The 258,219-nt window shown below is 46.3% G+C and overlaps 1 protein-coding gene across 1 annotated transcript; it reads right to left on the bottom strand.

Moving 5' to 3' along the window:
• Positions 1-38,805: 38,805 nt before the first annotated feature.
• LOC137504560 (vomeronasal type-2 receptor 26-like) lies at positions 38,806-163,709 on the bottom strand. The gene is made up of 8 exons (XM_068233142.1): positions 163,630-163,709; positions 120,975-121,266; positions 100,869-101,096; positions 100,326-100,417; positions 80,618-80,702; positions 76,679-76,906; positions 65,881-66,004; positions 38,806-39,719 (listed from the first exon to the last, which is right to left on the bottom strand). Exons 1-8 carry the CDS (start codon positions 163,707-163,709, stop codon positions 38,806-38,808), a joined length of 2,043 nt encoding a protein of 680 aa, XP_068089243.1.
• Between the last annotated feature and the right edge of the window lie 94,510 nt (positions 163,710-258,219).

The raw sequence follows: 258,219 nt of genomic DNA, 5'->3' as shown, positions 1-258,219 counted from the left end.
TCGGCAATTGTGAAAAAGTTAATCTTTCGTTTAAATAGTGAAACGTATAATAACGTTTAAAAAAAAAATACTAAGTAACCCTCCCTGTACCTACCCCTAACCCCTAGACCCCCCTGTTGATGCCTAAACCTAAGACCCCCCCTGTTGGTGCCTAAGTAACCCTCCCTGTACCTACCCCTAACCCCTAGACCCCCCTGTTAGTGCCTAAACCTAAGACCCCCCTGTTGGTGCCTAAACCTAAGACCCCCCTGTTGGTGCCTAAACCTAAGACCCCCTGTTGGTGCCTAAACCTAAGACCCCCCTGGTGGTGCCTAAACCTAAGACCCCCCTGTTGGTGCCTAAACCTAAGACCCCCCTGTTGGTGCCTAAACCTAAGACCCCCCTGTTGGTGCCTAAACCTAAGACCCCCTTGTTGGTGCCTAAACCTAAGACCCCCCTGTTGGTGCCTAAACCTAAGACCCCCCTGTTGGTGCCTAAACCTAAGACCCCCCTGTTGGTGCCTAAACCTAAGACCCCCCTGTTGGTGCCTAAACCTAAGACCCCCCTGTGATAAGCATTAATAACGTTTCAAAAACATATTGTGCGGTTTTTTCGTTTAAAAATAATGTAAAAAAAAAAAAAATTTGTACTATTTTTCGTTTAAAAATAATGTTTGAAAAAAATATTGTACTGTTTTTCGTTTAAAAATAATATTAAAAAATGTATAAATCATTAAATAATGTATAATCATGAGAAGCAGTAATAAAACATTAAGTCTCTGGGCGCCGCTTTTAAAACGTTATTTTTCTCCGGCGCCCTTTTTTCCTATCGGGCGCCCATTAAACGATATTTATTATGGGAGTGAATGGCGGCGCCCGATTTGTCCACTAGCCTCCTGCGCCCTTTTTTACTGTTACCATCAGATGCATGTTTTATGAATTTATGCACCCACTTTATGTGATGCTTTTTGGCTGAACTATCGCTGTATACCCCCCGGAGTTGATGCTGCTTAAGGAAAGTTCCTGGCGGACTGTATGCTGAGTTAGGCCTAGTGCACACCGAGCGGTTTTTGGAGCGATCCGCCGGCCGCATCCGCCTGGAAAAATGCTTGGCTAATGTATTGCAATGGGATGGTGCACACCGGCGGTTTGAGGTTTTTGCCAAGCCGCAAACGCGCCTCCTGCTGCGCGTTTGCGGTTTTCGGAAGCGTTTCGTCCTCAATGTAAAGTATAGGAAAAACGCAAACCGCTCTGAAAAACGCTACTTCAGAGCGGTTTGCCAGGCATTTTTGTTACAGAAGCTGTTCAGTAACAGCTTTTACTGAAACAATATGTGTAATCTGCTACACAAAAACGCACCCAAAACCGGTAGGTATGTTTAGAAAACCTCTCTAAACATACCTAGAATCGCTCTGAAATCAGCTCCCAAAACCGCTAGCGTATTGCGGATCTGCTAGCGGTTTTGGTGTGCACTGGGCCTTATATCAACTTTGAGTACAACAATATGCTCTTTGGCCTGGTGCACACCAGAGGAGTTTTTCTGAGCGTTTTGAGTTTTTAAATCTGCTGCTAATGTTATCCTATGTGTCTGTGCACACTGGAGCAATGAGGTTTTGTGAAAAAAACCATAGCATTTCATTGGGAAGAGCTTTTGAAACCTTTCAAAAGCTCTTCCCAATATAATGCTATGGGGTTTTTTACAAAACCTCATTGCTCCAGTGTGCACAGACACATAGGATAACATAAGCAGCAGATTTAAAAACTCAAAACGCTCAGAAAAACTCCTCTGGTGTGCACCAGGCCTTTCTGTGCATCTGTATGTCCTCTTAAAGGGACTCCGAGCAGTGCAGAAACTATGGAAAGATGCATATCATTTTAAAGCTCTCTTTCTCCTCTTTCCAATGATATATAAATAGTCGCCCTACACCTTTTAGTTTTCGCTATTTTCGCGATCGAAATTGCCGCAGCCGCGATTTCGATTGCAAAAATAGAGAAAACTAAAAGGCATAGGGCGACGATTTAGGGGCCGTCAGAAAGAGGAGAAAGAGAGCTTTAAAATGATATCCATCTTTTCATAGTTTCTGCACTGCTCGGAGTCCCTTTAAAGTTCCCACCACGTGATTTGTGTTCTTGAAAGGGTTGGTACTTCTTATCAGCCTACAAATATCCAATAACCAAGTAGAACCCACACAAGGACTGAGTGTTGGCAGACCTGCTTTTTTTCTAAATTTGTGATGTCCAATTAGGAATATATTTGACTACCTAGCTAGCCTATACTGGGGGACACCTGTACCTAGCTAGCTTATACTGGGGGACACCTGTACCTAGCTAGCCTACAGTGGGGGACACCTGTACCTAGCTAGCTTATACTGGGCAACACCTGTACCTAGCTAGCCTATACTGTGGGAAACATGTACCTAGCTAGCCTACAGTGGGGGACACCTGTACCTAGCTAGCCTATACTGGGGGACTCCTGTACCTAGCTAGCCTACACTGGGGACTCCTGTACCTACCTAGCTTACACTGGGTGACACCTGTACCTCGCTAGCCTATACTGGGTGACACCTGTACCTAGCTAGCCTATACTGGGGAACACCTGTACCTAGCTAGCTTATAGTGGGCGACACCTGTACCTAGCTAGCCTATACTGGGTGACACCTGTACCTAGCTAGCCTATACTGGGTGACACCTGTACCTAGTTAGCCTATACTGGGGGACACCTGTACCTAGCTAGCCTATACTGGGGGACATCTGTACCTAGCTATCTTATACTGGCCGACACCTGTACCTAGCTAGCTTATACTGGAGGACACCTGTACCTAGCTAGCTTATACTGGGGGATACCTGTACCTAGCTAGCCTACAGTGGGGGACACCTGTACCTAGCTAGCTTATACTGGGGGACACCTGTACCTAGCTAACTTATACTGGGGGACACCTGTACCTAGGTATCTTATACTGGGCGACACCTGTACCTAGCTAGTGTATACTAGACGACACCTGTACCTAACTAGCCTATACTGGGGACACCTGTACCTAACTAGCCTATACTGGGGACACCTGTACCTAACTAGCTTATACTGGGCGACACCTGTACCTAGCTAGCCTATACTGGGGGACACCTGTACCTAGCTAGCCTTTACTGGGGGACTCCTGTACCTAGCTAGCCTATACTGGGTGACACCTATACCTAGCTAGCTTATAGTGGGGGACTCCTGTACCCAGGGCCGGGCCGAGGCATAGGCTGGAGAGGCTCCAGCCTCAGGGCGCAGTGTAGGCTATAGCCTATACTGGGGGACACCTGTACCTAGCTAGCTTATAGTGGGGGACACCTGTGCCTAGCTAGCGTATACTAGACGACACCTGTACCTAGCTAGCCTACAGTGGGGGACACCTGTACCTAGCTAGTCTATACTGGGCAACACCTGTACCTAGCTAGCCTATTCTGGGGGACACATGTACCTAGCTAGCCTATACTGGGGGACACCTGTACCTAGCTAGCCTATACCGGGGGACTCCTGTACCTAGCTAGCCTATACTGGGGGACACCTGTACCTAGCTAGCCTACACTGGGGGACACCTGCACCTAGCTAGCCTACACTGGGGGACACCTGTACCTAGCTAGCCTATACTGGGGGACACCTGTACCTATCTAGCCTATACTGGGGGACTCCTGTACCTAGCTAGCCTATACTGGGGGACTCCTGTACCTAGCTAGCTTACACTGGGTGACACCTGTACCTAGCTAGCCTATACTGGGGGACACCTGTACCTAGCTAGCCTATACTGGGGGACACCTGTACCTAGCTAGCCTATACTGGGGGACACCTGTACCTAGCTAGCCTATACTGGGTGACACCTATACCTAGCTAGCCTATACTGGGGGACTCCTTTACCTAGCTAGCTTACACTGGGCGACACCTGTACCTCGCTAGCCTATGCTGGGGGACACCTATACCTAGCTAGCCTATACTGGGGGACACCTTTACCTAGCTAACCTATACTGGGAGACACCTGTACCTAACTAGCCTATACTGGCCCTGGGGGACACCTATATCTAGCTAGCCTATACTGGGTGACACGGTACCTACCTAACTTATACTGGGCGACACCTGTTCCTACCTAGCCTATACTGGGGAACACCTGTACCTAGATAGCCTATCCTGGGGGACACCTTCACCTACCTAGCCTAAACTGGGCGACACCTGTACCTAGCTAGCTTATAGTGGGGGACACCTGTACCTAGCTAGCGTATACTAGGCGACACCTGTACCTAGTAGCCTATACTGGGGGACTCCTGTAACTAGCTAGCCTATACTGGGCGACACCTGTTCCTAGCTAGCTTATACTGGGGAACACCTGTACCTAGCTAGCCTATACTGGGGGACACCTGCACCTAGCTAGCCTACACTGGGGGACACCTGTACCTATCTAGCCTATACTGGGGGACTCCTGTACCTAGCTAGCCTATACTGGGGGACACCTGTACCTAGCTAGCCTTTACTGGGGGACTCCTGTACCTAGCTAGCTTACACTGGGTGACACCTGTACCTAGCTAGCCTATACTGGGGGACACCTGTACCTAGCTAGCCTATACTGGGGGACACCTGTACCTAGCTAGCCTATACTGGGGGACACCTGTACCTAGCTAGCCTATACTGGGGGACACCTGTACCTAGCTAGCCTATACTGGGTGACACCTATACCTAGCTAGCCTATACTGAAGGACTCCTTTACCTAGCTAGCTTACACTGGGCGACACCTGTACCTCGCTAGCCTATGCTGGGGGACACCTATACCTAGCTAGCCTATACTGGGGGACACCTGTACCTAGCTAGCTTATAGTGGGGGACACCTGTGCCTAGCTAGCGTATACTAGACGACACCTGTACCTAGCTAGCCTACAGTGGGGGACACCTGTACCTAGCTAGTCTATACTGGACAACACCTGTACCTAGCTAGCCTATTCTGGGGGACACATGTACCTAGCTAGCCTATACTGGGGGACACCTGTACCTAGCTAGCCTATACCGGGGGACTCCTGTACCTAGCTAGCCTATACTGGGGGACACCTGTACCTAGCTAGCCTACACTGGGGGACACCTGCACCTAGCTAGCCTACACTGGGGGACACCTGTACCTATCTAGCCTATACTGGGGGACTCCTGTACCTAGCTAGCCTATACTGGGGGACACCTGTACCTAGCTAGCCTATACTGGGGGACTCCTGTACCTAGCTAGCTTACACTGGGTGACACCTGTACCTAGCTAGCCTATACTGGGGGACACCTGTACCTAGCTAGCTTATACTGGGGGACACCTGTACCTAGCTAGCCTATACTGGGGGACACCTGTACCTAGCTAGCCTATACTGGGTGACACCTATACCTAGCTAGCCTATACTGGGGGACTCCTTTACCTAGCTAGCTTACACTGGGCGACACCTGTACCTCGCTAGCCTATGCTTGGGGACACCTATACCTAGCTAGCCTATACTGGGGGACACCTTTACCTAGCTAACCTATACTGGGAGACACCTGTACCTAACTAGCCTATACTGGCCCTGGGGGACACCTATATCTAGCTAGCCTATACTGGGTGACACGGTACCTACCTAGCTTATACTAGGCGACACCTGTTCCTACCTAGCCTATACTGGGGAACACCTGTACCTAGATAGCCTATCCTGGGGGACACCTTCACCTATCTAGCCTAAACTGGGCGACACCTGTACCTAGCTAGCTTATAGTGGGGGACACCTGTACCTAGCTAGTGTATACTAGGCGACACCTGTACCTAGCTAGCCTATACTGGGCAACACCTGTACCTAGCTAGCCTGTACTGGGGGACACCTGTACCTAGCTAGCCTATACTGGGGGACACCTGTACCTATCTAGCCTATACTGGGGGACTCCTGTACCTATCTAGCCTACACTGGGGGACTCCTGTACCTACCTAGCTTACACTGGGGGACATCTGTACCTAGATAGCCTATACTGGGGGACTCCTGTACCTAGCTAGCCTATACTGGGGGACTCCTGTATCTAGCTAGCTTACACTGGGCGACACCTGTACCTCACTAGCCTCTACTGGGTGAAGCCTATACCTAGCTAGCCTATACTGGGCGACACCTGTACCTAGCTAGCCTATACTGGGGACACCTGTACCTTCTTAGCCTATATTAGGCAACACCTGTACCTATCTAGCCTATACAGGGGGACTCCTGTACCTAGCTAACTTATACTGGGCGACACCTGTACCTAGCTACCTTATACTGGAGGACACCTGTACCTAGCTAGCCTATACTGGGGGACTCCTGTACCTAGCTATCCTGTAGTGGTGGACTCCTATACCTAGCTAGATTATACTGGGTGACACCTGTACCTAGCTAGCCTATACTGGGTGAAACCTCTATCTTCTTAGCCTATACTGGAGGACACCTGTACCTAGCTAGCCTATACTTGGGGACTCCTGTACCTAGCTAGCTTATACTGGTAGACTCCTGTACCTAGCTAGCCTATACTGGGTGACACCTCTACCTTCTTAGCCTATACTGGAGGACACCTGTACCTAGCTAGCCTATACTGGGGGACTCCTGTACCTAGCTAGCTTATACTGGGCGACACCTGTAACTAGCTAGCTTATACTGGGTGACAACCTGTTCCTAGCTAGCTTATACTGGGGGACACTGGTACCTAGCTAGCTTATACTGGGCGACACCTGTACCTAGTTAGCCTATACTGGGGGACACCTGTACCTAGCTAGCCTATACTGGGGGACACCTGTACCTAGCTAGCCTATACTGGTGGACACCTGTACCATGTTAGCCTATACTGGGGGACACCTGTACCTTCTTAGCCTATACTGGGCAACACCTGTACCTAGCTAACTTATACTGGGCGACACTTGTACCTAGCTAGCCTATACTGGGGGACACCTGTACCTAGCTAGCCTATACTGGGGGACACCTGTACCTAGTAGCCTATACTGGGGGACTCCTGTACCTAGCTAGCCTATACTGGGCGACACCTGTTCCTAGCTAGCTTATACTGGGGAACACCTGTACCTAGCTAGCCTATACTGGGGGACACCTGTTCCTAGCTAGCTTATACTGGGGAACACCTGTGCCTAGCTAGCCTATACTGGGGGACACCTGTTCCTAGCTAGCTTTTACTGGGGGACACCTGTACCTAGTAGCCTATACTGGGGGACTCCTGTACCTAGCTAGCCTATACTGGGTGACACCTGTTCCTAGCTAGCTTATACTGGGGAACACCTGTACCTAGCTAGCCTATACTGGGGGACACCTGTTCCTAGCTAGCTTATACTGGGGAACACCTGTACCTAGCTAGCCTATACTGGGGGACACCTGCTCCTAGCTAGCTTATACTGGGGAACACCTGTACCTAGCTAGCCTATACTGGGGGACACCTGTACCTAGTAGCCTATACTGGGGGACTCCTGTACCTAGCGAGCCTATACTGGGTGACACCTGTACCTAGCTAGCCTTTACTGGGTGACACCTCTACCTTCTTAGCCTATACTGGGAAACACCTGTGTGTAGCTAGCTTATACTGGGGGGCACCTGTACCTAGTAGACTATACTGGCCTGGGGGACTCCTGTACCTAGCTAGCCTATACTGGGCGACACCTGTACCTTGCTAACCTATACTGGGGGACACCTGTACCTTGCTAACCTATACTGGGGGACACCTGTACCTAGCTAGCCTATACTGGGGGACTCCTGTACCTAGCTAGCCTACACTGGGGGACTCCTGTACCTAGCTAGCCTATACTGGGGGACTCCTGTACCTAGCTAGCCTATACTGGGGGACCTAGCTAGCCTATACTGGGGGACTCCTGTACCTAGCTAGCTTACACTGGGGGACACCTGTACCTAGCTAGCCTATACTGGGGGACACCTGTACCTAGTAGCCTATACTGGGGGACTCCTGTACCTAGCTAGCCTATACTGGGCGACACCTGTACCTAGCTAGCCTATACTGGGGGACACCTGTACCTTGCTAACCTATACTGGGGGACACCTGTACCTTGCTAACCTATACTGGGGCCACCTGTACCTGGCTAAGCTATGCTGGGGGCACCTAGACCTGGCATTTTTCAAGTGCCACACTGGTTACATCCCAAAAAAACCACAAACCATGATAATATTTTGTGAGATGATGTTGATGTGAGATGAGATGTGACAGAAGTGACAAGTCTGCAGCTGTGAGCAGCCCCCTCTCCCTTCTCTTCACACTTAGGAATAATCATCATCATTTTACTCACACGTTCAGCGGAGTGTCCGGGGAATTCTGACACTGGAAGGCAGAGCCGGGACAAGGTCCTCCAGGACCCAATGCTGAGACACCAAAGTGCGCCCCTCCATCCCTCCCACCCCAGCCGTCACACACTGATTGCTATTAGACTAAGAGGCGCCCCAGGGCCCACAACCTCCCCAACACCTTAATAGTTATCTTATTTCTTTCTGCTTCAAACACAATTAGGAATGACAGCTGAATGAATTCTGTGCCCCCTCCTACACTGCGCCCTGAGTCTGGAGCCTCTGGAGCCTCTCCAGCCTATGCCTCTGCCCGGCCCTGCTGGAAGGTGGCTGGTAGAATCTCTGCACTTTATAAGGATAAATCTTGTGTACGGGGAGTGGAGGGGCGACAGGGGAATACCCGGAGAAGAGAAGAAAAGGATTGAATAAGATACAGAAAATACTGCTTTTTATTTAATCAAGCTAAGGAAATATTGCAAACTTTTCTGGTTATGATAATAAAAAAAAAATAGGCTTTAGGCCAGGTTCACAGTGGTCAGTTGCATAGCGCACATGTTATAATGGTTTATAATGAAGTGCAATGGAGACTTGCAAGGGATGCAGCTGCAGGGAGGGGGGGGGGGGGGGGGGGCAGAAGCCTCAGGGGGAGAAGTTTCTTTTCCCTGTCCTGAGAGATTGACAACTAAGTGCACAGAGAAAAAGTTTTGTAGACAAAGATTTGTAGACAGTCCCTATTCAGTGTGCAGCAGGCTTTTGTGTACTACCATGCCCAGCCCCCAACCTCTCTACTATTCCCCAAGAGTTGTGTACTGTAGGGATGCTGGAGGAGTCTGCAGAGCCAGTTCTGCTCCATCAGAGATGGACAGAGTGAGTGTAATAAGCTGAGGCTGGGAGCACACTCATCTACCATACCACGTGTGTCTGTATGTGTGAAAACAAGCATGTTTTATCACAGAAGCTAATGTAATTGATAGAGAAAATGCTCCCAGTGCTGCACTGCTGTCTGTTTTTATCTGCATGGGGAAAACACATTCAAGTGTGCACTAGCCAACTGAATAACATTGGTTCTCAGTTTTCCTGTGCAGAAAGCGGGTAAACTTGAAAGTTAGTGTGAAAAAAAACCCACAAAAAAACAAAAACAGACACATACCTAAGGAGAGGGAAAGCTATGGGTCCTTCGAGCCTACCCATTCCTCTCATGGGCCCGCTCATTTCGGCGCTGGTTCCTCTGTTTCAGTCTCCCACTGCGGGAGGCTTCAGGAGCTTGAGTGCTCCCAAAGATGAGCAGCTCTGTACTACGCTTGAGAGTGCACTAACGCAGGTGCAGTACGGCGTCGCCCATCTACAGGAGCTCTGGGCCTTAGGAAGACCTCCGAAGCCTCCTGCGGTGGCAGAGAGTAGTGTTGGGCGAACAGTGTTCGCCACTGTTCGGGTTCTGCAGAACATCACCCTGTTCGGGTGATGTTCGAGTTCGGCCGAACACCTGATGGTGTGCGGCCAAACCGTTCGGCCACATGGCCGAACTAAGAGCGCATGGCCGAACGTTCCCCGAACGTTCGGCTAGCGCTGTGATTGGCCGAACGGGTCACGTGGTTCGGACCCGAACGCGCTCTGATTGGCCGAACTGTCACGTGGTTCGGGTAAATAAATACCCGAACCACGTCATATTTCCGCCATTTGTCTGTGGGTTTAGCTTTGGGTAGGCAGGCAGGGTAGTTCGCGCTCCAGCCACGCTAGCCAGGGTCCCCCCAGTCATTGTGTCGCTGCTGGGAATAGTAGTACACCGCTCGCTGAGCATTCTGTTTACTGCCACTCTGTGTACCTCGCTCAGCCACACTATATAGCATTCTGTTTACTGTTCTGTGTCTCCTGGGAATAGTAGTACACCGCTCGCTCAGCCACACTATATAGCATTCTGTTTACTGCCACTCTGTGACCTCGCTCAGCCACACTATATAGCATTCTGTTTACTGTTCTGTGTCTGCTGGGAATAGTAGTACACCGCCCGCTCAGCCACACTATATAGCATTCTGTTTACTGCCACTCTGTGTCTGCTGGGAATAGTAGTACACCGCTCACCCGCCACTGTATAGCATTGTGCTCTGTGTCGCTGCTGGGAATAGTGGTACACCGCTCACCCGCCACTGTATAGCATTGTGCTCTGTGTCGCTGCTGGGAATAGTGGTACACCGCTCACCCGCCACTGTATAGCATTGTGCTCTGTGTCGCTGCTGGGAATAGTAGTACACCGCTCACCCGCCACTGTATAGCATTGTGCTCTGTGTCGCTGCTGGGAATAGTGGTACACCGCTCGCTCAGCATTCTGTTTACTGCCACTCTGTGTACCTCGCTTAGCCACACTATATAGCATTCTGTTTACTGTTCTGTGTCTGCTGGGAATAGTAGTACACCGCTCGCTCAGCCACACTATATAGCATTCTGTTTACTGCCACTCTGTGTACCTCGCTCAGCCACACTATATAGCATTCTGTTTACTGTTCTGTGTCTGCTGGGAATAGTAGTACACCGCTCGCTCAGCCACACTATATAGCATTCTGTTTACTGTTCTGTGTCAGCTGGGAATAGTAGTACACCGCTCGCTTAGCCACACTATATAGCATTCTGTTTACTGCCACTCTGTGTACCTCGCTCAGCCACACTATATAGCATTCTGTTTACTGTTCTGTGTCTGCTGGGAATAGTAGTACACCGCTCGCTCAGCCACACTATATAGCATTCTGTTTACTGCCACTCTGTGTACCTCGCTCAGCCACACTATATAGCATTCTGTTTACTGTTCTGTGTCTGCTGGGAATAGTAGTACACCGCTCGCTCAGCCACACTATATAGCATTCTGTTTACTGCCACTCTGTGTCTGCTGGGAATAGTAGTACACCGCTCACCCGCCACTGTATAGCATTGTGCTCTGTGTCGCTGCTGGGAATAGTGGTACACCGCTCACCCGCCACTGTATAGCATTGTGCTCTGTGTCGCTGCTGGGAATAGTGGTACACCGCTCACCCGCCATTGTATAGCATTGTGCTCTGTGTCGCTGGGAATAGTGGTACACCGCTCACCTGCCACTGTATAGCATTGTGCTGTGTGTCGCTGCTGGGAATAGTGGTACACCGCTCAGCCACACTATATAGCATTCTGTTTACTGTTCTGTGTCTGCTGGGAATAGTAGTACACCGCTCGCTCAGCCACACTATATAGCATTCTGTTTACTGCCACTCTGTGTACCTCGCTCAGTCACACTATATAGCATTCTGTTTACTGCCACTCTGTGTCTTCTGGGAATAGTAGTACACCGCTCACCCGCCACTGTATAGCATTGTGCTCTGTGTCGCTGCTGGGAATAGTGGTACACCGCTCACCCGCCACTGTATAGCATTGTGCTCTGTGTCGCTGCTGGGAATAGTGGTACACCGCTCACCCGCCATTGTATAGCATTGTGCTCTGTGTCGCTGCTGGGAATAGTGGTACACCGCTCACCCGCCACTGTATAGCATTGTGCTGTGTGTCGCTGCTGGGAATAGTGGTACACCGCTCAGCCACACTATATAGCATTCTGTTTACTGTTCTGTGTCTGCTGGGAATAGTAGTACACCGCTCGCTCAGCCACACTATATAGCATTCTGTTTACTGCCACTCTGTGTACCTCGCTCAGCCACACTATATAGCATTCTGTTTACTGCCACTCTGTGTCTTCTGGGAATAGTAGTACACCGCTCACCCGCCACTGTATAGCATTGTGCTCTGTGTCACTGCTGGGAATAGTGGTACACCGCTCACCCGCTACTGTATAGCATTGTGCTCTGTGTCGCTGCTGGGAATAGTGGTACACCGATCACCCGCTACTGTATAGCATTGTGCTCTGTGTCGCTGCTGGGAATAGTGGTACACCGCTCACCCGCCACTGTATAGCATTGTGCTCTGTGTCGCTGCTGGGAATAGTGGTACTGTATAGCATTTCTGTACTGCCACTGTACTGCTGCCAGTCAGCGTGTACTGTAAGGATAAGTGAAATGAGGAAGAAATCCGGTGAAAGAGGGAGGGGCAAGGGAAGAGGTGTTTCCCCTGACGGTTCACGTACAGGCCACAGGGGAGCACCCAAGAAAACCCACTCAATACCGCCCATGTTGTCCAGGACAACAACCCTCACAAATCCAAAAGAACAGGACCAGATAATTACTTGGATGACCTCTCAAGCGTCCAGCAGTGGGTTAAGCAGCACCAGCACATCACGCACGAGGTCCGAGTCCTCAGCCAGTTACAAGGAGCCAGTGGGCACAAAGCTGACACAACCGGCAGCGACACCACGCACACAACTGCCAGATAACCAGTCCGATGAATTACCTCAGGACACAATGGGGTATTCGCAGGAGCTATTCCCAGCCCAACAAACTTCCACCTTTCAAAGGTCAATGGAGGAACAGCCAGAAATGTTGTGCCCAGATTCACAACCATTAACTGTGGGAAATGCACCGCGCACTGAAATAGAAGGCGAGTCCGAGGAGGACTCGGAAACCCAAATCCCAGAGCAAGTTGGGCAGGAGGGGTTGCAATTGCAGGAGGTCGGCCGACAAGATCTGGAAGACGACGTTGGAGTGAGCTGCGCAGAGGTTGTTCTGGGGAGCTCTACTCCACGGCGGCGGCCCCCCACAATGACATATGACGAGTTTGAGGAGATGGAAGAGGAGGGTATGGACAATGTGGACAGAGACCCAGATTTTGTTTGTGAACGAGAACATCGCCGTCGTAGCAGCAGCACAGATGAGTCTGTTGAAGAACCCACTGCTGCACGAGTTCGCCTTGTGCCACAAGGTAGGCGGCGCGCAATTTCAGGCACCACAAGCGTGGAAGTTCAAGTGAGAGGCAAAAGAGGAGCAAACAGAAATCGCCAGCAAGGCAGGTGCTCCAAAGTCTGGGCTTTCTTTGAAGACTGCACTGAGGATGTTACCATGGCGATTTGCAAGGTGTGCAAGACCCGCCTGAGCAGGGGGAAAAGTATTACCAACCTCTCCACCACCAGCATGAGCCGCCACATGCTATCCAAACATCCCACTCTGTGGGCAAACTCGGCAGGACAGGGTACCAGCAACACTGCCTCCCTTGGGTTCACCAGACTCACCACCAGACCCGCCTTAGCAGCAGCGGTAGCCCAGCCATTGCGTGGTTCACAACATTCACAAACATCAGACGACGCTGACACTGTCACTTTCCGGAGTAGTGCTCTTGAGGTCTCCCAGTCTTCATCAAACACAACAACCAACAGCCCTTCCGTGTGCAGCGCTACGGTAGTGTTGGGCGAACAGTGTTCGCCACTGTTCGGGTTCTGCAGAACATCACCCTGTTCGGGTGATGTTCGAGTTCGGCCGAACACCTGACGGTGCTCGGCCAAACCGTTCGGCCATATGGCCGAACTAAGAGCGCATGGCCGAACGTTCCCCGAACGTTCGGCTAGCGCTGTGATTGGCCGAACGGGTCACGTGGTTCGGACCCGAACGCGCTCTGATTGGCCGAACTGTCACGTGTTTCGGGTAAATAAATACCCGAACCACGTCATATCTCCGCCATTTGTCTGTGGGTTTAGCTTTGGGTAGGCAGGCAGGGTAGTTCGCGCTCCAGCCACGCTAGCCAGGGTCCCCCCTGTCATTGTGTCACTGCTGGGAACAGTAGTACACCGCTTGCTCAGCCACACTATATAGCATTCTGTTTACTGCCACTCTGTGTACCTCGCTCAGCCACACTATATAGCATTCTGTTTACTGCCACTCTGTGTCTGCTGGGAATAGTAGTACACCGCTTGCTCAGCCACACTATATAGCATTCTGTTTACTGCCACTCTGTGTACCTCGCTCAGCCACACTATATAGCATTCTGTTTACTGCCACTCTGTGTCTGCTGGGAATAGTGGTACACCGCTCGCTCAGCCACACTATATAGCATTCTGTTCACTGTTCTGTGTCTGCTTGGAATAGTGGTACACCGCTCGCTCAGCCACACTATATAGCATTCTGTTTACTGTTCTGTGTCTGCTGGGAATAGTGGTACACCGCTCGCTCAGCCACACTATATAGCATTCTGTTTACTGTTCTGTGTCTGCTGGGAATAGTGGTACACCGCTCGCTCAGCCACACTATATAGCATTCTGTTCACTGTTCTGTGTCTGCTGGGAATAGTGGTACACCGCTCGCTCAGCCACACTATATAGCATTCTGTTCACTGTTCTGTGTCTGCTGGGAATAGTGGTACACCGCTCGCTCAGCCACACTATATAGCATTCTGTTTACTGTTCTGTGTCTGCTGGGAATAGTGGTACACCGCTCGCTCATCCACACTATATAGCATTCTGTTCACTGTTCTGTGTCTGCTGGGAATAGTGGTACACCGCTCGCTCAGCCACACTATATAGCATTCTGTTCACTGTTCTGTGTCTGCTGGGAATAGTGGTACACCGCTCGCTCAGCCACACTATATAGCATTCTGTTCACTGTTCTGTGTCTGCTGGGAATAGTGGTACACCGCTCGCTCAGCCACACTATATAGCATTCTGTTTACTGTTCTGTGTCTGCTGGGAATAGTGGTACACCGCTCGCTCAGCCACACTATATAGCATTCTGTTTACTGTTCTGTGTCTGCTGGGAATAGTGGTACACCGCTCGCTCAGCCACACTATATAGCATTCTGTTTACTGTTCTGTGTCTGCTGGGAACAGTAGTACACCGCTCGCTCAGCCAGAGTATATAGCATTGTGTTTACTGCCACTCTGTGTACACCGCTCAGCCAGACTATATACCATTGTTTACTGACACTCTGTGTACACCGCTCAGCCAGACTATATACCATTGTTTACTGACACTCTGTGTACACCGCTCAGCCAGACTATATACCATTGTTTACTGCCACTCTGATTCTGCTGGGAACAGTAGTACACCGCTCGCTCAGCCAGACTATATACCATTGTTTACTGACACTCTGTGTACACCGCTCAGCCAGACTATATACCATTGTTTACTGCCACTCTGATTCTGCTGGGAACAGTAGTACACCGCTCGCTCAGCCAGACTATATACCATTGTTTACTGACACTCTGTGTACACCGCTCAGCCAGACTATATACCATTGTTTACTGCCACTCTGATTCTGCTGGGAACAGTAGTACACCGCTCGCTCAGCCAGACTATATAGCATTGTGTTTACTGCCACTCTGTGTACACCGCTCAGCCACACTATATAGCATTGCGTACTCTGCCAGTCAGTGTGTATATTGCTGGGATCAGTAATACTCCACTCACCGTCAACCACTATATGAGCTCAACATGAGTTCCCCAGAGACCTCCGCTGTGAGCAGCACTCCCAACAACAGCAACAGCCAACGCCCCACGCAAGCTATAACATCCACCCCAGCAGCCAGTGGTCAGCAGCAGCCCTCCCCGGAGGAGAACGTTGTGTCCATCAGTCCGTCGCCAGAGCGATTAATGAGGGCTGCCATTGAGGAGATGATGGGGCCTGATGTGGAGGAGGAGGTCTGGCTCAGGCCAGCATCCCAAGTTAATGTTGAGGACGATGAGGGGTCTGTGTCTGGGGATGTTGGGGTGGCAGAGGTGGTGGGTGGGTCAGACTCAGGAGAAGAGTTGTATGATGAGGATGATGATCGGGACCATCTGTATGTGCCTCAGAGTCCGACCCCGGAAAACATGTTGTATCGTGTGTTTAGGTACTAAAATCTGCGTTCCCTCCCAGTAGTGTTGGGCGAACAGTGTTTGCCACTGTTCGGGTTCTGCAGAACATCACCCTGTTCGGGGTGACTATATAGCAGACTATATAGCACTGTGTTTAATGCCACTCTGTGTACACGGCTCAGCCACACTATATAGCATTGTGTTTACTTCCACTCTGTGTCTGCTGGGAACAGTAGTACACCGCTCACCCGCCACTGTATAGCATTGTGCTCTGTGTCACTGCTGACAATAGTGGTACACCGCTCACCCACCACTGTATAGCATTTCTGTACTGCCACTGTACTGCTGCCAGTCAGCGTGTACTTTAAGGATAAGTGAAATGAGGAAGAAATCCGGTGAAAGAGGGAGGGGCAAGGGAAGAGGTGTTTCCCCTGACGGTTCACGTACAGGCCACAGGGGAGCACCCAAGAAAACCCACTCAATACTGCCCATGTTGTCCAGGACAACAACCCTCACAGATCCAAAAGAAGAGGACCAGATAATTACTTGGATGACCTCTCAAGCGTCCAGCAGTGGGTTAAGCAGCACCAGCACATCACGCACGAGGTCCGAGTCCTCAGCCAGTTAAAGTCTGGGCTTTCTTTGAAGACTGCACTGAGGATGTTACCATGGCGATTTGCAAGGTGTGCAAGACCCGCCTGAGCAGGGGGAAAAGTATTAACAACCTCTCCACCACCAGCATGAGCCGCCACATTCTATCCAAACATCCCACTCTGTGGGCAAACGCGGCAGGACAGGGTACCACCAGCAACACTGCCTCCCTTGGGTTCACCAGACTCACCACCAGACCCGCCTCAGCAGCAGCAGTAGCCCAGCCATTGCGTGGTTCACAACATTCACAAACATCAGACGATGCTGACACTGTCACTTTCCGGACTAGTGCTCTTGAGGTCTCCCAGTGTTCATCAAACACAACAACCAACAGCCCTTCGGTGTGCAGCGCTACGGTTGAGTTGTCTGTCTCTGAGATGTTTGAGCACAAGAGGAAATTGCCAGCAAATGACCCCCGGGCCGTGGCAGTAACAGCCAGCCAGCATAGCCAAGCTTCTGGCCTGCGAAATGCTGCCATATCGAGTGGTGGAGACAAACAGCTTCAAGGGCATGATGTCAGTGGCCATCCCACGTTACGTGGTTCCCAGCCGCTACCACTTTGCGCGCTCTGCAGTGCCTGAGTTGCATGAGCACGTGGTCAGCTAAATAACCCGAAGCTTGAAGAATGCCGTTGCCTGCAAGGTTCACCTCACCACTGACACCTGGACGAGTGCGTTCGGCCAGGGTCGATACATCTCCCTTACCGCGCACTGGGTGAACCTTGTGGAGCCTGGCAGCGATTCCTCACCTGCTACGGCGCGGGTGTTGCCCACGCCGCAAACAGCTGGATAACAACAGCAGCACCTACCTCTCTGACTCCTTCTCCTCCAACGCATCTCAAAGCTGTACCTCATCCGGAAATGCTAACCCAGCACCAGCAGCAGTAGGATCGTGGAAGCAGTGCAGCACAGCTGTTGGCATGCATCAGCAAGCGTTGCTGAAGCTGATCTGCCTTGGGGATAAGCAGCACACAGGGGAGGAAATTTGGAGGGGAATAAAGGAACAGACGGATTTGTGGCTGGCACCGCTGGACCTGAAACCGGGCATGAAGCTAGACACCTGGCACGAACTGGCAATGTACGCAATAGAGGTGCTGGCTTGCCCGGCAGCCAGCGTTATGTCGGAACGCTGTTTCAGTGCTGCCGGAGGCATCATCACAGATCGGCGTATCCGCCTCTCCACAGAAAATGCAGACCGTCTGACTCAAATTAAAATGAATCAATCCTGGATTGGAAACGACTACGCAACACTCCTGGACCCCAACCAAGTAACATGACCGATGAACATCTGGGATGGTTTAGCGTTTCCGGTCCCTGTTTATTGAACCTCTCATCTGTATTACATTTATGACTGCATGGCGGCAAAAAGCATTGCTGCTATATCCGCACGCTTTTTGTCCTCATGCAAGGCCTGGGTTGTTGTGTCTCACAAAGCGTGGCCTTCTCCTCCTGCGCCTCCTCCTGTTCCATCACGTGTGCTGCTGCTGCTGCTGCTGCTGCTGCTGGGTTACCGTTGCCGGTCCCTGTTTATGGAACCTCTTATCTTTATTACATTTATGACTACATGGCGGTACAAAGCATGCTATCCGCACGCTTTTTGTCCTCATGCAAGGCCTGGGTTGTTGTGTCTCACAAAGCGTGGCCTTCTCCTCCTGCGCCTCCTCCTGTTCCATCACGTGTGCTGCTGCTGCTGCTGCTGCTGCTGGGTTACCGTTGCCGGTCCCTGTTTATGGAACCTCTTATCTTTATTACATTTATGACTACATGGCGGTACAAAGCATGCTATCCGCACGCTTTTTGTCCTCATGCAAGGCCTGGGTTGTTGTGTCTCACAAAGCGTGGCCTTCTCCTCCTGCGCCTCCTCCTGTTCCATCACGTGTGCTGCTGCTGGGTTAGCGTTGCCGCGTGGTCCCTGTTTATTGAACCACTTATCTTTATTACATTTATGACTGCATGGTGGTACAAAGCATGCTATCCGCACGCTTCTTGTCCTCATGCAAGGCCTGGGTTGTTGTGTCTCAAAGCGTGGCCTTCTCCTCCTGCGCCACCCTCCTCCTGTTCCATCACGTGTGCTGCTGCTGGGTTAGCATTACCGGTCCCTTTTCCTGGAACCTCTTATATGTATTACATTTATGACTGCATGCCGACAAAAAGCATGTTACCTGTGCAAAGAAAACAGACATTTCCCGCATTTAAAAGACAGTTTTCCCTTTGAAACTTTAAAATCGATTTTCTCAAAAACTATAAGCTCTTTTTGCTAAATTTTTTTTCCTCTTGTACCCACTCCCAAGGTGCACATACCCTGTAAATTTGGGGTATGTAGCATGTAAGGAGGCTTTACAAACCACAAAAGTTCGGGTCCCCATTGACTTCCATTATGTTCGGAGTTCGGGTCGAACACCCGAACATCGCGGCCATGTTCGGCCTGTTCGGCCCGAACCCGAACATCTAGATGTTCGCCCAACACTACGCTATGGTTCAATTGTCTGTGTCGGAGATGTTTGAGCGCAAGAGGAAATTGCCAGCAAATGACCCCCGAGCCGTGGCAGTAACAGCCAGCATAGCCAAGCTTCTGGCCTGCGAAATGCTGCCATATCGATTGGTGGAGACAAACAGCTTCAAGGGCATGATGTCAGTGGCCATCCCACGTTACGTGGTTCCCAGCCGCTACCACTTTGCGCGCTCTGCAGTGCCTGAGTTGCATGAGCACGTGGTCAGCAAAATAACCCGAAGCTTGAAGAATGCCGTTGCCTGCAAGGTTCACCTCACCACTGACACCTGGACGAGTGCGTTCAGCCAGGGTCGATACATCTCCCTTACCGCGCACTGGGTGAACCTTGTGGAGCCTGGCAGCGATTCCTCACCTGCTACGGCGCGGGTGTTGCCCACGCCGCAAACAGCTGCACCGCCGTCCCTCCCACTGGATAACAACAGCAGCACCTACCTCTCTGACTCCTTCTCCTCCAACGCATCTCAAAGCTGTACCTCATCCGGAAACGCTAACCCAGCAGCAGTAGGATTGTGGAAGCAGTGCAGCACAGCTGTTGGCATGCGTCAGCAAGCGTTGCTGAAGCTGATCTGCCTTGGGGATAAGCAGCACACAGGGGAGGAAATTTGGAAGGGAGTAAAGGAACAGACGGATTTGTGGCTGGCACCGCTGGACCTGAAACCGGGCATGGTTGTGTGTGATAATGGGAGTAATCTCATTCGCGCTTTAAGGTTGGCTAAGCTGACACACATCCCTTGCCTGGCGCACGTGATGAACCTAGTAGTTCAGCGGTTCCTGAGGACATACCCAGGCGTGGCTGATCTTCTGTTGAAGTTGCGTCGAGTGGCCAAACATTGTAGAAATTCCAGTACTGCTTCGGGGGCACTCGCCAAGATGCATGAGCGCTTCAATCTCCCCCACCATCGCTTGCTGTGTGATGTCCCTACGCGCTGGAATTCTACGCTGCACATGCTAGCCTGCTTTTGTAAGCAGGAGAGTTCAGGGGTCCAGTACATGACGGCGCAGTACCGAGGCGCATACGGACAGCTGCCAAGCTTCTGTGGATCCGATTGGGCCAACATGTTGGACCTCTGCCAAGTCCTCCAAAATTTTGAGCAATCCACGTTGCTTGTGAGCAGTGACAACTCTTCAGTCAGCATTACCATACCACTGCTGTGTTTACTGAAGAGGTCAATGTTGAAAATCAAGGAAACAGCTGTCATGATGCAACTGGGGGAATCTGAAGGAGAAAACGATCAGCGTGATGGTACCAACATCAGGCCATCCGCCTCAGGGAACGCTGGCCCCAGCAGCTATGACGAAGAAGAGGAGGAGGAACAGCTGGAGTTGGAGCAGGAATTTCATGCCACCACTGACGAGGGCCAGAGCGGTGCACGTTGGACTTCCACAATTCAGCGCGAATGGTCAGCAGAAGCAGACCAGGAGGAAGGTGACGACTATGATGCATCACAACAACTATCACAACGCTCACAAGAGGATGATGAGGATTCTGGTAGGACTCTGGCACACATGGCTCAATTCATGCTAGACTGCATTGAACGTGACCCACGCATTGTGCGCATTTTGGACAACACCAATTACTGGGTTTATACCCTTCTGGATCCACGGTACAAACACAATGTTCCAAAACTGCTTGAAGAAAGAGTCAGACAGGTCAAAATGGAAGAATACCAGCAGGCCCTTGTGGAGACTTTAGAGAGGAGATTGACATCCTCCCCCTCCTCTAGCCAGTTGTACGCCGACAGACTGACTTCCGCAAACCCAGGACGACCAGGAGGGCAGCAAACAACGCAAGCCGCAACTAGTGCCCAAAAGGGAATGGTATCGGCAGTGTCCTTGGAGTGGGAAAATTTTCTGACACCCATGCAGCAGCAGCCCACTGAACAGCAAGCGTGCAGATCCACCTCCAACACCGATCGCCTGGAGAAGATGGTCAAGGACTACATGTCAGATGACGTAGCTGTGTCGAACAATCCATCTGCACCCTTCAACTATTGGGTATCGAAGCTAGACACCTGGCACGAACTGGCAATGTACGCAATAGAGGTGCTGGCTTGCCCGGCAGCCAGCGTTATGTCGGAACGCTGTTTCAGTGCTGCCGGAGGCATCGTCACAGATCGGCGTATCCGCCTCTCCACAGAAAATGCAGACCGTCTGACTCAAATTAAAATGAATCAATCCTGGATTGGAAATGACTACGCAACACTCCAGGACCCCAACCAAGTAACATGACCAATGAACATCTGGGATGGCGTAGCGTTTCCGGTCCCTGTTTATTGAACCTCTCATCTGTATTACATTTATGACTACATGGCGGCAAAAAGCATTGCTGCTATATCCGCACGCTTCTTGTCCTCATGCAAGGCCTGGGTGATTGTGTCTCACAAAGTGTGGCCTTCTCCTCCTGCGCCTCCTCCTGTTCCATCACGTCTGCTGCTGCTGGGTTAGCGTTGCCGCGTGGTCCCTGTTTATTGAACCACTTATCTTTATTACATTTATGACTGCATGGCGGTACAAAGCATGCTATCCGCACGCTTCTTGTCCTCATGCAAGGCCTGGGTTGTTGTGTCTCACAAAGCGTGGCCTTCTCCTCCTGCGCCTCCTCCTGTTCCATCACGTCTGCTGCTGCTGGGTTAGCGTTGCCGCGTGGTCCCTGTTTATTGAACCACTTATCTTTATTACATTTATGACTGCATGGCGGTACAAAGCATGCTATCCGCACGCTTCTTGTCCTCATGCAAGGCCTGGGTTGTTGTGTCTCACAAAGCGTGGCCTTCTCCTCCTGCGCCTCCTCCTGTTCCATCACGTCTGCTGCTGCTGGGTTAGCGTTGCCGCGTGGTCCCTGTTTATTGAACCACTTATCTTTATTACATTTATGACTGCATGGCGGTACAAAGCATGCTATCCGCACGCTTCTTGTCCTCATGCAAGGCCTGGGTTGTTGTGTCTCACAAAGCGTGGCCTTCTCCTCCTGCGCCCCCTCCTGTTCCATCACGTCTGCTGCTGCTGGGTTAGCGTTGCCGCGTGGTCCCTGTTTATTGAACCACTTATCTTTATTACATTTATGACTGCATGGCGGTACAAAGCATGCTATCCGCACGCTTCTTGTCCTCATGCAAGGCCTGGGTTGTTGTGTCTCACAAAGCGTGGCCTTCTCCTCCTGCGCCTCCTCCTGTTCCATCACGTCTGCTGCTGCTGGGTTAGCGTTGCCGCGTGGTCCCTGTTTATTGAACCACTTATCTTTATTACATTTATGACTGCATGGCGGTACAAAGCATGCTATCCGCACGCTTCTTGTCCTCCTGCAAGGCCTGGGTTGTTGTGTCTCACAAAGTGTGGCCTTCTCCTCCTGCGCCTCCTCCTGTTCCATCACGTCTGCTGCTGCTGGGTTAGCGTTGCCGCGTGGTCCCTGTTTATTGAACCACTTATCTTTATTACATTTATGACTGCATGGCGGTACAAAGCATGCTATCCGCACGCTTCTTGTCCTCATGCAAGGCCTGGGTTGTTGTGTCTCACAAAGCGTGGCCTTCTCCTCCTGCGCCTCCTCCTGTTCCATCACGTCTGCTGCTGCTGGTGCTGGGTTAGCGTTACCGGTCCCTTTTCGTGGAACCTCTTCTCTGTATTACATTTATGACTGCATGGCGAAAAAAAGCATGTTACCTGTGCAAAGAAACATGACATTTTCCACATATAAAAGACAGTTTTTCCTTTGAAATTTTGCAATCAATTTTCTCAAAAACTATAAGCTCTTTTTCAAATATTTTTTTTCCTCTTGTACCCACTCCCAAGGTGCACATACCCTGCTAATTTGGGGTATGTAGCATGTAAGGAAGCTTTACAAAGCATGAAAGTTCGGGTCCCCATTGACTTCCATTATGTTCGGAGTTCGGCGGGAACACCCGAACATCGCGGCGATGTTCGGCGAACGTTCGCGAACCCGAACATCTAGGTGTTTGCCCAACACTGGCAGAGAGCAGTATTCAGCCGATCAGTCGGATACTGCTACAGAGAAAGCCAGCCCTGGAAGGCGGGGACCGTAAGAGGAGCAGGAATGCTTTATAGGATCCACAACCTTTCCTCTCCTGAGGTAAGTATCAGTTTGATTTGGGGGGGGGGCTTCCTGTGTACTACAAAGCCTGCATTCAACGAGTTAGAATAACGTGATCAGTTACAACGCTGGGAACAGACCCATAGAATTGTACGGGCAGTGAGGAGACATGTAGAATTATTCTGCAATGCAGCTGAGCACTGTAATCAGGGCCTAAAGCAGAATATATTACACAAGTCTTTCTTGGTCATTCACAAACAAGACCAGTTCTTTAGAAATTTTGATCCAGAAAGACACTCAGGAAAAAAAAAGGCCAGGGAGACAGAGCCAAAATGAAAAAAAAAAGTGAAGCTTGGTAACATTACATTTTGTTGTGGGACACTTTAATTTACAGTATATTCTATTTACACATTTCATACATTTTAACCACTTGAGGACCACAGTCTTTCTAAACCTTAAGGACCAGGCACTTTTTTTCCATTAAGACCACTGCAGCTTTCACGGTTTATTGCTCGCTCATACAACCTACCACCTAAATGAATTTTGGCTCCTTTTCTTGTCACTAATAAAGCTTTCTTTTGGTGCTATTTGATTGCTCCTGCGATTTTTACTTTTTATTATATTCATCAAAAAAGACATGAATTTTGGCAAAAAAATGATTTTTTTAACTTTCTGTGCTGACAGTTTTCAAATAAAGTAAAATTTCTGTATACATGCAGCGCGAAAAATGTGCACAAACATGTTTTTGATAAAAAAAAAACCATTCAGTGTATATTTATTGGTTTGGGTAAAAGTTATAGCGTTTACAAACTATGGTGCAAAAAGTGAATTTTCCCATTTTCAAGCATCTATGACTTTTCTGACCCCCTGTCATGTTTCATGAGGGGCTAGAATTCCAGGATAGTATAAATACCCCCCAAATGACCCCATTTTGGAAAGAAGACATCCCAAAGTATTCACTGAGAGGCATAGTGAGTTCATAGAAGATATTATTTTTTGTCACAAGTAAGCGGAAAATGACATTTAATGACAAAAAAAAAAAAAAAAAAAAAGGTTCCATTTCTGCTAACTTGCGACAAAAAAAAAATGAAATCTGCCACGGACTCACCATACCCCTCTCTGAATACCTTGAAGTGTCTACTTTCCAAAATGGGGTCATTTGTGGGGTGTGTTTACTGTCCTGACATTTTGGGGGGTGCTAAATTGTAAGCACCCCTGTAAAGCCTAAAGGTGCTCATTGGACTTTGGACCCCTTAGCGCAGTTAGGGTGCAAAAAAGTGCCACACATGTGGTATTGCCATACTCAGTAGAAGTACTATAATGTGTTTTGGGGTGTATTTTTACACATACCCATGCTGGGTGGGAGAAATACCTCTGTAAATGACAATCTTTTGATTTTTTTACACACAATTGTCCATTTACAGAGTTATTTCTCCCACCCAGCATGGGTATGTGTAAAAATACACCCCAAAACACATTGTACTACTTCTCCCGAGTACGGCGATACCACATGTGTGGCACTTTTTTGCACCCTAACTGCGCTAAAGGGCCCAAAGTCCAATGAGTACCTTTAGGATTTCACAGGTCATTTTGCGGAATTTGATTTCCAGACTACTCCTCACGGTTTAGGGCTCCTAAAATGCCAGGGCAGTATAGGAACCCCACAAATGACCCCATTTTAGAAAGAAGACACCCCAAGGTATTCCGTTAGGAGTATGGTAAGTTCATAGAAGATTTTATTTTTTGTCAAAAATTAGCAGAAAATTGATTTTTATTGTTTTTTTCACAAAGTGTCATTTTCCACAAACTTGTGACAAAAAATAAAATCTTCTATGAACTCGCCATACACCTAACGGAATACCTTGGGGTGTCTTCTTTCTAAAATGGGGTCATTTGTGGGGTTCCTATACTGCCCTGGCATTTTAGGGGCCCTAAACCGTGAGGAGTAGTCTGGAAATCAAATTCCGCAAAATGACCTGTGAAATCCTAAAGGTACTCATTGGACTTTGGGCCCTTTAGCGCAGTTAGGGTGCAAAAAAGTGCCACACATGTGGTATTGCCGTACTCGGGAGAAGTAGTAAAATGTGTTTTGGGGTGTATTTTTACACATACCCATGCTGGGTGGGAGAAATAACTCTGTAAATGGACAATTGTGTGTAAAAAAATCAAAAGAGTGTCATTTACAGAGGTATTTCTCCCACCCAGCATGGGTATGTGTAAAAATACACCACAAAACACATTGTACTACTTCTCCCGAGTACGGCGATACCACATGTGTGGCACTTTTTTGCACCCTAACTGCGCTAAAGGGCCCAAAGTCCAATGAGTACCTTTAGGATTTCACAGGTCATTTTGCGGAATTTGATTTCCAGACTACTCCTCACGGTTTAGGGCCCCTAAAATGCCAGGGCAGTATAGGAACCCCACAAATGACCCCATTTTAGAAAGAAGACACCCCAAGGTATTCCGTTAGGTGTATGGCGAGTTCATAGAAGATTTTATTTTTTGTCACAAGTTAGTGGAAAATGACACTTTGTGAAAAAAAACAATAAAAATCAATTTTCCGCTAACTTTTGACAAAAAATAAAATCTTCTATGAACTTACCATACTCCTAACGGAATACCTTGGGGTGTCTTCTTTCTAAAATGGGGTCATTTGTGGGGTTCCTATACTGCCCTGGCATTTTAGGGGCCCTAAACCGTGAGGAGTAGTCTGGAAATCAAATTCCGCAAAATGACCTGTGAAATCCTAAAGGTACTCATTGGACTTTGGGCCCTTTAGCGCAGTTAGGGTGCAAAAAAGTGCCACACATGTGGTATCGCCGTACTCGGGAGAAGTAGTACAATGTGTTTTGGGGTGTATTTTTACACATACCCATGCTGGGTGGGAGAAATAACTCTGTAAATGGACAATTGTGTGTAAAAAAATCAAAAGATTGTCATTTACAAGGTATTTCTCCCACCCAGCATGGGTATGTGTAAAAATACACCACAAAACACATTGTACTACTTCTCCCGAGTACGGCGATACCACATGTGTGGCACTTTTTTGCACCCTAACTGCGCTAAAGGGCCCAAAGTCCAATGAGTACCTTTAGGATTTCACAGGTCATTTTGCGGAATTTGATTTCCAGACTACTCCTCACGGTTTAGGGCCCCTAAAATGCCAGGGCAGTATAGGAACCCCACAAATGACCCCATTTTAGAAAGAAGACACCCCAAGGTATTCCGTTAGGAGTATGGTGAGTTCATAGAAGATTTTATTTTTTGTCACAAGTTAGTGGAAAATGACACTTTGTGAAAAAAACAATAAAAATCAATTTTCCGCTAACTTTTGACAAAAAATAAAATCTTCTATGAACTTACCATACTCCTAACGGAATACCTTGGGGTGTCTTCTTTCTAAAATGGGGTCATTTGTGGGGTTCCTATACTGCCCTGGCATTTTAGGGGCCCTAAACCGTGAGGAGTAGTCTGGAAATCAAATTCCGCAAAATGACCTGTGAAATCCTAAAGGTACTCATTGGGCTTTGGGCCCTTTAGCGCAGTTAGGGTGCAAAAAAGTGCCACACATGTGGTATCGCCGTACTCAGGAGAAGTAGTACAATGTGTTTTGGGGTGTATTTTTACACATACCCATGCTGGGTGGGAGAAATACCTCTGTAAATGACAATCTTTTGATTTTTTTACACACAATTGTCCATTTACAGAGTTATTTCTCCCACCCAGCATGGGTATGTGTAAAAATACACCCCAAAACACATTTTACTACTTCTCCCGAGTACGGCAATACCACATGTGTGGCACTTTTTTGCACCCTAACTGCGCTAAAGGGCCCAAAGTCCAATGAGTACCTTTAGGATTTCACAGGTCATTTTGCGGAATTTGATTTCCAGACTACTCCTCACGGTTTAGGGCCCCTAAAATGCCAGGGCAGTATAGGAACCCCACAAATGACCCCATTTTAGAAAGAAGACACCCCAAGGTATTACGTTAGGAGTATGGTGAGTTCATAGAAGATTTTATTTTTTGTCACAAGTTAGTGGAAAATGACACTTTGTGAAAAAAACAATAAAAATCAATTTTCCGCTAACTTTTGACAAAAAATAAAATCTTCTATGAACTTACCATACTCCTAACGGAATACCTTGGGGTGTCTTCTTTCTAAAATGGGGTCATTTGTGGGGTTCCTATACTGCCCTGGCATTTTAGGGGCCCTAAACCGTGAGGAGTAGTCTGGAAATCAAATTCCGCAAAATGACCTGTGAAATCCTAAAGGTACTCATTGGACTTTGGGCCCTTTAGCGCAGTTAGGGTGCAAAAAAGTGCCACACATGTGGTATCACCGTACTCGGGAGAAGTAGTACAATGTGTTTTGGGGTGTATTTTTACACATACCCATGCTGGGTGGGAGAAATAACTCTGTAAATGGACAATTGTGTGTAAAAAAATCAAAAGATTGTCATTTACAGAGGTATTTCTCCCACCCAGCATGGGTATGTGTAAAAATACACCACAAAACACATTGTACTACTTCTCCCGAGTACGGCGATACCACATGTGTGGCACTTTTTTGCACCCTAACTGCGCTAAGGGGCCCAGAGTCCAATGAGTACCTTTAGGCTTTACAGGGGTGCTCAAAATTTAGCACCCCGCCCACTTGCCAGGACAGTTAACAAACCCCACAAATGACCCCATTTTGGAAAGAATACACGCTAAGGTATTCCATGAGGGCCATGGTGAGTTCATAGAAAATGTTATTTTTTGTCACAAGTTAGCGGAAAATGACATTTTGTGAAAAAACAAAAAAAAACCACAAAACCACAATTTCTGCTAACTTGTGACAAAAAATAAAACATTCTATGAACTCACCATGCACCTCACGGAATACTTTTGGGTGTCCTCTTTCCAAAATGGCATCATTCGTGGGGTCTGTCCTGGCATTTTAGGGTCTCTGCAATCATTACATGTATGGCCAGTATTAGGAGTTTCTGCTATACTCCTTATATTGGGCATAAGGGTAATGCACTGTGGGCTGAAAGGAAAAATTAACGTCAAACAATCAATCAATGTGGATGAAAAAATATCTGCCAAAAAATTTTGGAGAAAAAAAAAAAAAAAAAAAGAGGAAGGCGTCTGCCAGGACATAGGAGCTGCCGCCCCAAAAATCCAAACCCACCAGCTCGTATGCCCTGGCAAACCTGATTTATCCATTCACACCGATCGATGTGGATGAACAAATCATTGCCAGAGTTCTTTTTTGATACAAAGTGTTTGCCAAAGCATATGAACCCCCAACACCACTCCTCGGCCCATATGCCTCGGCAAACGTATCTTTTTGACTGCGGAGGAGAAATCTCGTCCTGCAGCGCTGCATGCACCGACTTATGTGTAAGCTGACAGACGCGCATTGTTCTGTCAGGATGCACCATCAGTGCTGCAGCTGATTGGTCGGTCTGGATAGAAAAAAGAGAGAAGAAAAAAGACAAAACAATACAAAAAGGAGGAGAAGGCGTCTGCCAGGACATAGGAGCTGCCGCCCCAAAAATCCAAACCCACCAGCTCGTATGCCCTGGCAAACCTGATTTATCCATTCACACCGATCGATGTGGATGAACAAATCATTGCCAGAGTTCTTTTTTGATACAAAGTGTTTGCCAAAGCATATGAATCCCCAACACCACTCCTCGGCCCATATGCCTCGGCAAACGTATCTTTTTGACTGCGGAGGAGAAATCTCGTCCTGCAGCGCTGCATGCACCGACTTATGTGTAAGCTGACAGACGCGCATTGTTCTGTCAGGATGCACCATCAGTGCTGCAGCTGATTGGTCGGTCTGGATAGAAAAAAGAGAGAAGACAAAAGACAAAACAATACAAAAAGGAGGAGAAGGCGTCTGCCAGGACATAGGAGCTGCCGCCCCAAAAATCCAAACCCACCAGCTCGTATGCCCTGGCAAACCTGATTTATCCATTCACACCGATCGATGTGGATGAACAAATCATTGCCAGAGTTCTTTTTTGATACAAAGTGTTTGCCAAAGCATATGAATCCCCAACACCACTCCTCGGCCCATATGCCTCGGCAAACGTATCTTTTTGACTGCGGAGGAGAAATCTCGTCCTGCAGCGCTGCATGCACCGACTTATGTGTAAGCTGACAGACGCGCAATGTTCTGTCAGGTTGCACCATCAGTGCTGCAGCTGGTTAGTCGTTCGCTCGGTCCACCTGGAAGGTTATTGGATGGAAAAAGGAAAAAAAATACAAAAAAAAAACAAAAAACAGGCAAGCAGCAAAGCAATTACTTCATTAACATTAATAAACTGAACTTTTTTAATAAAAACCTTAACATTGCAAACTAAACATTAGCTTCTTTGCTTACCTGTTTTTTGTTTTTTTTTGTTTTTTTTAACTTACCTCCCGAGGACAAACCTCTCCTCCCCCATGGGACAATGTGCAAAGTGCAAATCGCACAGAGTTGTGGCGAAGTACATTACGCATTTTGTCCCAAGTGAAAGGAGAGGTTTCTGGCAGCCCTGTGTATTACGCTCTCTCAAAACCAGATGTTTGGTTTCACACTGCATATTGACATATCCGGTGGGTCGAGCCCGCCGCACCGTATCGTCCAAAACAGACCTTCAGGGAATACCACAAGAGTAGCATTCGGCCTAGTAATGAACTGCGTCGCCATAGACTAACATGACTTCCGGGCCGATCGAAATTGCCACAGAAGCCACGCAGTAACGTAGGCATGCACTAGTGTTAAGTCAAGCACTTCCGGCGTAGGGGGGGACCGCAAAGTGTGACTTTCGCTAGGCATTTTGCCCTAACGCATCGCAGCAGTGTGAAATAGCACTGAGAGACCCTTGTGTGCCTACCGCTGTGTCTGTAGTTCCCTACTCTCTAATAGTGTACCTGCTCATGGTACCTCTCAAAACACTCCCCTAGGCATAGTCCAGGCTGGTCAGGGCAGCGGGGACAATAAACAGTGGTGTCACGCCTTGTTCCAGCCCTGCTGCAGACACGACAGCGTTTTCTTCGGATTCGGTGACCTGGGGTACTTGGAATCGGATAGGCGTAATGCCTTCCATGCAGCCTGCTAGTTGCATCTTGGGGTTGGGCCCGGGCACCTCCTGGATACAGGAGTTCCATAGTGATCTGTCTCTGAAATTGTAGAAACGATCCAGTTCTCCCAGCCTTACTGTAGAGAACAAAGCTGTTGTAAACTGCCAATTGAATTAAATAAAAGGACACTTTTTTATACCAGCGCCTTGTTTTGCGGGAAAGTAAATAGGGCGCTAACCTCTGGTCATTGAAGTCCACCCCTCCCATGTTGGTATTATACTCGTGGACGACAAGGGGTTTTTCAATGACCTCAGTTCGCCGTTGAATTTGGACTGTCGTGTCTGCGTGAATGGTGGACAGAAAGTAAACGTCCCTCTTGTCCTTCCATTTCACCGCGAGCAGGTTGTCAGCACTCAATGCGGCCCTCTGCCCCCGTTGAAGTTTGGTGGTAATGAGCCGTTGGGGGAAGCCCCGGCGACTATGCCGCACGGTGCCACAGCATCGGATTCCTTCTAACTTTAAGTGCTGATAGAGGGCCACACTTGAGTAGTAATTGTCCACATAAAGATGGTACCCCTTCTGGAACAAGGGTGACGCCAAGTCCCACACAACCTTTCCACTGCTCCCCAGGTAGTCAGGGCATCCGACCGGCTCCAATTTGGAGTCTTTTCCCTCATAGACTCTAAAATAAGATGTATAGCCTGTGGCCCTTTCACAGAGCTTATACAGTTTCACCCCATACCGGGCGCGCTTGCTTGGGATGTACTGTTTGATGCCAAGGCGCCCGGTAAAACGTATGAGGGACTCATCTACGCAGATTTGCTGTTCAGGGGTATAAGCATCTGCAAATTTTGATGACAGGTGGTCTATGAGGGGCCGCATTTTGTGGAGCCGGTCAAAAGCAGGGTGGTCACTTTCATGACAGGTTTCATCATCATTGAAGTGCAGGAAGCGCAGGATGTTCTCAAATCGTGTCCTGGACATGGCAGCAGAGTACAAGGGAACATGTTGTGATGGGTCTGTAGACCAATAAGACCGCAACACATTTTGTTTGATTTGACCCATGTTTAAGAGAAGGCCCAAAAAAATTTTAAGTTCGGAAACTTGGACTGGTTTCCACCGAAATGGCTGGGCAAGGAAGACATTCGGATTGGCGGTTAGAAATTGTGTGGCTTTACGGTTGGTCTCTGCCACGACTAGGTCTAAGAGATCCTGGGTGATGAACAGATAAAAAAAGTCTAGGGGCGATCCTAGATTATCTGTCATCACCTGGACTCCAGACTGGGCGGTGAAAGGGGGCAGTACGGGTGCGGCGGTATCAGGGGATTGCCAATTTGGATTTGCCAGCACCTCTGGTAAACTAGGGGTAGTACGGGCCCGTCTACTTGATGGCTGCGACTGGGGTGTTACTACACGTGCCACCGAACCAGTTTCAACTTCCACGCTGGTGCTCGCCACTTCACCAGGGTGTACGGAAGTACTGGTTCTAGGTCCAGGAGATGCTGTGCTGCCTGCCCCACCATGAAATCTCAGACCAGCACGAGCACCACTCTGCTGCCCTTGAGGCTGATCCTGCGCCACCTGCGGTCCAACGACATGGGGTGTGGTACGGCTGGCTCTAGCCGGGACCTCAACCTCGTCATCACTATCGGTCAGTGAGCCACTGCTCAATTCAGGTACAAACTCTGACCCAGATGATTCGTCGAATGGTTCGTCCCAATCGTCCTCATCCGACTGGGCCATGTACCTGAGAACCTCATCATCGGAATACCCCTTTTTTGCCATGGTGGACTGCTAAATTTAGGGGGTATTCCTCTGAGACTACCCAGAAAAAAGAGCACCTACTTAGCGAAAGGGAGTATTTGAGCGGTAGAAAGCTGTGATCACTGAGTTTTGATTAAAAAAAAAATCAAAACTGATGTTTACAGTGCACAGCTAGTGTACAGTGGTTTTTGCAGTGATCAGAAAAAAAAATTCTGTCACTGCGGTGGGGTGGGCTGAACGCAAGTGCAGGCGAGCGATCAGACCTGATCGGGCAAACACTGCGTTTTTTAGTGGATCCTAGTGACCCTAATAGATCTGACTGCGATCAGTAATGATCACTTACAGATACTATATAGTAACAATGTTGATTAGCGACAGTGATGACGCTAATTAGTGACTGTGGTGCAGTGGGCTGAGCACTAACTGACACTAACAAAGGGGCCTAGCTAACTGGCCTAACTGCTAACACTAGTGATACTAAAAAAGTGACAGTTCCCACTGATCACTGTTTTTAGATCACTAGGATAGTGACAGGGGGGTGGTGGCGAGTGGGGAATCAGAAGCAATCAGAAACAATCACAGGCCAATCACGGGACAATCAAAGCCAATCACAGGCCAATCACGGGACAATCACAGGCCAATCACGGGACAATCACAGGCCAATCACGGGACAATCACAGGCCAATCACGGGGCAATCACAGGCCAATCACGGGACAATCACGGGACAATCACAGGCCAATCACGGGACAATCACAGGCCAATCACGGGACAATCACAGGCCAATCACGGGACAATCACAGGCCAATCACGGGACAATCACAGGCCAATCACGGGACAATCACGGGACAATCACGGGACAATCACAGGCCAATCACGGGACAATCACAGGCCAATCACGGGACAATCACAGGCCAATCACGGGACAATCAAATACAATTACGGGACAATCAAATACAATGACAGCACAATATGACAGCACAATCAAATACAATGCACTGGGAAGGTGATTGGGGGGGGGGGGGGGGGGTCTGAGGGCGATCTGAGGGTGAGGGGGGTTGATTAGGTGCCCGCACGGGGCAGATTGGGTCCTGATCTGATGGGTGGCAGACACAGGGGGTGACCGATGGGAGGTCAGTGAGTGATTACAGGGGAGAATAGATGTAAACAATGCACTGGGGAGGTTATCAGGGGGGGGTCTGAGGACAATCTGGGGGTCTGGGTGGGTGATCAGGTGCCCCCAAGGGACAGTTTAGGGTCTGCTCTGATGGGTGGTGGTGACAAGGGGTGATAGACAAGTGACAGACAGGTGATAGACAGGTGGTCAGTGGGTGAGGCAGATGCAGTACAGTATACAGTATACAGGGGTGGGGGGCTGGGGGGGGGGGGGGGTCTGGGGGGATCTGAGGGTAGGGGGGGGTGATCAAGGGACCCTAGGGGGCAGTTAGGGACCTAATCTAAATAATAGCGTCGGCAGATAGTGGCAGGGGGTGATTGATAGGTTTATTAGGGGGTGCTTGGGTGCAAACTTGGGTCTGCTGGGGTGGTCAGGGGGGGTTCTGAAGGCTGGGGTGGGCGATCGGGGGGTCTGTGGGTGTAAAAAACCTGTTCTGTGCTTGCTCTAACAGGGCTGCCTCCTCCTCTGAGATCCGTGCGAAGATGCGTGCAGAGGAGGAGGAGGCAGCCTGTATAATACACTTTGTTACGTAAACAAAGTGTATTATACAATACTATTGGCCAGATCGTATTTTTAAACCCCGCCGGCGCTGCTAATTGGCCGGCGGGGTATCGGGCAAGGTGGGCGGGACCTTTCGCCGCGGGGAGCGCGCGTCATAGATGACGCGATCGCTCCCCGGACACGCCTTAAGGACCCGCCGCCGTCAGGCGTATTGCGGTCCTTAAGGCGCCCACTTTGCCGCCGCCCATGGGCTGTGGGCGGTCGGCAAGTGGTTAAGGAAAGGGGAATGTGGGGGTCTCCTCCCAGGCCCCTAACACCTTGTAACTCATGCAGGCTGGTATTGCCAGAATTTGGAGTGCAGACCACATGGGTCGTGTTGCTCACAATTATTAGTCATTTTCGCATCAAAAATGGCATTTTGGAGTGAAAGAAAAAAATTGCAAAAATACATTGTATTTTTGCAGTATGTTAAAAATTTGTGAAAACACAAAACCATTATTTTTACAGCAAAAAGGCAAAAAAAAAAAAAAAATTAGAGAGAAAAACAAAAAAAAAAATTAAAAATGCAAAAAAATAAAATGTATTACTGAATGGGTTTGGATGACATTTTCACTCAAAAGTCGAGTTTAACATTTTTGCAAAAACGAATGCGAAAATATTGGCGTTTTTGCTCATCACTGCGCATGGGGCTCCATACCATTAACTATATCAGCCCGGGTGTCCCTAATATGGGGAGCTTTGGAAGAGATTAAAGCTTCCCCCTTTCTCCCAATTTCCTTGTCTATACCATGGACAAGAGGTCCAGCCCTACCTCTGGTGCCCAGGAGAAGGTATGGGTAACTACCTTCATGTCTGTGGGAGTAGGCTCTAGGGGATTCATTGTGGTATTTGGGGATCTGGGGGTCTCCTTTATCAAGGTGACCCCAGATGTCTGCCCCCCGGGTGAAATGGATATAAGAATACTAATGAAACCCTTACCCATTTTACAAAGAGTTGGTATCCTTTTATAACTTCACCACTAAGGGCTATTTTACCCTAATGGATCAGAGCGATTTTCAGCTGTCAGTGCTCCTCCCTTTCATTTGCTAATATCTTAATCATTATTTATCTCACCAAAACGATCTAAACCTTGTTTTTTTTCACCATAAATTAGACTTTTGTGAGGTGATATTTGTTGCTAGAAGAGGACCATAAGGTATACATCCATACCTCCCAACTTATTGAGATTAGAAAAAGGGACACTTAAGCCACGCCCTTGCCACACCCCTGGCCACGCCCCACCACGCCTCTAGTCATGCATACCATACAGATTTCATAAGAAAAATATGTTGTTTTATAATTCATACTACACTGGTCCTTTCTATCCTGGTTCATTTTCCTTCATAGTAACATTTTAAAATTAGTAATATATCAATTTAAAGGATGGGAATAAAGTTTAGAGTCAATTAAACACATTTTTAGTAGAGAAATATATATATTTATATAGAAAGAGGGACAAAGTCCTGAAATAGGGACAAATGAGGGTGAAAGAGGGACAGAGGGACAGGGCTCCCAAAAAGGGACTGTCCCTCCGAAAAAGGGACAGTTGGGAGCTATGTACATCTTTCCTCTCCCATAGTCCTAACTGGAGGCAGTAGAACCATCCATCGAAAGCAAAACAACTGAAGCAGAGGACCACATTATGGGCATTGCACAGGAAGTGATTGTGAGATGGCAAGTCTGGGACATGATCACAGGTTGGTATAGAACAGGGTGCGAGCCCCACATGGTCCTGATTCCAAATGATGGCCATATCAGCCTGCATGGGTGCCATGGTGTTAAAGGGGGTTGGGAGGAGCGACTCCACAATGTATATTTTCTTGAAGTGTAAAATATGTATACAGAACTCTAAACTCAGTATATCATAATTTCAGCAAGGCTTGGTGTACAGACCCGCCAGAGTAGAATAAAAACGTTTAAAAACCGTCTAAAAGAGGGGGATGTTCAGGTGAACTTACCTCCCTCGAAAATATAAAACTCAATTGAGTCACAATATATCTCTGCGTTTAGACCCATTGAGTTATACTCCTGTTTGCCTGATGAAGCTGGACCACACCTGTGAAACGCGTTGCACTAAGTGAAGTTTAATACAATTTTTGTATTGATATATTGTGACTCAATTGAGTTCTATATTTTCGAGGGAGGTAAGTCCACCTGAACATCCCCCTCTTTTAGACGGTTTTTAAACGTTCTTATTCTACTCTGGCGCCTCTGTACACCAAGCCTTGCTGAAATCTTGAGTCCACCCTCGGTGGAGGGGTGCTACCCCGTTTCCTATCTACAGAGAGCGACATCTTAATAACCTGAGTGGGGTCAGGTTCTAATACTCCCCACCTGCACTTGAAGTGGTTGCCTATGGGTAACCCATGTTTGTGAGTATATCTAAATATTTTGCTTTTAACCACAACCAACTTAACAATACTACACCATATTGGGCTCTCGATTTCTCTTTGTTCTTCCAAGCATCTCAGTATAGCATACCAAAGCAAAATTACATTTTACCGAATTGAAAAACCATAAAAAAAAAATAGAAAACAAAATTGAAGTGAGCATATGATGTCTCCCACAATGCACCACTGCTGAATATGCAAATCATCCCTTGCTGTTTCTTTGAGCTAGCCACACCTCCAGAACCGCTAGAATGCAATGATGTGTCATCTTGTTAATTAACAATAATCCAACATGCATAAAGACTGTTTCAGACTGGTTGGTCATCATCAGTGCATGGCATGGATTAATGCGGCTCTATGGGGTAGGACTTGAAACCCCCCCCACCCCGAGTTACAGATTACCCAGCAAGCTCATGGTGAACCAGAACTCCCAGGAGTTTGTAAGGGGCTACAATGGACCAAAAGGCCCTCTTACTAAAATACGATGGAAAACAAGAGTTTACCTTCTTGAAACAGAAAGTGTTTGTCATTATTTAGGTTGGTGTGAGTTCTGAGATGTCTCCCAATTCATCACTGCTGAATATGGAAACCATCCATTGTTGTCCCGGTGAGTTAGCCACACCTCCAGATCTGCTGGAATGCAATGATGTGTCAGCTTGTTAAATATACTGGAAGCAAAAGTAGGATGCAACATTTTGCATCTGCATAAGATTGCATCCTTGCATTTGCTATTATTGTCACTTTTTATGATTGCTTAATTTATGCAGATGCAAAATTTGGCATCCTACTTTTTTTTAAATCCCCATTTGGACCTGAGAGTTAATGGGGAGAAGTTGTATGTATTTATTTCCCTTGTGATTGTGTAGCTCCACCCCCTAATGAAGGCATTGGCCGAAACTCGAGTCAGGAAGTGGAGGCTACATTTTTGATGTGCAATAAACCAAGAAGCTCCCTTGTAAGTGCAAACCCTCGTGTGTGACCCATTTTTTCCAGTAGTCTGTGCTATCGTACTATTTCTGATTAGGAGGCTGCAGCCACTCGTTCCTAGCATTGAGCATGCAGCCACGGTGGAACGCATAGCAGGTGAGACCGGAAGTCGGGAAGTCATGTGATCGGAGCGCTCGGGGAGCTGAGCTGGGCTGTCTCACCGCTAAGCAGAGATCTGCCGCTCTTTTTACCCTGGGATGTCCGGATTACAGGAAGTTTAAAGAAAGGCGTGTACTTGAAGTGAACACACTCCGTATTTGCTGACAAATAGGTAGGGATGTCATTAGATCAATGTAAGTTTTTTCCTCTGGGATTGATGGGGGTTGAGCAAGCAGATGAGGGGTCCGCTATGCACTTTTTTTCTAGGCGGAGGGATCGCTTTGGTGCTGTTTTTCTCTTAGCACACTGGATCCATACTCTGAGTTTCTATTGGTCTAACTGCTTTGTATGCAGTCTTCCATCAGGTCCTCCGCGGTGCTGACTCCTGATTGGTAAATGGGGAATATATAAGATGGTGTATGTGGATATCTGATTAGTGTGGGACTGTCCAGCCTGATGAAAGGCAGAAGTCTGAAACAGCGGGCTGTCGCTGGTTAGCAGCCCCATACTATTTTTCACTATTTTTATGGATTTGAATATATCCTAATAAAGAGCTATGTTTTAGTAAAAATGTACTATTACAATGTAATCGTATGGTGTTTGCCACGTAATATGGTTATTTGATACAAGGCGTTGCAATGTGTCAGTGTGAAAGTACCCTGAGATGGGTGGCAGAGGGTGCCAGGCTCTTCTTCTCATCCCTGGCTGGACTGGGACATAGGAGATGGTTCTCTAACCCTGAGATGGGTGGCAGAGGGTGCCAGGCTCTTCTACTCATCCCTGGCTGGACTGGGACATAGGAGATGGTTCTCTAACCCTGAGATGGGTGGCAGAGGGTGCCAGGCTCTTCTACTCATCCCTGGCTGGACTGGGACATAGGAGATGGTTCTCTAACCCTGAGATGGGTGGCAGAGGGTGCCAGGCTCTTCTACTCATCCCTGGCTGGACTGGGACATAGGAGATGGTTCTCTAACCCTGAGATGGGTGGCAGAGGGTGCCAGGCTCTTCTACTCATCCCTGGCTGGACTGGGACATAGGAGATGGTTCTCTAACCCTGAGATGGGTGGCAGAGGGTGCCAGGCTCTTCTACTCATCCCTGGCTGGACTGGGACATAGGAGATGGTTCTCTAAATTTCCTGAAGCGAGCACTGTAATAACAGCGCAGGAGATTTGGGCGCAGCTGGCGCCACCTTAGACCGTAATAGGAATTACGGCTTTAGCAGCACACAGTGAGTAACTTTGGCGCTGTCAGAAGATGGAGCTGAAGTTACTTTTAAATCACTATAATTCATCCGCCAGCAATAACTGGAAGCTGAATTACATCATTCACCACTATCCATGTGGACCTGGAGGGGGAATAGTAATTACCGCCGCCAGGACTTGTGCAGCAGCAGGATCAGATATATATCGGCTGTATCCTGTGCCCAAGTCTCCCAGTGACGATTTCATATGTATGCTCCTGAATTCCGAAGAAATATTGATGCTATTTGGTTCTCATACTGACACAGCCAAGAACAAAAATAAGTTCCCTTTGAAATGCGCATTTCAAGCAAACAATTTATTTATTTAAAGCTTTATGTAAAATACCTAATCTTACTGAAAGTATTCTATGCAATATAAACCAATTTATTCCTTAGATAATGTTTTTCTGCCCATTATACCAGTCTTAGTGTTCAGCTCTGGCCTCATCAGGATGATGTAACATTTGGGGATGAAGATGCAGCCCAGGACTCCAGCACTGGAGGCCAAGATGGAGAAGACCTCCACAGCCACCATGTATTTCCCTTTGGTGCTGAGATAGGCCGGTATGAACGCAATCCAAACACTGCAGAAGACCAGCATGCTGAAGGTGATGTACTGAGCTTCATTGAAGGCATCTGGAAGATTCCTGGCTAAAAATGCTACAATGAAGCTTATCGTGGCCAGACATCCCATGTAGCCAATCACAATATAGAAAATAGTGACAGAACCTTCATTACATTGTAATATCACCTTGCCAACCTCCACCTGGGTATTATATTCTGGGAATGGTGGAAAGAAGATCAACCAGAAGAGGGAGATCACAAACTGTCCAAAAGAGCCAAGCATCATTAAATAAGAGGAGAAATATTTACTAAACAGGCTACTCATTCGTCTGTTTGGTTTGATAGTGTGAAAGGCCAAGAGAACGGTGACTGTTTTGGCTAAGATGGAAGAGACCGCCAGTGTAAAAATATTTCCAAAGGCAACTTGTCGGAGGAGACAGGAAATCCATGTAGGACATCCGGTGAACAGCAGAGGACACAGAAAGGAGAATTTCAGTGAGAGGAGAAGGATGAAGCTGAGGTTCCGGTTATTGACTTTTATAATAGCAGTGTCTCTGTATACGATGCATATCACTAATACAACATCTGTTAACAGACAGAAGAAGAGACTAAACACAAGGAAAGACATGGCTAGTCCTTCTCCATATGAAAGAAACTCAACTGGTCTTGGAATGCAGGTATCTCTTATTTCATTGGACCAGTGATCTTCTGGGCATTTAATACATTCTTCCATGTCTGTGTAGAAGAAAAATCCATTGTTTGGTAAATCATATACTTGTTACATGTGTTTTTGTTTTTTTCTAATTAGTGGATAGGTAGAGAGCAGGGCTAGTCTTTGATGTATGCGACTTGTGCATGTTTACAGAGTCATAGGATGTGAGGAAGAAGGAGCAGGAGGAGGACAGCAAAGCCCCTTCAAACTTTTAACTTTACAATTGGCTTTATAGCTCCATGAGAAACAGAGGAATGTTTGAGTTGAAACCATTATCTGCACAATTGAGCCTCTCAAAGACCATACTCATTGCGCTCTTTGATTATATGGCTGTAAGATCAAGACAAGGTAGGAACAAGAGATCACTTTCAAGAAGATACTGAGGTCTGCACAGGCTGAATTTGAAAGTGAAAATGTGTTTATTTTACAAAAGTGCAATTTACATACAGTATATACACGTACATAACCGATAGGTTTATATAATATTATTGGTCATTTAACCGCATTTGAAAAAAACATTTTTTTTCCCTATCTTAACTTTAATATCGATTTTCTCAAAAACACCAAGAACTTTTTTCTTTCCACTGTTCTCCTCAACATACCCTGCAAATTGTTGATTCAAGAATGAATGCAGGCTTAGATATTAACTGCTAAAGTCAAGGGTATTGATATCTTTTAAAAACGATTAAAAAAAATCCTCTGCATTAAAGGGACTCCGAGCTCTGCCTCAAATAAAAATGTTCACTTACCCGGGGCTTTCTGCAGCCCAGTGCTGGTCGGGACGTCCCACGCCGGCCTCCTGGCTCTTCTCCCCACGGCTGTCCATATAGGGCTGTCCGGCGGCTCCCCGGGCGACACTGGCCGAGTGTCGGGGCTCCTTCTTCTGCAAATCTCATCAATGACGTCGCACGTCATCACGGCGGCCGGCGTGACAGCACTAAATCGCGCATGCGCTGTACTGCCGCGCCGGCCGCCGTGATGACGCGAGGCGGCCGCCGTGCGGCGTCATTGGTGAGGTTTGCGGAAGAAGGAGCCCCGACACTCGGCCAGTGTCACCCGGGGAGCCGCCGGACAGCCCTATATGGACAGCCGTGGGGAGAAGAGCCAGGAGGCCGGCGTGGGACGTCCCGACCAGCACTGGGCTGCAGAAAGCCCCGGGTAAGTGAATTTTTTTATTTTAGGCAGAGCTCGGAGTCCCTTTAAATACAGTATGTTTTTTTTTTTTTTGGTGTGTGTGGAGAGGGGGGGGGGGGGGTGTATTGATCCTCCACTGCCATGCAACTGCTCGGATATTTTGGATGGTTTTGACACCTTTTAAAAACAAATTGTGGCTTCAAATATGCCCTGAGGGTTTTTAAAGCTCCCCTGCCATTAAAGTCAAAGGGATTACCGTATATACTCACATATATGCCAAATTTTTGACCCCCAAAAAGTGGCCCAAAAGTGGGGGTCTCGGCATATATGCGAGTCATGATGCTAAAGTGTCCCCCCTCGCTCTGGTATGTGCCCCCTGTGCTGGAGCGGTACATGTAAAAACTTTGTTTTCCCCTCTGCGGTATCTGCCTCCTCTCCGACTGGAGCGGATTCCTCCCTGAATCTCCCCCTGGTGATTTGCAGAGCTTTCTGCACCTACTTGTCCAGTCCTGAGCCCCGTAATGGTGTAGAGGGGTGCCGAGTGCCAGCGTCACATGTCCGGGCCCCGTAATGCTGTCTGCGGGTAGAGGAGAGCTGAGTATCAGCATCACGTGTCCGGGGATTCCCTTCTTCTCTGACACTCTCACTGTGTCTCATATCTATGACGCCATCTAGTGGCGTCTTGAGACACAGTGAAGAAGGGAATCCCCGGACATGTGATGCTGATACTCAGCTCTCCTCTACCCGCAGACAGCATTACGGGGCCCCGGACATGTGACGCTGGCACTCGGCACTCCTCTAACCACAGACACCATTACAGGGCTCACCTCATCCAGGACTGGACCAGTAAGTGAATGCTCCACTGCAGAAAGCTCTGCAAATCATGGGGGTAGGGGGCAGAGACTCGGGGAGGAAACAATTATATGCATGTACCGTTCCAGCAGGGAGGGGCACGGACATAGCGGGGGTACATGATTTTTAAATAGCCACAGAGGTACTAGGGTAGGAGGGGGTGCATGGGCACAGTTGGGGGGGAAATCACATTGAAGAGAATCATTCTGATCCCTATTGTTTTAAATAGCAGGGGAGGCACCATTGCTGTTCTCAGTCTGCTGTAACAAATGTATTCTTGTAACAAGTTTGTTGGACCTACTTGTCTTTGCGTAACAGGTCACTATTAAATACTCTGATCACAATGTGGGAAGGGGGTCTGCCTAACATTGTTGGGCACACATGGCTGTGGGGAATGGGGCTGCCTAGTATTGGGGTCACATCTGGCTATTTATACTTGGGGTGGGCTTATTTGCGAGTCAATGACTTTTTCCTGCTTTCTGGGGTAAAACTTGGGTAGCTCGGCTTATATGCGGGTGTATACGGTACTGCAAACACACATTTTTGTGGTAAAATTTGCATTTGCTTTGTCCATCCATCATTACAATGGATCAGAGTGGTTAAAACATTTTAATGACAGTAGCTACCAACTTAGTTGATTTTATGTTCATGGACCACTAAAGTCAATGACTTATTTATCACCTAAGGGATTAAAATAACCTTTCAGCACATTTCCAAGCAAAAAAGTCACTCAAAGTAAGTTGTACCTGTTTAACTTCACTTCAATATTATATTTCTTACTTCAATTACCATATGTTTTGGACTATAAGACGCTCCGGACCATAAGACGCACCCATGTTTAGAGGCCAAAAACCAGGAAAAAATAGTATGCCTAAACCTGTGTGTGTCCATGGCGCAGGGGCATCTTGTAGACCTTTTCCCCCCAAGCTGTCCTCACCAGCTACAATAACTAAGCTTCAGGGCCCAGCAACACTAACTTCTGCTGCCCCCACCAGTAGACTAAGTGCCCTACACTAAACTCTGATGCCCCACCAGTAACCTTACAACACACTACACTAATCCCTGATTCCCGCACCAGTTACTACACTACACTATTATTTAGTATTTATATAGCGCCGACATCTTCCGCAGCGCTGTACAGAGTATATAGTCTTGTCACTAACTGTCCCTCAGAGGAGCTCACAATCTAGTCCCTATCAAAGTCATATGTCTATTGTGTAGTGTATGTATTGTGGTCTAGGGTAAATTTAGGGGGGGGGGAGCAAATTAACTTATCTGTATGTTTTTGGGATGTGGGAGGAAACCAGAGTGCCCGGAGGAAACCCACGCAGACACAGGGAGAACATACAAACTCCTTGCAGACCTGGCTAGGATTCGAACCTGGGACCCAGCGATGCAAGGCGGGAGCGCTAACCACTACGTCACCGTGCTGCCATTGCTGCACTAACCCCTGCTGCCCCACCTGTAACACTACACTACATTAAACTAACTCCTTCCTCCCCACCAGTTACAGTAACTAAACACTTCTCACCTATCCAGCTGTCCATCCATGCACTCCTGTCCTTTGATGTCAGCTGTGATGATATTGACATGGTGGGGGTGCAGTGGCGAACTCAGCGGGGCTGCAGCAGCTGTTCCTCCATGCATTGTGATGGAGGGAGGGGGCAGAAAATGCAAGACCCAGGGCTAATTGCAGATAAAGTCTGACTCCGTGGTTGCTCTCCAAGTCGCCACAATAACCCGCCTCTGGCCACTCAGACCGCCTCCAAGCCGCCAATCATCTGCCCACGCGCCTGCCCTCAATGCCACCGCCAATCATTCACCTCCATGCCGCCATTAATCATCCGCCACTCTATGCCGCTGCTACATCCGCCTCCATGCCCACTCTCTGTGCCTCTTGGAATAATTTGCCTCTGGCCAGCTGTTCGTGCGGCATTCATGCCTACTCGCCAAGTTCCTGCATGGCATCAGCGTGGCAGAAGATGGGAGGTCATAGCGGTAGTTATAACTACTGATGCCTCAGTACTTCCTTGTTTACTAGCTCCCACCTCGTGCCGTGTGACGCGGCGGAGGGAAGTACAAGGAAGTACTGAGGCATCGGTAGTCATAACTACCACTACGATCTCCCGTCTTCTGCCACGCCGATGCCATGCAGGAACTTAGCAAGTAGGCATGGATGCCACACAGAGATCTGGCCAGAGGCGAATTATTGCAAGTGGCACAGAGAGCGGGCATGGAGGCGGATGTAGCGGCATAGAGTGGCGGATGATTGACGGCGGCATGGAGTTGAATAATTGGCGGTGGCATTGAGGGCAGGCATGTGGGCAGATGATTGGCAGCATGGAGCTGGTCTGAGTGGCCGATGAATTTAAATCCCGGGCACAGATGTGTGGCTACAGTGGGGGCACCGCATGAGGCTGGCGGAAGAGCGAGGAGAAAAAGGTGCTTGACGTGCAGCAAACCACACGAACAGAGACCCAAGCAGGCAAATAGTAAGGAACGGTTTTGTGGGTTTTTTTTCAATCTGTGCACTACTTTTTGCTACCTTCGGACTATTTACTCTTTGGGAGGTTTAAAATTACACATAGATAAGGTGAAAACAGAGGAAACGGGTGAAAAAGCTTTGTGAATCACGCCCTTTATGTTGACCACTTGCTGATGGAGAAACATTTAACAAGGATATAAATGTACTTTATGGCCAAAGCAAATAACCCTATTTATTGTATGTGTATCCAAATTATTAATGAGAGAAGGTGAGTTCTGAAATCTATGCCCCATCTACTAATTTATATTTAATAATGGGGACTTTACTGGCGACGTTGGCATTTGAGTGAGGTATCTCTGTCTACATGATTCGGAAACAGTCTTTTTGGATCGGAATTAGCATGCGGGAAGACAGAGGGAATTGCGGAAAGTGGAACCTGGTCTTTAGGTTACAATTAAAAAGACAATTTTATGGATCTATTATTAATCGCTAGCAATAACTCCTCTGCTCCAGCTTGTAGTGTGGTTCATATACAGTTGAAACTCGAAAAATTAGAATATCGTGCAAAAGTCCAATTATTTCAGTAATTCAACTTAAAAGGTGAAACTAATTTATGAAATAGACTCATTACATGCAAAGCGGGATATTTCAAGCCTTTATTTGTTATAATGTTGATGATTATGGCTTACGGCTTATGAGAACCCCAAATCAAAATCTCAGAGCATTAGAATATTGTGACAATGTTCAATAATCTCGGCTCAAAGTGTTAGACTCTAATCAGCTAATTCATCCAACACATCCTGCAAAGGGTTCCGATTTCATATATTAGTTTCACCTTTTAAGTTGAATTACTGAAATAAATGGACTTTTGCTTATTTTTCGAGTTTCACCTGTAAACTAGTGATGTCGCGAACCTCTGCGAAAAGTTCGGTTCGCGAAAAAGTTCGCGAACCGCAATACACTTCAATGGGGAGGCGAACTTAAAGATTTGGAAAAATTTCTACTGGCTGGAAAATTGATATAAAACATATTTCAAGAGATCTCATACCTGGAGCTCCCTCCTACCCTCCACCCTCCTACCAGGAGGGAGGGGGGTATCATCTGCCAGGGAATTACAGTATTTCAAAAGCCAGCTTACATAGTGTGGCTGGGAATTGAACCCAGGTCTCAGTGTATGGTAGGTAACTAACATATCCATTATACCACCAACACTACTAGCTGAAGCTAGCCTAGCATGTACCATTTATGCTCAATCCATTTATGCTCAAAAATACAATTTCCGCGGAAAGCGGTGACCATCCCTACTAGAGAGAGAGAGAGAGAGAGAGAGAGAGATGAATCTACCTGGCTATCTGGGGTTCTCTTTGGACAACTGTTGAACACAAAAGGCAAGGGCATGCCTGGCTACAAATCCTTAGGCAGTGGCTGGATGTAATGGTTAAGGGCTCTGCCCCTGACACATGAGACCAAGGTTCAAATCTCGGCTCTGTCTGTTCAGTAAGCCAGCACCTATTCAGTAGGAGACCTTAGGCAAGTCTTCCTAACACTGCTACTGCCTGTAGGGTGTGCCCTAGTGGCTGCAGCTCTGGTGCTTTGAGTCTGCCAGGAGAAAAGCGTGATATAAATGTTATTTGTCTTGTCTAATTTTTCTCTTGGATTGAGCATAAATGGTACATGCTAGGCTAGTTTCAGCTAGTAGTGGTGGTGGTATAATGGATATGTTAGTTACCTACCATACACTGAGACCTGGGTTCAATCCCCAGCCACGGTATGTGAGCTGGCTTTTGAAATACTGTAATTCCCTGGGAGATGAGACCCTTCCCCTCCCTCCAGTAGGAGGGAATAGGTAGGAGGGTAGAAGGATAAGCCTACAAGAGGCTAATTAAACTCTCCCTAGCAGAGTGTGTGTAGCAGCTGTCCCTTAACTAATTAGTGTAGGCAGACGAGTGAGTCAAATGGCACAAGGACCTTGCCTTGTATAAGGGGGGGGGGCTCCAGGAGTGAGTGCAGTCTGATTGGCAACAATGTGACTGCTGACTGTGATGTAGAGGGTCAAAGTTTTGCTCAATAGAGCATTATAGGGATGAATCGAACTTCCGGGAAAGTTTGCCTTTGGCAGGCGAACGTGAACCACTGAAGTTCGCCGGCGAACCATTCGGGACATCTCTACACATGTAATAAGCCAGTAAACTCCAAGTCAATGGCAATGGGCTCTACTTACACCAGTGTGTTTCAGATCCAAAGAGACTCTTTTTTGCAAACACACATATGTTTAATTATATGTTAAAATGCCAGAAGTGGAAAACTGAAAAGTAATCCAAACATATATATATTTCAAATGGCTTATTTCCTATTGTTTATGTACTATAAAATATAGCTGAGTTTTTGTTATAGATTTGTAATGGATCAATACATTTGACATTTGTGCTATGCTGTAAACATTTAGAGTGTAGCTGTAGTGCATATGTGATCAAAGTGAGCAATTAGAGATGAGAAGACAAAATTCCCAAACTTGATTAAAAGGAAATATCTAGGCACAGGCCCCGAATCGCTGCTGCAAATCTCTACAAAAACAGCTAAGCATTCCATCTGATCAGGCCTTTACAGCCAAGCAATCATACATCTACTTACATTCAGAAATTAATTTTAACTGTTGTGTTATGTAAAATAGAATCAAAAATAATCTCAGTTGTATTCTTCTGGGGAAGAAAAAGCATAAGAAATAACGTCTAACAGAACTTCTTGCTAGCATCTTAACAAAACTTAATGGTAAAAAATTAATAAAGTACATCGCCAGAATAGTAAGCATATTACCCGTGGGCAGCACAGTGGCGTAGTGCTTAGCGCTCTCGCCTTGCAGTGCCGGGTCCCTGGTTTGAATCCCAGCCAGGTGAACATCTGCAAGGAGTTTGTATGTTCTCCCCGTGTCTGCGTGGGTTCCCTCCAGGCACTCTGGTTTCCTCCCACATCCCAAAAACATACTGATAAGTTAATTGGCTTCCCCCTAAAATTGGCCCTAAACTACGATACATACACTACATGACACAGACATAGGACTGTGTTAGGGATTAGATTGTGAGCTCCTCTGAGATGTCGGCGCTTTATAAATACTAAATAATAATAATTCAAATAATAATAGTTACCCCTTCTCTGTCATCTCTTCAGCATCTAGAACCACATGTGGGAAGGTAGCTTCTGGCTGCATAGGTGTCTTTCAGGAGAGATTCAGTCGGGATGTGAGAGCTATGAGTTTCAGCTCTTATTTTTATAGTAACTCATTTGGAATTTCCCTCTCTCACTGGTTCTGAGTGGCTGAAATCTTCTTGTGTCAATCCTTATCTTGTTTTGAATACCTACTATAGTATTTTTTTGTTTGCAAATTCCTTATTTACCTTATTTGTGGGAATTTACGTAGTTTGGGATATTTACACATACTGACATTTGATTATCGTATCTATTTGATGCAGTTGATTAAAAATGGCCATCTTGACTTGCTGATTAATTTAATTGCCCCAGTCCTCAAACATTAGGACTTTTAAATATTAACCATTTCTGCCGCCCGGACGTGAAGCTCAAACCCGGGTGGCTGCTCTGCTGCAGTGCCGCACTTCGGCGCGCTCCCACACACGATTGCGGGCGCGCCCCCGTGCTGTCCCCCGGTAGCCCTGGGATCAGTGAACGGGAACATGGATCACAATTACCGATCTGTGTCCCCAGCAGAAAAACCGAAGCGCTCCTATTAGAGGCTTCAGTCTTTCTGTACGTACAATTTTCCACGTCCCCCTTGTGCTTCTGCTTAGGCCCCGTTCACACTTGCGTTTCTTGACAAACGGACCGGATGGCCGGACCGGATGCGGACCGGATCCGGTCCGCATCCGCTCCGTTTGCACACGTATTCCGTCCGGTATGAATACGGCTGCGATGCGGATTCCGTCTTTTTAAAGAGATAACACACTATATAAATTCCAGAGGTCTTGGAGGTCAGCAGAAGCGCTGGGGTCATTGTTGGAGAGAGCTTGACGTGTGCAGATCATCCTTGTATACAGAGACTGCAGTTTGGACCATGGATCCAGTGGTTTTGTACACCTTTTACCTGGGAATACTCTCCTTTTTGGTGTTCACCTATTATTATGTGGGGAGAAGGCGTGCGCCTTGCAGGAGATGGTGGGTGCATCCTCTACTAGCCAGGAGGCAGAGGAAGGGAGAGTTCCAGACCCTCTACCGGGACCTGAGACGACACCCAGAGAAGTTCTACAGCTATACCCGGATGTCCATACCCCTGTAAGTATCCAGACCTAAACACACCATCCCTACCCCACAACACCTCACCCCTGTATACCTTGCTAGCAACCCACCCTCACCCCCACACCCCTGTATACCTAGCTAAACACAGCAGCCCCACCCTCCACAAAACACACAAACCCCTAAACACACCTCCCCCATCCTCCACCCAACACCTTGTCCGATAGCAAACTTTACAGCTTCTTTCTTTCCATCTCCTGTCAGCTTTGATACCCTCTTGGAGATGGTGAAGGATGACCTATGGAAGAAGGATACCACATTCAGGAGAGCAGTCACACCACAAGAACAACTACTGATCACGCTGAGGTATGTAAAAACCAAATTTTTTTTATTCAAAAAAAAAACTTTCCAACATGGAAACATTCTTCCAACATGGAAGACCAAATATAAATAACATTTGTATGACATTTTTACTCTTGTGACCCAGGTATAGTGTCTTTGGGGTACACCAGGCCCTAATGTAAGTAATTTAACCACTTGCACGCGGTCCTCTGAACCTTGGATGAAGGAGACAGGGCAGGAAAAGGCTTGGCCCTTCCAAGTCCAGGTCTCCTTCGTCCAAGGTTCCAAGGGTCACGTGCAAGGATGTGGAACAACTAGAGAGTGAGGAACAAGAACAACAAACGGCAGAGGTGCAGGGCATAGCTTGTGCAGAGGTGCAGGGCATAGCTGCCCGAAAGGCACTCTTGTGACCCAGGTATAGTGTCTTTGGGGGACACCAGGCCCTAAATTTAAGTACTTTAAAAACCTAACCACTTGCATGCGGTCCTCTGAACCTTGGATGAAGGAGACAGGGCCGGAAAAGGCTTGCCTCTTCCATGTCCAGGTCTCCTTCGTCCAAGGTTCCAAGGATCACTTGCAAGGGTGAGGAACAACTAGAGAGTGCGGAACAACAACAAACGGCAGAGGTGCAGGGCATAGCTTGTGCAGAGGTGCAGGGCATAGCTGCCCAAGGTGTCTTTCGGGGACACCAGGCCCTAAGTTTAAAGCACTTTAAAAACCTAAGTACTTGGACATGGTCATCGGAACCCCTCTGAACCTTGGTTGATTGAGACAGGGGAAGGGAAAAGTTTTGACAAAAGCCCTGTGCTGGTCTCCTTCCTCCAAAGTTCAGAGGGATTCAGAGGACCATGTCCAGGAACAAGAGGAAATTTGGTCAAATGTTAGGGTCTACAGCACTTGTTGGGAACATGGGAGGTGCTGCTTGGAACTCGGGACTGTCTTGGGTGTCGGTCGTGGAGGTGCTGGAACCTGACAGCAGCGGTGTGTATTGACTGCCTCTGAAGCCAGTGTACGACTAGTGTTGGGCGAACAGTGTTCGCCACTGTTCGGGTTCTGCAGAACATCACCCTGTTCGGGTGATGTTCGGGTTCGGCCGAACACCTTATGGTGTTCGGCCAAACTGTTCCGCCATATGGCCGAACTAAGAGCGCATGGCCGAACGTTACCCGAACGTTCGGCTAGCGCTGTGATTGGCCGAACGGGTCACGTGTAGTGTTGGGCGAACATCTAGATGTTCGGGTTCGGGCCGAACATGGCCGAACTCCGAACATAATGGAAGTCAATGGGGACCCGAACTTTCGTGCTTTGTAAAGCCTCCTTATATGCTACATACCCCAAATGTACAGGGTATGTGCACCTTGGGAGTGGGTACAAGAGGAAAAAAAATTAGCAAAAAGAGCTTATAGTTTTTGAGAAAATCGATTTTAAAGTTTCAAAGGGAAAACTGTCTTTTAAATGCGGGAAATGTCTGTTTTCTTTGCACAGGTAACAAACATGCTTTTTGTCGGCATGCAGTCATAAATGTAATACATATAAGAGGTTCCAGGAAAAGGGACCGGTAACGCTAACCCAGCAGCAGCACACGTGATGGAACAGGAGGAGGGTGGCGCAGGAGGAGAAGGCCACGCTTTGAGACACAACAACCCAGGCCTTGCATGAGGACAAGAAGCGTGCGGATAGCAATTTGCATTTTGTCGCCATGCAGTCATAAATGTAATACAGATGAGAGGTTCAATAAACAGGGACCGGAAACGCTAACCCATCACAGATGTTCATTGTTCATGTTACTTGGTTGGGGTCCGGGAGTGTTGCGTAGTCGTTTCCAATCCAGGATTGATTCATTTTAATTTGAGTCAGACGGTCTGCATTTTCTGTGGAGAGGCGGATACGCCGCCGATCTGTGACGATGCCTCCGGCAGCACTGAAACAGCGTTCCGACATAACGCTGGCTGCCGGGCAAGCCAGCACCTCTATTGCGTACATTGCCAGTTTGTGCCAGGTGTCTAGCTTCGATACCCAATAGTTGAAGGGTGCAGATGGATTGTTCAACACAGCTACGCCATCTGACATGTAGTCCTTGACCATCTTCTCCAGGCGATCGGTGTTGGAGGTGGATCTGCACGCTTGCTGTTCTGTGTGCTGCTGCATGGGTGTCAGAAAATTTTCCCACTCCAAGGACACTGCCGATACCATTCCCTTTTGGGCACTAGCTGCGGCTTGTGTTGTTTGCTGCCCTCCTGGTCGTCCTGGGTTTGCGGAAGTCAGTCTGTCGGCGTACAACTGGCTAGAGGAGGGGGAGGATGTCAATCTCCTCTCTAAAGTCTCCACAAGGGCCTGCTGGTATTCTTCCATTTTGACCTGTCTGGCTCTTTCTTCAAGCAGTTTTGGAACATTGTGTTTGTACCGTGGATCCAGAAGGGTATAAACCCAGTAATTGGTGTTGTCCAGAATGCGCACAATGCGTGGGTCACGTTCAATGCAGTCCTAGGCCGAAGAGGTCATAGCCTAGGGTCACAAAACCTGTTTATTGGGCAATTTCAATGGTGGCGAGTCTGACGTACATAAATCGCAGCAATGGCCGTTAGCAACGTCTGAATCTCACGAAATGTCTCATGCAGGTAGAAGACATATTGTTAGACTTGGGATCCAAAGATGGGTTCCCTACATCTCTGCAAACCAGAGTTACAGGGCTCCAAATTTGGTAAAATCCCCCATAGGCTTTCATTGGGCCTTCTATTTACAGTTCCAAAATCTCACATCTTTTCAAAGGGCAATTACTCAGCAGTGGCAAATTTTCTAGCATTGTAGGGACCCTTAGGGGGAACATGACTGGTGAGTTTCTGGCCCCTAGGCCGAAGAGGTCATAGCCTAGGGTCACAAAAACCTGTTTATTTGGGCTATTTCAATGGTAGTGATGGTGACGTACATAAATCGCAGCAATGGCCGTTAGCAAAGTCTGAATCTCACGAAATGTCTCATGCAGGTAGAAGACATATTGTTAGACTTGGATTCCAAAGATGGGGTCCCTACATCTCTGCAAACCAGAGTTACAGGGGTCCAAAATTGGTAAAATCCCCCATAGGATTTCATTGCCTCCCTATTTCACTTTCCAAAATCTCACATCTTTTCAAAGGGCAATGGCTCAGCAGTACCAAATTTTCTAGCATTGTAGGGACCCTTAGGGGGAACATGACTGGTGAGTTTCGGGCCCCTAGGCCGAAGAGGTCATAGCCTAGGGTCACAAAACCTGTTTATTGGGCAATTTCAATGGTGGCGAGTCTGACGTACATAAATCGCAGCAATGGCTGTTAGCAACGTCTGAATCTCACGAAATGTCTCATGCAGGTAGAAGACATATTGTTAGACTTGGGCTCCAAAGATGGGTTCCCTACATCTCTGCAAACCAGAGTTACAGGACTCCAAATTTGGTAAAATCCCCCATAGGCTTTCATTGGGCCTCCTATTTACAGTTCCAAAATCTCACATCTTTTCAAAGGGCAATTACTCAGCAGTGGCAAATTTTCTAGCATTGTAGGGACCCTTAGGGGGAACATGACTGGTGAGTTTCGGGCCCCTAGGCCGAAGAGGTCATAGCCTAGGGTCACAAAAACCTGTTTATTTGGGCTATTTCAATGGTAGTGATGGTGACGTACATAAATCGCAGCAATGGCCGTTAGCAAAGTCTGAATCTCACAAAATGTCTCATGCAGGTAGAAGACATATTGTTAGACTTGGATTCCAAAGATGGGGTCCCTACATCTCTGCAAACCAGAGTTACAGGGGTCCAAAATTGGTAAAATCCCCCATAGGATTTCATTGCCTCCCTATTTCACTTTCCAAAATCTCACATCTTTTCAAAGGGCAATGGCTCAGCAGTACCAAATTTTCTAGCATTGTAGGGACCCTTAGGGGGAACATGACTGGTGAGTTTCGGGCCCCTAGGCCGAAGAGGTCATAGCCTAGGGTCACAAAAACCTGTTTATTTGGGCTATTTCAATGGTAGTGATGGTGACGTACATAAATCGCAGCAATGGCCGTTAGCAAAGTCTGAATCTCACAAAATGTCTCATGCAGGTAGAAGACATATTGTTAGACTTGGATTCCAAAGATGGGGTCCCTACATCTCTGCAAACCAGAGTTACAGGGGTCCAAAATTGGTAAAATCCCCCATAGGATTTCATTGCCTCCCTATTTCACTTTCCAAAATCTCACATCTTTTCAAAGGGCAATGGCTCAGCAGTACCAAATTTTCTAGCATTGTAGGGGACCCTTAGGGGGAACATGACTGGTGAGTTTCGGGCCCCTAGGCCGAAGAGGTCATAGCCTAGGGTCACAAAAACCTGTTTATTTGGGCTATTTCAATGGTAGTGATGGTGACGTACATAAATCGCAGCAATGGCCGTTAGCAAAGTCTGAATCTCACGAAATGTCTCATGCAGGTAGAAGACATATTGTTAGACTTGGATTCCAAAGATGGGGTCCCTACATCTCTGCAAACCAGAGTTACAGGGGTCCAAAATTGGTAAAATCCCCCATAGGATTTCATTGCCTCCCTATTTCACTTTCCAAAATCTCACATCTTTTCAAAGGGCAATGGCTCAGCAGTACCAAATTTTCTAGCATTGTAGGGACCCTTAGGGGGAACATGACTGGTGAGTTTCGGGCCCCTAGGCTGAAGAGGTCATAGCCTAGGGTCACAAAAACCTGTTTATTTGGGCTATTTCAATGGTAGTGATGGTGGCGTACATAAATCTCAGCCATGGCCGTTAGCAAAGTCTGAATCTCACGAAATGTCTCATGCAGGTAGAAGACATATTGTTAGACTTGGATTCCAAAGATGGGGTCCCTACATCTCTGCAAACCAGAGTTACAGGGGTCCAAAATTGGTAAAATCCCCCATAGGATTTCATTGCCTCCCTATTTCACTTTCCAAAATCTCACATCTTTTCAAAGGGCAATGGCTCAGCAGTACCAAATTTTCTAGCATTGTAGGGACCCTTAGGGGGATCATGACTGGTGAGTTTTGCCACTGCTGAGCCATTGCCCTTTGAAATGGTGTGAGATTTTGGAACGGTAAATAGGAGGCCCAATGAAAGCCTATGGGGGATTTTACCAATTTTGGACCCCTGTAACTCTGGTTTGCAGAGATGTAGGGACCCCATCTTTGGAATCCAAGTCTAACAATATGTCTTCTACCTGCATGAGACATTTCGTGAGATTCAGACTTTGCTAACGGCCATGGCTGAGATTTATGTACGCCACCATCACTACCATTGAAATAGCCCAAATAAACAGGTTTTTGTGACCCTAGGCTATGACCTCTTCGGCCTAGGGGCCTGAAACTCACCAGTCATGTTCCCCCTAAGGGTCCCTACAATGCTAGAAAATTTGGTACTGCTGAGCCATTGCCCTTTGAAAAGATGTGAGATTTTGGAAAGTGAAATAGGGAGGCAATGAAATCCTATGGGGGATTTTACCAATTTTGGACCCCTGTAACTCTGGTTTGCAGAGATGTAGGGACCCCATCTTTGGAATCCAAGTCTAACAATATGTCTTCTACCTGCATGAGACATTTTGTGAGATTCAGACTTTGCTAACGGCCATTGCTGCGATTTATGTACGTCACCATCACTACCATTGAAATAGCCCAAATAAACAGGTTTTTGTGACCCTAGGCTATGACCTCTTCGGCCTAGGGGCCCGAAACTCACCAGTCATGTTCCCCCTAAGGGTCCCTACAATGCTAGAAAATTTGGTACTGCTGAGCCATTGCCCTTTGAAAAGATGTGAGATTTTGGAAAGTGAAATAGGGAGGCAATGAAATCCTATGGGGGATTTTACCAATTTTGGACCCCTGTAACTCTGGTTTGCAGAGATGTAGGGACCCCATCTTTGGAATCCAAGTCTAACAATATGTCTTCTACCTGCATGAGACATTTCGTGAGATTCAGACTTTGCTAACGGCCATTGCTGCGATTTATGTACGTCACCATCACTACCATTGAAATAGCCCAAATAAACAGGTTTTTGTGACCCTAGGCTATGACCTCTTTGGCCTAGGGGCCCGAAACTCACCAGTCATGTTCCCCCTAAGGGTCCCTACAATGCTTGAAAATTTGCCACTGCTGAGTAATTGCCCTTTGAAAAGATGTGAGATTTTGGAACTGTAAATAGGAGGCCTAATGAAAGCCTATGGGGGATTTTACCAAATTTGGAGTCCTGTAACTCTGGTTTGCAGAGATGTAGGGAACCCATCTTTGGAGCCCAAGTCTAACAATATGTCTTCTACCTGCATGAGACATTTCGTGAGATTCAGACGTTGCTAACGGCCATTGCTGCGATTTATGTACGTCAGACTCGCCACCATTGAAATTGCCCAATAATCAGGTTTTGTGACCCTAGGCTATGACCTCTTCGGCCTAGGACTGCATTGAACGCGACAAACGCATTGTGCGCATTCTGGACAACACCAATTACTGGGTTTATACCCTTCTGGATCCACGGTACAAACACAATGTTCCAAAACTGCTTGAAGAAAGAGCCAGACAGGTCAAAATGGAAGAATACCAGCAGGCCCTTGTGGAGACTTTAGAGAGGAGATTGACATCCTCCCCCTCCTCTAGCCAGTTGTACGCCGACAGACTGACTTCCGCAAACCCAGGACGACCAGGAGGGCAGCAAACAACACAAGCCGCAGCTAGTGCCCAAAAGGGAATGGTATCGGCAGTGTCCTTGGAGTGGGAAAATTTTCTGACACCCATGCAGCAGCACACAGAACAGCAAGCGTGCAGATCCACCTCCAACACCGATCGCCTGGAGAAGATGGTCAAGGACTACATGTCAGATGGCGTAGCTGTGTTGAACAATCCATCTGCACCCTTCAACTATTGGGTATCGAAGCTAGACACCTGGCACAAACTGGCAATGTACGCAATAGAGGTGCTGGCTTGCCCGGCAGCCAGCGTTATGTCGGAACGCTGTTTCAGTGCTGCCGGAGGCATCGTCACAGATCGGCGGCGTATCCGCCTCTCCACAGAAAATGCAGACCGTCTGACTCAAATTAAAATGAATCAATCCTGGATTGGAAACGACTACGCAACACTCCCGGACCCCAACCAAGTAACATGAACAATGAACATCTGTGATGGGTTAGCGTTTCCGGTCCCTGTTTATTGAACCTCTCATCTGTATTACATTTATGACTGCATGGCGACAAAATGCAAATTGCTATCCGCACGCTTCTTGTCCTCATGCAAGGCCTGGGTTGTTGTGTCTCAAAGCGTGGCCTTCTCCTCCTGCGCCACCCTCCTCCTGTTCCATCACGTGTGCTGCTGCTGGGTTAGCGTTACCGGTCCCTTTTTCTGGAACCTCTTATATGTATTACATTTATGACTGCATGCCGACAAAAAGCATGTTACCTGTGCAAAGAAAACAGACATTTCCCGCATTTAAAAGACAGTTTTCCCTTTGAAACTTTAAAATCGATTTTCTCAAAAACTATAAGCTCTTTTTGCTAATTTTTTTTCCCTCTTGTACCCACTCCCAAGGTGCACATACCCTGTAAATTTGGGGTATGTAGCATGTAAGGAGGCTTTACAAAGCACAAAAGTTCGGGTCCCCATTGACTTCCATTATGTTCGGAGTTCGGGTCGAACACCCGAACATCGCGGCCATGTTCGGCCTGTTCGGCCCGAACCCGAACATCTAGATGTTCGCCCAACACTATGTACGACTGAGATGAAGATTGCCAGGGGGGTACTAATGCAGGTTGAGAATGTCTAAATGTTGGCGGTAGGATCAATGGCGTCTCCATGTGTTATTTTATAGCATCGAGCATACTTGAATGGCATGCCATCATGTTGTTGCTTGGCACCTTTTCTAAGAACGGCAAGAGAGACATGACTGTGTGGAATGACGGGTGTGCCTGCAGTTCACTACTTTGCTGATGCATCTGCTGCATCATCTGCTGCAGCTGTGCCACCGCTTGGTGATGTTCCACACGCAGCTGGTCAAACTGTGCCCGGTGCACCTCGTGCATCAATTTTATTTCTTCCCGGTAGTGTCCATGCACTGATTGTTGCTCACTTTGAAGTGAGTCGATGTGTCTCTTATACTGTTCAATTAAATGTCCCCTGTCCCCATCCTGCAGCTGCCTGGTGATTAGTGCCTCGTGGCCTGTAGAATGCCGAGAAGTCCTGAGACAGCACCGGACATCTCAGCTTCGGTCTCCCTTCTGGTTGGAGGGTGGACAGGGGCTAATTGACGCCTCAATGGGGGGTAGCTTTATTACCCCGGCCTCTGCCTTGCGTAGGGGTTGCCCTGCGTGGCGGTTGTGCCCGAATGTCCTCTGCCGTTTGTTCTTCTTCTTGGGTCATAGGAGCTTGAGGAGCTTCATCACTAGGAGCTGGGGCACTAGCTCCTGCCACCTCATCTTCCATGTCTTCTCCCAACTCCAGGTCAGTCGGGTCCACGTCTTCCACATAACTTAATGACTGCCGCCTCCTCCTCCTTCTCTCTAGGACAAATGTGGCATCCCTCGTCTCATCATCATAGTCCTCGCTGGTGTACTGTGCCTCTGCCTCCTCTTGTTCAAAATTGTCTTGAGTCCTGTCGATGATAAAAGCGATATATTGGTTTGCCAAACAACATCACATCACATACAATGTGGCCTAAATTCACAGAGCTTTGTCATACATTTATCAAACACTTTATCAAACGACATTAGGTAAATTAGCAAACGTTTGAGAAAGTGTTTGATAAATGTTTGATAAAGCCCTGTGAATTGAGGCCTGTTTTGTCAATACATAATCAAGGTCATGGTAGTTGTCTGTCAACGTCATATACAATGCCTTCTCAGTTCTTGGTCACAATAGTGGTACTTACTCTCTCGGTTCCACGCTTGCATTTAGGAACGTCAATTGTTGGGCGAATTGGTAATCTTTTTTTTTTGGAGGACCCACTGCCACTTCTTTCTTCCTCTGCTTTGCGCCGCAGAAATTTGACATAGGCGTCCCGAATACTGCGCCAGCGTGTCTTGTACTTTTCACCTGCAAAGACATAAAAAATTGATTTTGATTATTTCTCTTGTAGGTACATCTCAACTGGACAAACGTATGCATCGCTACATGTCACTTTTCGGATTGGGAAGAGCACGTTGTGAGGCATCGTTGTGAGGACCTCAAGGATCATTTGGCGAAGACTGAAGACCACATATATGCCATTGCCAGACACCCAGAAATGGCAGGAGATCGCCCAGTGTTTCTGGACCCAGTGCAAGTTTCCAAATTGTGTTGGCGCGCTGGACGGCAAACACATTCGGATTCAGAAACCCATGGGGAGTGGCAGCCATTATTTTACTTATAAAAAATACTTTAGCATTGTGCTAATGGCAGTGGCCGATGCGGACTACAACTTTGTCTATGTGGATGTGGGGTCGTACGGAAGTTCCAATGACTCTGGAATCTTCCAGCGTACGGCCCTTTGCCAGCGGATGGAGCAAGGCAGACTGCATCTCCCTGGTGACAGACCCTGGCCTGGGACAAGGGCACCGGCCTACCCCTATGTGTTTGTGGTGGACGAGGCCTTCGCCTTGTCCAACCATGTGATGCGGCCGTACCCAGACAGGGGCCTTGATGCCAGGCAGCTCCACTTCAACGCTCGTTTGAGCCGAGCTCGGAGAATGGTGCAATGCACATTTGGGATTCTGGTGTCAAAGTGGAGGGTGTTCCACACGCCGATGCTGTTGAAGCCGTCCAACGCAGTCGACGTGGTGAAGGCAGCATGCATCCTCCACAACTTTGTTCGCCAGGAGGAAAATGACACTCCGGAACCCCCAAATGTGCTTCCACTACTGCCGTTGAGGAGGTATGCCACCAGGCCAAGGGCAGTGTCCCTCCGCAACAGGGACCTACTGAAAAACTATTTATACCCCGCCAGGACGACCCTGAATACTGTTTTGTTTTTACTGTAGTTTGTTAGTTTTTACCATTTGTTAACATTTGTTACTTTTTAACAGTTTTTACTTTAATATTTTTAAATTTTGTAAAATGTGCAATAAAAATGTGGTTTACATTTTTCATTGGTCCATCTGGATGTTGTTTGCGCTCAGAGCATGCGTGTTTAGGCCACAGGATTGCACTTGTGGCACAGACATGCATGCTACAAGGGTGTGGCAGGGCCACAGTTGGCAGGGCAACAGGTGGGTAGGCCATGGCACAGGTGGGTGGGACACAGGTGGGTAGGCCACGGCACAGGTGGGTGGGACACAGGTGGGTAGGCCATGGCACAGGTGGGTGGGACACAGGTGGGTAAGCCACGGCACAGGTGGGTAGGCCACGGCACAGGTGGGTGGGACACAGGTGGGTAGGCCACGGCACAGGTGGGTAGGCCACGGCACAGGTGGGTAGGCCACGGCACAGGTGGGTGGGACACAGGTGGGTAGGCCACGACACAGGTGGGTGGGACACAGGTGGGTAGGCCACGACACAGGTGGGTGGGACACAGGTGGGTAGGCCACGGCCCAGGTGGTGGGACACAGGTGGGTGGGACACAGGTGGGTAGGCCATGGCACAGGTGGGTAGGCCACGGCACAGGTGGGTAGGCCACAGGTGGGTAGGCCACGGCACAGGTGGGTAGGCCACGGCACAGGTGGGTGGGACACAGGTGGGTAGGCCACGGCACAGGTGGGTGGGACACAGGTGGGTAGGCCATGGCACAGGTGGGTGGGACACAGGTGGGTAGGCCACGGCCCAGGTGGGTGGGACACAGGTGGGTAGGCCACGGCACAGGTGGGTAGGCCACGGCACAGGTGGGTGGGACACGGCACATGTGGGTGGGACACGGCACAGGTGGGATACAGGTGGCAGGGCAACAGGTGGGTGGGTGACACACATCAATAGCAAAAGTGGAATACATCACAATCAAACAAAACACATATGAAAAGCCACAAACCCCCCAAAACAACACTTGTAGTCAACATATCCTCTGCCGTTTGCGGTTCAGGTTTTCGAAACCCTCCACGTACAGTTTGGCTATATTCTGCCACAGCCTTCTGCAAAGCCTCACATTGCTGTGGTCTTCGTCCCCCTTGTCCCACAGGGCAGGTATCTGCTGCACCTGTAGAATCAGGTCCTCCGCTGTGTAGGGCCTCACCTGCACCTCCGACATACTGCCAAACAGCTCCAGCACAAAATCACTGCTGCTTCACTCCAGAAATGCTGGGCCCATGTGTCCACATCCAAAATGGCCGCCAGTACCATAGAGAACGCATAGGAAGTGGGGTAGAACATCCTGTTTTTATAGCCAGTGTGTTCTGTGCTTTCTGTTTCCCATTGGTTTCTATGAGCGCATGGTGCAGTCAGGCTCCGGTCCGGCTCCGGTCCAGGTGCGTGGGCCGGATGATCCGGACCCAAAAAATAGCGCATGTTGGAAAAGTGTCTGGAGTCCGAATCCGATCCGGCTCCGTTCCGTACGTACATTCCGTTTGTACAGTATACGGTCCGGATCCGATCAGGCGAATCCGGACAGCGAACGCTAATGTAAACCGGGCCTTAGCGAGAAGCACAAGGAGAAAAAAAAACTGAAGGTGACCATCTTGTGGCCAAATAGTAAAACTACATCTACATATATTTTACATTACAATTTACACAATATAATAACATTAAAAATTAACTGTTTATTTCCCACACCAAAATATTACCCAAATAAAATTTTTAATGGAAAAAAATAATGCAATAAAAAAAAGACATAAATAGTTACCTAAGGGTCAGAACTTTTTAAATATGCATTTGAAGTGGGTATACTACGAATTTTTTTTAATTATAAGCTTGTAAATAGGGATGGATGCAAAATGGAAAAAATCACCTTTATTCCCAAATAAAATATTGGCGCCATACATTGTGATAGGAACAAAATTTAAATGGTGTCATAACCGAGACAAATGGGCAAATAAAGTACATAGGTTTTAATTATGGTAACATGGATTATTTTAAAGCTATAATGGCCAAAACCTGAGAAATAATGTTTTTTTTCCCATTTTTTTGTTATTAATCCTGTTAAAATGCATTTATAAAAAAAGAATTCTTAGCAAAATGTACCACCCAAAGAAAGCCTAATTAGTGGCGGAAAAAACAAGATACAGATCAATAAATTGTGATTAGTAGTAATAAAGTTATTAGCGAATGAATGGGAGGTGAAAATTGCTCTGAGGAGGATGCATAAGGTGAAAAATCCCTGCGGGCTGAAATGGTTAACCTTCCTGGCGGTAACCCTGAACGTAGTTCGGGGTAAGCCGAGCAGGAGATTCTCTCAGGCCCTGCTCGGCCGATTTGCCTACTTTTTTTTTTGCTGGACGCAGCTAGCACTTTGCTAGCTGCGCCAGCACACTGATCGCCGCCGCCCCGCGCCCGATCGCCGCTATCCGTCGCGGCGCGCGGGCCCCCCCCCCCAGACCCCGTGCGCTGCCTGGCCAATCAGTGCCAGGCAGCGCCGAGGGGTGGATCGGGACTCCCAATGACGTCGCTGACGTAGGTGACGTCATCCCGCCCCGTCGCCATGGCGACGGGGGAAGCCCTCCAGGAAATCCCGTTCTTTGAACGGGATTTCCTGATCGGAGATCGCCGAAGGCGATCGAAGCGGGTGGGGGGATGCCGCTGAGCAGCGGCTATCATGTAGCGAGCCCTGGGCTCGCTACATGATTTAAAAAAAAAAAAAAACTGCTGCGCTGCCTCCTGGCGGAATTTTTCATACCGCCAGGAGGGTTAAACAAACTTCTTCTATCTTTTACAATGCACTTCTTTTATATGTCTCTCTACTAATTAGTTTGGAATGTGTCTGACCTTTTCCTTAAATGGAGTTTGCCATTTTGATCCAACAAAGCACATAGACCTGTAACTTACAGTCTACAGCAGTGGTTCCCAACCTATTCCGGCCTGGGGAGCACTTTCTGACCAAATTTTTCTCTGAGGAACGGCGGGGGGGCTGGGTGTCTGCGCGACCTAGTGGAAAGTGCCGTGCACAGCAGGCTATGGGGGGGGGGGGGGGGCTGGGGTGCGGCTGCATAGCTGGCATAGTTGCCCCAGTATAGGGAGTTTAGTTGCCTCAGTATAGCTAGTATAGTGCCACAGTATAGCCAGTATAGTGCCCCAGTATAGCCAGTATAGTGCCCCAGTATAGCCAGTATAGTGCCCCAGTATAGCTAGAATAGTGCCCCAGTATAGCCAGAATAGTGCCCCAGTATAGCCAGTATAGTGCCCCAGTATAGCCAGTATAGTGCCCCAGTATAGCCAGTATAGTGCCCAAGTATAGCCAGAATAGTGCCCCAGTATAGCCAGTATAGTGCCTCAGTATAGCCAGTATAGTGCCCCAGTATAGCTAGTGCCCCAGTATAGCTAGTATAGTGCCCCAGTATAGCCAGTATAGTGCCCAAGTATAGCCAGAATAGTGCCCCAGTATAGCTAGTATAGTGCCCCAGTATAGCTAGTATCGTGCCCCAGGATAGCCAGTATAGTGCCCCAGGATAGCCAGTATAGTGCCCCAGTATATCCAGTATAGTGCCCCAGTATAGCCAGAATAGTGCCCCAGTATAGCCAGAATAGTGCCCCAGTATAGCCAGTATAGTGCCCCAGGATAGCGCCCAAGTATAGTGCCCCAGGATAACTAGTATAGTGCCCCAGGATAGCCAGTATAGTGCCCCGGTATAGCCAGTATGGGTAGGTGGTGCCCCCCGTCCGTCCCCGCCGCTGTTATTACCTTAACAGCGGCCGCTCTCCCCTCTCTGGCGCGTGTATTTTTTCAAGCAGGGTATCTCCCGGCTGCTCTGTGTGATGCGGCAGGAAGCAGGGCAGCGGCTTCCTGTAGCGGTGATATGTATCGCCGTTACTATGGTAACCGAGCCCTGCTTCCTGCGCATCACACACAAAGCAGCCGGGAGATACGCTGCTTGAATAAATACATGCGCTGGAGAGGGAAGAGCGGCCGCTGCTAAGGTAATAACAGCAGCGGCCGCGGGGACGGGCGGGATGGGGGGGAAGAGGACAGTCCTGCGTCCCGCGGACCACAGGTTGGGGATCCCCGCACGGCACACCAGGCAAAATCCCGCGGCACACAGCGATTGAAAAACGCTGGTCTAAAGTAATATAATACTTATTTAGACAACATAACTATTATGATAGGATAACCAAATAAAGTGTCATAATAAATAAATCAGCTATGTAAATGATTTAATTCTATAAATGTTTTATAAAGAAGTACTACAAATATTAATTTTATAAAGATTGTAAAAACCGCCAGGTGGCATCATTGTCCTAAATATAAAACAATAGGAAAAAGCCCTTGTTATGATTATTGCTTACATTCCAGAATGTCGGAAGAACACCTATAACCAAAACTTCTTACCGGTACCTCTCATAATATAAGTTTTTGTATGGTTTTGTCAGCTGAATCAAGGACATACTGTACAATAATGTCTTTCCCTAAAATGCCTTTCAAACCTTGTTAAAGAATACAGATATAGATGAAAAAATTATATATATATATATATATATATATATATACATACATACATATATATACTAGAATTGTTTTTTACATATTTTTAATTGAGAATCATCTTCTCTTTCTTTATAAGGAGCTAAGGAGCTATTGATTATTTTATCTCTCTACAATATAAAATGTCGTCATTGCTTCTTAAGATAATGGTATTAACCATCAATTTGTTTATACTTTCTCTGCCTTGCTATCTGTAACGATTGATGTCAGCACACAGAGAGTATCTGATTATTGATGATCTGCAGAATCACCAACAATACAGATGTATACCTGATTATGGGTGATCTGCAGAATCACCAATAATACAAGTATGACTAACCTCTGGACACCTAAAGAGTGTAAGTGCTTGGTGCAACTGTAAGGCTATCTCCAGTGGAGCGGGAGACACAGATACCACTGCAGCCTGTGACCACCTGAGGGGCAGGTGGCCCCTGACTGTGCAGGGACTAGCTCTTAAAGCGGATAGAGATAATATAGCAACCAGTGATTCCTTGATGAATTGGGAATCAGACTGTACTGCAGCCAGTAGACTCCTAGGGGTAGAGGCTACTGGCCGGACTGCAGGAAGGACTCTCTGAGGAGCAGGAGGTCCTTGCAGCTAACTGACACCTGGTGGACTAGAGTCACGGGTAATACAGACAGACTGATCACTCGAGGGATGAGTGACAGTCAGAAGGGTCAGAAAGGCCAGGTCAGCAACACACGAGCAGATAAGGTACAGTAACAGAAGCTGATTCGGTAACCCGGTACTGACAAGGTTGGCAACTGGTAGACAGATAGGCAGAGGTACCGAATCAGAAAGCAAGAGAGAGGTCAACAGAGCCAAAGGTCATAACAGATATCCGTATAGCACAATACTAGTATGGGGTGTGAGGTCCTTGGTCTCAACACCCGGGAACTAGTCTAGATGATACCAGAGGTAACACAGTTCCTAATCTTGGTGTGAGGTCCTTGGTCTCAACACCCTGGAACTAGTCTAGATAATAACAGAGGTGACACAGTTCCTAATCTTAGGTGTAAGGTCCTTGGTCTCAACACCCTAGAACTAGTCTAAATAATAACAGAGGTAACACGGTTCCTAATCTGAGGTGTGAGGTCCTTGGTCTCAACACCCTGGAACTAGTCTAGATAATAACAATACAATAATACGGATCCAGCAGATATTGGCTAAGTGTGAATTCCCAGCTCCGGCGGGTTCTAACACACTGTAAGATCTGACTGGTCTGAGTGCTCACACGTATGTATTCGCAACGGCAGACAACCAGCAACTGACAAGCAAGATCTATATATACTACAGAGCTCCGCAGCGCCGCCCCCAGCCACTCAACCAATCAGGAGTTCCACTGGGATCAGCTGATCATCCTGATCAGCTGATACCTCTCCTGCTGGCATAAAGGTCCTGTGTTCTGGCGCGCGCGTGCATAGCTCTCCATCTGTGTGCACTAGAAGGCCCAGACAAACCAGACGCATGCTGCTGTGCGGAAACCGCCGGTCTGAACGCGGAGACAGCCGCCGCCAGACCGCGCGGCGGCTTCTCCACTATTCATTACACTATCCTGTGTTTTTTTTTTTCTCTTTTTTTTTGGGGGGGGGGGGGTGGGGTGGGGTGCTGTGAGTCAAAGTCATTTTTTGCATCGAAAATGGCATTTTAAAATTACAAGAACATTTTTTGGGGGGAAATACATTGCATTTTCACAATATGGCGAAAACACAAAAAAAAATCATTATTTTTACCGCTAAATATTTTTATATTTTTAGTGCAAAAAATAATTTATTTCCGTGCGAAAAATTAGCAAAAAATCACAAACTTACTACAAAATGATGCCATTTTTTCTCTCTAAAGTCGAATTTAACATTATTTTCACAGAAATGTTAATGCAAAAAGAATCAAAAAGTACATAAATCCACAGCGCTTGGTGCTCAGAGCGGCCTCTGCTGTCTCACCACAGTGCTCAAGAAACAATAGTTCACAGTGACCATCACCAAAACAAATCAACAGGTCACTTTTCCATCCAGTCAAATAAGCATATTTATTTGCATTTAAAACATCGCGTATACAAGGACTTACTTCCAGGGTCCTTTTCACACGGACCCTAAGTAGATAAAAGCCTGTAGTGTATCACAATACACATATATCCAAAACGATCTCACGTAGATGTCAGATAGATTGCCCAGTCTCCAGTTCCGGCTAGTTTCGGCCTTGCGCCGTCATCATATATGTGATGTTTTAAATGCAAATAAATATGCTTATTTTACTGGATGGAAAAGTGACCTGTTGATTTTTTTGGGTGATGGTCACTGTGAAATATTGTTTTTGAGCACTGTGGTGAGAGTACAGAGGCTGCTCTGAGCACCAAGCGCTGTGGATTTATGTACTTTTTGCTTCTGAGACCGATTGTGGATGTGGTTGATCCTGAGCTGCTGGTGGATCATATATACATAAGATTGAGATTGGATCAGCGCTTGTATTTGCTACAAGAATGCAAAAAGAATATCAGCATTTTTGCTCATCACTGGTCCTGTAGCCTCCTCCCCTTTGCTTTTCACTGACTGCCAATTAGATTCATGCAGATGTTCCTCACCTGTCTGGTTGGAGATCTCGCCCTCTGCACAGGGCACACAGTAGTAGCAGCACCTCTGTTGTCCTTCCTGAGGGACCTTCCTGTATCCGGGGAGGCAGCTGGGAGTGCACACTGAAAAGGGGGCCTGTGGAAAAGTAGATCAAAATATTTGTAAAGTGATGGAGAAAATAGCCACCTATACTTATCTATTTTATTAGTATTGATTAGTATTTATATAGCACTGACATCTTCTGCAGCACTGTACAGAGAGTATATTGTCTTGTCATGTAATTCTTCCTCAGAGGGGCTCACGATCTGATCCCTACCACAGTCTATGTATGTATCATGTAGTGTATTTATTCATTTTTATTTTTTATTTATTTAAGTATTTATATAGCGCCAACATATTATGCAACTCTGTACAGAGTGTATTGCCTTGTCACTAGCTGTCCCTCAGAGGAGCTCACTATCTAATCCCTCCCATAGTCATATGTCTATGTATATATCGTGTAGTGTATTTATTTATATTTTTTATTTATTTAAGTATTTATATAGTGCCGACATATTATGCAGCTCTGTACAGAGTATATTGCCTTGTCACTAACTGTCCCTCAGAGGAGCTCACAATCTAATCCCTCCCATAGTCATATGTCTATGTATATATCGTGTAGTATATTTATTTATATTTTTTATTTATTTAAGTATTTATATAGTGCCGACATATTATGCAACTCTGTACAGAGTGTATTGCCTTGTCACTAGCTGTCCCTCAGAGGAGCTCACAATCTAATCCCTCCCATAGTCATATGTCTATGTATATATCGTGTAGTGTATTTATTTATATTTTTTATTTATTTAAGTATTTATATAGTGCCGACATATTATGCAGCTCTGTACAGAGTATATTGCCTTGTCACTAACTGTCCCTCAGAGGAGCTCACAATCTAATCCCTCCCATAGTCATATGTCTATGTATATATCGTGTAGTATATTTATTTATATTTTTTATTTATTTAAGTATTTATATAGCGCCAACATATTATGCAACTCTGTACAGAGTGTATTGCCTTGTCACTAGCTGTCCCTCAGAGGAGCTCACAATCTAATCCCTCCCATAGTCATATGTCTATGTATGTATCGTGTAGTATATTTATTTATATTTTTTATTTATTTAGTATTTATATAGTGCCGACATATTATGCAGCTCTGTACAGAGTATATTGCCTTGCCACTAGCTGTCCCTCAGAGGAGCTCACAATCTAATCCCTCCCATAGTCATATGTCTATGTATATATCGTGTAGTGTATTTATTTATATTTTTTATTTATTTAAGTATTTATATAGCGCCAACATATTATGCAACTCTGTACAGAGTGTATTGCCTTGTCACTAGCTGTCCCTCAGAGGAGCTCACAATCTAATCCCTCCCATAGTCATATGTCTATGTATGTATCGTGTAGTATATTTATTTATATTTTTTATTTATTTAGTATTTATATAGTGCCGACATATTATGCAGCTCTGTACAGAGTATATTGCCTTGCCACTAGCTGTCCCTCAGAGGAGCTCACAATCTAATCCCTCCCATAGTCATATGTCTATGTATGTATCGTGTAGTATATTTATTTATATTTTTTATTTATTTAGTATTTATATAGTGCCGACATATTATGCAGCTCTGTACAGAGTATATTGCCTTGTCACTAACTGCCCCTCAGAGGGGCTCACAATCTAGTACCTGCCATAGTCACATGTCTTACTTTGTACGTATCGTGTAGTGCATGTGTAATAGTCTCATTATATGGTAGAGAAAGAAAGCTCTTAAAGAATAGCACCTTCCGCAGCAAATTTAGGAAAAATATAACAAAAGTCTTTATTCAACATTAGGTGTAATAATAGTCACAATACTGTATTGATAATTCAGGGAAAAATAAAACCATTTAAAAAACAAATAAATATTCCAACATGATCCCTGCTGCATAGGAAACAATCACTCTAAATGCAATATATTGTATAATGACACAATGCTGCTGTCAGATATAACACCCCACAGTAGGCTCAATATTGATCCCAACAGGGGGAGAACCCGGGTTCAGTATACAACCTAGTGTGATGCAAGGCCAAAAAACAACTGTGCAATACAATCTTAAAGAAAAAACACATGAGTAAATACAGAGCTGGGACAAGGTCCTCCAGCACCCAAGGCTGAGACAGCAAAGTGCGCCCCTCCATCCCTCCCACCCCAGCCGTCACACACTGATTGCTATTAGACTAAGAGGCCCCTCCTCCATCCCTTCCATCCCAGCCGTCACACACTGATTGCTATTACACTAAGAGGCCCCTCCTCCATCCCTCCCACCCCAGCCATCACACACTGATTGCTATTACACTAAGAGGCCCCTCCTCCATCCCTCCCACCCCAGCCATCACACACTGATTGCTATTACACTAAGAGGCCCCTCCTCCATCCCTCCCACCCCAGCCGTCACACACTGATTGCTATTACACTAAGAGGCCCCTCCTCCATCCCTCCCACCCCAGCTGTCACACACTGATTGCTATTACACTAAGAGGCCCCTCCTCCATCCTTCCCACCCCAGCCATCACACACTGATTGCTATTACACTAAGAGGCCCCTCCTCCATCCCTCCCACCCCAGCCGTCACACACTGATTGCTATTACACTAAGAGGCCCCTCCTCCATCCCTCCCACCCCAGCCATCACACACTGATTGCTATTACACTAAGAGGCCCCTCCTCCATCCCTCCCACCCCAGCCGTCACACACTGATTGCTATTACACTAAGAGGCCCCTCCTCCATCCCTCCCACCCCAGCCGTCACACACTGATTGCTATTACACTAAGAGGCCCCTCCTCCATCCCTCCCACCCCAGCCGTCACACACTGATTGCTATTACACTAAGAGGCCCCTCCTCCATCCCTCCCACCCCAGCCGTCACACACTGATTGCTATTACACTAAGAGGCCCCTCCTTCATCCCTCCCACCCCAGCCATCACACACTGATTGCTATTACACTAAGAGGCCCCTCCTCCATCCCTCCCACCCCAGCCGTCACACACTGATTGCTATTACACTAAGAGGCCCCTCCTCCATCCCTCCCACCCCAGCCATCACACACTGATTGCTATTACACTAAGAGGCCCCTCCTCCATCCCTCCCACCCCAGCCGTCACACACTGATTGCTATTACACTAAGAGGCCCCTCCTCCATCCCTCCCACCCCAGCCATCACACACTGATTGCTATTACACTAAGAGGCCCCTCCTCCATCCCTCCCACACCAGCCGTCACACACTAATTGCTATTACACTAAGAGGCCCCTCCTCCATCCCTCCCACCCCAGCCGTCACACACTGATTGCTATTACACTAAGAGGACCCTCCTCCATCCCTCCCACCCCAGCCGTCACACACTGATTGCTATTGCACTAAGAGGCCCCTCCTCCATCCCTCCCACCCCAGCCATCACACACTGATTGCTATTACACTAAGAGGCCCCTCCATCCCTCCCACCCCAGCTGTCACACACTGATTGCTATTAGACTAAGAGGGCCACAGGGCCCACAACCTCCCCAACTCCTTAATATCTAGTTATCTGGCTTGCAGCCACTGCCATGTATCCCCTTTTCTTATTTCTTTCTGCTTCAAACACAATTAGGAATGACAGCTGAATGAATTGTGCGCCCCTCCTACACTGCGCCCTGAGGCTGGAGCCTCTCCAGCCTATGCCTCAGCCCGGCCCTGAGTAAATATCACATATATAAAAATAAAGTGCACAATTGCTTTTCACATATACAGTATTACTGGTGATAAGAGGATGCCTGGTAGAAAATTGAGGCAAAGGAGCAGCCCATAGGAAAAAAAGCATAAAGTGGAGTAGTGCAAAAAATAGGAGATACTCGGCCCAGCTATGATAAAGGTCAATCTCAGCAGCACTGCAGGGAACAAGGAATCCCCTCAAAGGACATGATCCCACTAGTTCTGCGGGCATCACCCCCGCTTTATCAAGGAGAGAGGATGGCGAGGGCATCCTTGTTCGTTGGGAACCCGGTGCTAAATCATTCGTAGATGACCTGATTCTGGGTCAGGGTTTCGGGAGCAGCTACCTCGCTGCGATCTATTGAAAGTCACCCCTTGAGCCAAGCTAAGCAGTGCCAAGGAGCCCAGGTCGCCCCCCTCCCCGGTGGGATCCGGCACGTAGAGCCGCTCGCCTCAGGACCGGAGCGCGGACGGAAGCGGGCTGCCTCTCTCCCGGAGCGCATCGCATGTTCATTGGGAATCTTTTTCGTAGACGACCTGATTCTGGTTCAGGGTTTCGTGTGTAGCAGAGCAGCTACCTCGCTGCGATCCATTGAAAGTCACCCCTTGAGCCAAGCTATGTGCTTGGCTGAGGAGCCAATGGGGAAAACCTACCATCTGTGGGATTATGACTGAACTCCTCTAAGTCATAATCCCCCCTAAACGTGACGATACTGCAGTGCCGAGGAGCCCAGGGACCCGGCGGGTAGAGCTGCTCGCCTCGGGACCGGAGTGCGGATAGAAGCGGGCCGCCTCTCTCCCGGAGCGCATCTCCAGCCCTATGTGAGGCATCCATTCGAAAGAGAATGTAGGGAAATATTGTCCCCACTCAGCCTTGTGGATGAGTTGTAGGGGTTGTAGCTACAAAAAGAACTCTTTACTCTAGAAATTCACATAGAGCGAGTCCCCCTTGTCAGGGGTGGATAGGGGTAACTGAAATGTGGCTGCAGGGGCCCAAAAAATGATATTTATATATGAAAACCAGAATATGAGCACCCAAGGTGTTGTGTTGTCAGGAAGGCATGTGTAAGGATTCCTCCTGTGGCGTGTTGAGTCCATTGCAGGTGGAGCCGCAAATGGACAGTTCTGGCTTGTCAGCCTGCATCCGGTTGTGCATTCGCAATGAGTCACATTGTCATTTGCAATTGCTCTGCAGTTCTGGGCAGCTCAGAATTCTGTTATCATTCCACCAATGGCTTACCACAGCTGAGCTGCAGCCAGATAGTCCTGGATTTCCTGCATGCATTTGTTATCATAGTCTTTCAGCTAGCAAATGGTAATCAAGCCAGCTCACGATTGAATGATTACCATTCAGCTGTGTGGAGATTTGCATGATTGCATCCATTGGCTGATGCCAGCATAAAAGTCTGCCTTTCCTTTTAGACCTCGCCCGTCATAGTTTCAGCTCTGTCTAAGCTGTTACTGGGTCTTTTGATACTGTGAAATATATTCCTTGTCTTGTTACCTTCTAGTTCAGTTATCTTGTGGAGCTACGATTATATATTTCCCACGGGGACATATATACGTACTCCTTCTAGTGCAGAGTATTTGTATTGTTTGTATTGCCTAGTTAGTTCGCTGTATTGCTCCAGATCTAGCTAGTCTCCTTGCTTATGTTATATATTGGTTCGTCGCCAATATATACATATTCTAGTCAGCGTTTGTTATTTTCCTTGTATTCGTGCTACGGTGATATATCAGTGCCGCTGATATATACATACTCCAACTGTTGATATCCTGTGTTCAGCTAGTCAGGCTGAACCTTTGCCTCCCTCTGATGTCACCCCCTGCCTGAAGTCCCTTTAGGGATGACGGATGATTGCCAAGTGCGACTGGCGGCGCCATAGTATGGCAGTCTCAGCTCTTGGCTTTCAGGCATTATCCCCCCCCCCTCCAGAACCTGTATGCGCCAAAACCAATTCTGGGTACAAACCCCCAATGTACTTGGCAAATAAAACTATTCGGATTCTGATCTTATTAACCGTTCCATACATGGAGATGTTCTCTCCTTAGAGAGTTTAATGGAATGACTAATCTAGTGGAATGGGGAAGGGAAGGATTATAAATTATTATTATTTCTTTGTATGATATATGATATCCTCCTGTATGTTACTCAAAGTAGAACTACAGTAAAGCCTTGGATTGAGAGTAACTTGGTGTAAGAGTGCTCTGCAATACTAGCAACAATCTTTGTGAATTTTGTACTTGATGTACAAGCAATGTCTTAGTATACAAGCAAAAAAAAACCTTACATGCGTCGCGTCACCCACAACTGAGCCGATCGTTCTTCTCTGGCGCTTTATAAATTCAATTAATAATAACAATACTTTATGGCACCTCTAGCTACCTAATACCGAGTATAGTTCTGGCTTCCTAATAATTACAGGCACCTGTAGCTACCTACGAAGGGCAAGAGAACTAAGAGAGAAGTGAGAGCGGAACCGGCCAGCACACTTGTGGTGTGGTTCATGGTTTGTTGGTTCATAGAGTCAGAGTGCGACGTCTAGGTTGCTAAGACATCTGTGCCTATAGGCTCCTGTGATGTAGATGTTAAAGCCACACACAAAGAAAAGGTTGGTGTGAGCCAACAGATGGCAATGATTCTGTTAGTTATAGTGAAAGTATTGTCTACATTTTTATTTTATACTATCTTACTATAACTGTTTTTAGATTGTGGAATGAATCAACTGGGTTTCCATTCATTCTTATGGGGAAATTCGCTTTGATGTGAGTGCTTTGGATTATCCGTAAACCAAGGTTCCACTGTAACTGTAACCACACCGTCAGCATAATGCATCACCCTTGAGTTAGTTACACTGTCTAGAGTACAGCCACTCACATATTAACAGCACCACGGATATGTTGGCACTTTATAGATCAATACTAATAATATTTATAACAAGTATTTGAGTGGCTATAGTCATATATGTACTCAAATGCATGATAACAAACCTGAAACCATGTGTAATGAATAGTGGAGATGCCGCCGTATGGGCAAGCGGCATGGCGGCTATCTCCGCGTTTCAGCCAGAGGCTGCTGCCGCGCAGCAGCGTGATGTTGCGTTGCCTGGTCCGTCTAGTTCACACAGATGGAGAGCTACGCGCGCGCGCGCCAGGACCTTTATTCTGCTAGAAGGGGAGTCAGCTGATCAGGCCGATCAGCTGACTCCAGCTATGCTCTGGATTGGCTGAGTGACTGAGGCGGCGCTGTGGAGCACTGTTAGTATATATAGAGCTTGCCTGTCACTTGCAAGCTGTCTGCTGTTGCGAACAGTTACGTGTTAGCGCTCAGACCAGAGTCAGATCCCACAGTGTGTTAGAACCAGCCAGAGCTGGGAATTCACACTGAGTCAGATTCCATTGATAGCTTAAAGTACTATTGCTCTGTTACTATTTATGTGTTAGACTAGTTCCAGGGTGTTGTGACCAAGGACCACACACCCAAGACTAGGAGATCATTGCTCTGTTACTGTTTGTGTGTTAGACTAGTTCCGGGGTGTTGTGACCAAGGACCTCACACCCAAGACTAGGAGATCACTGCTCTGCTACTGTTTATGTGTTAGACTAGTTCCCGGGTGTTGAGACCAAGGACCTCACACCTAAGTCTAGAACTGTGACACATTATTGTTACCTGTTATGACCTTTGGCTTTCATGACTATTCTCCTGTCCTCTGATTCGGTACTTCTGCCCATCTGATCATCTGTTGCCAACACTGCCTGTATCTGGATACCGAATCAGTCTTCCGCTTCTGTACTTTGTCTGTCCGTGTGTTGCCAACCTGGCTTGTCTGACCTTCCTGGCTGTCACCTAACCCTTGGGTGAGCAGCCTTACTGTACACCTGTGACACCTGCTCCTCAGGTGATTACTTGCTGCTATCTTAGTCCTTTGGTCACCAGCTCCTCTGGAGACCATCCGGCAGCATAGTCAGTGGATCCCTACCTCTCTAGGTCCACTGGCTGCAGTAAAGTCTGATTCCCTGCCTCACAGGGAATCCTTGGCTGCAGTACAGTCTGATTCCTTGCTCATCAAGGAATCACCAACTGCAGCCCAATCTTCAACATATCTTTCCAAACAGTGGTCCCTGCCCCTCAGGTGTCCACTGGCTGCAATAAAGTCTGATTCCCTGCCTCTCAGGGAATCCTTGGCTGCAGTAGTGTCTGTATCTCCCGCTTCTCGGGAGATAACTCCTCCAAGTACTGTTACACCAAACACTATACTACATTGGGTGTCCTGTGTCGAGCTATACTAGTATTATTGGTGATTCTGCAGATCACCACATAATCGAGTATTTCATCTGTATTATTGGTGATACTGCAGATCACCAATAATCAGAAAAGTCTGTGTTGCTGACACCAATTGTTGCACCATGTTTGTGAGAATCATTGTGGTTTATAAAGCTGACTTATAGAAGATTGTTTGTTTGTTTGTTTTTTGTTTTTTTCCAGAAACAATTGCTGGACTTTAATTCACTTTACTTCATTTAAAGTCATTGGGAATCCCTGTAAAAAAAAAACAAAAGCCAGATACTTACCTAAGGAGAGGGAAAGCTCTGCGTCTTAATAACCCTTCCCTCTCCTCTCCCGACGCCCTCCATGCAGCTCAGGATCCTCTGTTCAAATCCCTCACCGTGGGGGACTTCAGAAGTCTTCAGGAGCCGAGTCCTCCTAAAGACAGGCGGCTCCATAGTGCGCATGCGCGATTACGCGATAGAGGCTGCTCGTGAGTGCGCAGTATGGAGCGGCCCGTCTTCTGGAGGACTTCTGAAGCCTCCCTTGGCTGGATGGTGTAATGGTTAAGGGCTCTGCCTCTGACACAGGAGACCAGGGTTCGAATCTCGGCTCTGCCTGTTCAGTAAGCCAGCACCTATTCAGTAGGAGACCTTAGGCGAGTCTCCCTAACACTGCTACTGCCTATAGAGCGCACCCTAGTGGCTGCTGCTCTGGCGCTTTGAGTCTGCCAGGAGAAAAGCGCGATATAAATGTTATTTGTCTTGTCTCCCTTCAGCAACGGAGATAGCAGCATTCAACCAAATAAGTCGAATACTGCTACGGGGGATCCTGAGCGGGAACGGGCCTCGGGAGAGGAGCGGGAAGGCTCATTAGGACCCAGAACCTTCCCTCTCCTTAGGTAAGTATCTGACTTTTGTTTTTTTACAGTGGTTCCCAATGACTTTAAAATGGCTAAGTCTTCTCTGTGGTCTCTGTTATATCGCTGCAGGAAAATATTACCTGGCTAAGTCTCCTCTCTGGTCTCAGTTATATCGCTGCAGGGAAATATTACCTGGCTAAGTCTCCTCTCTGGTCTCTGTTATATCGCTGCAGGGAAATATCACCTGGCTAAGTCTTCTCTGTGGTCTCTGTTATATCGCTGCAGGGAAATATTACCTGGCTAAGTCTCCTCTCTGGTCTCTGTTATATCGCTGCAGGGAAATATTACCTGGCTAACTCTCCTCTCTGGTCTCTGTTATATCGCTGCAGGGAAATATTACCTGGCTAAGTCTCCTCTCTGGTCTCTGTTATATCGCTGCAGGGAAATATTACCTGGCTAAGTCTTCTCTGTGGTCTCTGTTATATCGCTGCAGGGAAATATTACCTGGCTAAGTCTCCTCTCTAGTCTCTGTTATATCGCTGCAGGGAAATATCACCTGGCTAAGTCTCCTCTCTGGTCTCTGTTATATCGCTGCAGGGAAATATTGCCTGGCTAAGTCTCCTCTGTGGTCTCTGTTATATCGCTGCAGGGAAATATCACCTGGCTAAGTCTTCTCTGTGGTCTCTGTTATATCGCTGCAGGGAAATATCACCTGGCTAAGTCTCCTCTGTGGTCTCTGTTATATCGCTGCAGGGAAATATCACCTGGCTAAGTCTCCTCTCTGGTCTCTGTTATATCGCTGCAGGGAAATATTACCTGGCTAAGTCTCCTCTCTGGTCTCTGTTATATCGCTGCAGGGAAATATTACCTGGCTAAGTCTCCTCTCTGGTCTCTGTTATATCGCTGCAGGGAAATATTACCTGGCTAAGTCTCCTCTCTGGTCTCTGTTATATCGCTGCAGGGAAATATTACCTGGCTAAGTCTCCTCTCTGGTCTCTGTTATATCGCTGCAGGGAAATATTACCTGGCTAAGTCTCCTCTGTGGTCTCTGTTATATCGCTGCAGGGAAATATCACCTGGCTAAGTCTCCTCTCTGGTCTCTGTTATATCGATGCAGGGAAATATTACCTGGCTAAGTCTCCTCTCTAGTCTCTGTTATATCGCTGCAGGGAAATATCACCTGGCTAAGTCTCCTCTGTGGTCTCTGTTATATCGCTGCAGGGAAATATTACCTGGCTAAGTCTCCTCTCTGGTCTCTGTTATATCGCTGCAGGGAAATATTACCTGGCTAAGTCTCCTCTCTGGTCTCTGTTATATCGCTGCAGGGAAATATTACCTGGCTAAGTCTCCTCTCTGGTCTCTGTTATATCGCTGCAGGGAAATATTACCTGGCTAAGTCTCCTCTCTGGTCTCTATTATATCGCTGCAGGGAAATATTACCTGGCTTACTCTCCTCTCTGGTCTCTGTTATATCGCTGCAGGGAAATATCACCTGGCTAAGTCTCCTCTCTGGTCTCTGTTATATCGCTGCAGGGAAATATTACCTGGCTAAGTCTCCTCTCAGGTCTCTGTTATATCGCTGCAGGGAAATATTACCTGGCTAAGTTTCCTCTGTGGTCTCTGTTATATCGCTGCAGGGAAATATCACTTGGCTAACTCTCCTCTCTGGTCTCTGTTATATCGCTGCAGGGAAATATTACCTGGCTAAGTCTCCTCTCTGGTCTCTGTTATATCGCTGCAGGGAAATATTACCTGGCTAAGTCTCCTCTGTGGTCTCTGTTATATCGCTGCAGGGAAATATTACCTGGCTAAGTCTCCTCTGTGGTCTCTGTTATATCGCTGCAGGGAAATATTGCCTGGCTAAGTCTCCTCTCTGGTCTCTGTTATATCGCTGCAGGGAAATATTACCTGGCTAAGTCTCGGATCCCAGTGGATTTCTGTGGTGATACGTAGAAGCTGGTCATCATCATTGGGAAGCTCCCGAAAATATCCAACTTGTCGTTTTTTTACTGTTTTATTTGGAAAAATGATAAAATTCAGCAAATCTAACTGTTCTCGTACATTTCCCTTCTCATCAAAGTGCATGAGGTCTCCACCGCTGGTGTTAAAATGGAGGTTTTTTAAATACAGATGAAGCTAGGGAGAAAAGTAAACATCTGAATATAAAGATGGCGTGAATAAAATGGCATAGAAGGTAATTGTTCCACACACTCTCTTGACACTCTACTCTTCCTGCTTGTGTAGTTACTGTGCACTATGCACTTAACTGCTTTTTTTGGCTGCACATTTCTTTACACGTAAAGAGGAACTCCAGTGAACATAATGTAATAAAAAAAGTGCTTCATTTTTACAATAATTATGTATACATTATTTAGTCAGTGTTTGCTCATTGTAAAATCTTTTAAATCCCTGATTTATATTCTGGCATTTATTGCATGGTGACATTTTTACTGTTGGCAGGTAAAGTAAGTGCTGCATGCTTTTTTGGCAGTTGGAAACAGCTGTAAACAGCTATTTCCCACAATGCAGCAAGGTTCCCAGACAGGAAACTGCCAGAAGTACCTCGGTACTCAGAGCTTCTTGTGGGAGGGGTTTCACCACAATATCAGTCATACAGCGCCCCCCTGATGGTCTGTTTGTGAAAAGGAATACATTTCTCATGTAAAAGGGGATATCAGCTACTGATTGGGAATAAGTTCAATTCTTGGTCAGAGTTTCTCTTTAAAGGACTTATGAGGTGAAAAAGAGAACTAAAGATTAATACCTGTGTGCAATGTTGTTCTATGGAGGATGCCTTCCACGCCCTCCCTTCCATTCCGCACAGTTTCTGTACATGTATGCAGCCCCAAGGCGCATCCCGACCCCACACCACAGGTCGGGCTAGCTTTCCCCGCATAAGATGGCTGCCAGGATTGCCGCGGCTGCGCAGTCCCCATAGACGTGAGTGCGGATGCACAGCTTTAGTGCCTCCTCCAGCCGCGTGACATCTCACAGGTCTATGGGGACTGCGTAGCCACGGCAATCCTGGCAGCCATCTTATGCGGGGAAAGCTAGCCCGACCTGAGGTGTGGGGTCGGGATGCGACTTGGGGCTGCATACATGTACAGAAACTGCATGGAAGGGAGGGTGTGGAAGGCGTCCTCCATAGAACAACATTGCACACAGGTATATATCTTTATTTCTCTTTTTCACCTCGTAAGTGCTTTAAAAGGATGCTTAAGTCATACAAAAAAAATGAGTTTTACTCGCCTGGGGCGTCTACCAGCCCCCTGCAGCCATCCTGTGTCCTCCTAGTCTCGATCAGATGCTCCTGTCCCTCGCCAGCAGCCACTTCTGTTTTCTGTGGCAGGCCCGGCAGGCCTGGGAATGGGAGTGATTCTTCGCCTTCCTGTCCACAACTGCGCCCTCTATACTGCTATTGCGGCCAGGAACACGAAGAATCACTCCTGTTCCCAAGCCTGTCGGGCCTGCCACAGAAAACGGAAGTGGCTGCTGGCAGGGGACAGGAGCATCTGATCTAGAGGAGGGCACAGGATGGCTGCAGGGGGCTGGTAGACACCCCAGGTGAGTAAAACTCATTTTTTTTTGATGACTTATGTGTCACTTTAACTCCATTCTGCCTGCACACCTGTCTTATGTATCCCCTACTGTACCTGTACACTCTCTCTGACATGCCCCCTTCTCTCCCTGCACATGATGTCATTATACCCCTCTCTGCCTCCCTTACAGGTCCCCTTCTCTGCCTGCACATTCTATCATTCTTGATCCCTTTTCTGCCTGTATACCTGTCACACTGTTTATTTAAAGGACACCCAGGGTGACATGTGACATGATGAGATAAACATGGGTATGTACAGTGCCAAGCACACAAAAAGCTGTGCTGTGTTCCTTTTTTCTTTCTTTGCCTGAAACAGTTAAATATCAGTCCTGACTCAGACAGGAAGTGACTACACTGTGACCCTCACTGATAAGAAATTCCAACTATAAAACACTTTCCTAGCAAAAAATGGCTTCTGAGAGCAGGAAAGATATAAAAGGGGTCAATAGTTCATAGATTTTAGGTCTGGCATACTTCAATGAATGTGTCATTGAGCAAATACAATAAAACAGTTAAAACTTAAAAAATAGATTTAAACATAAAATAAAACTGTGGAATATCTTAAAAAGTCCAACTGAAGCCTCCCACCTGAATGCTAATGGCTGCTAGATGTGGTATGGCAGGTAAAGGGTGTATGACAGTGCATCCTGATTGGCTGACGAGCACCTGCTGACCAATTTCAAATGTAGCTGGATGCATGTACTGCTGTGTTCTATTGCTTGTGTGTGTTGAATTTAGCATTCAGTATGGAGGCAGTGTTGGTGAGTTTTCTGGATGTGAGAGGTCCAGAGCCTGGGTGTGAGAGGTCCAGGCCCACCTGCACTTCCCTCCAGGTATCACGTGTTGGCCTTGGGGCCCCGGCCAGTGAGAGAGGTCTGGGGCCCCTGGCCATCGTGTGAACCAATCGTGTGTTTTTAAACGTTTTCTTTCAGCTCTAGGACATGGCGGACAGGTGAGCGGTTAGGGAGGGACCCCTGTGGGAGGGATGCCTGCACGGGGCGGTCCTGCTAGCGACGCAATCTTGCGATGGCGTCCAACTGAAGCCTCCCACCTGAATGCTAATGGCTGCTAGATGTGGTATGGCAGGTAAAGGGTGTATGACAGTGCATCCTGATTGGCTGACGAGCACCTGCTGACCAATTTCAAATGTAGCTGGATGCATGTACTGCTGTGTTCTATTGCTTGTGTGTGTTGCATTTAGCATTCAGTATGGAGGCAGTGTTGGTGGGTTTTCTGGATGTGAGAGGTCCAGAGCCTGGGTGTGAGAGGTCCAGGCCCACCTGCACTTCCCTCCAGGTATCACGTGTTGGCCTTGGGGCCCCGGCCAGTGAGAGAGGTCTGGGGCCCCTGGCCATCGTGTGAACCAATCGTGTGTTTTTGAATATCTTAAAAAGTCATTTTTAGGAGACGGAAGATAGATACAATCATTTATTTCATTTGTTTATTTTCGCCTCGGGTGTCCTTTAAGTATTTATGTATCACCGACATATTACGCAGCGCTATACAGAGTATATTGTCTTGTCAGTAACTGCCCCTCAGAGGGGCTCACCCCACCATAGTCATATGTCTATGTACTTAGGTACAATATGAAAAACTTGCACTCGGCACTCGGCTAAGCGGGGACGGAGGGTTGTGTCTGCATCCAGTGTATATATAAACTTCACCCCACCAGCTCTGCGGCAAGTGGCATCAGCAGAAAGACGTGCATCTGGTTATGCAGTGACACACAATTGATCCTAGTACAAAAAAAGATAGTCCAGGCACAGTCTCTTGACTGCTTCATTGCTCCATTAAGCCACGCTTATGTTACAAACAAATACATATACCACATATGCATCGATTTCAAACCTGAGGTTGGAGATGGTGGTGTAGTGGGTGGGATTCGGGTGACCAGGAGGTGAATGGACGGCACTATGTCTATGTATGTATACTGTAATGTATCTATCATGGTCTAGGGCCAATTTAAGGGGGAAGGAAATTAACTCATCTGTATATTGGGATGTGGGAGGAAACCCACATAGAAATCAAGAGAACATAGAAACTCTTTGCAGATGTTGACCTGGCTGGGGTTCAAGGCGGGGACCAGGCGCTACAGTGCAGGGCCAGAGTGCTAAACACTACGCCACCGTGCTGCCCACACTAGATCCCTTCTCTACCTGTACGCCCTCTCTCACATGACCCATTCTCTACCAGCACATTCTGTCACACTAGATCCCTTCTCTGCCTGTATGCCTGTCACACTAGATCACTTCTCTGTGTTCTATAGAGAAGAGGTGATCCTTAAGTCCATGGAGGCGGATGCCACTCATGGAATCGTCGTTGAGCACCTCTTCTCTATAGAACAGAGGGGGACATTTATCAAGAGTGCCTGAGACAAAATATTAGTCGGTTTTTAAAAATCCGTGCAGAACTGTCTCAGGCATCTTAAGAAATCACTAAATAGCGCAGATTTCTTCTAAAACTGTTGTAAAATAGGAGGAGCTATGTAGGTCTCTCAGACAGTGCAGTGTGTTAGGGGAATTGCTGTTGCTGAGGTAATCAACACACCTGCTGTATTGATAGCAGCAGGCTCTGAGGAGGAATTCAGCAGGGGGAGGAGCACATCACAAATCATATCTGGCTTGCACTCTGCACTATCTGTAGAACTGCTATCAAGCACTTCTTAATCTGTGGCAGTTTAGGAATGGATTTGCACTTTTCTTAACTGTAGTGCAGCTCTAGAAATGTATGCTAAACTGCCACTATTACCTAGAATTTAAGAAGGTTCTTATTATCATGCAGAACTGTTCTCCCTGCTGGTTAGAACAGATTAGGAAGAAAAAACTGTCAGTAACGCATTGATAAATCAGTGATTGCTGATCAGCAGCTGGCAGGCTGGTCGCTGGGCCCGCTGTGTTCACTGATAGGAGTGTGCACTCCAGCAAGTGTGAGCTTCCTCGTGTGTTGATGCACATATGTATTGCAGAGGAATGAGAGAGCTGCTTTGCCGCCACATTCTTGTGTTAGGCGGTCAGGAAACGGTTAAGACACACCCCTGGCACACCCCTAACCATACCCCCAACACACCCCTCATCATGTATATTACAAAGAATTTAGAATTAAAAGACTTATTTTCATCATTCAAACCACACTTGGGTTCGCTATTATTAGTTTACATCATTTTAACATTTGAAAATGAGAAATAAATCAATTTATTGATCTGTAAATTGGTCCTGAAAGAGTGACAGGGCGGAGGGATTTTGATTCCCAAAGAGGTCCCTCCTAAGCAGGAACAGTTGGGAGCTTTGTACAGAGGGGTGTGCCTCATTGATACAGGGCCATTCCTACCATAGGGCACAGGGGGGATTATCGCACCGGGTGACTGACAGCAAAAGGGGTGTCACCACAACCCCCCACAGAGGCAGAACAGGAGGGGAAGCAGCAGTGCTAGAAGGAGGGCCAGAACCCCCCTACCTTACCTGGGTCCCCTCCTTCTGCCTCTCTTCCCCTCCATATATTAAGCAAGCAGGCGCGGCGGGCGGATAATTACTTACACTCCAAGCGCTGGAACGCAGCGTTAAGTCATCACAACTCTCCGCCTTCAATGCCGCCCACTGTGCTTCCGCTGATCAGGAAGCACAGTGGACGGGTCTCATGGGCTGCGCCCCCCCCCTCCCCCCCCCCCCTCCTTGCCTCTTCTCGTAGACGGGGTGTTTTTACCCTCTCTCGGCTGTTGGCGCGGTGTGCGGGGGGCGTGGGCGGGGTGGGCGCCGCCTCTGATGATGTCAGTGCATGTGCACGTTTGGTCTGGAGACTTTGCCTCCCCGTTGTGGTGTTGCCGTGCCTGCCCTTCCCACCTCCCTCGGTGGATGACGCTTCGGCTTCTCCCCCGCCCTCCATGGTGAGGGCACATGAGGTGGGTGTGGCTGGGCGCGGCGCGCCCTGATTGGCCGGGCATCTTCTCATAGGCCATGCAGCCTATGCTGTGATGTTTGTTTGCACCACGCCCACCTGAGGAAACCGGAAGTCTCCGGTGAAACATGTCGTGGATACATGTGGCTTGCATGGCGTGTGGATGGATGCTGCCCTGATGCTCCCGCCCGCTCTCTCTGCACTAGCTGACTCGTTCAGCTCCTCATCCCCCCTGGTGTAACTTGGGTGTCATCTGACAGCACTCTGCTGCTACAAGCCCGCTTTTACATGGAGTAAACCTGGGAACGCATATCTCATAGTCGCAGTGGCTTCAAACCTGGAGGCTGGACACCGTGGACTCGGTACTGTATAGCATAAACTCCTTGTTTGCACGAATCTTTTTGCTTTGCCAGCTCATACGCATACAGTGTCGGCTTCCTGTCACCTATCCACTCCACATCTATCTGGTGGCATATGTGTCTTAATGACTGTGCTTGTACTGACAATGTCAGCATTTCATCTGCTATGCTAGCACTAAGCGCATGAACTGATGGTCACACTTAGCTGTGCTGTATAAACTGCTTTCATCTGCTGTTTGTGTGCTAAGGCTTAACTTTGCCAAAGAGGCCACTTGGTTGTTGCTCTATGGACATCTGCTATGTAGTGATGCTCGGATACCCCTTTTTATAATTCGAGTTTGGTCGAATTCGAATAGTAAATTATTCGAATTCGGTCGAATATTCGAGTCGAATATTTTTTACTATTCGATTCGACCTCGGACTTCGACCTCACTATTCGAGTCGGTATTCGAGCTCATTATTCGAGCTGACTATTCGAATTGGCCTTAAATAGTTTCCAACACTTGTTTTGAGGGTGAATGATGCAAGAAACATCTTTTTTTCCAAGTAACAACAGCAAGTGATTATGTGGGGATGTTCCTTTAAAAAAAAAAAGGTGGAAAGAGAAGTTGTGTCCAAAATGTTGTTCAGTACTGTATATACTTCTTCTTCTTCTTTATCTTCTATATCTTCTTCTTCTTCTTCTATATCTTCTTCTTCTATATCTTCTTCTATATCTTCTTCTTCTTCTTCTTCTTCTTCATCATCATCATCTTCTTCTTCTTCATCTTCTTCTTCTTCCTCATCATCTTCTTCTACTTCATCTTCTTCATCTTCTTCTTCTTCATCTTCTTCTTCTTTATCTTCTTCTTCTTCTTCTTCATCATCTTCATCGTCTTCATCTTCTTCTTCTTCATCTTCTTCATCTTCTTCTTCATCTTCTTCATCTTCTTCTTCATCTTCTTCTTCATCTTCTTCATCTTCTTCTTCATCTTCTTCATCTTCTTCTTCATCTTCTTCATCGTCTTCTTCTTCTTCTTCTTCTTCTTCATCATCTTCTTCATTTTCTTCATTTTCTTCATCTTCTTCTTCTTCATCTTCTTCATCTTCTTCTTCTTCATCTTCTTCTCCTTCTTCTTCTTCTCCTTCTTCTTCTTCTTCTTCTTCGTCTCCTTCTTTTTCTATATCGTCTTCTTCTTCTTCTCCTTCTTTTTCTATATCGTCTTCTTCTTCTTCACTTATTTCTCTTTTATATTTTTTTTTAAAGAAATGCAGCTATTTTTGAGCGTAATAAATAGCTGGTTGCACACGCATGTTGGAAGCGCCATTGTATGTGCTCCCTGGCAGTGGAAACACACAGACAGCAGGAGGTAAATTCAGCAGCAGGAGGAGGAGGATGATTGTGTGGCAGCAGGCAGTCAATGAGACAGGCAGCGTGACATAATAGCCCTGGTACCTAGCGGTGATACCAGGGCTGTAAATAAACACAGCAGGAGGTCCCAGACAGCGGTCGTGCAGCCCACATCGTGTCCAATACACAACTGGGACAACACAGTTTTCAACCCGGGCACCTGAGAAAAATTAAACCTTTTTTTTTTTTGGTTTATTTGTTTTGTTTTTACAACAAATTACACAGACAGATATAGCTATTGTTTGACGTAATAGCTGGTGGCAGAGTGGCAGCAGAAGGTAAATCTGTGTACCCTGGCAGTGGGAAACACAGACAGACAGCAGCAGCAGCAGGAGGAATGGAGGAGTAATGTGAGCAACTATTGTTTGACGTAATAGCTGGTGGCAGAGTGGCAGCAGAAGGAAATTCTGTGTACCCTGGCAGTGGGAAACACAGACAGACAGCAGCAGCAGCAGGAGGAATGGAGGAGTAGTGTTAGTGTGGCAGCAGGCCAGGCAGGCAGCGTGACATAATAGCCCTGGTACCTAGCGGTGATACCAGGGCTGTAAATAAACACAGCAGGAGGTCCCAGACAGCGGTCGTGCAGCTCACATCGTGTCCAATACACAACTGGGACAACACAGTTTTCAACCCGGGCACCTCAGAAAAATTAAACCTTTTTTTTTTTTTTTGGTTTATTTGTTTTGTTTTTTATAGAAAATTACACAGACAGATATAGCTATTGTTTGACGTAATAGCTGGTGGCAGAGTGGCAGCAGAAGGTAAATCTGTGTACCCTGGCAGTGGGAAACACAGACAGACAGCAGAAGGGCAGTACACAGCAGCCCACTGTAGGTGTAAAATGTGTGGCTGCAGGCGACGTAATAGTCAAAGTGAACCAGGCTGGCTTAGTGAGCAGGAGCCAGGAGGTGGTAAAGGGTGGTAAGGCACATTAACGATGGTTCTTCAGTTCATGTCCCCCTCTCGCCGACAACAGGGGCCAGGAACTCGCCTTCCACCCACGCCTGGTTCATCTTGAGAAACGTCAGTCTGTCCACAGACTTGTGAGACAGACGTGAGCGTTTCTCGGTGACCACGCCACCAGCTGCACTGAAGCAGCGCTCGGACAGCACGCTGGAAGGGGGACAGGACAGCACTTCCAGGGCGTACTGCGCCAGCTCGCTCCAGATCTCCAGGCGCTTGACCCAATACTCCATGGGATCAACAGGGGCATTGCTGTCAAGCCCGCTGTAGGACCCCATGTAGTCAGCCACCATTCGGGTCAGGCGCTGGCTGTGACCGGAGGAGGATGCTGCTGCATGCACTTCCTCTCTAGTCACTGCTGCCGGAGCCTCTACAGTCCTGCAGAGCTCGTTGCTGAGAGACAGCAGGTCTGTGGGGCGCTTGCTGCTGGATGCAGGCACCTGCTGCTGCCTCTGTGCTGGCTGGACAGTGGGGGTGGAAGGCTGGGGGAAGGCTTCCTCCAAGTGCTCAACAAGGGCCTGCTGCAAGCTCCTTATTTGTTGCGCTGGGTCTCCTCCTGCAGGCGGCAGGAACTGGCTCAACTTCCCCTTGAGGCGTGGGTCCAACATCATGCTGATCCAGATGTCCTCCCTCTGCTTCATCTGGATCACCCTGGGGTCCTTGCGCAGGCACGTCAGCATGTGCGCTGCCATTGGGAAGAGGCGGGCCACGTGTGCTGGCACATCGGCGGCAGTGCTGTCCTCATCCTCCTCCTCTCCCTCCTCAGCCTCATCCTCTCTCCACCCCCGCACCAACTCAGCTGCACTGTGCTGATCCCCCTCATCAGCAGCAAGGTCAGGGACCTCCACCAAGTCCTCCTCCTCCTCCCCCTCAGAGGTGGACTGTGCAGCTACATGACGCTCCTGCTGGTCCAAGGCTGCCGCTCCCTGTTCCAGCAAAGCATCGAGGGCCCTGTTCAGCAGACAAACCAGGGGCACCCACTCGCAGACCATAGCATGGTCCCTGCTCACCATGTTAGTGGCCTGCAGAAAGGGAGCCAGCACTAAGCACACCTGCTGCATGTGCCTCCAGTCATCATCGGGGACGATGGACGGGATGTTGCTGGTCCTGTCCCTTCTCTGAGCGGCGGACACAGTGGCCAGGGCAAGGTACTGGTTGACAGCGTGCTTCTGTTCAACCAGATGCTCCAACATCGCCAGGGTGGAGTTCCAGCGAGTCGGAACGTCAAGGATCAGCCGATGGCGTGGCAGCTCCAGCTCCTTTTGCACGTCTTCCAGGCTCGCACAGGCTGCAGCCGAGCGCCGGAAGTGACGCACAACGTTCCTTGCCATTTCCAGCAGTTCGCCCATCCCCTGGTAGGTGCGCAAGAACTTCTGCACCACCAGGTTCAGCACGTGGGCAAGACAAGGGATGTGGGTCAGGTTTCCCCTGTCTATTGCGGCAACCAGATTGGCCCCATTGTCGGCCACCACCTCTCCGACTCTGAGGCCTCTGGAGGTCAGCCAAATCCTCTCCTGCTCCTGGAGTTTGGCCAACACATGGGTTGCCGTCAGTTTGGTCTTCCCAAGGCTGACCAAGTGCATCAGCGCTTGGCAGTGGCGGGCCTTCACGCTGCTGCTGAGGCGGGGGGTTTGGCCAGGTGTGCCGGAGGATGGCAGAGGATCGGAGGAACCTGCTGCAGTTCCCCTGACCCTGCGGGGTGGCACCACCCACTGTGTTGCTGCTGCTGCTGTGCCCGCTGCTGTTCTCCCATCCTCACCCCCTTCCACCAAGCTGACCCAGAGGACAGTGAAGGACAGGTAGCGGCCTGTCCCGAAGCGGCTGCTCCAGGAGTCCATGGTGATGTGGACCCTTTCACCAACCGCGTGCTCCAGCCCTCGCTCCACATTGGCCATCACAAAGCGGTGCAGTGCAGGAATGGCCTTGCGGGCGAAGAAGTGTCTGCTGGGGAGCTGCCAGTCTGGGGCTGCACAAGCAAGCAGCGCACGCATGTCGCTCCCCTCCTGCACGAGCGTGTACGGCAGGAGTTGGGAGCACATGGCCCGTGCCAGCAAGCCGTTCAGCTGCCGCACGCGACGGCTGCTGGGAGGCAGAGCCCTAACCACCCCCTGGAAGGACTCGCTCAAAGGGCTCTGGCGTGGCCTTTTGCTGGCACGGGAATCAGCAGACACAGCAGAGGAGGCCACTGAGGACTGGCTGCCAGAACAGGCCTCAGTGTCGGCGGCAGGAGTTGCAGAGGGGGGAGGAGCAGTGCGTTTCCGCACTCCTGCTGGTGCTGCTGGAGGAGCAGGAGGGTGGGTGGCTGCTGTTGCTGCTGCTGCTGCTGCTGAAGGCTGTGCAGTGATGGGTGTGGTGCCACTGCCAGCACCAGATGCCTTCAGCCTCTGGAACTCCTCATGCTGGTGGAAATGTTTCGCAGCAAGGTGGTTGATGAGCGAGCTGGTGCTGAACTTTAAGGGGTCTGCACCTCTGCTCAACTTCCGCTGACAGTGGTTGCAAGTGGCATACTTGCTGTACACTGTGGGCATGGTGAAAAACCGCCAGATTGGTGACAAAAACAACCCCCTACGGCCTGGAGCCGCTGCTGCCTGTCTCCCTGTGGTGGTTGGGGCGGGGGCTTGGGTGCAGCTGGTGGTGGTACTGGCAGATGCTGCTGCTGCTGCTGCTGAGCCTGAGACACCAGCAGGCTGTGGGACCTGCCTACTGCTGCCAATGCTTGCAATGATGCGCCTCCTTGCAAGGCCCACAAGCGCATCCTCCTCCTCCTCAGAGCTTCTGATGACGACATCCCCTGGAGCTGGTGGCACCCAGTCTTTGTCTGTCACCGTGTCATCATCATCCTCCCCCTCCTGAAACATGTCCTGCTGGGATGATGACCCCCCAAACTCCTCTCCTGATGCATGGATGGGCTGCTTGACTGTCGCCACAGTCTTGCTGTCCAATCCCTCCTCCCCCAAAGTGCCCATCAGCATCTCCTCCTCAAGATCGCCAACAACAGCAGACAATTTACTCATGATGCCTGGGGTCAAAAGACTGCTGAATGACAGGTCGGCGAGTGACAGTGAACTGGCCTCCTCCCCAGGCCCTGCTGGGCGGCTGCTGCGAACAGGGGTGGTGGTGGTGGTGGTGGTGAGGGTGGAGGCCTCGGATGCAGAGCTGATGGCGGGCTGCTTATCCTCCGTCATCAGTTGCACCACAGTGTCTGCATCCTTTTCCTCAATGGGACGTTTCCGACCCGGCTGGAGGAAAATCGGAGCAGGTGCTACACGCTGCTGCTGCTGTGTCTCTGCAGCGTGAGTTGCAGATGCTCCTGCTGGGCGGCGCCCAAGGCGTCCACGGCCAGTGGCTATAGGAGGAATGTTAGCCACTGACGCTGCTGCTGCGGAACTGTGCATGGTGGCGCGGCCGCGGCTTGCCACAATGCTGCTCCCTCTCCTCCTGATTCCCTTGCTGCCCTTCCCCTTGCCCAAACCGCGCTGGCTGCCACTTCCAGACATCTTAGATGTTTTGGGCGTAAACACAAAAGTTTTTTAAAAGGGTAGGTGAAAAGTGGGGTACTTTAATGGAGTGGGTTGGTGGGTGAGGTGACACTAATCACTAAGTGATTAGATCGCTAACTGATTAGTACAGTACAAATACAAAATACAATAATCGGTAATCAGTAAGTGTGAACAGTGAACAGTAAGTGTGTCCCCTAGTACACTAACTAGAAATTACAATAATCAGTAGTAATCACAAGGAAATAGAGTGTGTGTACACTACAGACAGTGAGTGCACGCACGCGCACACACGCGCAGGAGCTAGCCTATGAACAGTGACAGAGTGAGTGTCCCTAGTACAGTAAGTAAGTAGTAACAGTCAGGAAGTACAACTAGAAATTACAATAATCAGTAGTAATCACAAGGAAATAGAGTGTGTGTACACTACAGACAGTGAGTGCACGCACGCGCAGGAGCTAGCCTATGAACAGTGACTGAGTGAGTGTCCCTAGTACAGTAAGTAAGTAGTAACAGTCAGGAAGTACAACTAGAAATTACAACTTAATCAGATTCAGTAATCAGTAGTAATCACAAGGAAATAGAGTGTGTGTACACTACAGACAGTGCAGGCGCACACACACGCAGGCGCTAGCCTATGAACAATGACTGAGTGAGTGTCCCTAGTACAGTAAGTAAGTAGTAACAGTCAGGAAGTACAACTAGAAATTACAATAATTAGTAGTAATCACAAGGAAATAGAGTGTGTGTACAGTACAGACAGTGAGTGCACGCACGCGCACACACGCGCAGGAGCTAGCCTATGAACAGTGACTGAGTGAGTGTCCCTAGTACAGTAAGTAAGTAGTAACAGTCAGGAAGTACAACTAGAAATTACAACTTAATCAGATTCAGTAATCAGTAGTAATCACAAGGAAATAGAGTGTGTGTACACTACAGACATTGCACGCGCACACACACGCAGGAGCTAGCCTATGAACAGTGATTGAGTGAGTGTCCCTAGTACAGTAAGTAAGTAGTAACAGTCAGGAAGTACAACTAGAAATTACAATAATCAAAAGTAAACACAAGGAAATAGAGTGTGTGTACACTACAGACAGTGCACGCACACACACACGGTCACACGCAGGAGCTATGAACAAACAGTGACAGTGAGTGTCCTAGTTAGTCCTAGTACAGTTATATAACTACAATACAAAATACAATCACTCAGTAGTACTAGTAAAGGACAGCAGAAATACTGGTATAGATGAGAAGAAATAAACTAACAGAGGACAGGAGAGAACAGCTGAGCTGCCCACTCAGGCAGGCCCTGAGGCCTAAAGTTGTGTAAGCTTGCCTGCAGCAGCTGGCTCTCTAGTAACACACAAGCTACTAACTAAAATACAATGTCTATCTAACTAACAACAATATAGGTGTATATAGGAGGTGTATGTGAGCAAAAACGCTAGGTGAATGACCACAATAAAGCTCTTGCTAAGCCAAAGCACAAAGGAGCAGTTCTCTCTCTGTACAAAGTCAGGCAAGGACGGAAAAACCGAACATGGCGGCCGCTATTTATAGGGTAGGGGCTGGCCAGGGTCCCCCTCAGTGATTGGCTGCCGTCAGAGGGCCTGGGAGCCCTCTGATTGGCTCTGAGGACATCAATCTGGGCTATGACGCTATTCGAGCTTGGTATTCGAGCTCGAATAGCGCTGTTAGCTCGAATAGCGCGAATAGTGAATGTGCTATTCGAGTTCACTCGAATAGCCCATTCGAATATCTCCAGCTATTCGGAGCTCGAATACCGAGCTCGAATAGCTGAAAAAGAGCTCGAATATTCGAGCTACTCGAATATTCGAGCTCTGTTGAGCACCACTGCTGCTATGCTAGCACCAAGCGCATGAACTGATGGTCACATCTAGCTGTGCTGTATAAGCTGCTTTCATCTGCTGTTTGTATGCTAAGGCTGAACTTTGCTAAAGAGGCCACTTGTTTGTTGCTCTATGGACATTTTCAAGGTTTTCTGCGGAGCAGGAGAGTGCTGCCCTGCCTTAGTGACACTTCCAAAAGAACTGCTACACTGCATTTAAGTTTGAACCATCTGGATCATGGTGGTCAACATATTATCTAACAGACCTAGGGCTGTTATGTCCTTTTTGGGGGGGGGAGCTGGGGTCCGCTGTGTGGATGGAGTATGATGTGTGAGTGCGGGGTGGTCTGATCAACCACCGCCAGTCTTTTAGAAGAATATTTCTTTTATTTCATTTTTGATACATTTAATAAAGATGATGATATTTTATTGAACCAGTTTGTATCTATATTTCTGGGGTATACGTGCTCCGTATCTTTCCTCCAAGTTTTTCTTGCATTAGTTTACATCATTTTAACATTTGAAAATGAGAAATAAATCAATTTATTGATCTGTAAATTGGTCCTGAAAGAGTGACAGGGCGGAGGGATTTTGATTCCCAAAGAGGTCCCTCCTAAGCAGGAACAGTTGGGAGCTTTGTACAGAGGGGTGTGCCTCATTGATACAGGGCCATTCCTACCATAGGGCACAGGGGGGATTATCGCACCGGGTGACTGACAGCAAAAGGGGTGTCACCACAACCCCCCACAGAGGCAGAACAGGAGGGGAAGCAGCAGTGCTAGAAGGAGGGCCAGAACCCCCCTACCTTACCCTGGTCCCCTCCTTCTGCCTCTCTTCCCCTCCTTATATTAAGCAAGCAGGCGCGGCGGGCGGATAATTACTTACACTCCAAGCGCTGGAACGCAGCGTTAAGTCATCACAACTCTCCGCCTTCAATGCCGCCCACTGTGCTTCCGCTGATCAGGAAGCACAGTGGGCGGCATTGAAGGCGGAGAGTTGTGACAACGTAACGCTGCATTCCAATGCTTGGAGTGTAAGTAATTATCTGGGGCAACTATACTAGCTTCACTGGGGGCAACTATACTAGCTACTCTGGGGGCACCTATACTACCTATACCGGGGGCAACTATACTAGCTTCACTGGGGGCAACTATACTAGCTATGCTGGGGGCAACTATACTACTTATACTGGGGGCAACTATACTAGCTTCACTGGGGGCAACTATACTAGCCATACTGGGGGCAACTATACTAGCTATACTGGGGACAACTATACTAGCTTCACTGGGGGCAACTATACTAGCTATGCTGGGGGCAACTATACTACTTATACTGGGGGCAACTATACTAGCTTCACTGGGGGCAACTATACTAGCCATACTGGGGGCAACTATACTAGCTATACTGGGGACAACTATACTAGCTTCACTGGGGGCAACTATACTAGCCATACTGGGGGCAACTATACTAGCTTTACTGGGGGCAACTATACTAGCTATACTGGGGACAACTATACTAGCTTCACTGGGGGCAACTATACCAGCTACACTGGGGGCACCTATACTACCTATACCGGGGGCAACTATACTAGCTTCACTGGGGGCAACTATACTAGCTATGCTGGGGGCAACTATACTACTTATACTGGGGGCAACTATACTATGGGCAACTATACTACCTATACTAGGGGCAACTATGCTACCTGTACTGGGGCAACTATATTACCTATGCTGGTGGCACCTATATCTGGCATTACCTGACGTGGCATGCTTAGTATGCTGTATTTACTCCTTTCCATGTTTTGGGGGGTTTGGTGTCTTATAATACCCAGCACCGGGTGTCAAATGCCCTAGGTACGCCACTGCATTGATAAACAGAGATATGCGTTTATTTTAGGCACTTAAACCGTTTTCAGGTACACTTAAACCATTTGAGGACCGAGATGTTAAACCCCCATAGTGACCAGGCCATTTTTTACTAAATAGGCTACTGCAGCTTTAAGGCCTCGCTGCAGGGCCAAACAACTCAGCACACAAGTGATCCCCCCCCTCCTTTTTCTCCCCACCAACAGAGCTTTTTGTTGGTGGGGTCTGATCCCTGCCCGCTTGTTTATTTATTTATTTATTTTCAATTAACTTTACTATTTTTTTTTAATCCCCTCCCTCCCCCCGCCAGCCAATCCCTGTGATCGGCTGTCATAGGCATAAGCCTATGACAGCAGCCAATCACTCCTGTGTCTCTAGAGGGGCCCCCTGTACAGCACTGCCATAGATCGCAGCACTGTACTGTGTAAATAGATGGTGGTTCCGCCATCTAACAGTCTCTGAGCATCGATCGCCGCTGGGAGACTGATGGCGGAATGGAGCTCTCATTCCAGCGGGGATGCGCCCACATAGACGCCTACGATCTCCTGCAAATCTCGCCCCTAGCCATTCACGCTGATCGGCGTGGTCCTGGGTCTGCCGCCGCGTTCACGCCAATCGGCGTGGAGTGGTCAGCTAGGGGTTAAGTGGGATATTTCTACCTCTAATCTCCTCTGCCACAAAGCAGCCCTAGCTGTGCAAACTAAAAATAGTGTGTGGAATTTTCTTTGTGACAGAGCTTCTGTTCAAAACTGTTTCTGGGTTTTCGTATACATTATGGGGCACATGCCAAGCTAGGCTTGAATGGAATGACCTGTTAAGACTCACTGAATATTTGCTTAAAGAGACTCTGTAACAACATTTTCATCCTTATTTCTTCTATTCTATAAGTTCCTATGCCTGTTCTAATGTGGTCTGTGTTACTGCAGCCTTTTCTAGTTGCACAGTGGCTGTGTTATCTCTATTATATGATCTAATCTTCTCTCTTCTGTCGGTTCTGTTGGCTGAGGCTGGAATGTGTGGAATGTGCTGCACTGCTTGTCATTGGCAGATGCTATACACACCCCCTCCACACTCTGTGTGAGTCACAGGCTGAGCCTATCACAAGCTGGTTAGTTTGTTTGTAAACACTGCCTAAAACTCTCAATTACAAGCCAGGATTGCAGCAGGGAGTGGCAGAAACAGCTCAGAGGGTCCCAGGAGAACATAATGAAGAGAATGGTATGCTTTCTATAGTAAGAATTTTAGAGTACAGATTCTCTTTAACCACTTGAGGACCGTGGGCTTTACCCCCCGTAAGGACCGGCCACTTTTTTCCATTCAGACCACTGCAGCTTTCACGGTTTATTGCTCGCTCATACAACCTACCACCTAAATGAATTTTGGCTCCTTTTCTTGTCACTAATACAGCTTTCTTTTGGTGCTATTTGATTGCTCCTGCGATTTTTACTTTTTATTATATTCATCAAAAAAGACATGAATTTTGGCAAAAAAATGATTTTTTTTAACTTTCTGTGCTTACACTTTTCAAATAAAGTAAAATTTCTGTATACATGCAGCGCGAAAAATGTGGACAAACATGTTTTTGATTAAAAAAAACCCATTCAGTGTATATTTATTGGTTTATAGCGTTTACAAACTATGGTGCAAAAAGTGAATTTTTCCATTTTCAAGCATCTATGAATTTTCTGACCACCTGACATGTTTCATGAGGGGCTAGAATTCCAGGATAGTATAAATACCCCTCAAATGACCCCATTTTGGAAAGAAGACATCCCAAAGTATTCACTGAGAGGCATAGTGAGTTCATAGAAGATATTAATTTCTGTCACAAGTAAGCGGAAAATGACACTTTGTGACAAAAAAAAAAAAAAAGTTTCCATTTCTTCTAACTTGCGACAAAAAAAAATGAAATCTGCCACGGACTCACCATGCCCCTCTCTGAATACCTTGAGGTGTCTACTTTCCAAAATGGGGTCATTTGTGGGGTGTGTTTACTGTCCTCGCATTTTGGGGGGTGCTAATTTGTAAGCACCCCTGTAAAGCCTAAAGGTGCTCATTGGACTTTGGGCCCCTTAGCGCAGTTAGGCTGCAAAAAAGTGCCACACATGTGGTATTTCCATACTCAGGAGAAGTAGTATAATGTGTTTTGGGGTGTATTTTTACACATACCGATGCTAGGTGGGAGAAATATCTCTGTAAATGACAATTTTTTAATTTTTTTTACACACAATTGTCCATTTACAGAGATCTTTCTCCCACTCAGCATGGGTATGTGTACAAATACACCCCAAAACACATTATACTACTTCTCCTGAGTACGGCAATACCACATGTGTGGCACTTTTTTGCACCCTAACTGCGCTAAGGGGCCCAAAGTCCAATGAGTACCTTTAGGATTTCACAGGTCATTTTGAGAAATTTCGTTTCAAGACTACTCCTCACGGTTTAGGGCCCCTAAAATGCCAGGACCGTATAGGAACCCCACAAATGACCCCATTTTAGAAAGAAGACATCCCAAGGTATTCCGTTAGTAGTACGGTGAGTTCATAGAAGATTTTATTTTTTGTCACAAGTTAGCGGAAAATGACACTTTGTGAAAAAAACCAATAAAAATCAATTTCCGCTAACTTGTGACAAAAAATAAAATCTTCTATGAACTCACCGTACTACTAACAGAATACCTTGGGGTGTCTTCTTTCTAAAATTGAGTCATTTGTGGGGTTCCTATACTGTCCTGGCATTTTAGGGGCCCTAAACCATGAGGAGTAGTCTTGAAACAAAATTTCTCAAAATGACCTGTGAAATCCAAAAGGTACTCATTGGACTTTGGGCCCCTTAGCGAAGTTAGGGTGCAAAAAAGTGCCACACATGTGGTATCGCCGTACTCGGGAGAAGTAGTACAATGTGTTTTGGGGTGTATTTGTACACATACCCATGCTGGGTGGGAGAAATAACTCTGTAAATGGACAATTGTGTGTAAAAAATCATAAGATTGTCATTTACAGAGGTATTTCTCCCACCCAGCATGGGTATGTGTAAAAATACACCCCAAAACACATTATACTACTTCTCCCGAGTACGGCGATACCACATGTGTGGCACTTTTTTGCACCCTAACTGTGCTAAGGGGCCCAAAGTCCAATGAGTACCTTTAGGATTTCACAGGTCATTTTTGTTTCAAGACTACTCCTCACGGTTTAGGGCCCCTAAAATGCCAGGGCAGTATAGGAACCCCACTAATGACCCCATTTTAGAAAGAAGACACCCCAAGGTATTCCGTTAGGAGTATGGTGAGTTCATAGAAGTTTTTATTTTTTTGTCACAAGTTAGCGGAAATTGATTTTAATTGTTTTTTTTCACAAAGTGTCATTTTCCGCTAACTTGTGACAAAAAATAAAATCTTCTATGAACTCACCATACTCCTAACGGAATACCTTTGGGTGTCTTCTTTCTAGAATGGGGTCATTTGTGGGGCCCTAAACCGTGAGGAGTAGTCTTGAAACCAAATGTCGCAAAATGACCTGTGAAATCCTAAAGGTACTCATTGGACTTTGGGCCCCTTAGCGTACTTAGGGTGTAAAAAAGTGCCACACATGTGGTACCGCCGTACTCAGGAGAAGTAGTATAATGTGTTTTGGGGTGTATTTTTACACATACCCATGCTAAGGGGGAGAAATATCTCTGTAAATGACAATTGTTTTTTTTTTTACACACAATTGTCCATTTACATAGAAATTTCTTCCACCCAGCATGGGTATGTGTAAAAATACACCCCAAAACACATTATACTACTCTTCCTGAGTACGGCGGTACCACATGTGTGACACTTTTTTGCAGCCTAGGTGCGCTAAATGACACTTTGTGAAAAAAAAACCAATAAAAATCAATTTCCGCTAACTTTTGACAAAAAATAAAATCTTCTATGAACTCGTCATACACCTAACAGAATACCTTGGGGTGTCTTTTTTTCTAAAATGGGGTCACTTGTGGGGTTCCTATACCGCCCTGGCATTTTACGGGCCCAAAACCGTGAGTAGTCTGGAAACCAAATGTCTCAAAATGACTGTTCAGGGGTATAAGCATCTGCAAATTTTGATGACAGGTGGTCTATGAGGGGGCGAATTTTGTGGAACCGGTCATAAGCAGGGTGGCCTTTTAGATGACAGGTTGTATTGGGCCTGATCTTATGGATAGGAGTGCTAGGGGGGTGACAGGAGGTGATTGATGGGTGTCTCAGGGGGTGGTTAGAGGGGAAAATAGATGCAATCAATGCACTGGGGAGGTGATCGGAAGGGGGTCTGAGGGGGATCTGAGGGTTTGGCCGAGTGATCAGGAGCTCACACGGGGCAAATTAGGGCCTGATCTGATGGGTAGGTGTGCTAGGGGGTGACAGGAGGTGATTGATGGGTGTCTCAAGGTGTGATTAGAGGGGGGAATAGATGCAAGCAATGCACTGGCGAGGTGATCAGGGCTGGGGTCTGAGGGCATTCTGAGGGTGTGGGCGGGTGATTGAGTGCCCTAGGGGCATATAGGGGTCTAATCTGATAGGTAGCAGTGACAGGGGGTGATTGATGGGTAATAAGTGGGTGTTTAGGGTAGAGAACAGATGTAAACATTGCACTTGGGAGGTGATCGGACGTCGGATCTGCGGGCGATCTATTGGTGTGGGTGGGTGATCAGATTGCCCGCAAGGGGCAGGTTAGGGGCTGATTGATGGGTGGCAGTGACAGCGGGTGATTGATGGGTGGCAGTGACAGGGGGTGATTGATGGGTGGCAGTGACAGGGGTGATTGATGGGTGATTGATAGGTGATTGACAGGTGATTGACAGGTAATCAGTGGGTTATTACAGGGGAGAATAGATGTAAACATTGCACTGGCGAATTGATAAGGGGGGGTCTGAGGGCAATCTGAGCATGTAGGCGGGTGATTGGGTGCCCGCAAGGGGCAGATTAGAGTCTGATCTGATGGGTAACAGTGACAGGTGGTGATAGGGGGTGATTGATGGGTGATTGATGGGTAATTAGTGGGTGTTTAGAGGAGAGAATAGATGTAAACACTGTGCTTGGGTGGTGATCTGATGTCGGATCTGCGGGTGATCTATTGGTGTGGGTGGGTGATCAGATTGCCCGCAAGGGGCAGGTTAGGGGCTGATTGATGGGTGGCAGTGACAGGGGGTGATTGATGGGTGGCAGTGGGTTATTACAGGGAAGGACAGATGTAAATAATGCCCTGGCGAATTGATAAGGGGGGGTCTGAGGGCAATCTGAGCGTGTAGGCGGGTGATTGGGTGCCCGCAAGGGGCAGATTAGGGTCTGATCTGATGGGTAACAGTGACAGGTGGTGATAGGGGGTGATTGATGGGTGATTGATGGGTAATTAGTGGGTGTTTAGAGGAGAGAATAGATGTAAACACTGCGCTTGGGTGGTGATCTGATGTCGGATCTGCGGGCGATCTATTGGTGTGGGTGGGTGATCAGATTGCCCGCAAGGGGCAGGTTAGGGGCTGATTGATGGGTGGCAGTGACAGGGGGTGATTGATGGGTGATTGATGGGTGATTGACAGGTGATTGACAGGTGATTGACAGGTGATCAGGGGGGATAGATGCCTACAGTACATGGGGGGGGGGGTGATCAGGAGGGAGCAGGGGGCAGGGGGGGATAAAAAAAATAGCGTTGACAGATAGTGACAGGGAGTGATTGATGGGTGATTAGGGGGGTGATTGGGTGCAAACAGGGGTCTGGGGGGTGGGCAGGGGGGGGGTCTGATGGGTGCTGTGGGCGATCTGGGGCAGGGGGGGGGAGAAATCAGTGTGCTTGGTGCAGACTAGGGTGGCTGCAGCCTGCCCTGGTGGTCCCTCGGACACTGGGACCACCAGGGCAGGAGGCAGCCTGTATAATACACTTTGTAAACATTACAAAGTGTATTATACACTTTGTATGCGGCGATAGTCGGGTTAACATCCTTCCGTATGGCCGGCGGGATGTTGCGGCGAGTGATCGGAGCCAGGCGGCGGCGGAGGATCGCTTCACAGATGACGCGATCGCTACGTCCAAGCCCCTACAAGGACCGCCGCCATTTGTCAATACGGCGGTCCTTGCGGGGTCCACTTCCCGGCCGCCAATTGTCAATACGGCGGTCGGGAAGTGGTTAAACATATATATAGATGGAAGTGTGTAAATTTAAAGAGACTCTGAAGTCTCAAAAAAACATCTTTTTATTTAACAAATATGTTTAATATGATTCCCCTAACTAAACCTCTGCATCCCTGCCGCTGTACGCTTGTTAGGATTCCTCCTGTGACGTGTTCTGTCCATTGCAGGTGGAGCAGCAAATGGACAGTTCCGGCTTGTCAGCCTGCATTCGGTTGTGCATTTGCAATGAGTCACTTTGTCATTTGCGATTGCTCTGTAGTTCTGGGCAGCTCAGAGTACTGTCATTATTCCACTAATGGTTTGCTGAAGCTCCAGATAGCCCTGGATTTCCTGCATGCATGTTCTTGTATAGTACTGCATGCATTTGTTATAATGGTCTTTCAGCTAGCAAATGAGATTCAGGCCAGCACAGGATTGAGTGATTACCATTCAGCTGTGTGGAGATTTGCATGATTGCATCCATTGGCTGATGCCAGCATAAAGGCCTGCCTCTCCTGCTAGACCCTGACCCGTCATAGTCTCAGCTGTGTCTAAGCTGTTACTGGGTCCCTTGATATTGTAAAATATATTCCTTGTCTTAGTTCAGTTATCCTGTAGAGCTACGTCATATATTTCCCACGGGGACATATATACGTACTCCTTCTAGTCCTGAGATTTTGTATTGCCTAGTCTTGTTCGTGGTATTGTTCCTGATCCTAGCCAGTGTTCCTTGCTTATGTTATATATCGGTTCATCGCCGATATATACATATGTTAGTCAGTCGTTTGTAGTTTCCTTGATAGCTGTAAATTGTAATACGCTAGGAAATCATATCTGTAGTATATTTGTCTATGTATTACGTTTGCCTGCCTTTGATTCTGCTATTTCCTGACTATTCTGTCCTGTCCTTGCGAGGTAGCCATTGCTGTGGTTGCTATTGGTTACCTCACTCTTGTCTTTGTGAATGCTTGCTGTCACTAAGATAGTGACTAGATTAGCAAGGATTCATTCTGTCAGCCTCTGTCCTCCTAGTCCTGTCCTTGCAGGTAGCCATTGCTGCGGTTGCTATTGGTTACCTCACTCTTGTCTTTGTGAATGCTTGCTGTCACTGAGGCAGTGACTAGATTAGCAAGCATTGATTCTGTCAGCCTCTGTCTTCCTAGTCCTGTCATTGCAGGTAGCCATTGCTGTGGTTGCTATTGGTTACCTCACTCTTGTCTTTGTGAATGCTTGCTGTCACTAAGATAGTGACTAGATTAGCAAGGATTCATTCTGTCAGCCTCTGTCCTCCTAGTCCTGTCCTTGCAGGTAGCCATTGCTGTGGTTGCTATTGGCTACCTCATTCTAGTCTGTCTTGTATCTGTCTGAATGTTTGCTATTGCAAGAGCAGCGCAACATCGCACTGCGCTGCCATTGCGTCTTATCAGAAGCCCAAAGCTGCAGTTGCTCTTGGCAGCCTGTGTAGCCTCCTCCATTATTCAGCTCTCAGCCTTGTTGTGCTGGCTGGTCAGAAAGTATGACCCCTCCCCCAGCGTTACAACGCTATCTAAATCCCCCCTAACTCCCCGGTAGGCAATCCGGGCAGCGCTTCCGTGAGAGGCAGAGCTATAAGCCGCAGCTCTGCCTCTCAGTGCGTCTGTCAGCCCGGATCACCGCCTCTCCCCACCCCTCTCAGTCTTCCTTCACTGAGAGGGGCGGGGGAGGGGCGGAGATCCGCCGCTGATTGACGCGTGTGAGGCAGGGCTGCAGCTCGTAGCTCTGCCTCCCACGGAAGAGTAGAGGGCAGCAAAATCCACGACCCAGAAAGTCCTGGATTTTGCAGGGGAGAGGGAGGGCAAGGGAGGGCGAGTTAGGGGGGATTTAGACATTACAGTGACGGGAATGTGGCGGTTTAGTTAGGGAAAACATATTGAACACTTTTGTTAAATAAAAAGATGGTTTTTTTTGAGACTTCAGTGTCTCTTTAACTTCATCAGTTATTCCATTGATAGAGTTTTCATGTTTACCTTCCATGGTTGATGGGATCTCCTGAAGATCTGTAGTTGGCCGTGGTCTTTAGAAGAAAGCAAGTCATGTAGGGCATGGGCCACAGCATAGACTGCAGAGTAGATGCTGAAGGTGTAACCAAAGTTATTCACATCATAGTCAGAAGGGTCCACCTGACTGAGAAGGTCCTTTTCATTGCAGGGTCTGTAAAGGTTACTGCAATTCCCAATACAGCAATCCAAATAGCCTTTCCATATTCCGACCATAAATTGCACATGTGAGTATTTGTGAGGGCCGGCACTGAGCAGGTACTCCCTCAGCCCTGGAATATCTCTTCTGGGCGGAGAAATCAGAAGTGATCTATTTAGCATGGTCATATATCCAGTATCAGATGAAAAATGTATGGCCGGCATGATTATAACCTTTTGTTTATGCTGAAGTAAAAATGCCAACTCAATAGCACTATAAGAGTTTCCAAGAAATATAGCAACATTGCTACTAGTTTTAAGGAGTGTATGTAACATTTTTCCCCTTTTCAAGACTTCCTTTCTAGTAATAGTTACCATGAAAGCCACACAGATGCGGCTCTGGATGATCTCCTTGTAAAGCTCCATGCTGGACCTCCGGCTGCTCTCATCATCTCCGACCACAATTCCCACCCAGCTCCAGCCAAAATGCTTCAGGAGGAGGACAATGGCTCTATGCTGCGTTCTCTCATCGGGAACCGTGCGGTAAAAGTAGGGGAAGAGACTCTTGTCACTGAATATGGGGTCCATCGCTCCGTAACTGATCTGAGGAGAAGAGATAGAAGTATGTGGGAGAGAGTAGTGAGGCTCGAATGTGCCTCATCCACGAATTCGGCAATCCGCGTGGTTGCAAAAAAAAATATCCGCATTCGGCCCCGCCGCATGCGGATTTTCGTCCGCGTCCACCCAACCACGCGGATTTTCTGACGTGAATGGCGTAATCACGCGCGGATTCACGCCCGGAGGCGGATTTTCTTTAAACGTTAATAACAAAGCCCCCATACATGCTACAATCCCCCAAATTGCATGGATTATCGAGGTGATAAGGGGCAACATAACTTCAACATAAAAAATTCCCAAAAAATTATTTTATTTTTTTTAATGGCTTTTAAAGACAAATCACCACTGTAAATGTGGCTATTAATTGGTAATATGTGGTTTTAAAAAGGGATATACGCGTTAAGCAATCAAAGAGGTGAAGGCGAGTTCCAATGGCACTTGGCGGCGAAGGTGCCGCTGGAGGAGGATGAGTGGCTGACGCCAAAAAGGCCCCAGAGAGGTTTTTGTAAATTTTTTTTTTTTTGCAGCAATTAGCAATGACATCGCAGCAGAGTTGTCAGTGGACACGGGCAGTGTGAACGCAGAGTGCAGTGGTGGTAGCGACTGAGTCAGGAGAAGGACTATGCGGCCGGTCAGTTCAGCAGCACAGAAGGACCACGGCAACATACTGGTAGTAGTAGTAGCAGCACAGCGTCATAGTGCTGGCCAAAAAATTAAATGCACCCGGTGACCCGGGCAGTGTGAACGCAGACAGAGTACATTGGTGGAAGCGATTGAGTCAGGAGGAGGAGGACAATGCAGGCGGTCAGTTCAGCAGCACAGAAGGACCATGGCAACATACTGGTGGTAGTAGTAGCAGCACAGCGTCATAGTGCTGGCCAAAAAATTAAATGCACCCAGTGACCCGGGCAGTGTGAACGCAGAGTGCAGCAGCGGGAAGCGACTGAGTCAGGACGAGGAGGACAATGCGGGCGGTCAGTTCAGCAGCACAGAAGGACCATGGCAACATACTGGTGGTAGTAGTAGCAACACAGCGTCATAGTGCTGGCCAAAAAATTAAATGCACCCGGTGACCCGGGCAGTGTGAACGCAGACAGAGTACATTGGTGGAAGCGATTGAGTCAGGAGGAGGAGGACAATGCGGGCGGTCAGTTCAGCAGCACAGAAGGACCATGGCAACATACTGGTGGTAGTAGTAGTAGCACAGCGTCATAGTGCTGGCCAAAAAATTAAATGCACCCAGTGACACGGGCAGTGTGAACGCAGAGTGTAGTAGCGACTGAGTCAGGAGGACAAAGCGGGTGGTCAGTTCAGCAGCTCAGAAGGAGGATCATGGCAACTTACTGGTAGTAGTACCATAACACCAAAAAATTAACCAAGGTAGGCACTAGTCAGGTAGTAACTGTCTTTATAAAGGCAGGCATAATTAACAACAGCACATGCAGCAGCCACTTCATGTCCCCCTGTGTCCGACAATAGGGGCCAGGAACTCACCTTCCACCCAAGCCTGGTTGATTTTCAGGAAGGTGAGTTTGTCCACAGAGGCGTGGGAGAGCCGAGAGCGCTTCTCTTTGACCACGCCACCGGCAGCACTAAAGCATCTCTCTGAGAGGACACTGGAAGGAGGGCAGGATAGGAGTTCCAGGGCGTACTGGGAAAGCTCGCTCCAGATGTCCAGTCTCTTGACCCAGTACTCCAAGGGGTCCACGGGGCTGTCGGTGTCATTGAGCCCGCTGGATGACCCCATATAGTCAGACACCATGGTGGTCAGTCGTTGCTTGTGCTGGTTGGTGGTGGGCCCTGCCAGCAAGATCTTCCTCGTCCTCGCCATTGTCCCATAACGCATGCCTGTCCTCTTCCTGTGCCATGTCGTTGTCCTCCTCAAACTGCCATCCACGTACAACGCCTGCTGCACTCTGCTCCTCCTCCTCCACCTCATTTAGGTTAGGGACCTCCAACTCTTCCACTACCTGCTGTGAGCCCTCCTCTGAGCTGGACTGTGCTGCCATCTGCTCCTGTTCTTCCAACTGCCTCAGGGCTTCATCCCCACGCTCAATTAAATTGTCCATTGCCTGCTCCAGTAGACAAACCAAGGGCACCCACTGGCACACAGAGGCCCGCTCCTCACTGACCATCTTGGTTGCCTCCAGGAAGGGACTCAGCACCAGGCATACTTGCTGCATCAGTGTCCACTGAGTGGCAGTAATCATGGGGACTTGCTGGTTGCTGGGGACACTTGGGTCTAGCATGTAGGCCCTAAGAGCCAGCCTGTGCTGACACAGCCGCTCCAACATGGCCAGAGTCGAATTCCAGTGAACTGGCATGCCGATGATCAGCTGGTGTTGTGGCCTTCCATACTGCTGCTGTAAGGTGGACAAGAGTGCAGAGGCAGTGGCTGACAGGCGGAAAAAGCGTACCACCGCCCGGGCATCCTGCAGCAGCTCGCTCATCCCCTGGTAGGTGCGCAAGAAGCGCTGCACCACAAGATTGAGCACGTGGGCCAAGCAGGGGATGTGCTGGAGGTTTCCCTGCTGCACTGCTGCCACCAGGTTGGCCCCGTTATCGGCTGCCACATACCCCACTTCCAGGCCTCTGGGGGTCAGCCACCTCCGCTCCTGCTTCCTGAGGGCGGCCAGGACGTTGGTGGCCGTAAGCCTCTCCTTCCCCAGGGTCACCAATTTTAAAAGGGCTTGGCAGTGCCGAGGCTTGGCGCTGCTGCTGCCGAGGCGGGCTTGCTTTCCGGGTGCAGAGGGAGTTTCGTGACAGGACCCTTCTGCATCCCCCCTGATCCCGCGTGGTGGCACCACTAACTGGGCTGATGCGCTCTTGTCCTCCCTCCCTTCCATCAGTGTCACCCAGTGGGCCGTAAAGGACAGGTAGCGACCTGTCCCAAATCTGCTACTCCACGAGTCCATGGTCACGTGGACCTGCTTGCCCACAGAGTAGTCCAGGGAACGGGCCACATTTTCCACCGCAAACTTGTGGAGTGCTGGGATCGCGCTCCTGCTGAAATAGTGGCGACTGGGGACTTGCCACTTGGGGATGCCAAATTGGAGCAGCGACCGCATGGCGCTCCCCTTCTGCACCAGGGAGTAGGGAAGCAGCTGTGATGCCATGGCCCGGGCCAGCAAGCCATTTAGTTTGCGGATCCACCTGTGGCTTGGAGGCAGAGGCTTGGTCAGACCCTGAAAGGTGTCGCTCAGCAGGGTCTGACGACGCTGGGATGCAGGGGAGACAGAGAAGAGAGATGAACACTGGCTGCCAGCCTCAATGTCTTTGTCCTGAGTAGCCGAGGTGGAAGAGCGCTTGCGTGCTACTACTGCTGCTGCTGTGGGGGATTCACGACCCTGAGGGAGGGATGATGCTGCTGCGCTGGGGGGCCTTCTGCTCTCAGGAACCCCTGCCAGCAGTGCCTGCTTCCTCTTAAAGTCCGCATACTCACGGCAGTGGCGGCTTCTCAGGTGGCCCTGGAGGGATGAGGTACCTATCTTGCTCAGACTTTTCCCACGGCTCAATCTTTTGCTGCATAACCTGCACACCGCATACCTTTTGTCAGGGCACAGCGGGACATCTTCCGCCACCATACTGTCAGCGTCCGACAGAGACCTCTGTACTGCTTCCTTATTGACTCACTACATGACCCCGGCGCACGGCGCCCTCTTATGACCTGCGGCTGACTCGGCCCAGGCTTTGCTGCCCCCCTTTCTGCTGCATCACGACCACGTACAGCTGGGCGTCCTCTCCCTGGACGTGGAGCAGTCCCAGAAGTGGCTGAGGCAATTGAACTCCCTTTGCTCTCACCCCGCGAAACCCTGCCAGACATGGTGCTAGTAATGAATCACTGGATGCAGTGGGCACAGTACAAGGTCACTGAAGGATGCAGTGGGCACAGTACAAGGTCACTGAAGGATGCAGTGGGCACAGAAGTGGGCACTGGATATACAACTAGGTCACTGAAGGATGCAGTGGGCACAGTACAAGGTCACTGAAGGATGCAGTGGGCACAGCAGTGGGCACTGTATATACAACTAGGCCACTGAAGGATGCAGTGGGCACAGTACAAGGTCACTAAAGGATGCAGTGGGCACAGCAGTGGGCACTAGATATACAACTAGGTCACTGAAGGATGCAGTGGGCACAGTACAAGGTCACTGAAGGATGCAGTGGGCACAGCAGTGGGCACTGGATATACAACTAGGTCACTGAAGGATGCAGTGGGCACAGTACAAGGTCACTGAAGGATGCAGTGGGCACAGCAGTGGGCACTGGATATACAACTAGGTCACTGAAGGATGCAGTGGGCACAGTACAAGGTCACTGAAGGATGCAGTGGGCACAGCAGTGGGCACTGGATATACAACTAGGTCACTGAAGGATGCAGTGGGCACAGTACAAGGTCACTGAAGGATGCAGTGGGCACAGCAGTGGGCACTGGATATACAACTAGGTCACTGAAGGATGCAGTGGGCACAGTACAAGGTCACTGAAGGATGCAGTGGGCACAGCAGTGGGCACTGGATATACAACTAGGTCACTGAAGGATGCAGTGGGCACAGTACAAGGTCACTGCAGGATGCAGTGGGCACAGCAGTGGGCACTGGATATACAACTAGGTCACTGAAGGATGCAGTGGGCACAGTACAAGGTCACTGAAGGATGCAGTGGGCACAGCAGTGGGCACTGGATATACAACTAGGTCACTGAAGGATGCAGTGGGCACAGTACAAGGTCACTGAAGGATGCAGTGGGCACAGCAGTGGGCACTGGATATACAACTAGGTCACTGAAGGATGCAGTGGGCACACAAGGATGTCACACTGTGTAATGAGATGCTTATATGCCAGCGAGCGAGCAGTGGGCACTGAGCACGGCACAAGGTCACTGACAGAATGAATGAACAGCGCTGGTAGAGAGTGGCGGCGCCGGCGGTGTGACTGGCTGCCTGCAAATAGTACAAGTGTATAACTGTCACTGGAATATACAAGTGAACACTGCAGCTGCACTAACCTGCCTGCCTGCACTGCACACAGATAATCCCCACTCCTACTACACTGACTACACTGCAGCACTGAACCTGCCTGCACTACACACAGTTAAATAATCACTAGACTCCCACACTCCCACTACACTACACTGACTACAACTAACTACAGCAATCACTCACTGACTAGCTAACTGTGTACAGTATAAGAGCAGTGTTAGCAAAAAAAACGCTTTGTTTTTAACACAATAAATGCACTTGCTCAAACAACAATGGCCTGGAGATAATCCTCTCAGCACCACAGTCTAGCAAGGACAGAGCTTTTCCATCATGGCCGCCGCTTTATATTCAGGAGGGGAGGGCATAGCTCCCCTCCTGTGATTGGTTGCTAGGGCCTGGCTGGGGCCCTCTGATTGGCCTGCAATGTGTCACTTCCGCATAATTTGACGCATTTCCGCTAACCACGACTTCAGCGCCGGGTTTCACGAGTGTGAATGCGGTGAGCACCACTGGGAGAGAGGATAATTAAAGATGACAACAGAGACAAAACATAAATCAGTATAGCACAACTACACTCTTCTCAATAATTAGGGAAGGTCACATAGTCACACCTTTAAGCAGAACTTCAGAAGTCCAGAGGAATGTTTTATATAGATAGGTCAGTCTCCTAAAAGAAGAGTTTAAAACTGATTCCTGAATGCTTTTATTTGTAATGCTTATACAATTTTATTAAAATAAGATTTGGAGGAGAATTTACTTCAACTTCTTTGGTGCCATTAACAGCGTTTCTTCAGGCTATCTTTCAGAATCAGCTTTAACCTCCCTGGCAGTAAGCCCGTCCTGAGCTCGGCCTTGGAGAGATGAGCTGCGAGCCATAATCCCGAGCTCAGGTCGGGCTAGGGAATTCCCTGCTGCTAAGGAGTCCCGCGTATGATCGCTGCTGTGCAGCAGGACTCCAGCATCTCCCCCGGCTCTCCCCGGCCTGTCCCAGTGTGTTGCTGGCTGCCTGGATCCCCATAGCCCCACTCTTCTTCTGGGGACCCGGCAGCCAATCAGAGTGCGGGGAGACGTCACGGGCCGGGGCAGGACAACATTTTTAAAGTGGCCCTGAAGAGTCGCACAGGGCAGAAGAACAAAACAAAACAAAAAAGCGATCTGCATGTGTTTTTTCATATATACTGCATATATATGAATATACTGTGTGTGTATATATATATATATATATATATATATATATATATATATATATATATATATATATATATACATATATATATATATATATCGTATTTTTTTTCCCAAAAGTGGGGAGAAAAAGTTACTGCGTCTTATAGTCCAAATGTAACAATATACCTCTCCGGGAGGTGTTCCATCGCAGCATAGCAGCAGCACGTGCGCCGCAGGTCATAAGAGGGCGCCGTGCGCCGGGGTCATGTAGTGAGTCAATAAGGAAGCAGTACAGAGGTCTCTGTCGGACGCTGACAGTATGGTGGCGGAAGATGTCCCGCTGTGCCCTGATTACACTGACGCGCGGCTCATGCGGGGACAAAAAGAAAGAAGAGGTGCATGCATAAGCTATGTTATTAGGACCTACTGCCATGCCTCTCGGGTAGTTAACAACGATCACGCTGCTGCTGGAGCCGCTCCGGGGATAACACACAGGCATTGCAGATGATAGCACTGCCGCCGCTCCGGGGACAAGCTTGGAGAATGGACACGGCATACAGATCATTGCAGCAGCTGCTGCTATGCTGCGATGGAACACCGCCAGATAACTCTGCTGCCACGAACCTCATCATGATGGGTGAGCTCTCAGTTTAATTGTAATGGTTAATTAATGTAGCTAGGTTGGGGCAGGGGGAGGTGACAGGGGTTTGTGTAGTGAAGTGTAGTGTAGTGTAGCTGGCTGGGTGGGTGGGTGGGTACATCAGGGGCTAGTGAAGTGTAGCTGGGGGTGAGGCATCAATTGTTATTGTAGTTGGTGGGGGCAGAAATGGTTAGTGTAGCTGGCCAGTATAACTCAGATACAAACATCTTAGGGGGAGGTTAAAGGTCTGTAGGAGACTCCTGGACCATGGATGCACCTAGATTTAGTATTTTTTTTATTATTTCCTGGTTTTTGCCCTTTAAACCTGGGTGCGTCTTATAGTCCGGAGCGTCTTATAGTCCGAAATATATATATATATATATATATATATATATATATATATATATATATATATATATATATATATATATATATATATATATACTTACACACTGTATATATATATATATATATATATATATATATATATATATATATATATATATATATATATATACAGTGGCTTGCAAAAGTATTCGGCCCCCTTGAAGTTTTCCACATTTTGTCATATTACTGCCACAAACATGAATCAATTTTATTGGAATTCCATGTGAAAGACCAATACAAAGTGGTGTACGTGAGACGTGGAATGAAAATCATACATAATTCCAAACATTTTTTACAAATCAATAACTGCAAAGTGGGATGTGCGTAATTATTCAGCCCCCTTTGGTCTGAGTGCAGTCAGTTGCCCATAGACATTGCCTGATGAGTGCTAATGACTAAACAGAGTGCACCTGTGTGTAATCTAATGTCAGTACAAATACAGCTGCTCTGTGACGGCCTCAGAGGTTGTCTAAGAGAATATTAGGAGCAACAACACCATGAAGTCCAAAGAACACACCAGACAGGTCAGGGATAAAGTTATTGAGAAATTCGAAGCAAGCTTAGGCTACAAAAAGATTTCCAAAGCCTTGAACATCCCATGGAGCACTGTTCAAGCGATCATTCAGAAATGGAAGGAGTATGGCACAACTGTAAACCTACCAAGACAAGGCCATCCACCTAAACTCACAGGCAAAACAAGGAGAGCGCTGATCAGAAATGCAATCAAGAGGCCCATGGTGACTGGACGAGCTGCAGAGATCTACAGCTCAGGTAGGGGAATCTGTCTATAGAACAACTATTAGTCGTGCACTGCACAAAGTTGGCCTTTATGGAAGAGTGGCAAGAAGAAAGCCATTGTTAACAGAAAAGCATAAGACGTCCCGTTTGCAGTTTGCCACAAGCCATGTGGGGGACACAGCAAACATGTGGAAGAAGGCACTCTGGTCAGATGAGACCAAAATTGAACTTTTTGGCCAAAATGCAAAACGCCATGTGTGGCAGAAAACTAACACTGCACATCACTCTGAACACACCATCCCCGCTGTCAAATATGGTGGTGGCAGCATCATGCTCTGGGGGTTACATAGTTACATAGTTATTTTGTTTGAAAAAAGACATATGTCCATCGAGTTCAACCAGTACAAAGTACAACTCCAGCCCGTCCCCCACATACCCCTGTTGATCCAGAGAAAGGCGAAAAAAACCCCACAAGGCATGGTCCAATTAGCCCCAAAAGGGAAAAATTCCTTCCTGACTCCAGATGGCAATCAGATAAAATCCCTGGATCAACATCATTAGGCATAACCTAGTAATTGTAGCCATGGATGTCTTTCAACGCAAGGAAAGCATCTAAGCCCCCTTTAAATGCAGGTATAGAGTTTGCCATAACGACTTCCTGTGGCAATGCATTCCACATCTTAATCACTCTTACTGTAAAGAACCCTTTCCTAAATAAATGGCTAAAACGTTTTTCCTCCATGCGCAGCTCATGTCCTCTAGTCCTTTGAGAAGGCCTAGGGACAAAAAGCTCATCCGCCAAGCTATTATATTGCCCTCTGATGTATTTATACATGTTAATTAGATCCCCTCTAAGGCGTCTTTTCTCTAGACTAAATAAACCCAGTTTATCTAACCTTTCTTGGTAAGTGAGACCTTCCATCCCACGTATCAATTTTGTAGCTCGTCTCTGCACCTGCTCTAAAACTGCAATATCTTTTTTGTAATGTGGTGCCCAGAACTGAATTCCATATTCCAGATGTGGCCTTACTAGAGAGTTAAACAGGGGCAATATTATGCTAGCATCTCGAGTTTTTATTTCCCTTTTAATGCATCCCAAAATTTTGTTAGCTTTAGCTGCAGCGGCTTGGCATTGAGTACGATTATTTAACTTGTTGTCGATGAGCACTCCTAAGTCCTTCTCCAAGTTTGATATTCCCAACTGTATCCCATTTATTTTGTATGGTGCTAGACCATTGGTATGACCAAAATGCATGACTTTACATTTGTCAACATTGAATTTCATCTGCCATGTATGTGCCCATATAGCCATCCTATCCAGATCCTGTTGCAATATGACACTATCTTCCTGAGAGTTGATGATTCTGCACAATTTTGTATCATCTGCAAAAATAGCAACATTGCTCACTACTGCATCTACTAGGTCATTAATAAATAAATTGAAGAGCACTGGACCCAGTACAGACCCCTGTGGGACCCCACTGCTAACAGTCTCCCATTTTGAGTACGATCCATTGACCACAACTCTTTGTTTTCTGTCCATTAGCCAGTTCCCTATCCATGCACACAAACTCTTCCCCAGTCCTTGCATCCTCAACTTTTGCACCAGACTTTTGTGGGGAACAGTGTCGAAGGCCTTTGCAAAGTCCAAGTATATTACATCTACAGCATTCCCAATATCCATATTAGCATTCACTACCTCATAAAAGCTAAGCATGTTAGTCAAATAGGACCTGTATTTAGTAAACCCATGTTGATGCTGAGAAATAAGATTATTTTCTACTATGAAGTCATGTATAGTATCTCTTAGTAACCCCTCAAATAGTTTGCATACAACTGATGTTAAGCTTACAGGTCTATAATTTCTTGGATCAGATTTTTTGCCCTTCTTAAATAATGGGAAAACGTGTGCTGTACGCCAATCCACTGGGACTCTGCTAGTTGCAAGAGAGTCACAAAAAATAAGATAAAGGGGCTTAGCTATAACTGAACTTAATTCTCTTAGGACCCGAGGATGCATGCCATCCGGGCCAGGTGCCTTGTCTATTTTTAATTTATTTAGTCTTGCCTTTACTTCTTCCTGCGTTAAGTATTTAATATTACAGTTAGAAGATTGAGACTCTTCTGCCTCTGTAATTTGCAACAGTGCTGTTTCCTTTGTGAAGACAGAAGCAAAGAAAGCATTTAATAACTCTGCCTTACCTTGGTCATCCTCCATTGAGTTCCCACCCTCATCCTTTAGGATTCCTATACAGTCAACCTTTCTTTTTTTAGAGTTGATGTATAGTTGTCCCAAGGACCAGTATAGTTGTCCCAAGGACCAGTATAGGTTGCTTCTCTTCAGCAGGGACAGGGAAGCTGGTCAGAGTTGATGGGAATATGGATGGAGCTGAATACAGGGCAATCTTGGAAGAAAACCTCTTGGGGTCTGCAAAAGACTTGAGAAGGCTGTTCACCTTCCAGCAGGACAACAACTCTAAACATAAAGCCAGGGCAACAATGGAATGGTTTAAAACAGTGCTGTCCAACTTCACAGGCATGGAGGGCCACATATTTTTCAGCGTACATGGTGGAGGGCCGACTCCCCTCCCCCTGACCCCGCCCCACCACACCCCCAACTCCGCCCCCAGACTGTCCACCACCCCAAGAGGGTTAAAAACACAATCTGCCAGCAATTTTGCACAAAATACACATAATCTGTCAGTAGTCAGTATAGTTGCCCCCCAGTATAGGTATCCAGCATAGTTGCTCCCAGGGCCAGTATAGTTAGCCAGCATAGTTGCTCCCAGACCCAGAATAGGTAGCCAGTATAGTTGCCCCCAGGACCAGTATAGGAATCCAGTATAGTTACTCCAAGGCCCTGTAAAGGTATCCAGCATAGTTGCTCCCAGGACCAGTATAGGTAGCCGGTATAGTTGCCCCCAGGACCAGTATAGGTAGCCAGTATAGTTGCTCCCAGGACCAGTATAGGTAGCCGGTATAGTTACTCCAAGGCCCAGTATAGGTAGCCGGTATAGTTACTCCAAGGCCTAGTATAGGTATACAGTATAGTTGCTCCCAGACCCAGTATAGGTAGCCAGTATAGTTGTCCCAAGGACCAGTATAGGTAGCCAGTATAGTTGCTCCCAGGCCCAGTATAGGTAGCCAGTATAGTTGCCCCCAGGACCAGTATAGGTAGCCAGTATAGTTACTCCAAGGCCCAGTATAGGTAGCCGGTATAGTTGCTCCCAGGCCCAGTATAGGTAGCCAGTATAGTTGCTCCCAGACCCAGTATAGGTAGCCAGTATATTTGTCCCAAAGACCAGTATAGTTGCTCCCAGGCCCAGTATAGGTAGCCAGTATAGTTGCCCCCAGGACCAGTATAGTTAGTCCAAGGCCCAGTATAGGTAGCCAGAATAGTTGCCCCCATGCCTAGTATAGTTGCTCCATGCCTACTATAGGTAGCCAGTATATTTGCCCCCTATGTCCAGTATAGTTGCCCCATGCCTAGTATAGGTAGCCAGTATATTTGCCCCCTATGTCCAGTATAATTGCCCCATGCCTAATATAGGTAGCCAGTTTAGTTGCCCCAGTACAGTTAGCCAGCCCAGATAGGTAGCCCCCTCCCCTCCCTGCGGCCGCCAATAATCTTACCTTTGGATCAGCAGCCGTTTCCTCTTTAACTGTCTCTGACCTCTTGCATGCCGCCACCCGCCGCAACTCACAGACCTCAGATCAGAGCATCTGAGTGGTAAGTTTCCCTTGCTGTTGGTCGCCAGAGTGCCCGCTGTCTCACCTCTCTGGCGTGCTGCAGGCACGGACACAGGATGCGGAATCGAGCGAGGCTCTGCTGAGAAATGCGCTCAGCAACGTCTAAATGGGGGCGGAAATGTATCTGTGCTGTCCCTTTTCTCTGCCTCCGTCGCTCCCACACCAATCAGTGCACCGCACACGTCCTCTGGCAGTAATTACTGTATTTTTTGGTCTATAAGACTCACTTTTTCTCCCCCAAATGTGGGGGTAAAAAGTCAGTGTGTTTTATGGTCCGAAGGTGTCCCCCATAAGTGTCCTCTCTGTCTTCCATTGCTGCCCTGTGTCTCTGGTGTCCTCCTGTCTCCCCTCTAGCCGGTGTCCCCTGTGTCTCACTCTCAATGGCCCTGTGACATCCTTTGTCTGGTTCTTCCCATGCATCTCTGGCAAAGGGGAAAAGATGTGACACAGGAGGACACTAGGGGGGCACAAAGGGGACACAGGGGGGCCGGTGAGACACAGGCAGACACAAGGGACACCAGCCAGAGGGGAGACAGGGGGGCACAGGGGGCAGATAGGACACATGGGGACGAAATAATTGGGGGGAAAACATCTACAAGATGCCCCTGGACCATAGACGCACCATGTTAAATATATATATATATATATATACATATACAGTATATATATATATACAGTATATATATATATATATATATATATATATATATATATATATATATATATATATATATATATTGGAGGAAATAATTATTTGACCCCTCACTGATTTTGTAAGTTTGTCCAATGACAAAGAAATGAAAAGTCTCAGAACAGTATCATTTCAATGGTAGGTTTATTTTAACAGTGGCAGATAGCACATCAAAAGGAAAATCGAAAAAATAACCTTAAATAAAAGATAGCAACTGATTTGCATTTCATTGAGTGAAATACGTTTTTGAACCCTCTAACAATAAAAGACTTAATACTTAGTGGAAAAACCCTTGTTTGCAAGCACAGAGGTCAAACGTTTCTTGTAATTGATGACTAAGTTTGCACACATTTTAGGAGGAATGTTGGTCCACTCCTCTTTGCAGATCATCTCTAAATCCCTAAGGTTTCGAGGCTGTCTCTGTGCAACTCTGAGCTTGAGCTCCCTCCATAGGTTTTCTATTGGATTAAGGTCCGGAGACTGACTAGGCCACTCCATGACCTTAATGTGCTTCTTCTTGAGCCACTCCTTTGTTGCCTTTGCTGTATGTTTTGGGTCATTGTCGTGCTGGAACACCCATCCACGACCCATTTTCAGTTTCCTGGCAGAGGGAAGGAGGTTGTCGTTCAGGATTTTACGATACATGGCTCCGTCCATTTTCCCGTTAATGCGATTAAGTTGTCCTGTGCCCTTAGCAGAAAAACACCCCCAAAGCAAAATGTTTCCACCCCCATGCTTGACGGTGGGGACGGTGTTTTGGGGGTCATAGGCAGCATTTTTCTTCCTCCAAACACAGCGAGTTGAGTTAATGCCAAAGAGCTCTATTTTGGTCTCCTCAGACCAGAGCACCTTCTCCCAGTCACTCACAGAATCATTCAGGTGTTCATTGGCAAACTTCAGACGGGCCTGCACATGTGCCTTCTTGAGCAGGGGGACCTTGCGAGCCCTGCAGGATTTTAATCCATTGCGGTGTAATGTGTTTCCAATGGTTTTCTTGGTGACTGTGGTCCCTGCTAATTTGAGGTCATTCACTAACTCCTCCCGTGTAGTTCTAGGATGCTTTTTCACCTTTCTCAGAACCATTGAGACCCCACGAGGTGAGATCTTGCGTGGAGCCCCAGAGAGAGGTCGATTGATGGTCATTTTGTGCTCCTTCCATTTTCGAAACAATCGCTCCAACAGTTGTCACCTTCTCTCCCAGCTTCTTGCTAATGGTATTGTAGCCCATTCCAGCCTTGTGCAGGTCTACAATTTTGTCTCTGACATCCTTGGACAGCTCTTTGGTCTTTCCCATGTTGGAGAGTTTGGAGTCTGCTTGATTGATTGATTCTGTGGACAGGTGTCTTTTATACAGGTGACTAGTTAAGACAGGTGTCCTTAATGAGGGTGACTAATTGAGTAGAAGTGTCTAACCACTCTGTGGGAGCCAGAACTCTTAATGGTTGGTAGGGGTTCAAAAACGTATTTCACTCAATGAATTGCAAATCAGTTGCTATCTTTTATTTAGGTTATTTTTTCGATTTTCCTTTTGATGTGCTATCTGCCACTGTTAAAATAAACCTACCATTGAAATGATACTGTTCTGAGACTTTTCATTTCTTTGTCATTGGACAAACTTACAAAATCAGTGAGGGGTCAAATAATTATTTCCTCCACTGTATATATATATATATATATATATATATATATATATATATATATATATATATATATATATATATATATATACATATTTTCTCCTGGTTTTTAACCTCTAAACCTGGGTGCGTCTTATAGTCTGAAAAATACAGTTACTCATCTGAATGCTTCATTATCTTCTTCATCATACAATCTAAAAAGCCTTCAAATTAAAGTTTCTGGAAAAAAATAAATAAAAGTCTTTAAAAAAAGCAAACTAAACCAAACATTTCAGAAATGGATACATTTAAGGCTGGTATGTGTGTCATAAAAAAAATCCAACACAACATGACTTATATAGATCAATAATAGACTTTATTTAATATGAATAACACAGTGAATAAAAAAAAACACATGGGATGGTCACCCCGCCATGCAGCCAGCAAGCACAACACGCTCAGGTGCACCACACTAACGCACCATAGTCCTCATTTGTATAATTCCTCAAATGCTATAGCATCGCCCAGTATTAGCAAATCCACAGGACTGTGTGGCATTAGAAGAATAAAGCAAGCAGCAGAACTTGATGGTACAGTCTAGAATTCAGACTAGTGGGACATATAGGTAAGCTTGTCAGTAAAGGATGCAGAAATTAGTAGCAAACACATTAGTACCTCACATTAGAAAGCTTAACCACTAGCCGACTGCTCCACGCCAATCGGTGTGAATGCGGCGGCAGCAGCCCTAGGACAGCTCCACGCCGATTGGCGTGAACGGCCCTGTATGGGGCTAGCAGGAGATCGTGTGTGCTACTGCGCGCGCATCTCCACTTGGAAGGCAGAACTCTACTCCGCCTTCAGTCTCCCAGCGGCAATCGCTCCAAGACTGTAAGACGGCAAACTTGCCATCTAATTAGCTTGTACAGCACTGCGATCTGTCCCCTCTGGTGATGCGGAAGTGAATCGCTTTCATAGGCTGAAGCCTATGATAGCCGATCACGCTGATTGGCTGGCGGGGGGAGGGAGGGTTGTAAAAAAAAAAATACAGCATTTTATTTAAAAATAAAAGAAATAAATATTTATAAAAAACAAACAAACATTGGGGGAGCGATCAGACCCCACCAACAGAGAGCTCTGTTGGTGGGGAGAAAAGGTGGTTAATCACTTGTGTGCTGTGTTGTGGAGCCCTGCAGCTTGGCCTTAAAACTGCAGTGGCCAATTTAACAAAAAATGGCCTGGTCTTTAGGGGGGTCTACCACTGCGGTCTTCAAGTGGTTAAGCAGCAGAGTACCTGTATTGAAGCCAAGCTATATGGATCATAGCAGTTCATGCAAGATTGCAAAAGCACATGCAGATCTCAGCTGTAGAGGATAATGCAGATATATGAAGCACATGAGGTCTCATTTCAATCCAGCAGCATATGAAATACACCACATTGGTGGTATGAAAAAGTGGCAGTCACTAAAGCAATATGGCGGAGTCTGTGTCCATAGAGCATCTAGGAGGAAGGCTGGGGTACGTGGAGTGCTGGGGACAGGAGGAAGTGCAGTGGCGGCCCGGATACTAGACACGAGTGGCATGCCAGGCAAGATGGACAGGAGCCTTATTGCATCCTCGTGCCACGCTGGTCAAGCAGGGTGGCGTGGCATCCCATAGAGAAGAGCAACTCCAACGGTTTCGCCAGTTTCCGGCTTCTTCAGGGGGCGTGGCTAGATGCACTTACTCTAGTGCTTACAAATCATACAACAACCAATCAGCAGATGACTGAGCATACGGGGGAGGGGGCATCACCACAAACAAATAGCATGAACTGGAAGCAGCAGGCGGATAAGATGGGAAGCATGGTTGTCGTAACCATAGTGGCAATTCAGCTTCCCTAGCAACCAGACGCTGATCGTAGCTTAACTAGGTTCAAATACTGTTCATTTACCCAGCTCATGCTGTGGCAACCATATGTCCAGACACCGACACCCAGATCAGTGATCAACTCATAACAAACCGATAAGTCAAATCTGTTCTATTATCAAATATAACTATGGAGATAATACTATATAATAAAACCCCTATGTCTCTGCGTACTGTCCCTGTGGGTGTGTCCCTGCGTTTACACTACTGCTCATTTGCCACAGGGACAGCCTGGGACAGGAGCAGAAAGGGCCAGGGGGGTGGCAGGGTAGGGGGTGGGCGGCAATGACAGACCTAGAGCCCATTTTTAAAGAGGAACTCCAGGGAAAATAATGTAATTAAAAAAGTGCTTCATTTTTACAATAATTATGTATAAATGATTTAGTCAGTGTTTGCCCATTGTAAAATCTTTTAAATCCCTGATTTACATTCTGACATATACATGGTGACATTTTTTACTGTTGGCAGGTGATGTAGCTGCTGCATGCTTTTTTAGCAATTGGAAACAGCTGTAAACAGCTATTTCCCACAATGCAACAAGGTTCACAGACAGGAAACTGCCAGGAGTACCACGGTCCGGAGAGCTTCTTGTGGGAAGGGTTTCACCACAATATCAGTCATACAGCGCCCCCTGATGGTCAGTTTGTGAAAACTAATAGATTTCTCATGTAAAAGGGGGTATCAGCTACTGATTGGGATAAAGTTCAATTCTTTGTCGGAGTGTCTCTTTAAACGGGCTAAGGTCACTAATTATAATATAAAAAGGTAACACTGGAGGGACAAAATGAGCTTACAAACAATACTACACTGCTGCCTCAACGGACAACATCCCTCGGAGTACTTAAAGAGAAACTCCGACCAAGAATTTAACTTTATCCCAATCAGTAGCTGATACCCCCTTTTACATGAGAAATATAATGATTTTCACAAACAGACCATCAGGGGGCGCTGTATGACTGATTTTGTGCTGAAACCCCTCCCACAAGAGGCTCTGGTACCGTACGGTACTCTGGGCAAACTGCCACAATGTAACAATGTTCACAGACAGGAAATGGCTGTTTAGAGCTGTCTGCAAGGCCAGAACAGCTAGAAACAGCTACATAACCTGCCCACAGTAAAAATGTCACCATGTAATACATGTCAGAATGTGAATCTGGGAGAGGAAAGATTTTACAATGAGCAAACACTGCCTAAATCATTTATACATAATTATGGTAAAAATGAAGCACTTTTTTTATTACATTATTTTCACTGGAGTTCCTCTTTAAGGCAGATGCAGTGCAGGCATCACGACAGAGAAGCTGTCATAAATAATAATGAGACATTTAAGATTATTCAAAGTGTCTATTATCAGAGGATGCCCAAAATGCGGGGGCCACTGAATAGACACATAGCAGAGGGGATAAACTCACTGCACACCGACGGAAATCAGGCAAACCACCATCAATTCGGCAAAGATGCGTATAATTCATTTGATCACTCAGGCCAGGGGGTTCCACCGAGGCTCACAGCGCAAAAGAAGGCGGTCATAATTCCCCCCTGTAATGGTCTGATGTACACGGTCGAGACCGATAAATCGCAAACCCGAGAGGCTGCCCCTGTGGTTGTCGGCAACGTGCCTGGCGACAAGAGACGTGGATTCACTGTCTAAAATATTATTGACATGTTCTGAAATGCTTTTGTGAAAGGGGCGTTTCTATAAACAACAAACAGCTGCGCAAACCCAATAATACACAATTTCTTATAAAGTCCTTCTTTTCACTCAGCTTCTACCATATGCCACAAAAGTCAATTCCAGGGGCCTTATTAGAATCCCACTTTAGTCCAAAGTTTGCAAAATGGTCAAAAGGTGCACTCACCAGACGTGCTAACTCTTATTACAGGAGTCAGCAATGGCAATGAAGGGTCTCAGCCCCCCTCCTGGCTCTCCGATCTCACCACCTTCCTATGCGACCCAGCAGCTGAATCACTGTCCGCAGGCCCCCACTACAGAGGTCTTATCCTCTCATGCAAGCCCCCATTACAGAGGTTCTTGTCACTCAAACAAACTCTAGTCCTCACACGACAATGCACTTCTCCAAGCTCTTGTCCTCAAAACACAAGCATATACACTGCACATAGCGTAATACCGTTTTAATGCAAAAAGTTAAAAACAACCATTACACTTACAATGTGCGTCAGTAATTCACAGCATCGAGTTTTTAGACGGGCTCTCCCCCGTGCGCCACTCCGGATTGGCGCAGTTGGCAGCCGGACCCTCCACGCTGGATTCCTAATACGCTCAGTAGTGTAGTTCCTTCCTGGCACACGCGACCCCGCCCTACGCGTTTCGAACGTCAGTTCTCATCAGGGGCGTTTCGTTTTACCAACATAAAACGCCCCACAATGACACATATATGTAAATAAACGACCACCTCGGTCTTGCAATTTATAAAGTGTGGCAAAGTGAATCGCCTGCCGCCAGGTACAACTGTTTGCTTACCAACCTGAATGTAACGAGAATAGTCCCAGCCCCCACAGGTATTAGTACCTGTCACTTTATAACAGGGGTAGGGAGCCAGATGTGGCTCTTTTGATGGCTGCATCTGGCTCACATACAAATCAGTAGGGGGTTGATTTACTAAGCTACACTGCTCAAGCAGCACAGCTTAGTGCGGCAGCGCAAGTAACATTTTCAAAGTAGGCACGTTACTGTTGTAGCTTGCACTACTAACTTACTCGCACTACTCCAAAACAAGCGGCTGCTCCAATTGCCCCCCCCCCCCCTGGATCCTGTCAGGTCCAGTGACTTTCTAGGACGCGATCCCCACACTTTGATTGGCCTACTAGGCTGTCTGTCACTTGACAGGCAGCCTATTGAGCTAAAGTGTGGGGATCTCGTCCTACAAAGTGAAGGAACCCCCAAGTCAGCTAGCTAATTGTACAAGCTGTTAGTAGGTATTTATCCTGTCTGGGAAATTGCTGATGTTGCTGAAACCCAAGAGAAGCTGAAGACTTGTCTGACACTTCCACTGCCTGGTGGATGAACTGTATACACATCACCATGGCAACAGGGACATGAGCCCTCTGCTGCGCATGCGCACTGTCCCAGTTTGAAACATATTGTATGGCTCTCACAGAATTACATTTTAAAATATGTGGTGTCTATGGCTCTCTCAGCCAAAAAGGTTCCTGACTCCTGCTTTATAGTGTACCTTAGGGGAGGATCCAGGAAAATGGCCACTAACGAGCATGTCCTCCAGTGATCTAGCTCTCTGAAATGTAATTATTGGAGAAGTGTGTGTGTGTGTGTGTGTGTGTGTGTGTGGGGGGGGGGGGTAACTTGATCCACATCAGGGTCATTTATCAATAAGTACCAATGGTTGGTGAACATATGTTTCAACCCAGGATGCTGTGCACAAAAATGCATTCAAAAACGTACTGATGTATCCGTTCTCCGACGATATTTCAGCTTTAAGAGTTCATGGCATACACATTTTTTTTGCCCGATTGAACAACCGTCGCAAATGCCTATCGGGATAACCTCTAGCTTTGAACCTTTCCCGCAGGTTACCTGCTTCCTGCATGAAAGTATCATCACGTGAACAATTCCGTCGCACACAAAGGTACTGTCCCACTGGAATCCCTCGTATGGTACGTACAGGGTGAAAGCTATCAGCCCGCAAAAGTGCATTGCTGGCCGTTGCCTTCCTGAAAAGATTAGTTGAGAAGGGTATCCCAGAGGGACTGCACTCAAAATTGAACCATAAGTTCATAGTATTTACATTAAGGCGTTCAACAAAATTGGTAATTTGATTCAAAGTGCTCGTCCATAGGATGAAGATGTCATCACTGTACCTGTGCCACTCCAAAATGTGGCCCAGGTACATTGCAAGGTCCTCATCCACAAATATTTGGCGTTCCCACTCCCCCAGGTACAGGTTAGCATTTTGAAAAAAGCATTTTGTGTTCCTAATGTAGAATAATTTTACTTTAATAGTATTATTACCTGTGGATATTTGTAGATCCCGCTTACTTCAGCTATAGAGCGTGTTGGAGAAGACTCCAAGTGTCCAATGAAAGCCACCACTTTGTTCTTCTGGTCACAGCTGTAATTAGGCACAGGCTCCTCCACCCCGGATAATATACTCAGGGCGCTCTGTACCGCTTTATCCTCTAACATGCAGGGGTCATATATCATGTATCCCAGCGTGATGTTAGGCAGGAGGTCAGGTCTTCTGTTTATTTCTTCTACAGCAAACATGAAGGCCAGGAGATGCCGCAGATAATGAATATGTGGCCTAAAAGTAATAAAAGTTGTATCTCAAACCTCACTTATGCTTACAATTTACTGATAACTGTATACGGGCAGCACGGTGATGTAGTGGTTAGTGCTCTCGCTTTGTAGCACTGGGTTCCCAGTTCGAATCTCAGCCAAGGTACTTTGTGTACAGTTTGTATGTTCTCCTCATTTCTGTGTGGGTTTCCTCCGGGCACTCCAGTTTCCTCCCACATGCGAAAAGCATACATTTAAGTTAATTTGTTTTGCCCTAAACTGGCCCTATACTGTGATACATACACTACACGATACATACAGTACATAGACATATGGCTATGGTAGGGAATAGATTGTGAGCCCCTCTGAGCGACAGTTATGGGACAAGACAATATACTCTGTGTATAAGATGTTGGTGATATATAAATACTAAACAGTAATAATACTTATTTCCCCACTTCAGGCACAGATGCCTGAAGCAGAAAATTTGGGTGCATAACCTGCCTGGAAACATGGGTGTTGCCATAGAGCACAAAGTAAATTGCTGCTATGGCAACACATACTGGGCAATTTGGGCTCTGGAGGAACCAGTTTGAAAATGGACCAATCAGTTTATACCCAGGTTTAAATTGATTGGTCCATTTTGAAGCTGCATATATTTGCATATAAATTTGCATAAACTCGGAAGAATTTGCATTTCTTTGATTATCCTTACTCCCATAGCACCCACTGGCTATAGCTATTGGAAAACTTAACAGCCATGTTCCTACAGTAGCCACTGAGGTCTGGTTATCAACTAATTAGTGAAATAAACACATTTTCCTAAATCTTACTAATATTATAAATGGGAAAGTTTGGATGTTTGTTACTCAATCATACAACAATGGCTGAACGGATGTGAATGAAATTTGGCACACACATAGTACATTACCTGGAATAACATATAGGATACTTTTTATTCCCATAGCCAAAAAAGTGGTCGGACGGAGACATATACAAATTTTACTGGGAAAATGTAAATAGCAGCCATTCTTACACTGATCATTGTAGGGTTTTCAAACTTTGCACAGTTGGTTACTGGGTGACTGGGATTAATATTCAAAAAAGTGGGTGGAGCCTACAAAAGCCAATCAAAATTCACAGATTGATTGTAAAGGGAAATATTTAATTGCTGCCCTTCTTGCACTGTTAATGGCACAAGCCCCAAACCAGGTACAGTTGGTCATTGGGTGACTGGGGTTCAAATTCAGAAAACGGGGTGGAGTCCCAGCCTATCGGATGTGTTTCCTTTCAATGCAAATTATTGATGCCAAAGACCACAAAGCTAACAAACTTGGCCATTGAGTAATTGAGTAATTGTGTGTTAGGGTTAGAAAAAGTGGGCGGGGCCAACACAAGCCAAATACATACCCGGGCAATGCTGGGTCAGCAGTGGGCAGAGACAAATTCAAATTTCACTGGGAAAATGTAAACTGTAAAATGTAAAAAGACTTGCTGTAATACGGGGGCTGTGGTAGGTACAAAAAACGAAAAAAAAAAAACACAGAGACACCGGGAGCTCCTATGGTGTATTATCTCTGGCAGAATGATCCAAGAATAATCAGAATCAGAATCAAGTTTAATGGCCAAGTACAGGGGTTTGTACCTGGAATTATTTTTGGCACAGACAGGCTCGAGTAGTACACAAGACAAATTATACAGATATACAGTATCGTAGACACAAGACAAATTATACGAATATACAGTATCGTGGACAAGCAGGTATACAATAAGTAGTGCAGGAGGGCATGTAGAGTAATTAAGTAGCTCTAGACTAGTTGGGGTGATGTAACATGGGTGGGCCACTACCCGGATGTAAGCGCTGGGGCAAGGGAGTGCGACTGGAAGGGTGCGTTGAGGAGATCAATGGCTTGGGGAAAGAAGGTGTTTCTATGTCTAGTGGTCCTGGTGGGAAGGGACCTGTAGCGGCGGCCTAAGGGGAGAAGACTGAAAAAGCCGTTGCCAGGGTGGGTGGGGTCTCCTGCTATCCTAGCAGCCCTTGAGCGCAGTCTGGACGAGTAGAGAAGGTTGAGTGGTGGGAGGGGAGTACCGATGATCCTTTCTGCAGACCTTATGACTCTTTGTAGTTTATACTTATCTTTCGCAGAGGCCCCTGCATACCACACGATGATAAGAGTAATGATACTCACAAGTATGGGTGGTTAACGAGGCAACCACTCAAGTAGGCATGTGGGGAAAGCCCGTCCCCACTCGGTCTTTTTGCAGGTGGTCGCAGCTCCTTCAAAAAAGTTCTTACTATGAAAACGTAGTGACAAAACAATCCCACTGTGTGGGATGTTATACAATAGATTCCAAGAAAGTAGGAGGCGCCCTTGTAGGATGTTCCAATATTATTGTACATAAAATTACATATAAAGTAAATCGCCTACCTTATGAATGTAAGCTTCACTCGATAGGGGTGATAAGTAAATTTATTGGTAAAAAGCACTTTGGACAACGCGTTTCGCGGCACAAACCGCTTCCTCAGGTCAACACGGTGGCGTAGTGGTTAGCTCTCTCGCCTTGCAGCGCTGGGTCCCTGGTTCGAATCCCAGCCAGGGCACTATCTGCAAAGAGTTTGTATGTTCTCTCCGTGTCTGTGTGGGTTTCCTCCGGGCACTCCGGTTTCCTCCTACATTCCAAAAACATACGGATAAGTTAATTGGCTCCCCCTAAAAATTGTCCCTAGACTACAGTACATACACTACATAATATAGACATATGGCAATGGTAGGGATTAGATTGTGAGCTCCTTTGAGGGACAGTTAGTGACAAGGTATATATATATACACTGTACAGTGCTGCGTAATATGTCGGCGCTATATAAATACTAAATAATAATAATAATAATATAGGGTGCTTGTTAGCAAGTAACGGATAGCCTGGGCGCCAAACCCCAGATTTACTTTGTATGTAATTTTATGTACAATAATATTGGAACATCCTACAAGGGCGTCTCCTACTTTCCTGGTATCTACTTGCTGTAATAGTTTCTTGTGAGCAGCCGCTCGCGTGGGTATCAGTGCGGCTTCCAAGGTCACTTGACAGGTGACGTCTGCGCTCATGTCACCAGTCAGGTGACCCCAGAGATCTCGTCAGTGACATTGCGAAAACTGGGTGAGTAACCTCTCGTTTACACTCTCATCGGCACTCTACATAGGGAAGGAATGGGGGAGGCACTAAGGCAGGGGAGTGAGCCACCTTTACATCATCAAGTGCCTGTAGGCACCTGCCTACAGTGCCTTATGGGAAATCCGGCTCTGGTTAACAACAAGCTGGGGATACCGAACATCTCACTTGTGAGACCGCATGCTATAATCTTTGTGAGTTGACCTTTACTGTCTTAGTCAATGTTCCATCTGCGCGGTCCAATAATATAGAAACTTAGAAAGAAATACAGACTAACATAGCATGATCATGCATCACAATAATGCAATAAAATTTCAAACAACACCCGGAGTGCATCTAACAGCCGACTTTCCAGATCACCAGTTTGTGCTGTGTGGACAGGACACACCTCCCATTAACAGTGAAGGGGCTCACCGGGTTGTTGCCACCTCAGAAACAGGTGGATCGCATGCATGAAAAAAGGGCGCCATGAAAAAAGGTCACAGCTGGATAACAAAATGGTGCTGATGGATAAAGAAATCTGATAATGATAAACATCGTTGTCAAACTTGGTTAACAATAAATATTGTTGTCAAAACAGACAGGAAATAATAACAACAAGATATTAATGTTACAAATTGTTACTTAATTCAACAATACAGTTTAACCCAACCCTACTCTCACACAGAACCCTCCCCTGGCGCTGCCTAAAACTAACCACTCCCCTGGTGGTGCCTAACCCTACAGCCCCCCCCCGGTGTTACCTAAAACTAACCACCTCCTGGGCGGTGCCTTACTCTAACCACTCCCTCTGCAGAAACACCCCTTTACACATAGAAACAATAATATCTTTGATAACGTAAAATCTGTACATACAAACAAAATAATATGACAAAAACTATAACGTTGCAAGCTTCTAAAATGACAACATACTTCAAAAACTCTAATGTTCTAATGTTGTTAACTATATTTATCGCGGCACCTTTTTTTCTGCTTTTTTTGCCGTATTAAGAATAATTGCATTAGAGTCTATGGCGGTGCCCTTTTCGTCCACCCTCAGCCGACACCTTTTTTTCCTGCTACTGGTGGATCTAGCATTCAGTACAAATAGCTGCACGATCTCTCCAGTGCATAATACTCAACTTAGTTTACACAGTTTTAAAAATCCTCACTTTAATTCCAGTTGTCTTAAAAAACAGAAGAACAAAGCACCATAGCGTAATACTGTTGGGATGCGGCTTCTCACTCTCGCTCCAATATTGCGCTTACATATCTTAAGAAAAGCAATGAGCATATATGCCTACAAGAGGCTGAACACCCGGGCACTGTGTGGGTCCAAACCACAGGCATATTTATTTCCTTTTAAACAATTCTAGTTGCCTGGCAGCCCTGCTGATCTATTTGGCTGCAGTAGTGAACTGAATTACACCAGAAACAAGCATGCAGCTAGTCTTGTCAGTTCTGACAATATTGTCAGAAACCCCTGACCTGCTGCATGCTTGTTCAGGGTCTATGGTTGAAAGAATTAGAGGCAGAGGACCAGCACGGCAGCCAGGCAACTGGTATTGCTTAAAAGGAGATAAATATGGCAGCCTCAATATTATTCTAACCTCCGGTTCCCTTTAAAAGTGTAACACAAAGACAGTAGGCCCAAGTTTTGGTGACCCTTTCCCCAGAAAATTCACATAATTGTGCAGTTTTTTTTCAAGAAAATACACGTAATGTGAGCAGATTTGCCCAGAAAACACGTTCAATAATGTCGGCAGATTTGACCAGAAAACACATTCAATCATGTGGCAGATTTGACCAGAAAACATGTTCAATTATGTTGGCAGATTTGACTAGAAAATACGTGCAATCATGTGGCAGATTTGACCAGAAGACATGTTCAATTATGTTGGCAGATTTGACCAAAAAACACATTCAATCATGTGGTAGATTTGACCAGAAAACACATTCAATCATGTCGGCAGATTTGACTAGAAAATACGTGGCATCATGTGGCAGATTTGACCAGAAAATACATGCAATCATGTTGGCAGATTTGCCCAGAAAATACATGCAATCATGTGGCAGATTTGACCAGAAAATACGTGGAATCATGTGGAAGATTTGACTAGAAAATACATGCAATCATGTGGCAGATTTGACCAGAAAATACGTGGAATCATGTGGAAGATTTGACCAGAAAATACATGCAATCATGTCGGCAGATTTGACCAGAAAATATGTGCAATCATGTAGCACAGTGGTGCTCAACCTTTTTTGGCCCGAGGGCCGAACTTCAAATCAAGAAAAAACTTGAGGGCCGGAACACATGCATACAAAATTTCAATGTAAAGCTTTTAACGTTTTTCTAGTAACAGTTAACATGGTGTTGGAAATGGAAAGAAAACGACAATATGAGAATTGTTGTACTCACCATTTGATGCACATTGTCTTAATGAGAAGTTTGCGGCAGATTAATGCAGCAATGGTATCAGAGTCCAGTATGGTACCTGGGTGTATGCACAGGGCAGATTAATGCAGCAATGGTATCAGAGTCCAGTACGGTACCTGGGTGTATGCACAGGGCAGATTAATGCAGCAATGGTATCAGAGTGGCCTTTAGTGTGCTGGCTGAGGAGGCTGTCAGCTCTGCTGAGGAGGAACAGAGGCCTAATTACCCACACGTGGCCTGTAGTGTGCTGGCTGAGGAGGCTGTGAGCTCTGTGTGGGGCTGAGGAGGCTGTCAGCTCTGTGTGGGGCTGAGGAGGCTGTCAGCTCTGTGTGGGGCTGAGGAGGCTGTCAGCTCTGTGTGGGGCTGAGGAGGCTGTCAGCTCTGTTTGGGGCTGAGGAGGCTGTCAGCTCTGTGTGGGGCTGAGGAGGCTGTCTGCTCTGTGCGGGGCTGAGGAGACTGTCTGCTCTGTGTGGGGCTGAGGAGGCTGTCTGCTCTGTGTGGGGCTGAGGAGGCTGTCTGCTCTGTGTGGGGCTGAGGAGGCTGTCTGCTCTGTGTGGGGCTGAGGAGGCTGTCTTCTCTGTGTGGGGCTGAGGAGGCTGTCTGCTCTGTGTGGGGCTGAGGAGGCTGTCAGCTCTGTGTGGGGCTGAGGAGGCTGTCTGCTCTGTGTGGGGCTGAGGAGGCTGTCGGCTCTGTGTGGGGCTGAGGAGGCTGTCGGCTCTGTGTGAGGCTGAGGAGGCTGTTGGCTCTGTGTGGGGCTGAGGAGGCTGTCGGCTCTGTGTGGGGCTGAGGAGGCTGTCAGCTCTGTGTGGGGCTAAGGGGGCTGTCAGCTCTGTGTGGGGCTGAGGGGGCTGTCACAGCGTGTGTCCCGTTGTCTGCCCACTGTGTCTGCCTGCGGAGGAGGAGAGGATCAAGTGGTATATTGCATAGTATGGCACTCGGCGGGACGCGCATACACCAGCGTGCACTCGTATTCAGCCCCGGGTAGTGCTGGGATAGTTAGAAAGCCTCGCTCATTGGTTACTACAGGAACCTTCCTCCAATAGGAATTAGACTGATTCCTATTGGAGGAAGGTTCTTGCAGTAACCAATGAGCGAGGCTTTCTGACTATCCCAGTGGTACCCGGGGCTGAATACGAGTGCACGCTGGTGTATGCGCGTCCCGCCGAGTGCCATACTATGCAATACCACCCGATCCTCTCCCCCTCCGCAGGCAGACACCGCGCGGGCCACAGAAACTGCCTTCGCGGGCCACAAATGGCCCGCGGGCCGTAGGTTGGGCATGGCTGATGTAGCAGATTTGACCAGAAAATACGTGGAGTCATGTCTGCAGATTTGCCCAGAAAATACGTGGAATCATGTCGGCAGATTTGCCCAGAAAATACATGTAATCATGTTGGCAGATTTGCCCAGAAAATACGTGCAATCATGTAGCAGATTTGCCTAGAAAATACGTGCAATCATGTAGCAGATTTGACCAGAAAACGCGTGCAATCATGTAGCAGATTTGATCAGAAAATATGTGCAATCATGTAGCAGATTTGACCAGAAAATATGTGCAATCATGTGTCAGATTTGACTAGAAAATACGTGCAATCATGTAGCAGATTTGACCAGAAAATACGTGCAATCACGTGGCAGATTTGACTGGAAAATACGTGCAATAATGTGGAAGATTTGACCAGAAAATATGTGCAATCATGTGGCAGATTTGACTAGAAAATACGTGCAATCATGTCGGCAGATTTGCCCAGAAAATACATGCAATCATGTAGCAGATTTGACCAGAAAATACGTGCAATCATGTAGCAGATTTGACCAGAAAATACGTGGAGTCATGTCGGCAGATTTGCCCAGAAAATACGTGGAATCGTGTCGGCAGATTTGCCCAGAAAATACATGTAATCATGTTGGCAGATTTGCCCAGACAATACGTGCAATCATGTAGCAGATTTGCCTAGAAAATACATGCAATCGTGTAGCAGATTTGACCAGAAAACACGTGCAATCATGTAGCAGATTTGACCAGAAAATATGTGCAATCATGGAGCAGATTTGACCAGAAAATATGTGCAATCATGTGGCGGATTTGACTAGAAAATACGTGCAATCATGTGGCAGATTTGACTAGAAAATACGTGCAATCATGTAGCAGATTTGACTAGAAAATACGTGAAATCATGTGGCAGATTTGACTAGAAAATACGTGCAATCATGTGGCAGATTTGACTAGAAAATACGTGCAATAATGTGGAAGATTTGACTAGAAAATACGTGCAATTATGTGGCAGAATTTACCAGAAAATACATGCAATCATGTAGCAGATTTGCCCAGAAAATACGTGCAATAATGTGGAAGACTTGACCATAAAATACGTGCAATCATGTAGCAGATTTGACCAGAAAATACATGCAATCATGTGGAAGATTTGACCAGAAGATACGTGCAATCATGTGGCAGACCTGGCCAGAACATACACCTGCTGCTAACATAAATTTAAAAAAAAATGTACTCACCTGCAGCACTGCAGAACTCCTCCCGGCCTCCGTCGGCACGCAGCTCCCACGATCCTCTGCAGAGTGCAGCCTGCAACTGTCTGAAACTCCCGCTCTGAGCAGGGCTACGGGAAAATGGCGCCCGAAGCCCTGCGCTGCAGACTCAAAGTCTCTAGAGCAGGACTTCGGACGCCATTTTACCATAGCCCTGCTCTGCCGCTGTCGGAGCTGTGGGCTGCTGCTGTCAGTGAACTGACACAGCGTCTATTAAACGCTGAAAGTCCGTTCACGCTGGGGGGTGCTTTAAAGGTGCTTGGAGAATTTTAAGGTGTGCTTCAGCACCCAAAGCACCCCCCTGGTGCCGCCACTGTTCCTATTGTTTTATGTTTTGCACACTGTGCGGCGCTACCGAAAATGTTAGTGCTCTATAAAAAAAATATATATATTAATAGTAATTTTAGCATAATCGTGATAAAATACATGAAACACGGAATTATGCATAAATGTATCAGTTAACACAAAATTATGATGTGACATTATAAATTATGGCCAAATAAATTCTTAGTTTGCCAAAAATTACAAATTACAATTTTGCACCGGAATTACACAAATTACACATATTTGAAAATTTAGCTCATCATATTTGTACCCACTATTGGCAATTGCAGGACTCCCCTTACCCTTGTCTGGAATGAGGCCTCACCACTAGTGATGATCGGAATCAGCTAATTACGTTTACACAAAAATTTGCGTACATTTTCACAGTTATGTCTATACGTTGCGTAATTATCGCATAATTTTGTGCCGACTTTAACACTGAAAAGCAAAGCCCCCGTACATGCTATTGACACCACTATTGCTACATAAGTTAAGGAAAATACTGAGAACAAGTAAAAAAAAAATATGCTATGTATGTTAAGGGGAATACTGGGAACAAGTCAAAAACATTTTTTTTTCAAAAAGACCTTGTATTTTTGAGAAAATCAATTTTGAACATTCAAGGAAAAATAATTTTTAAACTTTAAAAAATTTGTTCAAAAACCATGTTTCATCTGCATTTTTAAAATTGATTTTCTCAAAAATTACAAGGCCTTTTTGAAAAATTATATTTTGTTCCCAGTATTCCCCTTAACATAGGTAGCAATTTTGGAGGTGATATCATGTATGGGGGCTTTGCTATTCACTGCCAAAGTCAGCACAAAATTATACAAAATTTTGTGAAATTACGCAAAATTATGGATGGATTATGTTTAGATGCAAAATTTATTATAAATTTTCCCCAAATTAAAGATTAAAATGTTGCATCATAATTGCGAATTACAATGCAAAATTACGACTATGTGAAATTTGTGCTCATCACTACACACCATCACAGCAAGTGGTAATTAATGGGTTCAAACTGCTTCCATTACTTGGCATTGCTTATATGTGAATGGACTTAGCTGCCCAAATGAAAAACTGTCAAAGAATAGAGCTGAAGCGGTGGTGCACATCCAGCTAAAATTCACTTCATTTCTTCCATTAAAAGTAATAGCATCCACAAGACATTATCGTCCGACAACAAATGGAGAGAGGTACAGGCAGCCAGAGGTCTACAGCTGTTTCCCGCCGTATAGAGTGTGGCGCATCATCTGGACAACCCGCCCAAAGCCCTGTCCCCCCTTAAATAGAATCGTAACCCCAAGGAAGCAGATAGCCCATGTTGGAACCTTCCCGGCCGTTCCATCCATTGAGACGCACGCCATGGGTGTAAAGGAATACTTTCTAGTGGAACGCATTTCCGGGTAAAATTACGTCATATCCGGGTATCGTAACCATTGCGTACCATAGGCCGCATGGACATCTAATGTGTCCATAGATACGTGACGGCATGCGGAAAAAATGTTGCACTATTAGTTCTAATTGAGGAGCAGCACCAAGCGTTAAAAATGACGCATCCAGCATTGTCCTATATAAATCATTGCTATCTAGTGGACAAAAACAAGATGGCAATTAAAAAATCATATGTATATGGGCAAAAAGGGCAGCAATGAATATTCCACCTTAAGGGGTAAATATTTTTCCTGGATATATTTACACAAAGAGGTCCCAAAATGAGGGGTGGAGCCAACCGGGAAAATATACATTACATTCTAGATTTTTAAACTGTGTTTTTCACAATTATTTTTTTTTTATTAGTTAGCATTTATATAGTGTCGACATTTTACGCAGCACTATACAGTACGTGTATATTGTCTTGTCACTAACTGTCCCTCAGAGGGGCTCACAATCTAATCCCTACCATATTCATATGTCTATATCCTGTAGTGTATGTATTGTAGTCTAGGGCCTATTTAGGGGAAGCCAATTAACTTATCTGTATGTTTTTGGAATGTGGGAGGAAACTGAAGTGACCGGAGGAAACCCACATAGACACGGGGAGAACATACAAACTCCATGCAGCTAGTGTCCCGGCTGGGATTCTAACCAGGGACCCAGCGCTGCAAAGCGAGAGCGCTAACCACTATGCCACCGTGCTGCCCTATGATCTCCCATTGCTCCTTTATTTTTATTAGCGGTTTCCTACCGGGTGCATTCATGGTGGGGTAATCCTTTCTGTGAACCGAAAGTGTTGGAAAGTACTACAGAGGAAGTAAGCTGTATGACTCCTCCCAGCATGAGGTCTCCGGGCTCTGTCTCTTGCTGGACTTCATCAATCATCTCCAGATCACACATCGGAGGGGATAAGCAGCCTCTGGCAGTGATGAGGAGAATCAGAGATATGCTGATCAGAAACTTTTCCTATTTGGAAGAAAACAGGGTGAGTTGTTTTTTCATATCAGAATTACACTTGGTCAAATTGAAACACAACATTTTTTTTACAACATTTACAACATATATATGTACATGTGTGTGTATATTTTTTTTACCTTTCATCTCCTAAAACATTACACATCAGGACCAGAGCAATTTTCACTGCCCATTCACTTCTCATTGACTTGCATAGATGAATATCTACACCACTAGAGCAATAAGTGGTTTAAATGTGAGTGTGATGCTGGGCATACATGGCGCGATAGTTGTTATCAATCGAGTCGCTGATGGCTCGATTGATAATATAATATTCAACCTGTCCGATCACTCTGCGCTCAATCCCCGCGGGCGGACAATGGAAGAAACGAGCGACTGATAAGGAACTGCCCGCGGGGACGAGCGGGAATCGATCCATGCACGAGCGGGGACGCGCCGGCATCGAGCCAGCGCCTCGATTTTGTGTATGCCCAGCATAAAATGAGTGGTTGCGGTTCACTTCACCAAGCACACGGTAGACTTACTGAAAACTTCACAAACTTAAACGTTTAGTGCAAACAACATAAAAGTGTATGGGAAATGTACTCTAAGAATCTGTCTTAACTATAGTATGTAGTGTTGTTTAAAAAAAGAAAATGTGATCTGGGCACTGCCATTAAAGGGTCAATGCCCAAATATTTGGGGGGATAAAACATTCAGATTTGAAGGCAACAAATCATGAAAAACATACTTAACCAATTCCAGATCTTTGCTACGTATATCTACGCCCCTGTATACTTCACTTGCAGAACAGGGTTGTAGATATACGTATTGTTTACTTAAAGCCGTTCACGATTACCGCAACATTTCTGTTCCCTTTCATTGCAATCTTGCTGTTCCATGATCGGTGGATGGGAAACAGGTGTACCCAAACCCAATCACCGTGCCTGTGATGAATAAAATCCGGCATCAGTGAGACGTCAGCTTTTATTCACAAAGTGAACATAAACTGTTAGAAACACTAATTCCTGTCTACTGTTTATAGTACTCAGAAACTAAGTGTGGAGCCATCTTGTGGCCAAAAAGTAAAAATACACCCAAATATACTATAATACACTACTACATAGAAAAATTAAATACATTTTTATCCACTTCCACCCCTTCCCCATAGATACCAAAATAAAACACTTGTTTAAAAAAAATACATATTTTAAAAACAAAATACATAAATAGTTACCTTAGGGACTTTTTTTTAATATGTATGTCATGAGGGTATATTACTGTTATTTTTGTACATAAAGGCTTGTTATTATTGTTATAGTACAGGTATGTCAAATCGGTTCTACGAGGGCCGAGATCCTCACACATTTTTGACACAGCTCAAATGAATTGATGGGTGTGAATTAGGAAAGGTGTGGTCCATCAGGTAGAACACATTCCTCTCTTTCTCAGTCCATCCTAAAACACTGGCATGGATCTGGCCCTCCAGACCTGGAGTTCGACACATGTGTTATATTATAAAAATGCTAAACATAAAAAATACACCATTATTTCCAAATCAAATATTATCGCCATACATTGTGCTTGGGACACATTTAAGAGAAACTCCAACCAAAAATTGAACTTTAACCCAATCAATAGCTGATACCCCCTTTTACATGAGCAATCTATTCCTTTTCACAAACAGACCATCAGGGGGCGCTGTATGACTGATATTGTGGTGAAACCCCTCCCACAACTAACCCCTCCCACAAGAAAAGTTCGAAATTTTGTGGGAAATAGCTGTTTACAGCTGTTTCCAACTGCCAAAAACCATGCAGCAGCTACATCACCTGCCAGCACAGCAGTAAAATGTTCACTGGAGTTCCTCTTTAAATGACAAATGGACAACTAAAATGTGTCTGTTTCATTTTTAAACTACAATGGCTGAAAGCTGAGAAATTATGATTTTTTTTTTAAATGTCTCTTTCTTCACTGTAAAATGCATATAAAATAAAATAATTCTTAGCAAACCATGTGATAAGTAGCGATAACATTTTTGGTGAATGAGTGAGAGTAGCATGATGTGAAAAGTGCTCTAGTTTTGAAGGGAAATAAAACTGTGGTTTGGAAGTGGTAAACTGTTTACATAACATTCTTCAATTGTGCCTGAAACCTGTGTGTTGCATTACATGCACTATTTACGGGTGCTCGGAAATGCTTACTTTCGATTCCATAGAAATTCAGATTTCTGGCAAAGCCAATTTCTGTTTTTCCTATTTTCCTTTTTTATGATTTCCGATTTTCCTTTTCCCATTTTCTGAGGATTATTTTTTTGTCATTTTCAGCATTAGAAAAGGCAAAAATGAGAAAAAAAAAAAAAAAAGAAATCGGAAAATTGGAAAAGAATGGAATATTGTGATTGGTCTAAAATTACTGCGTTAACCCAATTTTTGAGGAAAAATCCGGCATTCTCTGATTGGTCCTGTTCTGGTTGGTTCTGTGATAAAATTACTGAGTTCTGGTAAATCATATTTCCGCAGAATTGTGATTTCCAATCTCTATTTTCAGATTTCCGAGTTCTGATTAGAAAAGAGGATTTCCAATCGGAAATGCAGAAATTTCAATTAGGTGGAATACGAATGAGCATTCCTATTTATAATTTCCAGGGACAATTTTAACAACATTGGGATATCTAAAGGAGCAATCCTTCCACCCTTTCTTAAAGGGAACCTTAACTGAATGGGGGGTAAATAGTTTCACTTACCTGGGGCTATTACCAGCCCCCTGCAGCAGTCCTGTGCCCTCGGAACCGCTCTGGGATCCTCCGGTCCCCCGCTGTCACTTAGTTTCGTTTTTGACGACTCACCAGTCGGCCAGCCGCCAATAATACGCATGGCGGCCGGCAGTTAAGGTTCCCTTTAATAATGTCCACCAGTGTTGCTTGTAAATTTTTGCATTGAAAATGCTATTGTTGATTTTGAGAAAATATTTACAAAAACATATTGGGCTCAATTCTGGTAGCTATGAGAGGTAAATATTTTTTTGTAGGTAAAATACCTCATGAGGTATTTTCCTATTCAATTCTGAAAGATTTTTCTCCATTTCCGAATGTGAGGTAAAACATGAGTTAAATGCATAAAGTGAGGTAAAACATGAGGTATTTCAGTGGTAAGCCTGCAGCAACTAAGTAATAGTCTTTAATTGTCTTCCATAAGTTAGGATAGTCTTTGGAAGATTTTTTTTTTTTTTTTTTGAGGAGGGAAGGTGTATTTGATTATGTAGCAACCTATGAAAAGTAAATTTATAGACATCCATTATAAAAAACAAATCCAGCTCATTTACCTTTAGAGGCTGGGGGGAGGGGGGTAGGAGCATTTTTAGAGGCTGGGGGAGGGGTCAGCACTTTTAGAGACTGGGTGTGTGAGTACTTTCTACTTTTAGAAGCTGGGGATCTGGAGGGGGGGTTACAGCACTCTTACTTTTAGAGGCTGCAGAGGGGGGGGGGGGGGGCTCGGAGCATTTTTAACCAGAGGAGGGGGGAGGGAATCTGTGTTTGCCACAGTTTTACTTACTTTTTTTAAAAAAACAGAGGCTGTGGGTTGGAGCATTTTTACTTTTTTTTCCAACCAGAGATTGGGGAATGACAATGTTGAGGCAGATGAAGGATTGTGCAGGGTTTGGAGCACTTTCTCTTTTTTAAAACAAGATGGAAGCTGTGGGGGGGGGGGGATTCGTTGGTCAGATCACTTTTACTTATTTAAGCAAAATATGGGGCCCTGAACACAGAACAAGCTGAAAAGGCTCCATGTTATGTGACAGATATCACAATTCTGTCACAGCACTGCATTTATCATGTGGTAGAGGTAGGTCTAATTATGTGAGGTAAAAGACATGCAAACACGCACCTTATTTCACTTCAGGATTCAAGTGTGAGGTATTTCACTACTAAATACCACACATTTTTAGTAGAAAATTACCACATTAATTACCTCATGAAATTCCATGAGGTAAAACTTTACTTAAACTACCAGAATTCAAAAGTTGATTTCCCTCATGAGGTAAACCCAATTCCATTAGGTAATGGTTTACTAAACGCTACCAGAATTGAGCCCATTGTATTTCAGCAATATGGTCAAAGGGAAAAAAATTCTTTTCAATGTGAAAATTCACAAAAACCATAGAAAATCATAAAATGCAAGTAGAAAAAAACAAAGTATTGTAAAAGTAATACCTTTTAATGTCTAACTGATAAAGTTAAATAATGCAAGCTTTCTGGGATCTAGTCCCCTAGATCCCAGAAAGCTTGCATTATTAAACTTTATCAGTTAGCCATTAAAAGGTATTACTTTTACAAGACTTTGTTTTTTTCTACCTACATAATTTGTTTGGCTAACACAGTACAGAAACATTTTTACTACTATCATAAAATGCAAAAAATCATAAAACATTAGCCAATTATTTTCGATAACGTTTTTACTTGAATGTCGAATTTTATATAATTTTTGTGAAAATGAATACAAAAATATCTGCATTTTCACACATCACTGATTTCCGCCCCCTCTCCCCATCTCCAAACCATGACACTTCCACCTCCATGCTTCACAGTTGGCATGAGGTTTTAACTTGCTGTATTTGGTTTACAACAAATATGCCCTCAATTGTTCTCATTTGGCAGATAGCGCTACTGGACTAACCTCGAAAAACGCTACAATATACAACTAAATAAAGTACATCATACACACAGCTCACGCTGAGCTGTGTAAATGCTGATAGTGGTTACAGGACAGAGAGAGAGAGAGGACTGAATTTTACAGTGGCAACAAGACTTATGGATTACATGAAAGACACAGAATCTAGGGTTACCTCCTCAAGTGAGGATACGTTAGAAATGTAAACCAGATGTGCTAAAAAGGGTGTGGTCAATCAAATAGCAAAATCAATTAACCCTTTGCACACTCTAATGCAACGAGTATCTACTTCCATACCGTTTCTATGCTTATCTACGCCCCTTGAGGATACTTTACTTGAGAGTCAGGGCATAGATATGTAAATTGTTTACTTACTATCGCTGTTAGCGATTGTCACATTGCCCCTGTTTGCCGCAATCCTTCCATTTGGTGATCAAGGTATGGAAAACCAGTGTTCCCAAACCCGATCACTGTACCTGTGATGAATAAAAGCCAATGTCAGCGAGATGTTAGCTTTTATTTTCAAAGTTAAAGTAAACAGATACATTCATTAGTTCCCGTCTTATCGGGAACTGAGGCCTGGAACCCAGTGAAATCCGCAAACGCTAAACGCAACCGCTAGCGTTTTGTATGAGCGGTTTGCAAGCGGATTCATGCTCGTTTTAGGGAGCGTATTTAAAAAGTGTATTTTATGTGTCAGCGGTTGTGTAGCGTTTAGCGATTCGTGTTTTAATCCTGGTTGGTCCTCTCAATTAATTTTAATTTTGTTACAGTGTGCTGTAACTTCAAAACGCTAGCAAAACCGCTCCGTTTAGGTTTTGATAAGCGATTACACTAGCGTTTGTATACTTAACATTGAAGCGCTAACGCTCCCAAAATTCTGCATGTTCTGCGTTTGCGTTTTTGGGAAACGCAAACGCTCCTGTGGAAGTTGCCCCATCCATTAACATTAGCTGAGCGTTTTGGCAAAACGCTAGCGTATCGCAGCGCTGCCAAAATGCTCACAAAACCGCTCTTGTGGGTTCCAGCCCTAAGTGTAGACCCATCTTGTGGGCAAAAGTAAAAATACATTTACACACTATTAAATAGAAAAATTCAGTACATTTTTTATTATTTGTTAACCCCTTAAACCCCTACTTCATAGTTACCAAAATAAAGCAATTGTAAAAGGAAAAAAAATGCATAATTTCAAAAAAATACATAAATAGTTACCTAAGGGACTTTTTAATATGAGGGGATATTACTGTTACTTTGCAAATAAAGGCTTGTAGTTAGTGATATAGTATAAAAATCCCTAAATGGAAGAAAATACACCTTTATTTCCAGATAAAAAATATTGCCATACATTGTACTAGGGACACAATTTAAATGTTGTAATAACCGGGACAAATGGGCAAAACAAATGTGGGGGTTTTATCCACAACAGCATGTTTTTTTAAAAAACATTAATGGCAGAAAACTGAGAAATAATGTTTTTTTTTTTTTTTCATTTTTCATTCTTAATCTTCCTTTTAAAATAAAATAATTCTTAGCAAAAGTACCGCCCAAAGAAAGCCTAATTTGTGTCGAAAAAAACAAGCTATAGATCATTTCAGTGTGATAAGTGACAATAAATTTATTGGTGAATGAATGGTAGCACTAAAAATTAAAAATGCTCTGGTTTTTGAGGGAAAAAACCTGTGGTATGGAAGTGAAGTGGCTCATTGATTTTGCTGTTTGATTTAACACATCCCTTTTAGCAGCTCTATTTTACATTACTTAGGTGTCTTCACTTGAGGAGATGAACCTAGATTCTGTGTCTTTCGTAAAATCTCTATAATTCTTTTTGGCTATTCAGCAAAAATTAAACGTTCAATGGATCCTCTTGTGATAAAAAAGGTATAATGACTTACTAGGCCTTTTTCCCTAAACTACCCTCCGACCCCCGTATGCGCTGGCATTTGGTTTTCAACCTTGCCTCCTTGCAGGAACGGCTCGTGGTGCTTCCATGGCACTCTCTATCTCTGAGAATTTTTCTGTAAGATGGCGTGGCTATGCACCAGAAGCCGGCACACACAGGGCTCAATCAGATTAAGGAAAAAGAACCAGAAGGTCATTTTTTTAGGATATGATTCTGTTACTTTCTGCTCAGTGTTGTCACATAACTGTAAAATAGTGAGTAGAGGTGCAGCTAGAAGAAGGAGCAAGGATGAGCTTTTTCTCTGTACTTCAGTCCAGCATGTTTTGCTATTTGCGCAATGAAGAGATTTATTTTATGAATGTTTTTGTCTTTTGTATTTCTGTTGGAGGGGAGTGGTGAAGAAGCGGAGCCCTCTTCCCCCTCACGCACAGTTAGGGTGGCTCCTCTGAAGTGGGGGCTTCCTTGGATTCCTGAACAGAGCATTGGAGAGGAGCGGGACGGCAGGTTGCTTCTCTTCTCTTTTATTTGCTCCAGTAGTGGTAAGCAGTGTTGCTTGAAAATTTTCGCCAAAGTCATTTTCGCATCGAAAATCCCGTTTTTCGCTTTCACCGAATTTTCGCAAAAATTATCTTAAATTTTCGCATTTTCGCCCAATAGCGAAATTTAAAGGGAAAGTGCCATATTTTCACCCAAATACTAAATTTCGAAAATAACTGCTATATTCGACATGTGCTTAGCATGAAAACTCGAAAATTGATAGGAAGTAATGTCTTCTCTCCCCATATTATATTGGTCCTATGCTGATAATATTCACTTCTATAGATGATTAGAATAGCAGTGATCAGTAACACACGTTTCCCATCCCTTTCTTGCACCTCTGACACTGTGGTTGTCCTTGATTGGTTTTGGCGTGGCGTATCAATTGTTATGTATATAGAGCTTGGGGGCCCCAATGCAAAACTTGCACCGGGGCCCACAGCTTCTTAGCTACGCCACGGCTAGCTACTGCTCATTTATTTGCAGTCTATTATGTGTTTGTGGTTTGAAAATCTCCACAAATAGAAGCTACAGCAGGCTGGATTGTAGTTGTATTCTAAAACAAAAGTCTTTTTTAAAGGAGAACTGCAGTGAAAGGTATATGGAGGCTGCCATATTTATTTCCATTTAAGCAATACCAGTTGCTCGGCTGTCCTGCAGATCAATGTGGCTGCAGTAGTGTCTGAATCACACCAGAAACAAGCATGCAGCTAATCTTGTCAGATCTGAAAATAATGTCAGAAACCCCTGATCTGCTGCATGCTTGTTCCGGGTCTATGGCTAAAAGTATCAGAGGCAGAGGATTAGCAAGATAGCCAGGCATCTGGTATTGTTTCAAAGGAAATAAATATGACAACATCCATATTCATCTCGCTACAGTTGTCCTTTAACCACTTAAGCCTAGCTGGACGAAAATTTCCGTCCAGTTAGGCTGCGCGCACTCCCGCGGCCCCATCCCCCCCCCCCCCCCCCCCGTGCGCACTCCCGCCGCCGGCCGTTAGCCCAGCGATCAATGATCGGATTCATTGATAGGACCCCCAGGGAAAAGCCGACAGCATATCTTCAGACGCTGCGACTTTTCTAAGTTAAAAAAGTTCCTGGTCTTCTTTCTTCTTCCTGGGAGCGAGATCAATCGCTCCCAGGACTTTTTGACTGTAGCCATCTTGTGGCCAAATAGTAAAACTACACCAAAAAACACTTTGTATTTAATAAATACATTTTTAAACATTTCCCACATAAAAAAATACCAACATAAAAGTTTTAATAAAAAATTACAATAATAAAAAAAAACATAAATAGTTACCTAAAGGTCTATTCATGTCAAAGGAGTATATCAATAGGATTTATTAAATTATGGGCTTTTAAATAGTGATGGACGCAAATTGAAAAAATGCACCTTTATTTCCAAATTAAATATCGACGCCATACATTGTGATAGGGACATAATTTAAATGGTGTAATAAGCGGGAGAAATTGGTAAATAAAATACATGGGTTTTAATGATGGTAGCATGTATTAATTTCAAACTATAATGGCCAAAAGCTGAGCAATAATGATTTTTTTCCATTTCTTTCTTAATATTCCTGTTAAAATGGATTTAGAATAAATTAATTCTCAGCAAAATGTATCACCCACAGAAAGCCTAATTGGTGGCGGAAAAAACAAGATATAGATCAATTCATTGTGATGAGTAGTGAGAAAGTTATTGGCAAATGAATGGGAGGTGAAAGTTGCTCAGATGCAAAAAAAATCTCAACCCTGTAGGCTGAAGTAGTTAACGGACAACTGTATTGAGAGGTATATGGAGGCTGCCATGTTTATTTCCTTTTAAGCAATACCAGTTCCCTGGCTATCTTGCTAATCCTGCTGCCTCTAGTACTTTTAGCCTTAAGGTGCGTACACACTCACTACGGCCGTCAACGACGAGTCCGTCAGACCCTCCCGCTGGGCGGACTTTCAGGCTACAGTAGCGCGGATCGCTCAGAAACAGCCTTATCAGTCCGCCGACAGTGCATACACACGCACTACTGTCGCCTGAAAGTCCCGCCCAGCGGGGAGGGTCTGACGGACCCGTCGTTGGTGGCCGTAGTGCATGTGTACGCACCTATAGACCCTGAACAAGCATGCAGCAGATCAGGTGTTTCTGATATCTGTGTCAGATTTCTGACAAGATTAGCTGCATGCTTGTTTCTGGTTTGATTCAATACTACTGCAGCCAAATAGACCAGCAGGGCTGCCAAGCTTTTAAAAGAATTACATTTGGCAGCCTCCATTTCCCCACTACAGCTGCCCTTCAGGCCCCAATCACACTTGAAAGCGCAACACCTGCGTGAGTGATTTTTCAGCAGAAAAATCACTGAACACTGCAGCGATTTTTTCCGCGATCACATATAGCGCTTCTATAGCACTGAAATGCGATCGCCGGGGAAATCGCCTGAAAATGGTGCAGGTGACGCGTTTGTGTTTCGTGATTTTGGCGTTTTGCAGCGATTAGCGCAAATCGCCCAAGTAAGATCGGGCCCATAGGGTTTAAATACACTAGTGCTTTCAAAAGCGCTAGCATTTGAGCATTTTGCCGAAATCGCCGGCAAAACGCTCTAGTGTGAATGGGGCCTCAAGCATGGTTGCTGTGTCCAAGCTAGTGTTTTTTTTATTTGTACACTGCTAGCTTCTCCTGACTTATGGTGGTGATGGTCACACAGATCAAGCCGCTAACCCCCACCCCCCCCCCCCCCACCCCCCCCCCACCACTGTCATTTTATGGGATATGTACACTGCCTGCTTCTCTCGCCTTATGGGGGTGGATGGACACTTTGATTGAGCTGCTGCTCCCCCCACCACTGTCATTTTATGGGATATGTACACTGCCTGCTTCTCCTGGACCTGACTTATGGGGGTGATGGTCACTCTGACCGAGCCGCTGCTCCCCCCACCACTGTCATTTTATGGGATATGTACACTGCCTGCTTCTCCTAACTTATGGGGGTGATGGACACGTTGATCGAGCTGCTGCTCCCCCCACCACTGTCATTTTATGGGATATGTACATTGCCTGCTTCTCCTGGGACCTGACTTATGGGGGTGATGGTCACTCTGACCGAGCCGCTGCTCCCCACACCACTGTCATTTTATGGGATATGTACACTGCCTGCTTCTCGTGCCTTATGGGGGTGATGGTCACTCTGACCGAGCTGCTGCTCCCCTGGCACTATAATAATACTGACACGTTGCACTTCATATAATAATTTTTTTTATTCAAATCACTATGTATATTGAGGCGTTTAACAAAAAAAAAACATAAATGTATCCTTTTCTCCTATCGTAACTTTAAAATTGATTTTCTCCAAAACTATAAGGTCTTTTTGAAAAATTATTTTCCCCTTATACCCACTGTTCTCTTTAACATACTCTGATAATTTGGTGATTCTAGCTTGTAAGGGGGCTGTGCAATTTAGCACGAAAATCGCGGACATTAGGCGAAAATAAACACTAAAATATTCGTGGCAAATTTTCGCTTGTCGAAATGAAAATTTTACTTATTTTGGTGAAAATTCTGCAAAAAGAATATTTGTATTTTTGCTCATCACTGGTGGTAAGTTGTCACTACCTCTTTTTACTTATTTTTTAATAGCAAAAGTTCTGCCCAAGAATGGCAATGATATGTAGAGATGGCCTGAACGGTTCGACCGCAAACTTATTCGCGCGAACTTCGCTGGTTCGTGTTCGTGGTGAACCTCGAACTATATGCGAGTTCGACCCGCTCCCTATACTACATCATTAGGGTCAACTTTGACCCTCTACATCACAGTCAGCAGACACAGGGTAGCCAATTAGGCTACACCCCCTCCTGGAGCCCCCCCCCCCACCATATAAAACACAGGCAGCGTCAGCTTTTTCACTCACTTGTGTGGCTGCAGTAATTAGAGAAGGGAGAGAACCTGCTGACATGGGGAAAGCTTAGTTAGGCTCTTGTGTTAGGCTTGTTAGCTTGCTCCTTCTTGCTGATCTTATTGCTAAAAAGCACTCCTCATCCTCAACAGCTTTTTTGAGAGCTAATGTTGTTCTTGTGATCTATTGTGTGTGTGTGTGTGTGTGTGTGTGTGTGTGTGTGTGTGTGTCCCACAGACACTTGTGTTGCAAATACAGCCCTGTCAGTCAGTCACAGCTGCTGGACCTTGGCCCCTTGGTAATTCCTGCTGTGCCACTGCCAGGCCCAGCACGTTCAGTGACTACCTGTGTGTGTGACAGGCAGCTGCACATTTGTAATACCAATCACTGCATACCCACCTGTTCAGTGCACCTACCTAACTATGTGAGCGCACGCAGTGTTATATACCACCATTCACTGCACCTGTTCACGGTACCTGTGTGACTGCACATTGTATTAGTCAAGTCAGTGCATACCTTTCACTTCATACCCCCCAATATGGGCAAAATAGGCAGAGGCAGGCCACCCAGTAGGTCTGTTCGAGGGGCATGCTGTTGTGATTTCATGCGGCCCTGGACCAAAGTACAGTGTTCAGAAGGCGCGTGCCATCAACCCCCAAGACTGTCAGGACATAGTTGACTATTTAACACAGAACACCTCATCTTCCTCAGCTTCCGCACGGAACCGTGACATATCTTCCTCCTCCTGCTCTGATTCTTGCACCCCACTTAACACTCAGCCAGCCGCCACCATCAAGTGCCATCACCCCAGGGCTCAGCGGTGTGGAAATTTTTGTGTGTGTCTGCCTCAGATGAGAGCAATGCCATCTGTACTCTCTGCCACCAAAAATTGAGCCATGGAAAGACCAAGACCCGCGTAGGGACAACATCCTTACAAAGGCACATGATGACTGCAATGGGGATGACCACCTGTTGAAAAGCAGCACACAAAAGCAAAGCCACACACCGCAGTGGAAGATACCGTCCAAGCCACAATTATTTCTCAAAAAAGGTGATACCCAAACTGTACCGTGATGTTGAAAGGCAAGTGATGTCATCTCTGGCACACAGCGTTGGGTCAAGGGTCCATCTGACCACGCGGTCTGCAAAGCACGATCAGGCTTGTCCGAAGACTAAGTCAGTCCTCACACACAGCATCTCTGCCTGCACGCCGTGTGACTGCCTGCCCAAGACTAAGTCAGTCCCCACACAGCATCTCTGCCTGCAGGCTGCTTGACTGCCTTCTTCCACCACCACCAACAGGGTTCAGGACTCCAGGTGGATTCCTGAATTTTTTAGGCCACTGCTAGCAGCGGCCGCTAGTAATAATTTTTTCTGGTGCGGTGTACATGCCTGCCTAATTTTTCTGGCTGCACTGCACCTGCAACCACAAAACAAAAGGCATGTACATGTGTCAATTCCTCTTCGGGATCGTTACCTTGCCACGGTGAAGGGGCTTGCAAATCACAATGAAGCAATGACCGCCGGCTATATGAGTGTCTCAGTGGGGGGGGGGGGGGGGGGTAGGCACACACCCAAGATAATAAGGTCGTTGCTTCATTGTGGACAGACCAAATTCGATCAGCTGGACAGTCACTGTTGTTCTGTCATTGAGCTACCTCAGCCCGGCAACCATAATGGGCTGGAAAGCCGCCATCACCTGCACTCTCGCCATGGTGCGCACCAGTCCCAGCACAGCCCGTCACTATACAAACAGCTGTGGTGTGGTGCGTTACACAGTAAGTTTGGTCTGTCAGTGTGAAGCAGTACACGAATTACACTACCTGATTTATGTATACACATGCAAGATGTTTTAAAACACTTTAGGCCTCCAATTTAGCATGCAATCTGATTTCTGCCCTTAAAGGGACACTGAAGCCAGAAAAAAAATGAGTTTTACTCACCTGGGGCTTCTACCAGCCCCCTGCAGCAGTCCTGTGCCCTCGCAGCCACTCACTAATCTCTGGTCCCCCACTGCCAGCTAGTTTCGTTTTTGCCAACAAGCCCGACAGGACTGGCCACGTGTATCTTCCTCTGCATTCCCGACTGCAATTAGAGCTATTGCGGGCCGCAACGCGTACAAAATACATGTTGACGCATATCTATGCATTGGTAACGCGGCAACGCATATTTTTTGTACGTGTTGCGGCCCGCAATAGCGCTAATTGCAGTCGCGTAGTGATGTCAGATGTGACGTATGCGGAAAAGTGGCCCGACACTCGGGCCAGCCATTTCTGGAAGAAGCACTGGGAGAAGACCCGGATGTACGTCGTGGGACCTCCCGACCAGCACTGGGCTGCAGAAAGCCCCGGGTAACTTCAAATTTTTATTCTAGTTTGAGCTCGAAGTCCCTTTAAATCGCTGCTGTGCGTCAAATCCAGATTTTTCCCCGGGGACTTTTGGCGTGTATCCCACTCATCCATGCAAAAACTCAGATGTTAGACCCCATGAAACCTCTTTTCCATCACTTTTGTGGCCAGCATTTAAGTCTTTTGCGGTTCGGAAAGTTCGCGCAAACCAAACTTTTTGCGGAGGTTCGCGTTCGAGGTTCGTGAACCGAAATTGGAGGTTCGAGCCATCTCTAATGCTATGTAAAAACACAAAAATGAGCATAATGATATTGTGTCTATACAGCACACTGTGCTCACACAAGAGCCAGAACAAGGTACTCCAGCACCCAAGGCAGAGACGCCAAAGTGTGCCCCATCCATCCCTCCCACCCGAGCCATCACACACTGATTGCTATTAGACTAAGAGGTGCCCCAGGGCCCCAACCCCCCCCCCCCCCCCCCAACATCTTAATCTCTAGTTATCTGGCTTGTAGAGACTACCATGTATCCCTTTTTCTTATTTCTCTGTGCTTCAAACACCATGCGCCCCCTCCTACACTGCGCCCTGAGGCTGGAGCCTCTCTCGCCTCAGCCCAGCCCTGAATAGCCTTACCACACAATGGCTGAAGGAGAAAAAGGTGAACATCCTTGCATAGACTATTAAGAGTCCAGACTTAAATTCTCAGTCCTCGGCCTGGCCCTGGTTCACACTACTGAAGCAAATCAAACACATTAGAGCCATTATAATGCAAGTTTCGCAAGACTGATTCTCAAGATTCTCTCTATCCAACCGGATGTTCGATGAAAATCTTGAGAACCTGTCAGGGAAGATTTTGTTCATCCATACCCGACATCCACATCTACCATCAGACTGAAGAAGTTTGGACATGGATTCTGCAGAACTATTGCCAGAGAGCACCAGAAAGCTGAGGAGGTTTCTCCAAGGAGGTTGACCAGGAGATGGTGGATCATCTACAATATCGGGGGTTCTGGCTTGGCTAGAGTGCCCTGGTGAGATGAAAAAAAAAATTAATGGAAAATTGGTTTGAATTTTTCTTTTTTCTTTCTCTCTTTTTTTTTTAACCACTTGCCGATGGGCGGCAACAAAGTGGTGCGCAGAACGATCGCCTAACGCCCATCGGCGGTGGCTCGTTCTGTGCTCGGTGTGCATGCATCCGCCAGCAATAGGCTCCCCCCACCCGCGACGTCAACCCGCCGGACGTTCGGAAGTGTCGGCGAGTTGTTAACCCACAGATCTCCGCATAGTAAGCATATAATATGCTTTGTAATGTATACAAAGCGTATTATACAGGCTGCCGCCTGCCCTGGTGGTTTCAATGAACAAGGGACCACCAGGGACCACCAGGGCAGGCTGCAGCCCTCCCTGTCTGCACACACACACACTGATCTGCCCCCCCCCCTGCCCTCTGATCTCTCACAGCACTCCTCAGACCCCCCCCCCCCTGCCCACCCCCTAGACCCATGTTTGCACCCAATCACCCCCCTAATCACCCATCAATCACTCCCTGTCACTATCTGTCAATGCTATTTTTTAGGTTAGGTCCTAAACTTCCCCCTGGGGGCTCCTAATCACCCCCACACCCTCAGATCTTCCCCAGACCTCCCCTGTGTACTGTATACATCTATTCTTCCCTGTAATCACCCACTGATCACCTGTCAATCACCCATCAATCACCCCCTGTCACCACCTGTCACTAACACCCATCAGATCAGACCCTAACCTGCCCCTTGCAGGCACCTGATCACCCGCCCGCACCCTCAGATCACCCACAGACCGCCCTCAGATCGCCTCCGAAGTGCATTGTTTACATCTGTTCTCCCCTCTAATCACCCACTAATCCTGCATCAATCACCCATTAATCACCCCGTCACCACCTGTCACTGCTACCCATCAGATCAGGCCCTAATCTACCCCTTGCGGGCACCCAATCACCCGCCCACACCCTCAGATTGCCCTCAGACCCCCCCCCCCTTATCAATTTGCCAGTGCATTGCTTGCATATATTCTCCGCTGTAATCACCTACTGATCACCTATCAATCACCCCGTCACCCCCTGTCACCACCTGTCGCTGCTACCCATCAGATCAGACCCTCATCTGCCCCTTGCGGGCACCCAATCACCCGCCCACACCCTCAGAATGCCCTCAGACCCCAGCCCTGATCACCTCACCAGTGCATTTCTTGCATCTATTCTCCCCTCCAATCACACCCTGATCACCTATCAATCACCCCGTCACCCCCTGTCACCACCTGTCAGTGGTACCCATCAGATCAGACCCTAAACTGCTCCCTGCGGGATCCCAGACACCCGCCCACACCCTCAGATCACCCTCAGACCCCGCCTGAACACCTCTCCAGTGCATTATTTACATCTGTTCTCCCCTCTAATCAGCCATCAATCACCCATAAATCACCCCTTGTCACTGCTACCCATCATACCCATCAGATCAGACCCTCATCTGCCCCTTTGCGGGCACCCACACCCTCGGATCGCCCTCAGACGCCCCCCCCTCCGATCACCTCCTCAGTGCATTGCTTGCATCTATTCCCCCCTCTAATCACACCTTGAGACACCCATCAATCACCTCCTGTCACCACCTGTCACCCCCTAGCACACCTACCCATCAGATCAGGCCCTAATTTGCCCCGTGTTGGCTCCTGATCACTCGGCCAAACCCTCAGATCCCCCTCAGACCCCCTTCCGATCACCTCCTTAGTGCATTGATTGCATCTATTCTCCCCTCTAATCACCCCCTGAGACACCCATCAATCACCTCCTGTCACCCCCTAGCACTCCTATCCATCAGATCAGGCTCTAATATGCGGGCTTCTGATCACCCGGCCAAACGTCCTATGAGTACCTTTTGGATTTCACAGGTCATTTTGAGGCATTTGGTTTCTAGACTACTCCTCACGGTTTAGGGCCCCTAAAATGCCAGGGCAGTATAGGAACCCCACAAGTGACCCCATTTTAGAAAGAAGACACCCCAAGGTATTCCGTTAGGTGTATGATGAGTTCATAGAAAATTGTATTTTTTGTCACAAGTTAGTGGAAAATGACACTTTGTGAAAAAAACAATAAAAATCAATTTCCGCTAACTTGTGACAAAAAATAAAATCTTCTATGAACTCACCATACTCCTAACGGAATACCTTGGGGTGTCTTCTTTCTAAAATGGGGTCACTTGTGGGGTTCCTATACTGCCCTGGCATTTTAGGGGCCCTAAAGCATGAGGAGTAGTCTAGAAAACAAATGCCTCAAAATGATTTGTGAAATCCTAAAGGTACTCAAAGGACGTTGGGCCCCTTAGCGCAGTTAGGCTGGAAAAAAGTGTCACACATGTGGTATTGCCGTACTCAGGAGAAGTAGTATAATGTGTTTTGGGGTGTATTTTTACACATACCCATGCTGGGTGGGAGAAATCTCTCTGTAAATGGACAATTGTGTGCGAAAAAAATCTCATTTTACAGAGATATTTCTCCCACTCAGCATGGGTATGTGTAAAAATACACCCCAAAACACATTATACTATTTCTCTAGAGTGCAGCGATACCACATGTGTGACCCCTTTTTTCAGCCTAGGTTCGCTAAGGGGCCCAAAGTCCTATGAGCACCTTTAGGCTTTACAAGGGTGCTTACAATTTAGCACCCCCCAAAATGCCAGGACAGTAAACACACCCCACAAATGACCTCATTTTGGAAAGTAGACACCCCAAAGTATTTAGAGAGGGGCATGGTGAGTCCGTGGCAGATTTCATTTTTTTTTGGTCACAAGTTAGCAGAAATGGAAACTTTTTTTTTTTTATTTTGTCACAAATTTCCGCTAACTTGTGACAAAAAATAATATCTTCTATGAACTCACCATGCCTCTCACTGAATACTTTGGGATGTCTTCTTTCCTAAAATGGGGTCATTTGGGGGCTATTTATACTATCCTGGAATTTTAGCACCTCATGAAACATGACAGGTGCTCAAAAAAGTCAGAGATGCTCCAAAATGGGAAAATTCACTTTTGGCACCATAGTCTGTAAACGCTATAACTTTTACCCAAACCAATGAATGTTTTTTTTTTTTTTTTTATCAAAGACATGTAGCACAATAAATTTGGACCAAAAATGTATATAGAAATTTAACTTTATTTGAAAAATGTCGACACAGAAAGTAAAAAAAATCATTTTTTTGACAAAATTCATGTCTTTTTTTGATGATTTACTTTCAATCTGTCTTTTAGGACAGACAAATGCAATACACATGCGGGTGGTCACTTCCAGCCGCCAATGGGCTGGCAGGAAGATGTTAAACAATACAAGTTGCCTGGCAGTCCTGCTGATCTCTTTGGCTGCAGTAGAGTCTGAATCACACACCTGAAACAAGCATGTAGCTAATCCAGTCAAACTCACCTGATCTGTATGCTTCTTCAGGGTGTATGGCTATACATATTAGAGGCAGATGATTAGTAGGACAGCCAGTAAAATGTATTGTTTAAAATAAATCAAATATGTCAGCCTCTCAGTACGGTGTCATTTAAAGGGAACCTGAAGCGAGAAGTAAATAGAGGCTGCCATATTTATTTCCTGCTACTAGCTGCTACTGGCTGCAGTAGTGTCTGAATAACATTAGAAACAAGCATGCAGCTCATTCAATAATATCTGACAATAATGTCAGAAACGTCTGAACTGCCAATGCTTGTTCAGGGGTTAGAACTGTAAGAGGCAGAGGAGCATTGGGATATCCAGACAACTGCTGTTGCTTAAAATGAAATACATATGGCAGCCTCCATATCCCTCTCACTACAGGTGTCCTTTAACTTCTTGGTAGCAAGAGCTACACAAGAGCTTCGTGATGGTCAGAAGGTCAGGAGCCAATTTCATTTGCTCCTCACCCTGTGATCGCTGTGAGCCAATCATAGTGATCATAGGGTCAGGAGCCAATCATCTGGCTCACGGCGCTCTGCTGTCACACTGACTGCAAAGCGAGTGGGCTGCAGCAACAGGAAAGCAGCACAGTTGGCAGTAGGGATAGCTGGTCCCAAACATGGCATAGATTCCAATTACCGCTGTCTGGAAGAGGTTAAAGTAGGACTATTGCTCTTCATGTAGTTGGGCTGAATGTCAAGAGCCTACCAGTATTATATGTTATTTCCATTCTACTCTAAGACATCCCAAACTGTATATTGCTGTACAAGAGTCCTCTCTCCTCCCTCCTGATTCTGCAGTCACAGCAGCCCATCTCCACACAACCAATGTGCCTCCACAAATACACCAGTAATGGGACATGACAGGACAGGTGCCCAACGTCCACCAATCCAAACACCGGGAATGGAAGCTTAGCCAGGGAAGACATAGCTGGCTCCGTTATCAGGGGACAGCAATGGCAGATCGGCATGCAGTTCTCTTTACAGATCTCCATCTCTTGGCATACAACAGGGCCGGATTTAGGCCAAGGCCGCCCAGGCCATGGCCTAGGGCACCACAGGAGCAAGGGCACCAAAGCAGCAGGCTAAACTGGTGCAGCTTGCAAGGGAGATCCGGCAAGTGCCTGACCGGGGTACTCTGCTGCTAGAAGCCTGTGCAGCAGCCACCTTCCTCTAAGTGCATGTTTGCATTGTGGCCGGCGCCTATGGACTTAGGCAGAATTGGAGACAGAAAGGAAGAGAAAGCGTCTGCACTGGAGGCAAGCGGAGAAGTGACAGTGATGGCTGCTGCGGTGTGAAGGCGAGCTGGCTACCTATACTGAAGGGGGTGGGAAAAGGAGGAATTAAGGGAGTCATCTGGCTACCTATACTGGAGGGAAAGGGGGAGGGGTCATCTGGCTACCTATACTGGAGGCATAGGGGGAGGGGTCATCTGGCTACCTATACTGGAGGGAAAGGGGGAGGGGTCATCTGGCTACCTATACTGGAGGAAAGGGGGAGGGGTCATCTGGCTACCTATACTGGAGGCATAGGGGTAGGGGTCATCTGGCTACCTATACTGGAGGGAAAGGGGGAGGGGTCATCTGGCTACCTATACTGGAGGCATAGGGGGAGGGGGTCATCTGGCTACCTATACTGGAGGGAAAGGGGGAGGGGTCATCTGGCTACCTATACTGGAGGGAAGGGGGGGGGTCATCTGGCTACCTATACTGGAGGGAAAGGGGGAGGTGTCATCTGGCTACCTATACTGGAGGGAAAGGGGGAGGTGTCATCTGGCTACCTATACTGGAGGGAAAGGGGAGGGGGTCATCTCGCTACCTATACTGGAGGGAAGGGGGAGGGGTCATCTCGTTACCTATACCAAAGGGGGGCGGCTGGTGACAGTGGCCTTGGGCGATAAAGAGTACAAATCCGGCATACAATGGCCATGGGAGGGGGTGAATGTGGGGAATACATTTCATACTTACAGGGCCCCCCGGCGGTCAGCAGAAATCTCCCTGTGATTATTACCATTTAGTATTTATATTGCGCTGACATCTCCTGCTGCAATTCAGAGAGTCTTGCCATTAATTGTCCCTCAGAGGAGCTCACAATCTCCACCATCATTATGGGCTTGATTCACAAAGCGGTGCTAACCTACTTAGCACGTCTAAAGTCTTTAGACGTGCTAACCAGGGTGCTAAGTAGGTTAGCACCGGACTTCTCAATCAGATCGCGCGCTAACTTTGCGTGCGCAAAGTTTTACGCGCGTAAAGTTTTATGCGCGCTAAGTCCCATAGGCTTTAATGGGCACTTCGCGCGGAGCGCCCTGCGCTCTGTGCAGTACGCGCGTAAAGTTTTATGCGCATAAAGTTTTGCGCGCGTAAAGTTTTATGCGCGAAAAGCTTGTTTAGACGTGCTAAGGGGGTTTTCACAGGCGTGCTAACAGTTAGCACCGCTTTGTGAATCAAGCCCTATGTGTCCATCGTAGTCTTGGGCCAATTTAGGGGGGAGCCTAGGACATCGGTACGGTAGTGAGAGGAATGTGGAGGCTGCCATATATATTTATTTTTAAACAATACTTGTTGCCTGGCAGCCCTGCTGATCTATTTGGCTGCAGTAGTGTCTGAATTACACCAGAAACAAGCATGCAGCTAATCTTGTCAGATCTGACAATAGTGTCAGCGACACCTGATCTGCTGCATGCTTGTTCAGGGGCTGTGGCTAAGAGGCAGAGGATCAGCAGGGCTGACAGGCAACTGGTATTACTTAACCACTTCAGCCTACAGCTTCGAAAATCTTATGCATCCAAGCAATGTTCACCTCCCATTCATTCGCTAATAACTTTATCGCTACTTATCAAAATTAATTGATCTATATCTCGTTTTTTCCGCCACTAATTAGGCTTTCTTTAGGTAGTACATTTTGCTAAGAGCCACTTTACTGTAAATACATTTTAACAGGAAGATTAAGATAGAAATGGAAAAAAAAACATTATTTCTCAGTTTTTAGCCATTATAGTTTAAAATTAATACATGCTACAGTAATTAAAACCCATGCATTTTATGTGCCCATTTGTCCCGCTTATTACACCATTTAAATTACGTCCCTATCACAATTTATGGCGCCGATATTTTATTTAGAAATAAAGGTGCATTTTTTCAATTTGCGTCGATCACTATTTACAAGCTTATAATTTAAAAAAATGTAATAAGATACTCTCTTGACATGTATATTTAAAAAGTTCAGACCCTTAGGTAACTATTTATGTAGTTTTTTTTTTTTTAATTGTAATTTTTTTTATTATTTTTTTTAATACAAAAATGTATTTGGGTAATTTTAGTTTGGGAGGTAAATAGCCAATTTTAGATGTAAAATAATGTATTTTTTATTCAATACAGGTATGTGGGTGCAGTTTACTATTTGGCCACAAGATGGCCACATTCAAAAAGTTCCTAGATGCGAACGATGTCGCATCTAGGAACTAAAATGAAGAGAAGTTGTTTCCTGGGGGCAGAAATACCACGCTCTCTGATGAGAAAGCGTCGGTATTTCTGCCGGGGACTTGGATCGGTGAATGGGAATTATATTCCCATTCACTGATCGGGGGGGGCAGCGGGAGGTAGCGGGGGCGCGCGCGGGCGCGCGCCCGATCGCGCGCAACACACGGCTGCAGCACCACTGCCTATCTGGACGGATATATGCGTCCAGATATGGCGAAGTGGTTAAATGGAAATAAATATGGCAGCCTCCATATCCCTCTTTCTTCAGTTGTCCTTTAACTGTATGTTTGTTGGATGTGGGAGGAAACTGGAGTGCCCGGAGGAAACCCACACAGACACAGGGAGAACATACAATCTCCTTGCAGATAGTGGCCTGGCTGGGATGCTAACCCAGCGCTGCACGGCGACAGTGCCAACCACTATTACCCCATGATGCTGTGTGATCAGCACAACCTATGCAGCTCACTTTACTCACACCTCTGCTTTCATGCTGCACTTTATTCTAGCAAATATCAGCATCAGCCCCCTGCACTCACAATCTACATGCAATCAGGAAATCAGGGAAACAGAAGCATTGATAGCAAATATCAGCATCAGCCCCCCTGCACTCACAATCTACATGCAATCAGGAAATCAGGGAAACAGAAGCATTTATAGCAAATATCAGCATCAGCCCCCTGCACTCACAATCTACATGCAATCAGGAAATCAGGGAAACAGACGCATTTATAGCAAATATCAGCATCAGCCCACTGCACTCACAATCTACATGCAATCAGGAAATCAGGGAAACAGACGCATTTATAGCAAATATCAGCATCAGGCTCCCTGCACTCACAATCTACATGCAATCAGGAAATCAGGGAAACAGACGCATTTATAGCAAATATCAGCATCAGCCCCCTGCACTCACAATCTACATGCAATCAGGAAATCAGGGAAACAGACGCATTTATAGCAAATATCAGCATCAGCCCACTGCACTCACAATCTACATGCAATCAGGAAATCAGGGAAACAGACGCATTTATAGCAAATATCAGCATCAGCCCCCCTGCACTCACAATCTACATGCAATCAGGAAATCAGGGAAACAGACGCATTTATAGCAAATATCAGCATCAGCCCCCCTGCACTCACAATCTACATGCAATCAGGAAATCAGGGAAACAGACGCATTTATAGCAAATATCAGCATCAGCCCACTGCACTCACAATCTACATGCAATCAGGAAATCAGGGAAACAGACGCATTTATAGCAAATATCAGCATCAGCCCACTGCACTCACAATCTACATGCAATCAGGAAATCAGGGAAACAGACGCATTTATAGCAAATATCAGCATCAGCCCCCTGCACTCACAATCTACATGCAATCAGGAAATCAGGGAAACAGACGCATTTATAGCAAATATCAGCATCAGCCCACTGCACTCACAATCTACATGCAATCAGGAAATCAGGGAAACAGACGCATTTAAAAACCTCGGAAGGTGCTGGGAATGGAGGATATTAGTTCACAATGCATTGCAGTATTTTGCATTAACCCGGCCCACTGATCATCACTATCTCCTTCTTGGAACTGGTCCATACACTAAGCAATACTGCCCAGCATGCAAGCAGACAGTTTGATGTGCACATGGTCTAGGGTAGAATTTGGGCCATAGCAGCCTGCATGGGTGACAAATGACAAGGGTGAGGCAAGGAAGGGGACAGGAATTCATCATCTTTTTCTTTTGTTTATTTTTATTTCATTAATGTGGAGCTGAACTCTTGCACAGGACAGAAAGAAAACATAAAGAAATTCACCCTGTATGTATGAGTTTAGCCAATCTAATTCCCCCTCATCTGTGACTAATCACTGCTGTATTTTAATCTCTCAGCTGCGTCAGCTGACTGCCATGGCAGAGCAGCTAATTTGTAAACACGGGATATTAACCCTACGGGCTTGATTCACTAACAAGTGGTAGCTATTAGCACGTCCATGCTAAACAGTTAGCACGTAAAGTGCCGCGCACACTTTTGGGAGCACAAAGTCTCGCGATTGTGGACATTTGTGCGCGATAACGTGGACGTTTGCGCGTGAACGGGCGCCCAATTATCACGCGCAAATATCTGCGATTGCGTAATCGCGGGACTTACTTTGTGTGCTGTTTAGCACGGGCATAGTAACAGTTAGCACTTGTTAGTATATCAAGACCTATGTCTGCTTTCATGAAAGCAGGAAGTAGATACACTGCAGATTTATTGCAGGATTTGTGTCAGCTGTAACAAAGAAGTGTTTTTCTTTAAAGGTCATTATGCTGCTGCGTATCTTTTACAGCAGAGGGGAAGTTCTGAGTTCAGGTCCTCTTTAAAGAATTTATCAAGATGTTCTCAAAAACTTCAAGGTCTTTTTTCAGGGTATTCTTCTCACTATTCTTGTTAATATTCCTAAAGTTGGCACCATTGACTTAAATGTAAAAATTTGGGAATTTCGGCTAAAATCAGAACGGCAATTTCACACAAAAAAAAAAAAGTTTGGTAATCGAAATCAACCAGATTTGCTATGAAACTGAACTCTGAATTCTCACCTTCTCATAAAGAATAGTTCCCATGAGGACTCCTTCCCCGGCGTTAGCAAATTCATGGTTTTCTGCAGCAATTTATGAGCAGCACATTAATACCATTTGGTCATTTATCCACTATTTTTCCTTTTGTAACTTTAATATTTATTTTCTCAAAACTAATACAGGATCTTCTCAAAAAATTAGCATATTGTGATAAAGTTCATTATTTTCTGTAATGTACTGATAAACATTAGACTTTAATATATTTTAGATTCATTACACTACAACTGAAGTAGTTCAAGCCTTTTATTGTTTTAATATTGATGATTTTGGCAGACAGCTCATGAAAACCCAAATTTCCTATCTCAAAAAATTAGCATATTTCATCCGACCAATTAAAGAAAAGTGTTTTTAAAACAAAAAAAGTCAACCTTCAAATAATTATGTTCAGTTATGCACTCAATACTTGGTCGGGAATCCTTTTGCAGAAATGACTGCTTCAATGCGGCGTGGCATGGAGGCAATCAGCCTGTGGCACGGCTCAGGTGTTATGGAGGCCCAGGATGCTTCGATAGCGGCCTTAAAGAGAAACTCCAACCTAGAATTGAACTTTATCCCAATCAGTAGCTGATACCCCCTTTTACATGAGAAATAGAATGATTTTCACAAACAGACCATCAGGGGGCGCTGTGTGACTGATTTTGTGCTGAAACCCCTCCCACAAGAAGCTCTGAGTACCCCGGTACTCTGGGCAAACTGCCACAATGTAACAATGTTCACAGACAGGGAATAGCTGCTTACAGCTGTCTCTAACAGCCAAAACAGCTAGCAGCAGCTACATAACCTGCCCACAGTAAAAATGTCACCATGTAATAAATGTCAGAATGCAAATCAGGGAGAGGAAACATTTTACAATGAGCAAACACTGACTAAATCATTTATACATAATTATGATAAAAAATGAAGCACTTTTTTACTACATTATTTTCACTGGAGTTCCTCTTTAAGCTTATCCAGAGTGTTGGGTCTTGCGTCTCTCAACTTTCTCTTCACAATATCCCACAGATTCTCTATGGGGTTCAGGTCAGGAGAGTTGGCAGGCCAATTGAGCACAGTAATACCATGGTCAGTAAACCATTTACCAGTGGTTTTGGCACTGTGAGCAGGTGCCAGGTCGTGCTGAAAAATGAAATCTTCATCTCCATAAAGCTTTTCAGCAGATGGAAGCATGAAGTGCTCCAAAATCTCCTGATAGCTAGCTGCATTGACCCTGCCCTTGATAAAACATAGTGGACCAACACCAGCAGCTGACATGGCACCCCAGACTATCACTGACTGTGGATACTTGACACTGGACTTCAGGCATTTTGGCATTTCCCTCTCCCCAGTCTTCTTCCAGACTTTTTCCGAATGACATGTAAAAGTTGCTTTCATCCGAAAAAAGTACTTTGGACCACTGAGCAACAGTCCAGTGCTGCTTCTCTGTAGCCCAGGTCAGGCGCTTCTGCCGCTGTTTCTGGTTCAAAAGTGGGTTCATGCTTCCATCTGCTGAAAAGCTTTATGGAGATGAAGATTTCATTTTTCAGCACGACCTGGCACCTGCGCACAGTGCCAAAACCACTGGTAAATGGTTTACTGACCATGGTATTACTGTGCTCAATTGGCCTGCCAACTCTCCTGACCTGAACCCCATAGAGAATCTGTGGGATATTGTGAAGAGAGAGTTGAGAGACGCAAAACCCAACACGCTGGATGAGCTTAAGGCCGCTATCGAAGCATCCTGGGCCTCCATAACACCTGAGCAGTGCCACAGGCTGATTGCCTCCATGCCACGCCACATTGAAGCAGTCATTTCTGCAAAAGGATTCCCGACCAAGTATTGAGTGCATAACTGAACATCATTATTTGAAGGTTGACTTTTTTTGTTTTAAAAACACTTTTCTTTTATTGGTCGGATGAAATATGCTAATTTTTTGAGATAGGAAATTTGGGTTTTCATGAGCTGTATGCCAAAATCATCAATATTGTAACAATAAAAGGCTTGAACTACTTCAGTTGTGTGTATTTGAATCTAAAATATATGAAAGTCTAATGTTTATCAGTACATTACCGAAAATAATGAACTTTATCACAATATGCTAATTTTTTGAGAAGATCATGTATATAATTTTTTTTTTAATTTTGACTAGTTGCATAGCTCTCATGTTTGATGATTCTAGCATGTATGGTTTTTTTTTCTATTAACCATTAAAGTCGTCACCGTTAACTTCAATGCGATGCGAAAAAGTGTTTAGGCAAAAATTTCCGCTACCACCCAAAGTTCAAGGAAATGATTGCGAGACTGCCAGAGGCGTTCTCGCGCATCCCTAGTTATATTTGTATTTCCTTTCACTTCTCTTGCACTTGTGCCTAACTGCCTTGCTACACAAACTGCCACATTGGATTTATATTATAATGCTCATTGCACACTCATAGTACATTCATGGCTTTATGTAGGACTTCCGAGGCCAAAATGACAAAAATCACTCTTTACCTTTATGATTGCAGAATCTATGAAGGATGCCATCCGCTCCGTTCCGCCATCAATCCATTCTTTTTAGTGCCCCCCAGGTCTGGTCCCTACCCCACCGAACAGGTTGCATCGTCATGTGATGTGATGTGAGCGCGCCTGACCTACGCTCAGGAGGATGCCGGGACCGAGTACGCGGCTGGAGGAGGGCTAAAGGCTGCGCAGTTGCATTCGCAGTCGCGGCTCAACGCGGCGGCCATCTTTTGAATGGAATGACGATGCGACCCGTTCAGTGGAGTCGGACCAGACCTGGGGGCACTAAAAAGAATGGATTGACGGTGGAAAGGAGCGGAGGGCGCGGATGACGTCCTCCATAGATTCTGCAATCATAAAGGTAAAGAGTAATTTTTGTCATTTTGGCCTCGGAAGACCTTTAAGCTTGTCAGTGGATGTGCGCAGATGCAGTAGCACCTGCAGCATGCAGTGATATCTATCCATGGGATCCAATGCAGGCACAATACCGTCACTGTGGGGCAAATAGCCGAACCCAATCACCCAACAACACTAAGTACCATCTCCCATACAATCAAACACACTTGATAGAGTATATTATGGCATGACTTTATAATGGTTAGCACTGTAATGTAGGAATTCTGATAAGGAGGCTGGTGTGGGCACAGAGACCAGGGAGAGTGATGTCCGTACACTATGGAGTATATCCACATGCCTATACTAAAATCGGTATGTGCAGACTGCACATGGCAATCATATTGGTGTTTATGCAAGCAACATAATGTGCATTTTGCACACAGCACAACCTCCCTCATGTACATAAAACATGCTATATTAGCAGCACATGAGTTGTGTTCATAAACGTGCACAACACAAGTTACATTGCTTGCATAAAGAATGGTTAGCACTGTAATGTAAGAATTAGAATTAGGAAAACTGTAATGGGGCATTGTGGTGAGAAATACTATAACAGGGATACCAGTAGTGCTGCCTACAGGTGCCCCAGGAGTAGTGGCATCCCTGCACCACCCTGTGCCCTCAGATAAGGTATGCAGAGTGTGGCAGCTGTACCTGGCATGGACCATACCACATCCGGAAACAGAGGGGTGCCACACCTACCATATTTTTTGGACTATAAGACATACTTTTCCTCCCCCAAAAGTGGGGAGAAAACATCCCTGCGTCTTATAGTCTTAATATAGGGACTCTCCGTGCTCCCCGATGTCCTCCTGCTCTGTCCCCCTGTATAAATGTAATTAGCAGCCGCTATCACTCACCTCATCCTCGGAGCCTGCAGCGAACAGCTGTTGTCCCCCTCCGTGTCCTCTGTGTCCCCAGTGTCCTGCTCCTCTTTCCCTCTGTAAATGTAAGTAGCAGCAGCAGCTGCTATCACTCACCTCATCCCAGAAGCCTGAGGCAATCAGCTGCTGACCCCCTCCATGCCCTCTGTGTCCCCAGTGTCCTGCTTCACTTTCCCTCTGTAAATGTAAGTAGCAGCAGCAGCTGCTATCACTCACCTCATCCCAGGAGCCTGCAGCAATCAGCTGTTGACCCCCTCCGTGTCCTCTGTGTCATCCTCTGTGTTCCCAGTGTCCTGGTCGGCTTTCCCTCTGTAAATGTAAGTAGCAGCAGCAGCAGGTATCCCTCACCTCATCCCAGGAGCCTGAGGCAATCAGCTGCTGACCCCCTCCGTGTCCTCTGTGTCCCCAGTGTCCTGCTTCACTTTCCCTCTGTAAATGTAAGTAGCAGCAGCAGTTGCTATCACTCACCTCATCCCAGAAGCCTGAGGCAATCAGCTGTTGACCCCCTCTGTGTCCTCTGTGTCATCCTCTGTGTTCCCAGTGTCCTGCTTCACTTTCCCTCTGTAAATGTAAGTAGCAGCGGCAGCCGCAGGTATCCCTCACCTGATCCTTGGAGCCCACATCGATCAGCAGCTTGTCTCTCTCTCTCCTTCGCCCTAGTGCCAGCACTTCCTAGTCGCGTCATTACACACATGACCAGCACTAGGGGGAAGGAGTGAGAGAGACAAGCAGCAGATCGCCTACAAGGACCTGGTGAGGGATACCCATGGCTGCCCACACTACTTACATTTACAGAGGGGGAGGAAGGAGGACACTGGGGACATGGAGGACACTGAGGATGTGGAGGGGGACAGCAGCTAATCACTGCTGGCTCCCAGGATGAGGCGAGTGATAGTGGCTGACACTAATAACATTTATACGGGGTGGGGGAGAGTGCAGGAGGACATGGGGACACAGAGGGGGACAGGAGGAGGCCACCAAGGGGGACATTAGGAGGCCACCAAGGGGGACATTAGGAGGACACAAAAGGGGGCAAAAATGGGGACATTAGGAGGACTTAAAGGGGGAAGGAGGAGAAACCAAGGGGGCAGGATGAGGACACAATAATTGTGGGGGAGATGACGTCCCCGGGCCATAGACGCACCAGGTTTAGTATTTTTTCCTTCTGGTTTTTGCGCCGTGAAACCCTGGTGCATCTTATAGCCAGCAGGGTCTTATAGCCCCAAAAATATGGCAATCTACTACTTATTTGAAGATAAGTCAGCACAGCACACAGTGATGCAGGTTGTGATAAAAAAAAAAGAAAGGATTTTTTATCAGATAATGTTGATGAGAGATGAGCGGAGATGTGACAGACGTGACAAGTCTGCAGCTGTGAGCAGCCCCCCTCCCTTCTCCTCACACAGATCCTGAGGAATAACAATTATTCTTACACGCTCAGCGTAGTGTCCGGGGAATTCTGACACTGGAAGGCGGCTGGTAGAATCTCTGCACTTTATAAGGATAAATCTTGTGTACGGGGAGCGGAGGGCCGATGGGAATACCCGGAGAAGAGAAGAAACCGACAGAATAAGATACAGAAAATACAGTATTTTAAAACATGACATGCTGCTTATTATTTAATCAAGCTATGAAAATATTTCAGACGTTTCTGGTTGTGATAATAAAGGAACAAGGAAAACGTGAGTGTTAAAATAACCCTCTGCGGTGGCGAACCTACAATTCATGGGGCCCCCAGCAAAACTTTGATAGGGCCCTCAATGTTCACACCCCTTCCCTTGCCGCCCTTCAGGTCCTGGGTCCCATCTTACTAGGGTTGTTAAACAGGTGTGGCCATCATGTCCTTCACACTCCTAACAAATATAGCCACAGAAACACCTGATCTGGAGGATGGTCCCCAGTATCAGAGGAAGGGAGGGCTAGTAGTTGGGGCCCCTCACAACTATGGGCCCCCTGCAGTCGCTAGAGATGGCCCGAACCTCCGATTTTAGGTTCGCGAACCGTCGCCAAACGTTCGATTCGCGCAAACTTTTCGTGAACCGCAATAGCCTTCAATGGGGAGGCGAACTTTAAAAATTAGAAACACTTATGCTGGCCACAAAAGTGATGGAAAAGATGTTTCAAGGGGTCTAACACCTGGAGGGGGGCATGGCAGAGTGGGATAGACGCCCAAAGTCCCGGGGAAAAATCTGGATTTGACACAAAGCAGCGTTTTAAGGACAGAAATCACATTGAATGCTAAATTACAGGCATAAAGTGCTTTAAAACATCTTGCATGTGTATAGATCAATCAGGGAGTGTAATTAGAGTACTGCTTCACACTGACACACCAAACTCACTTTGTAACGCACCGCAAACAGCTTTTTGTGTAGTGACGGCCGTGGTGGACTGGTTCGCACCATGGCGAGATTGCTCTACCTCAGTGATATCAGGTAATGTCTGACTGCCTTAACAACTTTCGATGGTTCTTTCTCTACCGTTACATCTACTTACATCTACATTTTTTAAAATTACATTTTCTGCTGGCTGTTCAGTACCGGCAATGAGAATCTGTTATGGAGGGCAAGTCTGCCATTGTGAGTAACCACGGGTAATGGCCAGGGAATCAGGGTTCGATTCTGGTCCGGATTGGGAGCCTGAGAACTGGCTACCACCACCACACATCCAAGCACATCCAAGTAAGGACCCATTTGCTATATAAGTAATGTACCTGCCCTGACAGTGCTTTGCAGACCAGGCATCTGTGGTCAGATGGACCCTTGACCCAGCAGCGCTGTGTGCCAGAGATGACACCACTTGCCTTTAACGAGAATGTGTTATGGAGGGCAAGTCTGCCATTCATTCAACTGTGTGAAACTTTAGATGGTACTTTCTCAGTAGCATGGTGACCACAGGTAATGGCCGGGGAATCCTGGTTCGATTCCGGTCCGGAGTGGGAGCCTAAGAAACGGCTACCACCACCACACATCCAAGGAAGGCAGCAGTCACGCTGTGGGCAAAGGAGCAGGAACGGCTACCACACATCCAAGAAAGGCAGCAGGCATGGTATGCACGTCCCGAGGTAGTGACCAAAAATAACAATACAGGAGGACTTTCGAGGCCCTGCTGTATATGACACTGATAGACTTTACCACCTTAACCGAGATTCTGTTATGGAGGACAAGTCTGCCATCCATTCAAGCAAGGTTGCTCGAATGTACCAAAATTCGATTCGGGTACATTCGACTTCGGGTCCGCGGAAAATTCGGATTCGGATGCGATCGCCGAATTCGGTTCGGATTCGAATTCGGTTCGGGTTGCATAAAAAAATTCGGGAAAAATTTGTGTTCGCGAATTAGGATGTTTTTTTTTTTTTTTTAAAGGGAATATAGGTCTAATATAAAAAAAAATATAGGTCTAATATAAAAAAAAAAGAAGAATGTGATGGAAAACTTTTTTTTCAGCATTTCTTGTTTATTCATCATCGCCACCGTCTTCTTTTTTTTCTCTCCATATTTTTCTTCACCATCTTCTTTTTCTGTTTTACCCTCTTTTTGTTTCTCGTCATCAATCATTCATTCATTACTATCATCTTCATCATCTTCTTCTTCACTGGCATCTGGTTCTTTAAGTTCTTCTTCTTCTTCACCTGGTTCATCTTCAATTGTTTTTTTATCTTCTTCTTCTTCACCTGGTTCTTCTTGGTCTTCTTATTCTCCTTCTTCTTCATCATCATCTGGTTCTTCTTCACCTGGTTCTTCTCTTCATCTTCACCTGGCTCTTCTCTTCTTCATCTTCACCTGGTTCTTCTCTTCTTCATGTTCACCTGGTTCTTCTCTTCTTCATGTTCACCTGGTTCTTCTCTTCTTCTTCGTCTTCACCTGGTTCTTCTCTTCTTCTTCACCTGTTTCTTCTCTTCTTCTTGTTCACTTGGTTCTTCTTGTTCACCTGGTTCTTCTTCATCTTCTTATTCTTCGTCAACATCATCTGGTTCTTCTTCACCTGGTTCTTTTCTTCTTCACCTGGTTCTTCTTCTTCTTCTTCTTCCCATGGTTATTCTTCTTCTTCTTCACCATCCACCACCAAAATTCTTTGTTTTTTTCCCTTACAGAACTGTACTGTTGTAAAATGTTATCTTCAACACCAGCATAGCTATTGTAGTGGCGTAATAGCTAGTGGCGCATGGCAGCAGCGCATAATTCTGTGGACCCTGGCGGTGGGAACACAGACAGGCAGGAGGATAATTATAGCAGCAGGAGGAGGAGGAGGAGGAGGAGGAGTAACGTATGGCAGCAGGCAATGTCACAGGCCAATGGTACCTAGCGTTGGTACCATGGCTGAAAATAAATACCAAAGAGCAGGAGGAGGTTCCGGACAGCAGTCGTGCAGCCCACATTGTGCCCAATGCACAACTGGGACAGCACAGTTTTCAACCCAGACACCTCAGAATTTCATTTTTTTAATACAACAGTATTATAGCTATTGTAGTGGCGTAATAGCTAGTGGCGCATGGCAGCAGCGCATAATTCTGTGGACCCTGGCGGTGGGAACACAGACAGGCAGGAGGATATCTATAGCAGCAGCAGGAGGAGGAGGAGGAGGAGGAGTAGTGACGTATGGCAGCAGGCTATGTCACAGGCCAATGGTACCTAGCGTTGGTACCATGGCTGAAAATAAATACCAAAGAGCAGGAGGAGGTTCCGGACAGCAGTCGTGCAGCGCACATTGTGCCCAATGCACAACTGGGACAGCACAGTTTTCAACCCAGACACCTCAGAATTTCATTTTTTTAATACAACAGTATTATAGCTATTGTAGTGGCGTAATAGCTAGTGCCGCATGGCAGCAGCGCATAATTCTGTGGACCCTGGCGGTGGGAACACAGACAGGCAGGAGGATAACTATAGCAGCAGCAGCAGCAGGAGGAGGAGGAGGAGTAGTGACGTATGGCAGCAGGCAATGTCACAGGCCAATGGTACCTAGCATTGGTACCATGGCTAAAAATAAACACCAAAGAGCAGGAGGAGGTTCTGGACAGCAGTCATGCAGCCCACATTGTGCCCAATGCACAACTGGGACAGCACAGTTTTCAACCCAGAAACCTCAGAATTTTTTTTTATACAACAGTATAGCTATTGTAGTGGCGTAATAGCTAGTGGCATATGGCAGCAGCGCATAATTCTGTGGACCCTGGCGGTGGGAACACAGACAGGCAGGAGGATAACTATAGCAGCAGCAGCAGGAGGAGGAGGAGGAGGAGGAGGAGTAGTGACGTATGGCAGCAGGCAATGTCACAGGCCAATGGTACCTAGCGTTGGTACCATGGCTGAAAATAAACACCAAAGAGCAGGAGGAGGTTCCGGACAGCAGTCGTGCAGCCCACATTGTGCCCAATGCACAACTGGGACAGCACAGTTTTCAACCCAGACATCTCAGAATTTCATTTTTTTAATACAACAGTATTATAGCTATTGTAGTGGCGTAAAAGCTAGTGGCGCATGGCAGCAGCGCATAATTCTGTGGACCCTGGCGGTGGGAACACAGACAGGCAGGAGGATAAACTCAGCAGGAGGAGGAGTGGCGTATGGCAGCAGGCAATGTATTCTGTGGACCCTGGTGGTGGGAGCACAGACAGCAGGATAACTACAGCAGCAGGAAGAGGAGTGACGTGTGGCAGCAGCAGGCATGCATTGTGTGGTGAACAGCAGGAGGTTGAAAATCAGCGCTTCGTAATATGTTGGCGCTGTATAAATACAATAAATAAATAAATACACAAATAAATAAATTCATAAATAAATCAGTAAATTCATAAATATATAAATACATCAGCAACAGCAGCAGGAAGAGGAGTGACGTGTGGCAGCAGCAGGCATGCATTGTATGGTGAACAGCAGGAGGATGTAAATCAGCGCTTCGTAATATGTTGGCGCTGTATAAATACAATAAATAAATAAACACACAAATAAATAAATTCATAAATAAATCGGTAAATTCATAAATATATAAATACATCAGCAACAGCAGCAGGAAGAGGAGTGACGTGTGGCAGCAGCAGGCATGTCACGGGCCATGGTAGCTAGCGTTACTACCACAGCAAGTGAAGAAACACCAGGCCAAATTATCAGGACCCTGGGAATGAAGGTTTAGGTTGTCAAAGAATGATTCCCAGGCACCTCATGTCCTCCTCTCGCCGACAGTAGGTGCCAGGAACGTGCCTTCAATCCAGGCCTGGTTGTTCTTTAAAAATGTCAGTCTGTTCACTCCCTCTGTGGACAGACGAGAGCGCTTCTCGGTGACCATGCCACCGGCCGCACTGAAGCACCTCTCGGACAGCATGCTGGAAGGGGGGCAAGACAGGACTTCCAGGGCGTACTGCGCCAGCTCACTCCAGATGTGCAACCGCTCCACCCAGTACTCCATGGGGTCCACGCTGCCAGTGTCAAGCCCACTGAAGGACCCCATGTACTTAGCCACCATCTGGGTCATGTGCTGGCTGTGGCTTTCAGAGGAGGTGGCTGCTGCACGCACCTCCTCTCTCGGTTGCTCTATGACAGCATGTCTCCTGGGCGCCTGACGCTGCTGCTGGCAGCAGGCACCGGCTGCTGTGCTGGCTGGACAGGGACAGAGGGTGTGAAAGCCTGGGGGAAGGCTTCCTCCAGTCGCCGAACAAGGAGCTGCTGCAACTCGCTTGTGCGCTGCTCACGTCCTCTAGCAGGCAGAAACTGAGCCCACTTCCCCCTCAGCCGTGGATCCAGGATCATGCTAATGCAGGCGTCCTCCCTCGCTTGCATCTGCTTCACCCGGGGGGGTCTGTGCGCAGGCAACACAGCATGTGGGCTGCCATGGGGAACAGGGTGGTCCATGAAACAGAGACATCAGGGTCAGCGTCCTCCTCTGGCTCCTGAGCCTCTTCCTCCTCTCTCCACCCTTGCACCACTGCTGCTGCGCTCCGCTATTCCCCCTCAGCAGCGACGTCCAGCACCTCCAACTCCTCCTCATCTTCTTCCAGGGAGTCAAATTCCTGCACAGCAGTGGACTGCGCAGGCGACTGCTGTTCCAGCTGGTTCCGGGCCTCCTCCCCCAAATCCACCAAATCGCCAAGTGCCCTGTCCAGCAGACAAACAAAGGGCACCCACTGGCAGAGGGATGCCCACTCCTGGCTCACAAGGTTGGTTCCCTGCAGAAAGGGAGCCAACACCAAGCAGACCTGCTACATCTGCCCCCACTGTGCGTTGCTGAGGAGCTGGAGTTTGGTGTTGCCTTCCAGAGTGGCCTCCACGATGTACTGGTTGACAACCCTCCTCTGCTCAACCAGCCGCTCCAACATCGCCAGGGTGGAGTTCCAGCGAGTCGGCACATCGATGACAAGGCGGTGTGGTGGCAGGCCCTCGCGCTGCTGGATCTCTGCCAGCTTTGATGCAGCAGCGGCGGAAAGTGCGCACAATTTTCCTGCGCACCTAGTAGTCCAAGGGTTCACCGCTGCTCACAGTGTCTACATTCACACTTAAGGCCCGGTCGTCGGCTACCTGCCGGTCCAGGCGTTGGTGGAGGGTGGATCCGTAAGGGCTAAGGTGAGGCGTTGGACTAAAGAATGTCTGCATGTCCGACATCACCATGAGATCGCTGGAGCGTCCTGTCCTTGCCTGCATGGACATGGGAGGATGATTACTGGCAGTGGTACCTTTATTGCGTTGTACTGTGACATCACCCTTAAAAGCATTGTAAAGCATAGTTGCCAGCTTGTTCTGCATGTGCTGCATCCTTTCTTCCTTCAGGTGAGTTGGTAACATGTCTGCCACTTTGTGTCTATACCGAGGACCTAGTAGCGTGGCCACCCAGTACAGCTCATTCATCTTGAGTTTTTTTATACGGAGGTCCCTCAACAGGCTGGACAGCATGAAAGACGCCATCTGCACAAAGTTGGATCCAGACGTACTATCCATCTCCTCTTGCTCTTCCTCATTGACGTCAGGTAAGTCCTCCTCCTCCCCCCAGCCACAAACAATACCATGGGAGCGTCGAGCAGCACAAGCCCCCTGCGACACCTGCTGCGGTTGTTCTTCTGCCGCTGCCTCCTCCTCCAAAGAAATGCCTTCCTTATCACATATCAAGCATCTCACTGGCAAGTTTTTATCTCCGCTGAATCTCAGTAAAGTCTGCCATGGCCGTGTAAGACTGCCTGAAATGCCCACACAACTTCCTGGCCTGCTTCAGGACGTCCTCTAAGCCTGGGTACTTTGACACAAATCTTTGAATGACTAGATTCAGCACATGTGCCATGCGGGGTACATGTGTCAGCTTTCCCAAATTCAACGCGGAAATGAGATTGCTGCCATTGTCACACACCACATTGCCAATCTCCAGCTGGTGCTGGGTCAGCCACTGATCCACCTGTTTGTTAAAAGCAGCCAGAAGAGCTGGTCCAGTGTGACTCTCCGCTTTGAGGCAAGATATCTCTAATATTGCGTGACACCGTCGTACCTGGCATGCAGCATAGGCCCTGGGGAGCTGGGGCTGTGCAGCTGGAGAGGAGATGGCAGCACCAGCAGAGTTGAACTGCCACTCAGCCAAGGAGGAGGAGGACGACGACAGCAAAGAGGATGTAGCAGGAGGAGTAGGAGGAGAAGGAGAGGAGGTGGCAGGAGGCCTGCCTGCAAGCCGTGGAGTTGTCACAAGTTGGTCCGCTGCACAGCCACGTACTCCCTGTTTGTCAGCGGTCACCAGGTTGACCCTATGGGCTGTGTAAGTAATGTAGCGGCCCTGACTGTGCTTGGCAGACCAGGCATCCGTGGTCAAATGGACCCTTGACCCAACGCTGTGTGCCAGAGATGACACCACTTGCCTCTCAACTTCACGGTACAGTTTGGGTATCACCATTTTAGAGAAATAATTATGGCCTGGTCTTCCACTGTGGTGTCCCAATGGCCACAAGTTTACGGAAGGCCTCAGAGTCCACAAGCTTGTATGGTAATAGCTGGCGAGCTAACAGTTCCACCACGCCAGCTGTCAGACGCCGGGCAAGGGAGTGACTGGCAGAAATTGGATTCTTCCGCTCAAAGACTTCACGGACACCTGGCTGCTGTGGGAAGAGGGGCAGGAACCACTTAAGGGCAGAGGCGGAGTGGAGAAGAGTGGCTGTGAAGGTGCAAGGGAGAAAGCGGCTGAAGATGCTGCACCTGAAGGAGGAAGAGGAGAAGGAGGGTGGCTTTTCTTTTGTGTGCTGCTTTTGCTCAGGTGCTCTTCCCATTGCAGTTTGTGCCTTTTCTGCATGTGCCTTTGTAAGGCAGTTGTACCGACGTGGGTGTTGGCCTTTCCATGGCTCAATTTTTGGAGACAGAGAGAACAGATGACATTGCTCTGATCTACGGCAGACACACACAAAAATTTCCAAACCGCTGAGCCCCCCTGGGGTGATGGCACTATGGTGGCATTAGCAACTGACGTTGAATGGCATGTTGGGTGGTGCCGGACACTGCTACCACCTGTTTCTGACGACGAGCTCCCCCTGCTTCTTTCAGCAACTCATCTCCTCCTACTCTCTGGCTCCCCCTCTGAACTGTCCCCTTGGTCATCTTGTCTCTTAGGATCCCACGTGCTATCCATATCATCATCATAATCATCCTGCCCAGCTTCGCTTGCCTCAGACACCTCCAAAACTGCACCAACAGCAGGTACTTTATCATCCTCCTCCTCACACATTACGTCCATAGTGTCGCCGCCTAACTCAGACATATGAGGTGGTGTAACTTGCTTATTGCCTTCATCTGGTTGTAAGAGTAATGGCTGTGAATCAGTTCATTCCCCACCAATTAACCCCTGTGAAGTGTCAAATTCAGTGGATGTGGTGCTTGTAGTAGCGCTGGTGGCTGCGTAAGATTAGGTGTTCTGTGTTAAATAGTCAACCACGTCCTGACAATCTTGGGAGTTGATGGGACGTGCCTTCTTCTGAGCACTGTACATTGGGCCAGGGCCGCACAAAATCATATCAACATGACCTCGCACAGACCTGCTGGGTGGCCTTCCTCTGGGTCTGCCTCTACCTCTGCCTCTACCTGTTTTGTCCGTTTTGTCCATATCGGGGGGATGAAGTGAAAGGTATGCACTAACTTGACTAATACAATGTGCAATCACACAGGTGCAGTTAACAGGTATGCAAGGAGTGGTATATCACACTGCGTGCACTCACGTAGGTAGGTGGGTGCACTGTGAACAACAGGTAGGTATATGCAGTGATGGGTATTACAATGTGCACCTGTCAGTCACACACAGACAGGTACCAGACAGGCACAGTGACACTGCGTGCAATCACGTGGGTAGGTGGGTGCCCTGAAGTGAATAACAGGTGGATATATGCAGTAATGGGTATTACAATGTGCACCTGTCAGTCACACACAGACAGGTACCGGACAGGCACAGTGACACTGTGTGCGCCCACGTAGGTAGGTGGGTGCACTGTGAACAGCAGGTAGGTATATGCAGTGAAGGGTATTACAATTTGCACCTGTCACACACAGACAGGTACCGGACAGGCACAGTGACACTGCGTGCGCTCACGTAGATAGGTGGGTGCACTGTGAACAGCAGGTAGGTATATGCAGTGAAGGGTATTACAATTTGCACCTGTCACACATAGACAGGTACTGGACAGGCCCAGTGACACTGCGTGCGCTCAGCTCACGTAGGTAGGTGGGTGCACTGATGTGAACAACAGCAGGTAGGTATATGCAGTGATGGGTATTACAATGTGCACCTGTCACACACAGACAGGTACCGGACAGGCACAGTGACACTGCGTGCGCTCAGCTCACGTAGGTAGGTGGGTGCAGTGATGGGTATTACAATGTGCACCTGTCACACACACAGGTAGTCACTAAATGTGCTGGGCCTGGCAGTGGCACACACACTAGGAATTACCAAGGCTGTCTATGCAACACAAGTGTCAGTGAGACACACACACACACACACACACACACACACACACACACACACACACACACACACACACACACTAGATCACAAGAACAAGATTAGCTCTCAAAAGAGCTGTTGAGGGGTGCTTTTCTAGCAATAAGAAACAACAAGGAGCAAGCTAACAAACCTACAAGAGCCTAACTAAGCTTTCCCTATGAGAGTCTGCAGCAGCTTTCCTTTCTCTAATTACTGCAGGCACACGAGTGAGTAGAATGGCTGACGCTGCCTGCCTTTTATAAGGAGGGGGGGGTGGGGCTCCAGGAGGGAGTGTAGCCTGATTGGCTACAATGTGCCTGCTGACTGTGATGTAGAGGGTCAAAGTTGACCCTCATGATGCACTATGGGGGCGAATCGAACTTCCGGTAAAGTTTGCGGTTCTCCGTGATCGCGAACCCCGGAAGTTCACCGGGAACCGCTCACCGGCGAACCGTTTGGGCCATCTCTAGCAGTCGCAGGGTCTGCTCTCCTATAGTTACACCCCTGACCTCTCAGTCCCCCAGCACCTCTAGCATACTACCTCCTCCCCCATGTAATCGCAGCAGAGCTGTGTAGACCTGCTCCCATTGCTTCAGTGGCAAGTGGCTTCTTCCTGGTGGCCACTCCCTCTGCTGCATGCCCTGGCTCATGTGATGTGAAAGGGTAGCCAGAGGAGGGCAGCATACAGCACATGGCTGCTAGGAGAAAGATGCAACCCAATGGAATGGGAGCAGGCAAATATTTTTATGCAGCTATACTCTGCATGGGAGGAGGAGCAAACCCCTATAGCCCCCGGTCGTAAGGCTAATAGAGCTGAATATATTACAGTCCATCAAGTTCACCCACAAGCATGACCAGTTAGTTTGATATTTTTTTGATCCAGAGAGAGGCGCTCAGTTATACATGTTACTGCTGTTTAGAATTCATGTTGATAATGTTCTATTTACCATTAGTACCAAGCATACATTTGTCACATAAGTTCATTTGTAGTTCAGGTTTGCTTTAATGAAAGTCTTGGAAAATAATCTATTCAAGCCTTCATAAACATTACATGAACATAAGCTGTTCACGTTCTGTCCAATTGGTTGGTTACCATTAGTGGACTGCAATCTTCAAGTCATTCTACAGATTTTTTAATAGGGTTTAAGACCAATCTACACGATACGATTCTTTGTACGATTCCATTACGATTCTACTTACGATCTGATTAAATACGACATGTCCGATCGGGATTCTATTCGATTCAATTTGATTTGCCATTGTTTTGCAATGGCAAATCGAATTGCCGGCGGAGAAGGCAGACTCTCATAGGGAAAGCTTAGTTAGGCTCTTGTAGGTTTGTTAACTTGCTTCTTGTTGTTTCTTATTGCTAAAAAAAGCAGCGTTTTAAGGGCAGAAATCACATTGAATGCTAAATTGCAGGCCTAAAGTGCTTTCAAACATCTTGCATGTGTATACATCAAACAGGGAGTGTAATTAGAGTTCTGCTTCACATTGACACACTAAACTCACTGTGTAACGCACCGCAAACAGCTGTTTGCGTATTGACGGCTGTGATAGACTGGTGCGCACCGTGGCGAGAGTGTAGGCCGTGGCGGTTTTCAAGCCCATATGGTCGCCGGGCTGTGGTAGCTCAATGATAGAACAACAGTGACTGTCCAGCTGATCAAATTTGGTCTGACCACAATGAAGCAACAACCTTATTATCTTTTGTGTGCCACCCCCACCCGAGACACTCAAATAGCCGGTGGTCATTGCTTCATTGTGATACGCAAGCCCCTTCACCGCTGCAAGGTAATGATCACGAAGAGGAATGGGGACATGTACATGCCTTTTGTTTTGTTGTTGCAGCTGCCCGCAGTGCAGCCAGAAAAATGAGGCAGGCATGTACACGCACCAGAAAAATTAGTGTAGCGGCCGCTGCTAGCAACGGCCTTAAAAATTCAGGAATCCGCCTAGAGTCTGACCCTGTTGGTGGTGGCGGAGGAGGCAAACGGCCTGCAGGCAGAGATGCTGTGTGTGGGGACTGACTTAGTCTTCGGGCGTGCAGTAGCCCTCCGTGATCCATTCCTCATTCATTTTGATAAAGGTCAGGTACTGAACACTGTCGTGACTTAGGCGACTTCTCTTCTCAGTGACTATGCCTCCTGCTGCACTGAAGCTCCTTTCTGACAGGACACTTGCGGCAGGGCAAGAGAGAAGTTGTATGGCAAATTGGGACAGCTCTGGCCACAGGTCAAGCCTGCGCAACCAGTAGTCCAAGGGTTCATCGCCGCTGCTCGCAGTGTCCACATGTAGGTATTTTTAGGTTTTTGACTTATGTAGTGCATGCATATGAGTGACTGTCAGGAGGAGGGATGCTCACTCTGATTCCGCGTATTTGAATTTTCTGCATTTCCGATCGGAAATTGGCATTTCCGAACAGGATTTGGAAAATGGAATTCCGCAAAAAATCGATTTACCCACAACTCTATAATTTTAGTCCAATCACAGAACTCAGAAGCCTGGGACCAATCAGAGAATGCAAAATGTTTCCACAAAAATCGCATTACCTTTTTTAAAAATTTTTTTAGACCAATCATAAGATTCTGTTTTTCCGATTTCCGTTTATTTTGTCATTTTTTGCATTCCCTGATGCACAAATTGATGAGATAAAAATGCTCCTCAGAAATTGTAAAATCGGAAAAACAGTAAAACGAAAAATCGGAAATTGGCATTTGGGGAAATCGGGATTTCTGCAGAATCTGAAATAAGCATTTCTGGCTATCCCTAGTCAGGGGAAACCTGATGCTGTTTGTGGTTGTAGCATTAAATTACTTTACTTCAGTGTCTCTGTAACCCAGTGTACAGATTTTATTTACTTAGATTAGGGATGGTCGAAAATGCCCAATTCTGATTCCCAGAAATTCTGATTTCCACCAATGCCAATTTATTTTTTTCTCTGATTTCCGAGGAGTATATTGGTTTTCATTTTTTGAATCAGAGAATGCAAAAAAATGGTCTAAAATTACTGCGGTAATCTGATTTTTTGCGGAAAATTTTTCTGATCTCCAATCAGAAATGAAGCAATTTCAATTTCGCGGAATCCGTACAAGCATGCCTAATTTGCATTAAAAGTTACGTTAGGGGGTGTGATCCAGCCAGATAAGCACCCCAAATAATGTGAAATAAAGGGAGTCTGCCATATTGAGCACCTGCCTGAGAGAAGGCTTTGCTACTGATGTATGGAGAGGGTGGGCTGCGTCTCATGACATTGCCCCTGTTTTCCTCATTAGGTCTTTGTCTTCAATTCATCAAGCACTGCCGCATTCGGTAATGCTGAAAACTGCAGATTTTTCAGAGCATTTTGTAACATGGCAATTCATTAAGGCTGTTACCACATGGCAAGCAGAAATTACCGAGCAGTGAAGTAAATGACCGACTTGTAATACACCTCCAACACATGTCAGCAAATGTCAATTCATAAAGATTAGAACATGCGGTAAAGACCAGTAACATGTTCAATGATCACTGCCAGCTCTAGTGTGTGGGATACAGTGTGGAGACTGCGGGAGCCGTGGCTCACAGAAGCAGAGGGGGATTACCTATGACTGACAGGAGCGGAGAGACAATAGAAACACAACCTCTATCTCCTGCAAGTCCCACTGATCGGATGCTGATAGGATGCAATAGCTTCTCGGGAGGAAGTAGCCCTTCAGACATTTAACCCTTTAGATTCCTGTTTGAAGATGCGGAGGAGCTGGTGGGGAAATCACCTAAGCATGGCATGTGTAATGTCTCCTGGAGCTCATCTAAACTGTGGCAATTAAATAAAATGTTAAGAAAGGCTTATGGACAGATTCAGAGTGAGCAGAGGGCGTATAACAAACATGTACATTCTAAAGAGATGCCGGGGATGTCACTTACTATTGTAATGTCCTCACTGCATGTAATTACAGCTTGTAACAAAACAGAGACAACACCACACTCTTCTGCTGTTACCAAACAGGTTTTTGTGAATCAAAGCCATGGGTTTCAGCAAATTACCAATCTTCTACCACACTCATGAAAATCTTTATGAATTAGCAAAAAAACACCTCTAAAATACCAAATGCAGTATTTTCCTGACTTGTTTTTTTTTCTCCCAGGAATGGATTATCAAACAATAATAAGTCATTATTTGGACCAGTTCAGAAACAAACCCGATATACTGTATGTACTTCATGAGCCACTAGCAGGACGTTACTAGAAGCTGAAAAAGCGTTGTATAGCATTGGAATAGAAACATTAACCACTTGAGGACCACAGTGGTAAACCCTCTAAAGACCAGGCACATTTTTGCTAAAAAGGCACAGCTACTTTACATAGTTACATAGTTACATAGTTATTTTGGTTGAAAAAAGACATACGTCCATCGAGTTCAACCAGTATAAAGTACAACACCAGCCTGCTCCCTCACATATCCCTGTTGATCCAGAGGAAGGCGAAAAAACCCTTTACAAGGCATGGTCCAATTAGCCCCTAAAGGGAAAAATTCCTTCCCGACTCCAGATGGCAATCAGATAAAATCCCTGGATCAACATCATTAGGCATTACCTAGTAATTGTAGCCATGGATGTCTTTCAACGCAAGGAAAGCATCTAAGCCCCCTTTAAATGCAGGTATAGAGTTTGCCATAACGACTTCCTGTGGCAATGCATTCCACATCTTAATCACTCTTACTGTAAAGAACCCTTTCCTAAATAAATGGTTAAAACGTTTTTCCTCCATGCGCAGATCATGTCCTCTAGTCCTTTGAGAAGGCCTAGGGACAAAAAGCTCATCCGCCAAGGTATTATATTGCCCTCTGATGTATTTATACATGTTAATTAGATCCCCTCTACGGCGTCTTTTCTCTAGACTAAATAAACCCAGTTTATCTAATCTTTCTCGATAAGTGAGACCTTCCATCCCACGCATCAATTTTGTTGCTCGTCTCTGCACCTGCTCTAAAACTGCAATATCTTTTTTGTAATGTGGTGCCCAGAACTGAAATCCATATTCCAGATGTGGCCTTACTAGAGAGTTAAACAGGGGCAGTATTATGCTAGCATCTCAAGTTTTTATTTCCCTTTTAATGCATCCCAAAATTTTGTTAGCTTTAGCTGCAGCTGCTTGGCATTGAGTACGATTATTTAACTTGTTGTCAATGAGTACTCCTAAGTCCTTCTCCAAGTTTGATGTCCCCAACTGTATCCCATTTATTTTGTATGGTGCTAGACCATTAGTACGTCCAAAATGCATGACTTTACATTTGTCAACATTGAATTTCATCTGCCATGTATGTGCCCATATAGCCATCCTATCCAGATCCTGTTGCAATATGACACTATCTTCCTGAGAGTTGATGATTCTGCACAATTTTGTATCATCTGCAAAAATAGCAACATTGCTCACTACTGCATCTACTAGGTCATTAATAAATAAATTGAAGAGCACTGGACCCAGAACAGACCCCTGTGGGACCCCACTGCTAACAGTCTCCCATTTTGAGTACGATCCATTGACCACAACTCTTTGTTTTCTGTCCATTAGCCAGTTCCCTATCCATGAACACAGACTCTTCCCCAGTCCTTGCATCTTCAACTTTTGCACCAGACTTTTGTGGGGAACAGTGTCGAAGGCCTTTGCAAAGTCCAAGTATATCACATCTACAGCATTCCCAATATCCATATTAGCATTCACTACCTCATAAAAGCTGAGCATGTTAGTCAAACAGGACCTGTCTTTAGTAAACCCATGTTGATGCTGAGAAATAAGATTATTTTCTACTATGAAGTCATGTATAGTATCTCTTAGTAACCCCTCAAATAGTTTGCATACAACTGATGTTAAACTTACAGGTCTATAATTTCCTGGATCAGATTTTTTGCCCTTCTTAAATAATGGGAAAACGTGGGCTGTACGCCAATCCACTGGGACTCTGCCAGTTGCAAGAGAGTCACAAAAGATAAGATAAAGGGGTTTATCTATAACTGAACTTAATTCCCTTAGGACCCGAGGATGCATGCCATCCGGGCCAGGTGCCTTGTCTATTTTTAATTTATTTAGTCTTGCCTTCACTTCTTCCTGCGTTAAAGGGACTCCGAGCAGTGCAGAAACTATGGAAAGATGCATATCATTTTAAAGCTCTCTTTCTCCTCCTTCCAATGATATATAAACCACCACCCTACGTCTTTTAGTTTTCGCTATTTTCGCGATTGAAATTGCCGCGGCCGCGATTTCGATCGTGAAAATAGAGAAAACTAAAAGGTGTAGGGCAACGATTTAGGTGTCGTCAGAAAGAGGAGAAAGAGAGCTTTAAAATGATATCCATCAAGCCATAGTTATATTGTATTACACAGGACGACACTTTCAGCTGAATGCAGCTGCTGACTTTGACAAAAAGTCGCCCTGTGTAATACAATATAACTATGGCTTGATGGATATCATTTTAAAGCTCTCTTTCTCCTCTTTCTGACGACACCTAAATCGTTGCCCTACACCTTTTAGTTTTCTCTATTTTCGCGATCGAAATCGCGGCCGCGGCAATTTCAATCGCGAAAATAGCGAAAACTAAAAGGCGTAGGGTGGTGGTTTATATATCATTGGAAAGAGGAGAAAGAGAGCTTTGAAAAGATGTGCATCTTTCCATAGTTTCTGCACTGCTCGGAGTCCCTTTAAGTATTTAATATTACAGTTAGAAGATTGAGACTCTTCTGCCTCTGTAGTTTGCAACAGTGCTGTTTCTTTTGTGAAGACAGAAGCAAAGAAAGCATTTCCAATACCCTATAAAATCAAATTAAAACGCACATAGTGCAAAGTATTGTCTAAAAACACTATAGCTTGCACCCCGTGCTTGCACTCCTGGGGGTAGTGCCACCACCGAATGAGGGAACCAGCGTCACTCTCCCCTCGTGAATGCACTTACCAGAAGCGCATCTTGAATATCAGCATATCACAATCATCCGGAAGTCAGCTAAGGAGGACCCGATTGTAAAAGATGACATCCAACTTTATTGAACACTTTCAGCAGGTTTGACAGCAGGTACCTACGCTCCGCACCATGGATAGACTGGAGCCGCACGCCACCAAACCGTCCTTCCTACTCGCGATCACGTGACGTCAGCGCGTACACCCTTAACTCCGCGGGCGTACGCGGGTGTACGCGCTGACGTCACGTGATCGCGAGTAGGAAGGACGGTTTGGTGGCGTGCGGCTCCAGTCTATCCATGGTGCGGAGCGTAGGTACCTGCTGTCAAACCTGCTGAAAGTGTTCAATAAAGTTGGATGTCATCTTTTACAATCGGGTCCTCCTTAGCTGACTTCCGGATGATTGTGATATGCTGATATTCAAGATGCGCTTCTGGTAAGTGCATTCACGAGGGGAGAGTGACGCTGGTTCCCTCATTCGGTGGTGGCACTACCCCCAGGAGTGCAAGCACGGGGTGCAAGCTATAGTGTTTTTAGACAATACTTTGCACTATGTGCGTTTTAATTTGATTTTATAGGGTATTGGAAGCGCAGTGAATCGATTGGAAACATTGGTATATGAGAGGTGAAGTGACCTAATTTTTTTCTGCGAGCCCCTATTTGTGACTTAAGAAGCTAATTCCATTGGAGCGCAGTATATCTTCTGTATCGAAAGAAAGCATTTAATAACTCTGCCTTACCTTGGTCATCCACCATTGAGTTCCCATCCTCATCCTTTAGGAGTCCTATACAGTCAACCTTTCTTTTTTTAGAGTTAATGTACTTGTAAAACTTTTTTGGGTTAGATTTGATATCCTTAGCGATTTGTTTTTCAGCTTCAATCTTTGCCAGCCTAATTTCTTTTTTACAATTTTTATTGCACTCCTTATAATTGCTTAGTGCAGCCTCGGCCCCCTCCTGTTTTAAGACCTTATAGGCATTCTTTTTCCTCTTCATTTTATCTTTAACCTTTCTATTCATCCATAGAGGCCTTTTTTATTCCTAGACATTACTGGTTGAACTCGATGGACGTATGTCTTTTTTCAACCAAAATAACTATGTAACTATGTAACATTTTGTTTCCATATGGGATATACATACTACAGTAATGATTGAGTATAAGTTTAAAAGCTTGCCATTTCCCTTCAGTGTCTTCCCCTTGTAGTACATTATCCCAGTTCACCAAACTTAGTGCCTGCCTAATTTGAGTGAACTTTGCTTTTCTAAAATTCATAGTTTTAGTGGTCCCGCTGCCCCGTGGCCTATCAGTCACCAGATCAAACGTTATCATGTTGTGATCACTATTTCCCAAATGTTCTTGAACCTGCACATTTGATACATTATCTGGTCTATTAGAAATGATCAGATCCAGTAACGCATTCCCCCTAGTTGGTTCCGTTACCATTTGAGTCAAGTAATTGTCCTGTAGTGCTGCCAGAAATCTGCTGCTTTTACCAGAATGGGTAGCCTCAATACTCCAGTCAATGTCTGGAAAGTTGAAGTCGCCCATATTTATGACCTCATTTTTACTTGCAGCTTTTTCAATCTGCTGTAGTAATCGCAGTTCTGCAGCTTCATTAATAAGAGGTGGCCTGTAGCATACCCCAATAAGCAATTGGCAACTTTTATTTCCACTATGAATATTTACCCAAACGGACTCCACATCTTCGCAATCTTTCTCCATCTCATCGTTGAGGACAGCTGTAAGAGAATACTTAACCCTCCTGGCGGTTTGCAAAAAAATCGCCAGGGGGCAGCAAATCTTTTTTTTTAAATTTTTTTTTTTTTTCATGTAGCGAGACAAAGTCTCACTACATGATAGCCGCTGCTCAGCGGCATCCCCCCAGCCCCTCCGATCGCCGCCGGCGATCGGAGATCCGGAGATCCCGTTCAAAGAACGGGATCTCCTGGAGGGCTTCCCCCGTCGCCATGGCGACGGGGCGGGATGACGTCACCGACGTCATCGAAGTCGTGACGTTAAAGGGGATTCCGATCCACCCCATAGAGCTGCCTGGCACTGATTGGCCAGGCAGCGCACGGGGTCTGGGGGGGGGGGGGGGGGCGGCTGCGGCGCGACGGATAGCGGCGGATCGGCGGGTAGCGGCGGCGATCGGGCACTGCACGCAGCTAGCAAAGTGCTAGCTGCGTGCAGCAAAAAAAAAATTATGCAAATCGGCCCAGCGGGGCCTGAGCGGTGCCTTCCGGCGGCTTACCCCGAGCTCAGCTCGGGCTTACCGCCAGGAAGGTTAACAAAGAGACAAACCCCTCCACCTTTTTTCCCTGTTCTATCCCTCCTAAACACATTGTATCCTTTTAAATTAGCTATCCAGTCATGGCTTTCATCCATCCATGTCTCGGTTATTCCCACAATGTCATAGCCTTTGTCATTCAGAATGAACTCTAGTTCGTCTATTTTATTTGCAAGGCTCCGAGCATTGGTTACCATGCACTTTATATTTTTACCACCACATTTACCAATTTTGTTTACATGAAATTGGCTACTTGAATTTTTACCAACCTCCTTAATCTTTACACTGTCCCCACCCCCCTCTCCACCCTCCATAATGATAGGTTCCCACTGTCTTTTTACCTCATCTTGTCTACGTATTGAGACTTTATCCTCCCGCCTCCCCCCAGATCCTAGTTTAAAATCTCCTCCAACCGTTTAGCCATCTTCTCCCCCAATGCAGCTGCACCCTCCCCATTAAGGTGCAGCCCATCCCTGCTGTAGAACCTGTAGCCGACTGCAAAGTCTGCCCAGTTCTCCAGGAACCCAAACCCTTCCTTCCTACACCAATTTCTCAGCCACTTATTTAACTCCCTAAACTCCCTCTGTCTCTCAGATGTAGCACGTGGCACTGGCAGTATTTCAGAAAACTAATTACAACAGTTGTATGGGGGCAATGGGAAGCCTCCTCGTGGCGCCCCTGGATAGTGCTGTATAGCATGAACTAATTCCCGCAGGGCGATTGTTTTGCGGTTTTTGGTTTTGACCCTGCATATTTAGGCATGCGAAAGCAAATGCTTATTTGCATGAGCAATGTCTCGTGATTAGCCAATAGGCCAAATTTGCAAAGCCAGATTTGTCAGGTTCACTTGGTTGATGCACACATGTTCTTTCTCTGATTGTAGTAAGCATTGCATTTCTTTTTTCTGAGGGCAGGTAGTGAGTGGCTTGTTTTAGGAGGTGAGAGCCCTGGAGCAGGCTATTTGCGCCTGTCCGCCCCTTATGTGTCGCGCCCAGGTTATGCGCATACAGCAGAACGCAATGGATGTTGAGGTAAGTGCCTGTTTTTAATCTTGGGAGGTGTGTGCGGGCGGCTCTGCCCGGCGCTGGCCACGCTGGGGAGATCGCCTGCACCCCCCAGCCTCCGCCTCCGGGGTGCCTCTGTGTGGGTTCCAGGCGGTGAGAGTGCCTGGGACCCCGCGGCCCCCCGGTTGTATGGGGGCAATGGGAAGCCTCCTCGTGGCGCCCCTGGATAGTGCTGTATAGCATGAACTAATTCCCGCAGGGCGATTGTTTTGCGGTTTTTGGTTTTGACCCTGCATATTTAGGCATGCGAAAGCAAATGCTTATTTGCATGAGCAATGTCTCGTGATTAGCCAATAGGCCAAATTTGCAAAGCCAGATTTGTCAGGTTCACTTGGTTGATGCACACATGTTCTTTCTCTGATTGTAGTAAGCATTGCATTTCTTTTTTCTGAGGGCAGGTAGTGAGTGGCTTGTTTTAGGAGGTGAGAGCCCTGGAGCAGGCTATTTGCGCCTGTCCGCCCCTTATGTGTCGCGCCCAGGTTATGCGCATACAGCAGAACGCAATGGATGTTGAGGTAAGTGCCTGTTTTTAATCTTGGGAGGTGTGTGCGGGCGGCTCTGCCCGGCGCTGGCCACGCTGGGGAGATCGCCTGCACCCCCCAGCCTCCGCCTCCGGGGTGCCTCTGTGTGGGTTCCAGGCGGTGAGAGTGCCTGGGACCCCGCGGCCCCCCGGTTGTATGGGGGCAATGGGAAGCCTCCTCGTGGCGCCCCTGGATAGTGCTGTATAGCATGAACTAATTCCCGCAGGGCGATTGTTTTGCGGTTTTTGGTTTTGACCCTGCATATTTAGGCATGCGAAAGCAAATGCTTATTTGCATGAGCAATGTCTCGTGATTAGCCAATAGGCCAAATTTGCAAAGCCAGATTTGTCAGGTTCACTTGGTTGATGCACACATGTTCTTTCTCTGATTGTAGTAAGCATTGCATTTCTTTTTTCTGAGGGCAGGTAGTGAGTGGCTTGTTTTAGGAGGTGAGAGCCCTGGAGCAGGCTATTTGCGCCTGTCCGCCCCTTATGTGTCGCGCCCAGGTTATGCGCATACAGCAGAACGCAATGGATGTTGAGGTAAGTGCCTGTTTTTAATCTTGGGAGGTGTGTGCGGGCGGCTCTGCCCGGCGCTGGCCACGCTGGGGAGATCGCCTGCACCCCCCAGCCTCCGCCTCCGGGGTGCCTCTGTGTGGGTTCCAGGCGGTGAGAGTGCCTGGGACCCCGCGGCCCCCCGGTTGTATGGGGGCAATGGGAAGCCTCCTCGTGGCGCCCCTGGATAGTGCTGTATAGCATGAACTAATTCCCGCAGGGCGATTGTTTTGCGGTTTTTGGTTTTGACCCTGCATATTTAGGCATGCGAAAGCAAATGCTTATTTGCATGAGCAATGTCTCGTGATTAGCCAATAGGCCAAATTTGCAAAGCCAGATTTGTCAGGTTCACTTGGTTGATGCACACATGTTCTTTCTCTGATTGTAGTAAGTATTTCAGAAAACACCACCTTGGAGGTCCTTGCTTTAAGTTTATCTCCAAGTACCTGAAAATCCTTTTTGAGGACCTTCCATCTCCCACTAACTTTGTCATTGGTGCCAATGTGTACCATGACAGCCGGGTCTTCCCCAGCCCCACCCAGTAATCTGTCAATTCTTTCCGCTACATGCCGAACCCGAGCACCCGGGAGGCAACAGACTGTACGGCATTCGCGGTTTCTTCGACAGATTACCCTATCTGTGCGCCTAATAATTGAATCCCCTCCCACCAGTACCTGTCTAGCCTTAGCTGCACTCCTATTCCCTTTCTCGTTACAGCAGTCTGCCCCTTGGTTGCTAAGGAGCACATCCTGCTGCAGCATTGCTACTCCTGAATCATCCTCCCCAATATTACGCAAACAAGCATACTTATTAGTGAGGGACAACTCGGGACTAGCCTCCCTGCCACTTTTTCCCCTACCCCTTCTAACTGTGACCCAACTAGCGGCTGCCTCTGCTTCTTGGTCCGTCTGTACTCCACCCTCCTCATCTTCAACGGTTCCATCCAGTGTCTGGATCGTGAGATCCAAGCTCTTCTCCATGTTGTGTATGCTTCTCAGTGTTGCGAGATGCTTATTTAGCTCTGCGACTTCCGCCTCTAACTGAGCAACACGCACACACCCAGGGCAACAGTAAACACCCTCAATCCGCTGATCAAGGCATGCATACATGTTGCAGGATGTACACTGCACAGCATCGTCCAACATGATGACTTTTGTGTGGTGTTTTGCAGGGCCTCAAAACACTGTATACAAGTGATTTCCCCCCACCAACAGCGCTCTCTGTTGATGGGGTCTGATCGCCCCCCCAGTTGTTTATTGTTTTTTATAAATATTTATGTTCGCATTTTAATAAAAAAACAAACCCTTTCCTCTGCCTCCCTCAGCCAGCCTCCCTCCCTCCCTCCCCCAGCCAGCCTATCACTGCCGATCGCTCTCTTGTCCCCCAGGGGGACAGCTGTGTCACACGGCTGTCCCCAGTGCAGCGCTGCTGCTGATCGCAGCGCTGCACGCTGTCTAACAGTCTCCCAAGCGGCAATTGCTGCTCGGAGACTTAAGAGGGGGCGGAGCTCCACCCCCCGAGCATGAGATACACGCGCAGTGTACGCACAATCTCATGCAAATTAGACCCCAGGACTTGATGCCAATTGGCGTTAGGCGGTCCTGGGGCTGCCTCCGTGTTCACGCCCATTGGTGTGATGCGGTCGTTAAGTAGTTAAAGTTCATCCGAGATAAAAAAAACTAACTATAACAAGTAACTTGTCTATATATCTTATCTAAAGTTTAGATGGTTTACACAGCAAATCTAGCTGCAAACCGCTTCAACAGTTTAAGATGATTTATTTCTGTGATAAAATGAGAGCGGCCATGATCTGTTTGTCATCATTACACAGGTAATCTGCAACTGCATCTCCACCCCTCAGCCTGTGAAAAATTCACTCCCCCTCCTCTCTGCCTCTGAAATCTCTGGCTGGTAACACCTCCTCCTCCTACTGCCCAGACTGAGCTCCCATAAGCCCTTACTACAGTGCCAAGGCACTGTGAAAAGCTGTGAGCGAAGCTTGTTTAGTTAATAGGGAATTAGAGTATTAAAGCAAAACAAAAAAGTATTTGGCTTGAGGAATGCCATATAAAGTATATGAAAGGAACACAAGTACCTTGTTGGGAATATAGTAAACATCCCAAATAAGCTAATTACAGCCTTAAAAGTTTTACTGGCAAAATACAACTTCTGAGAGCACGGGGAGATTAAAAAAAGTCAATAGTGTGTATTTTCATTTTTCAGACACTTAAAGGACACCCGAGGTGAAAATAATGAAATACACAATTGTATCTATCCTCCTTCTCCTAAAAATGACTTTTTAAGATATTCCACAGTTGTATTTTATATTTAAATCTACTTTTTAAGTTTTTACTGTTTTATTGTTTTTGCTCAGTGACACATTCATTGAAGTATGCCAGATATAAAACATATGAACTATTGAACCTTTGTATCTCTTTCCTGCTCTCAGAAGGCATTTTCTGCTATGAAAGTGTTTAAAGTTGTGATTTCTTATCAGTGAGAGTCACACTGTAGTCTGACCCAGTCCTGACTCAGACAGGAACTGCCACTTACATACCTGATGTTTAACTATTTCTGGCAGAGAAAGAAAAAAAGGAACACAGCCTAGTTATTTGTGTGCTAGGCACTGTACATACACATGTCTATCTCATCATGTCACATGTCACATTGTGTATCCTTTAATAGGCTGACATTGAGCAGAGACAACAAAACATTCTATCTAGTTTGAAAATGTTTAAATATAAAATAAAACCATGGGATAACTAAAAAAAGCAATTTTTAGAAGTAGGCGGATAAATACAATTGGAAATTGAAAATTGCGCAATTTTTCAATTTTCGATTTTATTTGGTAGCGCACCCAGGCTATGCATATGCATAGGTTAGGATTAAGTTAGTGTTAGGTCCCCTCCCATAGGGGGATGACTTCTCCGCAGTGACGAGTACTTAACAAGTTGCATGCAAGCTGTTACAGGAAACCAACATCCTCCAGTGGAGGACAGGTTATGTGTATGCTAAGTGTGTATTTTATCCCACAAGTGGGGCTTGCACTCTCTTGCAGGTAGGCACTTATCTGTTTTTAAGTAGCACTGTTCATTTCTTTGCTATGTACTGCTCCCACTTAGCAGCCTTGCTTTTGGTGTATATGCAGAGCTTCTGTTTGGGTTCAAGGTGCATTTGCAGTTTCTGGGGGGGCTCAGCGCACCTCTGATTGTAGGCCATTCGGAGGCGGCCTGGTGATGCGCTGATCCACCTTTTGCGCAATTTTCAATTTTCGATTTTATTTGGTAGCGCACCCAGGCTATGCATATGCATAGGTTAGGATTTAGTTAGTGTACTGTTAGGTCCCCTCCAATAGGGGGATGACTTCTCCGCAGTGGGAGGGACGAGTACTTAACAAGTTGCATGCAAACTGTTACAGGAAACCAACATCCTCCAGTGGTAGACAGGTCATGTGTATGCTAGGTGTGTATTTTATCCCACAAGTGGGGCTTGCACTCAGAGCAGGGACAAGGTCCTCCAGCACCCAAGGCTGAGACACCAAAGTGCGCCCCTCCATCCCTCCCACCCCAGCCGCCACACACTGATTGCTATTAAACTAAGAGGGCCACAGGGCCCACAACCTCCCCAACACCTTAATATCTAGTTATCTGGCTTGCAGTCACTGCCATGTATCCCCTTTTCTTATTTCTATCTGCTTCATACACAATTAGGAATGACAGCTGAATGAATTCTGCACCCCCTCCTACACTGCGCCCTGAGGCTGGAGCCTCTCCAGCCTATGCCTCGGCCCGGCCCTGCTTGCACTCTCTTGCAGGTAGGCACTTATCTGTTTTTAAGTAGCGCTGTTCATTTCTTTGCTATGGATAAATACAATTGTTTATCTCATCAGTATATTTTCACCCCAAGCTCACTTTAAACCTGCTTTGAGCTTAACCACTTAAGTCTATCTGGACGAATATATCTGTCCAGATAGACTGCCCTGCTGCTGCTGCGCTGGGCACACGATCGCACACGCTCCCGCCGCCTTCCATTAGCCCTGAGATCAATTAATGGGAACAATATTCCCATTCATTGATCTAAGTCACCGGCAGAAAAACCGATGGCCTCTTAGCAGAGGCCGCGGTATTTCTGCACAAAAAAAAGTTTCCCGTCCTCCTAATGCTTCCTGGAAGCGAGAGCATTTACTTCCAAGACTTTTTGACCGTGGCCATCTTGTGGCCAAATAGTAAAACTACACCGGCAATTTTATTAAATAAACACATAATATTACATTACATAAATCAAATTTTTCATAAAAAAAAATTAAAACATTACAATAAAAAAACAACATAAATAGTTACGTAAGGGTCTGAACTTTTTGAATATGCATGTCAAGAGAGTATATTACTATACTTTTTTTTAAATTGTAAGCTTGTAAATAGGGATGGATGCAAATTGAAAAAAATGCACCTTTATTTCCAAATATCGGCGCCATAAATTGTGATAAGGACATCATTTAAAGGTGTAATAACTGGGACAAATGGGCAAATAAAATACATGGGTTTTAATTATGGTAGCATGTATTAATTTCAAACTATAATGGCCAAAAGCTGAGAATTAATGAATTATTTCCATTTCTTTCTTAATCTTCCTGTTAAAATGGATTTAGAATAAAAGAGCAAAATGTATCACCCAAAGAAAGCCTAAATGGTGGCAGAAAAAACAAGATATAGATCATTTCAGTGTGATAAGTAGTGTTAAAGTTATTGGCGAATAAATGGGTGGTGAAAGTTGCTTGGATGCATAAGGTTAAACAACGCTGTAGGCTGAAGTGGTTAATGCAGTAGTCATAATTGTAACTAACATTTTTTTTTCTTTAGTAAAATACGTGGCCAATTTATTTTTCTTCTTTTTAAATTGTACCTGGAAGAAAAATAAAAGTACCCCAGAGGCTTCCCCCTTCTCCTCCACCAGTCCGATCCAGCGCTATGTTCTCCATGAAACCATTGGCAAACACTTCTCAAACTCCCACATGGGCAGTACCCGACTGCACAGACCCGACTGGGTTTGGCCTTTTCCCTCAAAGGTCCACTTTAACAAAAGTTACCTATCTAACTGTGTATTTATCTTTTGCAATCCGTGTTTCTCTGAATGTTTAATTTGTGAGACCTGTTGTGCCAAAAAAATATTTTAGAATATTTTTAATGAAAAATGTAATGATGATGGTAAAGTGGTGGTGATTGTTGTCATTGTGGTAGTGGGTGTTTGTAGTGGGTATGGTGATTGTTGTTGTAGTGGTGGTGGTGGTAGTTGTTGTGGCAATGGTGGTAATTTTTGTGGTGGTGATTGTTGTTGTGGCCATTGTTCTTGTTGTGGTGATTTATAGTGTGGTGGTGGTGGTTGTGGTCGTTGTATAGTCAGACCTAAAATGTGTTTAATTAGAACAAAAATGAAATTTATTGATAATACTATCAGTATATGTATTTATTTAGAGTACTTGAAAAAGCTGAGGTTGCACGTCAAAGCAAATGAGAACTCATTTTTCAGGAAAACATTTTCTACCTATTATAGAAGTCTTGATGTTCAGCTCTGGCCTCATCAGTATGATGTAACATTTGGGGATGAAGATGCAGCCCAGGAGTCCAGCACTGGAGGCCAAGATGGAGAAGACCTCCACAGCCACCATGGATTTCCCTTTGGTGCTGAGATAGGCTGGTATGAAGGAGATCCAAACACTGCAGAAGACCAGCATGCTGAATGTGATGTACTGAGCTTCATTGAAGGCATCTGGAAGGTTCCTGACTAAAAATGCTACAATAAAACTTATCATGGCCAGACATCCCATATAGGCAATCATAATATACAAAGTAGGGACAGAACCCTCATTACATTGTAATATTATCTTGCAAACTTCCACCTGGGTGGTATATTCCGGGAATGGTGGAGAGAAGACCAACCAGAATATACAAATACCAGACTGTCCCGAAGACCCCAGGATCAGAAAAGAAGTAGAGAAATATTTTCCTAAAATGCTTCTCATTCTTTTTCGTTTGATGGTGTTAAAGGCCAAGAGAACGGTGACTGTTTTGGCTAAGATGGAAGAGACAGCCAATGTAAAGATATTTCCAAAGGTCACTTGTCGGAGGAGACAGGACATCTTGGTTGGACGCCCAATGAACAGCAGAGGACACAGAAAGGAGAAGACCAGCGAGAGGAGGAGAATGAAGCTGAGGTTCTGGTTATTGGCTTTTACTATTGCAGTGTCTTTGTGGGTGATGAATATCACTAACACCAGAGCTGCTAAAAAACAGAATATGAGAGAAAAGACAAAAATACACACAGCCAGTCCATCTCCATAAGATAAAAACACAACCGGTCTTGGAATGCAGGCCACTCTTATCTCATTGGACCATTGATCATCAGGGCATTTCATGCAGTTTTCCATTTTCATTATATGATTGCTCAAAGTATGATCTGTTACATTTATGCTAAATGTTTTTTTTTTGTTTTCCCCTAACAAGATCAGGAGTTCTCACAGGGCCAGATTTGTACTCTTTACCACCCATGGCCAATGTCACCAGCCACCCCCCTTCAATATAGGTAGCGAGATGACCCCTCCCCCCTTCCCTCCAGTATAGGTAGCCTGATGACCCCTCCCCCCTTACCTCCAGTATAGGTAGCCAGATGACTCCCCCAACCCCCCCCCCCCTTTTTAGTATACGTAGTAAGCTTGCTTTACACCGCAGCAGCCATCAGTGTCACTCATTTCTCCACTTATCTCCAGTGTAGAAGCTTCCTCTTGCTTTCCATCTCCAATGCTGCCCAAGTCCATAGCCGCTGGCCACAATGCAAGCGTGCACAGAGAGCAAGGTGGCTGCTGCACAGGCGGCTAGCAGCAGAGTACCCCGGTCAGGTGCTCGCCTGAGCTCCCTGCATTGCGACATTTGCAAGCTTGCAAATGCTGCACCAGTTTAGCCTGCTGCTTTGGTGCCCTTGCTCCTGTGTTGCCCTAGGCCATGGCCTAGTAGGCCTTAGTCTAAATCCGGCCCCGGGTTCTCAACTACTCAAGTACCCCCAACAGTGCCTATTTAGCAGAAAACCACAAACAGGTAATGTATTAGTGTCTCAGCAGAGCTCATTAACTACCTCTGTGGATTTTCACAAAACATGCACAGTTGGGGGAACTTGAAGACTGAGTTGGGAAACCCTGGTTTAGATGACAATGGGGCCAGTTTGTCATGTATGCAACCTCCTGTAACTTCAAAGGGCGCCATGAATACATAACTCCTTTCACTGCACCCCATGTTTTTAACATGGGCACCATGACACCTACCTATATATATTACATTCGGCTATCAAATCCAAACAGAAAAAAAAAAACTAAACATTAAGTACCTTTATCTCCTGCTTCCTCACATATGCCAATTGATCCAGGGGAAGGCAAACACCCTTACAAGGCTTGGGCCAATTAACTTTTAATAGGAAAAAAATTATTCCCAACTCCAGGTGGCGGTCAGGTAAAATCCCTGGATCAACTCAGCTGGGAACTAAAGTGGACCCAAATTAAAAATACAAGATTTCAGAAATAAAATCTATTTTCTAAATGAAAATGATAAATAGCAGCCTTTTTTCAGCTGCATATAAAATATTTTACATTTATTGGAGGAACCCCTCCCTTCCTTTCATATTGCCGGGACACAATCCGGCAAACTGGTGGAGTAGGTGGTGTCAGGCAAAGGAGGAATTGCTAATGGCTGACACCTGTATAACCCTAGTTATGAAAAGAGAAGGGTGAAAAGCATGCACTGAAATGCTCATAGGTTTGAAGGAGTGTTTATCTTTGTATGTGTCAGAGAGGTGCAACTAAATATTTTGAATTAAAAAAATGTTTGGTTTGGCTCCGCTTTAACTAGTAATTATAGCCCTGGATGTTTTTGAATGCATGGAAAGCATGCAAACCTCTTTTAAATTTCAATATAGAATTAGTCTTAACTACTTCCTGTGATAAAATATTCCACATTTTAACAACTCTTATTACAAAGAACCCCTTCCTAGATAGATGGCAAAACATTGTTTTTCCATATGCTGATCACGTCCCCTTGTTTAACATACATACAGTATGCATAGTGCTTTTGTTTTTAACTTTACTAGTGGTATAGAAAGTAATAGAAGACAGTCCAAATGGTGCGACATATTAAGTATTACATAAGGCATCATTAGACCTGGTTGAAAAGAAGGGCTATCCAGTAAACGTTAGTGACACTAGCAACCAATTCAGTTGATCTTCTACTAGACATCCCGGCACATTTGCAAGTTTTCTCCTCGGTGGCACTTTCCAACTTGTCTAAAAATTGCCCTTTAAATCACCACTCCAATGCACGCCAATGCAGAGCGTAGGATCAGGGCTGAGCCAGTCATGTGACCTTGTGACCGGCATTCGTAAACCGCAAACCCGAGGTTTGTGATGTGACCCGGTAAGCAGGGAATCCAGTGGAGAAAGGGTGGTATTGTGCAAAATGAGTCTTTTTAGGACCCAGGGGAAGCCAGACAGGCAGTTGGGAGTATCCTGAGTGGGCGGAGGCTCACTCCCTAAACTACCTTATCATTTATCTATATATATTGTATTTAGTATTAGCTGATGGCCCAGCGTTGCCCGGGTATGTATTTGGCTGGTGTTGGCTCTGCCCACTTTTCCTAAGCCTAACACACAAACACGCAATGACCAAGTTTGTGAGCTTTGGGATCTTTGGCATCAATAATTTGTATTTTCGCATTGAAATAAAACAAATCTGATTGGCTGTTTGTGGCTCCACCCCCTTTTCTGAACTTGAACCCCAGTCACCCAATGACCAACTGTACCAGGTTTGTGGCTTGTGCCATTAACAGTGCAAGAATGGCAGCAATTTAAATATTCCTCTTGAAAATCAAAAGGTGAATTTTGATTGGCTTTTGTAGGCTCCACCCACTTTTCTATATATTAATACAAGTCACCCAGTGACCAAGTGCGCAAAGTTTAACTTTGAGAACTTTACCATTAGCAGTGTAAGAATGGCTGCAGTTTACATTATTAGTAAAAATTCTATTTGGCTCCACCCACTTTTTGTAAACTTGACACACAGTCACTCAATGACCAAGTTTGTAAACTTTCAGGTTCCTGGCATCAAAATTGTGCAAATGGAAGCAGTTTATTCGCCAAAGAAATCTGATTGGCTGTTTGTGTCTCCGTCCCCTTTAGTGAATTTAATGACCGACTGTAGCACGTTTGAGGCCTCTGCCATTAACAGTGCAAGAATGGCAGCAATGTAAATATTCCCTGTCAAAATCAATAGGTGAATTGTTATTGGCTATTGTTGGCTCCACCCACTATCCCGAATATTAATCACAGTCACCCAGTGACCAACTGTGTCAAGTTTGAGAACCCTGCCATTAGCCAGTTCACCCCCAAGTGGTTTGTACCATAACAGACCAGAGCATTTTTTACCTGTCAGTGCTCCTCCCTTTTATTCCCTAATAACTTTATTACTACTTATCACAACAAAATGATCTATACTTTGTTTTTTCGCCACCAATTCGTCTTTTTGTGGGTAGTACATTTTGCTAAGAATTTTTTTTATTTTAAGTGTGTTTTAATGGCAAAAATAAGAAAATAATGTAAAAATGCATTATTTCTTAGTATTCTGCCATTATAGTTTTAAAATTAAACATTCTCCTGTGGTTAAAACTGACACATTTTTGTTTGCCTATTTATCCAGATTATTAAGTATGTCCCTATCACAATTTATGGTGACAATATATTATGTGGAAATAGAGGTGTTATTCTTCTGTTTTTTTTTGTTTTTTTTTGTCCTGTCCATAATTACAAGCCCGTATGTAGTAAAGTTAAAGTAATATTCCTTCATAAAATATAAAAGCTTAGTCCCTAAAGCAACTATTTATGTATTTTTTAACTGATTTTTTTACAAGTGTTTTTATTTTTATTTTTTTGGGAGGGGGGGCTTTGGAAGTGTAAGTTATTAATTGTATTAATATTGTGTAAAAGTGTATGAATGTATGTGCCTGTATGTGTAATTTTACTTTTTGGCCACAAGAGGGCACTAGTGAACACTCTGGCGGCTTCCTGTTTTATGAATGGACACGGCCGCTGATCGCGGTCACGTCCATTCATTCCAGGCATCGCGATTGGGTAGAAGACTGCTCGGTCCTCTTCCCCAATCACAGAACATGGAGACTCGATGGTCAACAGTGGCGGGAGCGGCACGCACACGTGCGGAGTGGCGGCAGGAGCAAGCGACTTATTAAAATGTCCTGTTGCAATTAACAGGCTCAAACAAGACGCTTGAATGAGTCAGTTTGCCATTAATTGGTTGACAGTGTAAGAATGGCTGCAGTTTATATTTTCTCATGTAAAAAGTTAGTTGTTTTTGGCTCTGCCCACTATTTCTAACCTTGACGTACAGTCACTCAATGACCAACTGTACCAGATTTGAGACCTCTGCCATTAACAGTGTAAGAATGGCAGCAATGTAAATATTCAATTTGAAAATCAATAGGTGAATTTTGATTGGCTGTTGTAAGCTCCACCCACTTTCCTGAATATTAATCTTAGTCACCCAGCGACCAACTGGGTAAAGTTTGAGAACCCTGCCATTAACAGTGTCAGCGGGCAGCACAGTGGTTAACGCTCTCGCCTTGCAGCGCTGGGTCCCTGGTTCATATCCCAGCAAGGTCAACATTTACAAGGAGTTTGTATGTTCACCTTGTGTCTGCGTTTGTTTCCTCTGGGTACTCCGGTTTCCTCCCACATCCCCAAAAACATACATATAGGTTAATTGGCTTCACTGAAATTGGCCCTAGACTACGATACATACACTACACTAGACATATGACTATGGTAGGGGTTAGATTGAGAGCCCCTCTGAGGGACAGTTAGTGACAAGACAATATATACTCTGTACAGCGCTGCGGAAGATGTCGGCGCTATATAAATACAAAATAATAATAATAAAGAATGACTGCAGTTTATATTTTCCCAGTGAAATTGCTCCACCCACTTCTTGTAACCTTGACACACAGTCACTCAATGACCAAGTTTGTGAACTTTCAGGTTCCTGGCATCAAAAATGTGTGATTGGAAGCAGTTTATCTGCCAAAGAAAACTGATTGGCTGTTTGTGGCCCCACCCCTTTAGTGAATTTAAACCCCAGTCTCCCAATGACCGACTGTAGCAAATTTTAAGCCTTTGTCATTAACAGTGTAAGAATTGCAGCAGTTTAAATATTCCCTAAATCAATAGGTGAATTGTTATTGGCTGTGGTAGGCTCCACCCACTTTCCAAAATCTTAATCTCATTCACCTAGTGACCAAGTGTGCCAAGTTTGAAAACCCTGCTATTAACAGTGTAAGAATGGCTGCAGATGTTCTCAAACCGGCCGAATTTAACGATTGATAGCAAAACCCTTGTAAAATTTGCAGGGTATGTTAAGGGGGAGAGTGGGCACAAGTGTAAGAATTTTTTTTCAAAAATATCATATAGTTTTTAAGAAAATTGATGCAAAATTTAGAGGAAAAAAGTCTATATTTAAATGCGGTAAAATGGCAGATAATGGGCTTGATTCACTAACCAGCGCTAAGCCGTATAGTGTGCCTTAAGACCTAGTGGGCACAAACCACGGAGTTAGGTGGTTTGCGCCCACACATCGCGCACAGCCCAGCGCAGTGCACGTGCAGCCGTTAATAGTGCGACGAAAACAGCGCATCGGGTGCCCCCGAAGCGGCGCACTGATGCGCAGTTTTCATCGCACTGGGTGCAACATTTACAGGGCAGCGGATGCGACGTTATTGTCGCACCGCGCACTATTAACGGCTGCGCGTGCACTGCGCTGTGCTGTGCACGATGTAGCTTTGTGCAACTATTAGTGCCCGCAAAGCTACTTTTCAGGCACTAAGTGGCTTTTCACTCCGACGCTAACACTTAGCGCCGGTTAGTGAATCAAGCCCAATACAGTGGGTTGCAAAAGTATTCAGCCCCCTTGAAGTTTTCCACATTTTGTCATATTACTGCCACAAACATGAATCAATTTTATTGGAATTCCACATGAAAGACCAACACAAAGTGGTGTACACATGAGAAGTGGAACGAAAATCATACATGATTCCAAACATTTTTTACAAATAAATAACTGCAAAGTGGTGTGTGCGTAATTATTCGGCCCCCTTTGATCTGAGTGCAGTCAGTTGCCTATAGACATTGCCTGATGAGTGCTAATTACTAAATAGAGTGCACCTGTGTGTAATCTAATGTCAGTACAAATACAGCTGCTCTGTGATGGCCTCAGAGGTTGTCTAATGCTGGGAATACACGTTTTGTTTTTGCCTTCGTTTAAACCTTCATTTCGATTGTGCCTTTTGTCCTTTTCGATCCCGAAATAATCGATCGTACGGTTAATATCACCACCCACGGTTTCGTTTTTTTTTTTTCGATTCTGATGGTTTCGTTTTTCCAATGATCGAAGGCTGCAAAGAAACGAAACGTAGTACAGGGACGGACGGCATAAACGAATATATAATCGATCTGAACAGCCATCAAGCCTACCAATGGTTCGATTAGATGGATAAAGAGAGATAATATCAAACATGTTCGATCACTAGTCGTTCGTTTTTGGGGTCTATTAATCGAAACTATAATGAGATTATGACTATTTTCACATAAGTTTTCAACACTCGATTCGTTTACCAAACGAATCGAAGGCTAAAACGAAGGCAAAAACGAAACGTGTATTCCCAGCATAAGAGAATATTGGGAGCAACAACACTGTGAAGTCCAAAGAACACACAAGACAGGTCAGGGATCAAGTTATTGAGAAATTTAAAGCAGGCTTAGGCTACAAAATATTTCCAAAGCCTTGAACATCCCACGGAGCCCTGTTCAGGCGATCATTCAGAAATGGAAGGAGTATGGCACAACTGTAAACCTACCAAGACAAGGCCATCTACCTAAACTCACAGGCTGAACAAGGAGAGCGCTGATCAGAAATGCAGTCAAGAGGCCCATGGTGACTCTGGACGAGCTGCAGAGATCTACAGCTCAGGTGGGAGACTCTGTCCATAAGACAACTATTAGTCATGCACTGTACAAAGTTGGTGTTTATGGAAGAGTGGCAAGAAGAAAGGCATTGTTAACAGAAAGCATAAGAAGTCCCGTTTGCAGTTTGCCACAAGCCTTGTGGGGTACACAGCAATTATGTGGAAGAAGGTGCTCTGGTCAGATGAGACCAAAATGGAACTTTTTGGCCAAAATGCAAAATGATATGTGTGGTGGAAAACAAACTGAACACACCATCCCCACTGTCAAATATGGTGGTGGCAGCATCATGCTTGGGGGTGTATCTCTTCAGCAGGGACAGGGAAGCTGGTCAGAGTTGATGGGAAGATGGATGGAGCCAAATACAGGGCAAACTTGGAAGAAAACCTCTTGAAAACTGCAAAAGACTTGAGACTAGGACGGAGGTTTACCTTCCAGCAGGACAATGACCTTAAACATAAAGCCAGGGCAACAATGGAATGGTTTAAAACAAAATATATCTATGTGTTAGAATGGCCCAGCCAAAGTCCAGATCTAAATCTAATCGAGAATCTGTGGCAAGATCTGAAAACTGCTGTTCACAAACGCTGTCCATCCAATCTGACTGAGCTGGAGCTGTTTTGCTAAGAAGAATGGGCAAGGATTTCAGTCTCTAGATGTGCAAAGCTGGTAGAGACATACCCTAAAAGACTGGTAGCTGTAATTGCAGCAAAAGGTGGTTCTACAAAGTATTGACTCAGGGGGCCAAATTATTACGCACACCCCACTTTGCAGTTATTGATTTGTAAAAAATGTTTGGGATGATGTATGATTTTCGATCCACTTCTCACATGTACACCACTTTGTACTGGTCTTTCACATGGAATTCCAATAAAATTGATGCATGTTTGTGGCAGTAATGTGACAAAATGTGGAAAACTTCAAGGGGGCCGAATACTTTTGCAACCCACTGTAGTCCCTTTTTTATCCCTGGTTTAACTACCCAACGACTGCGTCACGCTGATGGGTGTGAATGCAGTGGCTCCCTCCAGGACCGCTTAACACCGATTGGCGTCAAGTCCTGGGGTAGGGTTTTGCCCGAGATCGTGCGCTGATGCATGCGCATTCCTGCTTCAATGGCGGAGCTCCGCCATCAGTCTACCAGCGGCAATCATCGCTAGGAGACTGTTAGACTGCAAAACTGTTGTCTATTTACACTGTACAGTGCTGCGATCTACGGCAGTGCTGTACTGGGGACAGCCGTGTGGTTACTCATGATTAGCTCGTGATGAGCAAGCCTGCTTGGGAGTAATGATGGTAGAGTGCCTTCAGGGTGGCGAGTGTGGGGATGCTGTGTAGGCCAGGGAATGGTGGCAGCCAGCACACTGACAGTGCAGGTTTGGCAGGAAAACCCATGAGTTCAGCAGAGGACAGAGTTTATGAAGCTAAAAATTCTGTGTCTTTAAGCTCTTGGATGTAAATCCAGCTCTGATAATTATTGACAACTTTTCAGAGATTCATGCAGATGTTCCTCACCTGTCTGGTTGGAGATCTCGCCCTCTGCACACGGCACACAGTTGTAGCAGCACCTCTGTTGTCCTTCCTGAGGGACCTTCCTGTATCCGGGGAGGCAGCTGGGAGTGCACACTGAAGAGGGGATCTATAATAAAGGAAGTCTGACATTTTTGTCATACATTTGCAAACTGATGGAGATGATTCCCCTGTCCTGAGAGAACGACAACTAAGGGAACAGAGAGAAAAACCTTTCTGCTGTATGCACAATAGCTCTAATGACTGCATCTGCTCAGCCACTGATAAGGAACCATAGAAAGTTTTGTAGACGAAGATTTGCAAACAGTCCCTATTCAGTGTGCAGCAGGGTCTTGTGTACAATGCCCAGCTCGCAACCTCTCTACCCCTCCCCAAGTGCTGTGTTCTGTAATGATGCTGGAGGAGGCTGCAGAGCCAGTTCTGCTCCATCAGAGATGGACAGACTCAGTGTAATAAGCTGGGGCTGGGAGCACACTCCTCTGACAGCTTTCTGTGTGTTTTTCTGTATGTATTTTCTGCACACCATGTATGTCTGAATGTGTGAAAACATGCACGTTTTGTCACAGAATTAATTGATAGAGAAAATGCTCCCAGTGCTTCATTGCTGTCTGTTTTTATCTGCATGGAGAAAACACATTCAAATGTGCACTAGCCAACTGAATACCATTGGTTCTCAGTTTACCTGCGCAGAAAGCAAGGGGGGGGGGGGGTATAGGGGGTTGACGGGGCCCCATTCAAAGTTTTGCTTGGGCCCAGTGATTTATAGTTATGCACCTGCAACTAAGAAACCTTTTGTACAAAAGTTCACATTACATATTGTCATCATGATTTGTAAATTATCTGTAATAAGTAAACTTATAATTTAAGAAGTCAATGTTGAAAATTACTTCCAATGTAAACATTTTAAAATTTCACTATGTCTTTCAACCTGTACAGCACATTGCTCTACACTTCTGAGCCAGCAACCCCTAAAACCTGCCTTCACCACCAAGAGCCAGTAGCTCATGCAGCAGGCCTTCACCTTCCGAGGCCACCACTCCTTCCAGCAAGCCTCCACCTCCCTAAGCCACTACTCCATCCAGCAGGCCTCCACTTCCCGCAACCAAAACTCCATGCAGCAGGTTTCCACCTCCTGAAGCCACCACTCCATCCAGCAGCCTCTACCTCCTGAAGCCACCACTTCATCCAGCAGGCCTCCACCCAGGTCCGGCCCGCTCATGAGGCGGGGTGAAACTTTTGCCTCAGGTGGCAAACTTCTAGGGGCGGCATCCGCCCGTCCGTGGGTGCGTGGGGGGCCGGCCGCCGAGCTGGAGAGGTAGTGGGCAGGACGGGGGTATTGGGCCTAGCGGTGGGGAGGGGGGTCGGACCCCCCCTCCCTCGCCTGGGTCCCCCGAACTGCACTCCCCTCCAGCTTTAAAGCAGCTGGAGCTGGCTGCTTAGCTCCCCTAAGCAGCCGTCCAGCCGACAGTAAGAGGCACGGGTGGGAATCACTCACCTCTTCCTCGTTCCAGCGTGCGCTCCACTGACTTCACTTCCTGCAACGCCGCCCACTGTATTGTACGTGGCCTTGCAAGAAGTGACGTCAGTGGAGCGCACGTTGGAACGAGGAAGAGGTGAGTGATCCCCTGCCCGTGCCTCTTACTGTTGGCTGGACGGCTGCTTACTCGCTATTTAAAGTGGCTTCCTGAGCATATGACACTATTTTGGGCTCACAGTGTTCCTTTTTTCCTCCTTCTGCTATTGCAAACACATTAGCCCAGCGCTTTTTGAAACCCTAGAAATTTTAAAAGTGCACCGAAGTTCTCTTGCTGTGCATCAGCCATTTCTTGGGTGCTGCTACATTTCTATTTTATATACTTAACAAATCAATTATTTACTTCATCTTGATTTTACCTTACTTTATCCTGTTAAATTATCCTATAAAAGAAAATAATGGTTTCAATATAATTAAATTGTGCCTTTTTCGTATCCAGAAGTTAACAATTTATTAGGAGTGTATTTATTCAAAAGGGCTAAGTAGGACTTTTTTCCCGGGCATCAAAATTACTAGCACTGGTATTATGTCAATAGGATAGAGAAGGTCATCAATCAGATCATTTGTTAATAGTTAAAACATTTAAGTTAATCCACCGGGACAACATAAAAAACATAAAACTAACAAAACTAACAAAACAAAACAAATTGCCATCAACAGTTTTCATTTCACACAATTAACATATATCAACTAGTGTTGGGTGAACACCTGAATGTTCGGGTTTGCGAGCGTTCGCCGAACATGGCCGCGATGTTCGGGTGTTCGCGCCGAACTCCGAACATAATGGAAGTCAATGGGGACCCGAACTTTCGTGCTTTGTAAAGCCTCCTTACATGCTACATACCCCAAATTTACAGGGTATGTGCACCTTGGGAGTGGGTACAAGAGGAAATTTTTTTTAGCAAAAAGAGCTTATAGTTTTTGAGAAAATTGATTTTAAAGTTTCAAAGGGAAAACTGTCTTTTAAATGCGGGAAATGTCTGTTTTCTTTGCACAGGTAGCATGCATTTTGCCGCCATGCAGTCATAAATGTAATAAAGATAAGAGGTTCCATAAACAGGGACCGGCAACGCTAACCCAGCAGCAGCACACGTGATGGAACAGGAGGAGGCGCAGGAGGAGAAGGCCACGCTTTGAGACACAACAACCCAGGCCTTGCATGAGGACAAGAAGCGTGCGGATAGCAATGCCTTTTGCCGCCATGCAGTCAAAAATGTAATAAATATAAGAGGTTCCATAAACAGGGACCGGCAACGCTAACCCAGCCAGCAGCAGCACACGTGATGGAACAGGAGGAGGCGCAGGAGGAGAAGGCCACGCTTTCAGACACAACAACCCAGGCCTTGCATGAGGACAAGAAGCGTGCGGATAGCATGCATTTTGCCGCCATGCAGTCATAAATGTAATAAAGATAAGAGGTTCCATAAACAGGGACCGGCAACGCTAACCCAGCAGCAGCACACGTGATGGAACAGGAGGAGGCGCAGGAGGAGAAGGCCACGCTTTCAGACACAACAACCCAGGCCTTGCATGAGGACAAGAAGCGTGCGGATAGCATGCATTTTGCCGCCATGCAGTCATAAATGTAATACATATAAGAGGTTCCATAAACAGAGACCGGCAACGCTAACCGAGCAGCAGCACACGTGATGGAACAGGAGGAGGCGCAGGAGGAGAAGGCCGCTCTTTGAGACACAACAACCCAGGCCTTGCATGAGGACAAGAAGCGTGCGGATAGCATGCTTTTTACCGCCATGCAGTCATAAATGTAATACAGATAAGAGGTTCAATAAACAGGGACCGGAAACGCTAACCCATCACAGATGTTCACTGTTCATGTTACTTGGTTGGGGTCCGGGAGTGTTGCGTAGTCGTTTCCAATCCAGGATTGATTCATTTTAATTTGAGTCAGACGGTCTGCATTTTCTGTGGAGAGGCGGATATGCCGATCTGTGACGATGCCTCCGGCAGCACTAAAACAGCGTTCCGACATAACGCTGGCTGCCGGGCAAGCCAGCACCTCTATTGCGTACATTGCCAGTTCGTGCCAGGTGTGTAGCTTAGAGACCCAATAGTTGAAGGGTGCAGATGGATTGTTCAACACGGCTACGCCATCTGACATGTAGTCCTTGACCATCTTCTGCAGGCGAGCGGTGTTGTATGTGGAACTGGGCGATTGCCGTTCTGTGGGCTGCTGCATGGGTGTCAGAAAATTTTGCCACTCCAAGGACACTGCCGATACCATTCCCTTGTGGGCACTAGCTGCAGCTTGCGTTCTTTGTTCCCCTCCTCGTCCTGGGTTTGCGGAAGTTAGTCTGTCGGCGTGGAACTGGCTAGAGGAGGAGGATGTCAATCTCCTCTCTAATGTCTCCACAAGGGCCTGCTGGTATTCTTCCATTTTGACCTGTCTGACAGTTTCTCCAATGAGTTTGGGAACATTGTCTTTGTACCGTGGATCCAGAAGGGTATAAACCCAGTAATCCACGTCGTCCAGAATTCGAACAACGCGCGGGTTGCGTTCGATGCAGTCTAGCATGAATTGAGCCATGTCTGCCACAGTCCTAACAGAATCCTCATCCTGTTCTTCTGAGCTTGACGCACCCTCATCATCATCACCAGCATCACGCCTTTGCCCACCTTCTTCCTCGTCTTCTTCTGCTGTCCATTCCCGCTGAATCATGGAAGTCCAACGTGCACCACTCTGTCCCTCGGCAGTGGGGGCGTCCAAGTCCTGCTCCAACTCCTGCTTTTCTCCGTCCTCTTTTTCAGCATAGCTGCCGGGAGGACCAGCGTTTCCTGAGGCAGATTGCCTGATGTTGGTATCATCATCACGCTGATCGTTGTCCTCTTTAGATTCCCCCACTTGCATCCTGACTGCGGCTTCCTTGACCTGCAGCATTGTTTTTTTCAGCAAACACAGCAGTGGTATCGTAATGCTGAGTGAAGAGTTGTCACCGCTCACAAGCAACGTGGATTGCTCTAAATTTTGGAGGACTTGGCAGAGGTCCAACATGGTGGCCCAATCAGATCCACAGAAGCTTGGTAGCTGTCCGGATGCGCCTCGGTACTGCGCCGTCATGTACTGGACCACTGCACTCTTCTGCTCGCAAAAGCGTGCTAGCATGTGCAGCGTCGAATTCCAGCGCGTGGGTACGTCACACACCAAGCGATGGTTCGGTAGATTGAACCGCTCCTGCATCTTGGTGAGTCCCTCCGAAGCGATACTGGACTTTCGGAAATATTTGGCCACTCGTCGCACCTTCAGCAGAAGATCTGCCACACCTGGGTATGTCCTCAGGAACCGCTGAACAACTAGGTTCATAACGTGTGCCAGGCAAGGGATGTGTCTCAGCTTAGCCAACTTTAAAGCGCGAATGAGATTGCTCCCATTGTCACACACAACCATGCCTGGTTTCAGGTCCAGCGGTGCCAGCCACAAATCGGTCTGTTCCTTGATTCCCTTCCAAATTTCTTCACCTGTGTGCTGCTTATCTCCAAGGCAGATCAGCTTCAGTAAGGCTTGCTGACGCATGGCAACAGCTTTGCTGCACTGCTTCCACGACCCTATTGCTGGGTTACCGAGGTAGGTGCTGCTGTTATCTCTGAGGGACGCCGGTCCAGCAGTTTGCGGCGTGGGCAACACCCGCGCCGTAGCCGGTGAGCAGTCGCTGCCAGGCTCCACAAGGTTCACCCAGTGCGCCGTCAGGGAGATGTATTGACCCTGGCCAAAGGCACTCGTCCAGGTATCTGTGGTGAGGTGAACCTTGCAGGCAATGACATTTATCAAGCTTCTGGTTATTTTGCTAACCACGTGCTCATGTAACGCTGGCATTGCAGACCGCGCAAAATAGTATCGGCTGGGAACCACGTAACGTGGGATGGCCAGCGCCATCATGCGCTTGAAGCTGTTTGTCTCCACCATGCGATATGGCAGCATTTCGCAGGCCACAAACTTGGCTATGCTGGCTGTTAGTGCCACGGCCCGGGGGTCATTTGCTGGCAATTTTCTCTTGCGCTCTAACATCTCCATGACAGACAACTGAACCGTAGGATCGCACACCGAAGGACAGTTGGTTGTTGTTGTCGTGGTCGTTGAAGACTGGGAAACGTCAAGAGGACTGTTGCGGAAACTGACATCGTCGTCTACTATGGATGTTTGTGTACCACGTAATGGCTGGGCTGCTGCTGAGGAGGGTCTGGTGACAACGGAGGCAGTGTTGCTGGGGGCTGGAAGCGAGCCGCTACCCTGGCCTTGCGTGTTTGACCACAGAGTGCTATGTTTGGCTACCATGTGGCGGCGCATGCTGGTGGTAGAGAGGTTGTTGATATTTTTCCCCCTGCTCAGTCGGGTCCTGCACACCTTGCAAATCACCATGGTAACATCCTCCCTGCAGTCGTCGAAGAAAGCCCATACTTTTGAGCTCCTGCTTTGCTGGCGAGTTTCTTTCGTGCCTCTTTGGCGTCTCACTTCTATGGCTATGCCTGTTGTGTCCGAAATACCCCGCCCCCGCCTACTTTGTGGCACACAGCGAACTCTTGCAGCAGTGGGTTCTGCAGCAGACTCATCTGTACTTCTGCTATCCCGACAGCGAGGTTGTACTCGATAATCCGGGTCTGTGTCCACATCATCCAAAACCTCCTCTTCCATCTCCTCATCTGCGACTGTGTGTGTGCAGTGGACTAGAGCTCCCCAGAACACCCTCACTCCCATGTCTTCAAGATGTTCTTGGTGGACCTCCTGCAATTCAAATTCCTGCGCACATTGCTCAGGGATTTGGGTGTCTTCGTCCTCGCCTTGCATTTCAGTGCGTGGTGCATTTACCTCGCACAATGGTTGTGAATCCGGGCACAACATTTCTGGCTGTTCCATTGTTTGTGGGGGTAGGAGTGGGAATAGCTCCTCCGAAGAGGCCATTGTGTCCGGAAATAATTGTTCGGACTGGTTATTCGGCCATTGTGTGCATGGTGTAGCTGCTGGTTGTGTCACCGTTGTGCCCACTGGCTCCTTGTAACTGGCAGAGGACCTCGTGCGTGACAACAAGGATGTGCTGGTGCTGCTGCTGCTTAACCCGCTGCTGGACGCTTGAGAGGTCATCCAATTCATTATCCGTTCCTGCTCTTGTGGATCAGTGAGGGTTGTTTGTCTGGCACACATGGGTGGTATTGAGTGGGTTTTCTTAGGTGCTCCACTGCGGCCTCTACGTGAACCGTCAGGGGAAACACCTCTTCCCTTGCCCCTCCCTCTTTCACTGGATTTCTTCATTATGGTTGTACTGATCCCAGCAGTACACGCACACTGACTGGCAGTACAGTGGCAATAGACAATGCTATATAGTATGTTATAAACTGGTGATGGACGGAAGTACTACTGATCCCAGCAGTACAAGCTGACTGGCAGTACAGTGGCAATAGAAGACAATGCTATATACTATGTTATACACTGGTGATGGACGGAAGTACTACTGATCCCAGCAGTACAGTGGCAATAGAAGACAATGCTATATACTATGTTATACACTAGTGATGGACGGAAGTACTACTGATCCCAGCAGTACAGTGGCAATAGAAGACAATGCTATATACTATATTATACACTGGTGATGGACGGAAGTACTACTGATCCCAGCAGTACAAGCTGACTGGCAGTACAGTGGCAATAGAAGACAATGCTATATACTATGTTATACACTGGTGATGGACGGAAGTACTACTGATCCCAGCAGTACAGTGGCAATAGAAGACAGTGCTATATACTATGTTATACACTGGTGATGGACGGAAGTACTACTGATCCCAGCAGTACAGTGGCAATAGAAGACAATGCTATATACTATGTTATACACTGGTGATGGACGGAAGTACTACTGATCCCAGCAGTACAGTGGCAATAGAAGACAGTGCTATATACTATGTTATACACTGGTGATGGACGGAAGTACTACTGATCCCAGCAGTACAGTGGCAATAGAAGACAATGCTATATACTATGTTATACACTGGTGATAGATGGAAGTACTACTGATCCCAGCAGTACAGTGGCAATAGAAGACAGTGCTATATACTATATTATACACTGGTGATGGACGGATGTACTACTGATCCCAGCAGTACACGCTGACCGGCAGTACAGTGGCAATAGAAGACAATGCTATATACTATGCTATATACTGGTGATGGACGGAAGTACTACTGATCCCAGCAGTAAACGCACGCTGAGCTGACTGGCACTACAGTGCAGTGGCAAATATAGTATAGGAGGCTGGGGGGGCCCTGGCTAGCCTAGCTGGTGAGAGAGAGTCTAACCTGCCTGCCTACCCAAAGCTAAACCCAAACGCAAGTGGCGGAGAAATGACGCAGTTCGGGTATTTATTTACCCGAACCACGTGACCCGCTCGGCCAATTGCAGCGCGAGCCGCGTGTTCGTGCCCGGACCACGTGACCCGCTCGGCCAATCACAGCGCAAACCAAACGTTCGGGGAACGTTCAGCCATGCGCTGTCAGGCCGAACATACGTTCGACCGCATGGCTGAACACCACGAGGTGTCCGGCGAAGCCCGAATCGAACTCGAACAGCCCGAAATCCGGGTGAACACTGTTCGCCCAACACTAGTTATGAAGCTAAAAATTCTGTGTCTAAGCTCTTGGATGTAAATCCAGCTCAGAGATTCATGCAGATGTTCCTCACCTGTCTGGTTGGAGATCTCGCCCTCTGCACAGGGCACACAGTTGTAGCAGCATCTCTGTTCCTGAGGGACCTTCCTGTATCTTGTCCTTCCTGAGGGACCTTCCTGTATCTGGGGAGGCAGCTGGGAGTGCACACTGAAGAGGGCATCTGTAATAAAGGAAGTCTGACATTTTTGTCATACATTTGCAAACTGATGGAGATGATTCCTCTGTCCTGAGAGAACGACAACTAAGGGAACAGAGAGAAAAACCTTTCTGCTCTATGCACAATAGCTCTAATGACTGCATCTGCTCAGCCACTGATAAGGAACCATAGAAAGTTTTAAAGACGAAGATTTGCAAACAGTCCCTATTCAGTGTGCAGCAGTGTCTTGTGTACAATGGCCAGCTCGCAACCTCTCTACCCCTCCCCAAGTGCTGTGTTCTGTAGTGATGCTGGAGGAGGCTGCAGAGCCAGTTCTGCTCCATCAGAGATGGACAGACTCAGTGTAATAAGCTGGGGCTGGGAGCACACTCCTCTGACAGCTTTCTGTGTGTTTTTCTCTATGTATTTTCTGCACACCATGTATGTCTGAATGTGTGAAAACATGAACGTTTTGTCACAGAATTAATTGATAGAGAAAATGCTCCCAGTGCTTCACTGATGTCTGTTTTTATCTGCATGGGGAAAACACATTCAAATGTGCACTAGTCAACTGAATAACATTGGTTCTCAGTTTACCTGTGCAGAAAGCAAGGGGGGAGGGTATAGGGGGTTGACTGGGCCCCATCCAAAGTTTTGCTTGGGCCCAGTGATTTATAGTTGCGCACCTGCAACTAAGAAACCTTTTGTACAAAAGTTCACATTACATATTGTCATCATGATTTGTAAATTATCTGTAATAAGTAAACTTATAATTTATGACTTCCAATGTGAACATTTTAAAATTTCACTATGTCTTTCAACCTGTACAGCACATTGCTCTACAATTCTGAGCCTAAAACCTGCCTTCACCACCAAGAGCCAGCAGCTCATGCAGCAGGCCTTCACCTTCCGAGGCCACCACTCCATCCAGCAGGCCTCAACCTCCCTAAGCCACCACTCCATCCAGTAGGCCTCAACCTCCCTAAGCCACTACTCCATCCAGCAGGCTTTTACCTCCCGAAACCACCACGCCATCCAGCAGGCCTCTACCTCCCGAAGCCACCACTCCATCCAGCAGGCCTCCACCTCCCGAAGCCACCACTCCATCCAGCAGGTCTCCACACCCCGCAACCACCACTACATCCAGCAGGTCTCCACCTCCGGAAGCCACAACTCCATCCAGTAGGTCTCCACCTCCCGAAGCCACCATTCCATTCAGCAGGTCTCCACCTCCCAAAGCCACCACTCCATCCAGCAGGCTTCCACCTCCCAAAGCCACCATGCCATTCAGCAGGCCTACACCTCCCAAAGCCACTACTCCATCCAGCAGGCCTCCACCTCCCGAAGCCACCACACCATCCAGCAGGTCTCCACCTCCCGAAGCCACCATTCCATCCAGCAGGTCTCCACCTCCCGCAACCACCACTCCATCCAGCAGCTCTCCACCTCCTGCAACCACCACTCCATTCAGCAGGTCTCCACCTCCTGAAGCCACCACTCCATCCAGCAGGTCTCCACCTCCCGCAACCACCACTCCATCCAGCAGGTCTCCACCTCTCACAATCACCACTCCATCCAGCAGGTCTCCACCTCCTGAAGCCACCACTCCATCCAGCAGGTCTCCACCTCCTGAAGCCACCAATCTATCCACCAAGCCTCCACGTCACAAAGCCACCACTCCACCCAGCAGACCTCAACCTCCCGAACCCTCCACTCTATCCAGCAAGTCTCCACCTCTCTAGCCACCACTTCATCCAGCAGGCCTCCACCTCCCAAAGCCACCACTCCATCAAGCAAGGCAATATCTCCCAAAGCCACCACTCCTCCACCATTCCATCCAGCAGGCCTTCACCTCCCAAAACCATCACACCATTCAGCAGGTCAATAACAGGGTGACTCTGTCAGAGCATTTAGATTACCATGGGTCCACACAAACAGCAGTAATGCTGCTTTAAGAACAAAAGGCATCATCCCTGTACACACAGTAAACCCCTCCCAGGAATCTAGAAAGGGATCCTGTGTCCTGTAACATTTTGCTCTGCAACAAAGTTTTACTTTATTAGGCTGCTAAAAGATTACATGCTACTTTGCATAATCCTGCATCTACTAATCACTACCTTCTGGATTGTAGCCATGACTGATAGGATGGCGCAAGTACTTTCCCTTTCTAAGGACTGCTTCATATCAAAAATTGCTAAGCATAATCGCAAACGCTTAGCTATTTTGTAGCAATTCTGGGCATGTGCCTAGCTATCTCCTATTTATGCCTAGCGATTTAGGAGCGTTTCGTTGTAGTGATTTTGTAGTTGTAGTCTGCTTTTGTAGTCTAGTAAACTTTGATCTGGAATGAACAGCTTTAGGCAAAAAAATGTTTTGAAAATTCACTCTGTTCAGCACTTTTTTTAAGCGATTTTCCCCTTTGCATTGAGGCGTAATCACCTCCAAAATGCTGCGGGAAAAAATCCCATAGCTCTGGTGTGATCAATAAGCTTGAATAGAGGCGCCAGAATAGGCTTTTGGCTGAGACCCAGACTTACAGTGGTGTGAAAAACTATTTGCCCCCTTCCTGATTTCTTATTCTTTTGCATGTTTGTCACACTTAAATGTTTCTGCTCATCAAAAACCGTTAACTATTAGTCAAAGATAACATAATTGAACACAAAATGCAGTTTTAAATGATGGTTTTTATTATTTAGTGAGAAAAATAACTCAAAACCTACATGGCCCTGTGTGAAAAAGAAATTGCCCCCTGAACCTAATAACTGGTTGGGCCACCCTTAGCAGCAATAACTGCAATCAAGCGTTTGCGATAACTTGCAACGAGTCTTTTACAGCGCTCTGGAGGAATTTTGGCCCACTCATCTTTGCAGAATTGGTGTAATTCAGCTTTATTTGAGGGTTTTCTAGCATGAACCGCCTTTTTAAGGTCATGCCACAACATCTCAATAGGATTCAGGTCAGGACTTTGACTAGGCCACTCCAAAGTCTTCATTTTGTTTTTCTTCAGCCATTCAGAGGTGGATTTGCTGGTGTGTTTTGGGTTATTGTCCTGCTGCAGCACCCAAGATTGCTTCAGCTTGAGTTGACAAACAGATGGCCGGAGTGTGTTGGGCGAACAGTGTTCGCCACTGTTCGGGTTCTGCAGAACATCACCCTGTTCGGGTGATGTTCGAGTTCGGCCGAACACCTCATGGTGTTCGCCCGAACAGCTCAATGCCCAGCCGAACAGGCCGAACAGGGCCCCTGTTCGGCCGAACAGGGCCCTGTTCGGCCGAATACTGCCCCCCTATGGGGTCGCAGGCATAAGGGGGGAGCATGCCCCGGTCGCGGGGGGGGGGGGGGGGTCGGAAATTCCCCCCACCCCCTCCGCTAGCGCTCCCCCCTCTGCCCGCTTTCCCATAAAAAAGTTTGATGAAAGTACCGGTGGCTGGCCTGGGAGTAGAGTAAGTGAGGAGGAGGAGTCCGGAGAGTGACGCGTTGAGGCCGGGCAGCGGGCGGTTCAGCGGTAGTACCCTTGTGGTACTTCCGCCCTTTCTCTGACCTCACGTCCTCTGCATACGAGGGTACGCGTCACGCCTACCCTCGTATGCGTCATCACGTAGAGGACGTGAGGTCAGAGAAAGGGAGGAAGTACCACAAGGGTACAACGCTGAACCGCCCGCTGCCCGGCCTCAACGCGTCACTCTCCGGACTCCTCTTCCTCACTCACTCTACTGCCAGGCCAGCCACCGGTACTTTCATCAAACTTTTTTATGGGGAAGCGGGCAGAGGGGGGAGCGCTAGCGGAGGGGGTGGGGGGAATGTCCCCCCCCCCCCCCCCGCGACCGGGGCATGCTCCCCCCTTATGCCTGCGACCCCATAGGGCCTCCAAAAGCTGGATGTTCGGGGAGTTCGGGGTTCGGGCTGAACATGCCGAACATCTGGCCCATGTTCGGCGAACGGACCCGAACCCGAACATCCAGGTGTTCGCCCAACACTAGGCCGGACATTCTCCTTCAGGATTTTTTGGTAGACAGTAGAATTCATGGTTCCATCTATCACAGCAAGCCTTCCAGGTCCTGAAGCAGCAAAACAACCCCAGACCATCACACTACCACCACCACCATATTTTACTGTTGGTATGATGTTCTTTTGCTGAAATGCTGTGTTACTTCTACGCCAGATGTAACGGGACACGCACCTTCCAAAAAGTTCAACTTTTGTCTCGTCGGTCCACAAGGTATTTTCCCAAAAGTCTTGCCAATCATTGAGATGTTTTTTTTAGCAAAATTGAGACGAGCCTTAATGTTCTTTTTGCTTAAAAGTGGTTTGCGCCTTGGATATCTGCCATGCAGACCGGTTTTGCCCAGTCTCTTTCTTATGGTGGAGTCATGAACACTGACCTTAATTGAGGCAAGTGAGGCCTGCAGTTCTTTAGATGTTGTCCTGGGGTCTTTTGTGGCCTCTCGGGATGAGTTTTCTCTGCGCTCTTGGGGTAATTTTGGTCGGCCGGCCACTCCTGGGAAGGTTCATCACTGTTCCATGTGTTTGCCATTTGTGGATAATGGCTCTCACTGTGGTTTGCTGGAGTCCCAAAGCTTTAGAAATGGCTTTATAACCTTTACCAGACTGATAGATTTCAATTACAGTAGTTTTGTTCTCATTTGTTCCTGAATTTCTTTGGATCTTGGCATGATGTCTAGCTTTTGAGGTAAAAACAAGGAACACCAAGAGCCCCAATAGTGTAATATGTACTGGTAAATGGTTACTAGATAGAGTAAATATTAATACTCACAAACCAGGGTTACCATTAGGCAACCACTGTAAAGGCAGGTGGGGAGATTTTCCTGACCCCACTCAGGAATAAGAAGTCGCTCTCTGTAGATGAGAAAAAGGGGGTTCAACCCTCCACCCAGGGTGGACTCAATATTATGCAGGAGAACAGAGGCGCCAAAAGGATAAAAGGAAGCTAAATGAGCTTAAAAACCAAATTCTTGGTAAATAGAGGAGGTAGTGGTGGACTTACCTGCTCCAAGTAGACACACAACGACTGTAGTAAAGACAGTCAATATATTTTATTTATGAACTCCAAATATGCAACGCGTTTCGCAGGTTTGATCCCGCTTCATCAGGCAATAACAACGGAGCAATAGCATATGTGGTCAGTAGAAGAGCCAGGCAGGTGCCTGGCTCTTCTACTGACCACATATGCTATTGCTCCGTTGTTATTGCCTGATGAAGCGGGATCAAACCTGCGAAACGCGTTGCATATTTGGAGTTCATAAATAAAATATATTGACTGTCTTTACTACAGTCGTTGTGTATCTACTTGGAGGAGGTAAGTCCACCACTACCTCCTCTATTTACCAAGAATTTGGTTTTTAAGCTCATTTAGCTTCCTTTTATCCTTTTGGCGCCTCTGTTCTCCTGCATAAGCTTTTGAGGGGCTTTTGATCTACTTCTCTGTGCCAGATAGCTCCTATTTAAGTGATTTCTTGATTGAAACAGGTGTGGCAGTAATCAGGCCTGGGGGTGACTACAGAAATTGAACTCAGGTGTGATAAACCAGTTAAGTTATTTTTTAACAAGGGGGGCAATCACGTTTTCACACAGGGCCATGTAGGTTTTGAGGTTTTTTTCTCACTAAATAATAAAAAACATCATTTAAAACTGCATTTTGTGTTCAATTATGTTATCTTTGACTAATAGTTAACGATTTTTGATGAGCAGAAACATTTAAGTGTGACAAACATGCAAAAGAATAAGAAATCAGGGAGGGGGCAAATAGTTTTTCACACCACTGTATACTAGTTTTTACTGCTTTGATTGCCTGATGAAGCGGGATAGAACCTGTGAAACGCATTGCATTGTGGAGTACTTAAACGGTAGCTTTGTTGAAACTTTAATCAACACAGTCTGTGTTTTATATGTTGGGAAGGTAAGCCCCCCACTGCCGCCCTTTTTAAACGTTTTTTTTAAATGTTTTTACTCTATTCTGGCACCTTTGTTTGAGCTTCTCTTCCTATTGCCAAGTCCACCCCTGGTGGAGGGGGGTTACCCCTTGCTTCCCATCTAGAGAGCAACTTCTTAACCTGAGTAGGGTCAGATCATAACATCCCCACCCGCCTATACAGTGGCTGCCTTTGTGGTAACCCCCATATAAACTCTTATACACCTTCATACTACCAGTGGCTTCCTGAGCATATGACACTATTTTGGGCTCACAGTGTTCCTTTTTTCCTCCTTCTGCTATTGCAAACACATTAGCCCAGCGCTTTTTGAAACCCTAGAAATTTTAAAAGTGTACCGAAGTTCTCTTGCTGTGCATCAGCCATTTCTTGGGTGCTGCTACATTTCTATTTTATATACTTAACAAATCAATTATTTACTTTATCTTGACTTTACCTTACTTTATCCTGTTAAATTATCCTATAAAAGAAAATAATGGTTTCAATATAATTAAATTGTGCCTTTTTCGTATCCAGAAGTTAACAATTTATTAGGAGTGTATTTATTCAAAAGGGCTAAGTAGGACTTTTTTCCCGGGCATCAAAATTACTAGCACTGGTATTATGTCAATAGGATAGAGAAGGTCATCAATCAGATCATTTGTTAATAGTTAAAACATTTAAGTTAATCCACCGGGACAACATAGAAACATAAAACTAACAAAACTAACAAAACAAAACAAATTGCCATCAACAGTTTTCATTTCACACAATTAACATATATCAACTAGTGTTGGGTGAACACCTGAATGTTCGGGTTTGCGAACGTTCGCCGAACATGGCCGCGATGTTCGGGTGTTCGCGCCGAACTCCGAACATAATGGAAGTCAATGGGGACCCGAACTTTCGTGCTTTGTAAAGCCTCCTTACATGCTACATACCCCAAATTTACAGGGTATGTGCACCTTGGGAGTGGGTACAAGAGGAAAAAAAATTAGCAAAAAGAGCTTATAATTTTTGAGAAAATTGATTTTAAAGTTTCAAAGGGAAAACTGTCTTTTAAATGCGGGAAATGTCTGTTTTCTTTGCACAGGTAGCATGCATTTTGCCGCCATGCAGTCATAAATGTAATAAAGATAAGAGGTTCCATAAACAGGGACCGGCAACGCTAACCCAGCAGCAGCACACGTGATGGAACAGGAGGAGGCGCAGGAGGAGAAGGCCACGCTTTGAGACACAACAACCCAGGCCTTGCATGAGGACAAGAAGCGTGCGGATAGCAATTTGCATTTTGTCGCCATGCAGTCATAAATGTAATAAAGATAAGAGGTTCCATAAACAGGGACCGGAAACGCTAACCCAGCCAGCAGCAGCACACGTGATGGAACAGGAGGAGGCGCAGGAGGAGAAGGCCACGCTTTCAGACACAACAACCTAGGCCTTGCATGAGGACAAGAAGCGTGCGGATAGCATGCATTTTGCCGTCATGCAGTCATAAATGTAATAAAGATAAGAGGTTCCATAAACAGGGACCCGCAACGCTAACCCAGCAGCAGCACACGTGATGGAACAGGAGGAGGCGCAGGAGGAGAAGGCCACGCTTTCAGACACAACAACCCAGGCCTTGCATGAGGACAAGAAGCGTGCGGATAGCATGCATTTTGCCGCCATGCAGTCATAAATGTAATACAGATAAGAGGTTCAATAAACAGGGACCGGAAACGCTAACCCCTCACAGATGGTCATTGTTTATGTTACTTGGTTGGGGTCTAGGAGTGTTGCATAGTCGTTTCCAATCCAGGATTGATTCATTTTAATTTGAGTCAGACGGTCTGCATTTTCTGTGGAGAGGCGGATACGCCGATCTGTGACGATGCCTCCGGCAGCACTTAAACAGCGTTCCGACATAACGCTGGCTGCCGGGCAAGCCAGCACCTCTATTGCGTACATTGCCAGTTCGTGCCAGGTGTCTAGCTTCGATACCCAATAGTTGAAGGGTGCAGATGGATTGTTCAACACAGCTACGCCATCTGACATGTAGTCCTTGACCATCTTCTCCAGGCGATCGGTGTTGGAGGTGGATCTGCACGCTTGCTGTTCTGTGGGCTGCTGCATGGGCTGCCGATACCATTCCCTTTTTGGCACTAGCTACGGCTTGTGTTGTTTGCTGCCGTCCTGGTCGTCCTGGGTTTGCGGAAGTCAGTCTGTCAGCGTACAACTGGCTAGAGGAGGGGGAGGATGTCAATCTCCTCTCTAAAGTCTCCACAAGGGCCTGCTGGTATTCTTCCATTTTGACCTGTCTGACTCTTTCTTCAAGCAGTTTTGGAACATTGTGTTTGTACCGTGGATCCAGAAGGGTATAAACCCAGTAATTGGTGTTGTCCAGAATGCGCACAATGCGTGGGTCGCGTTCAATGCAGTCTAGCATGAATTGAGCCATGTGTGCCAGAGTCCTGCCAGAATCCTCATCATCCTCTTGTGAGCGTTGTGATAGTTGTTGTGATGCATCATAGTCGTCACCTTCTTCCTGGTCTGCTTCTGCTGACCATTCGCGCTGAATTGTGGAAGTCCAACGTGCACCGCTCTGGCCCTCGTCAGTGGTGGCTTGAAATTCCTGCTCCAACTCCAGCTGTTCCTTCTCCTCTTCTTCGTCATAGCTGCTGGGGCCAGCGTTTCCTGAGGCGGATGGCCTGATGTTGGTACCATCACGCTGATCGTTTTCTCCTTCAGATTCCCCCAGTTGCATCATGACAGCTGTTTCCTTGATTTTCAACATTGACTTCTTCAGTAAACACAGCAGTGGTATGGTAATGCTGACTGAAGAGTTGTCACTGCTCACAAGCAACGTGGATTGCTCAAAATTTTGGAGGACTTGGCAGAGGTTCAACATGTTGGCCCAATCGGATCCACAGAAGCTTGGCCGCTGTCCGGATGCGCCTCGGTACTGTGCCATCATGTACTGGACCACTGCACTCTTCTGCTCGCAAAAGCGGGCTAGCATGTGCAGCGTAGAATTCCAGCGCGTAGGGACATCACACAGCAAGCGATGGTGGGGGAGATTGAAGCGCTCCTGCATCTTGGCGAGTGCCCTTGAAGCAGAACTGGAATTTCTGCAATGTTTGGCCACTCGTCGCACCTTCAACAGAAGATCGGCCAAGCCTGGGTATGTCCTCAGGAACCACTGAACTACTAGGTTCATCACGTGCGCCAGGCAAGGGATGTGTGTCAGCTTAGCCAACCTTAAAGCGCGAATGAGATTACTCCCATTATCACACACAACCATGCCCGGTTTCAGGTCCAGCGGTGCCAGCCACAAATCCGTCTGTTCCTTTATTCCCCTCCAAATTTCCTCCCCTGTGTGCTGCTTATCCCCAAGGCAGATCAGCTTCAGCAATGCTTGCTGACGCATGCCAACAGCTGTGCTGCACTCCTTCCACGATCCTACTGCTGCTGGGTTAGCGTTTCCGGATGAGGTACAGCTTTGAGATGCGTTGGAGGAGAAGGAGTCAGAGAGGTAGGTGCTGCTGTTGTTATCCAGTGGGAGGGACGGCGGTGCAGCTGTTTGCGGCGTGGGCAACACCCGCGCCGTAGCAGGTGAGGAATCACTGCCAGGCTCCACAAGGTTCACCCAGTGCGCGGTAAGGGAGATGTATCGACCCTGGCCGAACGCACTCATCCAGGTGTCAGTGGTGAGGTGAACCTTGCAGGCAACGGCATTCTTCAAGCTTCGGGTTATTTTGCTGACCACGTGCTCCTGCAACTCAGGCACTGCAGAGCGCGCAAAGTGGTAGCGGCTGGGAACCACGTAACGTGGGATGGCCACTGACATCATGCCCTTGAAGCTGTTTGTCTCCACCACTCGATATGGCTGCATTTCACAGGCCAGAAGCTTGGCTATGCTGGCTGTTAGTGCCACGGCCCGGGGGTCATTTGCTGGCAATTTCCTCTTGCGCTCAAACATCTCCAAGACAGACAACTGAACCGTAGGGCTGCACACTGAAGGGCTGTTGGTTGTTGTGTTTGATGAAGACTGGGAGACCTCGAGAGCACTATTCCGGAAAGTGACAGTGTCAGCGTCGTCTGATGTTTGTGAATGTTGTTGTGAACCACGCAATGGCTGGGCTAATGCTGCTGCTGAGGAGGGTCTGGTGGTGAGTCTGGTGACCCCAAGGGAGGCAGTGTTGCTGGTACCCTGTCCTGGCACCCACAGAGTGGGATGTTTGGATACCATGTGGCGGGTCATGCTGGTGGTGGAGAGGTTGTTAATATTTTTCCCCCTGCTCAGGCGGGTCTTGCACACCTTGCAAATCACCATGGTACCATCCTCACTGCAGTCTTCAAAGAAAGGCCAGACTTTGGAGCACCTGCCTTGCTGGCGATTTCTGTTTGCGCCTCTTTTGCGTCTCACTTGAACTTCCACGCTTGTGGTGCCTGAAATTTCGCGCCGCCTACCTTGTGGCACAAGGCGAACTCGTGCAGCAGTGGGTTCTTCAACAGACTCATCTGTGCTGCTGCTACGACAGCGATGTTCTCCTTCACATATAAAATCTGGGTCTCTGTCAACATTGTCCATACCCTCCTCCTTTTCCATCTCCTCAAACTCGTCATATGTGATTGTGGGCCGCCGCCGTGGAGTAGAGCTCCCCAGAACAACCTCTGTGCAGCTCACTCCAACGTCGTCTTCCAGATCTTCTCGGCCGACCTCCTGCAATTGAAACCCCTCCTACCCAACTTGCTCTGGGATTTGGGTTTCAAAGTCCTCGGACTCGCCTTGCATTTCAGTGCGCGGTGCATTTCCCACACTAAATGGTTGTGAATCCGGGCACAACATTTCTGGCTATTCCATTGACCTTTGAAAGGTGGAAGTTTGTTGGGCTGGGAATAGCTCCTGCGAATATCCCATTGTGTCCTGAGGAAATTCTTTGGACTGGTTATTTGGCAGTTGTGTGCGTGGTGTCGCTGCCGGTTGTGTCAGCTTTGTGCCCACTGGCTCCTTGTAACTGGCTGAGGACTCGGACCTCGTGCGTGATGTGCTGGTGCTGCTTAACCCACTGCTGGACGCTTGAGAGGTCATCCAATTAATTATCTGGTCCTGTTCTTTTGGATTTGTGAGGGTTGATTTCCTGGACAACATGGGTGGTATTGAGTGGGTTTTCTTCGGTGCTCCACTGTGGCCTGTACGTGAACCGTCAGGGGAAACACCTCTTCCCTTGCCCCTCCCTCTTTCACAGGATTTCTTCTTCATTTCACTTATCCTTAAAGTACACGCTGACTGGCAGCAGTACAGTGGTAGTACAGAAATGCTATACAGTGGCGGGTGAGCGGTGTACTACTATTCCCAGCAGCGACACAGAGCACAATGCTATACAGTGGTGGGTGAGCGGTGTACTACTATTCCCAGCAGCGACACAGAGCACAATGCTATACAGTGGTGGGTGAGCGGTGTACTACTGTTCCCAGCAGAGACATAGAGTGGCAGTAAACACAATGCTATACAGTGGTGGCTGAGCAGTGTACTACTGTTCCCAGCAGCGACACAGAGCACAATGCTATACAGTGGTGGGTGGGTTAGCGGTGTACTACTGTTCCCAGCAGCGACACAGAGCACAATGCTATACAGTGGTGGGTGAGCGGTGTACTACTGTTCCCAGCAGAGACACAGAGTGGCAGTAAACACAATGCTATACAGTGGTGACTGAGCGGTGTACTACTGTTCCCAGCAGCGACACAGAGCACAATGCTATACAGTGGTGGGTGGGTGAGCGGTGTACTACTGTTCCCAGCGGTGACACAGAGCACAATGCTATACAGTGGTGGGTGAGCGGTGTACTACTGTTCCCAGCAGAGACACAGAGTGGCAGTAAACACAATGCTATACAGTGGTGGCTGAGCATTGTACTACTGTTCCCAGCAGCGACACAGAGCACAATGGTATACAGTGGTGGGTGAGTGGTGTACTACTGTTCCCAGCAGCGACACAGAGCACAATGCTATACAGTGGTGGGTGAGCGGTGTACTACTGTTCCCAGCAGAGACACAGAGTGGCAGTAAACACAATGCTATACAGTGGTGGCTGAGCGGTGTACTACTGTTCCCAGCAGCGACACAGAGCACAATGGTATACAGTGGTGGGTGAGTGGTGTACTACTGTTCCCAGCAGCGATACAGAGCACAATGCTATACAGTGGTGGGTGAGCGGTGTACTACTGTTCCCAGCAGAGACACAGAGTGGCAGTAAACACAATGCTATATAGTGTGGCTGAGCGGTGTACTACTGTTCCCAGCAGCGACACAGAGCACAATGCTATACAGTGGTGGGTGAGCGGTGTACTACTGTTCCCAGCAGAGACACAGAGTGGCAGTAAACACAATGCTATACAGTGGTGGCTGAGCGGTGTACTACTGTTCCCAGCAGCAACACAGAGCACAATGGTATACAGTGGTGGGTGAGTGGTGTACTACTGTTCCCAGCAGCGACACAGAGCACAATGCTATACAGTGGTGGGTGAGCGGTGTACTACTGTTCCCAGCAGAGACACAGAGTGGCAGTAAACACAATGCTATACAGTGGTGGCTGAGCGGTGTACTACTGTTCCCAGCAGCGACCCAGAGCACAATGGTATACAGTGGTGGGTGAGTGGTGTACTACTGTTCCCAGCAGCGATACAGAGCACAATGCTATACAGTGGTGGGTGAGCGGTGTACTACTGTTCCCAGCAGAGACACAGAGTGGCAGTAAACACAATGCTATATAGTGTGGGTGAGCGGTGTACTACTGTTCCCAGCAGCGACACAGAGCACAATGCTATACAGTGGTGGGTGAGCGGTATACTACTGTTCCCAGCAGAGACACAGAGTGGCAGTAAACACAATGCTATACAGTGGTGGCTGAGCGGTGTACTACTGTTCCCAGCAGCGACACAGAGCACAATGCTATACAGTGGTGGGTGGGTGAGCGGTGTACTACTGTTCCCAGCAGCGACACAGAGCACAATGCTATACAGTGGTGGGTGAGCGGTGTACTACTGTTCCCAGCAGAGACACAGAGTGGTAGTAAACACAATGCTATATAGTGTGGGTGAGCGGTGTACTACTATTCCCAGCAGCGACACAGAGCACAATGCTATACAGGGTGAGCGGTGTACTACTGTTCCCAGCAGACACACAGAGTGGCAGTAAACACAATGCTATATAGTGTGGGTGAGCGGTGTACTACTGTTCACAGCAGCGACACAGAGCACAATGCTATACAGGGTGAGCGGTGTACTACTGTTCCCAGCAGAGAGACACAGAGTGGCAGTAAACACAATGCTATATAGTGTGGGTGAGTGGTGTACTACTATTCCCAGCAGCGACACAATGACCGGGGGACCCTGGCTAGCTTGGCTGGAGAGAGAACTACCCTGCCTGCCTACCCAAAGCTAAACCCACAGACAAATGGCGGAGAAATGACGTGGATCGGGTATTTATTTACCCGAACCACGTGACCCGTTCGGCCAATCAGAGCGCGTTCGGGTCCGAACCACGTGACCCGTTCGGCCAATCACAGTGCTAGCCGAACGTTCGGGTAACGTTCGGCCATGCGCTCTTAGTTCGGCCATATGGCCGAACAGTTTGGCCGAACACCATTAGGTGTTCGGCCGTACTCGAACATCACCCGAACAGGGTGATGTTCTGCAGAACCCGAACAGTGGCGAACACTGTTCGCCCAACACTAATATCAACTGAGGGATGGAGATCCCCTCGTACTCTTTTGAAGAAGCGGCGTGACGGCCGCGGAACCGGTGGAGTAGTCCACCGAGGGCCTCTCTCTGCCACCACTACCTCCCTTGGGTCTATGTATACCGGCTAAGTATTCCTCTGCACTTTTTGTTCACTGTATCCTTGCCTATCTGTCTGTTTCTCTCAAACCACGCTCCATTAGTATTTGCTTATCCAGGCAACTGGTCTTACACTGGTACAGTTTGTGTACACTTATAATGTTATTGTCTCATGAATTATTGTGATTTTGCTCATTGTCTGCACTATTTATGCACTTTATATTTCTTTTTGAGGAACTGAACCCGGGTTCACATGGTGCTGCTGTGCTCAGGTTTGAGCAACTCACACCAATTACTATACCATTATTTATTTTATTCATGTTATTGATGGTCAAATACTGTGATTATTATGGACACTAATTGTCATTTATGGGTTGTTTGTGGTGGCTGCTGTTTTTAGTGTTTTTATACATATATATTGGAAGTCATATAATCAATAAAGTGTTATATATTTATACTGATATATTTGTGTGGTGCTGATCTTATGAGCTGATCCCCCCTTTTCTACTAGCTTCTCGACTGCTCTAGCACACACATTGGTTTAGAGTGCAGTGTTCTTTCTCTAGATGGTTAACTCATAGTATTAAGGTTAACGTATATTATATCTTGCTTGCACTATTTTAATATATTGCTTGGTGGACTTCCAACTAACCGACTGGCGCCCCTCCAATCTGTACTGAACTCAGCTGCTCCTCTTATTCATCTCTCTTCCCGCTCTTCCTCTGCAGCTCCTCTCTGTCAAGCTCTTCACTGGCTGCCAATTAACCAGAGGATCCAGTTCCAACTGTTAACCATAACCTACAAAGCTCTCCACAATATCTACCCCCCCCGTACATCTGGTCACTGGTTTCCAGATACCAACCCAACCGTAATCTCAGATCTGCAAATGACCTTCTTTTATCCTCCTCTAGAATTACTCTCTCGCATTCACATATACAAGACTTCTCATGTGCCTCACCCCTCCTCTGGAATGTCCTTCCACACCACATCTGTCACTCTCCCACCTTTGAAATCTTTAAACGTGCCCTCAAAACTCATCTTTTCTGACAAGCATATGCCACTTAGGCCATTCCGCCTTCGACCTCGCATCTAGTTTTAATCCTTACTAGATAACCTAAACACGCACTACCTGTATGTATACTGCATACTTCCCCACCTCTTGTATCTTCCCCCCTTCCCCTTTAGATTGTAAGCTCACAAGGGCAGAGCTCTCCCACCCTTCCATGTCTTGGAATGTGTTACTCATTTCATAGCTTGTACTCTGTTATACATTTTATTCATCATGATACTTCTGTCATTGTAATCACCAGTTCTGTATTTTGTACTGGTGTCCATATTTAACAGCTGGATAGTGTACTGGTTAAGGGCTCTGCCTTTGACATGGGAGACCAGAGTTTGAATCGTGGCTAGGTCAAGCACCTATTCAGTAAAAAGTCCTTGGGCAAGACTCCCTAACACTGCAGGGTGGCTTCTTGAGCACCCCCTAGAGGCTGCACCTCTTGAGCACTTTGAGTCTGATAGGAGAAAAGCGCTATACAAATATTATTATTATTATATTTGATGTATATAATTGTCTGTATCATTATGTACCCCTTGTTTGTTTTCCTACTTTGTACTGTGACACGGAATATGTTGGCGCTTTATAAATCATCAGTAATAGTAACTTGTTTCTAGAAATGGAAAAGGGGGAGACTGGGCAAGTGCACAAACAAAGTTCTAGTGAGCAGATGGACCTCAGGAGATGGAGTTGAGGACAAGGGAAGAAGGAGAAGAGAGCTAACAAGGAGAAGGACAAGAAAGTTGCACATGCAACAGTTGCACAGCAAAAAAAGTGTATAGAAACATTTGCTTACGCCCCTAGGGGAATTCAAATTATTTAAAAAGTAAAGAGGTATTTGATTATAATCATGTTTGCATGCATTATACGTTACCAAAAATACTTATAACTTTTTATGGTAGAAGTGCTATTAGTACACTTAATGAAAATGTATTATCGTGAAACTTAGAGAGTCGCCTTAACACTTTGGGGACGGGCTGCCTAACCCCCTTAGCAACCAGGCCATTTTACATGAGGGGGCGGGGGCTTGTTTGGGTGGGGGGCAGGCAGCCAGTGTTGTTAGCTAGGCATGGTGTCCCCAGTGTAGCCAGGTGTCCCCCGTATTGCCAGCAGCCTTTACTCTCCTCCCAGGCTCCAGTGACGAGCAGCTCTAGCCCCCTCCACTCTGGCCGGCATCCCTGCTCGCACTGCCGTGAATTTCCAGGTCAAGTGTCGGAACCACGTCAAGCTGGGACCCGACACTTAAGGCAGAGCGAGCAGGGATGCTGGTCAGAGCTGAGGGGAGCGCTAATCGCCGGGGGAACATCAGAAAGGTGAGTCCCCCATCCTCTTCTTCCCCTCAGACTGCTGCTGTCAATAGCAATCACTACGATTGGCCAGTGATCGTAGTGATCATATGTTAACAACTAAAACAAAATGAGCCCCAACAAGGCTGTCCAGTCAATTCCACTGACAGCTTACCTAGATAAAGGTATAAATATTACAATTCAGGACTAGGGTCACCGACCCAATAGAAGTATAATTAAATAATCAAAAGAAAAAGTAGTCCCTCTTCTACATCAAGTAGGTATAACATGACTCAGAACCACAGCAGTACTCAAAATTATATCACTTTATTAAACATCAGTCATATTAAAAACAATTAAAACCAAAAAAGGGGCCCCCTGGCCTCTTGCCATCCACAATTCTCTCCATTATAAATAAATATGATAAATAGTCATAGAATCCACTGCATTGGCATGTTTCCCAGAGACCATCAGTTAATTGATCCAAACAAATGTGTATCCCACCATCAGGGTCAAACAATCATCATAATAAAGGTTGGGTACTGGATCAATATTGCTGGTATCAATGGGAATCTGATTAATAAAAAACTGGTATGAATGGGTGACAAACAATTAAAAATTTGCAATAAAAATATAAGGTGCTAGTGCTTATATAAGGTGAAAACAAGGTATCCACATATAGATGCTAGTATGTGGTATTGGGAATGAGTGATAGTCAGAAAAAGACCATAAGACACATTAGCCTGTGCTGAATAATAGAGAATAGAAAAGCCAGGGCATGGTGAAAAATGAAAAAAGGAACCACGTGAAAGGATCAAGCCAGCAAAGTTCTGTGTAATCAGTTCATCAATAATTTGCCAAGCAGAGCTTACCCAGGTAAGAGGAGAAGGATGGGGCCGTGGGGATCCGGATCCGACCGGTTGCGCCGAAGCTACCTCAGGGATATTGATTTCCTGCCTCATTGTTGCTTAAATACTCTAAAGTGATAGGAGACGCGGCCGCGTCATCGGCGTGACCTGGCGCGCCGTCGCCATAGCGACCGCGCTGCCGTGTCCGCCCCTCAAGCTACGGAAAGCTACTGGGTTCTGAATAGATGAAAAGGCACATTGGAGTATATGGAATGGTCTCTCTAGAGACCTCTTGTGGAGAGATAGAGATGAATCATAGTAAAAGGAGGTAAACCTCTGCGAGTGAGCACCAGAGACATCTAGTGGTTATTCAAAGAAATACATCATGTCATAAATACTAGTAAGAAGATAGGCAAATAAAATGCCAATATATCAAGACTGAAATAGTTGGAGAATATAGAATATAGTGGTTACATCAATAGTATTAAATAAAAATCTCTGGTCAGAAATATCAACACTGTTCACAAAGATAAATGAAGAAGGCCCACATGAAGGAAAATATACATCTGCGGAAAAACAAAAAAGAGTTCTCATAAAGTTTTCCCCACTATCACATCCCAGCAGAAGGAAGTATGGAAAATGATGCAAAATTTCTCATTCTTCTTTATCCCGCCTCCGGGTCCAATGAAGGGGACCTTGTTCCAGAACTAGCTGTCTGTGTCACCAGAAGGCACTGTAAATCAAACAAAGAAAGGGGGGACACAGTCGCATTAGTGGCTGAGCTCAAGAATACCACAAAACATCTCCTAAATTGCACAGGGCCAGATCATCTCCCCCAAAAAGGGACCAAATCTTATTAGAGTATTCTTTTGCAGAGATGGGAGGAAAGAAGGGAGAACAACAAATCCGGGTGATGCAATTAACCATCCTACATCACCAAAGAGTGATAAGAATAGTCAGACCCCCCTCACCTCGGGGTCCTAGAAATATGATAAAAATGATAGTACTTGTAAACAGTCAGATCTCCTCACCTTGAGATCTCAGAAGAAATAATGTGACACAAATTCAACAAAGAGACATTTTTCATGCAAAGAACATGCTAAAATATAAGAAGAGTCTAGGAAATATATACATAGTCATCGATCATAAGTATATCAAGACAAGGGAATTGCCACTGTGATATAGGTAATTCTATCACTGTGGCAAATAGCAACCAAACCCAAACTCTTCATTCAAACCAGTAGGACATCTTGTACCTAATCTATGAATCCATTGGAGCTCCAGCTGTAATAATCTAGTCACTTGGTTGCCCCCTCTATTATTGATATAAAGTTTTTTCAAGCCATAAACTTTCCATTTGTCCATACTCCCTGGTGTACACAATAAAGAATGTTCTGCTACCGTAGTAAGGACTCCTCCTTTCAGTTTATCTCTAGGTGCCAATTTAATTGTAGATCGATGTTTCTGTATTCGTAGTTTAAGGGCATTTTTGGTTTGTCCTACATATCTTTTCCCGCAGATACATTCTAACATATAAATCACCCAAGGTGTCTGGCAATTAATAAAATCCTGTAAATGTACTCTCTTGCCATCTGCGTAGTTTGTTATATACCTCACAGATGGCATTAGATTACAAATGGAACAATGTCCACAAGAGTGACTACCTTTTAAGCTCAAGGTTTTTACAGGTTGAGTGTAGTGGCTATGACATAGTCGGTCACGCAAAGTTGGTGCTCTTTTCGCTATGATAGACGCCCTCCTTGTTATATGTTGCTTGATAATGGGGTCACTTTGTAAAATGCCCCAATGTGTCTGCAAAATCTTCTGAATTTCGTGCCATTTATCATTATATTTAGTCGTTGGTCTCACTAACTGATTGTTCCCCAATCTCTTTGTTTTACTCTTGGATGGTAACAATAGTGTCTCTCTATTAGTGAACCTGGCTCTCCTCCATGCCTGTCTCACACATTTGTTTGGGTATCCTCGTTCTCGAAACCTACTTGCCAGTTTTTCTGCTTCCTCTTCAAATGTCTCTAAGGTTGAGCAATTCCGTCTCAGCCTCAAAAACTGTCCCACCGGTATACTTCTTCTTGTTGAGGGTGTGTGGTATGAGGAAAAATGTAGCAAGCTGTTTACAGCGGTGGTTTTTCTGTATAATGTTGTGTCCAAATGGCCATCTTTATCCTTGGTGATACATAAATCCAAAAAGTTGACTGTCGTAAGAGAGATGTCAGATGTTAGAAAAATGTTTAAATCATTTGTATTCAACAAATTCAAAAACTCTTGAAGATCCTCCTGTGAACTCTGCCATAGTATGAGGATGTCGTCTATGAAACGATGCCACCCCGCAATGGCGGGGTGGAATCGTTCCAGAGACGACACCCACACACACTCCCTCTCCCACCAACCTAAAAATAGATTGGCCACTGACGGGGCACATTTGGCACCCATGGCCACGCCCCTTATTTGCAAGTAGTAGGTATTGTCAAACAGAAAAAAATTGTGTTTCAGCACAAATTCAAGTAGTTGTAATAACCAAAGATTCTTCCTCCTATTATCTGTTGTTTCCATATCAAGGAAGTATTTCACAGCCTGTATTGCATGTTCATGTGAAATATTTGAATATAAGCTTTCCACATCGCAGGTGGCTAAGATTTCATTAGGACCTAATTGGACATCCTGTATTTTCGTCAGAATGTCCATAGAGTCACGGACATATGAGTCCAAGGAGACAACGTGGGGCTGAAGGAAGAAGTCTAAAAAAGAACAACACTTTTCACTAAGACTTCCAATGCCCGAAACGATTGGTCGACCCGGCGGTTTTTGTTTATTTTTATGAATTTTTGGAAGTACGTAAAATGTCGGTGTTACTGGTGTTTCTACCCACAGATATTTGTACTCCCTCTTGGTAATAAAGCATTCATGTATACCCTCTTCCAAGAGGGCCTTAAGCTCCCTCTGGAAACGTTCCGTGGGATTACCCGATAGCTTCTTATAAAACTTTTTGTTGTTTAGCTGTTTATAGACCTCCTGCTCATATTGTTCCCGTGGCCAGACCACCACGTTGCCTCCTTTATCCGCTTCTCTAATAACAATATCAGGTCTCTTGGAGAGATTCGCCAAGGCTTGCCGTTCCTGCTGTGTAAGATTGTCATATCCTCTTCCTCTACTATTTGTGATCTGCTGGATATCAGAAGAGACTAAATAAAAAAACACCTGAACTTGCGGACAGGTGTTGAAGGATGGTAGGTATTTTGATGTTGGTCTGAAGTTGGTATTATTACTTACTCCACTTTGTGTGTTCTGCTCATCCAAAAGCGAGACAAGATCCATAAAGATATCTTTGTCCTGTTCATCCAAGCCCAATTCACCAAGGGGAGGGACCAAGTCATCAGTGGTGTTATACATTTTCTTAAGCATCAACCTCCTACAAAAAAAGTAAAGATCCTTAATGGTCTCAAAAGGATCAAATCTATTAGTGGGTGAGAAGGTCAAGCCTCTTTTTAACAAATTTTCCTCCACCCTGGTAAGTTGAACCTCAGATAAATTGACAATTGAAAGTACCTGATCATTTGTCTGTCCGGAGTCATCAGTATTGGCTTTGTGCTTTTTCCCAATTTGCCTCAGTTCCTCCAGCCTTCCTAGGTGATTAATCGCGCTGCTTTCAAAGTCAGACTCATTGAAGTCGCTTGAATCTGAGATATAATCTCTTGGTTGTCTCCCTGCCCCACCTAATCCTGATGGTCCTTGTGGATTTTGTATGGGCTTTTTTGGTTTCCGTTTAGGTTTATGGGGAGGTTTTGGGAAGTTCTGTCCTCTTCTGTTATTCTTATGTCTCCAGAGATATGCTTTGGACTCAGCATAGTCCCGTCTATCCCTCAGGAGTTTCTTTTTCTTCATATCAATCACCTCTGTTTCTATATGTTTAATGTCACTCTTTAGTCGTTCTAAGAACGGTTCCACCAAAGTCTTCTTGTCATACTTTGATATTTGTTGTAACAGATCCAAACTCTTAAATTTTAGCTTTGTTAAAAGTTCTCTATCTAAATTAATCAACATTTGTACTATGATTCTTGCACATTTGTTAAGCCCAATCTCCCATATCTCTTTATGTTTATCTTCCAATTGCCACGAAGGGAAAATCTGGACTCTGATGCCCCTAGGGTATATGCCTTCCCTGTCATAACGTTCCAGGCTATTTATATTCCACCATACTTTGACATAGTGGGTATGTGTATCCTTTATCTGGCCACATAGGGTAATGAAGTCCTCAGGCAGACTCTCGCCCCCTACTGCCTCCTCTCTCTGGAACACCTCCTCCAATTTTGCATTCCAGTTTTGCTCCAATGTGTCTATGAAGTTATATGCCATAATGGCAGCTATGAAGTAAATCAGGCTCTGAAACGAGACAAAAGACAGCCTCAATATGCACATGTTAACAACTAAAACAAAATGAGCCCCAACAAGGCTGTCCAGTCAATTCCACTGACAGCTTACCTAGATAAAGGTATAAATATTACAATTCAGGACTAGGGTCACCGACCCAATAGAAGTATAATTAAATAATCAAAAGAAAAAGTAGTCCCTCTTCTACATCAAGTAGGTATAACATGACTCAGAACCACAGCAGTACTCAAAATTATATCACTTTATTAAACATCAGTCATATTAAAAACAATTAAAACCAAAAAAGGGGCCCCCTGGCCTCTTGCCATCCACAATTCTCTCCATTATAAATAAATATGATAAATAGTCATAGAATCCACTGCATTGGCATGTTTCCCAGAGACCATCAGTTAATTGATCCAAACAAATGTGTATCCCACCATCAGGGTCAAACAATCATCATAATAAAGGTTGGGTACTGGATCAATATTGCTGGTATCAATGGGAATCTGATTAATAAAAAACTGGTATGAATGGGTGACAAACAATTAAAAATTTGCAATAAAAATATAAGGTGCTAGTGCTTATATAAGGTGAAAACAAGGTATCCACATATAGATGCTAGTATGTGGTATTGGGAATGAGTGATAGTCAGAAAAAGACCATAAGACACATTAGCCTGTGCTGAATAATAGAGAATAGAAAAGCCAGGGCATGGTGAAAAATGAAAAAAGGAACCACGTGAAAGGATCAAGCCAGCAAAGTTCTGTGTAATCAGTTCATCAATAATTTGCCAAGCAGAGCTTACCCAGGTAAGAGGAGAAGGATGGGGCCGTGGGGATCCGGATCCGACCGGTTGCGCCGAAGCTACCTCAGGGATATTGATTTCCTGCCTCATTGTTGCTTAAATACTCTAAAGTGATAGGAGACGCGGCCGCGTCATCGGCGTGACCTGGCGCGCCGTCGCCATAGCGACCGCGCTGCCGTGTCCGCCCCTCAAGCTACGGAAAGCTACTGGGTTCTGAATAGATGAAAAGGCACATTGGAGTATATGGAATGGTCTCTCTAGAGACCTCTTGTGGAGAGATAGAGATGAATCATAGTAAAAGGAGGTAAACCTCTGCGAGTGAGCACCAGAGACATCTAGTGGTTATTCAAAGAAATACATCATGTCATAAATACTAGTAAGAAGATAGGCAAATAAAATGCCAATATATCAAGACTGAAATAGTTGGAGAATATAGAATATAGTGGTTACATCAATAGTATTAAATAAAAATTTCTGGTCAGAAATATCAACACTGTTCACAAAGATAAATGAAGAAGGCCCACATGAAGGAAAATATACATCTGCGGAAAAACAAAAAAGAGTTCTCATAAAGTTTTCCCCACTATCACATCCCAGCAGAAGGAAGTATGGAAAATGATGCAAAATTTCTCATTCTTCTTTATCCCGCCTCCGGGTCCAATGAAGGGGACCTTGTTCCAGAACTAGCTGTCTGTGTCACCAGAAGGCACTGTAAATCAAACAAAGAAAGGGGGGACACAGTCGCATTGGTGGCTGAGCTCAAGAATACCACAAAACATCTCCTAAATTGCACAGGGCCAGATCATCTCCCCCTCATCTCGTTTCAGAGCCTGATTTACTTCATAGCTGCCATTATGGCATATAACTTCATAGACACATTGGAGCAAAACTGGAATGCAAAATTGGAGGAGGTGTTCCAGAGAGAGGAGGCAGTAGGGGGCGAGAGTCTGCCTGAGGACTTCATTACCCTATGTGGCCAGATAAAGGATACACATACCCACTATGTCAAAGTATGGTGGAATATAAATAGCCTGGAACGTTATGACAGGGAAGGCATATACCCTAGGGGCATCAGAGTCCAGATTTTCCCTTCGTGGCAATTGGAAGATAAACATAAAGAGATATGGGAGATTGGGCTTAACAAATGTGCAAGAATCATAGTACAAATGTTGATTAATTTAGATAGAGAACTTTTAACAAAGCTAAAATTTAAGAGTTTGGATCTGTTACAACAAATATCAAAGTATGACAAGAAGACTTTGGTGGAACCGTTCTTAGAACGACTAAAGAGTGACATTAAACATATAGAAACAGAGGTGATTGATATGAAGAAAAAGAAACTCCTGAGGGATAGACGGGACTATGCTGAGTCCAAAGCATATCTCTGGAGACATAAGAATAACAGAAGAGGACAGAACTTCCCAAAACCTCCCCATAAACCTAAACGGAAACCAAAAAAGCCCATACAAAATCCACAAGGACCATCAGGATTAGGTGGGGCAGGGAGACAACCAAGAGATTATATCTCAGATTCAAGCGACTTCAATGAGTCTGACTTTGAAAGCAGCGCGATTAATCACCTAGGAAGGCTGGAGGAACTGAGGCAAATTGGGAAAAAGCACAAAGCCAATACTGATGACTCCGGACAGACAAATGATCAGGTACTTTCAATTGTCAATTTATCTGAGGTTCAACTTACCAGGGTGGAGGAAAATTTGTTAAAAAGAGGCTTGACCTTCTCACCCACTAATAGATTTGATCCTTTTGAGACCATTAAGGATCTTTACTTTTTTTGTAGGAGGTTGATGCTTAAGAAAATGTATAACACCACTGATGACTTGGTCCCTCCCCTTGGTGAATTGGGCTTGGATGAACAGGACAAAGATATCTTTATGGATCTTGTCTCGCTTTTGGATGAGCAGAACACACAAAGTGGAGTAAGTAATAATACCAACTTCAGACCAACATCAAAATACCTACCATCCTTCAACACCTGTCCGCAAGTTCAGGTGTTTTTTGATTTAGTCTCTTCTGATATCCAGCAGATCACAAATAGTAGAGGAAGAGGATATGACAATCTTACACAGCAGGAACGGCAAGCCTTGGCGAATCTCTCCAAGAGACCTGATATTGTTATTAGAGAAGCGGATAAAGGAGGCAACGTGGTGGTCTGGCCACGGGAACAATATGAGCAGGAGGTCTATAAACAGCTAAACAACAAAAAGTTTTATAAGAAGCTATCGGGTAATCCCACGGAACGTTTCCAGAGGGAGCTTAAGGCCCTCTTGGAAGAGGGTATACATGAATGCTTTATTACCAAGAGGGAGTACAAATATCTGTGGGTAGAAACACCAGTAACACCGACATTTTACGTACTTCCAAAAATTCATAAAAATAAACAAAAACCGCCGGGTCGACCAATCGTTTCGGGCATTGGAAGTCTTAGTGAAAAGTGTTGTTCTTTTTTAGACTTCTTCCTTCAGCCCCACGTTGTCTCCTTGGACTCATATGTCCGTGACTCTATGGACATTCTGACGAAAATACAGGATGTCCAATTAGGTCCTAATGAAATCTTAGCCACCTGCGATGTGGAAAGCTTATATTCAAATATTTCACATGAACATGCAATACAGGCTGTGAAATACTTCCTTGATATGGAAACAACAGATAATAGGAGGAAGAATCTTTGGTTATTACAACTACTTGAATTTGTGCTGAAACACAATTTTTTTCTGTTTGACAATACCTACTACTTGCAAATAAGGGGCGTGGCCATGGGTGCCAAATGTGCCCCGTCAGTGGCCAATCTATTTTTAGGTTGGTGGGAGAGGGAGTGTGTGTGGGTGTCGTCTCTGGAACGATTCCACCCCGCCATTGCGGGGTGGCATCGTTTCATAGACGACATCCTCATACTATGGCAGAGTTCACAGGAGGATCTTCAAGAGTTTTTGAATTTGTTGAATACAAATGATTTAAACATTTTTCTAACATCTGACATCTCTCTTACGACAGTCAACTTTTTGGATTTATGTATCACCAAGGATAAAGATGGCCATTTGGACACAACATTATACAGAAAAACCACCGCTGTAAACAGCTTGCTACATTTTTCCTCATACCACACACCCTCAACAAGAAGAAGTATACCGGTGGGACAGTTTTTGAGGCTGAGACGGAATTGCTCAACCTTAGAGACATTTGAAGAGGAAGCAGAAAAACTGGCAAGTAGGTTTCGAGAACGAGGATACCCAAACAAATGTGTGAGACAGGCATGGAGGAGAGCCAGGTTCACTAATAGAGAGACACTATTGTTACCATCCAAGAGTAAAACAAAGAGATTGGGGAACAATCAGTTAGTGAGACCAACGACTAAATATAATGATAAATGGCACGAAATTCAGAAGATTTTGCAGACACATTGGGGCATTTTACAAAGTGACCCCATTATCAAGCAACATATAACAAGGAGGGCGTCTATCATAGCGAAAAGAGCACCAACTTTGCGTGACCAACTATGTCATAGCCACTACACTCAACCTGTAAAAACCTTGAGCTTAAAAGGTAGTCACTCTTGTGGACATTGTTCCATTTGTAATCTAATGCCATCTGTGAGGTATATAACAAACTACGCAGATGGCAAGAGAGTACATTTACAGGATTTTATTAATTGCCAGACACCTTGGGTGATTTATATGTTAGAATGTATCTGCGGGAAAAGATATGTAGGACAAACCAAAAATGCCCTTAAACTACGAATACAGAAACATCGATCTACAATTAAATTGGCACCTAGAGATAAACTGAAAGGAGGAGTCCTTACTACGGTAGCAGAACATTCTTTATTGTGTACACCAGGGAGTATGGACAAATGGAAAGTTTATGGCTTGAAAAAACTTTATATCAATAATAGAGGGGGCAACCAAGTGACTAGATTATTACAGCTGGAGCTCCAATGGATTCATAGATTAGGTACAAGATGTCCTACTGGTTTGAATGAAGAGTTTGGGTATGGTTGCTATTTGCCACAGTGATAGAATTACCTATATCACAGTGGCAATTCCCTTGTCTTGATATACTTATGATCGATGACTATGTATATATTTCCTAGACTCTTCTTATATTTTAGCATGTTCTTTGCATGAAAAATGTCTCTTTGTTGAATATGTGTCACATTATTTCTTCTGAGATCTCAAGGTGAGGAGATCTGACTGTTTACAAGTACTATCATTTTTATCATATTTCTAGGACCCCGAGGTGAGGGGGGTCTGACTATTCTTATCACTCTTTGGTGATGTAGGATGGTTAATTGCATCACCCGGATTTGTTGTTCTCCCTTCTTTCCTCCCATCTCTGCAAAAGAATACTCTAATAAGATTTGGTCCCTTTTTGGGGGAGATGATCTGGCCCTGTGCAATTTAGGAGATGTTTTGTGGTATTCTTGAGCTCAGCCACTAATGCGACTGTGTCCCCCCTTTCTTTGTTTGATTTACAGTGCCTTCTGGTGACACAGACAGCTAGTTCTGGAACAAGGTCCCCTTCATTGGACCCGGAGGCGGGATAAAGAAGAATGAGAAATTTTGCATCATTTTCCATACTTCCTTCTGCTGGGATGTGATAGTGGGGAAAACTTTATGAGAACTCTTTTTTGTTTTTCCGCAGATGTATATTTTCCTTCATGTGGGCCTTCTTCATTTATCTTTGTGAACAGTGTTGATATTTCTGACCAGAAATTTTTATTTAATACTATTGATGTAACCACTATATTCTATATTCTCCAACTATTTCAGTCTTGATATATTGGCATTTTATTTGCCTATCTTCTTACTAGTATTTATGACATGATGTATTTCTTTGAATAACCACTAGATGTCTCTGGTGCTCACTCGCAGAGGTTTACCTCCTTTTACTATGATTCATCTCTATCTCTCCACAAGAGGTCTCTAGAGAGACCATTCCATATACCCCAATGTGCCTTTTCATCTATTCAGAACCCAGTAGCTTTCCGTAGCTTGAGGGGCGGACACGGCAGCGCGGTCGCTATGGCGACGGCGCGCCAGGTCACGCCGATGACGCGGCCGCGTCTCCTATCACTTTAGAGTATTTAAGCAACAATGAGGCAGGAAATCAATATCCCTGAGGTAGCTTCGGCGCAACCGGTCGGATCCGGATCCCCACGGCCCCATCCTTCTCCTCTTACCTGGGTAAGCTCTGCTTGGCAAATTATTGATGAACTGATTACACAGAACTTTGCTGGCTTGATCCTTTCACGTGGTTCCTTTTTTCATTTTTCACCATGCCCTGGCTTTTCTATTCTCTATTATTCAGCACAGGCTAATGTGTCTTATGGTCTTTTTCTGACTATCACTCATTCCCAATACCACATACTAGCATCTATATGTGGATACCTTGTTTTCACCTTATATAAGCACTAGCACCTTATATTTTTATTGCAAATTTTTAATTGTTTGTCACCCATTCATACCAGTTTTTTATTAATCAGATTCCCATTGATACCAGCAATATTGATCCAGTACCCAACCTTTATTATGATGATTGTTTGACCCTGATGGTGGGATACACATTTGTTTGGATCAATTAACTGATGGTCTCTGGGAAACATGCCAATGCAGTGGATTCTATGACTATTTATCATATTTATTTATAATGGAGAGAATTGTGGATGGCAAGAGGCCAGGGGGCCCCTTTTTTGGTTTTAATTGTTTTTAATATGACTGATGTTTAATAAAGTGATATAATTTTGAGTACTGCTGTGGTTCTGAGTCATGTTATACCTACTTGATGTAGAAGAGGGACTACTTTTTCTTTTGATTATTTAATTATACTTCTATTGGGTCGGTGACCCTAGTCCTGAATTGTAATATTTATACCTTTATCTAGGTAAGCTGTCAGTGGAATTGACTGGACAGCCTTGTTGGGGCTCATTTTGTTTTAGTTGTTAACATGTGCATATTGAGGCTGTCTTTTGTCTCGTTTCAGAGCCTGATTTACTTCATAGCTGCCATTATGGCATATAACTTCATAGACACATTGGAGCAAAACTGGAATGCAAAATTGGAGGAGGTGTTCCAGAGAGAGGAGGCAGTAGGGGGCGAGAGTCTGCCTGAGGACTTCATTACCCTATGTGGCCAGATAAAGGATACACATACCCACTATGTCAAAGTATGGTGGAATATAAATAGCCTGGAACGTTATGACAGGGAAGGCATATACCCTAGGGGCATCAGAGTCCAGATTTTCCCTTCGTGGCAATTGGAAGATAAACATAAAGAGATATGGGAGATTGGGCTTAACAAATGTGCAAGAATCATAGTACAAATGTTGATTAATTTAGATAGAGAACTTTTAACAAAGCTAAAATTTAAGAGTTTGGATCTGTTACAACAAATATCAAAGTATGACAAGAAGACTTTGGTGGAACCGTTCTTAGAACGACTAAAGAGTGACATTAAACATATAGAAACAGAGGTGATTGATATGAAGAAAAAGAAACTCCTGAGGGATAGACGGGACTATGCTGAGTCCAAAGCATATCTCTGGAGACATAAGAATAACAGAAGAGGACAGAACTTCCCAAAACCTCCCCATAAACCTAAACGGAAACCAAAAAAGCCCATACAAAATCCACAAGGACCATCAGGATTAGGTGGGGCAGGGAGACAACCAAGAGATTATATCTCAGATTCAAGCGACTTCAATGAGTCTGACTTTGAAAGCAGCGCGATTAATCACCTAGGAAGGCTGGAGGAACTGAGGCAAATTGGGAAAAAGCACAAAGCCAATACTGATGACTCCGGACAGACAAATGATCAGGTACTTTCAATTGTCAATTTATCTGAGGTTCAACTTACCAGGGTGGAGGAAAATTTGTTAAAAAGAGGCTTGACCTTCTCACCCACTAATAGATTTGATCCTTTTGAGACCATTAAGGATCTTTACTTTTTTTGTAGGAGGTTGATGCTTAAGAAAATGTATAACACCACTGATGACTTGGTCCCTCCCCTTGGTGAATTGGGCTTGGATGAACAGGACAAAGATATCTTTATGGATCTTGTCTCGCTTTTGGATGAGCAGAACACACAAAGTGGAGTAAGTAATAATACCAACTTCAGACCAACATCAAAATACCTACCATCCTTCAACACCTGTCCGCAAGTTCAGGTGTTTTTTGATTTAGTCTCTTCTGATATCCAGCAGATCACAAATAGTAGAGGAAGAGGATATGACAATCTTACACAGCAGGAACGGCAAGCCTTGGCGAATCTCTCCAAGAGACCTGATATTGTTATTAGAGAAGCGGATAAAGGAGGCAACGTGGTGGTCTGGCCACGGGAACAATATGAGCAGGAGGTCTATAAACAGCTAAACAACAAAAAGTTTTATAAGAAGCTATCGGGTAATCCCACGGAACGTTTCCAGAGGGAGCTTAAGGCCCTCTTGGAAGAGGGTATACATGAATGCTTTATTACCAAGAGGGAGTACAAATATCTGTGGGTAGAAACACCAGTAACACCGACATTTTACGTACTTCCAAAAATTCATAAAAATAAACAAAAACCGCCGGGTCGACCAATCGTTTCGGGCATTGGAAGTCTTAGTGAAAAGTGTTGTTCTTTTTTAGACTTCTTCCTTCAGCCCCACGTTGTCTCCTTGGACTCATATGTCCGTGACTCTATGGACATTCTGACGAAAATACAGGATGTCCAATTAGGTCCTAATGAAATCTTAGCCACCTGCGATGTGGAAAGCTTATATTCAAATATTTCACATGAACATGCAATACAGGCTGTGAAATACTTCCTTGATATGGAAACAACAGATAATAGGAGGAAGAATCTTTGGTTATTACAACTACTTGAATTTGTGCTGAAACACAATTTTTTTCTGTTTGACAATACCTACTACTTGCAAATAAGGGGCGTGGCCATGGGTGCCAAATGTGCCCCGTCAGTGGCCAATCTATTTTTAGGTTGGTGGGAGAGGGAGTGTGTGTGGGTGTCGTCTCTGGAACGATTCCACCCCGCCATTGCGGGGTGGCATCGTTTCATAGACGACATCCTCATACTATGGCAGAGTTCACAGGAGGATCTTCAAGAGTTTTTGAATTTGTTGAATACAAATGATTTAAACATTTTTCTAACATCTGACATCTCTCTTACGACAGTCAACTTTTTGGATTTATGTATCACCAAGGATAAAGATGGCCATTTGGACACAACATTATACAGAAAAACCACCGCTGTAAACAGCTTGCTACATTTTTCCTCATACCACACACCCTCAACAAGAAGAAGTATACCGGTGGGACAGTTTTTGAGGCTGAGACGGAATTGCTCAACCTTAGAGACATTTGAAGAGGAAGCAGAAAAACTGGCAAGTAGGTTTCGAGAACGAGGATACCCAAACAAATGTGTGAGACAGGCATGGAGGAGAGCCAGGTTCACTAATAGAGAGACACTATTGTTACCATCCAAGAGTAAAACAAAGAGATTGGGGAACAATCAGTTAGTGAGACCAACGACTAAATATAATGATAAATGGCACGAAATTCAGAAGATTTTGCAGACACATTGGGGCATTTTACAAAGTGACCCCATTATCAAGCAACATATAACAAGGAGGGCGTCTATCATAGCGAAAAGAGCACCAACTTTGCGTGACCGACTATGTCATAGCCACTACACTCAACCTGTAAAAACCTTGAGCTTAAAAGGTAGTCACTCTTGTGGACATTGTTCCATTTGTAATCTAATGCCATCTGTGAGGTATATAACAAACTACGCAGATGGCAAGAGAGTACATTTACAGGATTTTATTAATTGCCAGACACCTTGGGTGATTTATATGTTAGAATGTATCTGCGGGAAAAGATATGTAGGACAAACCAAAAATGCCCTTAAACTACGAATACAGAAACATCGATCTACAATTAAATTGGCACCTAGAGATAAACTGAAAGGAGGAGTCCTTACTACGGTAGCAGAACATTCTTTATTGTGTACACCAGGGAGTATGGACAAATGGAAAGTTTATGGCTTGAAAAAACTTTATATCAATAATAGAGGGGGCAACCAAGTGACTAGATTATTACAGCTGGAGCTCCAATGGATTCATAGATTAGGTACAAGATGTCCTACTGGTTTGAATGAAGAGTTTGGGTTTGGTTGCTATTTGCCACAGTGATAGAATTACCTATATCACAGTGGCAATTCCCTTGTCTTGATATACTTATGATCGATGACTATGTATATATTTCCTAGACTCTTCTTATATTTTAGCATGTTCTTTGCATGAAAAATGTCTCTTTGTTGAATTTGTGTCACATTATTTCTTCTGAGATCTCAAGGTGAGGAGATCTGACTGTTTACAAGTACTATCATTTTTATCATATTTCTAGGACCCCGAGGTGAGGGGGGTCTGACTATTCTTATCACTCTTTGGTGATGTAGGATGGTTAATTGCATCACCCGGATTTGTTGTTCTCCCTTCTTTCCTCCCATCTCTGCAAAAGAATACTCTAATAAGATTTGGTCCCTTTTTGGGGGAGATGATCTGGCCCTGTGCAATTTAGGAGATGTTTTGTGGTATTCTTGAGCTCAGCCACTAATGCGACTGTGTCCCCCCTTTCTTTGTTTGATTTACAGTGCCTTCTGGTGACACAGACAGCTAGTTCTGGAACAAGGTCCCCTTCATTGGACCCGGAGGCGGGATAAAGAAGAATGAGAAATTTTGCATCATTTTCCATACTTCCTTCTGCTGGGATGTGATAGTGGGGAAAACTTTATGAGAACTCTTTTTTGTTTTTCCGCAGATGTATATTTTCCTTCATGTGGGCCTTCTTCATTTATCTTTGTGAACAGTGTTGATATTTCTGACCAGAAATTTTTATTTAATACTATTGATGTAACCACTATATTCTATATTCTCCAACTATTTCAGTCTTGATATATTGGCATTTTATTTGCCTATCTTCTTACTAGTATTTATGACATGATGTATTTCTTTGAATAACCACTAGATGTCTCTGGTGCTCACTCGCAGAGGTTTACCTCCTTTTACTATGATTCATCTCTATCTCTCCACAAGAGGTCTCTAGAGAGACCATTCCATATACTCCAATGTGCCTTTTCATCTATTCAGAACCCAGTAGCTTTCCGTAGCTTGAGGGGCGGACACGGCAGCGCGGTCGCTATGGCGACGGCGCGCCAGGTCACGCCGATGACGCGGCCGCGTCTCCTATCACTTTAGAGTATTTAAGCAACAATGAGGCAGGAAATCAATATCCCTGAGGTAGCTTCGGCGCAACCGGTCGGATCCGGATCCCCACGGCCCCATCCTTCTCCTCTTACCTGGGTAAGCTCTGCTTGGCAAATTATTGATGAACTGATTACACAGAACTTTGCTGGCTTGATCCTTTCACGTGGTTCCTTTTTTCATTTTTCACCATGCCCTGGCTTTTCTATTCTCTATTATTCAGCACAGGCTAATGTGTCTTATGGTCTTTTTCTGACTATCACTCATTCCCAATACCACATACTAGCATCTATATGTGGATACCTTGTTTTCACCTTATATAAGCACTAGCACCTTATATTTTTATTGCAAATTTTTAATTGTTTGTCACCCATTCATACCAGTTTTTTATTAATCAGATTCCCATTGATACCAGCAATATTGATCCAGTACCCAACCTTTATTATGATGATTGTTTGACCCTGATGGTGGGATACACATTTGTTTGGATCAATTAACTGATGGTCTCTGGGAAACATGCCAATGCAGTGGATTCTATGACTATTTATCATATTTATTTATAATGGAGAGAATTGTGGATGGCAAGAGGCCAGGGGGCCCCTTTTTTGGTTTTAATTGTTTTTAATATGACTGATGTTTAATAAAGTGATATAATTTTGAGTACTGCTGTGGTTCTGAGTCATGTTATACCTACTTGATGTAGAAGAGGGACTACTTTTTCTTTTGATTATTTAATCGTAGTGATCATATGATCAGGAGCCAATAACGACGGCTCCTGATCACTGAGGGGAGATGTCAGCTGACATACGACAGCTTAAAGAGAACCCGAGGTGGGTTTGAAGAATGTTATCTGCATACAGAGGCTGGATCTGCCTATACAGCCCAGCCTCTGTTGCTATCCCAAACCCCCCTAAGGTCCCCCTGCACTCTGCAATCCCTCATAAATCACAGCCAAGCTGCTGACAAACAGCTTGTCAGAGCTGGCTGTGTTTATCTCTATAGTGTCAGTCTGCTGCTCTCCCCGCCTCCTGCAGAACTCCAGTCCCCGCCTGCATCCCTTCCCTCCCTGCTGATTGGAGGGAAGGGACAGGGGCAGGGACCGGAGCTATGCAGGAGGCGGGGGAGTAGCTGAGACTGACACTACAGATGTAAATACAGCCTCACAGCAGGGCTGTGATTTATGAGGGATTGCAGAGTGCAGGGGGACCTTAGTGGGGTTTGGGATAGCAACAGAGGCTGGGCTGTATAGGCAGATCCAGCCTCTGTATGCAGATAACATTCTTTAAACACACCTCGGGTTCTCTTTAATCTCCCCTCTCGGGTGCGGACAATCACGTCGGGAGTGGAAATGGCAGGTGGCGTAAGTCCTACGCCGCATCAGAGTTAGGCAGCCACAAGTGTGGTGTAGCGTGTAGGATTTATGCTGCGCAGTCCCCAGAAGATTAAAGTGGACCTGAACTCTTGCACAGGACAGAAGGAAAACGTAGAGAAATGCACCCTGTATGTATTTAGAGAGTTTAGCTTGTCTAATGCCTCCTCATCTGTGACTAATCACAAGTTGTAATTTGATCTCTCCACGTGTCACATGACTGCCACGCCAGAGATGGCAGATAAGCTCATTTGAAAGCACAGGAAGTTAACAATATGTCTGCGTCCATGAATCAGGAAGCAGAAACAATGCACATTTATTTTAGGATTTGTATCCGCTGTAAGAAATCTTTTTTTTGTTTTGTTTAAAGGTGATCAGGTTATTATGCTGTTGTGTACCTTTTAGAGCAGGGCTTTTCAACCTTTTCACTAATTGTACCACTTTTATTGCCTGAAAATGTTCAAGTACCACTAGTGTGCCTGCGCATTAGATTGGACCCGATTGGGTGACTCTGTGGTCTACCAAAAAGCAGACTGGCACCTCTCCAATCCCTACTAACCTCCGCTGCCCGTCTCATCCTCCTCTCCTCTAGATCCTCTGAGGCAGCCCCTCTCTGCCAATCCCTCCACTGGTTACCAGTTGCCCAAAAAATTCCAGTTTAAACTTCTCACACTTGCATACAAAGCTCTACACAAGCTATCGCCTCCATACATTTCCTCTTTAATCTCCAGATACCTCCCCGCTCGGACCCTCCGTTCCTCACAGGAGACCCTTTTGTCCTCCAGCCTAGTCACCTCCTCTCACTCTCGCATCCAAAACTTCTCACGGGCTGTCCCTCTCCTTTGGAACTCTCTTCCTCAGCCGGTTCGTCACGCCACGAGTCTGGAAACCTTGAGGCCTCTTGCACACTGCAAGTGATTCCGATTCAGATTCCGCTTTTTAATCAGTTTTTACATCCAATTCAGATTCTGATTTGCAGTTTGCTCCCTGCACACTGCAAATCGGAATCTGAATCGGATGTAAAAACTGATTAAAAAGCGGAATCTGAATCGGAATTGCTTGCAGTGCGCAAGAGGCCTGAAATGTACTCTGAAAACACACCTGTTCAGACAAGCCTATAATTTGCTATATGCAGCACTGAAGGCACACTGGCTCACCCACTAAACCTTGTGTTTCCTTCCCTTTTGTTTCCTCCCCACTACCCTCTAGATTGTAAGCCCGCAAGGGCAGGGTCCTCCTCCTAGTGTTTCTCATACTGCTGTTATTTTAACATATGTACATGTACCAACTACATATCAACTATATATGTATCTGTATTTATTCTATTCAATGTCATGACTGTACAGTGTCTTGTATTTCTTATGTATATTTGTTCCCCATTAGTTGTTTGTACTATGTACAGCGCTACGGAAGATGTTGGCGCTATATAAATAAAAAATAATAATAATTGGGTTTGACTGTTTCCACCAGAACAGAGAGCTGCTACTGCATATGCGCGACGTTGTCAAGGAGCTCTTTAGGGGGTCCCAGCCAGTGATGCTCGGATACGCCTTTTTATTATTCGAGTTAGGTCGAATATTCGAGTCGAATATTTCTTACTATTTGATTTGACCTCGGAATTCAAGCTCACTATTTGAGTCGGTATTCGAGCTCATTATTCGAGCTGACTATTCGAATTGGCCTTAAATAGCTTCCAACACTTGTTTTGGGGGTGAATGATGCAGGAAACATCTTTTTTTCCAAGTAACAACAGCAAGTGATTATGTGGGGATGTTCCTTTAAAAAAAAAAAGGTGGAAAGAGAAGTTGTGTCCAAAATTCTGTTCAGTACTGTATATACTTCTTCTTCTTCTTCTTTATCTTCTATATCTTCTTCTTCTTCTTCTTCTTCTATATCTTCTTCCTCTATATCTTCTTCTTCTATATCTTCTTCTATATCTTCTTCTTCTTCTTCTTCTATATCTTCTTCTTCTTCTTCTTCTTCTATATCTTCTTCTTCTTCTTCTTCTTCTATATCTTCTTCTTCTTCTTCTTCTTCTTCTTCTCCTTCTATATCTTCTTCTTCTTCTTCTTCTTCTTCTCCTTCTATATCTTCTTCTTCTTCTTCTTCTTCTTCTTCTTCTTCTTCTATATCTTCTTCTTCTTCTTCTTCTTCTTCTTCTTCTTCTTCTTCTTCTTCTTCTATATCTTCTTCTTCTTCTTCTATATCTTCTTCTTCTTCTTCTTCACCTTCTTCTTCTTCTTCTTCATCATCATCTTCTTCTTCTTCATCATCTTCTTCATCTTCTTCTTCATCTTCTTCTTCTTCTATATCTTCTTTTTCTATATCTTCTTTTTCTATATCTTCTTATTATTATTATTTTTCTATTTCTTCTTCTTCTTTTTCTATATCTTCTTATTATTATTATTTTTCTATTTCTTCTTCTTCTTCTTCTTCTTCTTCTTCTTTTTCTATATCTTCTTCTTCTTCTCCTTCTTCTTCTTCTTTTTCTATATCTTCTTCTTCTTCTATATCGTCTTCTTCTTCTTCACTTATTTCTCTTCTATATTTTTTTTTCTGAAATGCAGCTATTTTTGAGGGTAATAAATAGCTGGTGGCGCATGGTGGAAGCGCCATTGTATGTGCTCCCTGGCAGTGGAAACACACAGACAGCAGGAGGTAAATTCAGCAGCAGCAGCAGGAGGAGGATGATTGTGTGGCAGCAGGCAGTCAATGAGGCAGGCAGCGAGACATAATAGGCTGTGGTACATAGCGGTGGTACCAGGCCGTAAATACACAGCATGAGGTTCCAGACAGCGGTCGTGAAGCCCACATCATGTCCAATACACAACTGGGACAACACAGTTTTCAACCCGGACACCTCTAAAAATAATATCACAAAGTATTAAAAAGTTTATATATTTTTTTCGTTTTTTTAAAGAAATGCAGCTATTTTTGAGCGTAATAAATAGCTGGTGGCGCATGTTGGAAGCGCCATTGTATGTGCTCCCTGGCAGTGGAAACACACAGACAGCAGGAGGTAAATTCAGCAGCAGCAGCAGGAGGAGAATGATTGTGTGGCAGCAGGCAGTCAATGAGGCAGGCAGCGAGACATAATAGGCTGTGGTACCTAGCGGTGGTACCAGGCCGTAAATACACAGCATGAGGTTCCAGACAGCGGTCGTGAAGCCCACATCGTGTCCAATACACAACTGGGACAACACAGTTTTCCACCCGGGCACCTCAGAAATTTTTTTTTATGGTTTTGTAGTTTTGGTTTTACAACCAATTACACAGATATAGCTATTTTTTGACGTAATAGCTGGTGGCAGAGTGGCAGCAGAAGGTAAATCTGTGTACCCTGGCAGTGGGAAACACAGACAGACAGCAGCAGCAGCAGGAGGAATGGAGGAGTAATTATGTGAGCAGCTATTGTTTGACGTAATAGCTGGTGGCAGAGTGGCAGCAGAAGGTAATTCTGTGTACCCTGGCAGTGGGAAACACAGACAGACAGCAGAAGGGCAGTACACAGCAGCCCACTGTAGGTGTAAAATGTGTGGCTGCAGGCGACGTAATAGTCAAAGTGAACCAGGCTGGCTTAGTGAGCAGGAGCCAGGAGGTGGTAAAGGGTGGTAAGGCACATAAACGATGGTTCTAAGTTCCGGCAGCCAGTTCATGTCCCCCTCTCGCCGACAACAGGGGCCAGGAACTCGCCTTCCACCCACGCCTGGTTCATCTTGAGAAACGTCAGTCTGTCCACAGACTTGTGAGACAGACGTGAGCGTTTCTCGGTGACCACGCCACCAGCTGCACTGAAGCAGCGCTCGGACAGCACGCTGGAAGGGGAAAGGACAGCACTTCCAGGGCGCTCCAGATCTCCAGGCGCTTGACCCAACACTCCATGGGATCAACAGGGGCATCGCTGTCAAGCCCGCTGTAGGACCCCATGTAGTCAGCCACCATGTGGGTCAGGCGCTGGCTGTGACCGGAGGAGGATGCTGCTGCATGCACCTCCTCTCTAGTCACTGCTGGAGCCTCTACAGTCCTGTAGAGCTCGTTGCTGAGAGACAGCAGGTCTGTGGGGCGCTTGCTGCTGGATGCAGGCACCTGCTGCTGCCTCTGTGCTGGCTGGACAGTGGGGGTGGAAGGCTGGGGGAAGGCGCTCTACAAGGGCCTGCTGCAAGCTCCTTATTTGTTGCGCTGGGTCTCCTCCTGCAGGAGGCAGGAACTGGCTCAACTTCCCCTTTAGGCACGGGTCCAACATCATGCTGATCCAGATGTCCTCCCTCTGCTTCATCTGGATCACCGTGGGGTCCTTGCGCAGGCACGTCAGCATGTGCGCTGCCATTGGGAAGAGGCGGGCCACGTGTGCTGGCACATCGACGGCAGTGCTGTCCTCATCCTCCTCCTCTGCCACCTCATCCTCTCTCCACCCCCGCACCAACTCAGCTGCACTGTGCTGATCCCCCTCATCAGCAGCAAGGTCAGGGACCTCCACCAAGTCCTCCTCCTCCTCCCCCTCAGAGGTGGACTGTGCAGCTGCATGCCGCTCCTGCTGGGCCAAGGCTGCCGCTCCCTGTTCCAGCAAAGCATCGAGGGCCCTGTTCAGCAGAGAAACCAGGGGCACCCACTCGCAGACCATAGCATGGTCCCTGCTCACCATGTTGGTGGCCTGCAGAAAGGGAGCCAGCACTAAGCACACCTGCTGCATGTGCCCCCAGTCGTCATCGGGGACGATGGACGGGATGTTGCTGGTCTTGTCCCTTTTCTGAGCGGCGGACACAGTGACCAGGGCAAGGTACTGGTTGACAGCGTGCTTCTGTTCAACCAGACGCTCCAACATCACCAGGGTGGAGTTCCAGCGATTTGGAACGTCAAGGATCAGCCGATGGCGTGGCAGCTCCAGCTCCTTTTGCACGTCTTCCAGGCTCGCAGAGGCTGCAGGCGAGCGCCGGAAGTGATGCACAACATTCCTTGCTGTTTCCAGCAGTTCGCCCATCCCCTGGTAGGTGCGCAAGAACTTCTGCACCACCAGGTTCAGCATGTGGGCAAGACAGGGGATGTGGGTCAGGTTTCCCCTGTCGATTGCGGCAACCAGATTGGCCCCATTGTCAGCCACCACCTCTCCGACTCTGAGGCCTCTGGGGGTCAGCCAAATCCTCTCCTGCTCCTGGAGTTTGGCCAACACATGGGTTGCCGTCAGTTTGGTCTTCCCAAGGCTGACCAACTGCAGCAGCGCTTGGCAGTGGCGTGGCTTCACGCTGCTGCTGAGGCGGGGGGTTTGGCCAGGTGTGCCGGAGGATGGCAGAGGATCGGAGGAACCTGCTGCAGTTCCCCTGACCCAGCGGGGTGGCACCACCCACTGTGTTGCTGCTGCTGTGTGCCCGCTGCTGCTCTCCCATCCTCACCCCCTTCCACCAAGCTGATCCAGTGGACAGTGAAGGACAGGTAGCGGCCTGTCCCGAAGCGGCTGCTCCAGGAGTCCATGGTGACGTGGACCCTTTCACCAACCGCGTGCTCCAGCCCTCGCTCCACATTGGCCATCACAAAGCGGTGCAGTGCAGGCATGACCTGGCGGGCAAAGAAGTGTCTGATGGGGAGCTGCCAGTCTGGGGCTGCACAAGCAAGCAGCGCATGCATGTCGCTCCCCTCCTGCACGAGCGTGTACGGCAGGAGTTGGGAGCACATGGCCCGTGCCAGCAAGCCGTTCAGCTGCCGCACGTGACGGCTGCTGGGAGGCAGAGCCCTAACCACCCCCTGGAAGGACTCGCTCAAAAGGCTCTGGCGTCGCCTTTTGCTAGCACGGGAATTAGCGGAGACAGCAGAGGAGGCCACTGAGGACTGGCTGCCAGAACCGGCCTCAGTGTCGGAGGCAGGAGTTGCAGAGGGGGGAGGAGCAGTGCGTTTCTGCACTCCTGCTGGTGGTGCTGGAGGAGCAGGAGGGCGGGTGGCTGCTTTTGCTGCTGCTGCTGCTGAAGGCTGTGCAGTGATGGGTGTGGTGCCACTGCCAGCACCAGATGCCTTCAGCCTCTGGAACTCCTCATGCTGGTGGTAATGTTTAGCAGCAAGATGGTTGATAAGAGAGCTGGTGCTGAACTTTAAGGGGTCTGCACCTCTGCTCAACTTCCGCTGACAGTGGTTGCAAGTGGCGTACTTGCTGTAAACTGTGGGCATGGTGAAAAATTGCCAGATTGGTGACATGAAAAACCCCCTACGGCCTGGAGCCGCTGCTGCCTGTCTCCCTGTGGTGGTTGGGGGGGGGGGGGCTTGGGTGCGGCTGGTGGTGGTACTGGCAGATGCTGCTGCTGCTGCTGCTGAGCCTGAGACACCAGCAGGCTGTGGGACCTGCCTACTGCTGCCAATGCTTGCAATGATGCGCCTCCTTGCAAGACCCACAAGCGCATCCTCCTCCTCCTCCTCAGAGCTGCTGCTGATGACATCCCCAGGAGCTGGTGGCACCCAGTCTTTGTCTGTCACCCTGTCATCATCATTATCATCCTCCCCCTCCTGAAACATGTCCTGCTGGGATGATGACCCCCCAAACTCCTCTCCTGATGCATGGATGGGCTGCTTGACTGTCGCCACAGTCTTGCTGTCCAATCCCTCCTCCCCCAAAGTGCCCATCAGCACCTCCTCCTCAAAATCGCCAACAACAGCAGACAATTGACTCATGATGCCTGGGGTCAAAAGACTGCTGAATGACAGGTCGCCAACTGACAGTGAACTGGCCTCCTCCCCAGGCCCTGCTGGGCGGCTGCTGCGAACAGGGGTGGTGGTGGTGGTGAGGGTGGAGGCCTCGGATGCAGAGCTGATGGCGGGCTGCTCATCCTCCGTCATCAGTTGCACCACAGTGGCTGCATCCTTTTCCTCAATGGGACGTTTCCGACCCGGCTGGAGGAAAATAGGAGCAGGTACTACACGCTGCTGCTGCTGCTGTGTCTCTGCAGCGTGAGTTGCAGATGCTCCTGCTGGGCGCCCAAGGCATACACGGCGAGTGGCTATAGGCGGATTGTTAGCCACTGACGCAGCTGCTGCTGCTGCGGAACTGTGCATGGTGGCGCGGCTTGCCACAATGCTGCTCCCTCTCCTCCTGATTCCCTTGCTGCCCTTCCCCTTGCCCAAACCGCGCTGGCTGCCACTTCCAGACATCTTAGATGTTTTGGGCGTAAACAAAAAAGTTTTTTAAATGGGCGGGTGAAAAAGTGGGGTACTTTAATGGAGTGGGTTGGTGGGTGAGGTGACACTAATCACTAAGTGATTAGATTGCTAAGTGATTACTAGTACAGTACAGTACAAATACAAAATACAATAATCAGTAATCAGTAAGTGTGAACAGTGAACAGTGAGTGTGTCCCCTAGTACGCTAACTAGAAAATACAATAATCAGTAGTAATCAGATTCAGTAGAAGGAAATAGAGTGTGTGTACACTACAGACAGTGCACGCACACACACACGCAGGAGCTAGCCTATGAACAGTGACTGAGTGTCCCTAGTACAGTAAGTACAAGTAGAAAATACAATAATCAGATTCAGTAGTAATCAGATGATTCAGTAGAAGGGAATACTGTGTACTGTGTACACTACAGACAGTGCACGCACCCACACACACGCAGGAGCTATGAACAGTAACAGTGAGTGTCCCTAGTACAGTAGTATAACTACAAAATACAATAATCACTCAGTAGTAAAGGACAAGACAGGGTACAATACACAGCAGAAACACTGGTATAGATGAGAAATAAACTAACAGAGGACAGGAGGACAGCTGCCCACACAGGCAAGGCCCTGAGGCCTAAAGCTGTGTAAGCTTGCCTGCAGCAGCAGCTGTCTCTATGTAACACACAAGCTACTAACTAAAATACAATCTCTATCTAGCTAACAACAATATAGGTGTATATAGCAGGTGTATGTGAGCAAAAACGCTAGGTGATTGACCACAATAGAGCACTTGCTAAGCCAAAGCACAAAGGAGCACATCTCTCTCTGTACAAGTCAAGCAAGGACGGAAAAACCGAACATGGCGGCCGCTATTTATAGGGTAGGGGCTGGCCAGGGTCCCCCTCTGTGATTGGCTGCCGTCAGAGGGCCTGGGAGCCCTCTGATTGGCTCTAAGGACATCAATCTGGGCTATGACGCTATTCGAGCTCGGTATTCGAGCTCAAATAGCGCTGTTTGTTCAAATAGCGCGAATAGTGAGTGGGCTATTCGAGTTCACCCGAATAGCCCATTCGAATAGCTGCAGCTATTCGAGCTCGAATACCGAGCTCGAATAGCTGAAAAAGAGCTTGAATATTCAAGCTACTCGAACATTCGAGCTCTGCTGAGCATCCCTGGTCCCAGCGTTGGATCCCCTTCTACTGAGGAGGAAGGGGGAAGCCTCTTTAGGATCCGAAAGTTCAATATAGGTAGCCTCCCACCACCACCAGAGAGCTGGGCAGTGACTCAACACAAAGTTTGGATCCCCCTAGCTCGCTACTCGCTCTGCTGCCCTGTGGAATAGTTCAGACCTCAGATCAGCGGTAACCTGGCTGCAGTGAAGAGACAGCCAGGCAAATGGCGCACAGTGACGGTGCTTATTCGTAAAATACAGGAAGTGGCCATTGATCTCTGGTCTCTTTTCCGCTGATATGAAGTCTGAAGTATGCCACAGGGCAGCACGGCGAGGGGGGTGGAGGGAGTAGAACTTTGTGGAGGCAAGACCAGGACAAGCCTCAGGTGGGCAATTAAGTGGCAGGCAAACCCAGCACGTACCACCTGGCCAACGGCAAAGTACCACTGGTGGTACGCGTACCACAAGTTGAAAAGCCCTGTTTTAGAGCAGAGAGGAGTTCTGAGTTCAGGTCCACTTTAAGGGGAAAAAAATATTAGGGTAGGCTAGAAAAACTACTGTGATATTTAGACTCTAACAGGCACTGCAGGTGTGTAGACATTGTTTTGGTGCAGAAGGAGGATAGTCTGGCAGTACTGAGTGGTTAAGCTGCTCAGCCTCTGCTGTGCTAGATCTTTGCTACTTGCTAGATCACCTGGTTAAATCTGGGATTCCAGTGAACGGCTGTGTTGGGGAGTAGAAACTGGAGACCATCAGGACCTTCAGCAAAATATCCGACGTGCAGCTTTACCATTGTTACATTAGGAAATATAATGAAGTTAAATACACTGAAGTGTGCTGCTACAGATCCCTTCTCGTCAAAGTGTATCAAGTCACCACCGCTGGTATTAAATACAACTTTTTTTACATATGGGTGGAGCTAGAAGAAAGAAAGTGAAATAAATTAAAACCTAAAATATACTGAACAAAAGCAGCGAAAGACAATTGAATAGACTATTATGAATACTATTTTGCCCAGCACTTGACCCTTTCTGTGCACGGTATATTATCTACCCTTAATGTGTGCATTTAGCCATCATCTCTGCCTGCTCCACCTCCTTACACTGTTGGTCTTGTCTGCTTGCACGCCCCATCACAACTATCCTCTTTTCTGTTTGTACAGATCCTTAAATGACCTCTGTTGCTAAATATCTTAAAATTTAAAATATATGTAAACATATACAAATAAGAAGTACATTTCTCCCAGAGTAAAATGAGCCATAAATGACTTTTCTCCTATGTTGCTGTCACTTACAGTAGGTAGCAGAAATCTGACATTACCAACAGATTTTGGACTAGCCCATCTTCTCATAGGGGGGGTTCTCAGGGTTTTCTTTATTTTTAAAAGCACTTAGTAAATGGCAGTACAACTGCCAAAATAGTGTGCAGCGAGCAGGGAGGCTGTCCAGCATCATTGTATAAATCTTTTTCAGGGAATGTCTTTATAAAGAATAAAGGCCATGCAGAGAATCCCCCATTAAGAGATGGGCTAATCCAAATCTTGTCGGTAATGTCAGATTTCTACTACCTACTGTAAGTGACAGCAACATAGGAGAAAAGTAATTTATGGCTCATTTTACTCAGGAAGAAATGTACTTTTATTTGTATGTGTTTAAAATTTTAAGATTTTCGCGACACTTCCTCTTTAACTTAACCATTATCTCTGTCTTCATCACCTGCAACACTTATTATGGTCTGTCTATAAAGAGAGAAAACATGTGCACCATCCGTCCTTTGCGAAGTGTGGTTTATTAAAAAAAAAAAAAAAAAAAAAAATATATATATATATATATATATATATATACAGGGAGTGCAGAATTATTAGGCAAGTTCTATTTTTGAGGAATAATTTTATTATTGAACAACAACCATGTTCTCAGTGAACCCAAAAAACTCATTAATATCAAAGCTGAATATTTTTGAAGTAGTTTTTAGTTTGTTTTTAGTTTTAGCTATGTTAGGGGGATATCTGTGTGTGCAGGTGACCATTACTGTGCATAATTATTAGGCAACTTAACAAAAAACAAATATATACCCATTTCAATTATTTATTTTTACCAGTGAAACCAATATAACATCTCAACATTCACAAATATACATTTCTGACATTCAAAAACAAAACAAAAACAAATCAGTGACCAATATAGCCACCTTTCTTTGCAAGGACACTCAAAAGCCTGCCATCCATGGATTCTGTCAGTATTTTGATCTGTTCACCATCAACATTGCGTGCAGCAGCAACCACAGCCTCCCAGACACTGTTCAGAGAGGTGTACTGTTTTCCCTCCTTGTAAATCTCACATTTTATGATGGACCACAGGTTTTCAATGGGGTTCAGATCAGGTGAACAAGGAGGCCATGTCATTAGTTTTTCTTCTTTTATACCCTTTCTTGCCAGCCACGCTGTGGAGTACTTGGACGTTTGTGATGGAGCATTGTCCTGCATGAAAATCATGTTTTTCTTGAAGGATGCAGACTTCTTCCTGTACCACTGCTTGAAGAAGGTGTCTTCCAGAAACTGGCAGTAGGACTGGGAGTTGAGATTGACTCCATCCTCAACCCGAAAAGGCCCCACAAGCTCATCTTTGATGATACCAGCCCAAACCAGTACTCCACCTCCACCTTGCTGGCGTCTGAGTCGGACTAGAGCTCCCTGCCCTTTACCAATTCAGCCACGGGCCCATCCATCTGGCCCATCAAGACTCACTCTCATTTCATCAGTCGATAAAACCTTAGAAAAATCAATCTTGAGATATTTCTTGGCCCAGTCTTGACTTTCAGCTTGTGTGTCTTGTTCAGTGGTGGTCGTCTTTCAGCCTTTCTTACCTTGGCCATGTCTCTGAGTATTGCACACTTTGTGCTTTTGGGCACTCCAGTAATGTTGCAGCTCTGAAATATGGCCAAACTGGTGGCAAGTGGCATCTTGGCAGCTGCACACTTGACTTTTCTCAGTTCATGGGCAGTTATTTTGCGCCTTGGTTTTGCCACACGCTTCTTGCGACCCTGTTGACTATTTTGAATGAAACGCTTGATTGTTCGATGATCACGCTTCAGAAGCTTTGCAATTTTAAGAGTGCTGCATCCCTCTGCAAGATATCTCACTGTTTTTGACTTTTCTGAGCCTGTCAAGTCCTTCTTTTGACCCATTTTGCCAAAGGAAAGGAAGTTGCCTAATAATTATGCACACCTGATAAAGGGTGTTGATGTCATTAGACCACACCCCTTCTCATTACAGAGATGCACATCACCTAATATGCTTAATTGGTAGTAGGCTTTCGAGCCTATACAGCTTGGAGTAAGACAACATGCATAAAGAGGATGATGTGGTCAAAATACTCATTTGCCTAATAATTCTGCACTCCCTGTAGAGATATATATATATATATATCTATATATATATATATATATATATATATATATATATATATATATATATATATCTATACATATATATATATATATATATATATATATATATATATATATATATATATATATATATATATATAGATATATATATAGATATATAGATATATATATATATATACAGTGGGTTGCAAAAATATTCGGGCCCCCTTGAAGTTTTCCACATTTTGTCATATTACTGCCACAAACATGAATCTATTTTATTGGAATTCCACGTGAAAGACCAATACAAAGTTGTGTACACGTGAGAAGTGGATCGAAAATCATACAGGATTCCAAACATTTTTTACAAATAAATAACTGCAAAGTGGGGTGTGCGTAATTATTCGGCCCCCTTTGGTCTGAGTGCAATCAGTTGCCCAGAGACATTGCCTGATGAGTGCTAATGGCTAAATAGAGTGCACCTGTATGTAATCTAATGTCAGTACAAATACAGCTGCTCTGTGACGGCCTCAGAGGTTGTCTAAGAGAATATTGGAAGCAACAACACCATGAAGTCCAAAGAACACACAAGACAGGTCAGGGATCAAGTTATTAAGAAATTTAAAGCAGGCTTAGGCTACAAAAAGATTTCCAAAGCCTTGAACATCCCACGGAGCACTGTTCAAGCGATCATTCAGAAATGGAAGGAGTATGGCACAACTGTAAACCTACCAAGACAAGGCCATCCACCTAAACTCACAGGCCGAACAAGGAGAGCGCTGATCAGAAATGCAGTCAAGAGGCCCATGGTGACTCTGGACGAGCTGCAGAGATCTACAGCTCAGGTGGGAGACTCTGTCCATAGGACAACTATTAGTCATGCACTTCACAAAGTTGGCCTTTATGGAAGAGTGGCAAGAAGAAAGCTGTTAAAGAGAAACTCCAACCAAGAATTGAACTTTATCCCAATCAGTAGCTGATACCCCCTTTTACATGAGAAATAGAATGCTTTTCACAAATAGACCATCACGGGGCGCTGTGTGACTGATTTTGTGCTGAAACCCCCCCCCCCCCCCCCCCACAAGAAGCTCTGAATAGCTTTGAATACCGCGGTACTCTGGGCAAACTGCCACAATGTAACAATGTTCACAGACAGGAAATGGCTGTTTACAGCTGTCTGTAACAGCCAGAACAGCTAGAAACAGCTACATAACCTGCCCACAGTAACAATGTCCCCATGTAATAAATGTCAGAATGTGAATCTGGCAGAGGAAAGATTTTACAATGAGCAAACACTGACTAAATCATTTATACATAATAATTGTAAAAATGAAGCACTTTTTTATTACATTATTTTCACTGGAGTTCCTCTTTAACAGAAAAGCATAAGAAGTACCATTTGCAGTTTGCCACAAGCCATGTCGGGGACACAGCAACCATGTGGAAGAAGGCGCTCTGGTCAGATGAGACCAAAATGGAACTTTTTGGCTAAAATGCAAAATGCCATGTGTGGCAGAAAACTAACACTGCACATTACTCTGAACACACCATCCCCACTGTCAAATATGGTGGTGGCAGCATCATGCTCTGGGGGTGCTTCTCTTCAGCAGGGACAGGGAAGCTGGTCAGAGTTGATGGGAAGATGAATGGAGCCAAATACAGGGCAAACTTGACTTTACACCCTGAAGAAACGCCCCCGGCGTGAAATGCGTTGGTGGGCGGAGCCTGAGCACGTCTGGCTGGCCAGTCATCCACACTACTGGGGAACCCCAGCGACCTGTGCTGCGGGTGTTGTATACGCCGAAGTATGGAGCCTGCTCAGTCAGCCATGCTGGGACGCCAACTGGCTGCAGAGGAAAGCTGTTGAGCTCCATGACTTCACAGGGATCTGCACGCTGAAAGGATTCCCATGCTGTTACACACTCAGCTGACTCCTGGACTCTGTTGAGCTGAAAGAATGCGGGTGAGATGGACACTATAGTTACATCATGCTTGTGTTTTCCCCGCTGCTGCACATTTGTGTACATACATTCCATGGCTAATCTGGACATTGTTGAGATCGACACCTTTATTGCCTTATGCCTGTGCTTTCTCCGCTGCTACCTACTTTGTGCACATATATCCTACTGCAGAGCGCTTTGCTAACCAATATGAACTCCTGCTAAAGCATTGACCTGAGACTGTCTAGATGTCGTCATGACTGAGAGGGAGGTTTGTTCCTGGTTTTGAGATGCTGGACAGTTGGCACTACAATGAATGATGCAACGTGCATTGCTTGCTTATTTGTGATATAGCCAGTGGCGGACATACGGCCGTGCAGGCCGTGCCGCCGCACGAGGGCCCCTGAAGTTCCGCTGCTTCAGGGGCCCATTAAGTATTGCAGGTTTTTTTTTTTTTTATCTTTTATTTTTTTAACCTGGGGGGCCCCGACTCCTGTCCTCCCCCCTCACCTCGGGCCCCCCATTCCCCCTCACCTCGGGCCCCCCCCCCCCTCATGCGACGGGAGAGCGGAAAATACAGGAAGTCTCCGGCCGGGGCTGCAGCAGACGCTAGAGGGCGGCAGCTGCCGCTTGGTCTCCAACTTGGAGACATATCGGAAACTAAGCAGCAGCTGCCTCTAGCGTCTGCTGCAGCCCTGGCCGGAGACTTCCTGTATTTTCTGCTCTCCCGCCGGCCGCCGCGCATACCGGGAGGGGGGCCCCGAGGTGAGTGAGTGAGGATAGGAGTCGGGCCCCCCACCCGGATAGCTACCCACCTGGCTACCTACCCCGCTACCTAACCACCCACCCGGCTACCTACCCGGCTACCTAACCACCCTGCCGGCTACCTACCCACCCACCCGGCTACCTAACCACCCTGCCGGCTACCTACCCGGCTACCTACCCACCCACCCGGCTACCTACCCACCCGGCTACCTACCCACCCACCCGGCTACCTACACACCCACCCGGCTACCTACACACCCACCCGGCTACCTACCCACCCACCCGGCTACCTACCCACCCACCCGGCTACCTAACCACCCACCCAGCTACCTAGCTACCCACCCGGCTACCTAACCACCCTGCCGGTTACCTACCCACCCGGCTACCTACCCACCCACCCGGCTACCTAACCACCCACCCGGCTACCTAACCACCCACCCGGCTACCTACCCGGCTACCTAACCACCCACCCGGCTACCTACCCGGCTACCTACACACCCACCCGGCTACCTACCCACCAGGCTACCTACCTACCTACTCACCCGGCTACCTACCAACCCACCAGGCTACCTACCTAAAGACCCACCAGGCTACCTACCCACCCAGCTACCTAACCACCCACCTACCCACCCACCAGGCTACCTACCCACCCGCCTACCCAGCCACCCACCAGGCTACCCACCCGGCTACCCAGCCACCCACCAGGCTACTTACCCACCCGGCTAAGGGCTACCTACCTACCCACCCGGCTGCCTACCTACCTACCCACCAGGCTACCTATCCACCCAACCACCCATGGGAGCTGCGCGCCGGATGGAGGCTGGGACAGGAGGTCTGCTGCTGCAGGTGAGTAAATGTTTTTTTTTATTATTTATTTTAGCAGGTGTATGTTCTGGGCAGGTCTGCCACATGATTGCGTGTACGTTCTGGGCAGGTCTGCCACATGATTGCATGTATGTTCTGGGCAAATTTGCTACATGATTGCATGTGTTTTCTGGGCAAATCTGCCGACATGATTGCACGTATTTTCTGGGCATATCTGCCGACATGATTGCAGGTATTTTCTGGGCATATCTGCCGACATGATTGCAGGTATTTTCTGGGCATATCTGCCGACATGATTGCAGGTATTTTCTGGGCATATCTGCCGACATGATTGCAGGTATTTTCTGGGCATATCTGCCGACATCATTGCAGGTATTTTCTGGGCATATCTGCCGACATCATTGCACGTATTTTCTGGGCATATCTGCCGACATCATTGCACGTATTTTCTGGGCATATCTGCCGACATCATTGCACGTATTTTCTGGGCATATCTGCCGACATCATTGCACGTATTTTCTGGGCATATCTGCCGACATCATTGCACGTATTTTCTGGGCATATCTGCCGACATCATTGCACGTATTTTCTGGGCATATCTGCCGACATCATTGCACGTATTTTCTGGGCATATCTGCCGACATCATTGCACGTATTTTCTGGGCATATCTGCCGACATCATTGCACGTATTTTCTGGGCATATCTGCCGACATCATTGCACGTATTTTCTGGGCATATCTGCCGACATCATTGCACGTATTTTCTGGGCATATCTGCCGACATGATTGCACGTATTTTCTGGGCAAATCTGCCGACATGATTGAATGTATTTTCTGGGCAAATCTGCTCACATTATGTGTATTTTCTTGAGAAAACCTGCACAATCATGTGAATTTTCTGGGGAAAGGGTCACCAAAACTTGGGCCCACTGTCTTTGCGTTGCACTTTTCAAGGGAACCTGAGGTGAGAATAATATTGAGGCTGCCATATTTCTCTTCTTTTAAGCAATACCAGTTGCCTGGTTGCCGTTCTGGTCCTCTGCCTCTTATTCTTTCAACCATAGACCCTGAACAAGCATGCAGCAGGTCAGGGGTTTCTGACAATATTGTCAGAACTGAGAAGATTAAGCTGCATGCTTGTTGCTGGTGTAATTCAGTTTATTACTGCAGCCAAATAGATCAGCAGGGCCGCCAGGCAACTAGTATTGTTTAAAAGGAAATAAATATGGCAGCCTCCATATCACTCTCACCCCGGGATCACTTTAAATTACAGTTAGCTCCGCCCTTATCCGGTCATTGCCACGCCCATTTTTTGCCGCGGTGCTATGCGCCGCAGGTTCTATCCACGCCCATTTTTTGCCACGGCGCGCTTCGCGCGCTGCAGGTTGTAGCCGCACCCATTTTTTGCCGCGGCGCGCTTAGCGCGCCGCAGGTCAGGGGGGCCCACAATTGATATTTTGCACAGGGGCCCACTGCTGCCTGTGTCCGCCACTGGATATAGCCATTTTTTGTCGTCATAGATGCACTGGATTCATTGCTTACAAGTGGAGTCAAGCTAACTGATTATCTATCAATACTGATCTGCTAGTATAATATTATCATTATAGGCAGTCAGGGAGTGTGTATGGGCTGTATCTGCTTTGTGGATGTTGGGATCTTTGGCCGGCCAGGAATTTGTTTGTGACAGGCTCTGCAATACACTTGTTCTGTCTTTTTAAATGTTTGTCTGGTATTTTATCGAATTTTTATATAATAAATTGATTACTACTTGTTATTACACGTTATACCGACTATTTTGATTAATACAAACTTGGAAGAAAACCTCTTGGAGACTGCAAAAGACTTGAGACTGGGGCGGAGGTTCACCTTCCAGCAGGACAATGACCCTAAACATAAAGCCAGGGCAACAATGGAATGGTTTAAAACAAAACATATTCATGTGTTAAAATGGCCCAGTCAAAGTCCAGATCTAAATCCAATCGAGAATCTGTGGCAAGATCTGAAAACTGCTGTTCACAAACGCTGTCCATCTAATCTGACTGAGCTGGAGCTGTTTTGCAAAGAAGGATGGGCAAGGATTTCAGTCTCTAGATGTGCAAAGCTGGTAGAGACATACCCTAAAAGACTGGCAGCTGTAATTGCAGCAAAAGGTGGTTCTACAAAGTATTGACTCAGGGGGCTGAATAATTACGCACACCCCACTTTGCAGTTATTTATTTGTAAAACATGTTTGGAATGATGTATGATTTTCATTCCACTTCTCACATGTACACCACTTTGTATTGGTCTTTCACATGGAATTCCAATAAAATCCATTCATGTTTGTGGCAGTAATGTGACAAAATGTTGAAAACTTCAAGGGGGCCGAATACTTTTGCAACCCACTGTATATATATATATATATATCAGCAATAGCCAATAAATGGTATCATCCTGATTTAAAACTTCTTGTCAATTCAGCATGCATACATGTGTCCAGATCGCCTGCTTAGTCTATGACTGTGTACATCAATAAGCAGCTGTGAAAGTGGAGGTGGGGGGCAACCGCCGCCAGCGCCTTTAGCAGAACCTTTACTAGCATACTGGCGGTTCTGCATTGGGAATGGTCCTGTCACTTATGTGCACACAGGACCATTGCCTATGGATGAGCAGAAATTACGCCTATGTGTAATTATGCATCGTAGTCCATATTTACGCATCGTAATCGTAATGCAACATTTTGGGGAAAAGCATAATTCATTTTGTATGCAATTGTAAGCATTCATAATTATGCATGAATTTACACGCAATTGTAAGTATACATAAAATGATGTATACGGCTTTGCGGGCCAGACAGTGAAGCATACCCAGGTGACAACCTGCAGTGGACAGCGGTGTCACCTGATGTGGAATGTGATTGGAAACCAGCAAATGACTGCTTTCTGGCTTCCATGTGGATGGGTGGTGCCAGCACTGCTATTCTATATGAGTACCAAGAATATTTAAAGATGTAGCTGACCGCATCTATAAGTAATATATTTTGTATGTCTGGGGGCCGGTAAAAAAGCCTCAGGGGGCCACATTCGGCCCGTGGGCCTTAGTTTGAGGACCCCTGTGCTAAGGAGTATCATGGGTGCAAGTCAAAAAAATAATTTTTCAAAAAGACCTTGTAGTTTTTGAGAAAATCGATTTTAAAAATACAAAGAAAAATGGTTTTTAAACTGTAATTTTCTTGTAGATTTAAAAACATTTTTGTTTGTATTTTTAAAATTGATTTTCTCAAAAGATCTTTTTGAATTTTTTTTTTTTACTTATACCCACTATTCTCCTTAAAGCGGAATATAACCCTGCATTTCAACTTTGCTCTAAAACATTATTTACAGTATATTATATGCAACCAGCATTTTTTTTACTAGACCAGCATTGGAAGGGTTACACAGAGCTTTAAAGTTCCTGGAGATTTCTGCAGACGCATCTGAAGCTGACATAGATACATTTTGTTTACATAAATGTATCTAAGTGTTGAATGTGACTCACTCTCTCTGACTGAGAAGGAGTTGGAGGACAGCCAAAGAGTGGGTAACATTTCTCAATAGATATATATAACTAAATAGAATGTAACAATCTGAACTTCTGCATATCTCTCCATGGAACTTGAAACCTCTGTGTTTAACCCTTCCAATGCTGGTTAGTAAAAATGCTTTTTGCATATAATATGCTGTAAATAATGTTTTAGAGCAAAGTTGAAATGCAGGATTATATTCCGCTTTAACATATGTAGCAATTTTGGTAGCAATGGCATGTATGGGGGTTTTGTTATTAATTAATTAATTATGAATTGCGCTAGAAGGAGCGGCCATACTTTAAGGGGAACACGCGTAACTTAGGAGCGCATGCTACGCCGCATTACCAGGCATAGGGGGCGCTGGGGATTTTTAACTCATGCTGCTCAATTTAAATTGTGCTGCTTTAGCAGCTTAATGAATCAGGCCCATTGCAGTCTGTCAGAGAGGCAGGCATGTGAGTGTCATTTTTTTTGTTTTATAAAAGTAGATTTTTTTTATTGAGTCACTCTACGGGCAGCATTTGTTTTATTTGAGGTATAGTTGATGCAGGAAGCCATTAATGGTAACTAGAGTTGTCCCAAATGGTTCGGCCGCGAACGTATTCGCGCAGACATCGATGGCACTGGTTCGCGTCAAAACACGAACTTTATGGCGAGTTCGACCGGCACTTATACTACATCATGGGGCTAAACTTTGACCCTCTACATCACAGTC

The sequence above is a fragment of the Hyperolius riggenbachi genome, chromosome 4, assembly GCF_040937935.1.
Source record: "Hyperolius riggenbachi isolate aHypRig1 chromosome 4, aHypRig1.pri, whole genome shotgun sequence".
Classification (NCBI taxonomy): domain Eukaryota; kingdom Metazoa; phylum Chordata; class Amphibia; order Anura; family Hyperoliidae; genus Hyperolius; species Hyperolius riggenbachi.
This window is presented reverse-complemented; position numbering and strand designations above follow the sequence as displayed.

What these genes read in the sequence shown, in the direction of transcription:
- LOC137504560 (XM_068233142.1), bottom strand. Translation starts at nt 163,709, where the DNA reads ATGTTGACGAAGAATAAGAAGATGAAGAAGAACCAGGTGAACAAGAAG. An exon ending in GGATCTACAAATATCCACAG is followed by an intron (nt 101,097 to 120,974) that starts GTAATAATACTA and finishes TCTTCTCCTCAG; the next exon opens with ATCAGTTACGGAGCGATGGA. An exon ending in GGGATCCGAGACTTAGCCAG is followed by an intron (nt 66,005 to 76,678) that starts GTAATATTTCCC and finishes ACTTTTCCACAG; the next exon opens with GCCCCCTTTTCAGTGTGCAC.